The 257,329-nt window shown below is 34.7% G+C and overlaps 11 protein-coding genes, 3 long non-coding RNA genes and 1 pseudogene across 29 annotated transcripts; 7 read left to right on the top strand and 8 right to left on the bottom strand.

Annotated features, from left to right (window-relative positions):
- Positions 1-14,701: 14,701 nt before the first annotated feature.
- LOC122294900 (putative RING-H2 finger protein ATL71) lies at positions 14,702-16,185 on the bottom strand. 3 transcript variants are annotated; one of them, XR_006237791.1, is made up of 2 exons: positions 15,643-16,185; positions 14,702-15,552 (listed from the first exon to the last, which is right to left on the bottom strand). XR_006237791.1 is itself a non-coding variant. In XM_043103891.1 (2 exons), the coding sequence occupies exons 1-2, from the start codon at positions 15,956-15,958 to the stop codon at positions 15,236-15,238; spliced, it is 540 nt and encodes a 179-aa protein (XP_042959825.1). In that variant the 5' UTR covers positions 15,959-16,160; the 3' UTR covers positions 14,702-15,235. The 3 variants fall into 3 exon arrangements, 1 of the variants encoding a protein (XP_042959825.1); XR_006237792.1 differs by having other exon boundaries at positions 14,702-15,608; positions 15,736-16,185; XM_043103891.1 differs by having other exon boundaries at positions 15,736-16,160.
- A 3,847-nt stretch (positions 16,186-20,032) lies between these two features.
- Positions 20,033-37,530, bottom strand: LOC122301851 (3-isopropylmalate dehydratase large subunit, chloroplastic-like). Its single transcript, XM_043113218.1, has 9 exons — positions 37,486-37,530; positions 37,217-37,387; positions 35,947-36,099; positions 35,805-35,853; positions 35,567-35,718; positions 33,772-33,819; positions 33,513-33,671; positions 31,624-31,700; positions 20,033-21,381 (listed from the first exon to the last, which is right to left on the bottom strand). Exons 1-9 carry the CDS (start codon positions 37,528-37,530, stop codon positions 21,027-21,029), a joined length of 1,209 nt encoding a protein of 402 aa, XP_042969152.1. The 3' UTR covers positions 20,033-21,026.
- On the bottom strand, positions 22,723-24,853 carry LOC122300629. The gene is made up of 2 exons (XR_006240052.1): positions 23,253-24,853; positions 22,723-23,102 (listed from the first exon to the last, which is right to left on the bottom strand). It is a non-coding gene; the product is annotated as an uncharacterized LOC122300629 (long non-coding RNA).
- Positions 37,531-41,047: 3,517 nt separating the features above from the next.
- LOC122294893 lies at positions 41,048-43,775 on the top strand. Its single transcript, XM_043103880.1, has 3 exons — positions 41,048-41,643; positions 42,551-42,592; positions 43,590-43,775. Exons 1-3 carry the CDS (start codon positions 41,149-41,151, stop codon positions 43,659-43,661), a joined length of 609 nt encoding a protein of 202 aa, XP_042959814.1. The 5' UTR covers positions 41,048-41,148; the 3' UTR covers positions 43,662-43,775.
- Positions 43,776-63,691: 19,916 nt separating this feature from the next.
- On the top strand, positions 63,692-67,094 carry LOC122301850 (protein FAR-RED ELONGATED HYPOCOTYL 3-like). Its single transcript, XM_043113216.1, has 2 exons — positions 63,692-64,681; positions 67,035-67,094. Exons 1-2 carry the CDS (start codon positions 63,692-63,694, stop codon positions 67,092-67,094), a joined length of 1,050 nt encoding a protein of 349 aa, XP_042969150.1.
- Positions 67,095-79,282: 12,188 nt separating this feature from the next.
- Positions 79,283-79,717, bottom strand: LOC122301849. Its single transcript, XM_043113215.1, has one exon. The coding sequence runs from the start codon at positions 79,715-79,717 to the stop codon at positions 79,283-79,285; it is 435 nt and encodes a 144-aa protein (XP_042969149.1).
- A 10,889-nt stretch (positions 79,718-90,606) lies between these two features.
- Positions 90,607-107,073, top strand: LOC122300628. Of its 5 annotated transcripts, none has more exons than XM_043111423.1 (4): positions 90,608-91,273; positions 101,061-101,102; positions 102,690-102,731; positions 106,669-107,073. In XM_043111423.1, the coding sequence occupies exons 1-4, from the start codon at positions 90,764-90,766 to the stop codon at positions 106,750-106,752; spliced, it is 678 nt and encodes a 225-aa protein (XP_042967357.1). In that variant the 5' UTR covers positions 90,608-90,763; the 3' UTR covers positions 106,753-107,073. The 5 variants fall into 5 exon arrangements, with proteins under 5 accessions (XP_042967359.1, XP_042967357.1, XP_042967361.1 ...); XM_043111424.1 differs by lacking the exon at positions 106,669-107,073 and adding an exon at positions 103,723-103,978 and having other exon boundaries at positions 90,610-91,273; XM_043111425.1 differs by lacking the exon at positions 101,061-101,102 and having other exon boundaries at positions 90,607-91,273.
- A 1,212-nt stretch (positions 107,074-108,285) lies between these two features.
- On the top strand, positions 108,286-148,693 carry LOC122300626. Of its 7 annotated transcripts, none has more exons than XM_043111415.1 (8): positions 108,286-108,507; positions 146,400-146,577; positions 146,806-146,875; positions 147,099-147,154; positions 147,299-147,374; positions 147,463-147,499; positions 148,352-148,466; positions 148,547-148,693. In XM_043111415.1, the coding sequence occupies exons 1-7, from the start codon at positions 108,501-108,503 to the stop codon at positions 148,405-148,407; spliced, it is 480 nt and encodes a 159-aa protein (XP_042967349.1). In that variant the 5' UTR covers positions 108,286-108,500; the 3' UTR covers positions 148,408-148,466; positions 148,547-148,693. The 7 variants fall into 7 exon arrangements, with proteins under 7 accessions (XP_042967349.1, XP_042967353.1, XP_042967354.1 ...); XM_043111419.1 differs by having other exon boundaries at positions 148,152-148,466; positions 148,547-148,582; XM_043111420.1 differs by lacking the exon at positions 148,547-148,693 and adding an exon at positions 148,152-148,206.
- Positions 138,543-145,008, top strand: LOC122300625. Of its 2 annotated transcripts, none has more exons than XM_043111413.1 (3): positions 138,543-139,167; positions 140,901-140,942; positions 144,666-145,008. In XM_043111413.1, exons 1-3 carry the CDS (start codon positions 138,667-138,669, stop codon positions 144,816-144,818), a joined length of 696 nt encoding a protein of 231 aa, XP_042967347.1. In that variant the 5' UTR covers positions 138,543-138,666; the 3' UTR covers positions 144,819-145,008. The 2 variants fall into 2 exon arrangements, with proteins under 2 accessions (XP_042967347.1, XP_042967348.1); XM_043111414.1 differs by lacking the exon at positions 144,666-145,008 and adding an exon at positions 141,943-142,177 and having other exon boundaries at positions 138,545-139,167.
- Positions 148,694-149,013: 320 nt separating the features above from the next.
- On the bottom strand, positions 149,014-152,381 carry LOC122301848 (annotated as a pseudogene).
- Positions 152,382-163,851: 11,470 nt separating this feature from the next.
- On the bottom strand, positions 163,852-169,526 carry LOC122300624 (histone-lysine N-methyltransferase family member SUVH9-like). Its single transcript, XM_043111412.1, has 2 exons — positions 167,213-169,526; positions 163,852-164,287 (listed from the first exon to the last, which is right to left on the bottom strand). The coding sequence occupies exon 1, from the start codon at positions 169,305-169,307 to the stop codon at positions 167,298-167,300; it is 2,010 nt and encodes a 669-aa protein (XP_042967346.1). The 5' UTR covers positions 169,308-169,526; the 3' UTR covers positions 163,852-164,287; positions 167,213-167,297.
- Positions 169,527-181,914: 12,388 nt separating this feature from the next.
- LOC122295718 lies at positions 181,915-183,786 on the bottom strand. The gene is made up of 3 exons (XR_006238232.1): positions 183,512-183,786; positions 182,580-182,661; positions 181,915-182,188 (listed from the first exon to the last, which is right to left on the bottom strand). It is a non-coding gene; the product is annotated as an uncharacterized LOC122295718 (long non-coding RNA).
- A 13,159-nt stretch (positions 183,787-196,945) lies between these two features.
- On the bottom strand, positions 196,946-199,279 carry LOC122300623 (ribosomal RNA-processing protein 14-C-like). Of its 2 annotated transcripts, none has more exons than XM_043111411.1 (2): positions 199,151-199,279; positions 196,946-198,304 (listed from the first exon to the last, which is right to left on the bottom strand). In XM_043111411.1, exon 2 carries the CDS (start codon positions 198,302-198,304, stop codon positions 197,276-197,278), a length of 1,029 nt encoding a protein of 342 aa, XP_042967345.1. In that variant the 5' UTR covers positions 199,151-199,279; the 3' UTR covers positions 196,946-197,275. The 2 variants fall into 2 exon arrangements, with proteins under 2 accessions (XP_042967345.1, XP_042967344.1); XM_043111410.1 differs by having other exon boundaries at positions 199,188-199,259.
- A 9,477-nt stretch (positions 199,280-208,756) lies between these two features.
- On the top strand, positions 208,757-210,451 carry LOC122294875 (transcription factor MYB2-like). Of its 2 annotated transcripts, none has more exons than XM_043103870.1 (3): positions 208,757-208,962; positions 209,335-209,452; positions 209,579-210,451. In XM_043103870.1, the coding sequence occupies exons 1-3, from the start codon at positions 208,821-208,823 to the stop codon at positions 210,084-210,086; spliced, it is 768 nt and encodes a 255-aa protein (XP_042959804.1). In that variant the 5' UTR covers positions 208,757-208,820; the 3' UTR covers positions 210,087-210,451. The 2 variants fall into 2 exon arrangements, with proteins under 2 accessions (XP_042959804.1, XP_042959797.1); XM_043103863.1 differs by having other exon boundaries at positions 209,335-209,464.
- Positions 210,452-237,591: 27,140 nt separating this feature from the next.
- Positions 237,592-237,989, top strand: LOC122295743. The gene is made up of 3 exons (XR_006238240.1): positions 237,592-237,652; positions 237,750-237,848; positions 237,942-237,989. It is a non-coding gene; the product is annotated as an uncharacterized LOC122295743 (long non-coding RNA).
- Positions 237,990-257,329: the final 19,340 nt, after the last annotated feature.

The raw sequence follows: 257,329 nt of genomic DNA, 5'->3' as shown, positions 1-257,329 counted from the left end.
GTATGAATTTGATCCCTAACAGCATCTCTACCATATTTGATTTGCAAACTACCGTATCCAGTTCGCAAACTAGCTCACTTTTTTTTTATCTGAAAATCTACCGGGAGATAGGAGGGGTTACTGGTGTCGTGGACATCTCCATCTAAATTGAAGTAGGATTAGTATTGTTAGTAGTGAAGGAGGCTGAGATTGAGATTGGGTCTCTGGCAGAGTGACGATCGTGAGGTTAGAGAAGAGGTTTTTGTTGAGGGGTTAAGGTTATGAATATGAATATGTATGTGATGAAGATGAGGTTGATGCTGTACTTCAAGCATCAATTGGAATCAAAGGACCGCGATCATCATGATGGTCTTCTTCTTCTTCATCACCCTTTTCTTCCTCTTCTTGTTGGTCTACAGTCAATTGGGAAGGGTTAAAGAGGAACACTCCCTCGAATAGGGAATCCATTTCTTCATCTCTCCCTATTTTGCTCCATTTTCTCCTTGAAGTTCGGGGTAAAAATCGCCTCCCCACACCAACTGCTTATTTCTTTGCCCAACTTTGAGAATGTCAATACTCCAACTCCCACTGTATTCCTCTCTCATCTTCTATCGATCTTGGGAGTAATTTCACACGAAAAGACGAAAGAAAACTGCAATGAACAATTGGGGCTGGATTGTACAATGCTGTTTCATTGGGCTTGAGGGTTGAGACCACCTTTGAATAGCGACAAAAACCCAATGCCCTCAGTTCTCTACCTTTCACAACTAACGAAATCAAGCCTTATTTTTGAAATGGGGGGTTTGTGAAGGAAAAGAAATGAGATGCTAGGGTTCGGGATTGCACAAAGATGGTGAAGGATTTAGGTATTCATGAAGGAGGGAAAGGGAGCAAGGGTGGGTGTGTGTGTGTGAGAGAGAGAGAGGCAGTGGGAAAGGGGTCCCGACAGATTGTTCCCCTGCAGTGCGGTGCATAAGGTTTGAAGTGGTTCCCCTAAGTGGCTATCATCTATTGCCTTCCATTGAAGTGGGATCATAAAATGCACCGGTCAGAAATTATTCTCTTAATTGAAATATTATATTACCATTTTTAATTTTAAAAGATCTTATTAAAACTTAATTTTAAGATTAATGATAGATATATGGCCTGGTTTGGATTAGAGATGAAATAGTTTTAGATGAAAAATGAAAGTTAATTAAAATATCGTTAGAATCTAACAATATTATTTTTTAATATTATTATTGTTTTAAAATTTGAAAAAATTGAATTAAGATTTGAAAAAGTTGAATTAAGATTTGAAAAAGTTGAATTGTTTATTATATTTTGTGTGAAAATTTAAAAAAATTATAATGATGAAATGAGATGAGATGAAATGATTTCCGAATCCAAATAGAGTTATGTCTTAGTGTATGCAAATACTCAATTTGAAAATAGTAAATCTTATTATTAAAAAATGAGTTATTTCATATGTGTCTAAGTTTTATCCATTTCTTTTGAAGCAAGTACTCAAGAATTGCACATCCTTTAATTATATTTACAATTTTTCTTATTTTATAGCTCAATTTAAATGAATTAAAAACTGTATAAACAACCAGCCAGGAGAACCGCGGGGGCACCACGCCCCATGTGGCAAAACAAGAACAACACTGTTTCTACCAATTGACCAAAATGAACATTTTCCCCCCATTTCCATATCTACCCCTCGTCTTCAATATCATTTATCATCATTTATGCAATCTAGGGTGTAAAAAAAATTAATAAACCGGACTGGACCAGACCGAATCGGTGGGTTAGATTCAATACCAGTCAAAATCGGTCCGGTTTCAATTTTTCTTTTTTCAAGACTAGATCGGATCGGACCGATTCATATATCTATATTTTAATATTTTATATATTTTAATATTTTATATTGTATACAATTTATATATATAATATATAATTATATATAAAATAGTTTTGTATTATATGATAAATTACTAATTAATATAATATTAAATTTTAAAATCTTATACCACTATAATTTATTATATTAATAGTTATAATAATACTATATCACTATATATTATAATATACTATAATATATCACTATAGTCTATAATGTAATTATAATATACTACAATATATTATCACTATAGTATTATATAATATAATATACTATATTATATATATTATATAATATATAATATATAATATAGTATATTAAAACTAGAAAACCAGACTGAATCGGATTGAAAACCTGTAAAACTGGAGTACCGGTTTAGAAGGATAATCGATGTGTAATCGATTTTTGAAAATACAAAACCGGTGCATGTTGGTTCGGTCATAAATTTTGTTCAAAACGGGACCGGACCGGACCGGACCTGTTACACTCCTAATGTAGTCTCAAATCTCTCAACATGCATCAATGGTCTCAAGCCGACTTTAGTTAAAAAAAAAAAAAACACTAGAAACATAGCCAAAGGAGAGAGCATGCAGCAACAACAATAGCAAACACAACCAAACCAAGGACTTAACCTAGGGAATCGTCATCATCTCCTCCTTCTTGACGACTTAATCCAGGGAATCATCATCATCTCCTCCTCCTTGACGAAATCAAATTCAGATGCTAGTAGCCAGGGCTTGTCTTCCATCCTTAACAACCCTCACATGGGCAAATCAGATTGGTGGTGGTCCTTCTCACTCTCCACAAAAGTCGCCCCTCCTGAGTTCGTGCCCTTAATCTCCTCCTTAGATGTTTCACGATCTGATTTCCAGAGCTATGTGTCTTTGATTTCGGAGTCCTATCATTAATTCGAGGATATCCTAAACCATGCGAACAAATAGATTGTGGATGTTGAGAACATCGGAGGTCTAGACCCATCCTCATTCTTGGTCAAGAATTTGCAAACGGGACCACACCATATAGCCTCTCAACCTTGCCGTCGGGGAGTGTGTATAGAGAGTAATTGAGAACAAAGTAGCTGGCAAGGAGAGAAGGAAAAACAAGCGTGAGGTCTGCTTGAGTTAGTTTTGATGTGATCGCGCAGAGAGAGAGAGAGAGAGAGAGAGAGAGAGAGAGAGAGAGAGAGAGAGAGAGAGAGAGAGAGAGAGAGAGATGGATAAGGAGGTTGCGAAGAAGGAAGAGGATGGGAAGGAAGCTTTTGGAGCTACAAATGAAGGCCTTGCTGAATTTGTCATTCTCGAGCCCTATGTTTATTCCCATGGCCGGTTGTCATTTTTTTTCCCTTAAAATATAGGCTGATGTGGCATCATGGTAGTGCCTCAAATTCGAATAGGGCCTCAAATTCGAATGGAAATCTTCATTCGAGTTTGTATGAAAATTAATTAAGCATCGGACCCTAGGGTACATAATCCAATTTAATTGAGCTGATGAATTGACCCAAAAACTGATGATACAAATATTATCTAATGATGCAGGCTCTAGTTCTAGTTGTTCATGCTCCAAATCCACATGCAAGGGTAAGTTTACTAGTTCTAATTCTCTTCTTCTGATATGTCCTTTGATCTTTACCTAGCAATAATTTGGATTAATATGATCAACATATTAAAAAACATTTTGGATTTAATTACTTTGTAAAAGAAAAAAAAAAGACTGGTATATGGATCGAATTGAGTTTTTGAGTAAATTAGGGTACGTACCTAGCTAATTGATCTCGTTTGCTTATGCTTTAAGGAAAATTGGTGGGCAGCATTTGAAGCATTGGAGATGGCGCGCTTGGTGTTGCAAACATTTTGACTAATTGTAGCATTATGTGATGCGATTGAATGGGCATGCATGCATGACTACTATAATTAAGAAGGTAATGGAATTAGAAGAATAATCATATATATCTATCTATAATAAAAAGCATCTATGCTTCTGCTACAGTAATGAACAGTACAATCCCATTCCGTTTCTGTGTTTCATGTCTTCACTCTTTGCCTCAATTTGTGTATTCCATCAGTGCAAAAGTCTTTAAATTCATTGGTGGTGCAGTCTAAATACTGCCAGTTGCATTGGTACCAAGGCCTGCTGTCCCCTCTTGTCAGTTATCAGTGCATGCGTATAGAACCTCCTTCAGTTGGTCAGTGCATGCCTGGAGTTAATTGTGAGTTTTGCATGCGTATAGGTAATTGTGACTTTTACATCTGTAAGATATGGAATCACAAAAATCATTAAAAAAAATATTCTTAATCTGGATAAAAAAAATAATTAATCAGGACAAAGAAAACAGTGCTCACTACCTAAGAAGAAAAAACAAATGCCATAGGAAAAAATCACAAATATTTAATCCTGATAAATAAAAATGCAAGAAATAAAGAATCATAAAAACATTAAAAAGTATAGTTAATCAGGATAAAGATCCATATGATGCATGCCCTAGGAGGTCAGTTCTACATCTACATATATATTCACTGCAGGAATTTTTTTTTTAAAAAATATGTAGTTAATCCTGACAACTAAAACGCAAGAAATAAAAAATGCATATGCAATGGTCTGATGCTGCCAGTTTTCCATAAATAAAATGCAAGAAATAAAAAATGCATATGCAGTGGTCTGATGCTGCCAGTTTTCCATTTGGTTTTCCAATATTTGGTTTGATTGGTTTTCCAGTGGGTTGATTGGTTTTGCAGTGGTCTGCTGCATGCGATGGGACTTCCTAGGAGGATAGTTCAGGAAGCCATTGCACCTTAAAAGGGTCTATGAAGATTATTTTTGTTCACCCTACTTATGTCGTTTGGTGCTTTCTTTCAGAGCTGCACATTTAGTTCTTGGGTTATTTTCTTTACCCTACTAGCTTTTCTTTCTTCTTTCTTTCATTGTTACCTTACCCTACTAGCATTTCTTTCTTTTTCTTTTTTTTCATTGTTTCCTTATCCTAGCTTTTCTTTATTCTATTTTTCATTGTTTCCTGCAGTGTTTAATGTTTTCTGTTCGTTTCTAATGGTGATTTCTTTTCAGGTTTTCTTGGTTGGGGACTTTCGGAGTTTTACATTTCTGATTTTTATCTTTGTAAGTCTATCTTGTAGTTTACTTTATTCAATTTTTTTTTTTGTGTCATTTATTTTGTTATCTTCCACTTTTCGATCCCTTTCATTTGCTATTGTCAGATTTATCAAAGATCTAAACATAAAAGTGTACTCTTTTTTTTTTTGTGAGCTATCTTGATAGTGAATAGGTTAAGAAAAGAAAAATGTAATGTTTTGTCAGTAATATATCTAAAGCTAGGAGCAAAAACAGAATTAGATAAACATCCTAGGGTGAGGATCTAAAAATAAAAATGTGTTCCAATAATAATGTATTCTGTTTTTGTTGGCTATCTTGATAGTGAATAGGTTAAAAAAAGAAAAGTAATGTGAAATGGTGTGATGTTGTGTCATTGGACCCAAAACCCAAGACAGACCCAAAACCCAAGACACTAAATTGTATAGTGTTTAAGACTTAACATTTCTTTTGTATCACATTTTAACATTTTTCCCATCAAAAGCCTATAGCTTGCACAACAATGTCAAATCTCTGAAATATAATCATCAAAGAAAATAACCAGTCCAGGCAAGTTAAAACATGCGGAAACAGCCTAAGAAATATTTCATCAACCAGATGTTATCATAAATTACTGACTATTAAACTGAAATGCGGAACACACGTACATCACCATCGACATGACGAGTTAAAAGAAGCAATAGGCAACAAAAAGATGGGCTAATAAAGCAGCCAGTTAACAGCAAAAAGGAGTAAACAGACTGGAGAATTTAAGCTCGACAACATAGAAAGAAAAATCAATAGATTTCACTAACACAATACAACATGAATACTGCAACTTCATTTTTATAGCCATAAACATGATAAAACAAAGACACAAGAACACACAATACTTTTAATCCAACGATTGAAAAATCCCAACTTGGTTGCTTCAGAAGGCAATGAAATAAAAGAATCAGCTCAAGTTCCAAAGCATGAAGACCACAAAGGAAGCCAAAAGCTATAATAATTCCAATAAAGCTTTTTTTTTTTTTTTAACTTTTTTTATAATTAATAAGAGATTTATTACCAAGAATAGGCATCGCCCAAGCATACAGGAGCTATACAAGAGGAAATACCTACATACACTAACTAAAAATGACAGGAAAGACTAAAGCAAATCCAGAAATTACTTCTAAAAAAATCTAAAGTAAATCCAGAAATCCTTCAACATTCATTACAATAGCCTTAGCCCACAACAGAGTATAGATACGAGTACTAATATACATACAATGAAGCAGAAATATCCCTATGAGAGTGTGCGTGAACGTATATGAGTAGCATGAAGGCTAACCTGGCTTAGATTTCTTGAGACCGCCATTGCCATTCAAAGCAACTTCAGGCCTCCCTCTTTTGCGGCCAGCGCCAAACTCCATTTTAGTACCAGGATCCCGGAGAACCACACGCGAAGGGGATGAGGGTGGAAAATAGAAAGAATCCGCGAGAAAGTGCGAGAAGATAACAGAGAAAACGCTCAGAGAAGGGAAAAAACCTAGAGAGAGACAGACAGAGAGAGAGAAAGGGAAGAAGGGGGGCGGGGAAGAAGACTCTCAAAAAGGGGAGGGAGGGGCGTTTGAGGAGCTTTTATAGTTATGGTTTTGTGGTGTGAAACGGCGCCATTTTGGTTAGGGATGGAGGTGGGTTAAGGGGTTTAAAACGGCGTCATTTAACACGGCCTAATTAAATTTTTTCACTTAATATTTCAATTTTACATATAATTCTATTAACAATTTGAAATATGAAAAATTAAATTTAAAATGTTGTAAAATTTAAAATGTTGTAAAATTTTCATTGCTTATGTATTAGTATATAGTTCGTTTAAATTTTTTCACTTAATGTGTAAATTTTGCATAAAATTTTATTAACAATTTAAAATGTTTTTTTCTCTTAAATTTAAGTTTTAATTTTTTCTACTTAATATATCAATTCTACATAAAATTATATTAAGATTTTAAAACGTCAAAGAGTAACTTAAATGTAATCAATAATTAATATCAAGAAAACATATTAAAATAAATCTCACACCTTAAAAATCATAAAACAATCTACCAACAAACAATTAGTTTTTTTTTCTTATATTTTGTAACTTTTTATTTAAAATCACCAACAAAGCCCTTGTTAGTAAACATCTTTAAATATATCCTTCGTGGTTTTTCTCTTGTATGCAATTATATTTTTTTAAACATCTTTAAATATTAAAAAAAACAAAGTCATTAGTAATTACTTTCTTTACTATTAAAAAAATTTTAAAAAATGAAAATAATGACAAGCATTTTGAAAAAATCATATTTGAACAAGTTTTTTTATATTTATTCTAAATATAAGTATAAAAAAGTTTAAACCATGCATTTAAACGAAGGATATCACATCTTAAATATATTCAAAATAATCATTTTATTTCTAAGTAAGTTTAGAACATAAGTTGTTGTTAAGAAATTTTGAAATATGACCACTATCCTATCAAATTAAAAAATAAAATAAAACAAAATTTTAAATTTTAAATTTTAAACTTTTTCTTAAATTGATTTCAAAAAAAAAAAAAAATACTATCTGCACTTATAATTTGATGAAGATTTTAAAATTTGAGATTTAGAATTGAAATTAAACATAAAAAAAAAAACTCATGAACTGATAAATTTCACATTTAAATATATTTAATATTGTATAAAAGAATAATATTGAATACAGTCTTAACTAATGTAAAAGTAACACACTTTTTTTTAACAAAAAGTAGGATTTATTATTAAAAAATTATTTTATTCATATAAAATCTTATATGAATCATTTTTTAACTATCATTACTCTAAATATTTGCTAGATTTCACATTTTTTTCCATATGCTTTAAATTATTGATTGAAATCAATTTTTTTTATGAAATATATACCTTTTTTTAAAATAATTATTTTATTAAATTAGAGAAACGTGCATTGCGCGTTGCTCCTACCTAGTATATATATATATATATATGTATATTGTTTTAATTATTTGTGATACATAATTAATCACATGCATGGGCATCCATATACCTGCACCTAGTCTGAGAGGTGTGTACGTCTAGGAGCGATCCAATTTAAATTGAGTCCTAAAGCAAAAATTTTAGAAAGCCTTTTTAATTCCGATAGAATGATGTAATAACCTGTCATGTTAATTAAATACAATACTATACATTAATAATTGTACGTAGTTTTTCTTAATAATTATACACTAACTATTGTAATTACTCCTTATTGTCTTCATCTAGTTTTTTTTCTTAATTACACTACCAACTTTTTTATTATATAAACTCAAAAGGTTCATAATTATTTATAATCATTAATCAGAAATAGTTTTCTTATAAGTTTTTATTTCTTAATAGTCATTTTGTTTTTTTCTTTGGAGAATTTCTTTCTTAGGGGCCTTCTAATATTGTTTTTTAAATAATTTTAATATCAATATAATTTCTTAGAGAAGTTAAGGAGTTTTAATTTTTAATAGAGTCTATAGGTTGTGTTTGTGTAGTGAGGTGATCTCAGATATTCTATAAATAGTAGTGAAAAAATATTGAATAGTAGTGAATAGCACTAGTACAAAATAGTAAAAATAGGTAAAAAGTAATGATCAAATAATGATAATAGTAAAGTATTCTCACTTCACCATCCAAATTAGCCCTCAAGTATTTTAATAATATTTTATTTAATTTTTAATTTTTATTTAAAATTATCTCATTCCATCTCACTATTCAAACCACACGCAATTGACCAGCATATTGAGCCCGCCCTAGGTGTGTCATAATAGTTGTAGTCATAGACGGGCCAACTTCTACACAAGAGTGCAGACAAACCGGTCCAATCTATGCACGTTAATTAGAAAACTTTCTTTGGGCCTAATGGTTTTAACTCCAGACAAGATTTTAAAATTCCCACCGTATTCCTTAAAAAGCTTAATTTGATTGGAAAAGTTTAATTTATTCATTTAATATAGATAAAGTATTGCTCAAATCCTTAGAAATTTCACTTTTTTCAAACTGGGTACATGTAGTTTAAAACGTTTTAAACTAGTGCCTAGGGTTAGGTGCCCGTTTCAAAAAATCCCTCCATCCAAGGTGTTTGTCACATTTCCAAAAATCCCTAGGCTTCGTTTGGTTTCACAGCCTATATCTATTTTATTTTATTTTATATTAATATTTAAATATTATTTAAATATAAATATTTTTATAACTTTTTTATGTAATAATTATTTAATCATTATAATTTTTTTAAACTTTCAAATAAAATATAAAAAATAATTTAATTTTTTAAAATTTTAAAACAAAAATTATATTATAATAATATTCTAATTTTATAATATTTTTATTTAACTTTTTCTTTCTCATTTTTCAAAACTTCATAAAACATCTTAACTCAAATAATCTCTCTCTCTCTCTCTCTCTCTCTCTCTCTCTCTCTCTCTCTCTCTCTATATATATATATATATATATATATATCCATCACCCATGACCAACTTTTGATCCCATTTACTCATTCTTCTTTCCTTTCTAGTTAGATTTGTTATGTTTGAAATATAAACTCATCTCAATTCATTTCAAATTAATCATTGATGAAATTTACTATTTTTTAATTTTTCATAAAAAGCTAAACACATCTTAACCTAGTTTATACATTTAAACACATATATCAATTTATTCACATTCAAACACATTTCAAAGAGGCTCACAAAATACTATTATTCACATATCAATCCAGATCATCTAAAATTATTTCAGCATCTAAGCACATGCAGCCTATGCTGTCTCTCACAATTAGCTAAGCTGTCTCTAACTAATTAATTAGAAAAGAAAACATTCACCCAAACTTATAAATTATCACAATTAAGCCATTATAGAAATTAGCAAACCTGCCGTATCTCACAACTTCCACACGAGTACAGTGATAGCTAGAGACATCACATTTTTATAATTTTTTTACAATTTTATTTAAATTAATGACCTTTTCGTAAAGAGAAGTACAACAACTATACATGGATCTCACAAAAATAAATTTATAAACTGATATAATTTTATATAATACGTTAAATGTACTTTATAATATAATATATCACATCATATCACGTCAATTTATGTATTTACTTTTGTGAAATCCTTTTGTGACTAAAATATTTCTTTTCTATAAAATGATGATACTCTTACAATTGTCTTATAATCGCCAGCTTCAACTTGCAATTAAAACAGAATTGTAAAATAGTAATAAAAAATGATTTTGCTGTTATCATGTACGTTTCCTTCTATATTGGATGATGTTGATGTATATATGTCGAGATCAGAGTCTTCGCACCTAATATAAAGAAGTAACAACTAGCAAATTAATTAACTTGGCTGTCCCCTGTGCCCAATTTAGACCCGGGTGTGTCACCATCCATACTCGAACACACAATTAGTTTTGATCGATGTATAATAGATAGAGTAGTACTAATTGATCAGCGATGGATTGGTTGACTGATCGTCCATGCACATATATATATATATATATACTAGTAAAGCAGTACGTGCGATGCACGTGTGCCCAGTCGATATTTTTCTTAAGTATAACAATTTAAAAATTTTTCAATTTATCTATAAATAGACAGAATTTCATCTATATTTTAACAATTTTCTTCCTCTTCATAATAAACATATAAACAATAAAATATTACACTACACAGATATAAACAACAAAATGAGTTATGGATTTGTTTTTCTATCTAGGTGTCATTTGATAGGTAAGTGTCGGTTAGAAGTTAATGGGAAATGAGGGATTCTCCATCACTGACCTGAAATTCAGAAGTTGTTTCACTATATGCTTTTGCTCTTTTGGGAACACTAAAGCATATCAATAATTTGTAGAAGCAGATAATAGCACAAATTGATTAGGAAATGTGTTGATTACATACAACATAGCAAATTACTTCATTTTAGTACACTGCAGGTAGAATTCCATGCATATTATGCAGTAGTTATCAGTTCATCTTCAATTATGTTATTACTACAATAAATGACAAAAGTTCAAAATGTCCTAAAATAAAGAACAGAATAAATAAGTACATCTCATTCAGTATACTGAAGCAATTGAGGTTATTCATGTGAATCAACATGTTTAGAAGGAGAGCAGCAACACTGTCATGATTGTTGATATCTTGATCCACTGGAATTTTTCCAAATAACAAGCAAAGATTTTATAAGTGAATTGTAACTAAAAAATTTGTAAAATGACAAGTTTCAATTGGGATTTAGAGAACATTCATGGAGGAGATGAATGAAATTATTAGATCTAAAATATCATCTCTTAAATACAATTAATATTTCAGATTCATATTACGGTTTTATAAAAAATTGTGTATTATTAAAGGAGAAATAAAATGGAATACATAGAAGATCTAACAGAAGATAGAAACACAAATATGAATATTTGTGAAGTATTATTTTATTATCACAAAGCAAAATTACAGAAATTTGAGACTTTTTGCCTCAATCTTTAAACGCTCTTGCTCTTCAAAAATCTGCATGCCTTTCCTATCTAAAAGAGTAGCCACTCGAAAAGAAGAGTTAAGCAAAGATTTTAAATCTCTGTTCTCTCGCTTTAGTGCTTCCATCTTCATGTTAGACTCCATAAGAAGCCGCTGAAGGATAAAAATATTATCGTAGAGTTTGTCAACCATACCAGTCCTAGATTGTAGTCGTTGAGAATATGCGACAAGGGTTGATGAGTATCGGGTACCGAGACTCACAAGTTCATAGATAATTTCATTATCTGACTTATTAGTCAGATCATTATTGGATTGGATTATAGCACCTACGGAAGAAGCAGAAACAACTGGTGAACGAGGTGCAGAATACCTCATATATTGGTAATGAGAAGATTGATGAGCCATTGCAAAGTAAGAAAACAGAAAGAGATTACAGAGTAAGAATGCAGACTAAATTTAGAAAAGTGAAGAAGATGAGATGCGAAAGAAGATGAGCTGAATAATTCTTTTATAGAGAAAATTATGACAAAGTATCACTCTATTGCTTCATAACATCTTTCGTGAAGTATCTCTCTACAAAAGACAAGAGATGTAGTATCATAGCTGCGGCGCCTGACAGCTACAGAAGATCTGTAAAAATCTTACGGATCAGAGTTGTTTGGTCTAAAATAGAGGGTCACCGTTTTTGTTGTGAGAGAGAGAGAGAGAGAGAGGGGTTAACAGCTTAATTTTGATGAATTCTTTACTAAGTATGTTATTTAGAAGAACACTTAAAGTATATAATTTATGTATTTTTAAAGCAATCGAGAGTTTACCACTGAAACCGAAGATGTTCGACATGGGTACAGCTGAAAAAATCCAGGGAGGTTGAATCCGCACCGTTTTCCATCAGAAAACCCTCTAAACAGAGCAAAAAAGAGAAAACCAAAGAAGACAACGGCCAAAATCTATTCTTACATAGCTTTATCAACAAAAACGGAAACCCACATGCAAATTCTATGAGATATGGCAAAAAAAAGTAGAGAAAATAAGTAAAAGGAAAGAGAAGGTGAGGAGCAAAATGATAGGAGTCGGGGTGGGTAAATGGATAACAGTTTTATTTCGTGAGAGGAATGTGGGAGGTTTGTGTACGTGATAATACACATAAGGAAAACCCACATGCAATATATTTGTGTTGAGAAGTGAATTCTCTCCCACCAAATGAAAACCAGGTGTCCTTAAAGAGATTTTCAGTTTTGCTTTTTGGTGAATTATGACTTGTTTGGATGCTCGACTAAGTATGTCTTCGACCCGTTAGATCCCTAGATTAACTACTCTACTCGCAACACCATCAACATGATATAACATCATATTTAATACATTAGACTACCCGTTCATTATTAATCAATCATTCAATTACAGTATTGGTATTTCATATTTTTATTTTTTAAATTCTTTTTAAATTTTCATGTCACCTGTGATTTTTTTCTTAGATATATCTTATTTTATAGTTTTAATATTGTGTTTAATCCTAGTCATTAAAATGTCAAGTGAGAAAAATATCTCTCCACACTCAATCTCCACCGTCCATACAAGCAAATGACTAAAAACTCAAGTTTTTGATCAAAAATTCAAGCCTCACCCCCTTACCCGTCGGTCTTATCCAGTTATCCAACAAAGAGACAAATGTTTGTGCTGAGAAATATAAGATTACACTGACTTTTATATAATACAGGGAAATCGGCTGCTGTTCTCAGAAGAAACCAAATGAATTGTAATGATGAGATGAGATGATATGAAACACTTTCACTATCTAAACAAGTCGTAAGTGGAAGAAGATCAGTTTTCACTAATTAATTCGATCTCTTTAAAAAAAAAAAAAAAAAAAAAACAAAAACCAAAAACATGAATGAATGGAAAAATAGGGGAGGGAAGTATTTCAGTATCATTTTATTTTTAATGTTCAACATTTCTCCAAAATTCATATACTTTTTTGGGTGAAAATTAAAAAATTACATATATATAAGTTTATCTTTAAATTATTCTTCTCATGCATGTTCAAACAAAGTAGAGATCTTAACTTTTATTTTTTAAAAGATCTATATATTTCTTGTTTTCTATAGGTAGTCTTCTATCAATATTGAAAAATACTTTAGTAATTTGTTTTACAAGTTTCTTGGAATATTAATGACTATTTATTACTTGAGTAATGCTACATACAGTCGTGAAGTACACAAACGACGTATAATCGATTTGAAAAAGAGTAAAGTCTACTATTAAAAATTTAATTTCTTTTCATGTAGATTTCATATTTATTTAATTTTTTTAAAATAATTACACGACGTTTACGTATTCACGATTGCAACTATCATTTCTCTTATTATTTTTATCAATAATGACTCATTAAAAAAATCACAAATCACAAATCTGCAAAATCACGTGGGCGGCCCCTTCAATTAACATTATATGATGATCTTTTGCTATCCATGAAGATTCATAAAAATAAAATAAAATAAAATAAACAAAGCTAGCATGCATGGAAAAGAGCTTGGTTCCACAACATACATAATCAATCACCCACAAAACAAACCTCTCCAACAACCTTCCTTTAGTTTAATCGCATCTTTTATTATTTTAAGTCTGAATTTAATTTTTTTTAAATTTAAAATAATAATAATATTAAAATATAATCTTTTAAACTTTTATTTAAAATTAAAAATCCTTATCTCACTTTTCAAATCTAACCACGTCTATATTCTATATTTCACCCTACTTGAATTGTTTAAAAAGCCATAGCTACTACTGCTAGCGGGAGACTTCATAGGAAAGGGAAGAAAGACATCTACAAAGACTTCTTTTATTGTCATTATTGAGCATTTAAATTATTGTTATACGTCGAAAACTGTTGCCTTACCGGTCATAAACATTGCATTCATTTTTTTTCTGTTTTTTTCTACTTTTTTCTTTGGACAAGATATCTCTTATCTGATCAGTAACTGACTCACTTGGACTTTTAGGGAAGAAAGACATCTACAAAGACTTCTTTTATTGTCATTATTGAGCATTTAAATTATTATTGTACGTTGAAACATTTTAAGTTTACCGGTCATAAACATTGCATTCATTTTTCTCTGTTTTGTTCTACTTTTTTCTTTGGACAAGATATCTCCTGTTTGATCAGTAAATCAAAGGAGAAAAAAAGAGAGATACTTTTAATTTATGGAGACCCCAAATAACTGGACCCATGTGTTTGTACAGATAATTCATGTATCACCGTACTACTGAAAAATAAAAAATAAAAAACTTTTGATAAAGTCTCAAATCTCATGCTAATCGCGGAGGCCGAGAGAAAAAGTCTTCTCGAAAGAAAGAGATTGGATTGGGGATATGACATGTTGTTAATTAAACAATGGATTAAGCTTAATCTCTTTCTCTCAAATTATAGTCTCTAAACCTACTAAAGTAGGATTTAAAAAAAAAAACAATAATAGAGCTATGTATGAATTAAGAGACGTTGGGTAACATGTCAATAGCAAGCTTTTAAAGGGTCCCTTTTGTCATCATGGTGGGTAACACACGCCAAAAACAATTGAAGAAAAATAGACCTTTGGGTAATATATCTCACCTACCCACTACTATCAATGCGATTTCCCCTCCAAAAAACAGTGAGAAAAGAAGAAAAGTCATCTCTAATGAACGCTTGTACATGAAACTTCCAAGAAAATTTTGAGAGAAAATAATGCACCTTCTTTTTTTTTTTTAATAAAAAGGATCCTGTTAAGATTTCTATTGATATTTTAAAGTCTCAGTGGTAAACATATGGAGCAGCAGGCAGAAGTAGTGGAGTCACTAGCCTTGTTGAGTTTGGTTTGAGAGTAAAGCAACTTCGGGAACCTATGAAGAGCGGCTTCGTTGAGGCCAATAACTTCGATCACCACGGAGCGGGAGCTACCAATATCTCCGGTGGTGGTAAGGGAGACGTTGCCGTTGGAAGTTTCAGAGCCTGAATACTTGCGGGTGTAGTAGTAAGAAGCCACGGCCATCGTTATGATAACAGCGACGATGACAAGGGAGAATCCGAAGCTATAAGCAAAAGCGACATCCATGTTTTGATCTGTAGGATCATAATAAGAATCCATGGAGCTGGTCGGGTCCATCCTTTTAGCTAGCCTGAATATTATTGCTAGAAAGAAATTATACGTACTGATGTTTAAGGTGTGGAGCTCTTGATGATGAAGCTAGCTAGCAAGAACTTACATAAATATATATATTTTTTAATCAAGCCTCACCCCCTTACCTGTCGGTCTTATCCAGTTATCCAACAGAGAGACAAAACTTTTTCTCCATCTTCCATCTTCCGTCGATCTCTCACCACCACTGCGACACCAACACCAACAACAATGGGTGAGGAGGAGTTGAAAAGCAAAAAGACATGGAGTAGAAATTACCACGATCTTTAAGCCAATCGGAGTAATATTTTCCTTCTTCTGCAAACAAAAATCACAGATCATCAAATTCATAAATAAAATAATACATAAATTCAAAAACGGAGAGAGAGAGAGAGAGACAGAGTTATCCAGCAAGATGAAGAGAAATCGAGAGTCGCGAGATGGAGAGAGAGAATAGAGGATGGGTCGAGAAAACTTGGGAGGAATACGAAGCTGAGAATGAAAGATTTAAAAAAAAAAACGAAGAGAGAGAGAGAGAGAGAGAGAGAGAGAGAGAGAGAGAGAGAGAGAGAGAGAGAGAGAGAGAGAGAGAGAGAGAGGGTGGAAGCTGAAAAAGAAGTAAAAGATCATAAACATAAAAAAGACTAAAACATCTGTCGGCAAAATAGAAATAAAAACAAAAATTAGAAATAAAAATATTAGACGAAAAAACTGTAGCTTAAGCTATTCGCACTTATTAATATAAGATATATATCTACTCGGAACTTCTTAAAAATGAGTGCAGATCTTATTATTTTTTTAAAAGAAAAGAAAATATAATGTGCATCTTAAACTGTTAAAAATTAAAATATTATATATTGGCACCCTTTTTTAAACTTTGATGATTCCTCTTCGATCAAGTTTTAATGAATTGTTACATCCCGTCAAATTGATAGCATGTAGCATATATATAATCCGATTCTCTAAATAAAAAATTTAGATTCAACCTCCCATATTCCCCTTTATAAAAAAAAAAAAAGTTTTTAATTGTTACCATTAACATGACGCATTCATAGTATATAGTTCATACATAGAACCTTTCTTCAATTTTAACAGTTATATATCGATAGATAATACAAATCATATTTTTAATAGTGTAGAGAACGAAGCATGCACATTGATAATTTACCATAAAAATCAGGAAAACCATGGTTAAATTATAAAATCTAATTTTTAGGGCGGAAGAAACAAAATAATTCTTTGATCATCTCGTTGAATGTTTTAATTAATTTGATCGAGCTTTCGCAAGATGATGGCAACACGTTTTTTTTTTTTTTTAATACGGAAGCGACAACTTGTTTTGTTTTTTTTTATATTGTCTGTACGTGTTTAATTCTTCTGATCAAGAATAGTGCTACGTACAAACGACGACTTTACATACGGGCCATGGGTGAGTACTTCGGCAGCATGGTGATGGGAGCTGTCCTACATTTACAAATGCATGAACATGCCACATGGAACTAGGGATCAAACTGAATACATATATATATATATATATATATATATATATATTTATATAATTTTGGTTCCCAAGGGGCTGGCCAGCAGCAAGACAGGCCATCGCGATGGAAGAGTTACATCTTGTTGCTGTAGCTTACTACAACAATTTCCCAAGGCACGCTCAGGAACGCGCATGGAGCTAGCGTCTTCAGCGAAATGGATAAGGATCGTGATCTTGCAGTCAGCTTCGCTGAGGTCAACGCCTACTTCCTGCAGCTCCGCTACAACAGGCCGGTAGATCGCATGAGTAAAATTTGTTCGTACAGCTAGACCGCGACCGGGACGGTCGCTTGAGTTTCAGGGAGTTCCTCACGATGAACCACATCTTGAGAACCAGGCCGCTCTGGTACCGCAAGAGCTGCGGCTCCTGCTTGAGGGGACTCTATTTTACGTGCAGCTACTGCTTTGACAGCCATGGCGACACGACCTACGATCTCTGTCCCGATTTGTAAGCGGCGCTTCGGCCAGCACCATCACGAACCCTCGAGCTTCGTGGATAGCTACAGTTTGCTCGAACAAATGAAGCAAAAGCTTCGTCGACCTGTCGCAAATCCTAATCAGGTAATTAGAAAACCTGCTTTAATTATATGTAAATATTGATGAAACTTTAAACATAATAATATAAGCAATTAATAGTATATCAGCTGCTAGTCATTGAGTCAGCAATCTTTCCGGCCCCAACTTTCGACATGATTCATCACAAAGGTCGAGGAGGCATGAAATTATCTGCACGCGCGTACCGGGATAACGTATACATCCATATTAATTGGACATTCTTTGGTATTAATTAACTTGGTTCTTGATCTTTTTCCTAGCTAGGGAAATTTGTGGAAAAATAATAATAAGTAATTATTATATATGGAGGCTATATATATTTGATGCTTACCGAACTTTAATTTTTTTAATTTTATTTTATTATGTGTACTTGTTCAATTCACGGTTATTCTGATTCACGAGTCGAATTCTTTCATCTTTTTTGTTGGCTTGGTTTGGATACAAAGATTGTTTCAATTCATCTCATCTCATCATTACAACTTTTCCAAATTCTCATACAAAATATCATAAATAATACAACTTTTTCAAATCTCTAAATAATAATAATATTAAAAAATAATATTATGCATGTAATATAAATTTATAATAAGTTATAGATTTATAATATGTAGTATAACTTATAGTTACTTTTTATGTCTGTGTGTCTAGGCAGAGAGTAATTAGAAATTTCTAATCGCATGAGGAGGTAGCCGAATCGCCAAGCAGTGCAGTAGTCAGGTTCAAAGTTTGAACACCAAGAGACATTTTTCGTAGAAACCCAAGAGGCATTGAACTGTGTTTAAGAAAGCTCTCCTATTACTTTCCGTGCAGTGGTGCTAAGGTTTGAAAAGTGACTGCTACCCTCTATTACCTTCTATTACAAGCAGTGCAGTGGTGCTAAGGTTTCAAGAAAGATTAAAAAGTGAGTCTAACTGCCTTTTACGTGTTTATAGTATAAGTATATCTATGCATTACATATATTTGTTAATATTTCTAAGGAATATATAACAGATACCATAAAACCTAGAAATTCATAAAACTTAATAAAAAATCTATCAGAAAACTCAATTCAGAAAACTTATTCGTGCAACTGCACATTCAATTTATCTTCTATTTCTTTCAGTTTCTTCTACACTCCGTCTCTCTCAAATCAGGTGTGGTGAAACAGAGCAGGGGTGCTAAGGTTTGAAGGAACATTGAAAAAGTGAGTCTAACTATCTTTTATGTATTTATATCATATATAGTCTATTTATGCATTACACATGTTTATTCATATTTATAAGAACTGAAGCAACTAATACAATAAAACTTAAAGATCCATAAAAGTTATTTAAAAACTTATAAAAAAACTCACTATAGTCAAACAATAATAAGAAGAAAAATTGCTTGACTGTCCGCTTCATACATTTAGTTTAGGTGAGGATTAAACAAAAAAAAAAAAGCAATATAAATAGAAAATTCAGTAATTTAAATGTTAGTTTGGTTTAGTATACGTACTGCCGTTAAAATTAATTTAACCAAACACATGATATTACATTATAAAAGCTGCTGTAAAAAAGGTGACTCGATGGAAATTCTCTTTTATGAATATCTAAAGATGTTATATATTGCATTAACATCACCTTATTTTTGTCCGAGATTGCTTCTTTGCAAGCTGTGTTATACATGTCCATAGTTTGCTTCAGCCCGAGCCTCATTCATCTTTATAAATAGAAATTTTTGTAATTTAAATGTTAGTTTGATTTAGTATACGTACTGCCGTTAAAACTAATTTAACCAAACACATGATATTACACTATAGAAAGTGTTGTAAAAAAGGTGACTAGGTGGAAATTCTCTTTTATGAAAATATGAAGATGTTATATATTGCATTAATATCACCTTATTTTTGGCCTAGATTGCTTCTTTGTAAGTTGTGCTATACATATCCATAGTTTGCTTCAGCTCGAGCCTCAATCTCTTCATAAAACACACGAGGAAAAAATGATCTTGGAACTTCTTGGATCTAACGTCTAGATCGGTTGAAGTTGCAAAAAAAAAAAAAAAATGTTTTTTTTTTCTTTCCAAAACTTAAAGCTAAAAATCATAGATATGAAGAATACACAAGAAAAATAAGATATATGAACAAAAAAAAAAGTTTTTTTTCCCCAAAACTTAAAGCTAAAAATCGGTCTAGATATGCTAAAATATGCTAAAGTAGCAAAGAAAAAAAAGTTTTATTTTATTTATTTTATTTTATTTTTATTTTTTATTTTTAACTTAAAGCTAAAAATCGTAGATATGAAGAATACACAAGAAAAATAAGATCTGCGTAAGTAAGTGGTTTGGGTGTGTGCTAAAGGAAATGAACTCTGCTTTTAAACATGTATGTTCATGTGTATTCGAAGCGTTACAGTGATGCCTTTTTATAGGCACAACTACAATGAGAGAGAGGTTCTGTACAAAGAATATTCTAGCCTAGGTACGGTTTGTTACAAGAGGGATGAGATGCACGCTGCTCATGCAGACAAGGTGAAGCCATTACGTGATTCTACTAAAATCCTTTGGCTGTGATTCTTTTGCTGTGGTGACAGTCTGCTCCTTAACACCCCCCTCAAGTCAAGCAGTGAGTGAGCATGCAAACATAGACTTGAACAGAGAAGAGCAAAGCGTGTTCCAGACAATGGTTTTGTAAGAACATCGGCAACTTGGTCTTTTCCAAAAATGAATGCCACTTGGAGAGATTTGTTGATTACACGATTACACACAAAATGAAAGTCGATTTCAACGTGTTTTGTGCGAGGATGAAAAACCGGATTTAATGAGAGATACATGGCACCCATATTATCACAGTAGACCATAGGTGGGCAGTTGAGAGGAATTTCTAGATCACGCCATAGATGTTGGAGCCATATTACTTCGGTGGTGGCATTAGCGACAGCTTTGAATTCCACTTCAGTGAAGGAGCGAGCGATTGTGAGTTGTTTCTTAGATGACAAAGAAACTAAATTTGCACCGAGGAAGACACAGAACCCACTTGTGGAACGCCAATCATCGGGGCAGCCTGCCCAATCGGCATCGAAAAAGGCTATGAGCTTGAAGGTTGAGGACGGCGAAATTTGCAATCCAATAGTTGATGTATGTTTCAAGTACCTCAAGATTCGTTTTACGGCCTGCCAATGGGGAACTCGGGGATTATGCATGTATTGGCATACCTTGCCAACGGCGTAGGCTAAGTCAGGTCGTGTGAATGAAAGATATTGCAATGATCTGACAGTGCTGCGATACAGAGAGGGGTCTTCAAAAAGATTACCGGTGAAGGCACTTAGTTTCTCTGTTGTAGCCATTGGGGTCTTTAGCGATTTTGCTAGTGACATATTTGTCCGTTAAAGCAAATCAAGGATATACTTCTGTTGTGTAAGAAGCCTTTGGAATTCGATGTGACTTCGACACCCAGAAAATACCGTAAAACACCAAGATCAGTGATAGGAAAATCACTTCGCAGACCTTCAACAAGATCATAGATTTGCTGAATTAAGGATCCTGTAATTAACATGTCATCCACGTACACAAGGACACATAGCTTGTTGTTTGAAGTAGTGCACAAAAATAGTGAAGGATCGGCAATAGAGATATTAAAACCAAGATCAACCAGGCGATTACTTAGGCTGGAGTACCATGCACGTGGTGACTGTCGGAGGCCATAGAGAGCTTTATGCAACCTGCAAACATGAGAGGGAAATTGGGGATGAGAAAAAACATGTGGTTGAGTCATGAAAACAGTCTCCTGTAATGGTCCATACAAGAAGGCGTTTTGAACGTCATATTGACGTATTGGCCAGTTATTTGTAACGGCAAGTGCAAGGACAAGCCGCACAGTGGTTGGCTTCACGACAGGGCTGAAAGTCTCTTCAAAATCAATGCCAGACTGTTGGAGGAAACCCTTCGCCACAGGCAGGTTTTCCGTCGTTGCAGAGAGCCATCGACATTCCATTTTGTTCGAAAAACCCATTTGCAGGTAACAATGTTGGACGCTGCAGTTGATGGAACTAAGGACCACATTCGATTGGCAAGAAGAGCATTAAACTCGTGTGCCATGGCTTCCCGCCATTCATAATGTTGCTGAGCAACCGTATAGCTGGTTCGTGTTTCTGGAATATCAGAGGAGATGGAAATGAGAGCATGAGGAGGTGGCCACTTGATCGTTCCATCAATGTACTGACATGGGCGGAGAGCATTGGTGCGTGACCTTGTGATCATTGGATGTGCAGGCTGCGGAGTAGTAGATGAACGAGAGTCCTGCGTACTTGGTGATGAACGAGATGGAGGAGATGAATGAGAGGTAAAGGATGATGGAGGTGGGCCCAAGACGGAAGGAGAGGAGGAATTAGGTACAGATTCAGTTGGAGAAGTATTTGAGTGAAAAAGACAGGTCCGTGTGTGTTGGAGGAGAAATGGGCTTGGGGTTAGTATTAGTAAAGGGAAAAATTGTCTCATTAAATTGAACATCAATGGACGTAAAAATGCGACCCATAGACAAATTATAGCAGATGAACCCCTTGTGAGATGGGCTAAGACCAAGATAAGCACATGGAATGGATTGGTAATTAAATTTGTGGGAGTTATAAGATGAGGTAAGTGGCCAGCATTCCGAACCAAACACACGAAGGGCTTTGTAATCTGGATGTTTTTGATGAAGTAGAAATTAAGGGATGAATTACTAAGAGATGGGGAGAGTAAAATGTTGATTAAATAGACGGCATGGGTGAATGCAAAAGGCCAGAAATGGAGTGGAATTGAAGCATGCGCTAGAAGGGCCAAGCCCGTATCCACAATGTGATGATGTTTACGTTCAATAATGTCATTTTGTGTGAGTATGAGGGCATGTTATTCGATGTATGATTCCATGAGTTGCTAAGTATTGAGAGAAGGGTCGGAATTCACCACCCCAATCGGATTGAAATTGTTTAATTTTTGTTTGAAATTGAAGTTCAACCTGAGCTTTAAATTTAATGAAAGTATCGAGAGCTTGAGATTTAGTTTTGAAAGGAAATAGCCAATTGTAACGGGAATAATCATCCATAAAACTAATATAATATTTATGTCCATCATGAGATACATGTGGAGAAGGACCCCATAAATCAGAAAACACAAGTTGAAAGGGGGAGATAGACTTGTGACTCCTAGTGAGTGCAGGTTGTCTATGGGACTTTCCTTGAGGACATGCATTACAAAAGGATGGCATTATTAAACGATCATAAGGAAGATTATAATGCTGTAAAATGGAACGGACAAGTTTAATGGAGGGATGCCCGAGTCTTGAATGCCATGTTGGAATTGAGAGAGAAGTTGTGTGAGCTGAAGGAGGCGACAATGGAGGCATGAAGGAGTAGAGCCCATTATGCGTGGTTCCGCGAAGTAGAGGCTTCCCCGTTGTTCGTTCCTTAACAAAAAAAGAGTTAGCAAAGAATTCAAAGAAAACATCATTGTCAAGACAGAATTGACGAACGGAGACAAGGTTTTTTTGAAAAGATGGAACACATAATTTTTTTAAAATGAAAAGTGGAAGTAGGGAATGAAAATGAGGCAGAACCGGAATGAGATATGGGAATTGTGGAGCCATCGCCAACACGCAAGGAATCATCACCATGGTACTCGACAGCCTACAGAATCAATCGGACAAGTCACTTGTGATATGATGCGTTGCTACCGTGCCAGGATACTAGCTGGAATCTGAAGGATAGTTGGAGGTATAGTTTGCAGAAATTGGTGATGAGGAAGTGTACGCCTGGTTGAAGCGGTAAATGCAAGTGAGGGCAGAGTGCCCTTGGCGGTTACAAACCTAGCACACCAAACGAGTGTCAGTATGTGAAAACTGAGTGCTACCATGATTACCTCCAAGTGGTTCACAACCACTTGGAGTAGTAAATGCAAGTGAGGGCAGAGTGCCCTTGGCGGTTACAAACCTGGCATACCAAACGAGTGCCAGTATGTGAAAACTGAGTGCTACCATGATTACCTCCAAGTGGTTCACAACCACGATTTGAGCGACCATGCCCACGGTTGTTGCAACCCCATCGTTGGCCTCGACCACATTGATTTTTAGTCATGTACTGAGCATATGCTTAAGTGGGAAAAAGGTTGTTTTCATTGTGGTGTATCATTCGAGCTTCATGGGCAAGCAGGTGGCTAAGAATTTCACTTGGAGAAATAGGAGTGACGCGAGAAGTAACAAAGGTGACAAGACCATCATATTCAAGTCCAAGACCAGCAAAAAGATAAGGAACAAAATCTTCAGGAGGTAAAGGACCATTGTCAAGCGTTACGAAAGTAATGCTTAGCATTACGAAAGTAAACTGAGATTGTATCGGTTCCTTTCTTGAGGGAGGCTAGTTTGAGTTGGGTTTGGAGAATTCAAGATTGAGAAATAGATGCATATGTTGACTCGAGAGAGAGCCAGACTTCACGAGCAGAAGTACAGCCCACAACTTCAGCCATGATAGGTTCTTGTAAGGAGGAGATGAGCATAGACATCACTAATTGATCCTGCTCAATCCAGGTATCATATTCGGGATTGGGAGCACCATTGTCAAGTTGGGTTTTAAGGGCAGAACAGGAGCCATCTACGTATTTGTACAAGCGTTGGCCATGAAGATAAGGCACAAGCTACACTTTCCATAAGAGATAATTTTCTGGGGTGAGTTTGACAGAAATGGTGAGGGAAGGATTAGGATTCTGAGGCTTGGGAGGTGCCATGGATGTTAGTCTGTTAGGCTCTTGATACCATGCTAAAGGAAATGAACTCTGCTTTTAAACATGTATGTTCATGTATATTTGAAGCATTACAATGATGCCTTTTTATAGGCACAGCTACAACGAGAGAGAGGTTTTATACAGAGAATATTCTAGCCTAGGTACAGTTTATTACAAGAGGGATGACATGCACACTGCTCATACAGACAAGGTGAAGTCGTTACGTGCTTCTACTAAAATCCTTTGGCTGTGGTGACAATCTGCTCCTTAACAATGTGAGATGGAGACCGATAGACCAACAGAAAACACACAATACCGACGACAAATAAAACACTACATAAATCTGCAATAAGGAAAATAAATTACTAAAAAAATACTAACAAAACACAAGAAAAAAATGATCTTAAAACTTTTCGAATCTAACATATAGATCTGTTGAAGTTGCAAAGAAAAAAAAAAGGGTTTCTTCCCAAAACTTAAAGTTAAAAACCGTAGATTTAAAGAAGATCAAAGAAAAATAAGATATAAGAACAAAAAAATGTTTTTTTTTTTTTTTTTTCTCAAAAACTTAAACCTAAAGATCGTATACCTGAGGAATAAACAAGAAAATAAGATCTATGTAATTAAATCGACAAATAGAGAGCTTTGAAGAGAGATAGCGAGAGCGCGAGAGAGAAAAAAACAATAGAGAAATTTGAGAAGGAGAAGAAGACTCTCAAATGTGATTTTTAGGAAGAGAGATTAGATAGAGAAATGAGGATGTCAGCACCTAAAGAAGAAGAAATAAAGAAGAGGTAGGGCTACTGTTGCTTTGTTCTTTAAATGTCACCGTATAGAGGGAGGGGAGGGAATTATGAGAATGGGGAAAAGCGTGCTTTCAGACTAAACCAATACATATAAAAGGATACAATAAATAATCATTAGTTCAATAATAAATAATTATTAATAATTATCAATTTAATTAATAATTAATAATAGTTATTTAATTAATTGAACTATCCAATAATTATTAAAGAAATTATTTATTTTTCTCCCATATATTTAAGTTCTTTTAATTATTGGTTAATGTAATCATACTCGACTATATATATATATATATATATATATATATATATCTATCTATATATATAAGTTTGTATATAATAAAAATTAAAAGATTATTTAAAAACCTCTAATTATAAATGAAATTAAAAATTTTGAGTTTACATGATGAATCAATTATCATATACATGATTAATGGAAGATAAAATATATTTAAGATTAAAAAAATTCACATCTAATACTCTTTTACTTTTATTTTTACATAACATTTGCCACCTCATTATAATAAAAAGTAAGAGAAGTGACGTAAATATAACGAATTAATTTAAAATTATTTTACTATTTTATAATGAGGTAATACTTTTTTACCGAAATACATTAAAATAAAGTAAAATCTTCAGAAAATTTTAAAAATTTAACATTTTATTAAGTAATTGTGTAAATATTTTGTAACAATAGGATGTTTATTACAAGAGAAATTATTTATAAAACAAATTTCGAGCAAGCTTGTGTAGAAAAGTAAAGCATACATTGAAAAAGTATAAAAAAGTTATTTTTTATTAATAAGATTTATTTATCAACGCTAAATGAAAGGGGTTTAGAGAGGAAGCTCGAGAGGATGAGAGAGGGATCCGTGTAGTGTGAAATTAACCTGGGAAAAATATCCTTACCACAACATCACGAGCACATACCAAAGACTAAAATAGCCTCCTTCAAACCGACATCAAAGAAAGAAACTGAAGCAAAAATGGCTTTTAACATACGAAATTTTTTACTTTTAAAAATTTTAAGATTAATTATATATTAAAAATATTTGTTAGGACTTACATTTTCCCCTCAATGCATTAAATAATTTATTAAAAATAATTTTTCTATAAAAAGCATATTATTTCTAACAGTCTCCTCAAAATGTTCTAAAAATTTAGAAACTCAAAAACTAATTAATACTTGGTTTGGTTAGCCAATTTCAAATGAAACCATCTCATCTAAACTGTAAAGATGAAATTAACCGACTAACCAAACGGCCATAATGCAAAACTCATCTGATGTATGAGTTTTTTACTTTTCAACCAATGCCTCTTATATATCAATAGTAAATAATGAAAAGCATGGAAAGCTGGTTTGGCATCGACGTCCTTTTTATTTTTCAATCCCATTTCTCATTACTACTCATGAAAGATCTGCCAAACTTGAAAACCAACCCATCCCCATTGCAATAAAAAATTCTAAATTTCTTATATAAAAAAATAGAAAAAATAGATTATAATTACAATAATATTTTAATTTATTATTAAAATAAAAAATCCCAAATTCTTTACATATAGAAAAATAAATAGGTTATAGAATAATATTCTAATTTATAATTAGAATAATATATTTTAAAAGAAAAATTTTATTTTTTTACCATTACAGAGTAAATTCGACCCATAACTTCAAAATATATTTTGGGATTTAAATTTATTTATACATTTCTTTTAGTTACTCATAAATATTACTTTTTATTAATATATTTGCAACTATTCTTCATAATTATTAAATGGTTTTCAATTATTGGTGGACCTGCAATTATTACTTTTTATGTGTGTGTGCATAGGAACTCTAAACCTGATTAATACCCCTTTGGTTAGCCTATTCAAATAAAACTATCTCATTTTAACTATACGGGTGAAATTAACTGGTTAACCAAATAGCCATAATGCAAAACTCATTTGATCTATGAGTTTTTTACTTTCCAACCAATGCCTTTGACATATCAACAATAAATAATAAAAAGCTGGTTCGGCGCCATTGTCCTTTTTATTTTCAATCTCATTTCTCATGACTACTTTTGATGCCAATATTGAAACCCAACCCATCCCCACTGCAATTAAAAAAAAAAACCAAATTTCTTATATACAAAAAAATAAAAACAAATAGATCATAATTAGATTAATATTTTAATTTATTATTTAAAATAATTCCTAATTTTCTATATATAGAAAAATAAATTTTCTATATACAGTAATATTATAATTTATAATCAGAATAAAAAGCCTAAATTTACTATATCTTGAAAAATAAATAAACCATAATTAAAATAATATATTTTAAAAGAAATATTTTATTTTTTTTGGGATTATTGACTAAATTTGCCCAACAACTACAAAATATATATTGGGATTTAAATTTATTTATACATGTTTTTTTAATTACTCATAAATATTATTTTTCATTGATATATTCATAACGGTTCATCGATAATTACTAAACGCTTTTAAATCAATGGTCGGACCTCTAATTATTACTTTTTATGTTTATGTGCATAAGAACTCAAAACCTAATTAATACCGCTTTTGGTTAGCCTGTTCAAATGAAACCATCTTATATGAACTTTACAAATGGAATTAACCAGCTAATCAAACAACCATAATGCGAAACTCATCCGATCTGTGTTTTTTCCTTTCCAAACAATGCATTTGACATATTGCATCTTCGTATGTGAACAACTTTAAAAATGCAAACAGTTTATATATCGATAAAATATATCACTTCAAATACAAGGAATTAAAAAATAAAAATGATTGTTGCAAACAAGTCAACCAAATGAACAGGACAACGCTCACCAATGAAGTATCAAAGCCTAACATTAATTGACCTAAACGTATTATATTTATTTTTATCTACTGTCTTTTTTTTTTTTTTTTTTTTCCCTCTATACTAGAAAGTGGTAAAGGATTTTGTTATTTTTGAATGCTTTCTATTAAGCTTCTTTTTTTTTTTTTTTTTTTTTAATTCATTTGTTGTGTCTTTGGATGTTCAATTCTTTTAAATGTTTTTATATTATATAAATACTGATTATTTTCCGTTTATTTAGTTCTCTTCTTGTAACACATTTTTTAAAACAATTTAAAATAAAAAAAAAATTGTTAAATAAATCATTAAAATTTCTTATTATAAATGATCCATTACAATTTTTTTTATACTAGACAAAGAAATTGACTAAAAGCTATAAATTATTCGTTATAATTTTTTATACGTAACAGGGAAACCGATTACAAGCTACGATGTTTGATAAGGATATTGACTCACAAGATGATACTTTGCACATTTTCCGATCATATTACATCAGCAATACATATGTGAGGTCATTAGATCCGAAGTATAGAATTAAAACACATGAATATCAATGGATCTTAAATTCTAAAATAATAATTGAAAAAGTCCCAAATGATGAAAACCAATTAGAGGCACCAGAGTACCAACTCATTCCGTTCAATGAATTATATGCTTACAAAAATTCAATTGCAAAAATAAGTAATTTACTCTTTATTTTAAAATCTTCAATTATCAATGCATTAAAAATTTAAATCTTATTTACTAGATATTTTAGCTGTTGCAATCAATATCAAGCCATGTAAAGAAATAACTCTAGTGCAAGGACCAACAACTATTCAAGAAATATATGTTATTGATAAAATGTAAAAATATTTTTAGGATTGCTCGCTCTTTCAAAATTATGTTTTAATCTTAATTTTTTGATAGTTTTTATTTATTCCAATTTTGTAACTTAAACCATATATTTTTAATTATGTGGGGTCGATTTGTGCAAGATGAATGTCAAAAAATCGTTCTTATAATGGAACAAAGATAAGAATTCGTTCTTATAATGGTATAATTAACAGTCTTATATTTCCTTTTATATCATATATGCCAGTATTAATCATCCTTATTTCTAATGAAAGATTATCTCTTTCATTACATCCAAAAAATATATGATCAATCATGTTATTGCTGAGGCAACTTCATTGCAAGAGTGGTAATTGTACCAAATAAATCATTATTTGTTATATATTTATGTTATATTCTTAAAATATAAGTTTCATGCCACTCGAATAATAAAATACCATATTTTTCTTCCATACGTTCCATTTATTTTATGAATTTTAAAAACGGTGAATAATGATTTATTACGCAAAAGTATTATTGCAAAATCCTTACAATACACATCTGCATCTCTGTATTCTGTTAGTATTCGAGAAATAATCAAGAATTTTGATCTCGTTGAGTTGATAAAAAATTTGCAACTAATGGAGGTAAAATCCTATTTTTAGTAACAAATTAAAATATTTATACAAACACTTTATCTAAAAATGTGTTTCTAATATAATGTAGAAAACAAAATTTTGGATAAAGGCAAAGATAATGGTAGTTGACTTGCGCCAGTTATTTTTTTACATGTAAAAAAAGTATTGGGCATGATTATAATGATAGCTTCTTTTGTTAACATTACAGAAACTAAAGCATTTCACAACCACGCTATGTATCTTTCAATTTATTTTTTATAATTTATGTAACAAATTTAATGTATAGTCTTTATTGACTCAAACTTAAAATTATATTTCAATCAAATTTATAGTTCTCGAGCATATATTGAACTCGACGATAATGCAGGAAGACTATCTGCTGTTATGTTTGGTGAAGTTGTAAAAGAAGCATTTAATTGTTCAGTAATTGAGCTTATAAATCATATTGGCAAAATATGTTTTCTTATTTTTCATTGCTTTATTGATGTGAGTAAAAAAGTCTTATCTTATAATTTTTCACACACTCACATCAATAAAGCAGTAAAAAATAAGAAAACATACCTCGATAGTATAATTCATAAACTCAACTACTGAATAATTGAATGCTTCTTCTACAATTTCACCAAACATAACAGCAGACAGTTTTCCTGTACCATTGTCGAGTTCGATATATGCTCGAGAACTATAAATTTGATTGAAATATAATTTTAAATTTGAGTCAATAAAGACTATATATTAAATCTGTTACATAAATTATAAAAAATAAACTGAAAGATACATAGCGTGGTTGTGAAATGCTTTAATTTCTGTAATGTTAACAAAAGAAGCTATCATTATAATCATGCCCATTTCTTTTTTTACATGTAAAAAAATAACTGGCACAAGTCAACCATCATTATCTTTGCCTTTATCCAAAATTTTGTTTTCTTTATTATATTAGAAACAAATTTTTGGATGAAGTGTTTGTATAAACATTTTAATTTGTTACTAAGAATTGGATTTTACCTCCTTGGTTGCAAACTTTTTATCAACTCAATGAGACCAGAATTCTTGATTATTTCTCTAAGACCAACAGAAGATATAAATGCATGTGTATTGTAATGATTTCGTAATAATACTTTTAACTAATAAATCATTAATCATTGCTCTTAAAATTCATAAAATAAATGAACCGTAAGAAAGAAAAATTTGGTGATTTTATTATTCGAGTTGCATGAAAATTATATTTTAAGAATATAACATAAATATATTAACAAATAAGTCATTATTTGTTACACTTACCACTCTTGCAACTAAGTTGCCATAGGAATAACATGATTGATCATAAATATACTTTTTAGATGTGATGAAAGAGATAATCATTTATTAGAAATAAAAATTGTGATTAATGTAAGTATATATGATATAAAAGGAAATATAAGAATTTTAATTATTAAAAATACCGTTATAAAAACAAACTCTTATTTTGTTCCAAATATAATTGGCTTTGTACCAACTATTTCTGAGATTTTTTTGCATTCGTTTTGCACAAATCAACCCCTACATAGTTAAAGATACAAGATTTAAACTACAAAATTGGAATAAAAAAATAACAGAATATGCAAAAAATTAAGACTGAAACATAATTAAAAAAAAGCGAACCCTAAAAATATTTTTACTTTTTATTAATAGCATATATTTCTTGAATAATTGCTAGTCCTTGCGCTAAAATTATTTCTTTACATAGCTTGATATGGATTGCAACAACTAAAACATTTGGTAAATAAGATGTTTGATTAAATTAATTTTAATGGCAGGCAATACGTATACGACCAAAACTAACATTTAAAATACTAAATTTTCTATTTATATTGCTATGTTTTGGTTTAATCCTCACCTAAACTAAATGTATAAAGCGGATAGTCCAACAATTTTTTTTCTTCTTTTATTATTTGACTATAGGGATTAGGTTTTATTTGTTTTTGAGTCTTTTTATAAGTTTTTTAATAACTTTATGGATCTCTAAGTTTTATGGTATTAGTTACTTTATTTATTAAAAATATGAACAAACATATGTAATGCATAGACTATATATGCTATAAAAACACAAAAGGCAGTTAGACTCACCTTTTCAATGTTCCTTCAAACCTTAGCACCACTACACTGCTTCGCCACACTTGATTTGAGAGAGAGCATAGAAGAAACTGAAAGAAATAGAAGATAAATTGAATGTGCAGTTGCACGAATAAGTTTTCTGAATTGAGTTTTCTTATAGGTTTTTTAATAAGTTTTCTAAATTTCTAAATTTTATGGTATATGTTACGTCATTCCCTAGAAATATGAACAAATATATGTAATGCATAGATAGACTTATACTATAAACACACAAAAGACAGTTAGACTCACTTTTCAATCTTCCTTGAAACTTTGCACCACTGCACTGCTTGTAATAGAAGGGTTATTTGTAATAGAAGGTAATAGAGGGTATAAGCACTTTTCAAACCTTAGCACCACTACACTGAAAGTAATAGAAGGACTTTCTTAAACATAGCTCAATGCCTCTTGGGTTCCTATGAAAGATGTCTCTTGGTGTTCAAACTTTGAACCTGACTGCTGCACTACTTGGCCTTTCGGCTGCCTCCTCATGTGATTAGAAATTTCTAATTTCTCCCTGCCTAGACACAGGAACATAAAAAGTAACTTATTATAAATTATAAGTTATATTGCATATTATAAATCTATAACTTAATATAAATTTCTATTACATGTGATTAAAATCCGCCTCCATAGATTTTATACTGCATGCAATATAATATATTATCTAATTTCTAATATATTCTCTCTTTCTGTTTGCATCTTCCATTTCAATGCATGGAGAATATTCACAAATTTAGTTGTTGGCACAAGGACAAAAGGGGAAAAAGGAGAGTACGTGGAACTGACGGATAAAAGGGGAAAAAGAAGGGCAAGTGGAACTGTGTTTTTTCCAAATTGTAACTTATTATAATGTTTTGCTTATAATGTATAGGAAAAGACAATTGTATCCCTACCTAACCTGAACGTATTATAATGTCTGCGTTCAGGCTATTTGTGTTGTTTGCATCCCATGCTTTGCATAAAATTTTGTCGTTTGTGGGCAGGAAAACCCACCAGAAGTCCTTTAGTTTGCAATCAATAGATTTGCAAAGAGACTTTAGCAAGAGGAAGTTAGACATGGTGTAGGTAGGAATCATCACCGCCATTGCTTTAAAAATGTGGTTCAGCTTAGCCTTGTAACAGGATACTGGTGGATAGCAAAGTATGGAGGATTAACAGAACACGGTAATGTACATTGGAACTTAGCATTGCATGGCTCCACAAATCATTTAATGAAGCACAAAACATCCCAGGAAAGGGTGGGCTGATTTTTCTCATACCTTAAAGATGATATGCTGATGTAGTTATTCAGCATTACCATCCAATTACCCTTAAGCTGATTTGGTTTTCTTGATAGATATAAGTTTCATCCAAACAATTACTATTTTTTTAGCCAACAATTACTCTTGATCTAGTATAAAGAATAATCCACTACTGGGATCCACAAAGGGTCAGAGATCAGTCCAATTTGTTTGCACATTTTGACGTGAAATGCAATCGTCTATGAACTCAACCACAGGAAGATCAGGCGTAATTGTATCACAATATTGGTAAACAGCATAAAAATGTTACGGTGGTCAGTCTTGACTAGACTATTATCTCACTGTCATCGTGCCAGGAATAATTTCAAACTCTCAGGGCACACAAGTGGACTACACTCAGAATCACATCCCAGATTGGCTCAGGAATTTCTTTGGAAAAATGTGGAGGCATCAACCACTAGGATGGAACCATAGGCAAGTTGTTTATTTCAATTTAATTATACTATGAATTTTTCCAAAAGATACCAGCTGGAAATAACGATCTCCATTCAGGAAGTAAACGAATAAAGAGCTAGTTAACACTTCCAAAAGAGCAAGCGAAGGATACAAATAACTCACCATTGGTTCATTCATGCGTGCATAGGTGTCTTTAGGGCCACCCAAGCAAGCACCACAACTGGGACTTGCAGGTGTGTCACATCCAGCTTCTTCAAATATCTGGGAGCAAGTCTTGCCACCAGATCCTGGTACTTGGAGACCATATAAATCCATCCAAACCTACAAATTTTATCATATAGTTGCTTAAAAGTTTCCTTATCTTCAAATTATTCAAATGATTGCTTTCTATCTACGCATATTGAGCTTTATAATTACAAACCTTTTGGGTTGCAGGAACAAGGAATGTTGGAACGTTGACCTTTTTGCCCTGCAGAATAAGTGATTGCATCTCTTTAGCTTACTCCCCAAAAGATGTGTGGGGGGGGGGGGGAGAATAACATTAGCAAAAAACATTACAATGAAGTCTTAATAACTCCTAAAAAAGCATAAAGTTTGCTGTCCTATAGTTGATGGAGGTTTGGGGATTCGTAATTTGTGTAGTTTTAATAAGGCATTGTTGGGGGAAGTTGGGTTGTGGAGATTTCATATGGAAGAGGGAGTGTTGTGGGGGGTGATTGTACGGAAGTATGGTAGTGATAGGGGGAGTTGGTGCACTAAGGAGAGCAGGGGGTCATACGGTGTAAGTTTATGGAAATTTATTAGAAAAGGATGGGATAATTTTGTAAAACAGGTTAGTTTTGTGGTTGGTGATGGGTCAAGAGTTCGATTCTGGTTTGATGTTTGGTGTGGTGATACTGCACCATTTAAAGCTTTTCCGGCAGTTTTTAGATTGGCTGTTAATAAGCAGGCCTTAATTTCTGAGTTGTTGACTGAATATAATGAAGAGATGCATTGGGATGTCAGTTTTTACGGATCTGTTCAGGATTGGGAAATTGAGGAGGTTGCTGATCTTTTCAGGCTGTTGTGTTCAGGGGTATTAGACGACACGTGAGAGATCAAATGTACTGGAGACACACAACGACTAAAAAGTTTACTGTTAGATCTTATTATAAGTCGTTGTATGATCAGCATAACATCTCTTTTCCTTGGAAGAGTATTTGGAAGGCTTTTGTTCGGTCAAAAGTTGCCTTTTTTGTGTGGACAGCAGCATTGGGGAACATTCAGACAATTGACAATTTGAGAAAGCGTGGCATGATTGTTGTGGAAGGTGCTTTTTGTGTAAGAAAGCTGCAGAATTTGAGGACCATCTTCTTATTCATTGTGATGTGGCTAAAGGGTTATGGGATGGTGTGCTTAGTAGATCGGAACTGTCCTGGGTTATGCCTAATTCAGTAGTAGAAGCACTTGCATGTTGGCCTAGACCTTTTTCCTTGCTCTCAAGTGGCAGCTGCATGGAAGATAATTCCTTTGTGTATTATGTGGTGCATTTGGTTGGAAAGGAATGAGAGGTGTTTTAATAACAGGAAACGCAATGTAGATGAAATCTGGGAATTCTTTATATGTTTTTTGTTTAGTTGGTTTTCAGCTATTGTACTTAATGGTGGGGCAGTACATGAGTTGCTAGTTCTCATAGCTTGACGGAAGTTGAAAGACATAATTTTTCCATACTCTGGTTTCTAGTTCTCTTATATGTAAACAGTAGCAAGTTTTAAGACTTGAGGATCTACTAGTTTTCTAAAATTTAACAGAATGCATATAATCATGGTCATGCTTATCCATGGAAATACTAAAAAGAGCAAAACAATTGTATTTTAATCATCTTTCTTGGCTTTTCAATAATAATTCAAACTACAAAGATGTTAGAAAGTCTAACACAAGAATGCATGGCTCTAATAAAATAAGACATCTGAACTTACCAAAAGGGATAAACATGATACATCCCAAAGTCAAATAAATAATTTGTATGGGTATATATTCACACACTAGACGGCGGTATCTTAACTACCTTCCAATCAGTGAAGAATATCTAAGTTCTTACAGCTGCTGGAAGTCCTAGAATTGAGAATTACGATCATATTTTGGAAACCTTAAATATGAAATTAGTTTTCCAAGCAAAAATTAAGTTGTTAAAGTGAGGAAGTCTATATCGACACCAAAATAAAGCATACATAGACCTTGAGCAGGAGTTTCCCAGTGCCCAACACAAAACCTGCATCAGTGTTGCCAATTCCAGTGGCAAATTGGCCAAATGCTCCAATTTTACAAGTGCAAGAGTCTGTACCCAGCAGGACCTGAATGCAATGAATAGGGTTTAACAACATTGGAACTTTAAGGCACAAAAGTGACATGAATTATTTATTGACTTTGCAATGTATTTGATAAAAGAACTTATCTCTCCAGGCCTAGAGCGACCTTCTTGTGCAAGAGCAATATGGCATACACCTTTGTAATCTGGGTTAGCCTGAAAAGTTAGGAAGGAAAATTTAGATATAACCTCTTGAGGATAATGGATTAGCAAAATGGAAAGAGAGCAAATGAGAGAGTAGAGACATACCTTAAAATTACCAAGATCTTTAATATCATAAAAGTACTTGATGTTTTGCTCCATGCAGAAATCCCTTAGTATATCCACATTACGGTTTGCACGTTCATCACTCGTGAATATGTAATGGTCTGGTATTATTACAATCTTCTCCCGATCCCAAACCTCAATTCCAAAATAACAGTCAATCTCAGACAGTTATTACATTATTTAAAACAGTGGTAACACACATACACAGTTCACCTCACAGTCACTCGTGAGTATGGCATACACCTTCATCAAAATGATGAAGACTGTGCAGCAGAAAAAAATAAATAAATAAAGCATATCTCACAAGTATGTACATTTCTTGCTCATTTGAATATTGACACCATCAAAATTCACTCGCTCATGTGAACATTGTCATGATCAAACTATTGTAAACTTAACGCTGAAGTGAACATTAATATGATCAAAATTCTCATTCTCAATTTTTTTTTTTTTTATTGGCACCGGATGTCCAAGAACAACATCTTGACAAATCCTGGGGGTGCACAGGCACTCGGCAATGAGTTTTCCGCAAGTGCACATTGGGTAATTCAAGGAGAAAATCTCCTAGTCCGATGGCCCCTAGAGATTGTTTGCACCCAAGGAGATTTGAACTTTAGACCTGGGCATACCCCCAAGCCCAAGGCCTTTACCTCTAGAGGTTTCTCACGCTCACGTTGACGTGATAAGACTATCAGGTATGGTTGATTCGCGTCAGTTATCTATTTGGACTTTTGCAATCACTCTGTCTTGATTCAGTGTTAAAAACCACAGCTTATGTGAACATTGACATGATCAGACTATTGTAAACTTAACGCTCAAGTGAACATTAATATGATCAAAATTCTCACGCTCATGTTGACGTGATGAGACTATAAGGTATGGTTGATTCGCGTCCGTTATCTATTTGGACTTTTGCAATCACTCTGTCTTGATTCGGTGTTAAAAAAACAACAGCTTAATGACCATCAACACGAGACCCTATTGTTTTATGTGGAACTTTAAATTTCAATGAAGGTATGCAAATTCTGCCCACAGATTTTCATCACATCACCGCATCATTTTTCCGCCACTAGACATCCAAACCACTTCCAATAAAGTTAAGATATTAGCTTTAGAATCAGTAATCATTAAATCTTATTGAAGCCAAAAAAAAAAAAAAAGTCATAAGAGAGTCACATTTAAATGCAAATGCAACAGACCACTTATCAAATAAATAAATAAATAAAATAAAATGCAACAGACTATCCAACACCTTGGCATTCTCTCCAAATTCTTTCTTGAAGATTCCAATTGAACCAGGGCCGCAAACATCATGGGTCATTAGAACACCAATGTTAACCCAAACATTCTCACCAGGGATGAACTGGGTTTTCTCAGAAGCCCTAGCCAGTATCTTCTCGGTCATCGTCATCCCAGTCTTCACCTGTAATTAACCCAAATCCCGCCATTAAATTCCACAAAACAATCAAACCCATCAACCCAAAACAAAACCCCGATCAGGCAAAATGATAGGAACCCAACCGAGTCAGTGGTCGAAGGCTTCCGTTCCGACTGCTGCGGTGCCATGACCAAACAAATTTTCTTTGGAAATCGTTGTCCGGCATTTCGGAATGGAAAACCCTGACCGTGTCGAAAAAGCAGAGAACCCCAAATCTTTCTGCCGAAAAGATAAAAGTACCAAAGGTCCAAAACAGGAACGAAATACTAGACATGGGCTATAAATAAATTCTTTTAGAATTCTTTTCTCTTTATTTTTAACTTTACGTTTAGAAGTTGGAGTAATCTCAAATTATATATAAATAATAATAAAATAATTTGATAATCTTAACCACTTACTATAACCATTTATTTCTTGTGACAATAACAAAATATATTTTTACTTTACAATCTTGAAGACTTTTTCTATATAATCTAAAAATATATTAAAAGAAAGAGGCAATTGTATTACCCTGTTATTAAGTAGTTTTAGAGTAGGAATGCATCATTATATTATGAAAAGTTTTATTCAACATTAAAAAATTTAAAAGTCCACGTCAACAGTGCGTAGTATAATGCAGCGGAGGGGAGGGATTCGACGGATTCGGCGCAGGGGGTAACTTACCCAGTTAAAAAACAAACCCAGTAAATGGGATTCCGGCGCAGGGGGAGCCGGGGAGGGGAGGGAATCGGGGGGGAGAGAGAATCTGAGATGAGAGGTGAGAGAGGCACCTGGGTTGCACAGAAACGACGGAGGAGCTCCGGCACTCAGATGAGAGCTTGAGATGACTCAGATGAGAGGAAGAAAAGTGATGAGAGGAAACGGTAGAGGAAGGATTCGAAGGAAAGTGATGAGAGGAAACGGCTGAGGAGGAAAGAAAGTGATAAGTGACAGCGAGGGGGGGGAACCCTAATGGGTTGCACAGAAACGGCGCCGTTTGGGGTTATTTTAACCCCAAACGGCGCCGTTTGTTGGGGGGGAAGTGAAATGTTTATAACTGTTGCACCCAAACGGCGCCGTTTGGGGTTATTTTAACCTCAAACGGCGCCGTTTGTTGCCAACAGTTATAACTATATATATATTATATAAATATAGTTAATTAGTAAGTTAATATATAACTATATATATTATATTATATAAGTACTCCTCCAATATATTATATAAATATAGTTAATTAGTAAGTTAATATATAACTATATATATTATAGTATATAAGTACTCCTCCAATATATTATATAAGTATAGTTAATTACTACGTTAATATATAACTATATATATTATATTATATAAGTATAACTATATATATTATATAAGTATAGTTAATTAGTAAGTTAATATATAACTATATATCTTATAGTATATAAGTACTTCTCCAATATATTATATAAATATAGTTAATTAGTAAGTTAATATATAACTATATATATTATATTATATAAGTACTCCTCCAATATATTATATAAATATAGTTAATTAGTAAGTTAATATATAACTATATATATTATAGTATATAAGTACTCCTCCAATATATTATATAAGTATAGTTAATTACTAAGTTAATATATAACTATATATATTATATTATATAAGTATAACTATATATATTATATAAGTATAGTTAATTAGTAAGTTAATATATAACTATATATATTATAGTATATAAGTACTCCTCCAATATATTATATAAATATAGTTAATTAGTAAGTTAATATATAACTATATATATTATATTATATAAGTACTCCTCCAATATATTATATAAATATAGTTAATTAGTAAGTTAATATATAACTATATATATTATAGTATATAAGTACTCCTCCAATATATTAAGTATAGTTAATTACTAAGTTAATATATAACTATATATATTATATTATATTAGTATAACTATATATATTATATAAGTATAGTTAATTAGTAAGTTAATATATAACTATATATATTATAGTATATAAGTACTCCTCCAATATATTATATAAATATAGTTAATTAGTAAGTTAATATATAACTATATATATTATATTATATAAGTACTCCTCCAATATATTATATAAATATAGTTAATTAGTAAGTTAATATATAACTATATATATTATAGTATATAAGTACTCCTCCAATATATTATATAAGTATAGTTAATTACTAAGTTAATATATAACTATATATATTATATTATATAAGTATAACTATATATATATTATATAAATATAGTTAATTAGTAAGTTAATATATAACTATATATATTATATTATATAAGTATAACTATATATATTATATAAGTATAGTTAATTACTATACATAGTTTAGTAACTATATACTATACAAGCCCTTAATATATATAGTATATATATAACTATATATTATATATTGACTTATAGTAAACTAGTAATGTAAAATATAAAATAAGCTATAGTAACTTATATAGTAACTTATAGTAAATTAGTAATGTAAATTAACTATATAAGGTATAGTAATTAGTAATTTATAGTGTAACTAATAACTATATTAACTTATAGTAACTTACTAACTTATAGTAAATTAGTAATGTAAATTAACTTATAGTAATTATATTAACTTATATTATTCATTATAATGTTTATAGATTATTATTTATTAGATGTTAATATATTGATAACAAATATTTTTATAAAATATGCACAATATCTGAGTCGGAGTCGGAGTAGAAGTCGGAGTCGGAGTCGGATTGGAAGTCGGAGTCGGAGTCGGATTGTAAGTCGGAGTCGGAGTCGGAGTCGGTGTGTCCGAGTCGGAGTCGGATCGGATCGGAGTCGGGACACCTCTACCTCCGACTCTGACTCCGACTCCGACTTCCAAGGGGAAAAAAACTCCGACTCCGACTCCGACTTGTCGGAGTCGGAGCGGAGTCGGAGTCGGAGTCGGATTTTCGGATTTCTGCTCAGCCCTATCCAAAACTGAATACCCACCCAGATTTTATTCGGCGAATATCCACCCATTTTTAAATATCCGAATGTGGATCTAGATATATATTCCGGATACGTGAATTCGTACCGATGAACATCCTTACTAATTATGTAATGAATACTAACAACTCAACTGAACATACTCTTTCCAGCCCACTTGCAAATGTGCAAGTGGGAAATGGATTTATTATTAGGATTTTCCATGCATATGGATTGAGATTTGATATGTGTATGCATTGATAAATCTGCCACAGTAATTTTGGGTTGTCACAGACTCAATAATTAATAGGGTTTCAATTTTCATTATGAGTGCGTTTTAATTTAAAAAAGAATATTGCTTGATTAAATTGGGCATGGATGTTTTAAATAAACTGTTTAATTAAATAGAAGCAAGCTAGTGGGAGTTTCTGGGTCAATGAAAAGTAACGAGGACTTGGCATTTTGATTGGTTGAAATACGACAAACAGAAGAGAGATTTTTTCTCAATTCATGGGGCTCACGTCAGTACTCATGAGTTAGATGTATATTGTCGGCATCCAGTACCGCGTGATCAGCAGCATCTCCGAACGACCACTTTACACGGCATGACTCATGAGACAACTCCAGAAATAAGGTCTATAAATATTTCTATAAAAAATGATAATAGTAATCCAGTCGAATTTTCTGTTCCAAATCAAGTGGTTGCGAGATATTAATCCTTATAAGTAGTACTCAAGAAGCTCAATCAAACTCAAAGGCCCTGCTCACATACATATAGCAATAATGGATCTATCCGACGTCTACGCTTTACGCATAGCTGCTTTCGCATACTATCGCAATGCCTCCCAGGACCTTCAGCAGCGAGCACATGACTTCTTTAACGCGATGGATATCAATAGCGATAAACAAGTCAGCTTGGATGAGTATGTCACGTTCTTCCGAGCATGCGGTTACAACTGGATAGACTGCAACATGTTCAGGGTGTTGGACCTCGACAGGGACGGTCGCTTGGATTTCTACGACGTCCTGGCGTTGTACTACTTCATGAAAACACGTGTGGGGTGCCAAGAATGCCGGGTGTGGCTAAGTAGGATGTATTTTACATGCCTCGCATGCTTTGACAGCGGTGGCAACCCCTACGACCTCTGTCCCGGCTGCTATGCCCGCGATGAAATTAGGTTCCAGCACTGCCATCCCTACAGCTTCATAGATAGCTATGTCTTGCTACGGGCCAGAAGATGCCAGATGCCTGCTGCTCCTCCTCCAAATATGAGTCTGGTAACGAAAAGTACTTTGCTATTATTTTTTTCTTTTTGAACGAGCTAGTGAAATTAATTTTTTCCAACGAATTAGCCACGTACGTCTAGGACCTCTTGGTAACAGGGAAAAATACTAATTTTTAATTAATGATATGACATCTTATATATAGGCTGAAAATATCATTTATAATAATTAATTATTTATTATTGAGTCGAGTCACCAAAGCTTATACACCTTTTGTTGCCATCCAATAATTTATACATCAATCTGTGAATACTTTGTATGGATTCCCCTAAACTTATCAAAGGATGCTGACGTGATAAAAAAAATCCTCAATATTAATCCTAAGTAGAATAAGAATTATCATCTTATAATTATCATTTTTCTTATATAGCTTTTAATTAAGGTTGGTAGAATATTCTCAAATAATTTAATTTGAAATAAGTGGTTGACTTAATTAATCTTATATATATATATTACAATAAAATAAGAGGTTATAGCCTCATGATTAGTGAATTTTCTTTAATTTCACATTGAGCAATTACTATTTTGCCCTCATTTGTACAACTACATTTTTGTCTTATTTTCTTTTGAGTTCATATTGCACAATTACATTTTTTTCCCCTCATTTGTACAATTACATTTTTTGTTCTCTAATTTATAATTAAAAATTAATTGGAATAGAGAAAAATCTAATCCGATGAAGCTCAAGTGAGAGATTAAGATGAGTGGCTTTAATAATCTAGATTGTCCCTAGATAACTATCTTATATGATTAATTTTAAATATTGATTACGCACTTTGTTACCTTTCAATTCTACATACAACACACTTTGCTAGCCTCTCGAGATCCGACACCAAATCCTAGTTCCACCCAGTATGGTCCTCATGTATTACACATAACTTTATTTAATTATTTCATGCAGGCACTAGTTCCTCAACCTCCTCCTCAAAGTCAACCTGCAAGGGTACGTATATAAGTTTTTAGATTTCTCGTATGCCATAAATATTCTTCGCTTCCCTCACGATTAATTTCCCTCCCTTGATCAATTAGTCATTTGACATTTTCATGCCTTCTTCTATGCACAGATATATTAAAAAGAGTAATATTAAATATAATTTTAGTGTTTGTAAATCTCATGCACTTATTTTAAAAAACAAAAAATGGAATTCATAATAAAAAAATAATTATTTCATGTGAGTCCCAGGTTTAACCACTTCTTTTCAAAATGAATACGTAAAACTTATATATCTTAATACTATAAATATCATTTCTCTATTAAAAATATAGGGTTTTTGACCATATATATTACATTCACTTGAATTAATTAATAGTTTTGGTAGAAATATTTTTATTTTTAACTTTCATTTATGAGATTTCTGAATTACCAATAAGCTAGACAATGTTTAAAGAGAAAGTACTGTATATGTATATGTTTTTCGCCACCATAATACAACATTTTTAAATTGGACTCTTAAATTATCAAAACAATAGACGTTGCATCTTAAATTAGGCACCTTATATTAAATTACTCATTATTAAATTATTAATTAAAGTTTAACTGATGTGATTGATGAAAAATGAGTCATGTTAGACATTATATACAAGCTCATGACTCTTGAGGTACTCACGTGTAAGCTGTCCCATTCAAACCCTTTAAAAGAAAAAGGTTAAGCCTATCATAAACTATGTTTGTTTTAGTGGCCGAATCTCACTTTTTTCAAATAGTTCATATGGAATTCAGCACGTCATTTTACATGAAAAATAGGGTATATCCTACTTCTTGAGAAGCTAGTCTTTGTTCAAAATACATTGACGATCAGGATCGATCTATATATATATATAGTTGTTAGACCTCAAGGGTGAGTGCTTGCAGTAATCTGTATAAGTATTCAATTTACTTCGCAAAATTTGCTTGATTTATGGCTAACTAACACCCATATCTTGTTTCATTTTGCATTCAGTTTGATTGGTGGAATGTACTTCACTTACTTGAGGTGGCAGTAAGTGCTGCGAGTCTTTGCAGTATCATGTGATATTCATATATGAGATGTGCTATATACAATCATGCCAGGGAGTAACTGTCTCCTCAATTCCATTGAATTGTTTATTATATTTTGTATAAAAATTTAAAAATATTTTAATTATGAGATGAGATGTGATGAACTGTTTTCCAAATCTAAATGAGGCTGAATGTAATTCTTGATTTTTCTTTTTGTACGTAAGTGTTGCTTATTTATACGGGCAATGCTAGGGATCCCGTTGCCCAATTCTGCTAGTCTTTTTTTTTTATATCATTTTTTAATTCTTTCAAATATTTTTAAAAAAAATTACAATATTACTAAACAATACTTTCTTAATTACTAAGTAAAAAAAAAAAAAAAAATTGGAGAGAGAGCTCCAAGCAGGATCCCTGGCTTTTTTCTATTTATACATGTCAGACTTTACTACAATTACGGGCCATGGGCTCCGAAATTACCCAAGAATTAGTACAGCTCAATATTACATCGTAAAGCTCCATTACAGGCCCATCTTCACTTAAGCCACAAGCCCATCCTCTTAAGCCCATGAAGCCTTGTCAACACCCGTTGCCACTTGCCCTAGCTTCCATCATCGTATTCCATTTTAATATTAGCCGCCATCTCTTCTACGTGTGAGACAAGCCGTGACAACGCCATTGTCGGTTCTCAATCCTTTTTTCTTTGGAAGAAGAAAAAATTAAAAAAATGTTTTTGATCCCTTTTCTACTCCTTCTACCCCAATTTTCTCCATTAATTGCAATCGTCGCAGTTGAGGACAGCCTATTAAATTGCTCCAAACTAGCGTACCACCCTTCCTCCCCTGCACTTGCCGACTTGCTCCTTTCGAATTCTACAATACTCCCATTAACTTTAGACCAATTTTTTGATATGGAAAGGTCATGATCACCGGCTTCTGGTTAAGGCATCGTAAATATCTTTTGTAGTTTCTTAATGCGGTTCTCTCATCTCAGTGTACCTTCTGTGTTTGGATATCAATGAAGCCCACCGTTTCATTAAATTTATTCCAGTTCCCGACCATTTTTTTCTCCCGCTCAAAACAAAGCTGAAAGCACATCTCGTGTTAAACGCCGCTTTATCAATCTACAGTAGTTGGCCACGTTGAGTCGTGCGCAGTGCTTGCGCTTTAGATTTTTTCTTGCTGTATATATCTGATTATACGTGTGTATACACAAATACGAATAACTTTATATACTGTAATATCATTTTATTTCTATTATATTACGTAAAATGTGACATTAAATGATAAAAAATTATTCAATAAAAGATTATTTAATGATAATAAACATGTCACATCTTACATAATATAATGAAAGTGAGATTATAGTGTGATGTATAGAATTATATATATGTATATATAGTGTGGTATTCCGAGAAAATCTTTCAAAAAATTTTTCAAGAAAGATTTAGATAAAAATGACACTTTAATTTATTATAAATGCAATAAGCCTGATCATATCAAGCTAGATTGTCCTCTGCAAAAGAAAGATCGAAACAAGGGCAAGAAAACAATGAAAACTACATGGGATGATGATTCAAGTAGTTTAGATACTGAAGCAAGTAATGGAGAATCAACAAATCTTTGTCTTATGGCTAAAGATGACATTGAGGTAACAAATCTTGATAATATTGAAGATCCTTCATATGAAGAATTGTAAAATATTTTAGAAGAGGTATATAAGGAATTTGAAAATTTGGGTATCAAGTATACTTCTTTGAAAAAGAAAAATTCTTCTTTAACAAACGAAATTGATATTTTAAGAAAAAAAAAGTATCATTTTGAAAAATGAAAATCTTGAGTTGAATAAGAAGAAAACCGATTTAGAAAATATTGTTGAAAACTTTACGAATGGAAAAAGAAATTTTGAAAAACTTCTTGGTAGTTAAAGATGTGTTTTTGACAAGGCAAATTTGGGATATATGCAAAAACAAAAATACAAACCTTATAAAAATTTCTTTGATAATCCTTCTACATCAAAGACCAATATTCAAAATTCTTTTCATAAAAATAATTTTGTCAAAAAAAAGATATTATTATAAGTATTCAAGTTCTTCATATATGTCATATGCTATTTGCAATTTCTGTAATAGAAATGGTCATAATTATCATACTTGTCATATTAAAAGAAATCATACAATAACTATTAGGGTCATATGGATACTTAAAAATCTTATTTCTTCTAATACTAATAAATAAAGGACCCAAAGATCTTGGGTACCAAGAAAAATCATTTTAATTGTTTTTATAGGTATGCATGAATTCATCCACAAGTAAAAACAAATGGTTTTTAGATAGTGGATGTTCAAGACACATAACGAAAGACAAGACTAAGTTTTTTGATCTTAGATCTAAAGAAAAAGGACACGTGATATTTGGAGACAACTCAAAAAGGAAGATCGTGGGAATAGGTAAAATTGGTAATGAATCTTCTCTCATAATTGAAGATGTTCTATTTGTTGAAGGTCTAAAACATAATCTTTTGAGTATAAGTCAATTATGTGATAAAAAACTTACAATTACTTTCAAAATGAATAAGTGTATTATTTTGAATGATCATGATTGTAATATTTGTTTTATTGCTTTTAGAAGCAATAATATTTATACAATCGATTTTGAAGAAATTACCTCACAAGATAGTATTTGCTTTTCAGTTCAAAATAAAACTAGTTGGTTATGACATAGAAGATTAGGTCATGCCAACATGGAACTTATTTCCAAACTTTCAAAAAATAATCTTGTGAGAGGTTTACCAAAAACAAATTTTTTTAAAGACAAAATTTGTAATGTATGCCAATTTGATAAACAAACAATTTTTTTTTTTAAAACCAAGAAACATATTTCCACTACTAGACCATTGCAATTGATACACATGGATCTTTTTGGACTAAATAGAGTTGCAAGTCTAGAAGGAAAATATTATGCATTTGTTATTATTGATGATTTCTCTAGATATACTTGGGTCATCTTTCTTGCTCATAAAGATGAGTCACATAATGTTTTTACCAAGTTATGCAAGAGAATTCAAAATGAAAAGAGTTATACTATTTCAAATATCCGAAGTGATAGAGGAAAATAGTTTGTTAATAAAAATATTAAAACATTTTGTGATGAAAATGATTTTGTGCATAATTTTTCTGCTCCTCGAACTCCTCAACAAAATGGGGTAATATAGAGGAAAAATAGATCTCTTCAAGAGATGGCAAGAACAATGCTCAATGAGAACAACTTGTCTAGTACCGAAGCGGTAAGTACTGCATGTTATGTTATAAATAGAGTTATGCTAAAGTCTAAATTAGATAAAATCTCCTATGAGCTTTGGAATGAGAAAAAGTCTAATATTGGTTACTTTCATATATTTGGATGCAAATGTTTTATTTTGAATGACAGGGATAATTTAGGCAAGTTTGATGTAAAATCTGATGAAAGTATTTTTTTCGGGTATTCTACTAATAGTAAAGCTTATAGAGTATTCAATAAAAAGACTTTAATTGTACAAGAATCTATGCATGTAGTATTTGATGAATCTAATTCTCCACTCTTCAAAAAATTTATTGATGAAGAAACAGGATGTATAAATAACACGGAAAGTCTCAATCTCAACAAAGAGAACACAATAAAAGAAGTTCAACATGGAACCATCAGGAAATATCATCAAAATTTAATACAAGATGCAACCAAACAGTGGAAATGTGTGAAAGATCATCCAGTGGAACAAATTTTGAGAGAACCTTCATGAGGTGTAAACACTCGATTATCTCTTAGAAATATTTGCAATCATACTGCTTTTCTATCTCAGATTGAACCCAAAAATATTGATGACGCACTTTTTGATGAATATTCGATTCTAGCTATGCAAGAAGCGTTGAATCAATTTGAAAGAAATGATATTTGGACACTTGTTCATAAACCCAAAAATCATACTATTATTGAAACAAAATGGGTTTTAAGAAACAAGAAAGTTGAGCCGGAGTCATTACTAGAAATAAGGCTCGACTTGTAGCCCAATATTTTAATCAAGAAGAAAGAATCGATTATGATGGGACATATGCACCAGTCGCAAGATTAGAAGCTATTTGAATGCCACTTGCATATGCTTGTTATAAAGATTTCAAAATTTTTCAAATGGATGTTAAAAGTGCTTTCTTAAATGGTTTTATAAATGAAGAAATATATGTTGAGCAACCTCCAGGTTTTGAAAACCATATTTCCCTAAATTATGTTTTCAAACTCACAAAAGTAGTATATGGATTCAAACAAGCTCCTAGAGTTTGGTACGAGAGACTCAGTGGTTTCTTGATTGAAAAATATTTTTCAAGAGGAAAAATCGATACAACTCTTTTCATTAAATATGAAAATGATGATATTCTTTTGATTCAGATTTATGTTGATGATATAATATTCGGTGCTACTAATGAAAATATGTGCCAAGTTTTTGCTAAAACTATGCAGGAAGAATTTGAAATGAGCATGATGGGAGAACTTACATTCTTTCTCGGATTGCAAATTAAGCAAGCAAAAAGTGGGACATTCATCAATCAATCAAAATATATTAAGGAATTACTGAAGAAGTTTGGGATGAAAGGTGCTAAGGAAATTGGAACACCAATAAGTCCATTAACTAAACTTGATAAAGATGAAACTGGTAAACCAGTTGACTCGAAGGTATATCGAGATATGATTGGTAGCTTATTATATTTGACAGCTAGTAAACCAGATTTTATGTTTAGTGTGTACTTGTGTGCACGCTTTCAATCATCTCCAAAAGAATCACATTTAATTGTAGTTAAGCAGATATCTTAGTGGTACAATTAATCTAGAGTTATGGTACCTTAAGTACACATCTTTCGATCTAATGAGCTACACAGATGCTGATTATGCTGGTTGTAAAATAGACCGAAAAAGCACTAGTGGAGCATGCCATTTCTTAGGTCATGCACTAGTTTTCTAGTTAGTAAAACATAAAATTATGTTGCACTATCTATTGCTGAGGCAGAATATGTTGCTGCGGGTAGTTGTTGTGCTCAAGTTCTCTACATGAAGCAAGAACTTGAAGATTTTAAACTCATGTATAATCACATTCCAATCAAATATGATAATACAAGTGCTATAAATCTTTCAAATAACCCAATACAATATTCTAGAACTAAGCATATTGAAATAAGATATCATTTTCTTTGAGATCATGTGTAGAAAGGCGATATAGTACTAGAGTTCACAAACACACACGATCAGTTAGCAGATATTTTCACAAAACCTTTACCAATAGATAAATTATGTATGATCATAAGAGAAATAGGTATGATACATGTTTTAAATATCTCTTAAAAGATAGACCATAATCAATAAAAATAAAGATAGATTTTTTAAATATTTTTACATAAATTTGAGATTCTTAGCCACATGTTTGAGACGCTCATTCTCTTCATACAATATCATATCATTCTTATCCATGGGAACCGGCAAGCAGAATGAAGAATGTAATAAAGATTTCAACTGTTTATTCTTCTACCGAATGATTCATTCCCTTGTGTGAGACTCTTGAGCAATTCGTTGAAGTACAATAATTTGTTCTTTGAGCTTTTCAATTTCATGATTTCTGACTTATAACTGCTGGGAAAAAGCAACAATAGAAGAAGAGTAGCGAGTCCCAAGACTCACCAAGTCATATATAGCATCGGAATCTGATTTATTAGCCAAATTATTATTTTTTTGCTGCAACATGGCACCAATGGCAGCTGCAGAAAGGACAGGAGGTTGAGGTGCAGAATAATTCATGGATGGATCTAGAGAATAATTCATGGATGGATCTAGACGACATTTTCACCATGATCTAGACAACATGGCACCAATGACATTTTTTGGTTAGAAATTCGGAGCCTTCAATCTCGTTTGTCAACAACATCAGGCGATTTTTTCAAATCTCTAGCCACACTTGTCGGGTCACGGACGAATCCATTTTTTCAACTATATACAGTTTCTACCAACACACTGTTTTCTTTCGTCCATTTACTTGCTGCGGATCCTTTTTAATGATGCCAAAATGGTGAGAAGTGTTAGACTAGAACATTAATATTGTTTGAATTGCTAAACTTGTTATATATGTTTGGAATTATATTTATACTTTTGCTTGAAAAACTAACGCACATTCTCAAGGGGAGCTTAAATATTAATACAGGTTTCAGGTTCTATTAAGTATTTGTCATCATAAAAAAAGGGGAGATTGTTGAATCTAAAGTTTCAAGTTTTGTGTAATTATATATCTACACATGGACTTTGATGATAACAAATGAATTCAAAGAATAAAGAAGTCTCAAGTTCAAGTTGTCTACACAATGAAGTCAAGCACATCAAGGAAACAAGCATGAGCAAGAAGGGAACAAATTCATATTAAAGTCATAGAGTAATGTTGTAAATCTCTTAAAAATTCGAAATTAGGATTAAGACTCAAAATTAATATTTTATCATAAAGCATTAAAATACATTTTCCACATGTACATGAATATTTTGAAAATTAAACTTGAAAATTTTGAAAGATGATTGATTGTCATCTTTTACATGTGCATGCCTTGATTATATGTTTGAAGTTTGAAAATATTAAAGATGATTCATTGTCATCTTTCACATATGCATGTTTTATTTGAATATTTTCAAAAGTGATTGATACTTTTTTTTACTTATGCAAAAGGTAGATGTTTTTGTTTGAAATATTTGAAAAGTAAAGTGTGTTCTTTTTGTCATATGCAAAAAGTAAAAAGATTAGGTTTGAAAAATTTGAAAAGTAAAGTGTGCTCCTTTTGTCATATGCAAAAAGTAAAAGATTAGGTTTGAAATATTTGAAAAGAAAAGTGTGCTCCTTTTGTCATATGCCAAAAGTAAAAGATTAGGTTTGAAATTTTTGAAAAATGAATGATATTGTCTTTAACAATTGAAAAAGAAGAATATTTTATTTGAATTTTTTGAAAAAGTGAATGATGTTGTCTTTGACATGTGAATCTTTTTAAATTTGAATATGAAATCTCATATGCCTATAAATAGATAATTTGAGAGCTTCACATTTACAACACTAAGAGCATACAACATTCATTCAAAGTTTTCATTCTCTCTTCTCTAAGTATTGAGCCTTAATTCTTGTTCATTTTGAGAGATATAGTTTGCGCTGTATTGTTTTTATTTTACTCATTGAGGAGTGTTTTCTGATAACCTACCCACTATCAGATCTTGTATCAGTAAAATGGTATGTATAACTCTTGTGGGTGCAGAAAGTGTTCTACACAGGCAATAGTTGAATCACCACGTGTAAGGTGATTGTAAGTGTAGATAGTGTTTTACACGGATCCTTTGTAGCGGTGTTGTTTAAAGGTGTAATAGGTTTCTATCTCTACCTGAGGGAGGTTGAATAGTAAATTTGGGAATCCTCAAGGGGTAGCTTGAGGAGAGGACGTAGGCAGTTGAGCCGAACCTCGTTAACATACTGAGTTTGCTTCTCTCTTACCCTTACTCTTTATATTTATTATTATTTCGTATTTTGTTTATATTTTATATTGTATATTTGATTTATAATTGTTATTTTTTTAATATAACTCAATTCACTTCCCTCTTATGTTAGTCTTCTGGGCAACACTATCTAATGATGATTAATGTGTCATATATTATATAATGAGATAAAAGTGAAATAAGACTGTGATATATCAGTATAGCATTACTCATATATTATATATGAAAAACTCTCTTTATAGTCGGATGGAGGTAATCAAGGCATAGTCGTTGTCTACGAGGAACAAATGAAACGATTGGTTTCATTCAAAATAACAAATGATGTGTTTTTATTTTTCCCCATATTCTCTGCAAGGCTTATCTTCTCCCCTTCGTGCTCCCCCTTCTCTCCAAGGTTTGATCTCCACGTCATGTCAAAATTCAAAAAAGAATGCACAAAAAACTATGGCAGGCCAAAATTGCTTCCAATAAAAGTGTTTTTGAGACAACCTATTCATGTTCTTGTAATGGTAAGCCTAATTGTGCGATTTGTTCCGAATGCAAACTCTTTTATGGGAAACTTCCCTTATTTCCCTCTCCCCATCCACCAACAACTACAGGTACTCTCTCTCTCTCTCTCTCTCTCTCTCTCTCTCTCTCTCTCTCTCTCTCTCTCTCTCTCTCTCCCTATATTTCCTATGTTCGTGTCTTGAAATTTACCCAATGGGAAGTTCTTTATGGATTTTGTTGGTTAGCCTTCTAGGTTTCTTAGGTAGTTCTATTTTTTTTTGGGACTCCTTAAAATAGGTTTTGCTCTTGTTATATACATCTCTCAACTGTCTGGCTCGCTTGGGACACCCATTTCTCTATATTTTTCTCTATCTCTCTTTGTACTTTATGGTTGATCCTGAATTTAGGTTTATTTTGCTCACTCACTTGTCTTCTACCCATTTAGCTTCCATTTTCAATATATTTGCCAAAGTCTTTACTTCCCTATCTCTCCAACATTATGATATTCTCTTCCCTTGTAATTTTGTAAACAAGGTTGGTGTAGATCCATGTTGTTAGTGACTCGTTGAGTCAACTCGCCCACTCAGTTTTCCTTTTAAAGCATCACACCATTAGATTTCAATTGACCTGTCTCTACCCTTTCCATTTTGTGCTTCAAAAAAGTCCATTGCTTAGTCGTTGATCAGCTTCAAAATCCACAAAGAAGTAGGGAAGCTTCAACCCACAAAGAGCATTCATGGTGAACAAATTGAAGAGAACCCACGAAGAGAATGTAACTTGGTTATGTACGAGAAACTCCACCCACGACACCCATAAAAAATGAAGGGAGAATCCGCCTACGAAGACGAAGAAGCTATGTATATATGTATTTCTGTTCTTTTATTATATTTATATTTTTCTTTTTTTTAATTAAATCAATTGACGTGGCATTGTCAATTGCACCATGGTTACGCATGGCTATTGTCCATAAAAGAACTATTTCCCTTTATTATTTTTTACAACTCTTGTCGGTATTTATCGATGCTTTAAATTAGCATATATGGAAGTATTTGATACATTTGGTATTAATGGATAAAGATCTTATATATATATATATATATATTAAAAAATGTTAATTGCAAAATTTACAAAATATTTATTATTTTATAATAAGTTAAAAATTATGAAATTTAAAATTAAAAAATATGAAATAATAAATCTTATATATAAAACGAATAGTACAAGTAAAACAACTCTTCTTGGAATATTAAACGATGAATATCCATAATCTATGCATGCCTAGATTATTGGTGTATCAATCAATGTCAGTATTTGAAGGGGAAGGGGATCTAAAGGAAATCTTTCTCTTCTTTTCAGTTAATTAGTTAAGTTTAACAATTAAAATAAAATATAAAATTTTCATCTCATCTCATAATTATAATTTTTTTAAATTTTTATATAAAATATCATAAATAATTTAATTTTTTCAAATCTTAATTTAACGTTTTTAAATTTTAAAATAATAATAATATTAAAAATTAATATTTTATTCAACTTTTAATTTTTATCTAAAATTAAAATTTTTATTTCACCGTCCAAACCTATCCTAATTATCCATCGCAGAGATATTTCCTCCCCCATGTCTTTTAAGTCACATCATTATCAATAAATATGTGCTGCGTGTAATAATAAATAAAAGTAATGTTAAGTATAACAGTTAAACACGTAAGTATTGTATAATTATTTTTAAAACAAAAATTAATCATTAAAAAAGTATTATTTTTATTTATATTTTATATATATTTTTTATTTTTTTTAAATAACTATGTGACATTAATGTAATTATTATTCCTTTATAAATAAAAATCTAAAATTAAAATATTTAAAAATTAAGAAAACAAATAAAATAAATTTTAAAAAAATAAAAATAAACACATGATCTCCATATCTCTGAAGCGGCTGTTTCGATTAATCGATTCTAGCTTACTATGAAATCAAAAAAGGATAATTTTACTTATTATTTTTATATAATACACATAATATTTATTTTAATTTTTTAATAATAAATATATAGAGTATGAATGATAAATAAAATAATTTAATTAGTTTAATAAAAATAAAATAATATAAGTAAAATTAATAAATAACAAATAATAAAAAATAGTATTAAAATATATTAGTTACGTGACGTGGAAGAAAGATATCCCTCTTCTTACCATTCTTCTGAATTTTATGAAGCAGTCAGTTCCTCTCTTCTTCTCATATTTCCTCTGTTATTCCATTTCTTACTTAGTTATCCTGCAGGTTCATAACAAGAGTTCCTCTCTTCTTATCATATTTCCTCTTTTATTCCCCTTCTTAATTATTATCCAGTAGGTTCGTAACAGTTTCCTTTGTTTCTAGCTGTGAGACACAGTGCAGTGAGATCGCCATGGACAAGGTAGTGGAGGGTGTAGAGGAGGCGAAGAAAGAGTAGGCCGAAGCGTATTGTCAGACCCAAGAGCATATAAAGGCAATCGAAGAGCACGGGATATCTAGGGAGGAGAAATTGCACTGAATCCTCCCTCCTTGGTTGCAATTATGAATAAGAGATATTAAAAAAAATATCTAAAATCAAATTGTGTAAAGCCGGAAGAAAAATGCTAGTATGCTTTGAAAATGTTCCTAAAATATAACTTAATTACATGTATATCTAAGAAAGTTGATGAATTAAATGACATGCTTATACCCAAAAAAAGAATTCTGGTACCTTAAGCATGCACATCAATCATGTAGCAAAATAAAAATATAATATTATATATTGTAGAAAATATATTAATATTTTTTTTAATATTTTGCTAATACACAATATATTACACTAACATTCAGCGAAATATATTTGCAAAAAACCATATACATGCTATAGTTGTTGAAAAAGAACACGAGAGAAGAAGGTGGTTTTTAACATGCATCTTTGACTTTCCTAAGGTGGCCAATAGACACTTGACATGGGCCCTTATGCGATCACCAAAGGGTGTTGACAACTTGGGGTGGCTATTGATTGGTGACTTTAATGAAATTATACACCAAGTTGAAGGGGGGGTGGACAGACCAAAATGGCAAATGAAGAATTTTAGAGATACTATAGATGATTGTGGTGTTAAGGATTTGGGGTACCAAGAATGTCCATATACGTGGTCCAATAGAAGAGGGGACTCTGAGTGCATAAGTGCTCAACTCAACAGGGCTCTAGGTAATGAAGCTTGGTGTTCAAATAACCCTTTGGCAAGTGTGTACACGGTTCAGTAGCCTACTCTGACCATATTCTTTTGTGGGTGGATACGACTGGACATCAAACAAATAGGAGGGGATACAAACCTTTCAGATTTGAATCAATGTCGTTAGGGGAGGAAGGCTACTCCAATCTCATTAAGGATTCATGGAGGGATAGCAGTAAAGAAGATGGTATAAAGTCCTTGATGCAGTGGACTCAAAAGGTGGGGGAGAAACTGAAAGTGTGGAACAAAAAAAGCATTGGCAATTTACAAGTCAAAATTGCTGAGGCAAAAGAAAAATTAAGTTTGTTACAAGAAAAGGATCCCGCAGGTTTGAATTCTCAAGAAAACATAAGTGCCAGGGAAGAAGTGAACAAATGGTTAGGAAGGGAAGAGGAAATGTGGCATCAGAGATCTAAGGCATTGTGGATTAACGCTGGGGACCAAAACTCAAGATACTTTCACTCTAAAGCCTCACACAAGAAAAAGAAGAACACCATAAAGAGGTTGCAGGATGAGCAAGACCAATGGAAAGAAGGAAGAGATATGGAAGAGTTAGTGGTAAACTATTTTTAGCAGCTATTTTCTAGCTCAGAGGAGATGGATCACACTGAGTCTGTTGCTAGGGTGGAGGGCAAAGTGACCACTCTTATGAATGAAGAACTGATGAAGCCCTTTACTGCAGTAGAAGTCAGTTTGGCCCTTTCTCAAATGCATCCAACAAAGGCCCCAGGACCCGATGGTATGCCCCCTATCTTCTATCAAAAATACTGGAGTACAATAGACTCTTCTGTGACTGAGGCTGTGTTAGATTCTCTAAATACTGGTGTGTTTCCAAAAGAGTTAAACCAAACATTCATCTATCTTATCCCTAAAAAACAGAACCCTACTAAAGTAGTTGATTTTCGACCTATTAGCTTGTGTAATGTTCTTTATAAACTCATGTCCAAAGTTATAGCTAATAGGTTGAAAGCTTTACTTCCTCTATTAATATCTGCTTCATAGTCAGCTTTTGTCCCAGGAAGATTAATTACAGATAATGTGTTAGTCGCTTATGAAATTCTTCACTTTTTAAGACACAAAAGAGGGGGAAAGAAAGGCTATATGTCTATCAAACTAGATATGAGCAAAGCCTATGATCGAGTTGAGTGGGATTTTCTGGAAAGAATCATTGTTCATATGGGGTTTGAAGCTAGGTGGATTAATTTAATAATGAACTGTGTGTCCTCAGTCTCTTTCTTAGTTATGGTGAATGGTGTTCCAAAATGGAGCATTAAACCTACTCGTGGGTTGAGACAAGGGGACCCCTTGTTCCCTTACCTCTTTCTCCTATGCACTGAGGGTTTAGTCTGTATGTTAAAGCAAGCAGCCTTGAATTCAATGATACCTGGAATTTGTATCTGCAGAGGGGCTCCAGCCATAAACCACTTACTTTTGTAGATGACAGTGCCATCTTTTGTAAAGCTAATGTCCAAACAAATCTTGAATTACAAAGAGTCCTAAAGAGGTATGAACTGCCATCTGGGCAGAAATTGAACATCGATATGACAAGTATGGTTTTCAGCAGCAATGTAAGTGTCCCTATTCAAGAGGAAATAAGGAACATGTGGGGGGGGGGGGGGGGGAGTGCTATTCAGCAGTATGAAAAATACTTGGGATTGCCTCCAATGCTAAGTAGGAAGAAGTCTAATGCTTTCTCGGAAATTAAGTCAAGAGTATGGAAGAAATTGCAATGTTGGAAAGAAAAACAACTATCTCAAGGAGGAAAGGAAATCCTACTGAAGGCAGTAGCTTTGGCTATTCCCACTTATGCCATGAGTTGTTTCAAATTACCGGATTGCCTGTTTAGAGAACTTGAAAGCTTGATGGCCAGATTCTGGTGGGGTGGAACAGAAAACAACAAAATAATCCACTGAGTGAGTTGGAAGAACATGTGCAAATCAAAGTTTCAAGGGAAATTGGGCTTTAAAGAACTAAAACTGTTTAACACAGTCCTTCTTGCAAAACAAGGCTGGAGGTTGGTCACTCACTCAGACTCCTTGATGTACCAAGTGTTTAAAGCAAAATATTTCCCAAGAGGGGAATTTTTGGATTCAAAGCTTGGTCATAATCCATCCTATGCATGGAGAGGAATTTGGGAAACTAGAGTTTTTTTCAAGTAGGGATGTCAAAGGAGGGCAGGGGATGGAAAAACTATTAGGATTTGGCACGATCCCTGGATCTCAGGGTACAAAAACTTGTTGCACGAACATATAGGAGGAGAGAGTCAGGACAGCAAAACTGAAACAATGGACACTCCTATCAGTGAGGAAACCAGATGGTGGGACACTTCAAAAGTTCGAGCTCTATTCAATCCAATTATAGTAGAGAAGATACTGAAGATAATAATCTGTCCAGAGAGTTATGAAAACAAATGGATGTGGATTGAAGTGAGAAGTGGGGAGTTCAGTGTTTGTAGTGCTTACAAGCTGTTACAAAAAGACATTTATGATGCAGAAGCGGAGAGTTCAAATAGTAGTAGCTTGAATAGCCTATGGAGGGCAATATGGAAGATGAAGTTGCCTTTTTAAATAAGGATTTTTGCATGGAAATTATGCAAGGACTGCTTACCAACATGATTGAACTTAATTAAGAGACATGTCGATATAGATCCTAAATGTTGTTTATGTGCTGAACAGGATGAAGACTTGGGCCATGCAATTGTTTTCTGTCCCCAGTTAATAGAGTTCTGGAAAGGCCAGCTTCCTAAATTGTTTGATATCCAGAAACCTTTCCATTTCATTGACCTAATCAATCATGTGCATAATCAGGCACTACAGAGGAGTTGCAGTTTTTTTGTCTGATAGCATGGAGTTTTTGGTATAGGAGAAACCGAAAGATACATGATGTGGTTGTTCTACCTATAAAACAAGTTGTGGACCATGCCCTCTTAGTTCAGTTCAATTATGCTTCCTGTTCTCAACAGAAAAACCTAAACCACACTAAACTAAATGGTTTTTGGAGTCCCCCTCCAGAGGGGTTTATGAAACTCAATATTGATGGTGCTCTATTTTTTGATCAAAAGAAAGCAAGAGTTGGGGCAGTGCTTCAGGATGGAAGAGGTGAAGTAATATTTGCAGCTAGCAAGATAGAATTCTTTATAGAAGAACCTGAAACTATTGAACTAGTGGCAGTTTTAAGGGGCCTTCAATTATGCATCCAATCGGGTATATCAAAGTTGATTGTGGAGTTAGATTGCAAGCTGCTAGTGGAAAAGCTGCAACAAGAATCTCAATAGGATGTCTCACACCTAGGAAATTTGATCTCTAAAGTTAAAAGATTAATGTCTCACTTTGATGTCTGTTTATGTGAACATGTGAGTCGTTTAGGTAAGAGTGTTGCTCATAAGCTAGCTAGAATGGCTTGGAATGTGGATGATTTGGTTGTATGGGGGGAATCCGTACCAGAAGCTATTGCCCATGTTATTTGGGTGGATAAGTTTTCTTGTAATCCCTATGCAATATAGAAAAGCCATTTTCTAAAAAAAAAAAAAAAAAAAAAAAAAAAAACTAAATATGTTTGCAAGTACACATTAAACTTGAAAAACTACATTTCCACCAAATGCCCATCAACTAAGCATCATGGACTTGAAGCATCTCTATTACTACGGAATGGCTTGTGTATAATAGCCTTCTGATGCTTTTGGATAGACATCGGGTGGTCCTTGCTTTTGTGATAAAATATCGTAGATAATATTGAGAGAAAATTTGAAATTTAGATTTCCTCTAAAAATTATGTTTATAAAAGCATTAATAAATCACGTGACACCACGTAGTGATGCCACGTCATATATATGATCAGCACTAAGGTTCATAGGTATATGGCTTGGTAGCATTATTGTATATACATATAAATTATGAAAGTATTATCTAAATTGAAGTAATAGAAGTTATAATTTCAGTTAAGAAAATAAAAAATTAATCCAGCATCGATCTCATAAATAGATTCTAACTTAGTTAGCAACAGCTAGCAGTCATTTATGACTAAATTGTTCCTATTGGATGGTGCATGCACATGATTTGGATTTAAGACATAAGAGTTGCCCACATTGTTAGCCATTGCCCCCAAAGTTAGATTCTTTTCTATTCACACCCTACTCACTTTCCTTCAATGGAGAATATACTTAAGTTCTCATTTAAGCATTCATATAATATTCAAAGCATTTTGTTCTCATTCTCTTAACAATAATATTAAACCAAACATATGGTTCACCATTCCATAAAGCAAAGCATTATGGGGGTCTGTGAGGCTAGATCTTTTCTTGGGATAATTCTTTTGGCCGGTGGGAATAGTTCATGGTTAAGAATTCAGCTTCAGGTACAACCGACCATTGACATGCATGAACTTGGGAAGATAATAAATAAAAAAAGCGAAGGTTTATTTTGTTTTTTATCTGACCATAAGATAAAGTCTAAAAAATATTTGGCTTATTTCAAAATAAAAAATAATAAAAGTTTGTTTCACCATGTCCATTTGTACTCCATATAACTCTGTGGAGAAAAGGCAAAGCCAAATCCTTCGTTATTACAACAACCAAAACTAAATGCAGTTAAATAAAAGAGTTTATACCTTTCTGGGAAGTGGTCGCACAGAGGAGCTGGTTGTGCAGTAGAGGTCGTCACGCAAAGGAGGTGGTTGTGCAGTGGAGGCGGTTGCTCGAAGGGAGGTGCTTGCGCAGAGGAGGTGGTCGCGCGGAGTAGGTTGCGCAGAAGAGCTGGTTGTGTAGTGGAGGTGGTCGCGCGAAGGAGGTGGTTCTGCAGTGGAGATGGTCGCACGAAGGAGGTGCTCGCGCAGAGGGGTTGGTACGGATGAGATCGTCGCGTGGAGGAGGTGGTGCGAATGAGATCTTCGCGTGGAGGAGCTGAGGCTAGTCACTCGGAGTAGCTTGAAGACAACCTGGGAGGGAAAATGGTTGAACAAGTGTGCAGAAGAAGTTTTTGTGGGATCGTTTTTTTTTTTCCCAACTGCCACATCATCATTAGTGCACAATTTCGTTTACGGTCAGCTTGGTATCCTGAATGACCTCCAAACCATCACACCTATCAACATAAATTCTGCCTATCAAACTAAGCCGTCCATAGTTCCTCATATGTTTGAAATCATCATTCTTAACCTCAATTGCATGCTCTTTGCTTCGTTAAGGCTAAGGTGATTCCAAACTTTATTAAGATTTTCCATGTCTACCTACAAAATACCACCCTACGTTGAACCATCCTCCTTCCCCTCTTACGAATTATTACCTTTTTCAAATTTTGCATAACATACTTTTAAAACAATTGTCAACGAGAAAAAAGACTCATATAACTTTCATATAATTATAACTTTGCTTTTGTTTTATCTTAGTGAGTGAGTCTCATTTTATCAATATTTTCTATTTTAATTTAAATTTCAAATTTCTAAACTTTTATGATTTTCAATAACTGATATATCAGCACGTATGGTTATGTAAATATAACTACAAGTATAGATAAAATTTTCCATCTTTAAAAAGCCAAATTACCTTTTATATCATTTCTACTTTAAAAAATTATTTTTTTTTTAAATTTGTTTTAAGTAAATATAGTGTGTTTGAAAGTGCTTTAAATATATGATTATCAAATAATAAATAATTTATTTTTAATAATTATGCTTATTACTTTAAACTCTACAATTATAAACTTTAACCTAAAAACTATATTATCCACCATAATCCGGCCAAAAATAAATATGTTTTTTTTATTTTTTGGCCATTAACATAAATAAGATTTGAAATTCTATGCATGCCTAGATATATTAAAATGCATTGATGTACACTCAAAGTCAGGATTTGAAAGGTAAGGGGAGAGAAAATCTTTCTTTTCTTTTTCGATAAATAAGTTTGTTTTGGACAACCGCGATAAACCACGACAGAAGCAATCTTAGAAAGTTAGCAAATGTGATTACCCCACGATTAGAGACTATCTTTTTGTTTTTGTTTTTATTTTAATTTTTTTCACTAGGTATAGTAGTGCTGCCTATTAAATTCTCACCAGATTCAATAAACAAGCCCATTCCCTCTCGTTTTCAAGAAAGTTACAAAAATAATAAATTGAATCCAAAAAATAAATTCATTAAGATATCTTATTTCAAATACTTTCGAAAAGGACACACGCTATCCTTATCGATCGCCCCATGAAAGCATCTTTGACGTGATGGCAAAGCTCATGTTCATGCATGGCCTTTGTGTGGGGTGGTGACCTCCTCATGACGGTATCCTTTGTCCATATCATCCTTTTTTTTTTTTTTTTTTCTTTCTTTTTTTGGGAGGAGCTCATGTTTGTCAATTAAGCTGGAATCTTTTTATAATAAAATGGAGATAAAATTAAAGAGTTTTAGCATATTTTTTTTAAAATTTGTTTACTTAGGGCAATTTTTTTTTCTGAGGCTGTTATTGTCATTTTAGAGTTTGGTGTCTCTGTCTACTTTTGGGAGTTGTTGCGTGGCATCATTATTGCTCCAGCTCGTTCCTAGCAAGAATTCCACTTTATTGGTCCCTTTGTCTCTCCCAGAACCTGCAGGGCTACATCATCATTCTCCCTATTCTTTTCATCATCATTAGTTTTACCCATCCAAAAGTTTCAACTCTCGGAGAGAGAGAGAGAGAGAATTCATGTGTTGATGGTAAAATTCTTGAAAAACATTCTCAATGGTCTGCATTATAAGTATGAGTTTTTTCTTCGAAGCTGTATAATCATCGGGTAATGCTACTCGCCCCGCTCAATAATCTCACTCAAATATCTCGCTTGACATAGACAAGCCAACTCATCTGTCTAACTTGACTTTTTGTTATTTGCTTTTTCCGTTACTTACTTTTCCGTTAGTTACTTTTTCTTTACATACTTTTTCTGTTAGTTGCTTTTACATTAGTTACTTTTTTTTTTTTTTTTTTTTATTCTCCTTCCGTTTACTTGCTTTTCCCCCATCCCTTTGCCCCCATTCGACTTACTATTTTCTCACTCTGAATGAATGACCCCAACAAAGACCCCTAACACGGACCGCTCCATTAGACCCCTTCACCATCCTCCTCCAAGCTACCGACAGAGTGACCCTCCATCATCCTCCTCCGACTGAACCGATAAGCTTACACCTTTATGTGTAATAATTTATTTTTTATTACCTGCAGAGTATGCATAAACCTCCTTGCAAAATGTAGTTGTAATTTACTGGTCAGAGTTGCAAAATATAGTTTGCCAAGAAAAAATATTCATCACTCATACCATTGTTTGGAAATGAATTTATTTTAGTTATTGGATACCAAAAAAACTAATGAACTGTGTATATATTAGTTTAAAATATACTTTATTTCAGTTTAAAATTTGATGAACCGTATATATACTTTAACTTAGTTAAAAACTGATGAAGTTATTTTAGTTTGAAAACTTCATATTAAAGCTTTTATAAAAACTTTAACCATCTTAGAACTTTAAATATTATTGAAGTTATTTCAGTTTAAAAACTATCTTTGAATCAACTTAAAATGATAAAACTATCTTTGACAAAACTCTAACCAGTAAATTTCAGTTTAAAAACTATCTTTGAATCAACTTAAAATGATAAAACTATTTTTAAAACTATTTTTGCTTATTTTTTCAAACAAGTTTATGGTGTTTTTGTAGATAATTCGAACGTTGCAATGGATGATGATATGGAATATTCAGATAATGAGTGTGATGAGATAGGAATTGATGAGCAGATTGGAGGTGATGAAAATGTTGAAGAACCTACGGTTGGAATGAAATTTTCATCTATAGAAGAAGTGTATGCTTACTATATGAAGTATGGTAAGAAGAAGGAGTTTGGGATATCCAAAAGGAATTCTAGACAAGATGACGATGGGAATGTAAGATGGTTTTGCTTAGCATGCGCGCGAGGAGGCACATCAAAAAGTACGGCTACCAATGTTATGAAACCAAGACAAACAGTGAAAATGCGGTGTATGGCTAGGATTAATGCTGTATTCAATGATGAAGGTGGATATACTGTATCCAAAGTGATATTGGATCACACACACACTTGTAGTCCGGGAAAAGCAAGACATTTCAGATGCTTTAAGAAGGTCGATGAATAAATGATGAGACAGGAATAAAGTTATCAAAAAATTTCAAGTCTGTGGTTGTTGAGGCAGGGGGTTACGAGAATGTACCATTTGGGAAAAAGGAATGTCGAAACTATATTGACAAAGCATGACGACTTCGCCTCGGGGTTGGAGGTGGTGTAGCTCTATGTAACTATTTTGAAGATATGCAAAAAAGAAATCAGGAATTTTATTATAAGATAGACGTTGACAGTGAGATGCGGTTAAAAAATGTTTTTTGGGCAGACCCTCGGAGTAGAGCTGCACATGAATCATTCGGGGATGTGATTACATTTGATACGACATATCTAACTAATGCATATAAAATGCCTTTTGCACCGTTTGTGGGTGTGAACCATCATGGCAGTTCATCCTACTCTGGTGTGGATTAATATCTAGTGAAGATGCATATACATTTGAGTGGTTGTTTAAGTCATGGTTGCAGTGTATGAATAACCGATCGCCAAATGCAATCATCACAGACCAAGACAAGGCTATGAAAATTGCAATTTCGAGGGTGTTTCCAACTTCAAAACATCGCTTCTGCTTGTGGCATATAATGAAAAAGCTTCCTGAGAAGTTTGGATCACATTGTCGATAAGGGGAAATCAAGAGTATTCTACATAGGTGTGTTTATGACTCTTTCAGTGAGCATGAATTTGAGGAACATTAGTGTAATATGCTAGAAACCTATGGTTTGCATGATAGTGCATGGTTGGAATCACTGTATAATGATCGGCATTTTTGGGTGCCGGCCTATGTTAGAGACACATTCTGGGCAGGAATGTCTACTACACAGCGGAGTGAAGGAATGAATGCATTTTTTGACGACTACGTTCACTCTAGAGCAACTTTGAAACAATTTGTTGAGCAGTATGATTCGTTCCTCAGGAGGAAGGTAGAGAATGAAGAAATTGCTAACTTTAATTCATTTAACACGAACATCCCTTGCATCAGTCGCTATCATCTTGAGAAGCAATTTCAAAAAGCATATACTCTTGCTAAACTCAAAGAAGTACAAGAGGAGCTGCGAGGATTCCTATATTTGACTACCTCATTGTCGGGATGTGAGGGTAGTCGATATACGTTCATAGTTGTGGATGAGATTCAGGTTGGTGATGACTTCGTAAAACGTGTAACCTTTACTGTCAACATTGAACAAGATCCCCTTGATGTGAAATGCAGCTGTAAGTTATTTGAGTTTAGGGGTATATTGTGCAGGCACGCCCTCCATATCTTAACTCAGATAGGCCAATATACAGTACTGAAAAAATACATATTGGACCGGTGGAGGAAGGATGTTAAGCGAAAATACACCTTCGTTAAAAGTAGTTATGACACTAGTACCAATGACGATGCGCAAAGGTACGATAGGATTCAAAATAGCTTCTATGAGCTATGTTCCAATGCTTCTAAGGCCGAGAGCAGCTGTGTTAGATTGATTAGCCAGATAGAACAGTTGAAGACACAGTACCCTAGTCTGCCTGATCATGATACTAGAGAAGAAGTTGATCCAGATACTTCCACAACGAAGACAACAGGTAGAGTTCTTAGTCCGTTGGTCGTACGGAGTAAGGGAAGACCACCGTCTAAGAGAAAAGTACATCCCGTTGAGAAGAGTCTTAAGAGATCTAGTACGAAAAGACGACTACACCACAATGAAACTGAGGTAACTTTTTTTGGGTGCAGTATACTAAATTATTTTATTTAGTTGTTTCTTATTTCATTTATTGCCAAATTATACTTTTAACGCTAGGATCAACAAAGTCAAGTTTGGACACATGCGCCATATTTTTTTGCAACTCCATCAACTGCTACGAATTATTTTGGCACTGGAGAGACTATTTATAACTCACTCGTAATGTAAAAAAAAATATTTTGGTAACATTTTTTGAATAGGTTATTTTATTAATATTTTTAGTGAATTGAATTGCCACTTTTAACATTTTTGGGATGCCCCCATAGGATAAAACTGATCAAGGATATACTACGGAGGCTCTTCATCAAGACTTTGGTGATTGGTAGATGCTGTACTTTTGGAAGCATGTGAGGTTGATTGTAGGAGGGACCACTTTTTTTGGGAACTAGTTTTGTAATGAAAGTACAATTTTTTGAGAGGGACCACTTTTTTGTTTGCTACTTTTGTAATGAAACCACAATTTTTTGGAAGGGACCCCACCAAAATGTTTTTGGTGATTGGTAGACTCAATGACATGTGCTGATCAAGAACATAATTCTTGAGAAATATATTCAATTGTATGCAAGAAATTGATATAGCAGATTGCAAAAAAAAAAAAAAAAAAAAAAAAAAACAGGTGCTTCCAATATATTAAAGCTGCACACAGCTGAGCTAGTTCATTCAAAAGTTGTGGACAAAAGTTTCATAGCCCTTTACATAAGACTGTTTCTACATCATTCCAATTTCTAGCAAGCAAACTTATACATCAAGAGATTTCCCAAAATGTAATTTTCCAAAAGATTACATGACATTAACTTCATACATTACATTTTGTCTCAGAACTTCCCAAAAAACATGGCTAAACAAAGTACCAACGACATTGAAATTAAAACTACAATGACCCTCTCAAACTTTCTCTTGCGCATCTCAATCTCTATTTCTAATTGATCTCGACTTGTTTGGATATCCATTGCCAATTGTATCTTTTGAATTTCGGTTTTTAAACGGTTGATTCTCTTCTCACCATATGGTAGTATTTCTGGATCATACTAACAAAAGTATCTGCAAGAATGCCCAGTCTGCAAAATAAACCAATACATTATCAAACAAGGATTACCGTTAATTTCTTAGCAAACAAGAGGCACAAAAGAAAGATTTTTTTTTTTTTTTAAAGTATAAACATGAGTGAAATATATATATATATATATGTATATGTATATGTTAGTGCAGAAATTTGTTAGTGCAGAAACATATATATATATATATATATAACTTAAACCAACTTGTTTGATAGATAGAACTGGGTTGAATACGTGGAATCGTCCATTGATTCCAGTTAACAGAAGGATCAGTTTCTTCAACTGAGAAATCTTCCTCATTAATGATATCAGGGGGTTCAATCCTGAAACTGGAACTAATAGTTGAATTAGATCTATACATTTTACTTACTTTGTTTTTAAACAAAACAGTGTCTCACACCTCAGAAGTCTCAGGTACACTCAAAGCTAATCTCACCCTGACGTCCAAATGCCCTACGCTCACCTAGCAATTGGTCTTACAGGACAGTAGGTCTCTTGACAAGTCTGGGGATAACTAGACAGAGTAGGAGCTCGGTCTTTGGTTTGTAGAACAACAAAATAAGTGAAATGATAAGAAGTAATTACGAACTATTAAATACCAGGAGCCAGAAAGATGGCTCTGATACCAAGAAAAGAGCGGAAGTGCGGAAGTAAAGAGCCGAAGAAGAATTGAGAAAAGAGCAGGAAGATAAGCACAAAGATAAATGGCAAGAATTAAACGTGAGCAAGAATATGTTGCGGCTCAGCCAACCTATGCATGTATGCAGTACTGAAATATAAATATGATTGTAGGAAATAAATATGAATATGATTGCAGAAAATAAAAACTGAAAAATATAAATACTGAATATAAACAAGTTTATTAAAATAAACAAGTTTTAACAAGATTACAGAAGAATATCTGGAGAGGTTGGGGATGAAGAAGAAGAGAAGGAAGGTGAGGGAGAAGAGAGGCTCTGGGTGTAGTACCTAGAGTCGAGGGAGAAGCTCTAAAAATAAGTTGTGCCTAATGCTGAGGCCAGACATTCCTTTTATAGAGCAAGGAAGTACTGTATACAATCATTAAAGTAGAGATACAGTGAAAGTAAAAGTAAATGGTACTGTACACAATCATGACTAGAGGTACAGTAAATATGTCACCCGTGATTGAACAGTGTATTCAATCCCGTGAATCAAGGCAGCTGGCTGTCAGCTGAATAATGATGGATCAGTCATCAGATAATCTTGGAGTGTCTTCTGAATCATGTCCAAATGTGTTACTGTAGGAGGCTTCAGAGGAGGCTTCTGATTCTGGGTCAGAACTGTCTTCCTTCAGCGATTGTTAGAGTAGGTAAATTAAATCCTTCTTTGTTAATCCGGTAGAAATATTCTTTTTCTTGGACTTGGAGGATTGAACAGACTTCTGGGAAGAGGAAATAGTTGCTTTCTTCTTTGAAGTGGTCGAACTGGTCGGTGCCTGGATTAATGGATATTCAGGCGTTGATCGGTCAATAGCAGGGAAATTTTCAGAGTTTTTCAGATTAAGGGTAGTTTGACCAAACTCTTTAGAAATAGTATTGATCATGTTTGCCATGTGAGGGAATCTGTCCCACCATTTAACAAAGGCAAACCTGTGTAGAATATCACCATTTTTCTCGTAGGACCATTTTAGGATCCATGGAGGTTTGAATCTTTTACTGAAATGAATGCAGTATGGAAATTTAGTCTCATATGCATCCAACTTTGGAGAGATTGCTTGAATAAAGGATTTGTAGGCCCGTTGGAGTTCTTCTGGGAAAATGTCCGGAATGAGTCCAAATTGGTGCCACCATTTATTGAACCATAATGGAATTTTTCCTCTGAAATTCTTATCAAAATTAAAAAACCACGAATGTGACATATCTGATGTCTGGAAAAGCATGAACCTGAACCAGGCATCAATGTAGTCATAATAATTGTAAGCAATTTCTGAATCACGGAGTTTTTTGGAAGTAGAGGGGTGTGTACCCCAATCTTCTTCAGTGATGAATCTGAGAATATAAGCACTATGATAAATCAGTTTGGAATCATCTGTTTTATCATAAATAGGTTTAATGGTTAAGGAATCAGTGTGGATCAGGATACTGGAATAAGATTTTTGGATGGATTCTCCGAGATCCAATGGAAATTGGGGGGAAAATAGCGGGTAGCTATTTTGTAGGGATCTGTGTCTATGGATCGATTGGGTTCAATGTAGAATACGTCCTAAGAATACATTTTTTTGATGTATTGGGTTTTTGAAGTAGGGAGGAATAATTGAGTAGACCTTGCTGTTGCTGAAGCAATAGGTTTGGCATATAAATCATATGGAGCTGAAACAGTTGAAGCAAAAGAAGCAGGTTTTGATATACTACCCAAGGTAGTAAATCGGTTGGCAATTTCCACAGGAGGTGCCGGTTTGGTTGAAACAGGTGGTGGTGGGGCGGGGACAATTTGTTTTCCTTTATCTTATTTTTTGCTCATGGTTGCTGCAAGAATTCACGAGTAAGGAAATCAGGAATAGAATTATCAGAACCTTTAATATACTCAATATCAAAGTCAAAAACACTTAAAATAGCTTTCCATCTGGCGAAAATATGTTTAGATGCAATGTTTTGAACATCTTGTTCTAATACATATTTAGCACTCATGCAATCAATGCGTAATAGGAATTTTTTGTTTAATAAATCACTTTGGAATTTTGATATGCATAATACTATAGCAAGTATTTCCTTCTTAATAGTGCTATAATTATGCTGTGCAGGGTTCTAGATTCCAGAATGGAAACGAACAATTTGCTCAGAAGAGTCTGGTGAAACTTTTTGTTTCAGAATGCCGCCATAACCTATGTCTGAGGCATCTGTTTCCACAATTTTGAAGGAATCAGGAGTAGGAATACCAAGACAGGGAAGAGTTTTGACATATGCCTTGATTTGCTTAATAAGATTGGTATGGATATCTGTCCAAACAGGAGGATTAGTATGCAGACGATCAAACAATGGTTTACACTGTTTTCTCATGTTTTGATAGAATTCAGCAACATAATTGAGGGAACCAAGGAATCTTTGTAATTGATTTTTATCAGTGATGACATCAGGAAATTTGTCAGCAAATTCTATAGCCCGATTGATGGGTCTAATTTTGCTTTCTGAAATATCATAACCAAGGAAACGAATCTTGGTCTGGAACAAATTGATTTTCTTTGCAGAAACAACAAGACCATTTATTCTGATCATATCAAGAAACATTTGCAAATGTTTCCAGTGTTCATCAATGGATTTGGAGAATATGAGAACATCATCAATGTAAACAATGGTAAAATGGGTGAAGGCATTGAAAATGTCATTCATGATATTTTGGAATTCACTAGGGGCATTTTTTAGGCCAAAGGGTATCACGTTCCACTCATAGTGACCAAGGGGAGTAGTGAATGCAGTTTTGTATCTATCTGACTCACAGATCTGGATTTGCCAAAATCCTGACTTAAGGTCGAATTTGGAAAAGACTACTGCATCACTTAATCTCTGTATTAAGTCATTTTTGTTAGGGATGGGATACCTGATTCACTCTAAGACTTTGTTCAAAGGTTTGTAATTAATAACTAGACGAGGAGTATCTCTTTCTATTTCTGCATTTTTTTGGACATAGAAAGCAGCTCAAGACCATGGAGACTTACTAGGTCTAATAATGTTTTTAGCAAGCAATTCTTTGATTTCTTGTTTACAGAATTCTAAAATTTCACTATTCATCTGAGTAGGGCGAGCTTTAGTGGGAATGTTTTTCTCAGAGAAATCCTTAACATAAGGAAGAGAAACAACATGTTTTTTCCTATGCCAAAAAGCATTGGAGAGATCAGAACAAATATCAGAGATTAATCTTTGATTAAAATCAGCAATTTTTGATTGGAGCAAAGGATTAGACAAATGTTCAGAGATCTTTTTGTATTTAATTTCCTGTTGAAAAGAATTCAAATGCTGGGTTTTTGCCAAAAGCAAGGATTTCAAGCTTTTGTCAGTGTCAATTTCGAATTTTGTAGCGAAAGTAAATTTCACTTTCTGTCCAAAAGGATCAGTGGTGATACCATCTTTGTCAGAAATAAAAGGATATAAAGCAGAGATAAAAGGGATTCCGAATATGACTTTATCAGACATATTTCGGACTAAAACAGAAGAGATTTTGAAGCAAACATTATCTTGGCAAACATGAGCATTGCTTAACTCATAATTGATCTTCATCTTAGATCCATTTGCCGCAGATAGCTTTTCAGTAGATTTTTCATAATATCTACTGGGAACTAATCCTTCTTGGATACAATTCATATCCGATTCGGAATCAATCATAGCAATAACAGAGAATTTGAAATCATGAGCAATGATAATGTTAACACGTGAAAACCATTTGGGGGGAATGGAATGGCGAATTAAAGCAATCTGATTTTCTGAAGATTTCTCTTCAGTTTTCTCAGAACTAGAAGGCTGCTCATCATCAGAAGGGATGTTATGATCAAACTGTTTATCAATTTTAACACATAAAAGCTTTTGCTGTAAAGCAGAGTTTGAATATTTGAGTTTATTGACCTCAGTCTTGAGTTCAATAATCTCTTTTTTGATTAGATTTATTTCATTTTGTAAATCTTGGGTGGAAACTTCTTTAGGTTTTTTCTTCTGAAACCTTTCTGAAGTTTCTTGAAAATTGACCCTTTGTTTAGGAGGCTCTGACTCAGGATGAGTCAGTGTCTTCTTGAGCTTAAGAAGGTATTCTTGTTTAAGCTCTGGATCCTGAATTTGTGAAATCATAGTTAATAAAAGATTTTCTTATTCTTCACCTTTGGATAAAACATTAATTGTTTTTCCTGTAGGTTTGCAACAAGAGTCAGTGTAGTTACAACCAAGCTTAATAATGGGAGAATCAGAAGATTTAGTTTCTGAGTGATATTCTGAATCACTAGAACTGAATTCACTCATGTTAGAGGAAGAAGCTTTCATTTCCATGAGTTGGAATAATTCTTCTTGATCAATGACACTAATATTCAACGCATTAAGCTTATTTTTGAATTTGTTAGGTTTCTGGGTACATTTATCAGCAAAATGTCCCTTCTTCCTACAATTAAAGCATTTTCCTTCTGAAGCATTTTGAAAATTCTTCTTTTTAGGAAAGGATTTCTTGGTAGGTGATTTTTTGTAAAAATCATCACGGGATTTTCTCCTGTAACCACCACGAGGTTTGGAAAACTATTTAAACTGCTTGGACTTTCGTCTAGAAGGAGCAATAGGAGGAAGGCCATACTGTTCACAAAATGTTCCCATTTCATACTTGGCTGTCTTACTATTTTTTAACTGTTGACGAAGCATACGTTGATCATTACACATACTAATACCCAGCTTCTTAATTACGCTGAAAATATCACCATAAGTGAAATTATCATACTTAAGAAACCCTGAGGTATCAGTGAGTTCATCCTTGACTTTGAGAGCAAAAAGATGAGGTAAACCATCGATGAATTTTTCCTTCCAGTAAGGCTTCTGACTGTCGTCCCGAAGCATTACTCTGGAGGTAAAAACATCTTGATACCATCTGTAATCAGACATTTGATGGCATCGCAGATTATTTAAATAATCAGAAACACGATTTGTAATATTAGAAGGAGTACCAATAAAGTGCTTAATAATAGTATAGATTAAGGTATTAACACCATCGAAAGGAGTAGAGTTAATAGAGGGATCAAAAACAGGAAGTCCATTGTCATCTTTTTTGACGGCATGTTGGATTGCTTCTCTGGTCTCCGGAAAAAAGGTGTTTATCCCACCAATTACGGATCATTCCAGTAAAACCAGTGGTTAAGATAACAACAATATCAGGTTCTCTAATATTATTATTAATGTAAGCATTTGCAACTAAAGACATTTTACTCATGGTATTTAGTATTTTTTGTTCAGACATACCATCAATATTCCATTCGTAAGTTTTATCAACTGAATAAGAGGATTGAAATTGAAAGATTTTTTCTTTGAATTGTAAATCAGGGGGTGTAGGTTTTGAATACCAGTTTCTTGTAAAACTCATTGGATTGAGGTTGGATTCAAGACCAGCAAGTTTGAAATCATCTTGGTGAAAATTCTTTTCGAGTAAATCAATGTTTCGAACAGTTGAGGAGTCACTTTCAGATGAGTCTGAGTCAGTAGTTTGAACAAAACCATCTTCTTCCTCTTTGTTAGTTAAAGCACTAGTTGAAGGTTTTTCAGGTTTACTAGAGGAAGGTTTTTCAATCTTGATATTTTTTAGCATTTGATTAATTTGATCAAGAGTTTTGGTTTGTTTTGTTATGGGATCAAAGATTGGCCTTTTTTCTAGTAAAATAATCAAAGGTTTGTTAGTAGACTGGGAAACAGGTGTTGAAGATTGGATAGAAATTGGATTTTCTATCTTTTCTTCTATCCTATCCAATTGTTGTCCTATGGTTTGGAGATAAGTATTAGAAAAATTATTCTGTTGGATAATTTTCTTTGTTTCGAACAAAACTGTGTTAATTTCTTGATTATTGGACTCAGTATTGGGTGCTTTAAAAGGTGAAGCGGTTAAATCAACACCTAAATGAGAAATAACAATTGCCTCTGAAGGAGGATGACTGGACTTAACAGTAGTCCTTCCTTCTTCTTTGACAAAATCAGTTTTTAAAACATTCAAACTATTTTTTGAAACATAATAATTTTCAAGGAAATCAAAGAAAAGAATATGTTTTTGTTCAGTGTTCATCTTTTCTTTCCATTTGCGTTTAACACGTGATTTTTCGAGATTAGAAAAAGTCGCATGATAAGTTTTTCTCTTATCACGGTTTTCTTTTGAATTGTAATCTTTGAATAGAGAAATTAAATCTATTTCAAAATAATTTCTGTTAATGACATTAAGTTGACTAGGTAAAGGAGCAATGGAAGCAGCCATATCTGAAGCTGTAGGAGACAAAGTTGAAGTATCTTCATCATCCTTGTTAGCTTCTTCCTTTATGGATTTGCCTTTAGATGTTTCAACATCTTTGGTTGAATAAAAGGCAGAGGTAATTTGAGAGGACGTAGAAAGCCCTTTCATTTTTAAATCAGAATTATTTAAAACAAGTTGAGCAGCTTTTGCAGAATCCTTAAGAAAGATATTGAGATTTTGATCTCTTCTTTCACAGTCTTCCGCTGTAGGATTAAAAGAAGATCTAGATCCAGCAAAAGAGTTTCTTCTGAAACTTGTAGCCGGAGTTGGATCAAAGCTAATTTTGACAGTACCATCTAAATATTGTTGAATATAATCAAGATCAGGTTTGGCAGTTATGATGGGAGCAGGTAGAACTTCTTGGTTTAGGATCCATTCATTAGCAAGAGAAATATCTTTCCAATGAATCATTGTTGGAACCTTTACGTTGGCATCAGGGGTAGAACTTTGGATTAACAAAGTTTTTCCTCCTGTAGATTTCAGAACAGTTTTGGGATTTAAAGTTGATTTTAAAACCCTGTAATAGATTCGGTAAATAACAGCAAGGGATTTACTTCCTTTGATCATATCATAACCAGATGTAGTAATGTTTAAAGTTAAAGCTTTTAGAATATTTGGATCATTCAAAGCAAGGGGTAAATCAGGAAAGCAATCAAAGTAAACAGGTCCATTGAATAAAGAAGATTGAATCATACCAAGAATGCTAGTTTCAAACTGATTATGTTTAGCATCTCTTAAGCATAGAAGAATAGAAGCATTAATTCCTAATCTTGTTAATGGTTTAACAGCGATCTGAACGGATCCAATATGAAGAAACTTATAACCTTTTGACAAGAATTCCTGTATGGATTTCTTAGTGAAAAAATAATATTTTTCTTGAACATTGGAGACTTCACAAGTTTGTTCAACAGTTTTAACTTTGAATTCTGAATTAAAACTAAGATTAGACTTAAACCAACTTGTTTGATAGATAGAACTGGGTTGAATACGTGGAATCGTCCATTGATTCCAGTTAACAAAAGGATCAGTTTCTTCAACTGAGAAATCTTTCTCATTAATGATATCAGGGGGTTCAATCCTGGAACTGGAACTAATAGTTGAATTAGATCTATACATTTTACTTAGTTTGTTTTTAAACAAAACAGTGCCTCACACCTCAGAAGTCTCAGGTACACTCAAAGCTAATCTCGCCCTGGCGTCCAAATGCCCTACGCTCACCTAGCAACGGGTCTTACAGGACAGTAGGTCTCTTGACAAGTCTGGGGATAACTAGACAGAGTAGGAGCTCGCTCTTTTCTTGGTATCAGAGCCATCTTTTCGGCTCCTGGTATTTAATAGTTCGTAATTACTTCTTATCATTTCACTGAGCCTCTCATCTCCCTTACCTTCTTTCTCTTCTTCTTCATCCCCAACCTCTCTAGATATTATTCTGTAATCTTGTTAAAACTTGTTTATTTTAATAAACTTGTTTATATTCAGTATTTATATTTTCCATTTTTTATTTTCTGCAATCATATTCATATTTATTTCCTGCAATCATATTTATATTTCAGTACTGTATACATGCATAGGTCGGCTGAGCCACAACATATTCTTGCTCACGTTTAATTCTTGCCATTTATCTTTGTGCTTATCTTCCTGCTCTTTTCTCAATTCTTCTTCGGCTCTTTACTTCCGCTCTTTACTTCCGCACTAACAAATTTCAGAAACATATATATATATATATATATATATATATATATATATATGTTATTAGTGCAGAAACATATATATATGTTGTTAGTGCAGAAAGTTAGTGTAGAAATATATATATGTTGTCATGTATTTTCTGAAGCACGTAGTATATAGAAAAATTACATGACCTTAAAGTTAGTGCAGAAACGTATATATATGTTGTTAGTGCAGAAAGGTGCATATATATGTTAGTGCAGAAATTTGTTAGTGCAGAAAGTTAATGCAGAAACATATATAGATCAACATGAATATATATGTTTAGATCAAGTACATAAATATGAATATATGTTTAGTGTAGAAATTAAGTACATAAATATATATGTTTAGATCAACATGCTTTGTGAAAAATTAAGTGGCCAATGGCACGTAGTAAGTGCAGGGTTCATCCATTGTAGCATTCTATCGAGCACTTGGTGCTCTTCAAATATATATTGTTTAACGGTGACCCAATTCAAATACAAATTTCAAATAATTTACAAGATCATTTACAAGACCCATCTCACATACAAATTTCATCCATCGCACAAAATCCATTTACAAGACCAATGCCAAATACAAATTTCAACCATCACACAATGATCTCAAGTTCTATTTATCAAAAGTATAAGAAATCAACTATCGCCTGAATGAGAAGCCCATCGTGCTATAATAAAAAATGGTAGTCCCACCGTTCGGATTCTGCAATGGTACCCAATGTCAGAGGTTTTTTAAGAAAATGCTAGCCCCACTGGAAGGATATAAAATACAGAGGTCGGGGATGGGTTTGGGTGCAGTGGGCACTGGTTTGAAAGGAAATGAAATGAGAGTGGAAAAATGGTTTTAGTCGAATTGTTGGGGGGGGCAAATGGGGTAGAGGCTATTTAGGGGGGGAGGGGAAGTCAGGAATGAGAAAAAGAAAAAAAAAAAGTAATAGAAAGGAAAAAGTAAGTAATGGAAAAGAAAAAAAAAAGTAATAGAAAGGGAAAAGTAAATAACGGAAAAATAAGTAATGGAAAAGCAAAAAATGAAGTGGTCTCGTGTTGCGGTAAAAAAAAAAACAAAAAACAAAAAGTCAAGTTTTACAAACGAGTTGACTTGTCCATGTCAAGCGGGATATCTTAGCGGGACTATCAAGCGGGATGAGTAGCATTTTCCATAATCATCAGCCACTTTTGGTCAGTATCTGAAATGAAATTCCAATATTTTAGTCTAAGTGTGACTACTGTATTCTATAGCAGTATGAATATGGCTTTGGCTCCATTAATATTGGTGCCAGGAATATCCGTTTTAGTTCTCAGAATTTCGATTGCATATATAGGAGATGCGTGCCGTGTTTAATCATGAGTAGGCTGCATGTCCTCCCTTTTCTTGCTTCATGCGCATCATCAACTACAGTATAATGATAAGTATTTCCTTCCTTCCTAGGGTTAGCTTGGCTTCGGGCCACAAAACTATTCATTTTTCCTTTTACCAATCAGACGTGGCAGAGAGAGAGAGAAAGAGAGACGCAACATATATCGAGCTGTTGATCTGATCGCCAAAATTCAACAGCTGCAAAGGCCAAAACAATGAAAACAAAACACTTTTTGCTTTGAAAAAATGTGCTCTATGCATTGAACGCAACATCCCATCATTAAATTATTTAAATTATCCGTATTCATGTGTCGAGGTTGTCATATTATTATTTTCACTTCCATTAACGATTCATTAAACATCATCGGTGTCGCTGTCTTTAAATGATGTTTTCATTTTTTATAATTAGTCGCTTCCAGGAAGCTTTTATTATACATTCATGACCTCTTCCAGATATGTAGACCATGGTTTTGATATTTCTGTGAGCTGAGATGTTAGATTCTCTAATGGAATCCTCACCCTGTCTTGTAAGTCACATCACTACCGAGATGTGCTATGTGTCATAATAAATAAAATTATTTAAAAATTAAAATAACGAATAAGATGAATTTAAAAAATAAAAATAAACACATTATCCTATATCTTTTGGAGGATTGATTCGATTTTAGTTATGAGTAGTTATACATATAATTATAATTTTACTTATAATATTTCTTTTATCAGTTTTATTTTGATTCCAAGCTTTCCAGCTATAGAAATTGCAGCAAAAGACTCCCAACGTAATTATGAATAATTATACGAGAATTAATTAATTGATGGTTACCATACTACCAATGTAATCCTTAAATGGACAATGCAAGGGATCTGCTGGCGATCTCGTTCTCCAGTCTCGCTAGTTTTTTTTTTTTATTTAAAAATTATTTTTTAAATATTTTTAAAAAATTACAATATTATTAAATAACACTTCTTTAAATAATAAATAAATAAAAACAAATTAAAGGGAATGGAATTGGGCTACGGGATCCCGCCGGATCTTTTTCCTTTCAAGAAGCAAAATGTTGGTTTGTCTCGAGGATGGGTCCAAGCATTTTCATATGATTTTTTTATCTAAAAATTAAGAAAATATTTTTTTAATTAATTTTGTGTATTTTAAAAAAAAAAATATTTGAAAGTATAAAAAAATAAAAAAAACAAAAAACAAAAAATCAAATAGAGAATTTGTGGGTGAGTATAACACGACTCTTTCTTCAAATGATTTCCGTACGAATATCTGATTATATTGGTAAATAATATTTAGAGGGATAGCCACTGAACATCCCATGTTCTCCTCCTGACTTGTACAAACCATTTTCTTTTTTGTTTTTACTCTCTTTTCAGTATGTGCCAATTTATCATTTTTCGACCTTTCACGGCCGCCATACCCTACGCGTTGTTGTATTGATCAATGATCAGAGCCTGTCACTGTCACCGGCGTCACATGCCTTGTACGTCGCATCACAATAAATTGAAAAACCAAATAAAATAAATTTTTAAAATATAAAATAAGCAATCATTTCCATATCTCTGCAAGTGGCTGACAGTCGGATTCCATTCTACTTAAAAGTATATTGGCTCCATCCATTTTTAAATTTTGACAAATTTATTTAAAATAAACTTATATTAAATTTATTAAAAAAATATTTAAAAAATTTTAAATTACAATAATTATTTTTTTTTAAATTTAAAAATCTACTATTCTATATTCAAATATTTTATTTTAATTTTAATATATAATATTTTAATTTTATTTTATTTTAAATTAATTGAAAATCAATTATTTAAATATTAAATTAAACTATTAATTTCATATAGTTAGTATAATTACAAAATATGAAAAAAAAATAAAAAAATTTTTATTAAAAAAATAATATTATATTATTATTTTAATGAATCTAATGGCTAATCTAATATACAATTATAGATATAAAAGTTTTATATTTATGAAAAATGTGTACTTTTCATTAAATTTTAAAAATAAATTTAAAGAGTCTAATACTAATACTCTTATGCATGAAATTGAAAAAGGTCAAGTCAGTATAAATTTTAAATATATAAATTTTATAGAGATATTTTGTAAAATTGTGAGTTTTATTAAAATAAAATTATATTTTTTTACAATAATATTTAATTTCTTTTAAAAAAATTGCATAAAATTTATGTATTAGAATTTCTATAAATCATTTCTGAAAAAAATCAGACAGAGAGAGTGGGAGTATGTGCTGATATTATTCAAGCTCTAGAAATTGTAACCAATCATAAACTCTACACTTTCTAAGAAGAAAAGAAATGTCCGATTGTTAACCCTTTATGGATAGACTTGGAAGACTTGGGTAAAAAACAAATATAAGTTTATTAGAATTATCACATGTAGCCACTCATACAGCACCTCACGTTCATTAGGAGAAATTGGCTACGACTACCAAATAAGGCATGTTCATTCTGAAAAATTGGTTACAACTACCCAATAATTAGAGGTGTAATCGGTCCGGTTCGGTCCTGTTTTAGACAAAATCTAGGACCGAACCGGTAGGTACCGGTTTTACATTTTTCAAAACCGATTACGCACCGATTACCCTCCTAAACCGGTATTTCGGTTTTACCGGTTCGGTCCGGTTTTTCGGTTTTAATAAAATATATATTTATTATAAAAAAAATCTGTTTATAAAAAAAAAAAAAAAAAAAAAAAACTGCTATGTCAAAAATTTTACTCAAAAAAAAAACTACTATATAAAAAGACTGCTATGCAAAAAAAAAAGTGCTATGTAAAAAATTTATGCTATTAGTATAGCTTTGGTATGGCTTTATATAAATTATATGCTAATATATATAATTTATATTTATTTACTAATGTCTTATGTATTTATCAAAAAAAATATAAAGAGTTTTAAGTGTATTAGGCCATTAAAATTTAGTAATAATATTTGAGTGATTTTCTTTCTTTTTAGATTCTTACTTCTTATGAATCTATGATAAAATGTTATTAATAAATAATATATATTTATAATATTATATATTTAAAGCATATGATCAATTAAATTTCATGTTTGAGATTAAACTTTTATTTTATAAATTAAAATAACACTATCTTATATATAATTATAATTTATATTATTATATATTATATATAAAAAATTATATATAATATAAAATATATAACATATAACATTAAATAAATAAAAAAATATACACATATTAAATAGTACCGGTCCGGTCTAAAAATGGCCGGAACTGAAACCGGACCGGTTCAAAACCGGCACAACCGGTCCGGTCCGGTTTTCCGGTTTACTGGTTAAAATTTACACCCCTACCAATAATGCAGCACCTCACGTTCACGTTAATTTGACTGAAGAACGCCGCCAGTACTACCTCAGCGCATGCTACCCCATTTTCAAGTTGTAAATTTTTTTTTTTTTTTTGAAAAGAATAACTCAGTATTTCATTGATGATAATCTGTGTTACATGATCTGTCAAAATCCAGTCCCTTTGCTACAAAGGCTGGCGTATCTTCTATCCAAACCATTTTTTCTAGCAAACCTAAAGCTGTTTTTGCTAGACAATGTGCCACTGTATTTTTCTCTCTATGTGCAAATTGCAATTGCCAATCTCTATAAATTCTGAAAAAAGACTTTGCATCCTCTATCAATGGTCCTAAAACTGACAAATCTTCTTCTTCCCTTTGGATTGCCAAGATAACATTCCTAGCATCACCTTCAAAAATAGCATTGTGAATGTTTAATTCACTGCATATCTCCAAAGCCTTCCTCAAAGCCACGTATTTTGCCACTGCTGGATCTTCCACATAATTCCTTTGGTCACAGACAACAACTAAAGGTTCTCCCTCCTCGTCCCTTATAATGATCCCCACTCCCATCTTCCTCTCTTTTGCCTTAAAAGAAGCATCCCAATTCACTTTGACAAAACCATTCTCTGGTTTTTTCCATTTCTGTAAACCTTTAGTAGGCACTGAAGTCTGGTTTTCCTTCAACTATAGACTTTGAGCTTTCTTATATTCTACCAAAGCTTCCCTGGCTGTTCTGATCACTGCTGTAGGGCCAGACATCTGTTGTTCAAAAACAAAACTGTTTCTGCGTAACCATAGGTTTCTGAACACCATTGCCACTTCTTCTAACTGATTCTGATCCATGCTCTGCATCATTTTCTCCCATAGCCTCATGAAACCATCTTCTGTTCTACTCCATTTGTGGACTCCGCCATCAAACTCTGCCCAAATGTCATTTGCCGCTGGACATGTCCAGAGGACATGCTCAACAGTTTCTACTTCTGCTTTACAAACTGGACAGAAATTCTCTTTTACCACTTTTCTTCTAAAAAGGTTCTCCTTGGTAGGTAGTAGGTTGTTTCCAGCCTTCCATAAGAACATTTTTGTCACATTAGGCACTGTGAGATCCCAGATTTTCCTCCACCTTTCATCCATATCATTCCCTGATGAGCACTCCCCCTTACTCCTTTTCAACCTCTCCAACTGTAGGTAGTAGGCACTCTTAACCGAAAAGACACCCTTCTTGGAAGGGCCCCATATCAACTTGTCTTGTGCTGACCCTCTTCTAAGAGGGATACTCAGAATCTGTTGAGCTTCCTCCTGGTTGAAGATTGTTCGAATTTTAGCTTCATTCCATTCCCCCTTATCCTTGTCAACTAACTCTTCAACTTTTGCATCCTCCTGTAAAACAGTCATAGGTGATTGAATTGCAAAAGATGAAGGGGAAGACAACCATTTTTCACCCCATATTTTTATCTTACTGCCATTACCCACCCTCCACCTTATGCCTTCTTTTACCAGGTCCCTAGCCTCCCATAAACTCCTCCTTATCAGGGAAGGCTTAAAACTCAAGTTGGCATCCAGATAATTTGATTGCTTGAAGTACTTCTCTTTAAAGATCACACCAGCTAAAGAATCAGGAGCTTTTATCAGTCTCCACCCTTGTTTAGCTAATAGGGCTAGGTTAAAAGATTCCAAGTCCCTAAAGCCTAAATCTCCATTCCATTTCTGCACTCCCATCTTCTCCCATGTCCTCTAGTGTATACATTTTCCTTCTTATTTCTTCCCCCACCAAAATCTCGAGTAAAGCATATTGATCTCCTGACAAAGCTTCTTTGGTAACTTGAACACTGACATGGTATAGGTTGGTATGGCCTGTAGAACTGCCTTTATCATTATTTCTTTCCCAGCTTGGGAAAGAAAGATGTTTTTCCAACTTGTTATCTTCTGCCATACTCTCTCCTTTAAGACTCTAAAAGTATTGAAGCTTGATCTTCCAATTATTGCAGGGAGTCCCAGATACTTCTCATAAGTGCCACAAACCACTGAATTCCCAGCTTCCATTATCCTCTTTCTATCCCCTTCCTTTGTGTTGCTACTGAAAAATACTGAGGTCTTCTCCTTATTAAGAAGCTGACCCGATGCCTTTTCATACTTCTTCAATACCTCTTGTAGCCTATTCCATTCTTCTAGCTTTGCTCTCCCAAAGAGGATGCAATCATCTGCAAACAGCAGATGGTTGATGCTTGTACCTCCTCGAGTCACTTGTACTCCCTTTGTAAACCTCTGATTTTCATATGAGTTTAAAAGAGAGCTCAACCCTTCAGCACAAAGGATGAAAAGGTAGGGTGACAAAGGATCACCCTGCCTCAAACCCCTTTTAGGCCAGAATATTGTACCAGGAAAGCCATTGATTAGAACAAAAAAAGAAATAGTCTTTACATAGCTCATGACCAGCTTAACCCATTTTTCATGAAAACCCAGTTTTTTCATAATGGACTCCAAAAACAACCACTCAACTCGATCATAAGCTTTTGACATATCTAGTTTTATGGCCATGCTTCCTACTCTCCCCTTCTGCCTAGATTTCATGGAATCCAACAATTCATATGCTACCATTACATTGTCCATGATTAATGTGACGCCCCCAAATTCCGTTTGGGATCGGACGGACATTTGAAGCGTCGAGCCATGCAACACAAGGTTACATGCCCCCGTTCATGACATATAAGATGCAATAATCCTAACATGCATCTAACATTATGCAATATTCGCAGCGGATAATTTTTTTTCTTTAGCAATACTATGCACCAAACTGAAAATATCCCAATACTTAAAACATACTTCATATATAAAGATCCATTGAATAACTAAGATCACAGCACTATTCCAAAATAGTTATGATCCAAAAGTACTGGAGATGTAACTCCATCGTACAAGTAGTAATTTAACTACTATATTAACATTAACGACGCACCGTCGTTTAGTCGACTGTGTCTAGTTGGTCAGCTCCTGATCCTCCTTCAGGTCCTGTAACAAGCTCTACCATTCGGGAGGAATGGTAGTTGGGACTACCACAGTGAGATTTGATTACAAATCTCAGCAAGTTAACAAAAAACTTCCATACAGACTAATGATGCATGTATGACAGTAAAAGCATAAATGCATAATCAAATTCATAAGTAATTAAAGCATAACTTAGCGTACAACATAGCATAATTGACATAGCTTAAATTGAATCATGAACTGAACTTGACTTGACATGAACTTGATCTGAAACTTGACTTAGCATGAACTTGCTCTGAAACTTGAATTAACATGAAAAATACATACTCCACAGTTGTTGTGGCCCCATGTATTCTATGTGTAAATACATACTCCACAGTTGTTGTGGCCCTATGTATTCTACACAAACTTGACTTAACATTAAAAATACATACTCCACAGTTGTTGTGGCCCCATGTATTTTACGCATCACAATTGTAGTTAAATACATACTCCACAGTTGTTGTGGCCCCATGTATTCTACACAAACTTGACTTAACATTTAAAAATACATACTCCACAGTTGTTGTGGCCCCATGTATTCTACACAAACTTGACTTAACATGAAAAATACATACTCCACAGTTGTTGTGGCCCCATGTATTTTACGCATCACAATTATAGTTAAATACATACTCCACAGTTGTTGTGGCCCCATGTATTCTACACATCATAATGTACTCAAGATGAAATGTGACTGGAATACGAAAAGACTGAAGTCCTGACGTAACATAACGTGACTTGAACATAACTTAGAATACATGACCAACTTGAGATAGAAACATTTCGTAACATGGCATAACATATAATAGACAACATATTTAACATGACATATTTGCAATAGTGAATATTACATGACTTGACTTACATGTAATAGATGACATACTTAGCATGACGTACTTGTAATGTACAGTAATACATAACAGAATATATTATGTAACAGATAAAAATTGATGACAGAATAAATTCTGTATAATAGACAATTACATGATAACTTGGCATGGCATGACATATATGATAACATACATACATACACTGTAATTCTTTTACTTAGCACACATACACAGTAGACTGCTAGTAAGTTAAAAGCTAACTTACCTCGATCTTCGCGTTTCTTATAAAACTTCAAGTGCGATCACGAGGAACTGTAATTAGTGATTCTAAAAGTTAGAACTAAATCACTAATAATTTGAAATATGGAAAATACTAACTTAAAGAGTAAAATTTTCATTTTACTCTCTACATGTGGGAAAATGACCGTTTTACCCATAACTTAAGGATTTTGCATACTAACTCCAAAAGTTTCCAAAATTTACATTCCTCATATAAATTTTGTCCTAAACTTAAATATCAACTCAGAAAAATTTAAAACAAAACACAACTATGAAGAACACATTATGGTTGAAACATCCATAGGCCATTTCCCTTTATTTTTTTGTTGCAATTCCTTCCAACTTCAAAACTCATGCTTAAACCAAAATTTTGCAACAAATATCTTCCAATCCTAAGTTCAAAACCATACTTAAAACATCCATTTAGAAAAAGCTAATAATCAACACCAAACTTTTTTTGTAAAAAAATTCAAGCACTTGAATCACAAGTTTTGACCTTAAATCAAAACATCTTCAAGAATTTCAAAAATCAAATCTTACTTCTAACATATTCATAATATCATCCTAACATCAACCATGCTTTAAATTATCAAACTAAAGTCACCAAAATCACAAAATAACATTTGGAGTTTTTGGTTTTACACTTAGTCCAAAAACATAAACTTTTTCCTCAACTAGTTTTGATAAATCTCTTGATCTATGACTTATAAATATATGATCTTCAAACCAAACCATCACATGGTTTAAAAAGATGTCCTAAAACATATATAAGTTTCTAATTCAAGATCACATGGTTAGAAATTAATCAAAACATAAATTTAGCCAAGAATATCCACACTTTGGCTTATCTGAATATCTCTTTGCATAAAATTTCATATCTTTGAAACTAACATCAAATATCTTCAAAATAATAATATAACATGTATATAAGATGTTTAGGATCCTCCAATAAAATTATCAAAGTCATTAGAATAGGTTTAGACCACCAAAGAGTTAAACTTTCTCAAAACAGAAACTGTTTTTCCTCTTCCAGTTTCTAAGTTTCTAAATCTAAGAAAATCTTTCATCAAAACCTTTAATCATGCAAAACTCCTCAACCAATAGTCATATATACATGTTAAAAATACTCCATAAAAATTTCGGACCAATATCTATCCATTAGCTTGGTCAAAAACTCCAAACTATAACATACTCTCCAGATTCACGCCTAGAATGACCTTTCTATGGTTAAAAATACTTTTGACCGACCAAATGACCATGGAATGATACGAAAAATACATCTACGGAAACTAGACTCAAAGAGGAACAAGTTATATGAAGGAGACTTTATGATAAAACACTTACAAAAGCTTCAAAATGGGTGTGCAAAAGAACTCCTAAAAGCTGTCCGAGAGAGAGTGTTTGGTATTCTTTCAATGGAAAGCATAAATGAAGATAATTTCGTGGGGAGGGATGGCTGGAGATATTTGTGGATAAGATATGGAAGAGATGAGGCTGGAGTGAGAGTTAAGTGTAGGACTCTCTTACCCGAAGTGAGAGTTAAGTGTAGGACTCTCTTACCGGAGTGAGAGTGGAGTGTAGGACTCTCTTACCTAATAATATCTACAAAAATCAACTCAAGATATTTTTACCCAATAATATTCATGAAAATTACCTCAATATATTTCTTTTTATCCAATAATATCTACAGTTTTAAACAGACGTTTTGACCGAAAATATGAAAAAATGTTATTGCGTCATAAGACTTTAAATAACCCTCCGAGTCTAATGGCACAAACCATAATACATTTTGTCATTTCTAACTATCTCTAATAATCAAAAACACACTTCTGATACCATAGTAAATAATAACACTAACTATATAGTTAGACAAAAACCTATATGATTAATGGATTCGTGAAAACTTATGGGGTTTTCACGAGGTTCTTAAAGTTAATAGAAATTTCACAATTGAATTTCTAGCGGGCTGTTACAATTAACCTCCCAGGCAAAAAGGCACTTTGGGTTGGGGAAATAATCTTTGACAGAATCTGTTTAAGCCTATTTGAGATAGTTTTGGAAACTATTTTGTACATGACATTACAAAGGCTTATTGGTCTAAAGTCACTAGCTTTCTTTAGTTCTTTACACTTAGGGATCAAAGCTATATGGGTATGATTAAGACTGGGATCCATGGGCTTACCATTTAGAAAAAGAAGAGCATTGAGGCATACCTCTTCAGCAACTACCCCCCAGTGGTTTTGATAGAAACAAGGGCCAAAACCATCTGGTCCCGGGGCCTTAATGGAGCCATTTGTTTCAAAGCTTGCTCCACCTCCTCTCTAGAGAAACTCTTTATCAATGCAGCATTCATAGAAGGAGTTACTCTCTCTTCCAACCCCACCAAGCACCCCTCAATCTCCTCACTACTAGGCTCAGAGGACTGAAAAAGCTTCTCAAAATAAGATCTGAAAGTTATTTCCACATCTTTGTACCCCACCTTTCTTCTATTTGCTTCATCATACACTGAGTTTATAAAATTCTTCCTTCTCCTTTGATTAGCATATGCATGGAAATATTTTGTATTCCTATCTCCATGCCTATACCAATTACACTTTGCCCTTTGTTTCCACTTTAAATTCTCTTTTTCTAATAAAGCATGCAGTTCCTTTTTTAAGCTCCTTATTTCACCTATATTACTGCTGTTCTCCTCTTGTTGTAAGCTTGCTAGTAGTTTTGTTTGAGCTTCAATCTCTTTTTTTCCCCCCAACCTTTTCCTTTTACTCCATTCCTGTAAAGCATCCCCACTTTTCTGCAGTAGATCTACCATAGATCTGGCATTCACCACTTCATTCCCATTTTTTTGCCATACCTTTTTGAGAATCCCCTCACAATCTTCTTCTAGAGCCCAACATGCTTCATATTTGAACCCTCTTTTCCTCCTCCCTCTTTTATCTTCTAGTTTCAAGATGTGTACCAATAAAGGCTTATGATCTGAGGTTCTAGCCACCAGAACCTCCACCCATGTATCTTTGTAGGACTCGATCCATTCATGATTTGCTAAAGCTCTGTCCAATCTTTCCTTAGTGAAAGACTCATCCTCATGAGAGTTACTCCAAGTGAACTTCTGCCCTTTCCATCCCAGATCATAAAGATTCCCCTCCTGCAACACTTCTCTGAACATCTCCATTTGTCCTTCAGCCCTTGTTCTTCCCCCCCATTTTTCATCATTTGTGAGAATTTCATTAAAATTCCCCACTATAAACCACCCAGCCTCGTTTGGAGGTTTAAAGGACTTCAACATATTCCAAACTTCCCTTCTTTTTGCAACTTGTGGCTCTCCATAAAAACATGTTAATAACCAGCTCTTTTCCCCTTCTTCTTCTACCCACACATTTATGTGTCTTTGAGAATAGTTAATAATTTCCACTCTCATGCCTGGTTTCCATAGCAAGATCATACCCCCACTCCTGCCCAAGGCTTCTACCACAAAACAGCCCTCACAACATAACCTTTTTTTTAGACTGTCAAAACATTTTTTCATGGACTTAGTCTCCATTACAAAGACTAAGCTGGGGTTATTTTTCTCTGCCATATAGCAGAGATCTTGAACTGTCTGAGGGTTCCCCAACCCTCGACAGTTCCAACTCAAGATTTTCATAATGCTTGGCGGGGCTGTAAAACAGCCTCCGCCACTACAATTGAATTTTCAAGCTCCTCCCCCTCACTGCCCCATCTCCCTTTCTTGTACCTTCCTGTACTCTCTCCTACCACACCCTCATCACAGTCTATTTTTTTTTCTAACTGTTGGAGTTGCAACCACCTCCTTCTTCCCTTTAGCTCGAGCTTTTCTTTTCCAACCTCCTTTTTTCTGTAACTGTTTCTCCACCTCAGTGCTCCCCCCTTCACCTCCTTCCCTTCCTGCATCACTAGCACATTACAGTCAATATCCTCAACCAAGTTCTTACCATTACTGTTTTTTTCTGTCCCTCCACCCATAAATTCCTGTAAACCCTTCTCAGTACTGTTCTTTTCCCCTTTAAATTGATTTTTTTCTACCTCCTCTTCTAACCTTCCAACCTTCTCAGTCTTATCACTCACAGCAACCTCTCCCCTTTCCCAACCAGATTCCCTCTCAGTCATCTCCTTGCCTTTTTGGCTCCCCTCCTCACTCATTTTCTCTTCCACTTTCCTCCACCAATTTGACTCCTCCCTCCTCCCTCTTCCTTCATTAAAAACCTTTGGTTTTTGAGCAAACTTTGCTCGCAACCAAGAGCCATATTGTTGCTCCTCACCCTCCTTTATCAACATATCCCGGTACATCCCTCCTCTCCATGGACAATACACCCACAAGAGAAGCAAATTTTTGGTAACTTCTCATATGTGAAGGGAACCCAAAAACTGCACCCTCTCACATTGATTGTTCTTCCTCGTGCAATTGGCTTGGTTAAGTCCAAATGAACCTGAATTCTCAGAAAATTCCCCCAACCACTGCCATCCTCCTGCACTTCTACATCCTCCACCTTCCCCACTAAACCACCAATTTGCTCAGCTTTTACTTTTGTCATACACGAGAGAGGCAAATCATGCACTCTCATCCAGAAGCTTTTCGAATTAAACTTAACTCGATTAATGGGAGTGAATCCCTCAAACTCCTTAAGCACTAGGAGCTGGTTGTCAAACAACCAAGGTCTACCAGACCATACTCTTTCTTTGTCAGCAATCGTTTCAAAACTTAAAACAAAGACATTCGAACATACCTCAGTAAGCTTCACAGCCTTGCTTAACCTCCATATCTTTGCCAACATAGCTTCCAGTACCTCCCTGCTTATCATTCTTGATGAGCAGATTTTCCCCAACAGACTCCTCTGTTCTTTGTAATCTAGTTCAGACGTAGAGTCATCATCCAGATTGATGTCCACCTGCTCCTCTTCCCTCAGCCTTAACCTCTTCCATTTCTCCTCTAAGGATTCCATTCTGTCTTCCTCTGAGAGTTCGTCGTTCTGTGTTTCTGCTCAAAATGCAGAACTCCTTAGCCTTCCGCCACCCCCTAGCCACCGTAGGCACGCCTACCTCGCCCTCTCTCTGTGACTGAAACCACCTCCGAATCTTCTCTCTACTGTCCAAAAAACTCAAAAAGCCGTTATAACAAACTGCACGTGCCTATCGCACCACTCACACACCACCTCTTTTTTCAGAGAGAAAAAAGAGAGGAGAATTATTTTCAAGTTGTAAATTGATTACAATGTATAGGAGAACACGACCGAAAGAATAAAAATACAATTTCAAGAAGACTTATTTTATTTTATAAATTTTATTTATCATCTTCACGTATCACATATGTTTTTATTTTTTTATTTTTTTATTAAATATATGGTATATAAATAATGAATAAAAAATTTAAATTAATTTAAAAAGAATAAAATTAAAAAATTAAGAAAATAAAAATAAAAATAAATATAATGTATGAAGATGATAAATAAAATTATTCTTTTTTAAAACAGTTTAAAAACATAAAAAAGATTTTTTTGTAAGCCGATAGGAGTTAATTTTAGTGAAAGTTTGTCACTGGGCGGCGGGTTTTTGATAAGTTGCTTAACTAAAAAAATATATAAAAATAAAATGAAATAGAAAAACTGAGAAATAATAAAAAAAAAATCAAACAAAAAACAAAGTTGGGTTCCAGCTAAGGCTCTCTGGATGGGTTCCATAGAATATTACCCAAAAACTTGCAAAACAAAAAAAGGTGATCAATAACATTGCACAATAATAAGTACAAGTTGTAGCAGTTTTTTAGGACCACTTGATCAGGCAGCTTAAATTCCAGGCGCGTGATGTTCGGTGATTCAAATTGAATGGTCTCGATTTTCCAAGATCTTTAAATTGTCAATCGTTGGATTGGTTTGACTTGGTAATTAGGAAATGTTTGTATAGTGAGTTACTATTGAGAGTGATTGTCAGAATTGATGGTTTAAAATTAGGAAAATTGCAAATGGAGCGATAATTTGATAGGTTATGTATTTTTCCTAAAAAATATGTATGTTCTAAGAAATATCTTTGATCTTGTTTCAAAAAAAAAAAAAAGAAATATCTTTGATCTAGAATATGACGAGAATGTCTTTGGAATTGTAACGTCTATTGTGATTAGTTTGGAATTGTAAATTCGTGCAAATTAAAGACCATAAAAACTCTGGTTTTTAATAGATCAACAGACTGACTGGAAATTGCTGGCATAGGTGGTTCCTACTTCACTTCCTATACGACTCGGTCTTTTGCAATATGTCAACAAGTTGATACTTTTTTTATTGAATGATATTATATATAGTTGTAGAATATGTAAATATTATATAATTATTTTTAAAAAAATAAAATTTATAATTAAAAATTAATTTTTCTTCATATAGATACATATGAATTTATTTTTTAAAAAAACTACCCGATTTTTACACAATCACAATTATTTATCTTTCTTATTGGTTTGGTTGGCACTTATTTCAAGTAATTTCTTTATTTGATGCTCTAGAAGTCGCTAGGATGGGTTTAAGTCAAATGATGTGTCCTGTCTGTACTTTTTATTCTGTTCTTTCCGCAGCCAAGTTGCTCAATATTCTATATTATTGTCACAGGCCCAATAATTAACGGAGATTTCTCTAGAATGGTGTTATAGGCACAGTTGATAGTTTTCGTTAGAACTACTGTTAGGTAAATTTTTTTTTTTTATTTTTTAAATTATTTTTTAATAGTTTTAAATATTTTAAAAATATATAAAAAAATTATAATAATATTAAATAAAATTTCTTAATTATTAAAAAAAAGGAAAAACTTAAAAAAAAAATTGGACGAGCAGTGGCTTTAATATTTTCTATTTCTTTATGAGTGCATTTTAATATTTAAAAAGAGAATAGTATTTATTTAAAGAGAAATTTTATTTATAATCTTTAAATAGGAATTATATGTCTAGACTTTTTATTAAATGAAAAAAATATTATTTTAAGAATGATATTTTTATAATTTTAAAAATAAAATTACATAAATATGTATTGCAATATTTAAATAAAAACTATACTTAGCATTTCTCTTGCTTAAATTGGGTATGGATATTTTGAATAAACTGGTTAATTAAATAGAAGCAAGCTAGTGGGAGTTTCTGGGTCAATGAAAATTAACGAGGACTTGGCATTTTGATTGGTTGAAATACGACATATAGAAGAGAGATTTTTTCTCAATTCGTATCGCCCACGTCAGTACTGATGAGTTTGGTGTACATTGTCAGCATCCAGTACCACGTGACTCGTGAGCATCTCCGAACGACCACTTTACACGGCTTGGCTAATGAGCCAGCTCCAGAAATAAGGTCTATAAATAAATATTTCTATAAAAAATTAAAGAGAGTGATCCAGTCGAATTTTCTGTTCCAAATCAAGTGGCTGCAAGATATTAACCCTTTATAAGTAGTACTCACGAAGCTCGATCAAACTCAAAGGCCCTGCTCACAGGAATAATGGATTTAATCGGAATCAACGAGTTACGCATGGCTGCTTTCGCATACTATCACAATGCCTCCCAGGACCTTCAGAAGCAAGCACGTGCCTTCTTTGATGCGATGGATATAAATCGGGATGGCCGAGTCAGCTTGGGTGAGTTTATCACGTTCTTCCGAGAACACGGTTACGACTGGATAGACAACGGCAGGTTCGGGGAGTTCGACCGCGACGGGGACGGGAACTTGGATTTCTACGAAGTCCTGACGTTGTACTACGCCATTAAAACACGAAGTGCGTGGTGCCGAGTATGCGGGACGTGGCTAACGAGGCTTTATTTTACATGCGTCACATGCTTTGACAGCGGTGGCGACACCTACGATCTTTGTCCCGCCTGCTATGCCAAGCATGCAAATAATAGGCCCCATCACGGGCCGAATGGTCATCCCAACATCTTCCTAGATAGCTATGTCTTGCTACGGGCCAGGAGAGGCCAGACGCCTGCTGCTCCTCCAAATATGAGTCTGCAGGTAAGGAAATGTATTTTGCGATTATTTTTCCCTTTCTGAACGACCTAGTGAAATTATTTATTATTGAGTCGAGTCACCAAAGCTTATATACCTTTTGTAGCCATCCAGTAATTTATACATCAATCTGTGAATACTTTGTATGGATTCCCCTAAACTTATCAAAGGATGCTGACGTGATAAAAAAAATCCTCAATATTAATCCTAAGTAGAATAAGAATTATCATCTTATAATTAGCATTTTTCTTATATAGCTTTTAATTAAGGTTGGTAGAATATTCTCAATCAATTTAATTTGAAATAAGTGGTTGATTTAATTAATCCTATATATAAATATATATATATATATATTACAATAAAATAAGAGGTTATAGTCTCATGATTAGTGAATTTTCTTTAATTTCACATTGAGCAATTACTATTTTGCCCTCATTTGCACAACTACATTTTTGTCTTATTTTCTAGTTCATATTGCACAATTACATGTTTTTTCCCTCATTTGTACAATTACATTTTTGTTCTCTAATTTATAATTAAAAACTAATTAGAATAGAGAAAAATCTGATCAGACGAAACTCAAGTGAGAGGTTAAGATGAGTGGCTTTAATAATCTAGATTGTCCCTAAATAACTATCTTCTATGGTTAATGTTAAATATTAGTTATGTGATGACCCGCTTTTGAGTGTATTTTCGCTGAAATAATTATTTTTATTTTAATTAATATATTAGTTTATTATTTTAATTTATTTACGTTTTAAAATTAGTTTTTAATTTAATTGATGTTGTGTTTTATTTCTTTTAGTTGTTTTGTGAGTTTTAATCTCTTTTTGGAGGTTTAGTTTTGTTTCCCGGAATGAGGATTAGACCTCATCTTTTCCCTACATCTCTTTTCCTTTTTCTCTTCTTTTTCCTTTTTTCTTTTTTCTTTTTTCTTTTTCCTTCTTTTTTTTTTTTTTCTTTCTTTTCTTTCTCCCCCGCGTCGAGCACCCCCCCCGGTTTCTCTCTTTTCTTTCTCCCTCACGCCGGATCGTTCCTCAGCCCAGCCCCACCGCCGCCGGCCACCGTGTGGCACACCACCCCCACCATCCTCTTCGTCTCCCTCCGGCGCACCTCCCCACCGGTTTCCACCCCCATCCGGCCGGCTGTTTGGCCGGAAAAGCCCTCCAAAGGCTGCACGGTTTTGGCTCCGATCCGCCGCCGTCGCTCCACCTCCGGCCACCATTTCTTCACCACTTCATCACCGGTCCCTTGCCGTCCTAACCCACCTATTTCCGGCCTCCAACGACCACCGGAACAACTCCTACGAGCTAGCTTTCCTTTTTGGGAAATCCGGCCTATTTCCGGCGATTCCACCGCCACCCACGGCCAACCACCACTTCCAATAGCTTCACAACCATCCCTAGACCATTCCCTATCAATCCCAAGCTCTAGTTTGTCCCCGTTCAAAAGTGATTTTTTCACAACCCACGGCCACAGTGAATTTTCACTGTGACGTTGCTTTTTCGCCGCCGTTTGCAACGCCGCTTGTTTTCTAAAATTGCCATATAGCGCTGTAAGTATTTTCCAAACCCTATTTTCAGATTTAAAAATATATTGCTCATTCAATTATTTAATCTGCTGGTTGGTTGATTCCGGACTGAGTCCGAGGAGTTCGGGGGTCGGATGGATGGAGGACGGAGTTGCTTGTTTTATTGATTTATGTTGTTGGATTATTTCATTATGCATTGATATGGCATTACATGGTGCATGCACGTGTGTTTTTGTTTATGTGTGAAAAGCCTGTGTATTGGCGTAAGTGGTCTTACGGGTGCGTGTGTATCACGACCCCAAGCCGGGATGGGGTATTATCCCGGTGGAGCTCCTCTGGTCACTCGGGAGCGAAATAAACTGAGTGATGTCCCCTAAGTTGTCGCTAGACGACGGGAGCGGGGGCTAGGGGTTGCTTGGCTACGAACGCGCCGGGCGCGGAACCGGGCATCGCTCTACGCACCGACTCTGTGGCCCTTCGCTGGTGAGGGCTAGAGGATGCTTGGCTACGAACGTGCGGGGCACGGAACTGGGCATCGCTCGTTAGGTGTCACATGCGTGGTGGTACTCTGCGGTGTGGCACTGGAACCAGGGTGTGCGGATGACCCCTAGGGGAGGTCATGGTGCATACGGATAAAATGTGACTTTGGCGTGCTTTTCGGAAAGGATGTGTTTTTGGGCCAAATGGGTTTTTGGCGTGTGTGGAAAACTGTGTCTTTGGGGTTTTGTGTTTTGGGCATGTTTCATGCATATTGTTTGAGTTCTATGTGTTTTATCTGGTAGTGTTTGGGTTTTACTTACCTGCGGTACCATTTTTGGTTCCGTAGCTTTTGGTGCAGAGTTAGAGGACGAAGAGGATGAGGCTGAGCCCAAGGATGCGGCTCCGCCGGGTTGCTGATGCTATGTTTTATATTTGTTTAAAACTGTATTTGTGTTTCTTGTAATATTTTATCTATGTACGTTTTAAACAGCTTGTATTACATTAAGAAAAATTCTGGTACTTAGTTATGATTTTCGTTATCCGCTGCGTGTTCTTCCGTGCACATTTATTGCTTTTGCACACACTTGGCACCGTCGATGGGATGGTGACCCGGGTTATCACCATCCGGACGTCTCGATTTTTCCGTGTTCGGGCGTGGGGATTTGGGGGCGTCACAGGTGGTATCAGAACGGCTTGGCTCTGGGTAAAACCACATGTCCCGTAGGCAGTACCAGAATGCTTTTTAAAGTTGTGTTTTAAAAATTATGTTAAGTACAGTTGTTTTATTTGTTTTATTTGTTGGAGCTTGTTTGTTTGTTTGTATTTATTTAGTTATGTTTTTGCAAGCTGGTTTCTTTTGTTTCTTGTTATGTGGTGTTGGTTTTGTTTTTGTTGGTTTTATGATGGTTTTATTTGTTTTCTTAAAGGAGGGTCAAGAGTGGTGTTGTGGCAGGAAAATGGGGAGACCAAGGAAATCTACCCAGGAACCACGGGACAATACCTCCAGGGATGACTCCCTAGTCGAAGCAATACGGCAGATGACAGAATTTATGCAGCAGAGTGCGAGGTCTCAACAGGCAGGGCCTTGGCCACAACAAGGACCTTGGCCACAACAAGGGGATCCTTGGCCACCATCAGGAGGGCCTTGTCCACCATCAGGAGGGCCTTATCCACCGTCATGAGAGCCTTGTCCGCAACAACGAGGGTATTGGCCACAACCAGGAGGTCCTTGGCCATATCAGGGAGGGCCTTGGATGTATCCAGGAGGGTCCAGTAGCATGGTGCAAGCCGGATGCACCTATGAGCGCTTCCTGGCGCATAGGACTCCACACTTCACTGGAAATGAGGATCCACTTCAGGCTGGAAAATGGATCAAAGATCTGGAGAAAACTTTTGAGGTGTGTGGATGCACTGAGGCGCAGCAAGTACTCTACGCCAGCTATCTCTTGCAAGGTATCGCTTCTGATTGGTGGGATACCAAGAGGGTGCTGTTGGAATCTGAACTGGGATCTTTCGCTGCGGTGACCTGGCAGCGTTTCAAGAAGGAGTTCAATGACCGCTTCTTTCCCGGATCAGTAAGGAAGCAAAAGGCAAGAGAGTTCTCCAATCTGGTCCAAGGGGGCGCGACAGTGGAACAGTACGCCCGGAGGTTCATAGAACTTGAGCGGTTTGCTCCTCACCTTGTCGCCACTGAGGAGATGCGAGTAGATCGTTTCCAAGAGGGGCTGCGTCATGACATACGCCGTATGGTGGTCAGTCATCGGATATCCACTTTTCAGGAATTAGTGGATGTGGCTACCCTTGTGGAGCGGGAAAATAATCTGAGTGTGGGTTCCCCTCCAGGGCATAAGAGGCGGAGTTTTTCTGGTGAAGGAAGCAGCTCGGGTTCGCCCCAGAAGTTTGTTTAGCGGACCGGAACTCGACCTCCAACGTCCTCAGGTGTTCGTATGGGAGGACGGGTGCCTATTTGTGGAGCTTGTAATAGAGCTCATGAGGGCGAGTGTCGGATGAGTAGCGGACCCCAGTGTTACCGGTGCGGCCAAGTGGGACATATCGCTCGGGATTGCTCCGTCAGAGTTCAAGAAAGCCGTGGAGGTAGACACGGTGGAAGAACCAACCTGAGACAAGCAGTGCAAGCCCGGGTTTATGCTGTCACACCCGGAGAGGTGGATGATGAGGCACCAGCGATCCATGATGCTAGAGTAATTACAGGTATGGTTTAATTTAATTTTAAGTTGGATTTAATTTTTGGTGTTTGTGATTTATTCTTTGCTTTTTGGATTTCATGGGTTGATGTGTTTGGTTCAGGAAGAGTCCGTTTGTATGAGTTTTATGCTTGTACTTTGTTTGATTCCGGTGCTTCACGGTCATTTGTATCTTCCACATTTGCTCGGGTGTGTAATTTGGTCATGGAACCGTTGCCGAAGTCTATGGTAGTGGCTCTACCCGATGGTGAGATGGTGTGGTGTTCCAAGGTTGCTTTGGGATGCCCGTTAAATTTTGAGGGAAGGTTCTTGGATGCTGATTTGGTGGTGTTCAAGCTGTTGGGTTTTGATATCATCATCGGGATGGATTGGCTATACCGATATTCTGTGAGTATTAATTGCAGAAGTCGGATAATTAGCTTTCAGCTTCTAGATGGTGATTGTCTGGAATTTGCGGGGAGTAGATTAAAAGAAAAGCCGATGATTATATCGGCGATTCAGGCAAGAAGAGAGATTGCATGGGGAGCGGATGCATTCTTGGTTCAGATGGTGTCCACGCCGTCTGAGAAGAAGTCCTTGGCAGACATTCCAGTTGTGGAAGAGTTCCCCGATGTGTTTGTGGATGACTTGCCAGGACTACCCCCTGTTCGGGAGATGGAGTTTGTTATAGACTTGGAACCTGGAGCGGCTCCTGTGCATAAAGCTCCTTATCGCATGGCACCGGCTGAATTGAAAGAGTTGAAGACTCAGTTGCAAGAACTGGTAGAGAAGGGATTTATTCAGCCTAGTACGTCGCCGTGGGGTGCACCAGTTTTATTTGTTAAAAAGAAAGATGGAACCCTCCGTATGTGCATTGATTATCGGGAATTGAACAAGGTGACCATCAAAAATAAATATCCTCTCCCGCGGATAGATGATTTGTTTGATCAGCTTCAAGGAGCAGTTGTGTTCTCTAAGATTGATCTGAGGTCGGGATACTACCAGCTGAGAATCAGAGACCAGGATGTGCCTAAAACTGCTTTCAGGTCAAGGTATGGGCATTATGAATTTAAGGTGATGCCGTTTGGGTTAGCTAATGCCCCTGCAGCGTTCATGGATTTAATGAATCGAGTGTTTCGACCTTATCTGGATTCCTTTGTGGTAGTATTTATTGATGATATACTGATTTATTCCCGAGATGTTGAAGAGCATGTGTATCATCTTAGTCTTGTACTTGAGAGGTTGAGAGAACACCAGCTATACGCCAAGCTAAGCAAGTCTGAATTCTGGTTGGAAGAAGTTAAATTCCTTGGGCACGTAATTTCCCGGGGCGGAGTGGCTGTTGATCCTAGTAAGGTAGAAGCCATTTTGTCATGGCAGCGCTCGACTACAATGCGCGAGGTCAGGAGTTTCTTGGGGCTCGCTGGTTACTACCGAAGATTTGTAGAGGGTTTTGCTCGCCTATCCGGACCTTTCACAGCTTTGACTCGGAAGAATACAGAATTTGTTTGGTCAGAGAAATGTGAGAGAAGCTTACAGGAATTAAAGAACAGGTTGACGACGGCACCAGTGTTAGCGCTCCCAAAACCGCATAAGCCATTCGTAGTCTTCAGTGATGCGTCTAAGTTTGGTTTGGGTTGTGTCCTGATGCAGGAAGGACGGGTTGTAGCCTATGCATCTCGTCAGCTAAAGGACCATGAGAAGAATTATCCGACGCACGATCTAGAATTGGCTGCGATTGTTTTTGCCCTTAAGATCTGGCGGCACTTCTTGTATGGGGAAGCTTGCGAGGTATTTACTGATCACAAGAGTTTGAAGCATTTGTTTTCTCAGAAAAATCTGAATATGAGGCAGAGGCGATGGCTGGAGCTAATCAGTGACTATCAGTGTGAGATCAAGTACCATCCGGGGAAGGCTAATATAGTTGCTGATGCTTTGAGCCGGAAGTCACATTTGGAAGATGAAGCCGAGCCGTCAGATTTGGAGTCGTTGCTTTGTGGGATGAGAAGGCTCCTTATAGAGAGTTCGCAGCAAGTAGAGATTTTGTCTTCAGTTCTTGATATTCGGGTAACTGATTTTGAAGAATTGAAAACTCTCCAAAAAAAGGATCCGAAGCTGCTGAACATCAGGAAAAGAGTCCGAAAATCTCGAGGGTCGTTGCATTATAGCATGGATAATGATGGGATACTTCGGTTCCGAGATCGCAGCGTGGTCCCAAAGGACTCAGATTTCAAAGAACGGATCATGGCGGAAGCTCATGCGGCCCCGTATTCAGTTCATCCCGGTAGTACAAAGATGTATCGAGACTTGAAGAAAAATTACTGGTGGGATGGAATGAAGAAGGACGTTGCCTTATATGTGGAGAAATGTCACACATGCCGTCAGGTGAAGGCCGAGCATCAGAGACCTGCAGGTATGCTCCAACCCCTCCCTATTCCTGAGTGGAAGTGGGATGACATCACGATGGACTTCGTAGTGGGTTTGCCGAGAACGCCTAGTGGGAAGAATTCTGTTTGGGTGATTGTGGACCGGTTAACGAAGAGTGCTCATTTTCTGCCTGTTAATAACACCGACTCTTTGGGTAAGTTGACCCGTTTGTATGTCAAAGAGATAGTGCGGCTACACGGCGTACCAAAGAGTATAGTGTCGGATCGAGACCCGAGGTTTACGTCACGGTTCTGGAAGAGTTTGCAGGCAGCTTTGGGTACTAAGTTGAAGTTCAGTACTGCTTATCACCCGCAGACAGACGGCCAGTCAGAGCGCACCATTTAGACCCTGGAAGACATGTTGCGAGCTTGTGTCATGGAATTCCAAGGAAGTTGGGAAAACCATTTGCCGCTCATCGAGTTTGTATACAATAACAGCTTCCATGCGACCATTCAGATGGCTCCCTATGAAGCTCTTTATGGGAGAAAGTGTAGGTCGCCCTTGTGTTGGGATGAAGTTGGGGAGAGTAGGATAATTGGACCCGAAATAATTCAAGAGATGCAAAGCCAAGTCCTGATCATTAGAGATAAAATGGCGGTAGCTCAGAGTCGCCAGAAGAGTTACGCTGATACCAGGAGGAGAGAGTTGTCGTTTGAAGTTGGTGATTGGGTTTACCTTAAAGTCTCTCCCATGAGAGGTGTTAAGCGTTTTGGTAAGAAGAGGAAGCTAGATCCGAGGTACGTCGGCCCTTTTCAGATTTTGGAAAGAGTAGGGTCCGTCGCCTACAGAGTTGCTTTGCCCTATTATTTTGGGGATGTTCATGATGTCTTCCACGTATCATCCCTGAAGAAGAGCTTTGGACAGCAAGAACCACGCTTCGTCGACCCAGCGGGTATTCAGTTGCAACCGGATCTCACTTATGAAGTTGTTCCGTTGCAGATTTTGGATTGGAAGGAGCAACAGTTGAGGTCCAAGACGATACCTTTAGTTAAAGTGGCTTGGGGAGATCCGTTAGCTCAAGATTTCTCTTGGGAGCGAGCAGCGGACTTGAGGGAGCAGTACCCGTATCTGTTCGAATAAGGAAGGTATGTATCTTAATCTTGATCACGGATGGTTTATGTGCTTTCTTGTGGCTTGTTTTGAGTTGGTGGTTGATCTGCAATTTCGAGGACGAAATTGTTTTTAAGGAGGGGAGGATGTGATGACCCGCTTTTGAGTGTATTTTCGCTAAAATAATTATTTTTATTTTAATTAATATATTAGTTTATTATTTTAATTTATTTACGTTTTAAAATTGGTTTTTAATTTAATTGATGTTGTGTTTTATTTCTTTTAGTTGTTTTGTGAGTTTTAATCTCTTTTTGGCGGTTTAGTTTTGTTTCTCGGAATGAGGATTAGACCTCATCTTTTCCCTACATCTCTTTTCCTTTTTCTCTTCTTTTTCCTTTTTTCTTTTTCCTTCTTTCTTTTTCCTTTCTTTTCTTTTTTTTTTTCTTTCTTTTTTTTCTCCCCCGCGTCGAGCACCCCCCCGGTTTCTCTCTCTTCTCTCTCCCTCACGCCGGATCGTTCCTCAGCCCAGCCCCACCACTTCATCACCGGTCCCTTGCCGTCCTAACCCACCTATTTCCGGCCTCTAACGACCACCGGAACAGCTCCTACGAGCTAGCTTTCCTTTTTGAGAAATCCGGCCTATTTCCGGCGATTCCGCCGCCACCCACGGCCAATCACCGCTTCCAATAGCTTCACAACCATCCATAGACCATTCCCTATCAATCCCAAGCTCTAGTTTGTCCCCGTTCAAAAGTGGATTTTTCACAACCCACAGCCACAGTGAATTTTCACTGTGACGTTGCTTTTTCGCCGTCGTTTGTAACGCCGCTTGTTTTCTAAAATTGCCATATAGCGCTGTAAGTATTTTCCGAACCCTATTTTCTGATTTAAAAATATATTGCTCATTCAATTATTTAATCTGCTGGTTGGTTGATTCCGGACTGAGTCCGAGAAGTTCGGGGGTTTCTGATGGAGGACGGAGTTGCTTGTTTTATTGATTTATGTTGTTGGATTATTTTATTATGCATTGATATGACATTACATGGTGCATGCACGTGTGTTTTTGTTTATGTGTGAAAAGCTTGTGTATTGGCGTAAGTGGCCTTACGGGTGCGTGTGTATCACGACCCCAAGCCGGGATGGGGTATTATCACGGTGGAGCTCCTCTGGTTACTCGGGAGCGGAATAAACTGAGTGATGTCCCCTGAGTTGTCGCTAGACGACGGGAGCGGGGGCTAGGGGTTGCTTGGCTACGAACGCGCCGGGTGCGGAACCGGGCATCGCTCTACGCACCGACTCCGTGGCCCTTCGTTGGTGAGGGCTAGAGGATGCTTGGCTACGAACGTGCGGGGCACGAAACTGGGCATCGCTCGTTACGTGTCACATGCGTGGTGGTACTCTGCGGTGTGGCACTGGAGCCAGGGTATGCGGATGACCCCTAGGGGAGGTCGTGGTGCATACGGATAAAATGTGACTTTGGCGTGCTTTTCGGAAAGGATGTGTTTTTGGGCCAAATGGGTTTTTGGCGTGTGTGGAAAACTGTGTCTTTGGGGTTTATTGTTTTGGGCATGTTTCATGTATATTGTTTGAGTTCTATGTGTTTTATCTGGTAGTGTTTGGGTTTTACTTACCTGCGGTACCATTTTTGGTTCCGTAGCTTTTGGTGCAGAGTTAGAGGACGAAGAGGAGGAGGCTGAGCCCGAGGATGCGGCTCCGCCGGGTTGCTGATGCTATGTTTATATTTGTTTAAAACTGTATTTGTGTTTCTTGTAATATTTTATCTATGTACGTTTTAAACAGCTTGTATTACGTTAAGAAAAATTCTGGTACTTAGTTATGACTTTCGTTATCCGCTGCGTGTTCTTCCGTGCACATTTGTTGCTTTTGCACACACTTGGCACCGTCGATGGGATGGTGACCCGGGTTGTCACCATCCGGACGTCTCGATTTTCCCGTGTTCGGGCGTGGGGATTCGGGGGCGTCACAAGTTACGCACTTTGTTACCTTTCAATCTTACATACGACACACTTTGTTAGCCTCCCGGGACCTGGCACCAAATCCTTGTTCCACCCAGTATGGTCCTCATGTATTACACATAACTTTCTTTAATTATTTCATGCAGGCACTAGCTCCTCAACTTGTTCCTCAACGTCCACCTGCAAGGGTACGTATGTATGTTTTCAGATTTCTCGTATGCTATAAATATTCTTCTCTTCCCTCGATCACCATTAATTTCCCTCCCTTGATCAATTAGTCATTTGACATTTTCATGCCTTCTTCTATGCACATATATATATATATATATTAAAAAGTGCAATGTTAAATATAATCTTAGTATTTGCAAATCTCATGCACTTATTTTAAAAAACAAAAAATGGAATCCTTAATAAAAAAATAATTATTTAATGTGAGTGGCTGACGTAATTAATCCTTTCTATCTGTGTTTATATATATACATTACAATAAAATAAGAGGTTATGGCCTCATGAACAGTGAATTTTCTTTCATTTAACATTGAGCAATTACTATTTTGCCCTCGTTTGCACAATTACATCTTTTTTTTTCCCTCTAATTATCATTAAAAATTAAGGGGATGTTTGGTAACGTTTTTCATATCATTTCATCTTTTTTTCTTTTTTTTTTTTCCTAACATCACTCAAATATAAACACTTTCAAACTAATTGTTATAATTTTTTAAACTAATCATTACAATTAATAATTTAGGACTTTTTTATATCTCTTCTTAGATATATTTAAAAATAATATTATTTTTCATATATAATATTATTTGAAAAAATAACAATTATCTTCGTTATTTTTTCGCATGCCCTTAGTAAGTGGTGAGAATTGCTGTCTTGGCTTGCGTGTCTAACATCTTCATTTTCTCTCTTTTATTTGTTTTCCTTTTATTCTGACACCCTCCTTTTGTTTTCCCTTATTGTCTCCCATACTTCTCCTTTCTTTTATCTTCTAGTGTGCGACCTCTTCTCTTGAGTTGGGTTTTGGTAGGCTTATTTTGGGTCATGTATATTTCATCTCTTCCAATATATGTTTTTTTTTTTTTTTTTTTTTGAATGTCCTAATCCCCCCCCCCCCTCCTTCCACAGTTTCAAAAATCTCATTTAGTACTTATTTGGTCTAGGTGTCTTTTTGTTTTTCAACAATTTTTTCATACTTAATTACACCTATTTTTTGTCATTAATAAAATGTTACATTCACATTTTTTTTTTAACATCTAAAAAGAGGCAATAAAATGGTCTCAAGTTATTTGGTGAATTTACAAGCTCATTTTTTCTATTTATTCACACTTTTCCTTTCAAGTTTTCCACTAACTAGCTTATTTGGATTAGTTTTGTTAGTAAGTACAACAATGATCTATTATACAACTATCGATTTAACAATTAGATTATAGAGACTTTACAATATTCAATATTAGATTTAGCAAAGAAGTTTATTTTTGTTTACAAAATTTCATCATTTGCTTCAAAAATCTCACATAGCTATTTCTATTTTAATTTTATCGTTCACTTGAGTTTGATGGAGCTCAAGTGAGATGTTTAAATGGGTGGCTTTAATAATATTTTAGATTGTCCTTATATGATTAATGTTAAATATCGGTAACACACTTTGTTACCTTTTACTCTTACCTACGACACACATTGCTAATCCTCCCACGATGTACCAAATCTTAGTTCCACCCATGTATGGTCCTAATGTATTACACATAACTTTATTTAATTATTTCATGCAGGCACTAGTTCTTCGACCGGCTCCCCAACGTCCACCTGCAAGGGTACGTATGTATGTTTTTAGATTTCTCGCATGCTATAAATATTCTTCTCTTCCCTCGATCACCATTAATTTCCCTCCCTTGATCAATTAGTCATTTGACATTTTCATGCCTTCTTCTATGCATAGATATATTAAAAAGAGTAATGTTGAATACAATCTTAGTATTTGCGAATCTCATGCACTCATTTAAATAAAAAAAAATGGAATCCATAATAAAAAAAATAATTATTTCGTGTGAGTCCCAAGTTTAACTATTTTTTTTCAAAATGAATACGTAAAACTTACATATCTTAATACTATAAATATCATTTCTCTATTAAAAATATAGGATTTTTGACCATATATTACATTCGCTTGAATTAATTAATTAATAGATTTGGCAGAAATATTCTTATTTTTAACTTTCATTTATGAGATTTCTGGATTACCAATAAGCTAGATGGTGTTTAAAGAGAAAGTACTGTATATGTTTTTCGCCACCATAATACAACATTTTTAGATTGGACTCTTAAATTATCAAAACAATAGACGTTGCATCTTAAATTAGGCACCTTATATTAAATTACTCATTATTAAATTATTAATTAAAGTTTAACTGATGTGATTGATGAAAAATGAGTCATGTTAGACATTATATACAAGCTCATGAGGTACTCATGCGTAAGCTGTCCCATTTAAACCCTTTAAAAGAAAAAAGTTAAGCCTACCATAAACTATGTTTGTTTTAGTGGCCGAATCTCACTTTTTTCAAATAGTTCATATGGAATTCAATACGTCATTTTACATGAAAAATAGGGTATATCCTACTTCTTGAGAAGCTAGTCTTTGTTCAAAATACAATGACGATCAGGATCGATCTATATATATATAGTTGTTAGACCTCAAGGGTGAGTGCTTGCAGTAATCTATATAAGTACTCAATTTACTTCGCAAAATTTGCTTGATTTATGGCTAACTAACACCCGTATCTTGTTTCATTAATTTGCATTCAGTTTGATTGGTGGAATGTACTTCACGCACTTGACGTGGCAATAAACGCTGCAAGTCTTTGCAGTATCATGTGATATTGATATATGAGATGTGCTATATACAATCAAGCTAGGGAGTAACTGTCCCCTCAACTCTATTGAATTGTTTATTATATTTTATATAGAAATTTAAAAATACTCTAATTATGAGATGAGATGGAATGAACTGTTTTCCAAATCTAAATGAGGCTAAATGTAATTCTTGATTGTTCTTTCTGTACGTAAGTATTGCTTATTTATAGGGGCAATGCTAGGGATCCCGTTGGGAGATCCCGTTGCTCAGTTCTGCTAGTCTTTTTTTTTACATCATTTTTTAACTCTTTTAAATATTTAAAAAAAATCACCATATTACTAAACAATACTTTCTTAATCACTAAATAAAAAAATAAAAAAAAAATTGAAGAGAGAGTTCCAAGCAAGATCCCTGGCTTTTTCCTATTTATACGTGTCATGCTTTACTACAATTACGGGCAATGGGCACCGAAATTACCCAGCAATTACTACAGCTCAATATTACATCGTAAAGCTTCTTTACAGGCCCATCTTCACTTAAGCCACAAGCCCATCCTCTTAAGCCCATAAAGCCTTGTCAACACCCGTTGCCACTTGCCCTAGCTTCCATCATCGTATTCCATCTTAATCTTAGCCGCCATCTCTTCTAGGTGTGAGACAAGCCGTGACAATGCCATTGTCAGTTCTCTATCCTTTTTTCTTTGGAAGAAGAAAAAATAAAAAATAAAAGGTTTTTGATCCCTTTTCTGCTCCTTCCACCCCGATTTTCTCCATTAATTGCAATCGCCGCAGTTGAGGACAGCCTATTAAATTCCTCCAAACTAGCATACCACCCCTCCTCCCCTGCACTTGCTGACTTGCTCCTCTCGAATTCGACAATACCCCCATTAACTTTAGACCAATTCTTTGATAGCGGTGTCATCTCTTGCACTGATGGAAAGGTCATCACCGGCTTCTGGTTAAGGCATCGTAAATAGCTTTTGTCGTTTCTTAATGCTGTTCTCTCATCTCAGTGTACCTTCCGTGTTTGGATATCAATGAAGCCCACCGTTTCATTAAATTTATTCCAGTTCCCGATCTTTTTTTTCTCTGAGAAAAGGGCTTTGTTACATACAGTCGCCACACGCAATCTGCGTGCAGTCGGCTATACGGAATGAATAAAAAAAAATTATAAAAAATTTTTTTTATATTCAAGGGGACCTACATGAATTATAAAAAGTTATAAAAAGAATTTTTTTTTCATGTAGGTCCCGTATTAATTTTTTTTTTACAGCCGACTGCACGCCGACTGCATCTCCCGACTGCAAAAAGTATTTCTCCTGAGAAAATATTGGGAACAGCCACTATTTACTATTGCACACCACATACCCTATAAAAAATATCTATATATCTTACAAAAAGCATCCCTATATCCTATAAAAATCTATAAATATGTGGTATGCAACATAAATAATGGCTGATGCATAGTAAACCCCTTTTTCTCCCTCTCAAAACAAAGCTGAAAACATAACTCGTGTTAAACACCGCTTTATCAATCTATAGTAGTTGGCCACATTGGGTTGTGCGCAGTGCTTGCGCTTTAGATTTTTTCTTGCTGTATATATCCGATTATACGTGTGTATCCACAAATATGAATAAATTTATATACTGTAATATCATTTTATTTCTATTATAATAAGTAAAATGTGACATTAAATGATAAAAAATTATTCAATAAAAGATTGTCTAATGATAATAAATATGTCACATCTTATATAATATAATGAAAGTCGGATTATAATGTGATGTATAGAATTATATATATGTATATATAGTGTTGTGTATGTACATATATTATAGAAAATTATATACACTACACTACTACATTATTTTCATCCCATTATATAAAATATAACATATTTATCATTATTAGATGATCATTTGATAGATTATTCTTTACCATCCAATGATGATTAATGTGTCATATATTATATAATGAGATCAAAGTGAAATGAGACTGTGATATATCAGTATAGCATTACTCATATATTATATATGAAAATCTCTCTTTACAGTCGGATGGAGGTAATCAAGGCATAGTCGTTGTCTACGTGGAACAAATGAAAACGATATGTTTCATTTTTCCCCATCTTCTCTGCAAGGCTTATCTTCTCCCATTCGTGCTCCCCCTCCTCTCCAAGGTTTGATCTCCACGTCATGTCAAAATTCAAAAAAGAATGCACAAAAAACTATGGCAGGAGAAAATTACTTCCAATAAAAGTGCTTTTGAGACAACCTATTCATGTTCTTGTAATGGTAAGCCTAATTGTGAGATTTGGTCTGAATGCAAACTCTTCTAAGGGAAACTTCCCTTATTTCCCTCTCCCCATCCACCAACAACTACAGGTACTCTATCTTTCTCTCTCCCTCCCTATATTTCCTATGTTCGTGTCCTGAAATTTACCCAGTGGGAAGTTCTTTATGGGTTTTGTTGGTTAGCCTTCTAGGTTTCCTAGGTAGTTCTATTTTTTTGGGACTCCTTAAAATAGGTTTTGCTCTTGTTAGATACATCTCTCAACTGTCTGGCTCGCTTGGGACACCCATTTCTCTATATTTTTCTCTATCTCTCTTTGTACTTTATGGTTGGTCCTGAATTTAGGTTTATTTTGCTCACTCACTTGTCTTCTACCCATTTAGCTTCCATTTTCAATATATTTTCCAAAGTCTCTACTTCCCTATATATCTCACCAACATTATGATATTCTCTTCCCTTGTAATTTTGTAAACAAGGTTGGTGTAGATATATGTCGCCAGTGACTCATTGAGTCAAATCGTCCACTCAGTTTTCGTTTTAAAACATCACACTATTAGATTTCAATTGACCTGTCTCTACCATTTCCGTTTTGTGCTTCAAAAAAGTTCATTGCTCGGTCGTCGATCAGCTTCAAAATCCACAAAGAAGTATGGAAGCTTCAACCCACAAAGAGAATTCATGGTGAATAGATTGAAGAGAACCCCACGAAGAGAATGTAACTTGGTTATGTACGAGAAGCTCCACCCACGACACCCATAAAAGATGAAGGGAGAATCCACCTACGAAGACGAGGAAGCTATGCATGTGTATTTTTGTTCTTGTATTATATTTATATTTTTCTTTTTCTTTAATTAAATCAGCTGATGTGGCATTGTGGATTGCACCATGGTTACGCATGGCTATTGTCCATAAAAGAACTATTTCCCTTTGTTATTTTTTACAGCTCTTGTCGGTATTTATCGGTGCTTTAAATTAGCATATATGGAAGTATTTGATATATTTGGTATTAATGGATAAAGATCTTATATATATATATATATATATATTAAAAAGTTTTAATTGCAAAATTTACAAAACATTTATTATTTTATAATGAGTTAAAAATTATGAAATTAAAAATTAAAAAATATGAAATAATAAATCTTATATATCAAACGAATGGTACAAGTAAAACAACTCTTCTTGGAATATTAAACGATGAATATCCATAATCTATGCATGCCTAGATTATTGGTGTATGACTACAATCAAAGTCAGTATTTGAAGGGGAAAGGGATCCAAAGGAAATCTTTCTTTTCTTTTCTGATAATTGGTTAGGTTTAACAATTAAGATAAAATATAAAATTTTCATCTCATATCATAATTATAATTTTTTTAAATTCTTATATAAAATATCATAAATAATTTAATTTTTTCAAATCTTAATTTAACTTTTTTAAATTTCAAAATAATAATAATATTAAAAATTAATATTTTATTAAATTTTTAATTTTTATCTAAAATTAAAATTTTTATTTCACCGTCCAAACCTATCCTAATTATCCATCGCAGAGATATTTCCTCCCCCATGTCTTTTAAGTCACATCACTATCAATAAATATGTGCTGCGTGTAATAATAAATAAAAGTAATGTTAAGTAGAAATGTTAAACGTGTAAGTATTGTATAATTGTTTTTAAAACAAAAATTAATTATTAAAAAATTATTATTTTTATTTAAATTTTATATTTATTTTATTATTTTTTTAAAATAACTATGTGACATTAATGTAATTATTATTCTTTATAAATAAAAATCTAAAATTAAAATAACAAATAAAATAAATTTTTGAAAAATAAAAATAAACACATCATCCCCATATCTCTGAAGCGGCTACTTCGATTAATCGATTCTAACTTACTATGAAATCGAAAAAGGATAATTTTACTTATTATTTTTATATAATACACATAATATTTATTTTAATTTTTGAATAATAAATATATAGAGTATGAATGATAAATAAAATAATTTAATTAGTTTAATAAAAATAAAATAATATAAGTAAAAATAATAAATAACAAATAACAAAAAATAGTATTAAAATATATAAGTTACGTGATGTGGAAGAAAGATATCCCTCTTCTTACCATTCTTCTGAATTTTATGAAGCAGTCAGTTCCTCTCTTCTTCTCATATTTCCTCTGTTATTCCATTTCTTACTTAGTTATCCAGCAGGTTCATAACAAGAGTTCCTCTCTTCTTACCATATTTCCTCTTTTATTCCACTTCTTAGTTATTATCCAGTAGGTTTGTAACAGTTTCCTTTGTTTCTAGCTGTGAGACACGATGCGGTGAGATCGCCATGGACAAGGTAGTGGAGGGTGTAGAGGAGGCGAAGAAAGAGTAGGCCGAAGCGTATTGTCGGACCCAAGAGCATATAAAGGCGATCGCAGAGCATGGGATATCTAGGGAGGAGAAATTGCACTGAATCCTCCCTCCTTGGTTGTAATTATGAATAAGAGATATTAAAAAAAATATCTAAAATCAAATTGTGTAAAGCCGGAAGAAAAATGCTAGTATGCTTTGAAAATGTTATTAAAATATAACTTAATTACATGTATATCTAAGAAAGTTGATGAATTGAATGACATGCCTATACTGAAAAAAAGAATTCTGGTACCTCAAGCATGCACATCAATCATGTAGCAAAATAAAAATATAATATTATATATTGCAGAAAATATATTAATATTTTTTTTAATATTTTGCTAATACACAATAAATTACACCACCATTCAGCTAAATATATTTGCAAAACACCATATACATGCTATAGTTGTTGAAAAAGAACAAGAGAGAAGAAGGTGGTTTTTAACATGCATCTATGGCTTTCCTGAGGTGGCCAATAGACACTTCACATGGGCCCTTATGCGATCACTGAAGGGTGTTGACAACTTGGGGTGGCTATTGATTGGTGACTTTAATGAAATTATATATCAAGTTGAGAAGTGGGGGGGGGGGGGGGTGTGGACAGACCAGAATGGCAAATGAAGAATTTTAGAGATGCTATAAATTATTGTGGTGTTAAGGATTTGGGGTACCAAAGATGTCCATATACGTGGTCCAATAGAAGATGGGACTCTGAGTGCATAAGTGCTCGACTCGACAGGGCTCTAGCTAATAAAGCTTGGTGTTTAAATAACCCTTTGGCAAGTGTGGTACGCGGTTCAGTAGCCTACTCTGACCATATTCCTTTGTGGGCGGATACGACTGGACATCAAACAAATAGGAGGGGATACAAACCTTTCAGATTTGAATCAATGTCGTTAGGGGAGGAAGGCTGCTGCAATCTCATTAAGGATTCATGGAGGGATAGGAGTAAAGAAGATGGTATAAAGTCCTTGATGCAGTGGACTCAAAAGGTGGGGGAGAAACTGAAAGTGTGGAACAAAAAAAGCTTTGGCAATGTACAAGTCAAAATTGCTTAGGCAAAAGAAAAATTAAGTTTTTTACAAGAAAAGGATCCTGCAGGTTTGAATTCTCAAGAAAACATAAGTGCCAGGGAAGAAGTGAACAAATGGTTAGGAAGGGAAGAGGAAATGTGGCATCAGAGATCTAAGGCATTGTGGATTCAGGTTGGGGACCAAAACTCAAGATACTTTCACTCTAACGCCTCACACAGGAAAAAGAAGAACACCATAAAGAGGTTGCAGGATGAGCAAGACCAATGGAAAGAAGGAAGAGATATGGAAGAGTTAGCGGTAAACTATTTTCAGCAGCTGTTTTCTAGCTCAGAGGAGATGGATCACATTGAGTCTATTGCTAAGGTGGAGGGCAAAGTGACAGCTCTTATGAATGAAGAACTGATGAAACCCTTTACTGCAGTAGAAGTTAATTTGGCCCTTTCTCAAATGCATCCAACAAAGGCCCCAGGACTCGATGGTATGCCTCCTATCTTCTATAAAAAATACTGGAGTACAATAGGCTCTTTTGTGACTGAGGCTGTGTTAGAGTCTCTAAATACTGGTGTGTTTCCAAAAGAGTTAAACCATACATTCATCTGTCTTATCCCTAAAAAACAGAACCCCACTAAAGTAGCTGATTTTCGACCTATTAGCTTGTGTAATGTTCTTTATAAACTCATGTCCAAAGTTATAGCTAATAGGTTGAAAGCTTTACTTCCTCTGTTAATATCTGCTTCACAGTCAGCTTTTGTACCAGGAAGATTAATTACAGATAATGTGTTAGTGGCTTATGAAATTGTTCACTTTCTAAGACACAAAAAAAGGGGAAAGAAAGGCTATATGTCTATCAAACTGGATATGAGCAAAGCCTACGATCGAGTTGAGTGGGATTTTCTGGAAAGAATCATGGTTCATATGGGGTTTGAAGCTAGTGGATTAATTTAATAATGAACTGTGTGTCCTAAGTCTCTTTTTCAGTTATGCTGAATGGTATTCCAAAAGGGTGCATTAAACCTACTCGTGGGTTGAGACAAGGGGACCCCTTGTCCCCTTACCTCTTTCTCCTATGCACTGAGGGTTTAGTCTGTATGTTAAAGCAAGCAGCCTTAAATTCAATGATACCTAGAATTCGTATCTGCAGAGGGGCTCCAGCCATAAACCACTTACTTTTTGCAGATGACAGTGTCATCTTCTGTAAAGCTGATGTCCAAACAAATCTTGAATTACAAAGAGTCCTAAAGAGGTATGAACTGGCATCTGGGTATAAATTGAACATGGATAAGACAAGTATGGTTTTTAGCAGCAATGTAAGTGTCCCTATGCAAGAGAAAATAAGGAACATGTGGTTGGGGGGGGGGGGGGGTTAGTGCTATTCAGCAGTATGAAAAATACTTGGGATTGCCTCCAATGCTAGGTAGGAAGAAGTCTAATGCTTTCTCGGAAATTAAGTCAAGAGTACGGAAGAAATTGCAATGTTGGAAAGAAAAACAACTATCTCAAGGAGGAAAGGAAATCCTACTGAAGGCAGTAGCTTTGGCTATTCCCACTTGTGCCATGAGTTGTTTCAAATCACCAGACTGCCTGTTTAGAGAACTTGAAAGCTTGATGGCAAGATTCTGGTGGGGTGGAACAGAAAACAACAAAAGAATCCACTGGGTGAGTTGGAAGAACATGTGCAAATCAAAGTTTCAAGGGGGATTGGGCTTTAAAGAAATAAAACTATTTAACACAGCCTTTCTTGCAAAACAAGGCTGGAGGTTGGTCACTCACTCAGACTCCTTGATGTACCAAGTGTTGAAAGCAAAATATTTCCCAAGAGGGAAATTTTTGGATTCAAAGCTTCGTCATAATCCATCCTATGCATGGAGAGGAATTTGGGAAACTAGAGTTTTTTTAAAGCAGGGATGTCAAAGGAGCGTAGGGGATGGAAAAACTATTAGGATTTGGCACGATCCCTGGATCCCAGGGTACAGAAACTTGTTGCATGAACATATAGGAGGAGAGAGTCAGGACAGCAAAACTGAAACAGTGGACACTCTTATCAGTGGGGAAACCAGATGGTGGGACACTTCAAAAGTTCGAGCTCTATTCAATCCAATTATAGTAGAGAAGATACTGAAGATAGTAATCTGTCCAGAGGGTTATAAAGACAAATGGATGTGGACTGAAGAGAGAAGTGGGGAGTTTAGTGTTCATAGTGCTTACAAGTTGTTACAAAAAGGCATTTATGATGCAGAAGGGCAGAGTACAAATAGTAGTAGCTTGAATAGCCTATGTAGAGCAATATGGAAGATGAAGTTGCCTTTGAAAATAAGGATTTTTGCATGGAAATTATGCAAGGATTGCTTACCAATAGGATTGAACTTAATTAAGAGACATGGCGATATAGATCGTAAATGTTGTTTATGTGCTGAATAGGATGAAGACTTGGGCCATGCAATTGTTTTCTGTCCCCAATTAATAGAGTCCTGGAAAGGCCAGCTTCCTAAATTGTTTGATATCCAAAAACCTTTCCATTTCATTGACCTAATCAATCATGTGCATAAGACAGGCACTACAGAGGAGTTGCAGTTTTTTAGTCTGATAGCATGGAGTTTTTGGTATAGGAGAAACCGAAAGATACATGATGTGGTTGTTCTGCCTATAAAACAAGTTGTGGACCATGCCCTCTCAGTTCAGTCCAGTTATGCTTCCTGTTCTCAACAGAAAAACCTAAACTATACTAAACTAAATGGTTTTTGGAGTCCCCCTCCAGAGGGGTTTCTGAAACTCAATATTGATGGTGCTCTATTTTTTGATCAAAAGAAAGCAGGAGTTGGGGCAGTGCTTCGGGATGGAAGAGGTGAAGTAACATTTGCAGCTAGCAAGATAGAATTCTTTATAGAAGAACCAGAAACTATTGAACTAGTGGTAGTTTTAAGGGGCCTTCAGTTATGCATCCAATCGGGTGTATCAAAGTTGATTGTGGAGTTAGATTGCAAGCTGCTAGTGGAAAAGCTGCAACAAGAATCTCAATAGGATGCCTCACACCTAGGAAATTTGACCTCTGAAGTTAAAAGATTAATGTCTCACTTTGATGTCTGTTTATGTGAACATGTGAGTCGTTTAGGTAACAGTGTTGCTCATAAGCTAGCTAGAATGGCTTGGAATGTGGATAAGTTATTGCCCATGTTATTTGGGTGGATAAGTTTTCTTGTAATCCCTATGCAATATAGAAAAGCCATTTACTATAAAAAAAAAAAAAATAGACTAAATATATTTGCAAATACACATTAAACCTGAAAAACTACATTTCCACCAAATGCCCATCAACTAAGCATCATGGACTTGAAGCATCTCTATTACTACGGAATCGCTTGTGTATAATAGCCTTCTGATGCTTTTGGATAGACATCGGGTGGTCCTTGCTTTTTTCATAAAATATCGTAGATAATATTGAGAGAAAATTTGAAATTTAGATTTCCTCTAAAAATTATGTTTGTAAAAGCATTAATAAACCACGTGACACCACATAGTGATGCCACGTCATATATATGATCAGCACTAAGGTTCATAGATATATGGCTTGGTAGCATTATTGTATATACATATAAATTATGAAAGTATTATCTAAATTGAAGTAATAGAAGTTATAATTTCAGTTAAGAAAATAAAAAATTCATCTAGCATCGATCTCATAAATAGATACTAACTTAGTTAGCAACAACTAACAGTCATTGATGACTAAATTGTTTCTATTGGATGGTGCAGGCACATGATTTGGATTTAAGACATAAGAGTTGCCCACATTGTTAGCCATTGCTACCAAAGTCAGATTCCTTTCTATTCACACCCTACTCACCTTCCGTTGATGGAGAATATACTTAAGTTCTCATTTAAGCATTCATATAATATTCAAAGCATTTTGTTCTTATTCTCTTAACAATAATATTAAACCAAACATATGGTTCACCATTCCATAAAGCAAAGCATTATGGGGGTCTGTGAGGCTAGATCTTTTCTCGGGATAATTCTTTTGGCCGGTGGGAATAGTTCATGGTTAAGAATTCAGTTTTAGGTACAACCGACCATTGACATGCATGAACTTGGGAAGATAATAAATAAAAAAAGTGAAGGTTTTTATTTTTTATTTTTTATCTGACCATAAGATAAAGTCTAAAAAATATTTGGCTTATTTAAAAAAATAATAATAATAAAAGTTTGTTTCACCATGTCCATTTGTACTCCATATAACTCTGTGGAGAAAAGGCAAAGCCAAATCCTTCGTTATTACAACAACCGAAACTAAATGCAGTTAAATAAAAGAGTTTATACCTTTCCGGGAAGTGGTCGCACAGAGGAGGTGGTTGTGCAGTGGAGGTCGTCACCTAAAGGAGGTGGTTGTGCAGTGGAGGTGGTCGCTCGAAGGGAGGCGCTTGCGCAGAGGAGGTGGTTGCACGAAGTTGGTTGCGCAGAAGAGCTGGTTGTGCAGTGGAGGTGGTCACGCGAAGGAGGTGGTTCTGCAGTAGAGATGGTCACGCGAAGGAGGTGGTTCTGCAGTGGAGATGGTCGCACGAAGGAGGTGGTTCTGCAGTGGAGGTGCTCGCGCAGAGGAGGTGGTGCGGATGAGATCATCGCGCGGAGGAGGTGGTGCAGATGAGATCGTCGCGTGGAGGAGCTGAGGCTGGTCGCTCGGAGCAGCTTGAAGACAACTTGGGGGGGAAAATTGCTGAACAAGCGTGCGTAAGAAGTTTTCATGGGATCTTCTTTTTTTTTTTCGATTGCCACATCATCATTAGTGAACAATTTCGTCTGCAGTCAACTGGAATGTAGAAGTACTCTTATCCACCTACCAGATTTTCAACATGGTATCCTGAATGACCTCCAAACCATCACACCTATCAACATAAATTCTGCCTATCAAATTACGCCTTTCAGAGTTCCTCATATCTTTGAAATCATCATTCTTAACCTCAATAGCATTGCTCTTTGCTTCGTTAAGGCTAAGGTGATTCCAAACTTCGTTAAGATCTTCCATGTCTACCTACAAAATACCACCCTACGTTGAACCATCCTCCTTCCCCTCTTTCGAATTATTACCTTTTTTAAATTTTGCATAACATACTTTAAAACAATTGTCGGAAAAAAGACTCATGTAAATATAACTATAAGTATAGATAAAATTTTCCATCTTTAAAAAGCCAAATGACCTTTTATATCATTTCTATTTCAAAAAATTACTTTTTTTTTTTTTTTTTTTTTAAATACATGGTTTGTAGTGTTTGTCACGAGATGAAAGTTCACATGGAAGGTACAAAAACACTAGCAAAATGAAAGATCAGAATCCAATGTGGAAAAAAGTGATAAGGTCGATCTGGGGTTGTTGGATAATTACCTTTAAAGTTAAACTCTACATATATATATATATATATATATATATATATATATATATATACTAGGTAGGAGCAACGTGCAAAGCACGTTTGTCTAATTTTATGAAATAATTATTTGTAAAAAATAATATATATTTTATAAAAATTATTAATGTCACTTAATAATTTAAGGCATATTAGAGAAAATAAAAAAATTAGTTCTAAATATCATATAATCCAATACATGTTTATAACATCTATAATTTTAGTAAAGATGTATACGAAAAATTTAATAAAAGTCTAACATAAACGGTAGTTTAAAATATGTGTCGTTTGATGTTTGTATTATTATTCATCAATTTATGTCATCCTGTAGACGATCAATAGAGACAACATTTGAAATTCTTATTTTGCTGTTGGTTGAGTCGATCAGGGACAACATAAAGTTAAAACATAATATTTTTATAAAATTTGTGGTATAATATTTTCTATATATAGCATATATATAAATCCTAAAATATATTTTGAAGTTGTTGGCCGAATTTACTCTTTCTTGATTAGCTCAAGGATCACGGCCTTTATTACGTACCCATCATAGCAAGCCTACGTGTGGAATATGACTTAGCGGAAGTTACGTCCTACTACCATGGGAAAAGAAAAAACGCTTTGATTAAACACACTTGTATTATATATTATATGAGATTTTTAAATTTGAAATATTCAATAATCTGAGTTAATGAAACGTATAATACACGTATATTATACTTAGGGATTTACTTCTTATGAACCTAATACACGTGTATATGTTAAGGAAAATGAGAAAAATATAATAATTAATCTTTAATTACTTATTATTATATAAATTATTAAGTATTATTATTATTGTGATTAATAAATCATATAACAACATTGAATGCTATCTCTCTCAATATTTATGTCTTTATTTTATATGTCAAACCGTTAAAATAAACGGTGTTAACTTTAACGGAAAAATAAGAAAAACCGTTAAAACAAGATTTTCCGTTTCATACACACTTTTTATATATAGAAGATATATATATTAATAAAATATTAGTATCTTCTTTGGAAGACAATGTGTGACATGTGATTGGACCGTGTTAGACACCAACCTTAATTGCTTGCGTACTAGCCAACTTCAACAGCTGGGGTGAGCTTAGGGATAAGGAATCTTGTGGGGGGCTGCGGACCCCATTTTCGAGATTGCCTGAGAGTTCAACTGTGGTTGCGTTCTAAAATAGGACAGAAGGAGCAGATGACAAGATGCACTCTCTCTCTCTCTCCTTTTTTTTTTTAAAAAAAGAAAAAAATCTCAGAAGAATAAAAAGGCCAAAAAGGACAAGCTTTTACAGCCGTTAGATTCCATCTCTCTACCATGGAATTAAGAATCTGCCTTTTGGTCTAAAATGATGTAAAATCAAAAAATACAATATAATATTGCAGCAAAAAGGTGTGGCGTATGGCTTGGATCCACTTCGGTTTCCCGCATCTCCACTGGTCTTGTCGGAGGCTTGTATTTGAAGAATCTGTACGTCGGTTATGCCCCTTGATTTTAACGAGTATTGAAAAGTAGAAGGTGAGTGGGAAGGAACTGCGTGTCGTTTTTGGCGTGGTAAGGGGTTGATATTCGTGTTTTTGAAGGGTCAAAGAGTATAAGGTTTTGTTTGTTTAACAAAAATTAAAATTCTCATTTTATCTCATATTATTATTTTAATTTTTTTAAATTTTAATATAAAATATTATAAATAATTTAATTTTTTCAAATTTTAATATAAAATTAATATTTAAAAATTATATTATAATAATATTTTATTTATTATTATTTAAAATATCTCATCTTATTTTATTTCATCTCATCCGTATAATAACGGGACCAAAAGTTTCATCATCGTTAGTTTTACCCATCCAAAAGTTTCAACTCTCGGAGAGAGAGAGAGAGAGAGAATTCATGTGTTGATGGTAAAATTCTTGAAAAACATTCTCAATGGTCTGCATTATAAGTATGAGTTTTATCTTCGAAGCTGTATAATCATCAGCCACTTTTGGTCGGTATCTGAAATGAAATTCCAATATTTTAGTCTAAGTGTGACTACTGTATTCTATAGCGGTATGAATATGGCTTTGGCTCCATTAATATTGGTGCCAGGAATATCCGTTTTAGTTCTCAGAATTTCGATTGCATATATAGGAGATGTGTGCTGTGTTTAATCATGAGTAGGCTGCATGTCCTCCCTCTTCTTGCTTCATGCGCATATATCATCAACTACAGTATAATGATAAGTATTTCCTTCCTTCGGTTAGCTTGGCTTCGGGCCACAAAACTATTCATTTTTCCTTTTACCAATTAGACGTGGCAGAGAGAGAGAGAGAAAGAGAGATGCAACATATATCGGGCTGTTGATCTGATCGCCAAAATTCAACAGCTGTGTAAGCCAAAACAATGAAAACAAAACACTTTTTGCTTTGAAAAATGTGCTCTATGCATTGAACGCAACATCCCATCATTAAATTATTTAAATTATCCGTATTCATGTGTAGAGGTTGTCATATTATTATTTTCACTTCCATTAACGATTCATTAAACATCATCAGTGTCGCTGTCTTTAAATGATGTTTTCATTTTTTAGTCGCTTCCAGGAAGCTTTTATTATACATTCATGGCCTCTTCCAGATATGTAAATCATGGTTTTGACATTTCTGTGAGAGATGTTAGATTCTCTAATGGAATCCTCACCATGTCTTGTAAGTCACATCACTACCGATATGTGCTATGTGTCATAATAAATAATATTATTTAAAAATTAAAATAACGAATAAGATGAATTTAAAACGATTCCGACCGCACAAACCAGAAATAAAACCAGAAAACGATTCCGATCGCACAAACCAGTTCTCCTGCCCAGCAACCACACTCCTGTCGTCGTCGAATCCGAAGCCACTACATTGTGCAGGTAGTGTTTATTCTTCCTCTTCTTATTTCTTTCTTCAAATTCTAGATGAAATGTGTGTATTATTCCCAAATTGAGAAATACAGTCACGTTCCAAGAAATCAGGAAAAATGCCTCTGTTTGTGATGTTTTCGCTGGTGCTAGAAGGTCAAGTCATTATAGCAGGAATTTATTGGTGTATATTGACATTTAGAATGTATTGCTGGACATTTGTCTTGTGGGAGATGACGAATTTTTTTATCTTTTTGTGTCTTTATGCAGGCATGTGCACACTGCAATTTCTTGAGTTTGTGAAGTTTTTTTTACCTCTAGGCTATCAGCTGCATGTCTATAATTTTGCCGATCTGGTTGAGACATGACTCTGATCTCTAGCTGCAGGATCGTGCGAACGAAATGCTTGCGCATGTATACGAAACATGAATCCGGTTTTAGAAGAGAGAAGAAGGAGATGATTTCGTTCGTAAAATCAGTGCTCTTCGTCTTCACCACATTTCGTTCTCAATCAGAGAATGCCAAAAGCCTCTGCTTTTTCTCCTCCCACGAAGACTTGAAATCCACAAAGACCCATTTAGTTTGCTCCCTCCACCCACGAAGACGACCACAAGACCCACTCGGTTTGCTCCCTCCTCTGATGAAGACGACTACAGAAACCAAAGCTCTACTTTTCTCCTCCCATGAAGATGTACTCATGCTTAGCTCTACTTTTCTTCAATTTCGTGGGGCTTCGATTTTCTGGAAAAGAAGAATGGAGATTGGAGAGCTAAAGACAAAATAGAGGGAGAGACAGGGGAATCAAATAGAAAGAAGCAAAAAAAAAATGATTTTTTTTATCAAAATGCATGCCCGTGTACGCGGGGTGTTCCCTTCGCGTGTGCAAATAGCATTTCTCTATAGCTTTTAATTAAGGTTGGTAGAATATTCTCAATCAATTTAATTTGAAAAAAGTGGTTGACTTAATTAATCCTATATATATATTACAATAAAATAAGAGGTTATAGCCTCATGATTAGTGAATTTTCTTTAATTTCACATTGCGCAATTACTATTTTGCCCTCATTTGCACAACTACATTTTTGTCTTATTTTCTTCGAGTTCTTATTGCACAATTATATTTTTTTCCCTCGTTTGTACAATTATATTTTTGTTCTCTAATTTATAATTAAAAATTAATTAGAATAGAGAAAAATATGATCGGACAGAACTCAAATGAGAGGTTAAGATGAGTGGCTTTAATAATCTAGATTGTCCCTAGATAACTGTAACAGCCTGCTAGAAATTCAATTGTGAAATTTCTATTAACTTTAGGAATCTCGTGAAAAATCCATAAGTTTTCACGAATCCATTAATCGTATAGGTTTTTGTCTAACTACATAGTTAGTGTTATTATTTACTATGGTATTAGAAGTGTATTTTTGATTATTGGAGATAGTTAGAAGTGTCAAAATGTATTATGGTTTGTGCCATTAGACTCGGAGGGTTATTTAAAGTCTTATGGCGCAATAACATTTTTTCATATTTTCGGACAAAACGTCTGTTCAAAACTGTAAATATTATTGGATAAAAAGAAATATCTTGAGGTAATTTTCGTGAATATTATTGGGTAAAAATATTTTGAGTTGATTTTTATAGATATTATTAGATAAAAATATCTTAAGTTGATTTTTGTAGATATTATTGGATAGAATATTATGAGATAATCTTTTATAGATATTTTGGGTAGGAGAAAACCACACTTAACTCTCAACTCCAGCCTTATCACCTCCCTTATCTCGTCCATAAATGTGTCCAACCAGCACCCATGAACTTATCTTCAATTACTCCTTCTAATAAAAGATTATCAAACACTCTCTCTCGGACAGATTTTAGGAGATCTTTTGCATGCCCATTTCGAAGCTATTGTAAGTGTTTTATCATAAAGTCTCCTTCATATAAGTTGTTCCTTTTTGAGTCTAGTTTACATGGATATCTTATTTGCCCTATTTGAAAATCATTTGGTCAGTCAAATATTGTATAAACTATAGAAAGGTCATTCTGGGAGATAAACTGGAGAATATGTTATAGTTTGGAGTTTTTGACCAAGCTAATGGATAGATATTGGTCCGAAATTTTTATGGAGTATTGTTAACATGTATATGTGACTATTGGTTGAAGATTTTTGCATGATTAAAGGTTTTGATGAAAGATGTTCTTAGATTTAGAAACTTAGAAACTGGAAGAGGAAAAACAGTTTCTGTTTTGAGAAAGTTTAACTCTTTGGTGGTCTAAATCTATTCTAATGACTTTGATAATTTTATTGGAGGATCGTAAACATCTTATATACATGTTATATTATTATTTTGAAGATATTTGATGTTAGTTTCAAAGATATGAAATTTTATGCAAAGAGATATTCAAATAAGTCAAAGTGTGGATATTCTTGGCTAAATTTATGTTTCGGTTAATTTCTAACCATATGATCTTGAATTAGAAGCTTATATATGTTTTAGGACATCTTTTTAAACCATGTGATGGTTTGGTTTGAAGATCATATATTTATAAGTCATAGATCAAGAGATTTATCAAAACTAGTTGAGGGAAAAGTTTATGTTTTTGGACTAAGTGTAAAACCAAAAACTCCAAATGTTATTTTGTGATTTTGGTGACTTTAGTTTGATGATTTAAAGCATGGTTGATGTTAGGATGATATTATGAATATGTTAGAAGTAAGATTTGATTTTTGAAATTCTTGGAGATGTTTTGATTTAAGGTCAAAACTTGTGATTCAAGTGCTTGGATCTTTTTACAAAAAAGTTTGGTGTTGATTATTAGTTTTTTTCTAAATGGATGTTTTAAGTATGGTTTTGAACTTAGGATTGGAAGATGTTTGTTGCAAAATTTTGGTTTAAGCATGAGTTTTGAAGTTGGAAGGAATTGCAACAAAAATAAAGAGAAATGGCCTATGGATGTTTCGACCATAGTGTGTTCTTCATAGTTGTGTTTTGTTTTAAATTTTTCTGAGTTGATATTTAAGTTTAGGACAAGATTTACATGAGGAATGTAAATTTTGGAAACTTTTGGAATTAGTATGCAAAATCCTTAAGTTATGGGTAAAACGGTCATTTTCCCACATGTAGAGAGTAAAATAAAAATTTTACTCTTTAAGTTAGTATTTTCCATATTTCAAATTATTAGTGATTTAGTTCTAACTTTTAGAATCACTAATTACAGTTCCTCGTGATCGCACTTGAAGTTTTATAAGAAACGCGGAGATCGAGGTAAGTTAGCTTTTAACTTACTAGCAGTCTACTGTGTATGTGTGCTAAGTAAAAGAATTACAGTGTATGTATGTATGTTATCATATATGTCATGCCATGCCAAGTTATCATGTAATTGTCTATTATACAGAATTTATTCTGTCATCAATTTTTATCTGTTACACAATATATTCTGTCATGTATTACTATACATTACAAATATGTCATGCTAAATATGTTGTTTGTTATATGTTATGCCATGTTACGAAATGTTACTATCTCAAGTTGGTTATGTATTTCAAATTATGTTCAAGTCACGTTATGTTACGTCAGGGCTTCAGTCCTTTCATATTCCAGTCACGTTTCATCTTGAGTATATTCAGTTTATGTAGAATACATGGGGCCACAACAACTGTGGAGTATGTATTTAACTGCATAGTGATGTATAGAATACATGGGGCCACAACAACTGTGGAGTATGTATTTAACTGCATAGTGATGTATAGAATACATGGGGCCACAACAACTGTGGAGTATGTATTTACATATAGAATACATGGGGCCACAACAACTGTGGAGTATGTATTTTTAATGTTAAGTCAAGTTTGTATAGAATACATGAGGCCACAACAACTGTGGAGTATGTATTTACACGTAGAATACATGGGGCCACAACAACTGTGGAGTATGTATTTTTCATGTTAATTCAAGTTTCAGAGCAAGTTCATGCTAAGTCAAGTTTCAGATCAAGTTCATGTCAAGTCAAGTTCAGTTCATGATTCAATTTAAGCTATGTCAATTATGCTATGTTGTACGCTAAGTTATGTTTTAATTACTTATAAATTTGATTATGCATTTATGCTTTTACTGTCATACATGCATCATTAGTCTGTATGGAAGTTTTTTTGTTAACTTGCTGAGATTTGTAATCAAATCTCACTGTGGTAGTCCCAACTACCATTCCCCCCGAATGGTAGATCTTGTTACAGGACCTGAAGGAGGATCAGGAGCTGACCAACTAGACACAGTCGACTGAACGACGGTGCGTCGTTAATGTTAATATAGTAGTTAAATTACTACTTGTACGATGGAGTTGCATCTCCAGTACTTTTGGATCATAACTATTTTGGAATAGTGTTGTGATCTTAGTTATTCAATGGATCTTTATGTATGAAGTATGTTTTAAGTATTGGGATATTTTCAGTTTGGTGCATAGTATTGCTAAAGAAAAAAATTATCCGCTGCGAATATTGCATAATGTTAGATGCATGTTAGGATTATTGCATCTTATATGTCATGAACGGGGGCAGGTAACCTTGTGTTGCATGTCTCGACGCTTCAAATATCCGTCCGATCCCAAACGGAATTTGGGGGCGTCACAGGGTGGTATCAGAGCAATACGTCTCTGGGCAGTAAATCCACATGTCCTTAGGAAATGCACCAAATATTAGGTTTGAAATTTAGTTGTCATTAGGCTTGAATTTCTTAAAGGTATGAAAGGTATTATATAATTGTAATATGTATACTCGTGTGTTACAGGAAGAGACAAATGACTCATGGTAGAATACCTCAAAACCCTGAAGGTGGTATCAATCAGGAGAATCATGATTCCCCGATGGATGGAGGATTAGCTGAAGCTGTGCGTATGCTGACTGACGTGCTTAGACATCAGCAACAGCAATAAGTGATCGCACCTAGACCCGAAGTTAGGGGTTGTCCATATGAGAAGTTTATGCTTTACCGTTACCCAAATTTTTTTGGTAATGAAGGACCACTGAGAGCCGAGAAATGGATTATAGATCTCGAGAGAACGTACGAGATTTGTGGATGTCTTGAGGACCAAAAGGTTCTATATGCTGGATACCTATTCCAAGGAGAAGCTGGAATATGGTGGGATACGCGTAGGCAACTTCTAGTTTGAGAACTAGGTAGTATGGCTGCATTGTCTTGGGAGAGGTTCAAGGAAGAGTTTGACAACAGATTCTTCCCAGACTCTGTCAAACAATTGAAAGCCCTGGAATTTGCGTCCTTAAAACAAGGTAGTTTGACTGTAGAGCAGTATGCTGCTAAATTCATGGCATTGGGAAGGTTTGCACCACACTTGATTTCAACTCAAAAGATGCAGGCACAAAAGTTTCAAGCAGGACTTCTGCCTAGAATCCGAAGTCAAGTAGCTTGCCTTAGAATAGAGAATTACCAAGAGTTGGTAAATGTAGCGACAATAGCAGAGGCTGAGCAGAAGGAATTGGCAATCCAGAACATGACCGATCGAAAGAGGGCCATGCCATTTACTACAAGCAGTAGTGCTGAGAAAAAGAGGCCTTTTTCTAGTCCGGAGAAAGGCAAGGGAATAATGATTGGAGGACAGAAGCCGTCCTTTTATTCACCATGCCCTAAGTGTGGTAAGCTTCATTCTGGAGAATGTTACAAGGGATATGGAGTCTGTTACCGATGTGGAAAACCAGGACATATGATTAGAGATTGTCCTAACGCCAAACAAGGTAGTGGAGCTGGTGATCGCAAGCCAAGGCCCCACATCCCGGCACGAGTGTATGCAGTAACACCCGGTGATTTTGATGTTGACGCACCTGAAACTGATGAAGCTGGCGTCATGACTGGTGTTTTTTTTTATTTTTTTTTTATTTTTTTTTCTTTCCTTTTAGTATTTATGATGTTGCAGGTATTATGAATGTGTTAGAATTAGTATTAATATCGGTGTATATTTTTTTTTAGGAAGGGTTAATTTGTTTAGGTTCTCAGCTTGTGCACTATTCGATTCAGGTGCGTCGCAGTCCTTTGTGTCTGCAGCGTTTGCACGAATTTGTAGTTTGCAGACTGAACTATTACCACGACGGGTTGTAGTATTAATTCCCGATGGGAATACAGTATCTTGTACCCGTTTAGTTAATGATTGTCCGTTAGAGTTAGAAGGAAGGACACTGAAGGCTAACTTGTTAGTATTCGGTCAGATGGAATTCGACCTGATTTTGGGGATGGACTGGCTTTTCAAGCACTACGCTAAGATAGACTGTCGGAAACGAGAGGTTGTGTTTGAACCTCCAACTGAAGACAGGATGAGTTACGCAGGAACATCAGTTAAGGCCACCCCACCTTTGATCTCGGCGTTGCAAGCTAGGAAGTGTATCGATGATGGAGCCTCAGCGTTTCTATTGATAACTGTAGAGGAGACAAACAAAACTATAGGAATCCAAGGGATACCTGTGGTTGAAGACTTTCCTGAAGTTTTCGTTGATGAGTTACCTGGTTTACCACCAGATAGAGAAGTAGAATTCCAAATAGAGTTGGAGCCGGCAACAACTCCGACTCACAAGGCGCCATATTGTATGGCCCCTACCGAGTTGAAAGAGCTCAAGCTACAATTGGAAGAACTTTTGGAGAAGGGTTTTATCCGCCCTAGTTCTTCGCCGTGGGGAGCACCTGTGTTATTCGTGAAGAAAAAAGATGGATCTATGAGGATGTGTATAGACTATAGAGAGTTGAATAAGGTGACGATTAAGAATAGATACCCATTACCCAGAATCGATGATTTGTTGGATCAGTTGCAAGGAGCAGCAGTGTTTTCAAAGATTGACCTGAGATCCGGGTATCATCAGCTAAAAGTCAAGGATCAAGATGTGCTGAAAACTACCTTTAGGACAAGGTATGGCCACTTCGAGTTTTTAGTGATGCCTTTTGGGTTAACCAATGCTCCAGCCGCATTCATGGACATGATGAACAAAATATTCAGACCTTATTTGGATAATTTTGTTGTCGTATTCATTGATGACATCTTAATCTACTCTAAGAACAAGGAGGAACACAGACATCATCTAAGCATGGCTTTAACTATACTTAAGGATCAGAAACTTTATGCCAAACTTAGTAAGTGTGAGTTCTGGCTGGAAGAAGTAAAATTTCTAGGTCATGTGATCTCTAGTAGAGGAGTAGCAGTAGACCCGAGCAAGATTGAAGCTGTAACGAACTGGCAGAGACCGACCAATGTGCATGAGATCCGAAGTTTCTTAGGACTGGCTGGTTACTATAGGAGATTTGTGGAAGGATTCTCCCGTTTGTCTGGACCACTCACCGCCCTGACTAAGAAAAATGTGAAATTTACTTGGAATGATAAGTGCGAAACAAGTTTTCTTGAGTTGAAGAAAAGACTTACCACCGCACCGGTACTTACACTGCCGGAACCTCTTAAATCTTTTGTAGTATATAGCGATGCATCTAAGGCAGGACTCGGATGTGTGCTAATGCAAGAAGGGAAAGTGGTTGCTTATGCTTCACGACAACTGAAGAATCACGAAAAGAATTATCCTACTCATGATTTGGAATTAGCTGCAGTAGTTTTTGCTCTTAAAATTTGGAGACATTATTTGTATGGCGAGAAGTGTGAAGTCTTCACAGATCACAAAAGCCTAAAGTACCTGTTTGAGCAGAAGAATCTTAATATGAGGCAAAGAAGATGGCTGGAATTAATCAACGACTATCAGTGCGACATCAAGTATCATCCTGGAAAGGCCAACGTGGTAGCTGATGCTTTAAGCCGCAAGAGCAGACAAGAAGCTTCATCAGTTCCTTCATCAGAAGTAAATTCCCTCTTATGTAGTATGAGAAAACTGTTGATTAGAAACCGTAGTCAGGAAACCATGTTGACTACAATCCAAGAATTCATTCCATTGGACTGGGAAGAACTGAAAGACCGTCAAAAGAAGGACAGTAAACTTGCGGAAGTTGTAAAAAAGATCGAAAAGTCAAAAGGACCAGTGGACTTTAGCCTCATAGAGGATGGGACTCTGTATTACAAGGACCGAAGAGTCATTCCAGCAGATGAAGTGTTAAAGGAAAAAGTACTAAAGGAAGCTCATAACACACCTTACACTGCTCATCCTGGTAGTACAAAAATGTATCAGGATTTGAAACAGTCTTTTTGGTGGGAAGGAATGAAGAAGGACGTAGCAGAATTTGTGAACAAATGTTCTGTCTGTAGATTAGTAAAAGCAGAGCACCAAAAGCCAGCCGGTAAATTGCAGTCATTGCCAATCCCAGAATGGAAATGGGAGGATATTTCCATGGATTTTATAGTAGGCTTTCCAAGGACCTCAGCCGGAAATAATACTATCTGGGTAATAGTTGATCGTCTGACAAAAAGTGCTCACTTCATACCCATTAAGAATACAGATTCTCTAGAAAGATTGACGAGAATTTATATAGCAGAGATTGTCAGATTGCATGGAGTGCCTAAGACGATCGTATCAGATAGAGACCCTCGTTTTACGTCACGCTTCTGGAAAAGTTTACAAGAATCGATGGGCTCTAGTCTGAGATTTAGTAGTGCATACCACCCACAAACAGATGGACAGACAGAAAGGACGATTCAAACTTTGGAAGATATGCTAAGAGCCTGTGTTTTGGATTACGAAGGGAATTGGGAGAAACAATTACCTTTGGTAGAATTTGCTTATAACAATAGTTTCCAGGCCACTATTCAAATGGCACCATATGAAGCCTTGTATGGTAGAAAGTGTAGATCACCTTTGTATTGGGATGAAGTAGGGGAAAGCAAAATAGTTGGACCAGAAGTCTTACAAGAGATTAAGGACCAAGTACACTTGATTAAAGAAAGGATGAAAACAGCACAGAGTCGACAGAAGAGCTACGCTGATAATCGAAGGAGGAGTATAGATTTTAAAGTTGGAGATTGGGTCTATGTGAAGGTATCTCCTATGAGAGGAGTAAGTCGTTTCGGAGTGAAAAACAAGTTAAGTCCGAGATATGTGGGACCCTATGAGATAGTGGAGAAAGTGGGAGTAGTTGCATATCGTTTGGAATTGCCAACTGAGTTCCATGGAATTCATAATGTTTTCCACGTGTCTTCTTTGAAAAAGAGTTTTGGGAATCAGACACCAATGATAGTGGATCCTGATAGCATACCTTTACAACCCAACTTGACCTATGAAGAGAAGCCAATGCAAATTCTTGACTGGAAAGATAAAGAGTTGTGGAACCGTAAGATCCCATTGGTCAAAGTACTTTGGCAAAATCATAATATTCAAGAGGCGACTTGGGAGAAGGAAGTTGATATGCGAGCCAAGTACCCCTAGTTGTTTGACATCTAAATTCAGTCTTGCAGAGTTGTTTTGGGCTTTTGCTTAATTGATACTTTGTGGTTCACTTGTACGGGACTGACAATATCAGACGTTGTACTTCGTTATTCGAATATCAATAAAGTATATGTGTTTCCTTAACTTTTGAATTGTTATTTCTTACTTACTTCGATTTCGAGGACGAAATCTTTTTTTTTTAGGAGGGGAGATTGTAACAGCCCGGTAGAAATTCAATTGTGAAATTTCTATTAACTTTAGGAATCTCGTGAAAAACCCATAAGTTTTCACGAATCTATTAATCGTATAGGTTTTTGTCTAACTACATAGTTAGTGTTATTATTTACTATGGTATTAGAAGTGTATTTTTGATTATTGGAGATAGTTAGAAGTGTCAAAATGTATTATGGTTTGTGCCATTAGACTCGGAGGGTTATTTAAAGTCTTATGGTGCAATAACATTTTTTCATATTTTCGGACAAAACGTCTGTTCAAAACTGTAAATATTATTGGATAAAAAGAAATATCTTGAGGTAATTTTCGTGAATATTATTGGGTAAAAATATTTTGAGTTGATTTCTATAGATATTATTAGATAAAAATATCTTAAGTTGATTTTTGTAGATATTATTGGATAGAATATTATGAGATAATCTTTTATAGATATTTTGGGTAGGAGAAAACCACACTTAACTCTCAACTCCAGCCTTATCACCTCCCTTATCTCGTCCATAAATGTGTCCAGCCAGCACCCATGAACTTATCTTCAATTACTCCTTTTAATAAAAGATTATCAAACACTCTCTCTCGGACAGATTTTAGGAGATCTTTTGCATGCCCATTTCGAAACTGTTGTAAGTATTTTATCATAAAGTCTCCTTCATATAAGTTGTTCCTTTTTTAGTCTAGTTTACATGGATATCTTATTTGCCCTATTTGAAGATCATTTGATTAGTCAAATATTGTATAAACTATACAAAGGTCATTCTGGGAGATAAACTGGAGAATATGTTATAGTTTGGAATTTTTGACCAAGCTAATGGATAGATATTGGTCCGAAATTTTTATGGAGTATTGTTAACATGTATATGTGACTATTGGTTGAAGATTTTTGCATGATTAAAGGTTTCGATGAAAGATGTTCTTAGATTTAGAAACTTAGAAACTGGAAGAGGAAAAACAGTTTCTGTTTTGAGAAAGTTTAACTCTTTGGTGGTCTAAATCTATTCTAATGACTTTGATAATTTTATTGGAGGATCCTAAACATCTTATATACATGTTATATTATTATTTTGAAGATATTTGATGTTAGTTTCAAAGATATGAAATTTTATGCAAAGAGATATTCAAATAAGTCAAAGTGTGGATATTCTTGGCTAAATTTATGTTTCGGTTAATTTCTAACCATATGATCTTGAATTAGAAGCTTATATATGTTTTAGGACATCTTTTTAAACCATGTGATGGTTTGGTTTGAAGATCATATATTTATAAGTCATAGATCAAGAGATTTATCAAAACTAGTTGAGGGAAAAGTTTATGTTTTTGGACTAAGAGTAAAACCAAAAACTCCAAATGTTATTTTGTGATTTTGGTGACTTTAGTTTGATGATTTAAAGCATGGTTGATGTTAGGATGATATTATAAATATGTTAGAAGTAAGATTTGATTTTTGAAATTCTTGGAGATGTTTTGATTTAAGGTCAAAACTTGTGATTCAAGTGCTTGGATCTTTTTACAAAAAAGTTTGGTGTTGATTATTAGTTTTTTTCTAAATGGATGTTTTAAGTATGGTTTTGAACTTAGGATTGGAAGATGTTTGTTGCAAAATTTTGGTTTAAGCATGAGTTTTGAAGTTGGAAGGAATTGCAACAAAAATAAAGAGAAATGGCCTATGGATGTTTCGACCATAGCGTGTTCTTCATAGTTGTGTTTTGTTTTAAATTTTTCTGAGTTGATATTTAAGTTTAGGACAAGATTTACATGAGGAATGTAAATTTTGGAAACTTTTGGAATTAGTATGCAAAATCCTTAAGTTATGGGTAAAACGGTCATTTTCCCACATGTAGAGAGTAAAATAAAAATTTTACTCTTTAAGTTAGTATTTTCCATATTTCAAATTATTAGTGATTTAGTTCTAACTTTTAGAATCACTAATTACAGTTACTCGTGATCGCACTTGAAGTTTTATAAGAAACGCGGAGATCGAGGTAAGTTAGCTTTTAACTTACTAGCAGTCTACTGTGTATGTGTGCTAAGTAAAAGAATTACAGTGTATGTATGTATGTTATCATATATGTCATGCCATGCCAAGTTATCATGTAATTGTCTATTATACAGAATTTATTCTGTCATCAATTTTTATCTGTTACACAATATATTCTGTCATGTATTACTATACATTACAAATATGTCATGCTAAATATGTTGTTTGTTATATGTTATGCCATGTTACGAAATGTTACTATCTCAAGTTGGTTATGTATTTCAAATTATGTTCAAGTCACGTTATGTTACGTCAGGGCTTCAGTCCTTTCATATTCCAGTCACGTTTCATCTTGAGTATATTCAGTTTATGTAGAATACATGGGGCCACAACAACTGTGGAGTATGTATTTAACTGCATAGTGATGTATAGAATACATGGGGCCACAACAACTGTGGAGTATGTATTTAACTGCATAGTGATGTATAGAATACATGGGGCCACAACAACTATGGAGTATGTATTTACACATAGAATACATGGGGCCACAACAACTGTGGAGTATGTATTTTTAATGTTAAGTCATGTTTGTGTAGAATACATGAGGCCACAACAACTGTGGAGTATGTATTTACACGTAGAATACATGGGGCCACAACAACTGTGAAGTATGTATTTTTCATGTTAATTCAAGTTTCAGAGCAAGTTCATGCTAAGTCAAGTTTCAGATCAAGTTCATGTCAAGTCAAGTTCAGTTCATGATTCAATTTAAGCTATGTCAATTATGCTATGTTGTACGCTAAGTTATGTTTTAATTACTTATAAATTTGATTATGCATTTATGCTTTTACTGTCATACATGGATCATTAGTCTGTATGGAAGTTTTTTTGTTAACTTGCTGAGATTTGTAATCAAATCTCACTGTGGTAGTCCCAACTACCATTCCCCCCGAATGGTAGATCTTGTTACAGGACCTGAAGGAGGATCAGGAGCTGACCAACTAGACACAGTCGACTGAACGACGGTGCGTCGTTAATGTTAATATAGTAGTTAAATTACTACTTGTACGATGGAGTTGCATCTCCAGTACTTTTGGATCATAACTATTTTGGAATAGTGCTGTGATCTTAGTTATTCAATGGATCTTTATGTATGAAGTATGTTTTAAGTATTGAGATATTTTCAGTTTGGTGCATAGTATTGCTAAAGAAAAAAATTATCCGCTACGAATATTGCATAATGTTAGATGCATGTTAGGATTATTGCATCTTATATGTCATGAACGGGGGCAGGTAACCTTGTGTTGCATGTCTCGACGCTTCAAATGTCCGTCCGATCCCAAACGGAATTTGGGGGCGTCACAATAACTATCTTATATGATTAATGTTAAATATTGGTTACGCACTTTGTTACCTTTCAATTCTACATACGACACACTTTGCTAGCCTCCCGGGACCCGACACCAAATCCTAGTTCCACCCAGTATGGTCCTCATGTATTACACATAACTTTATTTAGTTATTTCATGCAGGCACTAGTTCCTCGACCTCCTCCTCAAAGTCAACCTGCAAGAGTACGTATATAAGTTTTTAGATTTCTCGTATGCCATAAATATTCTTCGCTTCCCTCACTATTAGTTTCCCTCCCTTGATCAATTAGTCATTTGACATTTTCATGCCTTCTTCTATGCACAGATATATTAAAAAGAATAATGTTAAATATAATCTTAGTGTTTGCAAATCTCATGCACTCATTTTAAAAAACAAAAAATGGAATCCATAATAAAAAAATAATTATTTCATGTGAGTCCCAGGTTTAAGCACTTTTTTTCAAAATGAATACGTAAAACTTACATATCTTCAAACTATAAATATCATTTCTCTATTAAAAATATAGGATTTTTGACCATATATTACATTCGCTTGAATTAATTAATAGACTTGGTAGAAATATTCTTATTTTTAATTTTCATTTATGAGATTTCTGAATTACCAATAAGCTAGACGGTGTTTAAAGAGAAAGTACTGTATATGTATATGTTTTTCGCCACCATAATACAACATTTTTAGATTGGACTCTTAAATTATCAAAACAATAGACGTTGCATCTTAAATTAGGCACCTTATATTAAATTACTCATTATTAAATTATTGATTAAAGTTTAACTGATGTGATTGATGAAAAATGAGTCATGTTAGACATTATATACAAGCTCATGACTCATGAGGTACTCATGTGTAAGCTGTCCCATTCAAACCCTTTAAAAGAAAAAGGTTAAGCCTACCATAAACTATGTTTGTTTTAGTGGCCGAATCTCACTTTTTTCATATAGTTCATATGGAATTCAGCACAAGTCATTTTACATAAAAAATAGGGTATATCCTACTTCTTGAGAAGCTAGTCTTTGTTCAAAATACATTGACGATCAGGATATATATATATATATAGTTGTTAGACCTCAAGGGTGAGTGCTTGCAGTAATCCATATAAGTATTCAATTTACTTCGCAAAATTTGCTTGATTTATGGCTAACGAACACCCATATCTTGTTTCATTTTGCATTCAGTTTGATTGGTGGAATGTACTTCACTTACTGGAAGTCACAGTAAGCGCTGCGAGTCTTTGCAGTATCATGTGATATTCATATATGAGATGTGCTATATACAATCATGCTAGAGAGTACCTGTCCCCTCAACTCTATTGAATTGTTTATTATATTTTGTATGGAAATTTAAAAATACTCTAATTATGAGATGACATGTGATGAACTGTTTTCCGAATCTAAATGAGGCTGAATGTAATTCTTGATTGTTCTTTTTGTACGTAAGTGTTGCTTATTTATACGGGCAATGCTAGGGATCCCGTTGCCCAGTTCTACTTGTCTTTTTTTTTACATCATTTTTTAACTCTTTTAAATATTTAAAAAAAAAATCACAATATTATTAAACAATACTTTCTTAATCACTAAGTAAAAAAAAAAATGAGAGAGAGAGAGCTCCAAGCAGGATACCAAGCTTTTTCCTATTTATACATGTCAGGCTTTACTACAATTACGGGCCATGGGCCCCAAAATTACCCAGGAATTACTACAGCTCAATATTACATCTTAAAGCTCCATTACAGGCCCATCTTCACTTAAGCCACAAGCCCATCCTCTTAATCCCATTAAGCCCTGTCAACACCCGTTGCCACATGCCCTAGCTTCCATCATCGTATTCCATCTTAATCTTAGCCGCCATCTCTTCTGCTCCTTCCACCCTGATTTTCTCCATTAATTGCAATCACCGTAGTTGAGGACAGACTATTAAATTCCCCCAAACTAGCATACCACCCCTCCTCCCTTGCACTCTTATCCACCTTCCAGATCTTCAACATGGTATCCTGAATGACCTCCAAACCATCACACCTATCAACATAAATTCTGCCTATCAAACTACGCCTTTCAGCGCTCCTCATATCTTTGAAATCATCATTCTTAACCTCAATAGCATTGCTCTTTGCTTCGTTAAGGCTAAGGTGATTCCAAACTTCATTAAGATCTTCCATGTCTACCTACAAAATACCACCCTACGTTGAACCATCCTCCTTCCCCTCTTTCGAATTATTACCTTTTTCAAATTTTGCATAACATACTTTTAAAACAATTGTCAACGGGAAAAAAGACTCATGTAAATATAACTATAAGTATAGATAAAATTTTCCATCTTTAAAAAGCCAAATGACCTTTTATATCATTTCTACTTCAAAAAATTACTTTTTTTTTTTTTTTTAAAATACATGGTTTGTAGTGTTTGTCACGAGATGAAAGTTCACATGGAAGGTACAAAAACACTAGCAAAATGAAAGATCAGAATCCAATGTGGAAAAAAGTGATAAGGTCGATCTGGGGTGGTTGGATAATTACCTTTAAAGTTAAACTCTATATATATATATATTAATAAAATATTAGTATCTTCTTTGGAAGACAATGTGTGACATGTGATTGGACCGTGTTAGACACCAACCTTAATTGCTTGCGTACTAGCCAACTTCAACAGCTGGGGTGAGCTTAGGGATAAGGAATCTTGTGGGGTGCTGCGGACCCCATTTTCGAGATTGCCTGAGATTTCAACTGTGGTTGCATTATAAAAGAGGACAGAAGGAGCAGATGACAAGATGCTCTCTCTCTCTCTCCCCTTTTTTTTTAAAAAAAAAAAAGAAAAAAATCTCATAAGAATAAAAAGGCAAAAAAGGACAAGCTTTTACAGCCGTTAGATTCCATCTCTCTGCCATGGAATTAAGAATCTGCCTTTTGGTCTAAAATGATGTAAAATCAAAAAATACAATATAATATTGCAGCAAAAACGTGTGGCGTATGGCTTGGATCCACTCCGGTTTCCCGCATCTCCACTGGTCTTGTCGGATGCTTGTATTTGAAGAATCTGTACGTCGGTTATGCCCCTTGATTTTAACGAGTATTGAAAAGTAGAAGGTGAGTGGGAAGGAACTACGTGTCGTTTTTGGAGTGGTAAGGGGTTGATATTCGTGTTTTTGAAGGGTCAAAGAGTATAAGGTTTTGTTTGTTTAACAAAAATTAAAAATCTATTTTGTCTCAATTTATTATTATAATTTTTTTAAATTTAAATATAAAATATAATAAATAATCTAATTTTTTTAAATTTTAATATAAATTAATATTTAAAAATTATATTATAATAATATTTTATTTATTATTATTTAAAATATCTTATCTTATTTTATTTTATCTTATTTGTATAATAACGGGATCAAAAGTTTCATCATCGTTAGTTTTACCCATCCAAAAGTTTCAACTCTCGGAGAGAGAGAGAGAGAGAGAGAAAGAGAGATGCAACATATATCGGGCTGTTGATCTGATCGCCAAAATTCAACAGCTGTGTAAGCCAAAACAATGAAAACAAAACACTTTTTGCTTTGAAAAATGTGCTCTATGCATTGAAAGCAACATCCCATCATTAAATTATTTAAATTATCCGTACTCATATGTAGAGGTTGTCATATTATTATTTTCACTTCCATTAACGATTCATTAGAGCATCGGCAATGATCTCGCTATTGCCCATGCAAGTCTAAAATGGAGCATAAATTTGCAGAAATTCATTTGCAATGGCCTAGCGAAAACTTGAAAGTTTAACATAACTGATACAATAATTATATCCCTTCCTCCAAACTTGGCGAGCGACTGTTGTCCAGCCAAAGCTTATTTTATTCTTTCCGCTCCTTCATCTGTAATTGATCTGCTCCTTCTTCATTTCTTTCTTTTTTTTCTCTATGCCGGAGCTCCGTCGCATGGAAGTGTTTTCGTTTTCAGTAATTGGAGAACCTCAAAACAGAGTAAAATATTGTGCTCTCGTTCTCTCCGTCGCATGGAAGTGTTTTCCAAATTCATCTCCGTTCTCTCTCTCATCACTCTATCTCTCTCTCAGTTACGGGGCCATGCAGATCGACTGCATTTTCTTCTAGCGCAGCTGACCTCCGTCCAGCCACTTGCGGGCCGCCCAATTCCGTCGCAGCTGACCTCCGTCCACCTCACTGTCATTGACCAATGAGCTCTGTTTTTAGGAAAGAAAAACAGGGCTGCCAACCGGAGCCTCACTTACGTTGCTGCACCTCCACATCGCCTCAGAAGATGCCGCCGAGTACTGCACGTCAGCCACACTAACGGCAGACCTCCGTCGAGCCACTTGTGGGCCGCCCAGCTCCATCGCATGCCTCTGTCTCTGTTTTCATTTTTATTTTCGTTTTCGCATGCCTCCGTCGCCCAGCTCCGTTCAATGTGATGAGTTGATAAAATAAATATTATATTATTATTTTTACTTCAAAATAACTAGTTCAATGTGATGGACTTAGCTAAAAGTTTTGATTATAGCTAAAATTTACAATTCTAGCTAAAATTTGGACTTAGCAATGGCTAGACCATTGCTGATGCTCTTAAACATCATCAGTGTCGCTGTCTTTAAATGATGTTTTCATTTTTCAGTCGCTTCCAGGAAGCTTTTATTATACATTCATGGCCTCTTCCAGATATGTAAATCATGGTTTTGACATTTCTGTGAGAGATGTTAGATTCTCTAATGGAATCCTCACCATGTCTTGTAAGTCACATCACTACCGAGATGTGCTATGTGTCATAATAAATAATATTATTTAAAAATTAAAATAACGAATAAGATGAATTTAAAAAATAAAAATAAACACATTATCCTATATCTTTTGGAGGATTGATTCGATTTTAGTTATGAGTAGTTATACATATAATTATAATTTTACTTATAATATTTCTTTTATCAGTTTTATTTTGTTCCAAGCTTTCCAGCTATAGAAATTGCACCAAAAGACTCCCAACGTAATTATGAATACGGCATAATTAATTGAAAAGGTAATAATTATTTTCTGGACCACATAACTTTTTTATACGAGAATTAATTAATTGATGGTTACCATACTACCAATGTAATCCTTAAATGGACAATGCAAGGGATCTGCTGGCGATCTCGTTCTCAAGTCTCGTTAGTTTTTTTTTTTTTTTTAAATATTTTTAAAATATTTTAAAATATTTTAAAAAAATTACAACATTATTAAATAACACTTCCTTAAGTAATAAATAAATAAAAACAAATTAAAGGAGAGTGGAATTGGACAACGGGATCCCGCCGGATCTTTTTCCTTTCAAGAAGGAAAATGTTGGTTTGTCTCGAGGATGGGTCCAAGCATTTTCATATGATTTTTTTATCTAAAAGTTAAGAAAATATTTTTTTCATTGATTTTGTGTATTTTAAAAAAAATATATATTTGAAAGTATAAAAAAATAAATAAATAAAACGAAAGATCAAATAGAGAATTTGTGAGTGAGTGTAACACGACTCTTTCTTGAAATGATTTCCGTACGAATATCTGATTATATTGGTAAATAATATTTAGAGGGATATAATTTAGAGGGCACACTAGCTCTCTGAGCCACTGAACATCCCATGTTCTCCTCCTGACTTGTACACCCATTTTTTTTTCGTGTTTACTAACTTTTCAGTCTGTGCCAATTTATCACGCCATACCCTACGCGTTGCTGTATTGATCAGAGCCTGTCACTGTCACTGGCGTCACATGCCTTGTACGTCGCATCACAATAAATTGAAAAACCAAATAAAATAAAATTTTCAAATATAAAATAAACAATCATTTCCATATCTCTACAAGTGGCTGACAGTCTGATTCCATTCTACTTAAGGTATACTGGTTTCATCTATCTTTTAATTTTGATAAATTTATTTAAAATAAATCTATATTAAATTTATTAAAAAAATATTTAAAAAATTTTAAATTATAATAATTATTATTTTTTCTTAAAATTTAAAAATCTACTTTTCTACGTTCAAATTATTATTTTATTATAATTTTAATAAATAATTATTTTATTTTATTTTATTCTAAATTAGTTAAAAATCAATTATTTAAATATTAAATTAAACTATTAATATTCATATGATTAATATAATTATAAAATATGAAAAAAAAAATTAAAAATATTATTATTAAAAAATAATATTATATTGATGAATCTAATAGTTAATTCAATGTACAATTATAGATACGAAGGTTTTAAATTTATGAAAAATGTGTACTTTTTAACAAATTTTTAAGATAAATTTAAAAGAGTCTAATACTAATACTCTTATGCAAGAAATTGAAAAAGGTCAAGTCAGTATAAATTTTAAATATATAAATTTTATAGAGATATTTTGTAAAATTGTGAGTTTTATTAAAATAAAATTATATTTTTTTACAATAATATTTAATTTCTTTTAAAAAAATTACATAAAATTTATGTATTAGAATTTCTATAAATCATTTCTGAAAAAAATCAGACAGAGAGAGTGGGAGTATGTGCTGATATTATTCCAGCTATAGAAATTGTAACAAATCGTGAGCTCTACGCTTTCTAAGAAGAAAAGAAATGTCCGATTGTTAACCCTTTATCGATAGACTTAGAAGACTTGGGTGAAAAAACAAATATAAGTTTATTGAAATTATCACATGCAGCACCTCACGTTCACTATGAGAAATTGGTTATAACCACCAAATAATGAAATGAGATACAGACTGGCTAGATGATGAAGATTATCCTTGAATTTCAGATTCTCAGGAGTAGACATGGTTGTATGAGTTGAAAAACTTGGAAGGCTTGAAGATGATTAGCTCATGATATCATAATATTTTTTGTTTTGTAAATTCTATTCATCATCTTCACATAGTATATATATTTTTATATTTTTAATTATGAATACGGCATTATGAATACGGCATAATTAATTGAAAAGGTAATAATTATTTTCTGGACCACATAACTTTTTTATACGAGAATTAATTAATTGATGGTTACCATACTACCAATGTAATCCTTAAATGGACAATGCAAGGGATCTGCTGGGGATCTCGTTCTCAAGTCTCGTTAGTTTTTTTTTTTTTAAAATTATTTTTAAAATATTTTTAAATATTTTCAAAAAATTACAATATTATTAAATAACACTTCCTTAAATAATAAATAAATAAAAACAAATTAAAGGGGAGTGGAATTGGACAACGGCATCCTGCCGGATCTTTTTCCTTTCAAGAAGGAAAATGTTGGTTTGTCTCGAGGATGGGTCCAAGCATTTTCATATGATTTTTTTATCTAAAAATGAAGAAAATATTTTTTTAATTGATTTTGTGTATTTTTAAAAAAATATATTTGAAAGTATAAAAAAATAAATAAAAAAAACAAAAGATCAAATAGAGAATTTGTGAGTGAGTGTAACACGACTCTTTCTTGAAATGATTTCCGTACGAATATCTGATTATATTGGTAAATAATATTTAGCGGGATATAATTTAGAGGGCACACTAGCTCTCTGAGCCACTGAACATCCCATGTTCTCCTCCTGACTTGTACACCCATTTTTTTTTTGGTTTTTACTCACTTTTCAGTCTGTGCCAATTTATCATTTTTCGACGTTCCACGACCGCCATACCCTACGCGTTGTTGTATTGATCAGAGCCATACCCTAGGTGTATATTGTCAGCATCCAGTACCACGTGAGCATCTCCAAACGACCACTTTACACGGCATGGCTAATGAGCCAGCTCCAGAAATAAGGTCTATATATAAATATTTCTATAAAAAATTAATGATAGTAATCCAGTCGAATTTTCTGTTCCAAATCAAGTGGCTGCGAGATATTAACCCTTATAAGTAGTACTCACGAAGCTCGATCAAACTCAAAGGCCCTGCACACAGCAATAATGGATCCAGCCCACCTCAACGAGTTACACGCAGCTGCTCGCGCATACTATCGCAATGCCTCCCAGGACCTTCAGGAGAAAGCATCGGCCTTCTTTCACGCGATGGATATGGATCGGAATGGCCGAGTCAGCTTTTATGAGTTTGTCACGTTCTTCCGAGAATGCGGTTACAACTGGATAGACGGCGACACGTTCAGGACGTTCGACCGCAACGGGGACGGTACCTTGGATTTCTCCGAAGTCCTGGCGTTGTACTACACCATGCAAACACGAGGTGTGTGGTGCCGAGCATGCGGGGTGTGGCTAACGAGGCTGTATTTTACATGCCTCGCATGCTATGACAGCTGTGGCGACACCTACGATCTCTGTCCCACCTGCTGTGCCGGCGATGGCATTAGCTTCCAGCACTGGCATCCCTACAACTACTTCATAGATAGCTATGTCTTGCTACGGGCCAGGAGAGGCCAGGCGCCTGCTGCTCCTCCTCCAAATATGAGTCTGGTAAGGAAAAGTACTTGGCAATTATTTTTCACTTTTTGAACGAGCTAGTGAAATTAATTTTTTCCAACGAATTAGCCACGTGCGTCTTGGTAACAAGGAAAAATAATAATTTTTAATTAATGATATATAATATGTTAGGACGTTGCTACGTCCACACAAATTTTTTACATAAAAGTTTTACCAATCACTACAAATTTTTTATTTTTTACTTTTTTTTCTTTCATTATTTTTTAAAATTATTTAGATATTTTTTTAAAATAAAAAAATTACATATTCATTTAAAAATTTTTACTTAATCACAAAATAAAAATAAAAAATAAAAAATAAAAATTCGGCAGATGATTTCGGTATCATCTGTGAGCCTAGTATTTTCCATTATATATATAGGCTGAAAATATCATTTATTTACCTAGCTCATATAATTAGAGTACCTAGCTAGCTGGCTAATAATTAATTAATTATTATACCTTTTGTAGCCATCAATTTAAATTTTTACATCAATCTGCGAATACTTTGTATGGATTCCCCTAAACTTATCAAAGGAAGAATATTAAAATTTTCTAATATTCTAATACTAACAAGAATATAATAATAATAATATTATTAATGAACTCACAAACAATCTAAATGGAAGATTTTGGTTTATTGAACTTTTAATTTAGGATTTTTTTTATATCTCTTCTTAGATATATTTAAAAATAATATTATTTTTCATATATAATATTATTTGAAAAAATAACAATTATTTTCGTTATTTTTTCGCATGTCCTTAGTGAGTGGTGAGAATTGCCGCCTTCGCTTGCTTGTCGAACATCTTCATTTCCTCTCCGTTTTATTTGTTTTCCTTTTATTCTAACACCCTTATTTTGCTTTTCCTTATAGTCTCCCATTCCTTTCCCTTCTTTTATCTTCTAGTGTGGGACCTCTTCTCTTAGGTTGGGTTTCCTAGGCTTACTTTGGGACATGTATATTTCATCCCTTCCATATATGTTTTTTATTTTTTTAAATGTCTCCCCCCTCCCCCCTCTCCCTGCGCCTCTCTCTTCCACATTTTCAAAAATCTCATTTAGTACTTATTTGTCTAGTTGTCTTTTTGTTTTTCAACAATTTTTTCATACTTAATTACACCTATTTTTTGACATTAATAAAATATTACATTCACATTTTTTTTTAACATCTAAAAAGAGGCAATAAAATGGTCTCAAGTTATTTGGTAAATTTACAACCTCATTTTTTCTATTTATTTACACTTTTCCTTACAAGTTTTCCACTAACTAGCTTATTTGGATTAGTTTTGTTAGTAAGTACAACAATTATCTATTATACAACTATTGAGTTAACAACTAGGAGTGAAGACAACAAATCTCACGTATCTATTTCTATCTATATTATAGAGGCTTTACAATATTCAATCTTAGATTTAGCAAAGAAGTTTATTTTTGTTTACAAAATTTCATCATTTGCTTCAAAAATCTCACATAGCTATTTTAATTTTAATTTTTACCGTTCGCTTAAGTCTGATGGAGCTCAAGTGAGATGTTTAAATGGATGGCTTTAAGAATATTTTAGATTGTCCTTATATGATTAATGTTAAATATCGGTGACACACTTTGTTACCTTTTACTCCTACCTACGACACACTTTGTTAATCCCTCACGATGTACCAAATCTTAGTTCCACCCATGTATGGTCCTAATGTATTACACATAACTTTATTTAATTATTTCATGCAGGCACTAGTTCCTCGACCTGCTCCTCAACATCCACCTGCAAGGGTACGTATATATGTTTTTAGATTTCTCGTATGCTATAAATATTCTAATCTTCCCTCGATCACTATTAATTTCCCTCCCTTGATCAATTAGTCATTTGACATTTTCATGCCTTATTCTATGCACAGATATATTAAAAAGAGTAATGTTAAATACAATCTTAGTATCTGCAAATCTCATGCACTCATTTTGAAAAAAAATAAAATAAAAGTGGGATCCATAATAAAAAAAATAATTTTTTAATGAAGTCTCAGGTTTAAGCACTTTTTTTCAAAATGAATATGTAAAACTTACATATCTTAATACTATAAATATCATTTCTCTATTAAAAATATAGGATTTTTGACCATATATTACATTCGCTTGAATTAATTAATTGATTTGGTAGAAATATTTTTATTTTTAACTTTCATTTATGAGATTTCTTAATTACCAATAAGCTAGACGGTGTTTAAAGGGAAAGTACTATATATGTTTTTCGTGACCATAATACAACATTTTTAGATTGGACTCTTAAATTATCAAAACAATAGACGTTGCATCTTAAATTAGGTACCTTATATTAAATTACTCATTATTAAATTATTAATTAAAGTTTAACTGACGTGATTGATGAAAAATGAGTCATGTTAGATATATACAAGCTCAAGAGGTACTCATGTGTAAGCTGTCTCATTCAAACCCTTCAAAAGAAAAAAGTTAAGCCTACCGTAAACTATGTTTGTTTTAGTGGCCGAATCTCACTTTTTTCAAATAGTTCATATGGAATTCAGCACGTCATTTTACATGAAAAATAGGGTATATCCTACTTCTTGAGAAGCTAGTCTTTGTGCAAAATACATTGACGATCAGGATCTATATATATATATATATATATATATATAGTGGTTAGACCTCAAGGGTCAGTGCTTGCAGTAATCCATAAAAGTATTCAATTTACTTCGCAAAATTTGCTTGATTTATGGCTAACCAACACCCATATCTTGTTTCATTTTGCATTCAGCTTGATTGGTGGAATGCACTTCAATTACTTGGGGTGGCATTAAGTGCTGCGAGTCTTTGCAGTATCATGTGATATTGATATATGAGATGTGCTATATACAATCACACTAGGGAGTAACTGTCCCCTCAATTCTATTGAATTGTTTATTATATTTTGTATGAAAATTTAAAAATACTCTAATTATGAGATGAGATGGGATGAACTGTTTTTCGAATCTAAATGAGGCTGAATGTAATTCTTGATTGTTTTTTCTATACTTAAGTGTTGCTTATTTATACGGGCAATGCTACAATTCTGCAAGTCTTTTTTTTTTTTTTACATCATTTTTTAACTCTTTTAAATATTTAAAAAAATCACAATATTACTAAACAATATTTTCTTAATTACTAAGTAAAAAAAATTTTTGGAGAGAGAGCTCCAAGCAGGATCCCTAGCTTTTTCCTATTTATACATGTCAGGCTTTACTACAATTACGGGCCACGGGCACCGAAATTACCCAAGAATTACTACATCTCAATATTACATCGTAAAGCTCCATTACAAGCCCATCTTCACTTAAGCCATAAGCCCATCCTCTTAAGCCCCTGAAGCCCCGTCAACACCCGTTGCCACTGGCCCTAGCTTCCATCATTGTATTCCATCTTAATCTTAGCCGCCATCTCTTCTACGTGTGAGACAAGCCGTGACAACGCCATTGTCGGTTCTCTATCCTTTTTTCTTTGGAAGAAGAACAAATTAAAAAAAGGTTTCTGATCCCTTTTCTGCTCCTTCCACCCTGATTTTCTCCATTAATTGCAATCGCCGCAGTTGAGGACAGCCTAGTAAATTCCTCCAAACTAGCATACCACCCCTCCTCCCTGCACTTGCTAACTTGCTCCTCTCAAATTCGACAATACCCCATTAAATTTAGACCAATTCTTTGATAGCAGTGTCATCTCTTGCACTGATGGAAAGGTCATCACCGGCTTCTGGTTAAGGCATCGTAAATAGCTTTTGTAGTTTCTTAAGGCGGTTTTCTCATCTCAGTGTACCTTCTGTGTTTGGATATCAATGAAGCCCACCGTTTCATTAAATTTATTCCAGTTCCCGACCATTTTTTTCTCCAGCTCAAAACAAAGCTGAAAACACAACTCGTGTTAAATGCCGCTTTATCGATCTACAGTAGTTGGCCTCGTTGGGTCGTGCGCAATGCTTGCGCTTTAGAGTTTTTCTTGCTGTATATATCCGATTATTTGTGTGTATACACAAATACGAATAACTTTATATATATATATATATATATTGTATCATTTTATTTCTATTATATTTTGAAAAATGTGACATTAGATGATAAAAAATTATTCAAAAAAAGATTATCTAATGATAATAAATAGTCACATATTATATTATATAATAAAAGTAAGATTATAGTGTGATGTATAGAATTATATATATGTATATATAGTGTGGTGTATGTATATATATTATAGAAAATTCTATACACTACACTATCATATTATTTTCATCTCATTATATAAAATATAACATATTTATCACTATTAGATATCCTTTGATAGATTATTCTTTACGATCCAATGGTAATTAATGTGTCATATATTACATAATGAGATAAAAGTGAAATGAGACTGTGATATATCATTATAGCATTACTCATATATTATATATAAAAACAAAAAATATACACAACAGTCTCACACTTTTTTACACTATTGAAAAATGTGAATTTACTATTTTACCCTCTTCTATTTTATACTAGTGTGTTGGGTATAGGACTGCTGTGTAGCAGTGCTCATATAAAAAACTCTCTTTACAGTTGGATGGAGGTAATCAAGGCATAGTCGTCGTCTACGTGGAACAAATGAAACGATTCGTTTCATTCAAAATAACAAATGATGTGTTTTCATTTTTCTCCATCTTCTCTACAAGGCTTATTTTCTCCCATTCGTGCTCTCCCTCCTCTCTAAGGTTTGATCTCCACGTCATGTCAAAATTAAAAAAAGAATGCACAAAAAACTATGGCAGGACAAAATTGCTTCCAATAAAAATGTTTTTGAGACAACCTATTCATGTTCTTGTAATGGTAAGCCTAATTGTGCGATTTGGTCCGAATGCAAACTCTTCTAAGGGAAACTTCCCTTATTTACCTCTCCCCATCCACCAACAACTACATGTACTCTCTCTCTCTCTCTCTCTCTCTCTCTCTCTCTCTCTCTCTCTCTCTCTCTCTCTCCCTCCCTCCCTATATTTCCTATGTTCGTGCCTTGAAATTTACCCAGTGGGAAGTTCTTTATGGGTTTTGTTGGTTAGCCTTCTAGGTTTCTTAGGTAGTTCTATTTGTTTGGGACTTCTAAAAATAGGTTTTGCTCCTGTTAGATACATCTCTCAACTGTCTGGCTCGCTTAGGACACCCATTTTTCTATACTTTTCTCTATCTCTCTTTGTACTTTATGGTTGGTCCTGAATTTAGGTTTATTTTGCTCACACACTTGTCTTCTACCCATTTAGTTTCCATTTTCAATATATTTGCCAAAGTCTCTACTTCCCTATGTGTCCAACATTATGATATTCTCTTCCCTTATAATTTTGTAAACAAGGTTGGTGTAGATCCATGTTGTTAGTGACTCGTTGAGTCAACTCGGCCACTCAGTTTTCCTTTTAAAACATCGCACCATTAGATTTCAACTTACCTGTCTTTGCCCTTTTCATTTTGTGCTCCAAAAAAGTCCATAGCTCGGTCGTCGATCAGCTTCAAAATCCACAAAGAAGTAGGGAAGCTTCGACCCACAAAGAGAATTCATGGTGAACAAATTGAAGAGAACCCACGAAGAGAATGTAACTTGGTTATGTACGAGAAGCTCCACCCACGACACCCATAAAGATGAAGGGAGAATCCAGCTACGAAGATGAAGAAGCATCTGTGTATTTCTGTTCTTGTATTATATTTATATTTTTCTTTTTTTAATTAAATTAGTTGATGTGGTATTGTCGATTGCACCATGGGGCATTGTCGATTGCACCATGGTTACGCATGGCTATTGTCCATAAAAGAACTGTTTCCCTTTGTTATTTTTTACAACTCTTGTCGGTATTTATCGGTGCTTTAAATTAGCATGTATGGAAGTATTTGATACATTTGGTATTAATGTATAAAGATCTTTTATATATATATATATATTAAAAAATGTTAATTGCAAAATTGACAAAATATTTATTATTTTATAATAAGTTAAAAATTATGAAATTTAAAATTAAAAAATATGAAATAATAAATCTTATATATAAAACGAATAGTACAAGTAAAACAACTCTTCTTGGAATATTAAACGATGAATATCCATAATCTATGCATGCCTAGATTATTGGTGTATGACTACAATCAAACTCAGTATTTGAAGGGGAAGGGGATCCAAAGGAAATCTTTCTATTTTTTTTTTTTTTTTTTTTTTTTTCTGATAATTGGTTAGGTTTGGCAACTAAGATAAAATATAAAATTTTTATCTCATTTTATAATTATAATTTTTTTAAATTCTCATGTAAAATATCATAAATAATTTAATTTTTTAAATCTCAATTTAATTTTTTTAAATTTTTAAATAATAATAATAATATTAAAAATTAATATTTTATTCAACTTTTAATTTTTATCTAAAATTAAAATTTTTATTTCACCATCTAAACCTATCCTAATTATTTCCTCCCCCATGCCTTTTAAGTCACATCATTATCAATAAATATGTGCTGCGTGTAATAATAAATAAAAGTAATGTTAAGTATAACTGTTAAATGCGTAATTATTGTATAATTGTTTTTAAAATAAAACTTAATTATTAAAAAATTATTATTATGATTTAAATTTTATATTTATTTATTTATTTTAAAAATAATTATGTGACACTAATGTAATTATTATTCCTTTATAAATTAAAATATAAAATTAAAATATTTAAAAATTAAAACAACAAATAAAATAAATTTTTGAAAAATAAAAATAAACACATCATCCTTATATCTCTGAAACGGCTGCTTCGATTAATCGATTCTAGCTAATCGAAAAAGGATAATTTTACTTATTATTTTTATATAATATACATAATATTTATTTTAATTTTTGAATAATAAATATATATAGAGTATGAATGATAAATAAAATAATTTAATTAATTTAATAAAAATAAAATAATATAAGTAAAAATAATAAATAACAAATAATAAAAAATAGTATTAAAATATATAAGTTACGTGACGTGGAAGAAAGATATCCCTCTTCTTACCATTCTTTCTGAATTTTATGGAGCAGTCAGTTGCTCTGTTCTTCCCATATTTCCTTTGTTATTCCATTTCTTACTTAGTTATCCAGCAGGTTCATAACAAGAGTTCCTCTCTTCTTCCCATATTTCCTCTTTTATTCCACTTCTTAGTTATTATCCATTAGGTTCGTAACAGTTTCCTTTGTGGAAATCTAGGGAGGAGAAATTCGAATTCGCTTCCGAGATTGAACGGGCTTGCGCAAGATGGCTTGGCTTCGCTCTCGTCGCTCCAGTTCAAGCTCGATCTTCTTGCGCCACAGTTGCCCGCCGATGATGAAGTCCAATCTGCTACCGCTTATCTCGAGTCTTGGAAGAACCAATCCCACAAGTACCTAATTCTCTCTCTCACGGCGATTGCTTGTAATGTTTCTTCTTGTTGCGTTTCTTAACTTGAATTGCCCGAACAGAACTGAACCTTTAAGCCAGTTTAGTGAAAATGCTTTCCTTGAGTGGACGATGTTGAATTAATTGCAGTCCTATATAGGAATGACTTTGTTTTGGGCAGTCCTTAATTGCAGAGTAGTTTGCTATCTTTGTTTACTGTCTTCGTTGCCAGTTTGCGATTGAGTCTGAGGATTGCCAATTTACAAGCAAAGGCTAACATGAGGAAACCTGCTCAGGAAGAGGTAATCAACACCATGTTGAATTACTGTAGCAGAATGTTAGCCATTCCTATATATTTGAGTTAAAACTCTTTCGGTAGCTATTTCGCGCAGAAGTTGCAAATATAGTTTTCTCATACGCTTATTTAACAAATCTCATTTTGTGGTAAGCTTGTGATTAAATATGGGAGTGCTTATGAGAGAGGCTTGGAGTGAGGTGTGATTTTACATGGTTGTGAAAATGCAGAGAGAACTACTTTTGGGTGGTGGAGGAGAATCCACAATTGGCAGACGCAACTTACAATATGTATTATGCTTTATGGATTTGGTCCCAAATTCAATGCAATCATTGAATTTTGTGGCTAGTTTTATGAACATGAACAAAAATAGCCATTTCCTTAACATGGATTTGTTAAATTACTGTACTATTTATAATTTTCTTTTCAGAACAAAAGCCGGAATGACATCTGCTGCTGAAAGCATCCCTGAGAGCCTTCGCTGCACTCGCCAATTGATGGTTCAGGTTAGTAGCTGTATTTCTTGCTTTTTTTTGTCATATGGTTTTTGGGATGCAGCATTAATTTATTTATTTTATTTCTACTTGGATATAGGAAGTGGAAAGAAGTGCGAGCACGCTCATGACTTTTGGTAGATCGTCTATTTCATTATGATCTCAGCATTATTTCTTGTATTTGATGTACTAGGTCTGGATACTTTTTCTGTTTCTAATGGTAAGCTTATAAAGAATGACATGCTATTAGCTGAAAGGGTTGAAAAATTTAAGGAACTATTTTGATATGGCTACATGATTTAGAATTTACTTTAGACTATTGATCAATTAGACCAAATATAAGGTAGGGTAGAATCTTCCTGTGGTAGTGGTCCAATTGAAGCTGTGGTGAAATGTTATTCATTTTCTATTAGGGTAGCCTCACAAGGAGATGGTGTTGGCATTGTTTGACATCTGGTTGATCTGCCTATTCATTGCTCAGTCATATTTTCAAGATGGATAAGCTAGATTTATGAAAGAAAACAGTCTTCAACCTGCTATAACCGATCTAAATGAAGATTTATGCACATTTTTTTTAGTCCTTGCAATTTGTGCATTCAGGATGAAATCCATTTGGAGTTACCACTTCATTTGTGAGTAGTATTACTATCTTATCACTCATCATTTTCCTCTAGTCTATGAATTTCACCCGGTTGTGTTCTTGTGGCTGTTCCTCTGTGGGATCCTAAAATTCTGGTCATTGGAACGTTGCCCCGGTTTTAAAATTGAATTCTGATTGTTGTATGCCAGCATCTTTCTTATGAGGTTAGAATATTTGAATCAACTCATTCGGGTTAGCTTTGAGGTAACGCTTATCTTGTTCTTCATTCTTACATATGAAAAAAGAACTAGAGAATGTCAAGGGATGTGTAAATCTTGTCATATGTCATTTCTCTTAGTACCACCATACAGTAAGTTTACACGAGTTCATATTTGTCTTGGATCTATAGAGGAATCAACAGGAATATTAAAGAAGGCAGAAAGTGAATACAAAGGGCACCGCTAGCTGTTCATGCAAACCCGAAACCTACTCTCCACAATGCAACGTCAAGATGTCATTGACAGGTAAAGGATTTTTTTCCCTCTTCCAATGGCTAATTATCTTTATTTTCAAACAATTTATGTGAATCCCTTTATGTGAACAGGTTGCTACTTGCAGTAGGAGTTTTGTTATTCTCATCTACTGTTCTCTATGTTGTCTCAAAGCGCGTAGGGCTACTAAAGTTGCAGAGACACTTTACTGCTGCTTTAAAGGCTGGTATGGTGAGACAAGCAGAAGTAGGACACAGAGCTGCTGTGGATGGCATAAATCCTCCGCATGTCCATGAAAATGCAGTTCATAAGGTGGATGTTCCTTTAGAACAACCTATACGCGATGAACTCTAAAGTTCTTTCGGTCTTAGGATAAAAAAGAATGTGTCCTATATTGACGACTCTCCATTTTTTCCGAGTGCCCGTATCTTCAATGGCTATGGCTCTTAAGCCTTGTGAGGCAATGTGATTAATCCCCCTTTTCCTTCATAGCATCTGCTTTCTATTTTGATTTTTTCTTTTATTCCCATAGTAAAATGTTTCGTTTGTCAGTAATCCCCACATCATTTCAGAAAATAAATGAAAAGGAAAGATGGTTTCTGGCATTTCACCTGTCCTCGCAGTTTCTCATGGTTGGTTTCCAAAGGGCCAGCCATGTCCAAATATTTACAATCTTTGTGCTATAGATGTCGAGAACATTGTACATATGGTTCACTAGGGACGAGATACGTCTTCGAATAAAAATTCACTAAACCCAGCATTCAACTTATCTAGCAAAACACAGCAGTCAAATTGGTCTACCTTTGCCGTTCTCCCAACAGAAACATGATCATGAACCGAATGTAGCCAACAGATATCCCAACACAGAGCGAGAGAGAGTGCAAATGATGAAGCGCGAGTGGCTCTCGGATTGATCGAGTGCTTATGCCAAAAGCCAGAAATTCTTGTGGGTCTTTGAATTAAGAAGAAAGCCTGCATTTTGGCCCTTTTTCTGCACTCCAACACAGGTGCACTTGCTATTTTCTATCAAATACTCTGCTGTGTCTACCGCTTTGGTACCTCTCATGGACCCTCCAGGCCGCCTACTCCTTTTGGTATGCAAAGACACATACAGTAATCGATTTAGGAAACAGTCTATATGTGTTTCTGTTTTCCCTAACTAAAATCTAATAGTGCAAAAAGAAAAATAATGATAGCAAGATACTACTTTTAATGGTGTTTTGTTTTCCAATTTTATATGTAAACAAGAAACATTTATTTCTGAATTCCCAATGGGCTTTTTGGGGAACTGGTCCTATTCTTGAAGGGAACAAGTTTCCAATTTGATAAGCTCGGAAATTAATGTGCATGTTTTGAAACTGTCATAAAGCTGGGACAGGTAGAGATTTTCATGCTTGGGTTTATATACAGATCTATTTTTCTCTTGACAAATTGTAATTATAGTAGAAGATCTTTATGTATATTTTCGTGACGTAAAGACTCAGAAGAATAGTGTCGCTCAAAGTGTACTCACCTTAATATTGCTGTTGAGAGGCTCCGCCGCTGCCCTACAACCATGAGATCCACCCCGAGTGCCATGCTTTGGAAAAGAATAACCCCTGCCTTGTCCTTGCCCTCCATTTCCACTCTCTCAACACGCACGTGCAGTGTCGGTTGGGTAATTTTGCATGCATGCTTCATTTCTTCTAGAAAATCCACTTCCCCTCCATTTGATCCATCCGCACATGTTGTATGGGAACAAGAGCTTATGCTCGGCTTTCTCAAGAACGTGGAGAATGTGTACTGTAGAAACACCAATTTCTCCCCTTAAAAGGCCTAATAAGAGGAGTAGGGTAACTCCTTATAAAGCCCAGGATGAGTTTGTTCCTAAGTCATGTGGGACTACTCAATACGCCCCCTCACATGTGGGCCGGTATTTCCAGTACCATCATCGTGGGTAGGTCGCAGGAGCCCATCATTGATCATAGGTTAGCCTGCTCTGATACCATGTAGAAACACCAATTTCTCTCCTTAAAAGGCCTAATAAGAGGAGTAGGGTAACTCCTTATAAAGCTCAGGATGAGTTTGTTCTTAAGTCATGTGGACTACTCAATATGTACCGCCATGAATTTGGGTTCCCAACGTGGAGGAGAATCAATTCGTCTTGTTCAAACACTGCATGAGAAAGAGCGTATGGAGTGCCACAGCTGACTCCCGGGTTGGTTCTGCTACCACCATTACCTTCCTCGCCGCAGGTGTCCCACCTTGCATGGCCTGTATGTTGCACTTCGATATTATATTAGCAACGGCACCTCCACCGCCGCCACTACAACTGCTGCCACCACAAACCTAGCTAGCCACCGCTAGCACCAAGACGGATCTGGATTGACCGTTAGAGAAATGAAATACAGTACAATGAGGTGGTAATTTTTTGTTTGAGTTCGTACAGCAGGACAATAATTAACACATTTTGTTAGCTTTGGTTCTCTACTCTAAATTTTAGTGTTGCATTGTTTCCATGCTAAAATTGGCGGGGTGGGGATGGATGTTTGTTTTTGGAGACCCGTCCTGAAGACCCGGTCAACAGCCATCAAAGGTTAAAAAACAGGGTAGGTTCTGTCCCATGAGTCCATGACATTTTTGTCCGAGTGTTACAAATTAGAGAGAAGGGTGGGGGTCTACGCCCATATTATTATTATTATTATTATTTTAATTTTTTAATTTTTTTTTAAAATACAATATTATTAAAAAAATATTTACTTAATCACGAAATAAAAAAATAAAAATAAAAAACTTAAAAATAAAAAATTACTGGCGCCCCAGCGGGAAGTATAGCTGTCTCCATAAAAGTTGGTTTAAAACAGAATAAATGTTTCTCGGGCCGTGTGTGGACAATTTGCAAGATGAGACAAGAATGCGTATACCTCTGTAACTCTGTTTGTAAGAAATATTTTAGGTTGCACGTTTCTGGGTTTTAGCTACTGATTCTTGTGGCCCCTTTTCTTTGTACAGTATATTCCCGGAAGTAAAATGGTTTTCTCGGGTGATTACCTATACATCCCTATCACCCATGCAGCAAAGAAATTAAAAAGACCTTCAGCATATGTCACCTTTAAAACTAGAATATGTGATATGAGATTAGATTCCCCTTATGTTTAACTATAGCTTCATGTGAACCATCCCAGAGTCTACACCAAAGATATGGTGCAGGGAAGGGAGGAACTCAACCTACAAGGCGACTTCCATATCAATTAAAAAAGCGCACGAGAGAGAGAGAGAGAGAGAGAGAGAGAGAGAGAGAGAGAGAGAGAGAGAGAGAGAGAGAGAGAGAGAGAGAGAGAGAGAGAGAGAGAGAGAGAGAGAATACTATCAGTCCAGCCATCATATGATTCATGGATTGAATATTGGTTTATTACGATCGGACAGCACTGAGCTTGACCTCTATCGGTGGTCTTGAAATCCTTAATTCAAGAACTTAGAGAAGCGGAGACTGGCGGACTCACCCCTGAAGTTAGAGGGTGACGTAGACGAGCTCACAGGGGTGCTCGAGGCCTAGGTGCGATCGGAAAGTCGGAGGCCATGATGTTTTGCTGGCACTATGCAAAAAGGCGCCTTCGAGGGCTTCCATGTTGTTGGGGGAAGGGGAGAGGCGAACCTGGGCGATGGCAAGGTGGAGGGCACGGTGCTCAGGTTGGTTTTGGAAGTTGTGCTCCGGAGGTCGAAGGAGAGCGAGCCAATCGAGGAAGGCCATGCGTATCCCATCGGGAGGGAGTACGGCGGTCCATTTCCTGCAGGACTGTCGTACCCCAACTATGGGAGCACGGTGGTAACGGTCTGGACCTCCAGGAAATGGAGGCAAGGCTGCTAGGCGAGAAGGTTGTGGATGGTGATTATTTTGTAAGGCTCAGATTCAGACGGAGTCGGAGATGACCGTTGCCAGAGACTCGAAACTCTGATTCTGATCTCTCTCTCAACTCGTTCTTTCTTTTCAAAATTTAAAATGATTTTTCATTTATATAGAAGTTTGGGCTTTTCTTTTCTATCGAGGATTAATGCTATATATTATATTTTTATTTTATTAAATAAAATGTGATATATTTATTATTATTAAATAATAAAAAAATATATAATAAATTATTATTTAATATTAATAAATATGTCATATCATATTTAATAAAATAAAGAAAAGATAATAATATGATATTTAAAATTTTTCTTTTAAAAATCAGAGTTTGAGCACGTAGATATTCTTGTAGCTTGTTGGGGTTGCCCAAGGTGATGCTTGGGCGAGACCCAAAATTCACGTTGATGTTATATAAATTGGATTAGCTTGTGGTATTTGGCCGATGACGCTTGTTTCTTTTGAGGGCCGGTGGCAAGAAATATGCACTGCATACCATTCTTTGTTTATATAATGCTTTTATACGTGGTCGATCTGCAAACAATTACTGATTGGAAGTCAAAGGTAAGATCTGCATAGAATGCATTAGCGGGGGACCCCAGCTAGAGCTCCTAACGGTGAGCGTAGACCCACCTATTCTTTGTGCATGTGCATTGGTCTATGAGAATATCTTTAGTACTGTACGTTTGATGTAAGGTTGAGAACAACCTCTAATAAAATAAGGTCACGTAGCCCATCGATTACTAAAATCCTCACCCTTTAAAACCCAATCTCTCTCTCTCTCTCTCTCCGGTGGCAGAGCTAAGAATTTATTTGAGGAGGTACCAAATAAAATTAGAATAATATATATAAAATATTTTTTATTTTATTTTTATATAATTTTTTTTACGATGTATAATAATTTGATAGGAAGATTATAATAAAAATAAAATACGTTTAATACAACTTATGTATTAAAAAAATATTTGATATGTCAAGAACAATATATCATTGAAATAATAGAAAGACATTCATACAAATATATTTAAAAAAAATATATCTAAAATTATAACTTGCGATTTTTTAAACAAACAAAATCATCAAGTATTGAATCTAAATCAAAATTCTTAACTATTTCTCTTTCAATATATAATAAAAATTATGTATTTTATTTTATATGAGATGTGTTTTATTTATTTTATTTTTATATCAAATTAAATTTTATGGATGGGCCAAAATAATTTTTAGAGGAGGGGCTAATACATGATAAATTAATATTATTTTATTAAATTAAAAAAATTAACATATATATCTATATATATATATATATTTTTTTTCAAATTTGGAGGGGGGCCATCCTGCCCCAACGTGGCTCCGCCACTGTCTCTCTCTCTCACATCATAGACCAGTGGAGCTCTAGCTGGGGTTGACTCAAGAAAACGAAGCCATGGTTGTATCTCTCTTAACAACACTTTAGAACAGGTTTTAGAAAGGTCCTCTTGTGGCATCAACAATGGAGCTAAAGATGCAGAGTCTTGCTATGATATTTTAATTTTACAATTTTGGATTCTAATCGGATTTGGGCTTCTATATCAATTTTTTGTAAATATAATTTCTAATTTCTAATTTATTTAACCAAATTTGTTAAAAGAAATCATTCACACAAGGATCCTTCATCCTTAGATCTTTCATCGTTAGATCTTTAGAACTTGATACACACATTAAAATTTTGGACACTGTAAAATAAAACAAAATTCAAACTTGCAACAAGAAACTTTCTAACTATGATACATACATTAAAAATATATAACCAAAATTACAAATTAAAAATGCATAACCAAAATTACAAACTAATTATCCATCATTATCTATCCTTCCAAATTATCCAATCAACTCATGGCTCATCATCCATCAAGTTCTAATTCTATCAATAAGTTTCAACTTACAACAAAAGAACCAATACAAATTGCAACGAATTTCATTCCAACTTGTGCCTGAAAAAAAAAAAAGAACAAAATTAGTATTGCATGTTATAAGTTATTATAGAATCATAGATTAGTTATTATATTCTATACATTACTACTATATGGTATATTAAGTACATTAGTGTTACATGTTATTATAGTAAAAGTGTATTATTTTAGGTACATTTGTTCATATTAGTATTTAACTCACTATATAAGTTATAGTTATATAAAATATATATGATTAATGTATAAAGAATATAGATATTTTTCTAATAATAATTAACTCATGCTAGTATATATATTATTGAGTTTAACTAACTATATAAGATATAGTTATATAAAATCTACATAATCAATACTTCAGTTATTATACATTAGTATTACATGTTATTATAAATTTATTATTTATATATTAGTGTTTATCCATTGATGTTACATGTTATTATGCATTTTAGTATTTATACATTATTATTACATGTTATTATATTTATATGATTAATATATAGAAAAATACATATGTTTTTATTAAATATGTACAATATCAGAGTGAAGTCGGAGCGGAGTCGGAGTCGGAGTCGGAGTCAGGGCATCTGAGTTGGAATCGGAGTGGATCGGAGTCAGTTCACCTCCACCTCCGACTTTAACTTTCCTTGGAAAAAAAAAACTTCAACTCTTGTCGGAGTCGGAGGTAGGAGTCGGATTTTTGAATTTCTGTTCAGCCCTACATAGAGGTTTTTATTTCCTAGGCAAACTTTTCGAAAAGTGACCTTGGCTTTACAAATGGGTGGATTATTGCTTGAAATCGGAAGGGTTGAAATGTAGATGTTTGTTATGAATCTGGTGTGGATTGCATGGTGGCTGTGGGTGGCGACAGATTGTGTGGTGGCTGATTGTCCTACGTGAAACTGGTTGGCTTCGAATTGGGTGGCTGCGTCGAGCTAGTGGTGGCGACCGGTGGAGAATATAAAGGGCAATCGGCAGCATCTGGATAAGGTGGGTACGTTTAGTGGGTAAGTAAATAAATGCTGGAGTGAAAAATAGGTTTAGGAAATTTTGAGGAAAAATCTGATGGAGTGGTCCTCATAGAATGTTTTACTACACTACTGATGTGACAGTTGCCTATTGGATACTAGTTTCACCTCATAAGCAGATGGTACCACTCTAAAGCGGTCCGTTTGTCTATTGTTCCAATTAAATTGATAGGAAAAAAGTATTTACTACACATGCTTCAAAGTACCAAGGAAAAAAGGGTCATAGCCAATAATGATTTTGTTCATTTGACATTTGCACATAAATTACCTGTCATGGTTAACCAGATTTGGTGATCTTTTATCCGCATTTAATCTTCCATCACTATCATATTTGACTAAAACTAACCCATTGTTTTCTTCTTCTTTTTAAAAAAAAAAAGAAAAGAACAAAAAAAGAAAGCCATTTAATTTCCTTTTGTTGAGTGCTAACATAGACCATTCTACATAGAAAAATTTAACATTCACCCCAACCCACATTATTTTTGGTCATGTTCGAAAAGTTTCGACCAACATTTTAGAAGGACATATTTTGATGCATTGTCTTTCCAATAAAAAGGTACGAATTTCAAATTAAAAAAAAAAAATCATTAAAAACAGTATTAGACTAATGAAATAGTGAGTTTAGGAAAGTTGTTGAAACCTTTGTGAACTTTTAAGTTTTCACAGAGAGAGAGAGAGAGAGAGGGCAATAATTTAAGATGTCTCAAGAAACATTAATATGGAGCCGAGGGAAAAGTTAAGGAAGTCACGTCACATAAGCAACAAAACATCACAATAAAATCAAATGCATAATCACTGGATACTATAGTCCACGATGGGTGTAACTTTACATTTCATCATTCCATAACTTCCTAGGGTTCAGCAAGTAATCATGTAACGTCTTTTCTTCCCATATCACACCCATATTCTCGTTAGCAGTGGAGTATGAGTACCCAGCAGATTGTCGTCCAAACAGGCCATTCAGATTGGGTCCTGAAAATTCCAGAAGATTAAAAAAAAAACTGATTTTGAAACAGCGACGGCCCAGAAAATCCAATTTGACGAAACGAAGAGTCGACCAGCAAGCGATCTTGTAATCATAAGACAATGACCGATCCAAAAAAAAAAATCGACAGTTTTGTTATAAAATTATAGAAAAGAGAGAACTATAACGTATTATAAAATTTTTAAAAAGAGAGAGAAAGAGATAGAGTTCAGGAAGATTATGAAACTTATGAATTTCTTAAAGAATTTAACGATATATATAGGCGTACAAAGGGGACTATGCTAGCTTACTATGCTCTGGCACTATGCACTGTGCATATGTCGACTATTCACTATGCCAGTTACTATGCTGGCACTATGCACTATGCATATGTCGACCATTCACTATGCCAGTTACTATGCAATACTATGTTGGCACTATGCACTGTGCATATGACGATTAGATAAATGTGGTCATACAATTCAAGATAGTTTATAACACTTCCCCTTTGGATGACCATATTTAAAAAATATGCCTCGTTAAAACATTGCCAAGGAAAAACCATGTGGGAAAAAACCAATGGCGAAGGAAAAAGAGTACAGTATTCATGTGTATCGCCGAGTGCTTTAGGATTGTCTCATTAAAACCTTGCAAAGGAAAACCCAGTGGAATAAAACCTTAGCGAAGGAAAAAGAATACAATCAGCACAAGTCTTCAAGACATTACTTCTCCTGAAAATTGCATGATAACAGGTCTTCAAACCTCCGCATTCCAATGTTCTGCATAATCTTCTTAAATGTTACAGTTGGTAATGCTTTAGTGAATAAATCTGCCAGATTTTTACTTGACCGTACCTTCTTGATATCAATTTCAACTTTCTTCTCATGAATTGCAATGATCTTCTTGTGTGTATCTGAAAGATAACTCACATCTGTACATCCAACTAACTGTAGACTTGATCCATGTTGATAAAATAATCACAACTGGATCTTTCTGCTCATCACTACTCTTCTGGAGTTGTACTCTTCTGGAGTTCTTGTAAATAGCACAGTTAGTGGAGAATTCATCAACATTAAACCGCTAACCTCATTTTTTAATAAAAACGGTGGCCAGCCTTTTAAGATCAGACAAGCACCGCGGATTTTCAACTCCTCTGTAGGTGTCAGGCACCATAGTTGTCAGGCGCTGCAGAGCTATGAAGTTATATTTCGTCTCTTTTCTCTTGTTTCACGAGATATGCTGTATCATAATTTTCTCTATAAAAGAGATATTCAGCTCATCTTCATTCGCATCTCATCTTCTTCAATTTTTTGTAATCATACTGCATTTTTACTCTGCAATCTCTTTCTGCATTCTTATCTTACAATGGCTCAGCGATCTTCTCATGACCAATATATGAGGTACTCTGCACCTCGTTCATCAGCTGTACCTGCTTCTACCACAGGTGCTATTATGCAATATAATGATCTGACTCATAGGTCAGATAATGAAGCTATCTATGAGCTTGTGAGTCTCAGTACCCGATACTCATCATCCATTGTCGCATTTTCTCAGCGACTGCAATCCAGAACTTGTGGAGTTGACAATCTTCACGAGAATATTACTATACTTCAGCGACTTCTTCTGGAGTCCAATATGAAGATAGAATCAATAAAGCAAGAGAATAGGAATTTAAAATCCTTGTTTAAATCTTCTTTTCGATTGCCCACCCCTTTAGATAGGAATGCCATGCAGATTCTTGAATAACAAGAGCGTTTAAAGAATGAGGCAAAGTGCCTCAAATTTCTGTAATTCTTGCTTCAAGATAATAAAATAATATTTCACAAATATTCATATTTGTGTTTCTATCTTTTGGTAGATGTTCTGTGTGCTCCCTTTTATTTCTTCTTTAATAATGCACACTTCATATCAAACCCATAATATGAATCTGAAATACTAATTGTATTAAAAAATGGTATTTCATGACTAATAACATCACCCATCTTCCCCTTGAAGCTGTAAGGGTTTCAGATTTATATTTCAAATATGTACAGTTTTTATGAGCTCTTCTGGAGCCTCAATGACATTTAAATCATATATATAAACTGCATTAATAGCTTGTTTTCATTTGCGTTTGGATTGCTTTAGATCATATAAGGATCTTTGAAACTTGATAGAATATATATTTCTAAATGTATTTATATTAGAAGTTTCAGACATTTTCTATCCTTCAGGGATTTTCATATATATATATATATCATGATCCAATGATCCATATAAATATGTAGTTAATCATGCATATCCAAACTCTCGGTAACTTTTAAGCTAATAAAAATCTCAATATGATTTTAACCACTTTAAAATCATATCAATATTGTTTCTTCGAGAAACTAACTTGTGATTTCTATATCACATTTTCATATTAAAAGTTTCAGGCTTTTTATATCATGTATATAAATATCCACTGATATTTAATAAAAATCACCTCTTTAGGTGTTTGGACTTCAAGTCCATATTTATCACATTTTACTTAGTAATATCAATTCTGCAGGAATTGAGAAACTGACTCGTGATTTATATATCACATTTTTATTTCCTTTCCATAAATACCCACTGACATTCAACAAGCATCACCTCTTTAAGTGTTTGGACTATAAGTTCCGATGCATCATATTTTACTAGTGAATCAATTCTGCAGGAATTGTTTCTTTCAAATTTGGCCAATATTTTACGTCGTATTCTTCGACGATTCTTGATTCACTTTCATCATTACTTCTGGTAATGTCAATTGCCATCTCATATGGAAATACATTGTCGACAACAATTTTATTTCTATCCATAATTTCTCCATTATTCATGAAATGTAACGAGATCTCATTATTTTCATGTACCTGTCCCTCTTCAAGGGAAGACATTTTCATGAAAAACCTCTTCAGGAGGTACTCTTCAAGAGTTTATATAGGAGAATTTTATACAGAGAATTTGGATGGACTTTATTGCTTATTTTGTGGGTATGACCTCTTCAGGAGCACAAAATTATTTGTGCCTTTCTCTTTTGAGATACTCTATCTTTTGTATCGATAAGTCTCACATGCCTTTATACATATCTTTAGACTGCTGAATTTCTTAATTGTCCTACATGGACTTCAATCATCGCTGAGATTTTAGCAGTTAGAATCTGAGACATTTTTATCTTATTGTATCCAAAATTTAATTATCATCTGAATTTCTGGTTCACATATGATAATCAAGATAACGTCGAATAATTTCATCTTATTTGCTTCAAGCAAATTTTTCTTTTCATTTCTGGTGGTAAAGCTTTATAGTAAAAGAATCTTCTGGTTCTTTTATGAACGTCCATATGAAAATCATTTGACTTATCGTAATTGATTTTGGATGATTAAGATAACCATGAAAAGATACAAATATTTTGAATCATATCACCTTTTGATGCATCATAATATTCGATTCAATAATTTGTATAATATCATCTCAAAGAGAAAGCTTACAGCTTTTCCAATACGAGCTTCTGGCCCAAAAGGATATTCATTATCACGTCCAATCTCTTAGTTTTTTTGAATGAAACGCATCATTCTTTTCACTTCAGGGAATAGAATGATATAAATTCATTATCATTCAATTCAGGGAATGATGTAGATCTAGTAAGACGTGAATAATGATTCTTATCAAAAACTCATTATTTTGCTCAGTCACTGATACAGATTTAGAATATATTGTGAACGTTTGCATTTCATATTGCTACTTCAGGAGCATACTCGATATTGCTACTTCAGGAGCACATTCGAGACGTTCATTCAAATATATATTCTTTCCACAATTTCAATTATGCAACTTCAGGTGCATAAATCATAATGAGTTTTTGGTACAAGTATCACTCATATGAGATACTCAATAAAATTATTAATTTAGGGCGATCCTTCAGGGATGCTCCATTTTCATTTTCAGATAAATCATATCATCAATAATTTATAACAAGTATAAAAGAATAAATAAAACTTTCATTACTACAAAATATTGCAGAATATAAAAATATTTATAATAAGATAAAGGAAATATATTAATTAAAAATGAACACTTTTATGATCAATTCTACCACTAGAATTCTAAAAAAAATCAGAAACATTAAGACTTGTAATATCTTCTCCATCTATAGAATCTAAAGCATATGATGGTTCAGTAAAATTTGTTTCAAATTTCTTTATTTTTTCTTTTATAGAAGATTGATATAAGTCAACCAAGTGCTTATCTGTACGATAGATACGAGCCCAATGTCCAGTCATACCACATCTATGGCATCCATTTTCATCTTTTTTTAAAAATTTGTTTTGGGGACCTTTGCCCTTCTCTGAGTTGAACCACTTCTGGTGGTACGGTGTATATCTATTATTGTCCCTTTTAGTATGGTCACTTCTAGGACCTCCACTTTCATAGTTTTTCCTACCATGTCCACACCCTCGTTTTCTTTGAAAGAATGCATCATTCGCTTTTGAGAATGATGTAAATCTAGTACCATTCACTTCAAGGAATGATATAGAACCAGTAGGACGTGACTGGTGATTTCTTAACAAAAGCTCATTATTTTCCTCAGCTAATAGAAGACAAGATATAAGTTCAGAATATTTTTTGAACTTTCGCTCTCGATACTGCTGCTGCAGGAGCACATTTGAGGCATGAAAAGTAGTATATGTCTTCTCTAACAAGTCATTATCAGTGACTTTTTCACCACATAATTTCAATAGTGAGCTAATTTTAAAGAGTGCAGAGTTATACTCACTAACACTCTTGAAGTCTTGCAGCCTCAGGTGCATCCAATCATAACGAGCTTTTGGGAGGATTACAGTTTTCTGGTTTTCTTATCTCTCCCTTAAATCATTCCACAAAATAAGTGGATCTTTCACCGTTAGATACTCAGTATTTAATTCTTCGTGAAGATGGTGCCGAAAGAAAATCATTGCCTTAGCACGGTCCTGCAGGGACCCTTGATTTCCTTCTTTAATTGTATCTCCCAGTTTCATCGCATCTAAATGGATCTCAGCATCAAGGATCCAAGATAAATAATTTTTTCCAGAAATGTCAAGAGCAACGAATTTCAATTTTGTAAGATTTGACATTTTTTACATATATAAATCAGGAATATAAAAATATATTGAAAAACTTACTTGAAGTAGAGGACTATTAGCTTCAAAATCTTCAGAACTTTCGTGCTGATAATGTGTTATGAAATTATAGAAAAGAGAGAGCCATAATGTATTATAAAACTTTTAAAAGGAGAGAGAAAGAGATAGAGCTCAGAAAGGTTATGAAACTTATGAATTTCTTAAAGAATTCAATGATATATATAGGCGTACAAAGGGGACTATGCTAACTTACTATGCAGTACTATGCTGGCACTATGCATTGTACATATGTCGACTATTCACTATGTCAGTTACTATGCAGTACTATGTTGGCACTATGCACTGTACATATGTCGACCATTCACTATGCCAGTTACTATACTGGCACTATGCACTGTGCATATGTCGACTATTCACTATGCCAATTACTATGCAGTACTATGTTGGCATTATGCACTGTGCATATGACGACTAGATAAATATGATCATATAATTCAAGATAGTTTATAACAAATTTTATATTTTGGCTGGCGCTACCATATCTAGCAAGTAGAAAATTGCAGCTGTCGTATCTGTTGGAAAAAAAACAAAAGAAAATCATTTCCAAATTTTATTTTAATGCCTAAAATTCGTGCAGTTAAATATACATATATAAATCTATACAAATAAAGTCATGATTATTACTCAAGCAAGATCAAAATAGCAAAAGCACACGCACGTCTAAGCAATGATAAACATTATAGACACCTAAATAGTGCTGTACATTGAAATAGTGAAGGTCTTAGTTAGTTTTAGGTATCACTTTCTTCAAGGTCTAAAAATCAACACTTCATGAATGCAAATAATCTTTTAGAGCCAAATTTTCTGATGAAAAGTTAACGATTTAACTAATTCCGTATAAGGATACTTCCAAGAGTGCAGTATACGATATCAAAATTTACTATGCAGAGGTAAATTCAAAAAGCCCTTGGAGAGGTTCCCTGACAGTAACCAAAAAAACAAAAGTGTTGTCCATTATATCCTTCTACCAACCCTTATTATCTACATCTCAACTAACAACAACCCATGTTATCAAATCCCACACTTCCTTTGAAATACTTTTACTATCCAAAAATTAGTAGAAATTACCCTTCTAAATATAAATTTACAATCTGGTATAACTCGATATGAGACATTATCTATTTTCTTAGAACTTAATAATTTGATATACTACATTAAGCAATATCAGTTTGTATATTTATTTCTATAAGACTTACTGGTAAACGTTCGACGGACAATTGTTATTAAATCCAAACTATTAAGCAGATTACAAACTCTGAGTATGGTAAGAACATTCATTTCCTTATTTCTTCCTTAGATTTTTTTCTCTCTTTCTTTTCTTTCGCAAGCTCCAATACCTTCCCTTTCACATAGATGTTTTGCTAAGCTAAACTATCTAGTGGGCAAATTCATAGCATCATCAGATTTATACCATTTGAGTTGTATTCAATGTAGATGAGTTCGGGATTTGGCTGAAAGTTTATGTTGAAACATTTCGAGATTGTAAATGTAAGCTGGTTCGAAATTGTAAAGTTTACGGAAAAGAAGGTGATACTTCCCATTTGTAATTGGAAACAAAAAATGAACAAAAGCAGTATTCAATGCAACCTAACGAGGTTCACATTAAATGAGTGAGGAAGCATTAATGTCATACGTACAAGTTGGTTCTAAAGTCTGGCTAAAAAGTTCTAACTGAACTCAATGAACTGATCGATCCAGAGTGTCTGTCTAGCCGTCATTCATTATTTTTATAAAAAAATCTAATTATAAGCATAATCGCATATTAATATATACACAAATTAAATATTATTGATTAAAAAATAAATTTTATTAAAAATAAATTTATATTAATTTAAATTTTAAATATAAAAAAATCAGTATTGATATGGAGATTAATACACAACTTTACTTGTATATAATAAAACTCTTATTTTATTTACGAACTCTGATGAAATGTCATGAATGAATTGCTCTCAGTCACTTTCTCATGCACACCGATCCTTCTGAACTTTGTTTTTTGTTTAATGGAGATTCGCTTTCAACTGCAGTGCTTGCAAATGCTGAGTTGAAGCCACGTACATTGACAATTATTTAACAAACGCACTCTGAACCACAAAATCTTCTTCTGCGGTTCTGCCCGGCCTACTTGATCCATCTCAGTCATTACTTTCCAAAAAAAGGACATTAATGCAAGTTGAATGATCGCCTGATCATCAAGACAAACCAATTTCATTTCAAGAAGCTGAGTTTGGGCGTGATTTAGCTTGAAATATTGATCAGTACATGATCAGCAATTTTCTCTGTAAGAAGGGCAATGGTTTTTCCATACTCTTGCAGCTGGATTACCACAAAACATGCCTAATTCACCCAAAAGGATACTGATATACAAATAAAAGAAACACAAGAAAAAGACACCCCCATCTACACATGCACTGATACAATTTCCATACAAGCTTTATCCAATTTTGCACTTAATATGTACAAGCTAAAAGTAAAAAAAGGATCCATACAGCCAAGACTTCAAGCTTACAAACCTCGTTGGAACCAGTCCCAGTGGAAATGGCTTGCAGAAAGGCTTGATCCTCGAAGTCTAGAAAAGAGATTACAGTAGTTTCTTAAAATGTCAGGGTTGACCATCACAGCAGGTTTTGTGACTTGACAAATTTTGTTGTAAATTTCTTCACCAACTGAGGAAGTCCAAGATTGTGTACTCAGTTCAAGAACACTACCATAGAACCACAACAGTGAGATATCAATCAAGTCACAGCTTTTTTGGTAATCTGATCGAGGGTTTATATTTACAGCATCTATCTTGACGGACCAGAGAATTTTGGAAGCCAGGTGACAAAATTTTATAAACATACCGTCCACCTTCAGCTGCATAGATTAACAAAATACGTGAGCACATCTCCAATGGTTAAGTCAAATGTTGCAAACATCATTTATTGAGGGATATTTAAATGGTAAATCAAAATGAACTAAATGGAACACACTCCAAATCAAATCTCAAACAGAAAATGAAGGACAAAAAGTCCAACAGTTCATAAATGTGGAGGTGCAAGTCATACTTCCACTGGAGCATGGTCAAAGTTCCAGTGATCACTTGAACAGGTAGATAATATCACACATACAATAATTAATGACTACAGCTGAATGCAAATTCACATATTGGCCTTTGAAGATATTTAAATCCAACCCATCCAAAATAAATAAGAAAACATTTTTTTTTTTAAACGGCCGCCTAGAAACAAGCTCCGGTCAAAAGATTTGCCACTTTGCTTGCAGAAATTTTACACTACTCTCATCTCAATGCAATGAAACTTAACCCCTCTTACAATGTATTTGGGAGTTGATGACAGAATGGGATGCAAAGGAAATGATGATGTAAGAATGAATGGCACATTCATGTAAATCGCTATATATAATGTCACTATGATATGGTAGAAAAAAAATTGCGTCTGTGTGCTAGAAATGAACTAGCGAAGCATAAATCCATGATGCATTTTCCACCGTATGTAACTGGTACAAATAACATTTTCAATGAAAACAAGTCCAAACTTCAAATTGAATTCACAAATTGTGCCACCACAGATGCACTGCTAAAATTTCCATGGTCTACAAGTACACATTTATTTCCATCAAGAATTGGTTCCATAACTATCCCCCAAATTAAGTAGCAAACTGCTTAATCTAAGTAACTTAAGAATATCAATTTACTTCCAAAAATAGAAGCATATAATTATTTAAACACAGAAACATATTCTCGATACTGAACACGATTATAAGGAAACTGCAGATAACAGCAAGTGCCCTACATTAGGGATGTGTTTATTTACAGAAACCCATACCAACCAACAGCAGAAGAGAAAAGGATGAGATTTGTGTGGAGAATAACCACTTCCTCAGTCCCATTAAATAAGAATCTTACAAGAAAAACTAACATTTGAAGTGAAGCATTTAATGCCTTCACAACTCAAGTTCTTTATCTCCAAAAGTTAACTTGCAATTATGTGTACAACTTTTTTATCACAAAGAGGAGTCCCAAGACTGTGCAAGCGCAACGTGTCTTTTATCCGATTAAAATCCATGCCCTGTGTAATTAGTCCCCATCAAATGGATCAGGTAAATCATCAGCTTTCCACCGATGGAACGTGGCCCCTCAAGATTGTTTGCACCCGAGGGTTTGAACCTTAGACCTAGAAGGAGCATACCACCAAGACAGGCTCCTACCACTTAGCCAACCCCTAGGGGTTGCCTTATGGGTACAATTAAGTCATGCATTCCACAAAAGAAAAATATTTTACATTTTGGATCCATAAGACCTAGCTGAAATCATCCCTTGAATCTGGAAATCATTAACTGGCATTTACCAAAGGGAAGCAAGTGATCCAAGGAGTTCAAATAGTGTATGAATGAATGTTGACAAACTAGCAATGCAAAATGTATTGAGAATTTTTTATAATAGTAAATTGAGAATCTTAAATACATGTAGTGGAATCTTTCGAGATTTTTACTTATTTAAAAGAAAATAAATATTTCAGGATTTAAACAACAACACGATAAAGTTCATTTTTCATCATACTCCCCTTCCCTGCTCTAAAAATTAATGATCACAGATAGCATATCTGATGTTAAGCCAGAGGAGGCTTGAACTTAAAAAGAATCACCACAGCATCAATTTTACTCGGACATTTGGAGTTGCCCAGGCAAATAGAAGTATGCTTTAGCACATAAAATAATCGAAGGTGAATATTTACAATTTTGACTTCTCAGTTCTCACCCATCCAATCACACAAAAAAATGTTAGTTCATCTCTAGATGAAGATAAAGATGAACTTTCCGCACCTGTCAAATCCCATTCTGAGGAATTAAAGCGGTAACTCCACTTGGATCAAAAAGAGACCAGATTCAGAAAAAGGGCAAGCAGTAAGATACCATCAAACCTAATTCCAATCTAGTATGATTCTGAACCAAAGGTAGTTGTTATTAAACTCGGTTTCAATCGACTATACCAGGGGGTCTGCAGTCATTAAAATATAAAAAGGCTTTGGGAGAGTTCGTCTTTCAACAGAGCAGAGTTGATCTAATCAATCATTTAGTAAAAGCTACAGGAAGCTAAACTTTTACAACCTAGCCTCTTTAGTGGTTTGGACTTCAATGAGGTAAAAATGTAACATCGTGAACTCCGTATAAAACACTGCATAGGCAGAAGTGGGATGAATGTGCTATTCCAGAAAGCTCCATTCTTTCACTTATACTTCCTTGCAATAGTCGACATACATGTACAGAAAAAAAGAGGTTGTGGTGTGTCAAGGGGGAGAGAAAAAAAGAAAGGAAAGTGTGAGAAAAATCTTTTAGCCCTTTCCCCCGGCCCACCAAAAGTCTCTCTCTAAAATGGGTGAGATTTAGAGAGGACCTTAGGGGTAAGGATCTCTGTATTTTACATTTTAATTAAGACCCTTTTTTTCAAATGTTGCAAAAATCAACGCCAAAATATAAATTTGAATGGCCAGCAATAGTATGCTAAATGCCAGAGATTCCACTCTGAAAAGTTCCTGCCAGTATGATGACAATGGTGTATAGCTGCACAAAAAATGATATGCTGGCACAAATAGGCTACAAAGTTGACATTGAACTAAAGCTAGACGAATATAAAGAGAAAATAGAACTAGAACTAGAAGAAAGCAGAGGGCAGAGATTGGCCACAAATAATTCTTAACAATCAGAAGGAAAACAGCGCATGCCAATATGAACCGCACTAGATGAAAATGCTTCTTCTTCTGATAGAAAGTTGGTGAATACCTCAGTGCATCATGTCCCTCCGGACTCTGCGCTGCACCACATTCAAAAATGCATGAAGCCTTCAAAATTATTCTGTTATAATTAATTAGTTACAGATAGATAGCTTCCCCGTCCATTCATCAGCCACGCCATAATCAAGGCTGAGCTCCCTCAAAGGAGGGATGTTCTCCATTGCAAACAGCATAAGGTGAGGGAACATCAAGTTATTGTGATCATATAGCACAAACTGCACCAACACATTCGGAGTTTCACTATGGCTGATATAACAAGCAACATTCCTCATTCTCGATACATCCATTGCAAAATCCAGCGGAGGAATTGAGGGAAACGTTGGACGCACAAAATCAGTAAATATCTGAGACAAATCCCCCCATTCGGCCCATCTACTTGAAAAACGATTTGGGTAAATCAACGAATCACCATTCATCGACAAAATTTGAGCTTGGTCCCTGGTCAGAGCAACCCCGGCATATTCACATATAAAAGCACCAGCTTGTATCAAATCCAAGGACCTAACTCCCCAACCTGTCTCCCTCGACCTAAAGACTTCCAACCTATTTCTCAACCCTTTCTGAGTAACACGGTTCCGACAAGTAGGAGGGCACCTACAAAATGGTCCGCATTCAAAAATAACGGGCTTCCCTCTCAAAAGAATCCCATTGTGGTCATAAGCAATCTCTCCCCCGTTCTTCATGGCACAAAAGCAACCATCGGCACAACCCCAGGCGCATTCACACCCAGTACCATTCCCCGTCCTGTGAAATGCATACGGTGGAAACACCGTCTTCACAAGATAGTCATAATACAGAGGTTCCTGATCGGTATCAATGTCATTGAAGAGCAATACCGGCACTTTCTCCTTCTTCATCGAAATATCAAGGCTAAGATAACCCACGGGCCTCGCCGTCAACGGCCTAGTCCTGAGACTCTCAGCAAACCTTAAATTGGCGCTACCCATCTCATCCTGTCCATCCATTCTCAACAGCTTATACTTGTAAACCCCAAAACCCGACTTTCCCACATCAAACCAACAATCAAGAATCCTATACAAGCCGTCGTAAACGTAAACCTTACTTGATACGCCGCCCTCGTATTTGATCCCTCTGATAACCCTCACTTCAATTCCGTAATGCATGCTTCTCTCCAATGCTAAATTCCCACCCTCCAGTTTTTGATGTGCACATTGCCTCGAGAACTTGTCCTGGCCGCCGTGACCCGTGTAGATTATCACGTCCCCGGTGTCCTCGTCGTCTTCGTAACCACCGGACACGATTATGCTGGTGGCTATTGGCTCGCCGCTCGAGCTCTGGCTGGCGGGGACGAAATCGATTCCAGCTTGGACCTGACCATGTAAGCCGACTACGCACAATTCCATTCGGAAGAAGAACAAATCACCGATGTAGATCCCCGGGATGGAGCCGACGATGCGCTTGTCCCGGTTGAGCCACAGATCGCGGTCGCGCAGGGCAGAGGCGGCGCGCAGATCCCCGCGGACCTTGCGACTGAGGCCTCCATCCACGAGACGGCGCTTCTCGTCCTCCATCATGGATAAGACGCGGAGAGAGTCGAAGATCATGCGGGTCCGACGAATGAGATCGCGGAAGTAGCGCCGGTCCTCCATGCTGAGATCCGCGACACGGACTAGCTCCGCGGAGCGCTGGTTGGGCTTTTTCCTAGAAACGACGGTTGAGACGTGGTTGTTGCCGTCTTCCTGTGGGACTGGCACGATTGCGCGAGAATCGGGATCCAAAACGTCAACGTCGCCGTAACGCTGTAACCGCTTGGCAAAGGCGGTGCGAAAGAGCTCGGAAACTCGGAAAAACTCGGAGTAGACGCTGTCTTCACCGGAGGAAATGGCCAGGGGCAGGGAGGACATAGGGGTATGCTCCGAATTGGAGAGGACGTAGGGGGTCATGGTGGTCCCGGTGGAAAAGAACGGTTCTTGAGGAGTCGGCTGCCTTTGCAGTGGCTCGTCTGAGGGCTCGAGCTTGGGCTCGATTTTGGGGGTTAGCAGAGGCAGAGCACCCTTGGTGGTGCTCGTGGCGGGTGGGTCAGGGATCATGTTGAGGTCTTGGAAGGGGAAAAGAGAGCCCATTTCGTTAGTGAAACAGAAAGAGAGATTCGGATATCAGAAAAGGGAATGCGAGGTGGTGGGACTTTTCTGCTTGTCCTAGGGTTCTGGGGTGCGCTCAGGAGGTGTTTTCATGGCGGATTTCGGGGGGGGAGAGAGAGAGAGAGAGAGAGAGATGAAGCTGAAAGAGTTTTTAAGTAATGTAATAAAATATTAAGATAAGAAATACGACAGCATGTTCAAGTTGAAAATTGTCATGGTGTGATGTGAATGCCCCCCTACCAATGCTTAAACAGGGTTTACCGTATTTAATGAACATTTAAACGAATAAAATCTATTTAAAAAAATTATAAATAGTTGTTATAAAACTATCGAAAATGAAAGAGAGATAGAAATCAGAGAAGTTATGAAACTTATAAATTTTTTAAAAAATTCAACGATATATATAGGCGTACAAAGGGGACTATGCTAGCTTACTATGCAGTACTATGCTGGTATTATGCACTGTGCATATGTCGGCTATTCACTATGCCAGTTACTATGCAGTACTATGCTGATACTATGCACTGTACATATATCGGCCATTCACTATACAAGTTACTATGCAATACTATGCTGGTACTATGCACTGTGCATATATCGGTCATTCACTATGCCAATTACTATGTTGTACTATGCTGGCACTATGCACTGTGCATATGTCGACCATTCACTATGCCAGTTACTATGCTGGCACTATGCACTGTGCATATGTCGGCTAGCTCAAGGTGGTCATACAATTTATTTTACAATAATGTTATTTTACAACACTCCCCATTGGATGACCACATATAATGAATATGCCTCGTTAAAACCTTGCCAAGGAAAAACCCTGTGGGCAAAAAACCAATGGCGAAAGAAAAAGAGTACAATATTCATGTGTACCGTAAAATGCTTTAAGATTGTCTCATTAAAACCTTGCAAAGGAAAACCCAGTGGGATAAAACCTTAGCAAAGGAAAAAGAGTACAATCAGTATAAGTCTTTAAGACATTACTCCCCCTGAAAAGCGCATGATAAAAGGTCTTCAAATTTCCGCATTCCAATGTTCTGCACAATCTTCCTAAATGTTGCAGTTGGTAATGCTTTTGTGAATAAATCTGCCAGATTATCACTTGATCGTATCTGCTTGATTTTAATTTCACCTTTCTCTTGAAGTTCATGAGTATAAAAAAATTTAGCTGAAATATGTTTGGTTCTATCACTTTTAATATATCCTCCTCTAATTTGAGTAATACAAGCATCATTATCTTCGTATAAAGTTGTTGGGCTATCATTAATCACTGGAAGACCACACTTTTCTTGAATATGTTGGATCATTGATCTTAGCCAAATACATTCTCGACTTGCTTCATGAATTGCAATGATCTCTGAGTGATTTAAAGAGGTAGCAGATAATGTTTGTTTGACAGATCTCCATGATATAGCAGAATTTCCATAAGTAAATACATATCCAGTTTGAGATCTACCTCTGTGTGGATCTGAAAGATAACCTGCATCTGCATATCCAACTAATTGTGGATTTGAACCATGTTGATAAAATAATCACATGTCAACTGTACCTCGAAGGTATCGAAGGATATGTTTAATGCCATTCCAATGTCTTCGAGTTGGTGCGGAACTATATCTTGCAAGTAAATTAACTGAAAATGTAATATCAGGCCGAGTGCAATTTGCAAGATACATCAGGGCTCCAATTGCACTGAGATAAGGTATTTCAGGACCATGAATTTCTTCATTTTCTTCACAAGGATGAAATGGATCCTTCTGCACATTAAGTGATCGAACAACCATTGGAGTACTCAGGGGATGAGCTTTGTCTATGTAAAAGTGTTTCAAGACTTTCTCTGTATAATTTGACTGATGAATGAGAATTCCATTTGGCAAATGCTCGAGCTGCAGGCCGAGACAAAATTTCGTTTTGCCAAGATCCTTCATTTCAAATTCATTCTTTAAATATGTAGCGGTTCTTCTGATCTCTTCAGGAGTTCCAACAAGATTTAGATCATCAACATAAACTGCAATAATAACAAATCTGGAGTCTGATTTCTTAATAAAAACACATGGACATATTGGATTATTCTCAAATCCTTCTTTCAATAGATATTCGCTAAGGCGTTTATACCACATGCGTCCGGATTGTTTTAACCCATATAAAGATCTTTGAAGTTTAATAGAATACATACTTCTGGATGTACTCAGATTAGAAGCTTCAAGCATTTTATATCCTTCAGAGATTTTCATATATATGTCATGATCTAATGATCCATATAAATATGCAGTGACCACATCCATCAATTGCATATTCAATCTTTTTATAACTGCCAAACTGATCAAATATCTGAATGTGATTGCATCCATAACAGGAGAGTATGTTTCCTCATAATCAATCCTCGGTTTCTGCAGGAAACCTTGTGCAACAAGTCATACTTTATATCGCACAATTTCATTGCTTTCATTACGTTTACGTATAAATACCCATTTATATCCAACGGGCATTACACCCTTTGGTGTTTGTATAATTGGTCCAAAGACCTCTCGCTTTGCTAGCGAGTTTAATTCAGCTTCAATAGCTGATTTCCATTTTGGCCAGTCATCTCTACGTTGACATTCTTCGACAATTCTTGACTCAACTTCTTCATTACTTCTGGTAATGTCAAGAGCCATTTTATATGAAAATATGTTGTCGACAACAGTTTTATTTCTATTCAAAATTTCTCCTGTACTCATGAAATGTATCGAGATCTCGTTATTTTCAGGTACCTGTCCCTCTTCAAGGGAATACATTTCATGAAATACCTCTTCAGAAGGTTCTTTCTCAGGATATTTACTCTCTTCAGGAGCATCAATTACTCTTATGGCCTGTGTTGGTATGGACTCTTCAGGAGTACCAAATTCATTTTGTATTTTCCTTTTCCGAGGAATTTTGTCCTTAGCACCAATAGGTCGTCCACGCTTCAAGCGTATCTTAGATTCGCCTATTGCTATTTGGGCAACTTGTCCTTCAGGGACTGCAATCCTTGCTGGAACATTAACAGCAGGAATATATGATTTTACCACACCTTTAGTGTCAGTAAATACATCCGGTAATTGGTTTGCAACACTTTGCAAATGAATAATCTTTTGAACCTCTAGATTACATTCTTTTGTACGATGATCAAATTGGGAAAGAGCTTTATTTTTCCAAGTAAGTTTCTGTCGTGCTTCAGGCACCGACTTCTCATTACCCAATGTTGGAAAAATAGATTCGTCAAAATGACAATTCTCAAAACGTGCCTTAAACATATCCCCTGTAAGAGGCTCAAGGTATCTAATAATAGATAGAGAATCAAACCCAACATATATCTCAAGTCTACGTTGAGGGCTCATCTTTGTACGTTGTGGAGGTGCAATTGGAACATATACAGTACATCCAAAAATACGAAGATGAGAAATATTTGGTTGCTGACCATATGCAAGCTGTAATGGTGAATATTTGTGATATGCTGATGGCCTAACTCAAATTAATGATGCTGCATGAATTATAGCATATCCCCAAGTAGAAATAGGAAGATTTGATTTCATGAGTAAAGGTCTAGCGATTAGCTGAAGCCTTTTAATCAATAATTCAGCTAAACCATTTTGAGTGTGTGTGTGGGCAACTGGATGTTCAACATCTATTCCTATTGACATGCAATAATTATCAAAAGTTTGAGATGTAAATTCTCCTGCATTATCCAATCGAATAGTTTTAATTAGATAGTCAGGGAATTGTGCTCGTAGCTTAATTATTTGTGCAAGAAGTTTAGCAAATGCAGCATTTCTAGTAGAAAGTAGACAAACATGTGACCATCGACTTGATGCATCAATTAAAACCATAAAATATCTGAACGGTCCACTTGATGGTTGAATAGGCTCACATATATCCCCATGAATCCTTTGTAAAAAAGATGGAGATTCAAAAACAACTTTTGAGATAGATGGTTTGATAATCAATTTACCTTGAACATGCAGAGTATGGATATTCATTGGGTAAGATAATCTTCTGATTCTTTAGGGGATGCCCATACGAATTATCAATTATTCGTCTCATCATTATTGATCCCAGATGTCCAAGGCGATCATGCCAAGTCATAAATATTTTGGGATCAATGCACTTCTGGTGCATTACAACATGTGATTCAATTGTTCTCATTTTTGTATAATACAATCCAGATGAGAGGGCAGACAGTTTTTCTAATATGAGCTTCTGGCTCGAAATTATTTTAGTAATGAGAAGATGCTCTTTATCGTCTTCGTTAATGATTTCAATATGATAACCATTACGACGTATATCTTTAAAACTTAATAAATTTCTTCTGGATTGTGAAGAAAATAGAGTATCATTAATACAAAATTTTGTGCCATTAGGCAACACAATATAAGCTCTTCCGGAGCCTTCAATTAGATTCGGTGAACCGGAAATGATATGAACATAGGCTTTACTCAATGTTAGATTTTGAAAATATTTTTTATCCTTAAGAATTGTGTGAGTTGTAGCATTGTCAGCCAGACATACATCTTTATTATTCATCTCGGAAATAGAAAGTTCATCAATAAGACTCATGATTCTACAAAATATATAAAACTTTTATTACTAAAAAAAACATTGCAGAATAAAAATATTTTACAATAATATAAAGGAAATACATTAATTAAAAAGGAACACTTCCATGATCAACTCTACCACTAGAATCCTCAAAGAAATCAGAAACATCAAGGCTTGTAATATCTTCTCCATCTATAAAATTTAAAGTATATGATGGTTCAGCAAAATTTATTTCAAATTTCTTTATTTTTTCTTTTATAGAAGATTGGTATAAGTTAACCAAGTGCTTAGTTGTACGACAGATATGAGACCAATGTCCAGTCATACCACATCTATGGCATTCATCTTCATATTTCTTTACAAATTTATTTTGAGGACCTTTGCCCTTCTCTAAGTTGAACCACTTCTGGTGGTACGGTGTATATCTATTATTTTTCCTTTTAGTGTGGTCACTTCTAGGACTTCCACTTCTATAGTTTTTCTTACCACGTCCACGCCCTCTTTTTCTTTGAAAAGATGCACCATTCGCTTCTGGGAATGATGTAAATCTAGTACCATTCACTTCAGGGAATGATATAGAACCAGTAGGACGTGACTGGTGATTTCTTAATAAAAGCTCATTATTTTGCTCAGCTAATAGAAGACAAGATATAAGTTCAGAATATTTCTTGAACTTTCGCTCTCGATACTGCTGCTGCAGGAGCACATTCGAGGCATGAAAAGTAGTATATGTCTTCTCTAACAAGTCATCATCAGTGACTTTTTCACCACATAATTTTAATAACGAGCTAATTTTAAAGAGTGTAGAGTTATACTCACTAACACTCTTGAAGTCTTGCAACCTCAGGTGCATCCAATCATGACGAGCTTTTGGGAGGATTACAGTTTTCTGGTGTTCATATCTCTCCCTTAAATCATTCAACAAAATAAGTGGATCTTTCACCGTTAGATACTCAGTTTTTAATTCTTCATGAAGATGATGTCGAAGGAAAATCATTGCCTTAGCACAGTCCTGCAGGGACCCTTGATTTCCTTCTTTAATTGTATCTCTCAGGTTCATTGCATCCAGATGGATCTCAGCATCAAGGATCCAAGATAAATAATTTTTCCCAAAAATGTCAAGAGCAACGAATTCCAATTTTGTAAGATTTGACATCTTCTACATATATAAATCAGGAACATAAGTATGTTTAACATTTCATATTTATTTTGAAAATTACAAAAATATATTGAAAAACTTACTTGAAATAGAGGACTATTAGCTTCAAGATCGTCAGAACTTTCATGCTGATAACGTGTTATAAAACTATCGAAAAGGAAAGAGAGAGATAGATTTATTATAAAACTTTCTAAAAGGAGAGAGAGAGAGAGAAATAGAGCTCAGAGAAGTTACGAAACTTATGAATTTCTTAAAGAATTCAACGATATATATAGGCTTACAAAGGGGACTATGCTAGCTTACTATGCAGTACTATGCTGGCACTATGCACTGTGCATATGTCAGTCATTCACTATGCTAGTTACTATGCAGTACTATGCTGGCACTATGCACTATGCATATGTCGGCTATTCACTATGCCAGTTACTATACAGTACTATGCTGGTACTATGTACCGCGCATATGTCGGCCATTCACTATGCCAGTTACTATGCTGTACTATGCTGGCACTATGCACTGTGCATATGTCGGCCATTTACTATGTCAGTTACTATGCTGGCACTATGCACTGTGCATATGTCGGCTAGCTCAAGGTGGTCATACAATTTATTTTACAACAATGTTATTTTACAACAATAGTTAATAAATGCTGAAATGTGATAATTTTGACTACTATTTTTTTTAGAGAATTATTACATACACAAATAAATTATATAAAATAAATTTATAAATTGATATAATTTCATAAAATTTATTAGATTTATTTTATAATAAAAATAATTTTATAATCTGACGTACCACATCAAACTATCTTAATTTGTAGATTTATTTTTATGTAATCTATTTGTAGTTATAGTATTTTTTTTATTTTATAGTTTTATGACAATTTAGGAATAATTTTGTGAATAAATAATATCATTTCTCATGGTTTTTCATTATGCCAACGTATCGCCATTTATAGTTTTATGACAATTTAGGAATAGTCTTTGTGAATAAATAATATCATTTCTCAGCTTAATGAGATTTTTGTCTTTTTTATTAAAAAAAATTGAGATGCTGCGATAGATGAAAGTGCTAAAAAAAAAAAAAGAGAAAAAAAAAAAAGAAAAGATATTGGCACTATTGCTCGTGACAGCGAAAGAGAGATATTGGCTTCACCTTTTGTTAAAAAGCAATTCTAGTCAAAACTAGTGCTAGCTGAATGTATTGCTTTGGGTAGAGTAATGGTATTGTGTCAAGAACTTAATTTCTACGATGTTATCTTTGAGGGTGATGCACAGATAGTTGTGCAGATAGTTGTGAATTATATTAAAGTGATACTTAAGAGAATGAAAGATTGAGAGGTGACGTGAGATTGTGGATATCTAGAACTGGTAACTATGTTGTACGCCAGCTAGTTAAGTTGAGTTTTTCTTATAAGAATGAGATTGTAATGATCAATGAGGATTCTGAGATTATTTCAAGTAATGTCTTATTACATAAATTCTATAATTGATCGATTCTATTTATTAATAAAAAGTTTCTTCCTTAAAAAAAAAAAAATAGATTTTTGTCTCTAAACTTTAACCCCAAACCGTTTAATTTTTTTTTATAATAATTTAAGATCCATTTAAATAATAAAAAGGACTAAAGGAGTAACAATACTTAAGAAGGCTTGACTCTAGAGAAGAAATATTAATTTATTCTCTTATTCATGCTTTTGCTGCCATATAATATACTCGTCAAATTCTAACCATTAAAATGGATAAAAAAAAAAAAGGTTATATGAAAATGGGTAATGTAATAAATAGTTATGAATGATATAGTATCAAGTTATCAACAATTAACAAACATATTAAATAAGTTTCTCCATATTTATTGAGTTTTTCTAATTAATTAAGAAGTTCACCGATATAATTATATTAGCTTAATAAATTGGAGAAGGTATAAGTTTATGCATGATGGATATATCTACTAGCATGCATAATCTAGCATATCTCTCAAATCATAATAAGAGGGACCAATAAATCTTTTAGGAGATGTTTGGATACAAAAGACTTTTAACTTATTTCATCTGATTATTACAATTTTTATAAATTCTCACACAAAATATAATAAATAATTCAATTTTTTTAAAATTTTAAAATTATAATAATATTAAAAAATAGTATTTTAAAAATATTTTATTCATCTCAACTTACTATCAAAACCTATCCTTAATTTACTAAGATGGGAATGTTCCCCTTGGTTTTGAATTTTTTTGTATTACAATTTTATAATATTGCTAAATCAATATATAGTTATACCCAAAACATTTAAGTTTCACACTCGATTCAAATTAGATATTGTTTCTAAAATCTAACCCAACACCTTTTAATTCTACCATTCTTGGTCTATTTAAGTAATAAAATAAGTAAAAAACAATTAAGAAGGCTTGGCAAAGGAGGTTGTGGGTTTGGAATTTCGAGACTTTGAAAGTTTTAATTTAGTCATGTTGGTAAAGTAAAACTGGAGAATGCTAAAGAATTCTAAATCTTTACTTGCTAAAGTTTTAAATCGGGAGTATTTTTCAAACAAAGATATACTAGAGGCTACTTTGGGAAAACATACCATCTTATGCTTGGAGGAGTATCATTGCAGGGTAAAAATTACTTAAGTAGGGTTTGATATGGAGGATAGGAAATGGAAGACAAGTCAGAATATGGAAAGATAAATAGATTCCTAAATCTCATTCTTTGATGATTCAGTCACCAATTTCGAATGCAAAGGAAGATGCTAAGGTTTCTGAGCTCATTGACACTGATCTGAACAGATGGAACATAAGTAAGTTGAACACCCTTTTTCCCTCTCAAGATGTTGATCTAATTCAAAGTATTCCTCTTTGCATTTGTAGAAGAGAGGATAGACTAGTGTGGCATTATACAAAGGATGGAATTTTTACTATTAAAAGTGCTTATCATTTACATGAGATATTAAACTTAAATGTCAAGGAGCTGCTCTGATGATAAGAGAGCAGAATTTGTTTGGAAATCAATTTAGAAGCTTAAAGTTCCAAATGCGATCAAGATGTTCATATGGAAGGCCTGTAAAAATGCACTATTGACCCTTTCTAATCTTTGCAAAAGGAAAATTGTGGAGAATGAGTTCTACCCTATCTGCAAAGTTCACCTAGAATCAGTGGATCATGCCATTTAGAGTTGTGGTGGAGCTCGAGATGTTGGGTGCCAAGGCAGCAAGAAAATTCAAAAGATGATTTTTCAAAGTGAATCTTTTCTATACATTTGGAACAAACTTTGTAATACTCTCCGACAAAAGGAACTGGAGGAAGCAGCAATAGCAGCAAGGTTGATATGGTTTAGAAGAAATGATTTTATTTATGGAAAACAGTTCAAACATCCTAATTCCATTATCAACAAAGTAAAGGAAGATTTTTGGCTAGCTTTTAAAAATGTACATAACCACAAAAAACCTCATCAACAGAATATTAGATAGATAAATAAAAAATGGACTAAGCCTCCTGATCAGTGTTACAGAGCCAACTGAATGTTGTGATTGATAAGGAGAAGGAAGAGATTGGCATAGGTATGATCATTCGGGATGGACAAGGCCACGTGATAGGTTCTCTTAGTGCTCTTAGAGCACTAGCATTGGTTTCATCAAAATCCAATGCATCTTCAAATTTTGATGAATTTACTTAAAATGAATCTATATTGAATTCATCAAAGAGGTATTTGAAAAATTTTGAGTTACAGTAATTGTTACTCTTCCTTCAAATTTGAAGATCTACTATTTCACATTCAAATTAATATTTTATTTTAATTTTAATAGGCAATGATTTTATTTTATTTTATTCTAAATTAGTTGGGAATCAATTATTTAAGTACTAAATTAAATTATTAATGTCCATATGGTTAGTATAATTACAAAATATGAAGAAAAAAATTAAAAATATTATTATTAAAAAAATAATATTATATTATTATTTTGATGAATCTGGATAATTCAATGTGGAATTATAGATACGAAGGTTTTGGATTTATGAAAAAGTGTACTCTTCATCAAATTTTGAAGATGAATTTGATGAGTCCAATACTAGTGCTCTTAGAAGTCTATATGCAAACCTTCGGGTGGCTAAATCTTATGCTGTAATGATTGCTGTAAATTTCAGTAAAGAAATGGGCATTCAATCTTTTATATTGGAAGGATATGACTTACAAGTGGTAAATAACTTTTCAATGAAGAATCCAGACTGGTCACAGGCAAATTAGTTAATTGAGAATACCATAACTTTGCTTAATTCTTATGCCTTTTGGTAAGTTGTCCATACAATAATATAAGCTAATCAGTTGGCTCATATTCTTGCTCGGGAAGCATTATCTCTGTAAGAGGATTTCATAGACTTGGAAGAAATTCTAACATGTATTCAATCAATTATATCTCTTGAGATGTTACAAGACTTGCTGAGCAATAAAATTCTATCATTTTATAAAATAAAATAAAATAAAAAAAAAGAAAAAAAAAAGGAAGGCTTGGCTCATGAGAATAAAATATTACTCTCTAAATTTTAACCATTAAAATGGAAAAAAAAAGTTATAAGAAAAATGGATAATGTAATAAATACTTATAACATATATATGAGGATTGCTATGCATCAGCCCCTATAGCAGCGCACTCTTTACACACCGTACGTGGCATCTATTTTTTATTTTTTATTTTTAAAAATCCAAAGCTTACGTTTTGTTGGTCTGTTTGTATTTTTCCCTGCTTCAAATTTGCCTCTCGCGTCCTTACCTCTGGATTTCTGCCCGCGTCGAAACTCCTACCTCACCCCTCGTCGATTTTGCTTTGCCCACCACCACCGACTACGCTGTCTCTCTTTCCAGCAACATCGAGGCCATCTGCACAGCGCTACCACTCCACTCATTGCCCAGCTCTCCTCCCTCCCCGTCGCCAGCTCATCTCCTTTTCTTCCTTTCCCCACCCCGCGCGTCAGCCCCCACCCCCATCATCCATGTTGCCCATCCTCTTCCCCACCCCCACTAGCCGCGTTGCCCATCCCCTCCCCCACCCCCTTGTCGCCCAAACAATGCCCTAATTGGCCTGCACCCCCCCTTTCGACCCTCTCATCCTCTGCCCATGCCTCTGTCCATTCTCTATCGTAGTTTGAAAATGTGTTATTTCTACTGAAGAGATCTATGGCCATGGGCTACTAAGGTATTTATTGAGATAGCCTACCTTTTTTCTGATTGCTAAAGAGTTTCTTTTTCTATTTCAAGTGTCTGCTATTATTAACCATTGGATGTGGTCATCCGATAAATGCCTTTATAATGATTTCATGAAGCTCAAATGTAAGCTTGACTAGTCCTTAATAAATAATCATCCTAATTAAGTGTTAACAAGATCATTGTAGAAAGGGTTGAATTGAAAAAAAAGATCACCATAGAAAGGGGAATAAAATCAAGAACTCATTTTGACAAAATGATCAGTAGTTTTGGGATGTCCCAGATTTTGGTTCCCTGTAAATTAAAAAATCACAGATTTTAAAATCATTTTAACAAAATAATTGGAATGCATGGACATGCATTAATTATGATGCGGTTGAAGGTCTTGATCAAGTAGTTGTATCAAAACACTTGGCCTGAATGCCAAGTATGTGAAGGATTAATGTTTGTCTCATTTGAGTAAGTTGCAAAGTGTTCTTGTAGTGTATTGATACTGTATAAGATTTGAGTAAGTTGCAAATTGATGTATTAATGTTTGTCTCAGATTAATAGCTGTAAAAAAGCTAGAAAAAAAAAATAAAACAAAACAAAACAAAACGAAAACAAAAGTTTCAAGGGTGAAGAAGGTTGTTGTGTGAAAAGATGAAATAAAGTTATTCCATCCAATTTCACTAAATAAAGTTACTTTCTTTAATTCATTTTGTTCTAGTTGAAGCATCAATTTCAATTCTTGTTTCCATCGATTTCCATTTTTATTTGGTATAAAAGCTTTCGATTATAGTGCTTATCTGTGACTGTGAGACATGTGGATGACAGTGTGGTGTGCATATTGTATCTTTCATTTTGTTAGTAATTTGATATTGTTGTAAATAATTTATTTTGAATCTAACAAATTTATTGATCTTTAGTAATTTTTTGGAGTACTGTGCAATATTTTAATCATGGAAGTTGTTTCTAGAGCAATTAAGGATGTTAGTTATGTGCATATTGGTTTAATGATGGTGTTCTTGTTAGTTCAATCCATTTTCCTGCTTTATTGTTGGAATGAACTTATTTTTCTAGTTTATGAGCAATTGGTTTTGGTTTATTGTTTGTAGCTTGTATTTGGGTAAACTTGTTTTGAGCTTTAACTCTCAAAATGGTTTTTGGTTGGAATGGGCAGGATAGCATTGTTGATATAGGCTACGATGAAATGTATGATGTTTATGGTGGAGTTGCATCCAAAGGATTGTCAGAGGATTCACTGAAGATGTTACTATTATTGCAAAGATTTGGATTGGATTTCACAATGTTCATTCATCTTATGTGATTGGCATTGTACGGAAACAGAGATGCTATGTATTTAGAAAACACATATTTAGTTCTTGTATAACTGGATATGGTATGTGGTTGCTAAGCATGCCTTGATCTTTGTATATATTGAGAGGGACAAATCCGCTATGTTTGAATGATTTTAAGTTGGACATATACCATGTTCATGTGATCTTTCCTTCATTCAATGATTTTAAGGCAAAAAATAATAATAATATATATTCTTGACTTGAGATAATGTATCGTTACAAGGGCTCCTAAAATAGCGAAAAAATGTGAGATCAAACCATATGCACAAGTTGTTTTCATTACACAAGTTAATTTAATGACATACAATTTACATACATAGGTTTCATCAAATTATGTGCACAAGCTGTTTCCATTCAAAAACCATATACTCTATACAACGTACTATTTACATACAAATTATCCAAGCCAAGCAAATGCTATTATAAATGTGATAACTCAATACAAACAAAATAATTTTCACTTTTTCTTCTGAATATTTGTCTCCATCTCTCTCACTTTATTTTCCCTCTTTTGAACTGTATATTTGTGCTGTAATATGTCATCCCAAGTCTTCCAAGCCTTATATTTGCCCATACGAAAAATTTACACCTCGCATTTTTCTACACATAATACGAAACAATGAAACAAGAAATATGTGGGCCATTTGAAAGACAAGCTTGGAATGGCACTTCAAACACATGAGATAAGATACTATTAGTATCAACTAAAACACCAACTTCATGATCCAACTACCACCATTAAAAACAGGATAGCTTATTCTATCATAGAAACTTAAAAAAGGTTATAGCGAAAATTATTTGTCTTAATGAAACTTAAGGTAGTGATTTTACAGATCACATAAAGTGGAACACCTCAATGACATTTTTTGAAATAGTCAATCTGCCATACCTTCTCAATGGTATGTTATTAATAATTAAATAATAAAGAGAAAATTCAAAAATAAAAAAGATAAACATTACTCATAATAGGGTGCTTGAGCATAATTATTACCAAGTTAGTTGCTTCTAGGATTTGCATAAGGCTGTAAAGACAACGACTTCACAACCCCCCATATCTTCTTATTCTTGATGAACTGTAACATTGCAACCAAAAAAATCTTAATTTATTATTGTTGTTGTTATTATTAGTTTTATAGTAACCAAAACAATCATAATGGAAACAACACAAATTAGAACTGGAAGAATTAAGTAGCTTTGTCAACTCCTTGTCTGTGACATGTTATTAATTCAAGGAAGCTCTATCATCCCAGAAAAAAGTAAAATTTAATAATTTTAAAATTAAGAAGAAAAAAAAGTTGGTTATAAAGCAAAACACTCAACCAAACTTCCAATTTAGAAGCAACCAGAGGAGAAATTAGATTCAATATTTTGGCTAATTGGGATATCAGGTAGCTTGATCACTCGGAGACAAGAATACCTAATCATAAGAACTAGAGTTAAGGCAAACCAAACCCCAAAAAATGTACATTAATATAGGTCGTGTTGTCTTATATAATTTGTGGCAGCCATTGCATTGTACTGCACTAAATCAGCAGTTGAAAACTTTGTGGCAGAAATGTGGATTAGTAGAGATAACAAAGATAAGATGAGGAGGGAAAGTGTAACCCATTTTATCTTAGATTTGATAAACATCTTGCCTCATCAAGCAGGGGAACGCATTCCAAAAACCATATACCAAATTCCAATTTTCAATTGGAAATCAAATTCAAAACTACCTCTATATTTAGAAGCATGAGAGACTGGTACCAAAGTCGAAGTGCGATTAGAACAACAAATTAAATTTAAAGAACACGTAAAATATGGAACTCCTCTTAACTACGCCATGTTAGGTTGCCCAAATTAACCTTATAACATTTGCCCAGATCACAAACCCTAGAATTTCATATAATCTTTTTGAAGAAGATTATTTACACGAAAAAATACCTTAACTGCGTGGCTGCAAATCTCTGGATGCGGGTTCTCTTTCGCAGATTTGTGGGTGCACATCGTGGGGGCTGAGAGGAGATGAAGGATTTGGAGGAAATTTAATTCACAGAGAGGGGGAAGATGAAGCATGCTGCAGAAGAGAGAGGGTGGTCTCGTCATTGGTTTCATGACAGGGAAGTCACAGATATTCAGATCAAATGAAGCACAAGATCAGGGGAGATAAAACCCAAGGCATGGAGGTGGAGTTGTAGATTTCGAGAGGGAGATGAAGGTTATCGTCGCCAAAGAGAAGAAGGGGAGATGACATGCTTAAGAGAAGAGGGGAAGGATCGAGGCGAGAGTGGGGTTTGGGGCAAAACCGGTTCAATTGTTAGTACCCGGTCTAACACGTCATGTGTGCAACGGCTGCTCCCAAATAGTGGCTGACGCGAAGATTAATTCCTCATATATATATATATATATATATTTACTTTTATTATAAAATAGATATAATATATTACATATAATGGATATGTAATAAAACATACATGGTAGATATTCTACTAACCATACACAAGTTTATTAAAAAAGTTTTATTGTATTTAAGAAATTCACTCAAATAATTATAAATGTTAAATAAATACTGTAGATGGTAAAAATTTATATATCATTAGAGTAGCTTGTGAAATTACTTTCAATTTTAATATTCAATTTTCCTTAGAATTTTGTCTTTCAATTAAAATAATAATAATAATAATTTTGATAGCTAACGATAATTTAGTACCACTTCCAGCTCCAGTTGGGAGCTATTGCTTACAATTTTTTTTAATTTTTTTTCGTGATTAAAGAAATATTTTTTAATAATATTATGAATTTTTAAAAAAAATATATTTAAAAGTGTTAATAAATACATATAAAAAATTTAAAAAAAACACTATAATTAACTTAAGGTAGCTCCCAGTGGACATAGCACCGTTCGAATAAAAATTCAAGAATGATGTATCAAATTAACTGTACAAACTAAATTTCTTACCGAAATTTTAGGAGCTAAATTTAATGTTAATAAATATAAGAAATAGAGCCATGCTATTCCCACTGAGGGTGTATCACGAGAATGACTCCGATGAGAGCAACTACAATTTTTTTTATTTTTTTATTCATTTTTTTATATTTTTAAATATTTTTTTAAAAAAATATACTACATCATTAAAAAAATATTTCCTTAATCACTAAGTCAAAAAAACAAATTAAGTAAAAAAAATTAATAAGTTATCTGGATCCATTCTCGGTGGGTGTATTATTTATGTAAGAAATAAGTTCTTTAATAGTTATAAGTAATACAGTTTACATAAAAATTTTGAAAAGGAAAAATTTTACTCATCATTTTTATACCATATTATACTTTTTTTTATAATTTTCTTTATCAAATATGTAGTGTATAGACGATGAGTAGAAAATTTTATTTAATTTAATAAGAATTAAAAAAATTAAAAATTAAGTATAATTTATAATATAAAGATAATGAATAGAACGTATTAACCAAAAAAAAGAAAAGAAAAAAAAAACCCTCCGTACACAGAATTCCAAGCATAAAACAAGACTGCATTTTTGTTGCTTGCGGTATGGTACTGGGACCAACTTTGTGTGATTTTTTGTTATATTATTGCATTCCACGTGAGATGTCGGATTTTATAAGGTACATATAAGCCTGATTCGAAATAAGATATCATATTATAAAAATTATATATTTCAAATCATATCAATTTACTAATTTATTTTTATAAAATTTATTTATAAAAAATATTTTTATTATGTAACATGCATACCTGATATAAAAAAATTGTGACAATATGGACTTAATCAAGTCTCCGTCTATCTTTTCTCACTATGTTATGTTTAATTTTTAAGTTAAGCAAGAGGAGTAGAATACAAAGTATTGAGTTTTATCTATTTGATTATTTTGTTTCGATACATCAGGCATCCAAGCCCACAAAGAGGCCCAAAAAGGCCTAAATAATTCAACCACCACTTTGGATTAGGGTTTGAAATCCTAGTGGAACTTGGGGCACACACCCAACTCACCAACTACCAGCCACTTTTCACACATGTACATCTCACCAATGAGACACCATGAATTTAGACTTGATAGTGGCTGAATGAGGTGAGAGACTTTAGGGTTTTGATAACTTAAAAACCACATGCACCTCCCACAATATTTTGGTAATTTCCAAAGTTTTGAGCAATGATTAGGAACCGGAAGAGACACTTAGAGCCACTACAAAACATAGGCACGACACCCCCAAGAAGACCCATAGGGTTTTGGCCATGAGGGTTACATGCAAACCATGACAAGTTCACCTACCATTTGGCACTTGTCACACATGTAGAAGGGTAGGAAGATTTCTATAAGAACCCAATCATAAGAATGGGAAAAGGCACTTAGGGCAAGACAAAGACCAATTTTCTAGAATCTAGCCAATGCACCAACCCAACCACCACCTACATCTCACACCACTTGTCAAATTGGAGGGTTTCTAGAAGATGGCATAGGGAAGTGGCGCATGGGGGATGCCAAATGGCTTAGGCACACATTTCCAAGAAGCGCCTAGGGTTTGGCCAAGGGGGTGTTTCATGCCTATCTAAAAAAGACCAACCAACCTTTTGTCAAGTGTTATGAATGCTTTTGGGGGTAGGGATTTTATAGAAAGAAGCAACGATTGGAAATAGGAAATGGCACCTTTGGATGAAGCAAACCCTAGTTCCTAAGAGTCTTGACCACTACAAACACTCTCTCTCTCATGCCACTTGCCACACATTTAGAGTTTCAAGGAGAGACACATGAGGAAAAGGAAGGGACACCTAGGAAAAATGCATGCACACAATCACCCAGGCTCTAGAAGGAATTTTGTGGGAAGAATGAAAATGAGTAGACGGCTAGGGCTAGAACCACCCATACGCCACAAGCCACTTGGCGAGCATGCACACGTTCATTGTCCAAGGAAGATTTAGGGTTAAGGAAATGACATACATGCCCAAGAGGTTAATTGAACCTAGTCTATATGTGAGTCACATCCAAAGGGCTTATAAGGAATTGTAATGGGAGCCATGACACTTGTCCTATTTTGAGAGAGACCTTAAGGTTCCCAACATGTAAGAAATGATGGGGAAGAGATCGAGAGAGAGAGACATTTTGGCCAAGGCTAGAAGGGGGGACACATGGCATCTATATAGACCACCCTTTGAGCTTCTTTATGATATAGTGAGATGGGACTTAGAGAGCTATAAAAAGGGAAAAGGCCAACGTCTAAGGGTCTTTTCCTTTGGATGCCATTTCGGTTTCCTCTACACTTGCATCTCCCCATTCTCTCTTACATGACCAACTTGGGAGGGACTTGTCTCCTCACGTTCTCACATTTCCAAACATACTTTCCTACACTTTCTCTACAAACAAACAACATTCCCATCTCTCTTCCCACTAGTCATGAGTAAGGAAAGAAGCTAGAAGCCACGTTTTCAAGGGAGGAGCAGCATGGTACAACCCTAACTCCCACTACCCCCACACACGCATGCACAAACACAAGGGGTGATGGGGTCTCAAGGGCTCAGTATCAAGGGAGACACTGCCACCACACACAAATGGTTGATCTTACTCTTAGAGATTTTTTTGGAAGAAACTAGGGTTTCCCAAGGGGGGAGAGGCTGAAAACTAGGAGCGTGATCTTTATCTTGTTTCCAAGGGATCTCGACCATGGTGCACAACATGCACATCACACTTATGCCATGCACACATTCACACACCCAAGACCTAACCAAGGTCAAGGGAAAATATGACCACCTTTCGATCAAGGGCCAATGCTTGGAGTGCCTCTGTGAGCAAGAAAAACCATATCACTTTCACACATGTCATATTAGGGTTATGTTTTCTTGTTTCTAATTAGTTAAATTGATCTTTTTACAGCTTGCTTGATTGTGTTATATTTCTTTGGAGTTTTGTAAGTGGACTTTCAACCTACCCTTAGATGATATTCATATATGCCGTGTAAACTTTGTATTATTGTATGTTAACGTGTGAACTAGTTTTGTTGGTTGAAAATCCCTTACCATATTAAGTCTTTTAATTGTTTTCACATGATTAGTTTCCATGCTTATGTGTTCTTGATAATTTGGAAATGCTTAGAGATAAAGATTCAAAAACTGTTTCTTGTGAATCATGCACATGTGGTCTTAAATGATTCGGCCATACTTAGACATAGATAGTGACAGATTGTTTTCTTGTGTATTATGTTATGTAATCGGTTTTGGCATGATAGACATGTTTATATGATCTTTGATAAATTAGCTATGAGTAGTTATTGGGTTTAAGAAAATGCCTTCTGTCTTGGTATGTGTTGAATGCTATTGCTTATGCTTTTGTATTAAGTATACCGCATGTTCTAATATTTTTAAACCATAAGGTGAAACGTTCAATGTGCTATCACATGATTACATAGTCCTCGACATTTGCATGTTCATATGGTTCATGAAAAGAAAAAGAGTTACAAGTTCATGTTATATGTATTTCAGGTTGTGTATTGTTTTCCAAAGAAAATAGTCTGCACATATTTTAGTATGACCCCAAATGTTAGGATGGAGGAATGCCTTGCTGAAACTTCTCTGTCCACTCTAGAGTGCATAAATTGGAGTGGTAATCCCTGAGTCGACAAAGTATAGTCAATAAACCTCGATTGGATCCTTTTGGAAAGGATGTCAGAGCGGGGTAGCACTTAAAGTTAGTGGGTGCCATATGTGTTATATGCGGAGAAAGTGAAAATGGCGAACTACTGCATAGAAAGGACTATGACATAGTCACCATGATCAAGTGGGCTATTAGGTGATATGATAATTAGCAGGGAGCCCATGATGTATAGGGGAGTCGTGAGGTATCCAAATCACATGTTACAAGAAGTAGAAAGGCAATAAGTAAAAGACGTGTAATAAATTGTTCAATGTGCAAAAGAGAATGGTGTTTTATTGAAAAGTCAAAAGATCTCCGTCATATGTTTTTGAAAAGTCAAATTGCATAAGCTAAGTTTTTCGGTCCATGCATTCATTTCATGGTTTGCTTTTATATGTTTATATTATCTGTTATATGTTATTTGTTTACTTATTGAGATTTTTTGAAATTTCACTGCGGTAGTTTCTATTACCATTCCCAATTTGGAATGATAGAATTTGTGATAGGTACACAAGACCCTAAGCAATATGAATTAGATTAATGACTTAGGGGAGGCAGGTTTACTCCTGAGGCTCGCTATAATTTTGTCGTTGTTTGTTTAGAGATCACCACTCATCATCTTAAGGACATCCAAGAAGACCTCAAAAAGGATGACGATGGGTCAGCGTCATTTGAGCCAAAGGAAGCCCCCACTTTGAGAGACCTAATAGCTTTTGTGACTGGATACCTCAACCAAGCCTATAGGTACTCTGTAGAAGCAAAGAGGGTTGCCTTAATCTTGAGACTTCTACAACCCAAACCCTTATAGAAGAGAGGGATCTTTCTAATCTTAACCAATGAAGGGACTCTTGTGCTGTGTCGGTTTCTTGTGTGATTGTTAAAAAGGAATTGTGGTACTCTTTTGAAATCTCTAAATGTTTTGGGAGACTACATAACAATGTTTCTTTTGGGATATTATAGATATTTCTTGTACCATGATTTAGTACTTGCTCTAAATCTTGCTTAGAATTTATGTTTTATTTCCAATGCGATTATTGCATACCGCTAGAAATATTTTAAGAGCATTGCATATTAAATGTCATGTAATTGACCCAATAACTTAGTTCGGGAGCGTCATGTAGTCTTGAGTTTCATGTTTCAATGTTTCAGTCACTGTCCAATCCTAAACAAGATTGGGGGCTTTACAAAAATAAAATTAAAAAAATAAAGTTATTACTATCATACAACTTTGATACCACTCAATAGAATATTGTTTTTTTTTTTATTCTTTGACTTTAATATATTTGGATTTTTAAAAGATATGCTATTTTATTATGAAATTATAAATAATTATGAATTGGTTGGAGCTGTATTACCGGGTAAAACTTTAGCATTCTATCTTTTTAGATTTAAATGTTTTTTAAAAGTCTCAAAATGCACGATCATTTTCTATGAAACATATATCCTTAATTATATTTTATATTATTTTTTAAAAAATAGAGTGCTAAATGTTCCATTACATTTTTAAAAAATAAAAATCAAACCATGAATTGGAGACAAAACTTCATCAACCTCTATGTTAACTTTATAAATATATTTTTTTATATATATATATATATATTTATGTATATATTTGTCATTCTTTTAGACTTATCCAACTACAAGTTCAGAGAAGTGACGGCAGAAAAGGTATCTATTGGTTTTATAAATCAGTTTAAGAGAAATATTTCCATTATGACGCATACAAGAAGTTTAAGTATAGAATAAGGCAACCGTGACGCTTGCAGCTATATATAATTTATTGTCAACTTTTATTGCTGTCAAAATGAATCGATATATTTATTTATTGTTATAAAAAAATACTTTCTTATTAATTTATTTTAGATGAACTTCAAAAAAATAAAAATATTTTTTAAAGAGAAATATTTTAGACATAAAAATATTTTATAAAAATAAACTTACAAATTGATGTAACTTAACGTCTTATGTCAGATTGTAAAACTACTTTTATTGTAACGTATATCTAACTTATCATATTAAATTACGTAAATTTGTAAGTTTATTTTTTTAAATTCTCTTTATAATTATTGCACTTATCTTTTTTTTAACTCTTTGGACTTGACACAATTTCATCTCCATACACCATCAAGCTCCTAAAACTCATGATCAAATTTGAGACTTTAACATAGAGAAATAGACCTATAAAATAATTATTGTTTATTTAATATTGTTTCGTTTTAGAAAAATATTGTTTATAATATGAGTTTTGCTACATACAAATACAGTTGTGCACTAATCTGTGTACCAATACTGATTTATTCATACTTAAGATTTAAATTAACACTATTTTCAATAAAATTTACTTTTTGACCAATTATATCATATTGGCGCACAGATTAGTGCACAATTATGCTTGCAACTATATTTTTCCTTATAATATATGTACAGATAATAATAAATATTGTAAAGTTGAATAGTGAGGTTTGGATAGTGAGTTAATATGAGATGAATTGAGATAAAAGTTGAATAAAATATTGTTAGAATATTATTTTTTAATATTATTATTATTTTGAGATTTGAGAATTTTGAATTGTTTATTATATTTTTTGTTAGAATTTAAGAAAGTTCTAATGATTAGAGGAGATGAAATGAGATAGAAGTGCTTTTTGTATCCAAACCTAGCCTAATCCGTAAGTGTGGTTTTAAATGTTTGTCCAAATTTAAGCCCGTCTAGTTACACAAAGTATTTCATCTCATCATTACAACTTTCTCAAACTCTCATACAAAATATAATAAATAATTCAACTTTTTTAAATCTCAAAACAAAAATTATATTTTAACAATATTTTATTCAACTATCATCTCATGAGTATACTCAAATGAGGCCTTAGTAGAAAAAGTTCATATGCCTATTTTTCTTTCTTTATTTTTTATTTCGCTTGACAATTAGGTGCATTACTTGAGTGACCGAACGTAGTTATAACTGTGCATCAATATGTGATTGCAACTCTAACCAAAAAAATAACACTTTGTTTCTTTCTCCAGATGGTTTTTTTTTTTTTTTAATTTTTTTCTACCAAAGTAACCAAAGATTCCATCCATTCTGCCCAGAGGGGGTGGAGCTCTGACTCCTCTCTCTCTCTCTGACCAATACCAAACTGTTCATAGCTTTTATTTTCTAGTTTTTCTGTAGTTTTTAGTTCATGGCACCAAGATGTGCCGATCTGTTGCCTATTGGCCCCCTACGATTACCACATGCCCTACCAGCAGACTCTCCAACTACCGATCAGTCGAAAAGTGAAATAAAACTGACTAAAAGAGCGGCGTGTACAGCTCATGTGTGGTTCATACCGTGTATAAAACTCATGTGTTGCCGCACCAAGAGAAGTCCGCCGTCGTTACCCGCGGCACCATTAGGATCAATGGCTTCGGATATCTTAGATCTAACTATTACCTTCTTTCCAAGAGTGGTGCGTGAACCGCACGTGCCTCCATAGTCAGTGATAGTTCTATGCCATCGTGTCGACTTATTTTTAGTTGCTACCTCCTTATGTTCCCGCTTTCTTTAACTAAGGATCAAGATAAAATGGTTGTAAAAGTCTCATCTAGTCAGTCCAGATCAACAAAATGTAGCATACAATATTCCATTGCAACTTTTAGTCATAGTTTTATAGTATGTTTATCAGACTATACAAAAACTGCTTCAAGTGGCTTTCCCTTAGTGGGAAATGGGTGTGAGCCAAATCTTTAGCTCCAGATCCATTTTTTTTTCTTGTGTTGTATTTGTTTATTTTGGGATGATTGTTAGAAACTTCCACCCCATTAAATCTAGTATCTTGTAACTACTTAGTTTATCTATGAAATGCTTATTTAGAAAAAAAAAAAAACTACGCATCATTATAATAAAATAAATATGGAATGAGTTTGGTGTATGATATAATTCTCCAAAATATTATTAGCATGCCAACAAAGACAAAAAGTGCAAGAGAAAAATATTTTTAAAACCTTGCTCAAACAAAAGCGATACACATTGCCATTATAAATATTAGATCAGAGTACAAATTTTCTATCGTTCTATTTGTATTTACTGCAAACAAGTTATGTTATTTTTTGGATGTTACACATAGCTATGAGCACATCATATTTTATGAAGATTGAACATTGCTCTAAGTTATTTGAACTCGAGAGTAATTATGAAGGTTTAATCTGATGTAACCAAATGAGTCAAGATATAATGAGACACTTTTCAGGATGTTGTTATGCCTGTCTTCTCTCGAAGAGATTTAGTATAGTTACTCACACTTTTCTTTTACATGTGTGCTTACTGATTGCACAGCTTATCTGTTAGTATGAATATAATTGATTACATATTGAGAGACGTAGACATGAAGTCTTGTCCACTATATGTGAGTGAGAGATGTAGTAAATGGGCGCTTATAGTGGACACCCCTTTCCCTTCCCTTGACTAGGGTTATGAAGTGGTTATATGAGCCTTGATGACCACCTTTAAGGCTTCAGCTCCTTTGGATGAGGCACTTTAGGTACAGATAGAAATCTCTCTCTCAAGTGTTAGTTCTCTCTAATCTCGACATTTATGTTATAAAATTTGTAAATGTTGCTCTGGTATTACCACATAGCACAGTACTCCACCATTGACGATGATATTTTAGACGAACAACAACGATGAAAAAGTTCGTGGAACAACCGTATCAGATCCAAGACTCACATGTTCTTGATGCAAGTCATGTGTAACTTGTATTTTATTGCCTCATTGGTTATATTTTAAAGTTTGTATTTATTTAAAGTTTGTTATACTTTATTTGGCAATAAAAAAATTCACACATTTTGAATCGAGTCGAGTTACTCAACTTGGCTTGATATCAGATCGAGTTTGGAGTCGAGCTCGAGCTCAGATTTCTTGTAAACGAGCCAAGTCAAAAAGTTTTTTGGGCTCAGCTAATAATCAAGCCGAGTCCAAGTCCATGAGAATTTTAAACGAGCCGAGCTCATACACTATATGCTTGCTCGAGCTCGACTCGAATAAAGGTCTATATAGACGCTCCTCTACTAAATACAAAAAATTAAAAAATATACTTTAAACATTTCAAGACAACCTTAAACCTTAAAAAAATGAGAAGTGACACAACAATTTATTCACAACTTTATAAGAAATATTATTATATTTAAATTTAAACACAACAAGATAAAACAAAAGTAAAATTAAATATTAAAAAAAATTACTATGGTATTAAGTTTTTAAAACCTGCATTACATAATAATTGTCAATTGTTTGTAAAATAATTGTAAGTTATGATTCCTAAAAATAAGAATAATGTTAAATATAATTATGAGTTGTGTAAGTGTTATGCACTCATTTTGAAAAATAATGAGGTAATCTATTATTAAAAAATTATTTTTTTATGTAAATTTTATATTTGCTTATTTTTTTAAAATGAATGTACAATATTTGCACACTCTTTAATTATAAATATTATTTATCTAAAAACAATTATAAGTTATAATAGCATCAGACTCACTTGATATGTATATCTTTACGTCTATCTTGAAGTGATCACATTCAAACAAGTATTCGAAGAGATTTTTTCCATCCTTTGACTACCTCCAATGGGGCTAACGTTTCTTCGTTTGACAAAAGAAAATGACAAGTTTTCTTCTTTGACGATCGCCATATTAGCTGATGTTCTTGGCGTGGTTTCCAAATTCCTGGGTGGCAACCATATCAGTGTTTGGAGGAATGACAGTGTCGGATTCTAGCCGCAGTAGCATCAATATCAAACAGTGGCATGGGCCCTTACATGAGTACTAGCTTTTGGGTACATTTTCCACATGATCCTCCTACTAATTCTTCGATGCAATTAAGTAACAAAAATTTTATGTGTAGTTATTTTTGTGTATTTTTTTGTGTACTCTAGTAATATGATTGGTTGAATATTAAAAAAAAATTAATCCAGCCAATCATATCAATGGAGTATATAAAAAATATATAAAAATGACTATATATAACATTACTAGTTAAGTAAAGTCACATGCAGCGCATCGAGTTAATGACGCAAATGCTTTTAAACCTTCGCAGGTTCGGAGGAACGACAGTCTAGGATTCTAGCCGCAGTAACATCAATAAAATACAGTGGCATGGGCCCTTACATGAGTACTAGCTTTTGGGTACATTTTCTACACGATCCTCGTACTAATTCTTCGATGCAATTATGTAAAGTCACATGCAGCGCATCGAGTCAATGACCCAAATGCTTTCAAACCTTCGCAGGCATGCACATGCAAGGAGATGAGCATATATATAGGAATGTACAGAGGGCATTAGAGGCATTTACAATTATTCTAGCATTCACCCAATTGCTGTACGTTTCGTTGCTTCTTGTTGGGTTGTGAGGCAGCAAGTATGGTCCTGGTCACCGCGACAGAGATTACGGCCTGGGGAAAAGAACAGGAGCCGGTAGATCCACGCTTAAGGGTGGTGGTGTGGTTACTGATTCTAGGGTCAAAATTATGCGACAGTGCACAGTTTTTGCCATTTTGCTTTGGAAAAACTCTATACACAACGGGCCAAGGGAATCGCGGGGAAACCGCGTCGCATCTGGCAAATTCAAACGACGTAGTTTTCATCTTTTCTAAAATTTACTCTTTCTTTTTACTGAAATTTTCATTTCTCCTTCGTCTTCCAGAGCTCTCAAGAAAGAGAAATGATATTTGCAGTCGTGGTTGTGCAAGCGGCGTGTAGTCGCTTTGAAAAAAATGAATTAATATAAGACCCACATGAAAAAAAAAAACTAACTTTTTAATTGTGGATCCCATTTTTTTTTCAAAGCAATTGCACGACATTTACAATTCCATGATTGTATGTAACATTACTCCGATCGAAATCACCATAACCTCTTTGTCTTCTTCTTCCACCTCCCACCGGAATATCTTGCTCTTTTTTTTTATTATTATTTTTTCAGACTTTGCTTTTGAAACCCCGCCCCACCGTAACCATAAAATTCACTAAAAACCAAAAGTAATCAACATAAACCTAAATAACTAGCAATGACCTAGATAAGATGACTAAAAAGGAGGGAGACAAATGGAAAATGATTTTTGGTTATGCTAGATCAGAAAAGTGACGGAAGACCCAATGTTTCCCGGACCATTCCAACCACCAATATTGGTTACATTCCAGTAAAAGGAAGGATCTGACGGGCTGATTTGCTCCATTTGGTTTTGGCAATTCAGCGCCCTGGGTTGGCCATTTTCTACTTTCGTTTCTTTCGTGGCAATCCGATGGGTTTCACTATTACCCACTATTTGCAAGCCTTCAAATGACGTTGAGTTTTGGAAATGATTGGGGGTGTGAGTGTCTTTGATACCATCATTGAAGAAATTTTGTTGCTGAAAGCTAGAGGCAATTAGCAGGGAAGCGATGGTTGGAGTAGTGGCCAGTTAGTAGTAGAAGCTGAGGAGCCGAAGATGGAATAACTTGACAGGAACTGTGATAATGGAGCTGTACCTAAAGAATTCTGAAACTTTCTAAGGGTTTCGGCGTAGCAAGGGAGAAGTGTCACCGTTTCCTTTTTATGGTCCATTCTTTTCTTAATCTAATAAATGAAATAAACAACCGGTTGCACTGCAGTTCTGCAGGCTGGTTGTACCTATCAGAGTTGCCTTCTTTGTACATCTCAACGTTTGTACATAATGTTTCTTAGTACTATCGTATGGCACCACCTTTTTCTTTGGAATAATGCTAGATAGAAATTTTAAATTTACAAATCTTGTACAAGTTTTTTTTTTGGAAATACGGTCCCCTCAAGAAAAAGTGAGTTTTTCACAATTTTTTATGATGGGGTGTACCTTTTTTTTTATAAAGAACTTGACTAGACTTGTACATTTGAAATTTGTATATATCTTTTAAGGTTTGTATATATTATTACTCTTTTCTTTTGTTTGAGTTGGGGCATCTCATGATGTATGAGTTTCCATCATGCATGTACATATTGTGTGATGACTTCGGTCCAATGGTTCTTCATATTCTAAAGACTTGGGATTTGTTTGGGAAGTAATATCTCATCTAATTTTAGAATTTCTTTTTCGTACATAACTTAAATGTAAAATACTTTTTATTTCAAATATTCAACATTTTCATTTAATTATCACTTAATCATTATAATTTTTCCAAACTTTCAAAAGAAATACAACAAACAATACAACTTTTTTAAATTTTAAAACAAAAATTATATTCAAACAATTTTTTAATTTTATAATATTTTTATTTAATTTTTTATCTCTAGTTTTCCAAAATTCAATAAAATATTATAACTTAAACCATTTTACTATTATTCACAAACTATTTTACTATAATTAACATAATTCTTATCTCATTACCCAAATATAGCCTTAAGCCATGCATATGTAGAAGAATAATATTCTACACCCTACTCAAAATCTGATTGCAAAAGTCTCAATCAAATGATAGCAGAGAAAGTGGATTAGTGTTTCCACTAACATGTATGCTGGCTGACTTTGCATTTCATATTTAGTAACAGAACATTTACCAGTGCTCCGAGAATTTCAGGCTCCCACAGATTTCTGACAGTAACATTGTGAATTGTCAAGGAAAATACAAGCCACTTGAATATTTCAATGAAGATTCACCAGAATTCACCCGATGCAGTATTGTCAACCCTACAATCCAAATACAGGTCCAAATTGTTTTAACAGTGTGGCATGATTACTCAGAAATTTGAGAATGGTTCAGTAAAGCATCAAAGATTAATTGCATCAGTTAGCAGAGCATTGAAACGTCAAATGACATTAGAAGTTGAAATTCAAACCAGAAAACTTCTTGTGTCGAAAAGACAAATTGATATCAGCAAAAAACACTTGCAGATATCAACTGAAAGTTGACTCTTACAACAACATTTATCTACTTTACTTAAACAGAGGAAGAGACAGAAGGGGAAGGGGAGGGGGGGATTTCATTGAATTTTGATATGCTGTTTAGGTCACTTGATTTAAGAGTAAGGGGAAAAAGGCGATATAAGAGGCAGAAACTCAAATTTTATGAGGCACTACTTCCGTTATAAACTTTCCTTGCGACCTCCAAATCCTGGCCGCATTAGCTTCTTCTCCCTCTTTGCAATCCGCCTCATTTTCTTGTCATGAATCTTCTGTGATATATTTTCTGATCTCTTTTGCTGTTTCTCTGCTTTCATCTTCTCTGTAGTCTGCACCCTCTCTTTCCATTTCTCGGCATTCTTCTGATGCCTCTTCTTCTCCTTTTGTATGCTCCTTTTCAACAGGTTTGGATCGTCATGCACCTTAATCCCAGCTGCTCTACTCGTTGCCGCTTTCCATGAATGCTTCTTGGAATTGAACTGACCTTTCTCAGGATCTCTCTTTGCTTCATGCAGTTTCTTTGCCCTTTCAAGCTCCATAATCTTTGAAAGTTTCATCTTCTTCTTTCCAAGCTCTTTTTTATTCCCAAGTTTGACATGAGTAAATGCGAGTTCCTTTGAAGCCTCAGCTATATCCTTCTCTATTTTATCTGCGGAACTACTAGCAGTTGGCTTCTTTTCATCAGAAACACTGTCTCTCTTGTGCTTCTTCAGCTGAATTCCTTTCTCATCCTCTTTCCAATTCCTCTTCTTTGCTCTGTTTGAATCTCCATAATGCCTATTTGCTCGGGACTGTTCAATTTTTAGATGCAGCCGTTGCCGAAGTTCCTCAAGTGTCACCTGATGATTATTATCTTCAAGGCCAGAAAGCCTAGGTTTAGTTTCTACTTCCTCATTGTCACTATCATTTGTTTGCTCTTTCACTAAGTTTTGCTTTAGCAAATCAAGGGTGGTTGTGGAAGACTTTTCTGGATCCAAACGATCTCTTCGAGCTTTCTTAATGTTCTCCCTTGACCCCTTCTTTGCCAAAGCTTTTTCAGCCTTACTGAGGCCCTGAAACCATGGCTTATCCTTATCATCATTGGGTAGATAGAACTTTGCAGGGATTAACTCAATTAACTTGTCAAAAAACAAAGAATGCTGATGAATGATAGATTTCAAATCAGTATCATGTTGGCAATCAGTTGTAGGTTTTTGCTTTTTCCTCTTCATCTGCATAGGATGAAAACGAAGAAAGAATCAATGATAGAGAGAGAGAGAGAGAGATGCATAGTGTCGTCAAAATCAAAGTAGTTACTAGTTGGTCGAATTTTCCTGTGTATACATACTTCACTTAAAAGTTGGGAACTTGAGGGCAAGGAAATGGGATGACTGAAAGTGGATAGATATTATTAACATTTAGTTTCTCAAGTAAAATCTTGTTTAAAAGGAAAATCATGGAAGATCATAACTTATCGAGCTCATTCAGAAATTGGCTCAAATCACGGACATAAATTCAATTTGTAAAATTGTAGCTCTTCGTAAAAGATTGAAAACTTCAAAAAGAGAATGCCACTCTTGATTAAGTCACTTAAAATATGTAATGTGAACAGGCGTGACTGAAAATCACAGAATTTAAGATAAAAAACAGCATTTCTCAGGCACGGGTAAGGAATCATGCAACAGAACAGAAACACTTGTACTCTGAAGCGGCCGAACACTCCCTCTGGTCATTGAGAAAAGGAGGAAAGAGAAAGAATGTAACTTACAGACCTAGAGCATATCCTGTTTTACTATCCCACAGAATTAACAGATGTTTCTGTTCAAACAAACAAACCAACCAACCAACAAAGAGGTTTATGTTACTCAGCAACCAAACAATTAGAAACACTTTCTTTGCTTTAGCTAGCTTAACTTCTACGCAACCATTAAGTTCAGTTAATGTTTGGTTAGATTTAGAAGTTTCCAACAAGGCAACAACCGTGAAGATCACGTATTACAAAGGGAACAAATACGTAAATTTTCTCGAAGAGCAAATACAAGTGAAAAAAAAAGGCACGAAAGAAATTGAAAACATACATTTTCGAAGTATGGATAGACAGGGTGAGCTGAGAACCTAAAGCGGTGGCCTGCCGGTTGGGTCTCAGGAGAGGCCGAGAGAGAGAGAGAGAGAGAGAGGCGCGGCTGATGGACGGCGAGGTTTAATTGAATAAGAGAAACCCTTAAAAAGAAAAATAAAACGAAATAAAAATAAACTTTGGACTGATGGGCTGGGAGATCGTGTTGCACCCAAAGGCCCATTGAAAGTGGTCGAGTCTTAATTATGTAATGGGCTTTGATATTTGAGCCTCACTTGAAGACTAAAATCTAATAATAAAAGCTTAGAAATATCTTTACAATCATGGTTCATCGGCCTTTGTCGATCAAGAAAATTGTTCTTTGACCTATCTAATGAAAAATTTTATTCATCATCCCTACATTATAAATTTTTTTTTATTTTTTTCTTTGCATACGTGTGGCATATGAATGATGAGTAGAAAAAGTCCCATTTAATTTACAACATGCTTCAATCGGGTTATAATGGAATGGTTTATGAATATATCAATCATATATATATATATATATATATATATTATAATAAGTTTTCTATTAATCAAAACAAACATTACAACCAGTGTTTATCAATCCAAATAATAGAGCTTATAAACTCAGCATATGACCCCTCCCACACACTTATATCATCAATATTCTAAGCATGTTTAGCCAGTTGTGTGCCCCTTCATTTCCCATATATCCAACATGTTGAATGCTACATTGGTAGAAGGTCTTCATCAACTCTTGAATCTCCTTAATCATATTTCCAAGAATTGACATAGAATTAGCACTAGTGTTCTGAATTATTTGAACCAAAACTAAATAATCACTTCTATCACCAGATTAGGAATCCCCCTATGTAGACATAGTTGCAGGCCTCTTAGAATAACCAACAACTCAATTTCTATTAGATCATTCACTTCAAACTTATTTTTACTTGCTGCAAACAAAACTTTTCCCTTCTCATCTCTAAGGATTACACCCATCCCTACCCTTTGTTAATCATGGAAGATGGCACCATCGATATTTAGCTTCAGAGATCTTTGTTAAGGAGGAGACCAAGTTCCTTTGCTTTTCTTTTCCGCACACTTAACTTGTTTATGATCAAACCCTAAAGATAATGCATTGTGTACTGCTGCAGCAGGGTTAGTTTCTTTACTCTCGTTTATTCTCTGATTTCGACTATACCAAAATCCCCATGCAATGAGAAAAAATTCTTCTAGTTCCTTTTTACTACCTATAGCTTGGACTTGTCTAGCCAGCTTAGCAAAGTCACCACAACTTGCCTCAGGTTACAAACATAGGCCTTGATTATTTCAACACTGTCTTAATCTGGGATTTTGATATAAAGCATGCAACACATCTTCTGCACCATCCCCACAAAAAATATAAGTGTCTTCCATTGATATCTGTCTTCTTTTCAAATTAGCTTTTGTTGGTAGACCATTCTTACAAGCCCTCTAAGTAAAGACTTTAACCTTGTTAGGTAGTTATAATTTCCATATCCCTCGCCAGATCTTCTAATGCTGAAGAAATCTGCTTTTGTTTTTCAGCATTAGAAGATTCACATGTTCTAGTTTCTTTTTCCATTGATTGAAACAGCTTGTAAGCATTTTTTACACTATATACATCATTTTTCTTAGGCTCCTAAATCAACTTATATACACAATCCCTTGGGCTCAATAAAATTTTGAACACTTATATTGCAACTTGAGTTGGAAGAATTTGGTTCACTTTCTCTACATCCCACCAATGTGTATACTTATCAATGAGGTATTCTATATTTTGATTAACATCCAACACACCCTCATTAACACTTTGTTTCAGCTGTCTATGGTGAGGAATCTAGTAATTTGTCCATAGTTTTATATTGGATCCATTACCCACCCTCCATCGACATCCAAATTTCAAACTGTTCTTTGCTTCCCAAATATCTCTCCATGTATACGATGGGAAATATCCAAACTTTGCTTCTAGAAAATCTGTGTTGGGGAAATATTTTACTTTATAGATCTTATGCAGAAGAGTGGACTCCTCATACATAACTCTCCAACCTTATTTTGCAAGAAGTGCCACATTAAACAGTTTGAGATCTTTAAACCCTATGCCTCTATCTTTCTTAGGTTCACACATCTTCCTCAAACTAACCTCATGAGTATTGTTCTTTTCATTCTTCTGTCCCTACCAAAACTTAGACATCATTATCTCTAACTTCTTACAAAATCCATCTAGCAGTTTAAAGTAACTCATCGTATAAGTTGATATAGACATAGCTACTACCTTGATCAGAATCTCTTTTCCCCTTTGTGACAACAACTTTTCTTTCCAACATTTTAGTTTCTGTCATACTCTATATTTTATCTTAGAGAAAACTTTGATGTTTTGCACGCCCAACTATTTGAGGCAGCCCCAGATATTTGTCATACTGATGGAAATTTTGAACTCCCTACAATAACAGAAGGCCTTCTTGTTGAGTATTTAAAACATTTCTGCTTAATACTATTACTGTTTTTGCTCTATTGACTTGTTGACCTGATGCCTGCTCATACATTTCTAGTTGATGTTGAATCTTCAAATTCTCCTGCATATCAGCCTTGTAAAATAAAACACAATCATCTGCAAAAAATAGCTTGTTGATTCGAGGTGCTCCTCTGCAAATTTGAATGCCTTTAATTTGGTACTCAGCAACAATTTTTTGCAGTAGACATATAAGCCCTTTAGTTCATAATAAGAACAGATAAAGAGATAAATGATCTCTTGTCTAAGACCTCTAGAGGAAACTATGAGACCTTTAGGCTCACCATTGATGAGAACAGAAAAAGAAACAGTGCTCACACAAATTATAATCAACTCCACCTATATTAAGCATATTAGGTTCAAAGGAAAGTGGTTATTTCCTTAAGAGTCCACGATAATGGCAGCCACAATTATTAGGTTTCTAATATGATAAATTATATTTTTATTTACCTTTATCATGCTTAAAGGCTATAAAAGAAAGTATGGATGGTTTTAGTCTAGACTCTATTCTCGTGGTAGAAATTCAACAATTCATGACTATCTCGATTTATATAGAGATGATATGCATGAGGTGAGCTTTGCTACAAGAAAGTAGCCCTTTCTACATTAATTTAAGTGAGATTTATCATCTTCTTAATAGTTTTTCGACAAGCAATGTTATTAAGGTTGTAATTGGTTCGGTTTGGTTAGGAGGAGGTCAAGGATTGAAAATTTCGGTCCATCATTTTTATTGGATTGGACTGTTAGCTATTGATCCATTCAGTTCATGAACATTTTTTTTTCTCTTTCTGAAAAAAAAAAATTAATTAAAATAATAAAATAAAAATTAAGTGATCTCTTTAATATTTTATATATGATTAATGAATATTAAATAATTTCATTGTATATATACTAAATGGTAATCCCTTAAATGAAAATTATATAATTAATTTATACAACTACTATATAAAATGATATATTATTTATAAAAAATATTTAAATATATATATACATATATTCGGCCAGTTTTGGTTTAGTTTGGTTACAAAAAAAAAAAAAAAAGCACCCTAAGACCAATTAATAAGACTATCAGTCCAGTTCGGTCGGTTTTTCTGGTCCGGACCGATAGTCTTCCACCCCTAAATGTTATTCTTTATTCTTAGTTTTATCATCATTTGCCACATCACCTAATGTGTTATATTTAAGTGGTTTCATACACCCAACTTTCACTGAAATCTATTCAAAATATGACACATCAACCAATGCGATTTAGTATGATAAAATTTAGAACAATGATAAATATTTCTCTACTTTTAACACCCAACTTTAACGAAATGAAACTAGGACCGGGGGTCCGTAGAGTTTTGTACTCCACTCCATAGGAGGGGGAGTTGTGTGGATTGTCTTAGATGGTAGTCTATACCATCTAAGACACGTTTAAGTCTCTCAGACGTGTAGTCTGGAGGTCTGTCTCTCAGACTGTTAGTCTGAAAGCATTGGACAAGACTCTGTCAGCTGTAAAGAAATTTGTGGGCTGGAGAGTGAGAAATGGTTAGTTTTTGATTTGTATTTTATAGATCAAAAGTTTTAATTGTCCGCTTATGAATGGAACAGTGTTTCTCCTTTTCAGAAAAAAAAAAAAACAAGGAAATAGAAATGACCCATTCGGTACAAAATATTAGGAGTTTTGATTATTTCACATGTCAATATAGCTTTTTGGGAGCACCACGATTAAAACATCCTCATATTTTGTACCAAAAAGCTCATCACCCATTTCACTTAGGATGGAGAGCATCTATTTGACTTTAGTGTATATCATTATGTAGGGCTAAAAATCTGCAATTATTAGGAGAAAACAAGCATATAATGGAGAGCATGATGGCAACTGCATATGTGCCAGAAAAAGGACGAAGATAATGTAATGTGTGCCTACTTCAGAGTCGACTTCAGAGAGGATAGACTTCTGAGTCGACTGCTTGACCAAAACTGGGGCACAATCCTTAATGCTCTCTAGTCAGAAAGTTTGGTCAGGATATACGGCGCATATATATGCTCAACATTGATATGTCTTATAAAGAAGTCTTATACACATTTTTAGTATCTAACTAACATATAATTTGTCTTTTTTTGCTTTAATTAAACACAAAGCATCAAAACGAACGATAAAAATAATAAATTATATATTAATTAGTTGGAAGTATGTGGTGTAAGGCTTTTATTTAAAATTTCTTGTTCAAGATTTTATACAGTAGTACTCAAAGTACAGAGCCGTTTGGATACAGAAACGGTTTCATCTCATCTTATTATTATAACTTTTTCAAACAACACCTTATTAATTAAGTTGATTACAACAAATTCAAAGGTGAAGAGAAAGGTTGATAGATAAGTCTGAACTGGCCAGCTCTGATCACATTGGTGCACAGCTAAGTAAGAGTCAAAATGATCATTATGGTCACAAATGCATTAAATTAATTATGATCTCCTGATATCATACTTTGTTAAAGTAAGCCGATCGATTAGGTTGATTGGTCGCTAGTGCCCTACAGCCAAAGCATTGAAAGATTATCATGTTGACGACAACAAGTTTGGTTACCACTTAAATTGCTAGCTTCTACAGTTTCTGATCTGAATAGTCTCGATTACCTTACTTCAATCGGCATTACGATTTTTTTTATAATTTCTAAGTTCAAAAGCTTTGTATAATTTAGAGATCGAGAGATATATATGGAATGTCGAATCCACTGAATATATAATATAATATTCGAATCTATATTAATCTCGAACATATTTTACTATAGTTATGTCCATATGGTCATGTGTTTACCTCTTTTAATATTATAAAAAAAAATTAATTAGGTTAAAAATTGTAAGAAATCTCATTCTCTTCAATCAACAAAGAATTTCTAACTTAAGAAAGATCAAAACGTCATTGAAAAACGAAATAAACAAGTTCCGTATAGGTCATTTGTAAAAAAATAAATCCCACTAAAAAATAATAGTTTTTTTCACACTTTTTCAATATGGAGTCTACTTTTTACACAGATGCCAGAGGAGACTTGTCTATTTAAAATTTATAAAAATCATTTGTCTTAAAATAAGCAGTAACCCTACACGCACCATAAGTGGAGTTTGTGGAGTCTAGTGACTGTAAAAATGGATAAGTGGAGTGAGTGTGGATGTGAAAATGGGCAGAACTGACGCTTTTTTTGGGGGGAGGGGGAGTCATGGCTTTGTGGTTCAGTCTTAATGCATGCTGCATGCAAGTTTGAATTTAGATATGGATATGGGTATATTTCCGATCGAGAGTGCCATGGTCAACTTTTGCACTCCGGACCTCAACAATCAATTTTCTAACAAAATCAGGTCCCCAACAATAAGCATTATTAACCCGAATTTTCTGTAGCATTATTCAGTTGTAGGTAGTTATTTTCTACAAAAATAATTATTTTTTATTAAAATAAATCTATTTTAATTATAAATAATCATTCTCGTCACATATAATCAATTTCAAATAATCATTTTTATAAATATATCAAGGAAAAAGCTAGGTTACAGGTACGGTAAAAATGAAAGCTGACCGTAAAAAGTCAAATTTATATTCAGGATATTTTTTTTTAAATATATATTTTATAATGACTGAGAACGGTATTTTCATATGCTTTTAGCCAGCCGTGATAGCTATGGTCAACGCCGAAAAAATTTCGAGTCAAAGTTGCAGTTCAAAAGGAAAATTAAGCATGATCACGAGATCACTAATCCAAATCCAGCTTACCTACCTTCAACAATATCTCAGTTCTATAGTTTGCTGTTTAAATGCCAGGTTGTAGTTTCTGTCGTATCGTATAACGTAGTGCTGTGCTCAGCAATAATCTCACCCTTGTGACTGGTTACAAAGAATTAGGATTAACTTTAATAATTCATTTTAAGTGGTTTTATTATTTATATATCAATCAATTACTTAAATGACACATATTTAAAATGTATACATATCAAGGATGAAAACATTTAATATAAAAGTTGTAGAGACAACACCCCCCCCCCCCCCCCCCCCCCCCCCGGACTCATATATATAGATTTCCTAGATGATCAGCTTAGTGTATAGTCTTCGTTGGTATTGTTAGGAATGATAAGAGAAAATAGTAAAGTATAACAAATATAGAATCAACCACATACGAATACAAAATTTATGTGGTTCAGCAACGTGTTTATATAGAAAATTTTATTTCAAATGATAGTCGAATAGAGATTGCATCATAAATAAGTAGTGCATATATGTGAAAAATCCTAATGGGAGACCATACAAGAATTTAATATAATATATAGTAAATTCTAATTAGCGGGTCAGGTCAGATTAAGAGCAAAAAGCAAGTCTCAAAAATATCAAAAAACCGTAGCGAATTCTTGTCGAGTCATTAAATCGGGCTGCTGCAAAACAAAACCAAACTCTATACAAAAAGCCCAATAAATAGGTATCATATCATCTATAGATTTGGGTCCCTTACTCTTAAGATGGAGAGCGCAATAAAAATAAACATACAAAATGAATAATACAATATTGATTAGAGAAATCATATTGGTAGTTATAGAGTGTGCAAAGATTTGCACTCATTTTGAAAAAGTAAGTAAATATGTGATTTATATGAAAATATTACTTTTTAAATGATAAACTCACTCTTTTTTAAAAGGAATGCGTTACGTTTACACAATTCATGACTATATATAGCATTACTCGGATCCATCGTACATATACTACACACACAGACAAACACACTGATTCACACCAGTAGTTCTCCAAATCTTTGTTGAATCGTATATAATGAGGAAAGATAAGGTTATTAATTAGATCAAGCCTCACTCAAATAAATCAGGGTACGATCAATAATTAAAAGTAGAAACAAAAAACTTTGATGGATTCCATATCGATTATTAATCTTGTTAGAAGGATCAAAATTCACCATTTTCTATTAAAACAGATCTTAAACGTGGATCTAATCCGATAACTAAGATCCTGCAAATCATGCTAATTCTAGCACAATTTCTAGTTTCATCCCTATAAACAACAAAAAGTAGAACAAAAGCAATTGGCTGGTCACCCAAGTGACAATCTGACTCAACATAAATATCTAAGAAGTTAAGAAAACATATCTTTATTTTCCAAGTCCTGAACTGATCGAGCTTCTAGAAACCAGTGGCAAGAAACAGCAATTAGAATATCCCATTGCAGTTAATATAAAATAAAAGAGAAATGAATTAATGATTCCACAACAATCCCACAAACTCCATCCAAAATCTACCCTGAAAAGACTCCCATACATAAGAAAACAAAATAAAGTTGTTGGAGCAAGGAATATGAAAATCTTATGGCTTGTGTGCCTTTAAGCACACACATGCTAGCTGTTAGACAGATTTGTTTTGTTCAAGTATTTTATTTACCTATATAGGGTTTTGATTTTTTTGATAATCCCTACTAAACACGGATCATGAGTAGTCTCTAGAGCACTAATTAATAATAATAACTGGAGAGATTTCCAGATGATGCATGCAGTAGTGACTTGAGAGCATCACACATATCTTCCTTGCAGTAAGGTCGGAGATCTACGGTTCCAAAAGAAAATAATGCTAATACTCATCAGAATATATACATTAAGTAGGTTTTCAGATGACACAACATTTGCAAGTTTATATACGTAGAGAAATGGACAAATGGTCCTAGAATGAAGACCTCTTCCTGATTTTATGGGTTTTTTCCTAATTAATTACTATTTAAAATAAAAAACATGGCTGTTCAAGGGGTAATGCTATATATAGTCCTAGCTGGAGTGTGTAGTCTCTGTGTACTCTATTTGAAAAAGAAAAGTGAGGATCACAATTAAAAAAAATTATTTTTTTTATGGGCTTCAGATTTATCTATGAAAAAAGGAGACTAAACGCTCTAAAACTGCAAATATCATTTCTCCTTTTCAAGTTGCTTAGATATATCAAGGCATCATATTATTTCAAGTCACAAGAACCTGAAAATTTTAATGTTGATCATCTGATGGAGTACATCTTATAGCATGAACCCATCAAGCACCAAGTTTTCAGTCTGAGTTTGCTTGGCTGATCACATTATCTCCATCACATTATCTCCGTCTTATTCCCTAATCAGTTCAATAGATTAACAATATAATGTTTATTGATTTCTGGGAGAGCAAGTATGTGGCTCCTCAATCTCAAGATCAGCAAGGAAAATCCATACACCTGTGACAGCAAAAACAGTGTCTCTCATTTCCGGAACTGTTACCCAAAAACACCACCTGTCACATGGTGAACTGCCAAAGACAGCAATACCCTCAATATTTTAGTACCCCAATACCCAAAATGTCATCCAACAGATTCCAATTTATTCAGATTTAATGGAGATTTCTTGTATCGCTCTCCTTAATAAGTAATCAAACCCAACAGATGGTAAAAACCCATTGGTCTTCTTATTTTTTAAGTTAAATTGCACCCAGCATGCTTGTAGGCTTGTAGCTTATGTCACATCTCTTAGCTTGTATATGCTAACAGCTATTAATTTTAATGTTGTCTAGATGCATAAGGACAACTAACACGTGTCCTCGGCCATGAGAGTCGTATTTCTCTTTTATATCACTTTAGCATTAACCTATATAATCTATGTTATTGATTTTGGATCCTTATCAGATCAGATTATTCCACCCAATCCCCAAGCAGATCTTTAGATTCCTCAAATGACCTTGTATTCACGAAATAATTGACATCAATATGCCCACTTCTAACTGCTTGATCAAAGCATTATAGCTGCTTGATTGTTATGATAACTTTGGATTACTACTCAAGAGTCAGGACCACACATAAACAGTGAGGATTTGTTCATAACTTCGAACTATTCAGTTTTATAATCCAAGCCCATGACAACAAAGAAAAAGTAGGGGTAATTTGGTAATTTTAGTAGATGATGGGATTCCTTGAGATCATCCGTACCCTAAAACAGTAGTTGAAAAGGACTTCCAATTGATTAATGAAATGAAGCAAGGGGCTTTAGGGGCATATATAAACATGTTGCAAGCACAAACTCAAGGTACCATAGAATTTTGCAGACCAAAATCACCTGAGAAGTCATTCAGAGCTTTTGCTTTTTGCAAGAGTTGGGGTGGTCATGGCAGGCCATTTGGGTTGGGGTATAATAGAAGAAGAGGGCTGGAGGAAGGGACCTTGGACTGCTGAGGAAGATAAATTGCTTTTTGAGTATGTCAGGCTGCATGGTGAAGGACGATGGAACTCTGTTGCTAGGATTGTAGGTAACAACTCAGCCCAATTGATATAGCTAAAATTATAACATTATCATTCTATCTAACTGCATAATGCATGGGAATGGGAAAATGGGGGGAGGGATCTGAACTTTGGAGACTCTGAATTTTGTTTGTCAAAAATTCTTTCAAGGTCATTAAACAGCTTAATTATAGCAGACTTGCGGTGCAATGAGAGGAACAGTCTTCCTTTTCTACCTTTCATGGTGGCTACTCTTGCATGCTAATGCTTTTCTTGAGTTGGCGGATTATAGTTTCATTCCTTCTTGGTTTTTTGTTGGTGTCATCCTGATGTCTAATTGTTGCCCATTTCCTCGTTTTTGGATTTAGGGATGACATATTTCTCTGTTTTTGCCTGAACAGGGTTAAAAAGGAATGGGAAGAGCTGTAGATTGAGATGGGTTAATTATTTGAGGCCAGACCTCAAGAGGGGGCAGATAACCCCTCATGAAGAGAGCATAATTCTAGAGCTGCATGCTAGGTGGGGGAACAGGTCAGTTTTTTATTTTTTTATTTTTTTTTAAACTAACTAAGATTTCATGGTCTTGAAATTAGTGAGCTTACAAAGTTTGATGCTGAGAGTTTTACTACTAAATCAAAAATTTAGGTGGTCAACAATTGCTCGAAGCTTGCCAGGAAGAACAGACAATGAGATAAAAAATTACTGGAGGACCCATTTCAAGAAAAAAGCTAAAGTCCCTTCTGATGCTTCTAAAAAGGCAAAAACTCGACTCCTAAGGAAGCAGCAATTTCATCAGCAGCAGCAGCAACAACAACAACAACAACAATGTCAACAAATACAACAACAACAACAACAGTTGCAGATGAATCAAGTGGACATGGAAAGGATCATGGCCCTGCTCGATGAAAACGAGCATAGAGCAACATCTCAACCTCAGGTGAAGCATGGGATGACCACCATTTTCCCAAACACCATCGAGGAGCAGAATTATCTTTCCTCCTTGCTCCATAGCAACTTGCCTGTTCCTGAGGCCTCAAACGAGGATATAATATGGGATGGATTGTGGATGGATGATGTCCATGGCAACTTCAATATTGTAGCAAGTGCGACAAGCAGAGCTTCTTTGCATAATCTAGTCACTCCCTTCAGTTAAAGTTTGACAAATCTCAGTTTTCTTAGCTTACTATATCACTACCTTTTCATTGAAGTGATCAGGCTCTTAAATAGGGGCTTCAAACTGCTGCACATATGCAGAACATCTGGGCTTTTCATGATGCAGTCTGGGCAAACTACTATGTATTTTGACAATAAAGTGGTCGAAAACATCACGTGTGTGGCACGTAACATGAAAAGGGTTATTTTAGTTGTTGTACTCCAATTATTAAACCAGCCCTTGGGGAGGTTTAAATATCTTTCATGTTTCAGCCAGTGGTATCGTGCTGCAATTATTCATAGGGGCTTTGTGTTGATTCCCGGAAGGTACAAAGATCAATACAAGAAAAGAAAAGGGCTTAGTTTTGTAAGTTCTCAACAATTTTCTAGTATTTTGCTCCTTTCTTTTTCTGCTTACACTTTTTGAGAACCAAATGGATGTAGAAGCATGACTCAAAAGGGAAACAAGTTTTATAATATAAAGCAGTACCAAAGGAATCAAGTAATCGGTGCCCTTTGATGAAGGTAATTTCTTTAACACAACATGCCGCGCACCATTTGGTTTAAAATTATTTCCCCAAATGATTGTTGTGTACTAACAACTAGTACAACTCTCATCATCATCATGACCATGAGGAGAAGGAATTGATAGCAATGGTAACGTCCTTCCATTCTGAGGACAATTCTCCAATCTGTCATAGTGTGGCGATGTTGGGTCGCAATGATGATATTGAAAGAGTCTCCTTCAAATATGATATATATTAAGAAAAATCTGGTTGTGAGTGATTTTCTGCACCAATACGTGTATCCATCCAACGTGATTGGTCAGAAAGTTAGATTTTAATAAAAATAGTACTAATTTAAATTTTGAATATGAATGCAGTATTATTGATACGTAAATCGGTGTGTAGATTCGTTTGTACGTAGCAAAACTCTTCATTTGGTTTATATTTTGTAGTCCATTTGTGTATAGGAATTCTAACAAAATTATGATTTATAGCAAAGAAAATTCTACACATCATCTTTGTATTACATATTATATATGATTTTTTTTCTTATCAAATATGTGGTGTATAGATAATGAGTAGAAGAATTTCTTTAATTTATTGGTAATAAAAAAAATTAAAAATTAAAATAAAAAATAAAAAATAAAATATGGTGTATAGTGTAAGAATGATGAGTAGAAAGGGCTATACGAAAATGACTAATGTCATATAAAGTTGGCATGCGTGATTAATACAAATTCTTGTGAGAACATTAATAAAGAAAGAGAGAAAAAAAAGCAAGAGGGATAGAAAATAATAACTTCTTATATATATATAAATAATAATGAAATCTTAAGCCACATATCTCTACCTATTTAATATATGATTTATTATTTTTTTTTCTATTTTAATGCTTAAATATATGTGTGTTTAAATAAAAGAATAAAAATGATAAATTACATATTAATTAAATGGAAGTATTCGGTGTAAGACTTCCCTTACATAAATATATATTGAGCTTTCAAGTCAGATTGAGCTCTCAGATATCCTTACCGACTATTGTTTGTGAAACGTCTTGATCAGTTGGTCTTCTAAATGAATATAAACAAATACCATCTTATTTATTGTTCAATATCGAATCATTAAACTCATGCCAAGATTAGATCAATTAGATCCTGTGAGTTATTAACACTTCATATCGTAATTAAGTCCTTCAATTAATATCTTGATATTTTAATACTAGTTGATTTAAATTTCTGAATTCTAAGTCCTTTCAACATGAAAAATACTTTCGAGATTTCATAGTCACATCACAACAAAGTTATATAACAAAGTACAATATGAGAAATTATCGTGATTATTTAGCTCGGTTTCAATTCCAATACATATCAGATTATAAGATTTGGATTTAAATCCTCTTAATTTTAATAATGCATTCTTACTGATCATACTATCATCTTATTCTCATCTTATTGTGATTTGATTAAATAACATTACTCGTCAACTTTAGATTTTTTTTTTAATTAAAAAAATATCAAAAAGAGGATGTAATAGTAATGGAAAGTGACATTTAGAAAAAGAAACGTTGAAAAATTTTGAACATATGTAACCATTTTGAAAAAATAAATTTATATGTTGACATAATTTAGTTTGAGACATTAAGGTTGTGTTTGGGTAGTGACTACTATTTAATATTTTATTATTATTATTATTTATCTATTTTTATTACTTTTTACTACTATTCACTATTATTTGATATTCTTTTATTATTATTTCATCATTATCAACAGATCATCTAAAATTGACTCATTATTTAAGTGTAGCCTAAATCTATTTTGCGATAAAAAATAATTTCACTTCATTGCCATGGAAACATTTTGTATTAAGAAAATACTTTAGTCATAAAAATATTATATAAAAATAAATTATAAATTAACGTGACTTAATATTATATGTCACATTATAAAATTATTTTTATTATAAAATAAATCTATAAAATTTTATAAATTACGCCAATTTTATGGTAGCTTCCCATTTACGTAGCTCAAGACGTGAAGGCCCACTCTCGATCTCGGTGTAGTTGACGCCAAGCTTAAAAGCCCATTCAGGAAGCAAGACGCTTTACACTCACAAGTCATTTACATTGCTTCTACCACTTGCTGTAGCCACCAGCTAATTCCTAGTCTCCTCCATTCTCTTCGGTTTGCCATAGTCCGCCAATCTCTAAGCCTCAGCCAGCAATGGCACGCTCTCATCCTCTCATACGGGCAGGGAGGGACAGAGGCTCAGAGCCCTTTCCTCGCCACCAAACAAATGTATGCGGCTATATGTGGAAAGCCCAAATCGGGCCCAGTTCATTTTTACTCGGTTGAGGGTGAGAATGCATACCTATGATGCTATGAAACTTGTTAATTAATGGGTATTTGAAAAATCGTGTATATGATGAGGCTCTTGATTCATTCAACGGGATGTCATCTACGTAATAGTCCCATATGATAACAGGATAAGGTCGATAGTGTTTGGAATCTCATATTACTTGGATATCATTTGTAATGTCGAAAGACTCAAACTACATAGCTTATTCTTCAAAAATACTACTCAATAATATAATTAGAATTCTATTAAAATATTATAAAGAACAAAAACTTTTCCTCCCCAAATACTATGGGATCCAAAATACCACCTACTTTTATCCTCTAAGGGTATCACACGCTACACTTGTGAAAGTATCTGGGTAGATTGGAGTTTACCAACTGGGTTTGTTTCGGATAGGGTTGTTGCCAATTTGTTGATATTCATATACCTGCTGTAAATGCGGTCGAATGTAGTGGACCCGCAAGTTGTTTGATGAGATGCTGGAAGGAAATTCACGTTCTTGGAATGAAATAATAGGGGCTATGCTAGTAATTGTTACTGGAATCTCAGTTTTGATAAGGAAATTGTGAGTAATGTAAAGTTTATGGAGTGATGGGATGAAACCCGATGGATTTACGATTTTGAGTTTGCTGCCTCTTTTGGGTAGTGATGGTGGGATTTGGGATTACGGCAGGGATGATCAGCCTCATTCTCATATTGGGAAGAATGAATGGAATATTCGTGTTTGGAACTCGAAGTTTGCTATAATAAAGTTATTGTGGGTATTTGACAGAATGAGCTGAAGAAATAAAGTTGACGTTTGGACGACAATGATGAATGAATGTGCAGCATGAAGCCTTGGATGAGGTATTGTAATTTCTTGTCCCTGAAATGCAGATGAAAGCTAGAATAGAGCTCAACAGAGTGTCGCTCGCTCGCTCGCATCCTCCTGCTTGTAGCTCACTTTTCTATTAAGGATTTTCTTGATTGTAACGCCCGAGTGCGTGATTTTTTTTTTTTTTTTTTTCCTTATAAATCCTATTTGAGTTATTTATTGCCAGCCCGACCAGGAAAGGGCATGAGATAGGCTATAATCTATAGTCATATCTTCACCCGTTTTTACAAATCATTTCAATTCATTTAATCTCAATTTATCTCATCATTATAATTTTTTAAAATTTTCATACAAAATAAAATAAAAAATTTAACTTTTTTAAATCTTAAAATAAAAATAATATTAAAAATATATATTATAATAATATTTAATTTTAATTTTAATTTTAATCTTAACTCATCTTATCTCCACTCATCTCATATGTAAAAACAAATTAGGTAGAGTCATTGGATTAGCCAAACAATAGAGCCTAGAGGATTCTCATTGGAAAGCAAAGTCATTATTAGGCTAATATCACATGTTTTGCCTTATGTCTATTTAATTCAAAACCAATTCCCATATTGGATTAGCCAAATACTCTCTATATAATAATAAAATATTATTATTTTTTATCTAATAACAATGCATGAAGACTTCATTTTTCATTAAATCCCTAGCTATCAATAATAGATTATCTGGACACATTTTATGTATGTCACACGTACACAACATAACATTGTCGGCCTAAACATGAAAGCAATTGTCCTTGCATCTTACTGGCTGATCTTCATTTCAGAAACAATTTGACTAAATGAGTCAGGCAGCTTTAGACCATGTGGGATTCCCTCTGTGTTCACTTGTTTAAGAATCTTGTAAAAGTCTCTGACTAGTACTCTGATCTGCAGCATGCAGCATCGCCACACCAAGAATCCCGCATAAGTTAATAAGCATTGTAGGTATAAAAGAGCAATTGGATTTTTCTTCATGATCAACAATTTAATATAAAATTACAGTTTCAAGAAAAAGTTATTTACTCCTGAATCATCAACCCTACCAAGAAAGCTTGATCCCAAACGCCTGCCTAAATTACAATATGAAGCACATGAGAAGAGTTAGATTAATAAAGTCAAGGGTCCAATAATCACATAATGCTTGAACATGCACCAATAACCTAAGTACTTAATAAAATATTGTACAAGTACATGAACTCTCACTTTATACTCAAATTCAATAATAATAAAAAAAAGAAAAACAAATGCTATAACAGACCCTAGAAGAAGAAATATCAGAACCCCTGTATTGAGATCGGATACTTGGTCGAGTTGGGATAGGAAGAGAACATGTGGGATTAGAGAGGGAGAGGATAGGGTGGTGCGGTGGCGTCATGAAGACAAGATGAAGTTGTTGCCGTGGTGCAATGGTGATGTTCAATCGGACAAGTCGATTTCATGAGGGTAGAGCAAAGAAGCAGAAATGAAGAGATTAAAAAAAAAAAAATAACTCAAGGGGAAAAGCAATAGACTTCGGTAGAAAGAGGAAAAATTGAGAGGAGAGAGATGGAAAAAATAGTAAACAATTACTTTGGTCGAGGTACAGTGCACATCCAAATATGATCGAAGGCTTGGATTTACTGTAGTTCAAAATTACTATTATATGAATTTGCCTAATCCAATGTAGCATATTTTCTTGTCCTATAAACCATTTGAGTGACTTTATTTGAATTTGACTATTTCAATGAGAGTGCTCTCACTACAACAAATACTGGCTTTTGCCATGGGTTCTTTTTCCATGACAGAACATCGTGTATTATAGTGGCTAATTGTCATCAAAATAAAACATGGGAACAAAACCAGCCTTTTTACCATGAGATTCCTTTGGTGACAATAATGTAGTGGTAATAGGATATTAATCACGAACAAATTTATTTTTCCCACTACTGTGTGTTAATGGGAAAAAAAATTTACAAAAATTTATGTACCTCGTGGGTTAAAAGTTATAACGGCGAAGGAATGTTTTTTCCCATGAAATATACATCATCGCAAAACCCATGGCTTACCGGCAGATAGTCCCTTGTGAGTAATTTCTTATTTGCCACTAAGCTGTTTGATCTTTATCCCACGAAATATACCATCAGTTAATGCATTTTTCTCTAATTCCACAACAAATCCCGTTATACCTTGCGCGATACCAGGTCCCTCCCTTACTTTCTTTCCTTTCTTCCCCACCCCTTTCCTTTCTTTCCCAACTGCCGCGCCCCCCCTCCAAACTTGTGGCCGTCACCGGCCATCGCCCTCGCCTTGCAATTGCACCGCCTCTCACCATGGTCGCGTCCTCCCCCAGTATACTATTTGTCCCCAACCCGTGCATTGAAGCAGAGTCAGCCGCAATTTCTCACCAACTGCCCTAGCCTCCAAAACCACCTTCGCAGGCCTCAGCTAGTGCATCCCCTCTCTCTCGCGGCTTGGAGACACAGTCAGCCTCACTATCTTCTCCCTCCATCTTCTATCTCTATTGGTGGTTTGATTGTGTACCATTTGGGCTGACTTTGATAGGATTGTGTAAGATTTCTCTACTTCTCTTATGATATGGTTGTGGCAAATTTGATTTATGTAATTATTTCTTATTGTCAATAAATAATTGGCGATAATTTATAACCATGCCCCCTAATTTAGATAGGTGTTTGTGCTGATTAGGTAGCATCAATTGTTGTGAAAGCAATACATTAACAGATTTGTATATATTATTTATGTAAATATTGGTGTGTGGGGATTGGTTCCAACATGTTAATTTTTTTACTAGATAGGTGAGGGGGTTGTCCTTACTAGTGTTGCTCTTCTACTTAAGTTGACATGTACAAAAAATTTACATCTAATGCCAATCAATTACATATCTGTTTGATGTTTTTAAGCACATCCATGCATGCATCCATGATACATAAATGATAGGAGATAGTAGTGGCAATTGCTAATCCCTTTGGTCATGTTTAAACCATTCAACCATTGACAGCTGGTCCTCATTTAACTGCATTATTGTTTGGTCTTTTGTTGTAAGAACACATGAAAAGGCTAACCCACATCTTGGCTTATTCTCCAAATGACTAATTAATATTGTAATTGGACCTATTTAGATTTTTATAAAATACAATTCCATCTAGTAGGTAATTAATATGGGACTTGTCACTTAGTGGACGTCTATCATATTGATTCTGCTCTATTACACTCCACCTACCTAATGTAGGATGTAGAGGGCTTTAGAAAAATCTCTATAGTTCTTATGTTGCATTGAGTGCCTAACGCCACATGGTGTTACAAAACTAGCCCTAATACATTTGCAATGACCCGAGGAAAGTCCAATCCACATCTAAATTACACTTCATAAAGATTGGAAACCAGGTTGTAGTCAGAACTCCATAATCATCATAAAGCCTAGTTACACCTAGTAAGTAACTAATGTGAGTTTTGTTACTCAATGCACCTTTACCAATACATATTTACCTCTATCATGCCTCACCCACCCTATGTGGGACTTGGGGGTGTTACATGAGTCCTCTAGCATCTAATCCTCATTTGAGACTAGCTGTTTGCATCTAGTCATATGGGTTCAAAAATTACACAGGGCCCTTATTTCTCATCCCCTTTTCATCCTTGCAACTGTTATAGTGTGGGGTTTTGTGCTGTATTGTTAAGTTGAAACAGTTCTGTACCCAGGCTTAGATGTATGGTGAAGGTTTACACTAATAGATGTGTAAAGGTTGTTAGTGTTTGGGCAGCTGTTATTACCCGAGTTTAGAATTCATTTTTCATGCTTCTAGAGGTAGAATGAGGGTATCAAGTATTTACTAGGGCTGCATAATATTCCTCCTGAATATTATTTCTGAAAATTTTGACTTTGATGTATAGGTTAAAATTGGGCTTCGAGTTCTTACCCGTCCTGTGCTAGACCAGTTACCATCAACTTACTGAAGCCTTGGTGCGAATTATAACGAAAGGGTCCTGCCTTCAATAATGAAACTTTGAAAGCTGTTGTTGCTCAGTATAACGCTAGCCAACTTATTACTCAGAGAGAGGTGAATTCCAAGGCTTATTCTTCTTTAAAGTTCTAATTCCAAATTGATCTAATGATTTTGGGTTACTGTACAAAATGAATCTTTGTCGTCATAGCCTTTTATGAATAAGCTCGTTGGGTCAGGGATAATGTTATGAATATTTTCTGCCTTTGTTTTCTTGAGATTAGTGTATTGTTTCCCATGATTTAGTCAATTATATTAATACATCTCATTTGATTGGTCCTGCTCTGTACTTCAAATTTGTTTCCTTTCCTTCATGGTTCCTAGAAGGAAAGGATACTTCAATTGCAGTATATTAAATAAAGATGGGCTCTAATGATGTATCTAACTTTCCTGTTTATGATTGGCCCTCTATTTTTTATAGGCTATCAGTAGGAATATTTGGCAAATTTTGACTGCAACAGCAGCCAATTTCTTAGTTGCGTTGGATGATGTTTCAATTAGAAGCTTAACTTTTGGGAAGAAGTTTACAGCTGCAATTGAAGCCAAACAAATGGTCTGCATAAGAAGCTGAGAGGGCTAAATTTATTGTCGAAAAGCTGAACAAGACAAGAAAAATGCTGTATCAGAGCACAGGTGAGTCAGAAGGGATGTGAAAGTTTAGATACTGCCTTAAATTTGGTGCAAGATGCCGCATGTCTTTATTTTCTAAGTCTCTATCATATGTCATAGAGAATGCTTAATTAAGGCACCAAAAAATAAAAAAATTTCATAGAGAATGCTAGTCAATGAAATAATTAGTTTGATCTATTCTCTCCTGATGTCATTGTAGTGAACTGGTTTAGAATATTGGACTGCATATGAATCATATTTACACCATCTTCCTTGATCAAAAGGGAAGTGTGCCTTACTCATTATTGGCTTATTTTTGTGCATTTAGAGGCTAACTGATGCTTTAGTGAGATTTGGAAGTCACATAACAGGTGCATTAGTGAGATCGATAGATAGAGAGAGTTAATTTTATCCACCCCATTATCAGATAGGGTTTGCATTCCCATCTGGTATAGATGGGACTGCAGTGCATATGCAGTCTACCTGATATTAAAATTATGTTTGGTTATCAACTGATCGTATATTAATTATTTGCTTCATCTGGTCCGAGCAGTCTGTATATGAATCTTTGTTTTCTGTCTCAGCGGTAGGAATTAATGAAACCCATCTCCTTCTAGCTTATGTTGCTAGATAGGTGTTCTTGATGAAAGCAATCTATGTAGAATGTATTAACAGAACATAACTCTAATGCATAGTGAATTCATAACTTGATCATAACTGAGTTATATTTTGTATGTTAAATATAACTGGACCTGGGATATGGTTGCCTAATCTACCACTATTAGCTAGCTATTTTGCTCTATTCCTGTCAAAATTCCCTAAAACAAACATCTCACTATCTCCCATCCCGTACTATATTTGTTATCGTATATATATATATATATATAAATGGAAGAAGATAGAATTGCAAAACTATCCCTGAATATGCGAATTACCAAAATGTTACTTAGTGCTAATTTCAACCGATCATCTGAAATTAGCAAGATATTGTAATGGTGTCAGTGTCTCATGTCATGTCCTTAAGAGTGTTTTCCCTAACCTCCTTCATCGAGTCTGACCTAATTTTGCACTGGCTGGAGCCATACTTTTGAGATTCTTGTGTCGCCCTACCACTCATTAAATATATATGTGACCATGGACTCGTGTCTAGATGCCTTACATATGTGCAGTTATTTTTTTTAGCATAACTTTACCAAGCCATATCTAGCAATAAAGCAACTCTATCAGCCTGTTTCATGCAGCAATAAGAAGTATTTACCTGTTATTTCTAACAAAGCAGAAATATTTTTATATGTTGAAAATACTGGCTTTCCCTCATTTTGGCTAGATCCAAACTTTAAGCAAGGGGTTTTCCTGATATCTAGATTTTTTGATTTAAATACATATATAACATTTTGTGTGGTTTACTTGAAATGCTTTCTCTGAACATTTTGCATGCATGCAACCTGCAGATGAATGATAATTCAGTAGGTTTATATCAAATCTCTGGAAAGTTTACAAAGGCATACACACATTACTACTTTACAGCGTTAGCTATTAACAATTTCTGTTCGTAAGAGATTATATATACAATTACTACATCTGCAATATAATGTTGTTTTATTCACTCTGATGCATCATTAACAAATGATTAAGTGTAGCTACTTCTTCCCTTTACTTGAATATAAATACAAGATGTGGTAGTATATATATATATATATATATATTAATCTTTAGCACTTTCGACTACAAGAAAAATAGTTTGACTTATCAACACCCAGATATCCAGTTAGTTAACCTGCATATTACAACCTTCTTCCTGCCTATAATATTTGAGCTTACCAATGATTGTTGAGTGCATTTGATAAGCTTTTAATAGCTACACTCACAATTCTGCTTTGCTTCTTTGTATGATATGGTTTTATGGTAAAACAACCATGTTGCCCAGATGACTAACACAAGAGGGGGGTTAATTGAGTTGTATTTAAAAAATAACAATTATAAATCAAATATTCAATATAAAATATAAACAAAATATGAAACAACAATAAATATAAAGAGTAAGGGTAAGAGAGAAGCAAACTCAGTATGTTAACGAGGTTCGGCCCCACTGCCTACGTCCTTGCCTCAAGCTACTCATTGAGGATCCCCAAATTCACTATTCAGCCTCCTTCAGGTGGAGATAAAAACCTATTACACCTTTGAACAACACCGTTACAAAGGATCCGTGTAGAACACCCTCTACACTTGCAATCACCTTACATGTGGTGATTCAACTATTCCCTGTGTAGAACACTTTCTACATGCACAAGGGTTATACACACCCTTTTATTGATACAAGAGCTGATAGTGGGTAGGTTATCAGAAAACACTCCTCAATGAGTGAAACAAGAATAATACAGTGCAAACTATATCTCTCTTAAAATGAACAAGGATTTAAGGCTTAATGCTTAGAGAAGAGAGAATGAAAGATTTGAATAAATATTGTATGCTCTTGATGTTGTTAATGTGAAACTCTCAAATGATCTATTTATACGCATATTGAACTTCATATTCAAATTTAAAAAGATTCACATGTCAAAGACAACATCATTCACTTTTTCAAAAAATTCAAATAAAAAGTTATTCTTTTTCAATTGTCAAAGACAACATCATTCATTTTTCAAAAATTTCAAACTTAATCTTTTACTTTTGGCATATGACAAAAGGAGCACACTTTACTTTTCAAACAAAATCATTTACCTTTTACATAAGTCAAAAAAAGCATCAATCACTTTTGAAAATATTCAAATAAAACATGCATATGTGAAAGATGACAATCAATCAATTTTAATATTTTCAAAATTTAAACATTTAATCAAGGCATGCACATGTAAAAGATGACAATCAATCATCTTTCAAAATTTTTAAATTTAATTTTCAAAATATTCATGCACATGTGGAAAATGTATTTTAATGCTTTATGATAAAATATTAATTTTGAGCCTTAATCCTAATTTCAAATTTTTAAGAGATTTACAACATTACTTTATGACTTTAATGTGAACTTGTTCCCTTCTTGCTCATGCTTGTTTCCTTGATGTAATTGACTCCATTGTGTAGATAACTTGAGCTTGAGACTCTTTTATTTTTTGAATTCATTTATTATCATCAAAATCCATATGTAGATATATAATTATATAAAACTTAAAATCTTAGGTTCAACAAGCTGGACTGTATTACTCTGCTCTGGGGAAGGCCCATTTATATATTACACACTAGTCTATCCAGAATTAGGTCTATTTTCTTTAGGAATAAGTACACACAGTTGGAGTACTCTCCCACTTCATTAAACTGCAGCCTTTTGGAGTCAGTGAATAGTTATGTTTGCTGACATCCTTCCACTCTCGGTGTCCAATTGCATCACTTGATCTTAGAAAGGTGTTCTATATGTCATTTTTTTATTAAGCTGATCTTGTCCTATCATATGTTTATCCCCTATTACTTATTTGGAAACCTCAGTAGCTAATAATGACCATACCATCTGGGTTTTACATTCCCACATTACCTAATATGCACCACAATATTCTTATACCTCCTTATTTATAAGCCAACCACCTTAAAGCCCTCTAATTTAACAATAAAGTGGGCATCCATTTCCTCTAATTGAATCATTCTTGGCAACCATCTGGGTTTAGATCTTTCATAGCTGTCCATAAAATATGTAAAACCAAAACATTCATACATTGCATGGAAATCAGCCATGTATTCATTGGTTTTCTATCAGTCCAATTGTATTATATACACTGCTTATCAGACCATGATTTAAATCAACCTTCCTTCTAATCATGGATTTATTAGGCAGTTTCTAATTGGGTTGTTATCACTAGGATTGGTTGAACAATCGTTATGCGTAGTGCAAAGTAGGAAGAGAATTTGTGAATGATACTTGGACATAAAATCTCTTTATGTCCTTGGCATATATATATATATATATATTTATATATTGATGCAACTTATATATACAACCATCTTGTTATATATATATAACAAGATGGTACACAAGTCTTCATTACAGAAGATATCCATAAAAGAATGTGACTTCACTGTAAATCATTTTGGCTCAATTTATTTACAGTCCCTTTTGCCATCTGGTTGTGTGTTTCAACATTGAACGTGTTCTTTCCGGGTGATGTAGTTCCTTGTCACAATTTCAACCATCATTCCTCCCATGTTGAATCATCATGTACACAAGCGAAAAAGTTTGTCTTTTTGCTGTCCTATAATTAAAGTAACATAATTCTGCCCTCCAAATCCGATTCTACTCTCTATGTACCTTAAATATTATTTGTATGCTGATGAAAACATTTCAAATTGAGTATTGTGAAGGGCCATTTTACATAGTGTGTTTTATGTTAGAACACACTAAAAGGGACTCCAATGAAAAAACTATGTTCCAAAGTAACATAGCTCTTCACATTTGTGGAAGAACACAAACCTATCAGCAATTTTAACACCTTCTTTTCTTCACTATTGTGCCATTTAACCTGTTCCCATAAATTAACTACACTGCACAACCAGCCTGTTGTGTATTTATTCAGTTATTTGCTCTTTCACCTTAATAAATTGAACTATAGACTGATTTTGTCTAATTAATGTTGGCTATTTATTTAGATTTAACATTTGGGTAGTTTTTATTGTTGTGTGCAACTATGTTGGTCCTACTATTGAAAGTAGGACTAACCTATTCCATGCACACCCATTTCATGATATATCCTAACATACTCTTTTCTACTACCTGGCCAGCTTCATAAGATGGATAAGACTTGGATGCATATTAAAGATAGATTGCATTCCACTGAGTATGCTGAAGGGGTTAGACAATTCCTCTCTATGGTGTTAGCCCACGCTCCTAACACTGATAAGATTAGGTGTCCATGTAAAAGATGTCGGAATAGAGCGTTCCACTCCATTCGTATAGTCGAGGATCATTTGTTCTTCAGAAGTATTGATCCAACTTATACGGAATAGATATTCCATGGAGAAGATGACCTTTCCTTTCTGCTACACTTTCTGCCGATGAAGAAGCTGATACATCTTCTAACAATGATTATATTGATGATCTTGACGAGATGTTAGATGACTTCCACCATGGGTCGTATATGAAATATCATTCCATAAATGAGGGATACATAGATGCTTGAAGGTCTGACTAACTTTAATTTCGAGGAGTTAGTAGCTGATGCATGATGCCCACTTTATCCTTCATGTACTAAGTTCTCAAAGCTATCATTCATCGTCAAGCTTCTTCACATCAAGAGCATAGGTGGTTGGACCGTGAAGTCCTTCGATATGGTCATAAAGCTATTACAAGAGGCATTTCCAGATGCCTCTTTCCCTGACTCATATAACGATGCTCGTCGCTAGGAGCGTGGATTGGGTTTTAGTTACGAGAAGATACATGTTTGCCCAAATGATTATGCATTTTTTTGGAAGGAAAATGCATCGTTAGATGAATGCCCTAAATGTAAAGCTTCTAGGTGGGAACAAAGCACAATTGATCAACGAAGGTTACCAAAAAAAGTTCTCTGATATTTCCCCCTAAAGCCACAATTGCAGAGGCTATATATGTCAAAGAAGACAGCCCAAGCCATGAGATGGCATGTAGAAGGCCGTGTTGAAGATCCTACATGCATGCAATATCCATCAGATTCTAGGGTTTGGAAGGACTTTGATAACAAACATGAGAGGTTTTCCAAAGATCCTCGAAACTAGACTTTGTTTGGCAAGTGATGGGTTTAATCCATTCAATAACATGAGTAGGCCATATAGCATTTGGCCGGTCCTGCTTTTGCCTTACAAATTGCCCCCTTGGGCATGCATGAAAGATCCATACACTATGTCATCGTTGCTAATCCCTAGCCCTAAGTCACCAGGTAATAATATTGATGTGTTCTTGCGTCCTCTCCTTGAAGAGTTGAAGGAGTTATGGGAAGAGGGTATTCGTACCTATGATGCATACAGTGGGCAACACTTTAAGTTGTATGCAGCGCTACTTTGGACTATCAATGACTTCTCTACATACGCCAATATTTCCGGGTGGAGCACGAAGGGCAAGTTGTCATGCCTGTATTGTACATCTGACACAAATTCTCAATGGTTGGTATATGGCTGCGAACATTGTTATACGGGTCATCGACGATGGTTGCCCCTAGATCACAGTTGGAGACGCAAGAAAAATACTTTTAATGGATATGAAGAGCACCAACTCCAACCACCAAGGGTCGAGGGAGAGGAATTGCTAGAACAATTAAGTCAGGTGTCACATGTTCAGTTTGGTAAATCTTCTTCGAAGAGGAAACGAATGCCCAATCATCTAAATTGGACAAAAAAATCCATATTTTTGAGCTTCCCTACTGGTTATCCTTGGGTTTGAGACATAATCTAGACGTCATGCATATTGAAAAAAATATATGCGATAATGTTTGGGAACATTGTTGAATATTGAAGGGAAAACTAAGGACTCTGCCAATGCGCGTAGGGATTTGGCAAATCTTGGAATAAGGAAAGAATTGAATTTACAACATGATGGCTAGTATGTAAGAATGAGTCTTGGTTGCTACATGTTAAATTTAAATGAGCGAAGGGCTTTTTGTGCATGGTTGTCAAAAGTAAAATTCCCTAATGGATTTGTATCGAATATTGCCCGGTGTGTCAATGCTAATGAGGGAAAGATCAGTGGAATGAAGAGCCATGATTGTCATGTCTTTATGCAACAACTGTTGCCAGTTGTTATAGGTGGGTTCTTACAGGCCGATGTGTGTCAAGCTAATAGAGTTGAGTGCATTCTTCAAAGAATTATGTTCTCGAACTTTGAACTTATCAGTGTTGCATCGCCTTCAAGCTAATATTCCCATCATTCTCTGCAAACTAGAAATGATTTTTCCTTCAACTTTTTTTGATATCATGGTACACCTTTCTATTCACTTGCTAGAAGAGGCTCTACTAGCAGGACCCGTGCAATATAGATGGATGTATCCTTTTGAGAGGTATTTAGGAAAGTTCAAGCGGTACGTCCAAAACAGAGCCCGTCCTGAAGGCTCAATTGCTGAGGCATATGTGTATCTCGAGTGCCTCACATTTTGCTCTATATACCTTCATGATATAGAAACTAAATATAATCGAGAGGAACACAATACTGATGTACCCATTGAGTCGCTTGAGTCAGGAAATGTGGCAAGTTTATCTGTTTTCTAACAAAAGGTTAGGCCATTGGGGACAGTGTACTCGCACAAATTAGCCGACACACTAATGGTCAAGGCTCGATGGTATATACTTAATAATTGCATGGAGGTTGAGCAATACATTGAGTAAATACATCAATCTTGATTTACTTACTTTAGTAATTGATATCTAATGTTACTACTCTCCATTGTAACAATTCAATTGTCTTCACAGGGAGCACTATAACAAGATGAAAGAAGAGGACCCTGATAACATCGACCGTAGGCACTAGAGTCAATTTCACGCGTGGTTTAGAGCACGCGTAAGATTTTAGCTCTTGGATATTGCTTTATATAGCTACATTTTGTAATATTATTGATTTAAAATAATAAAAGGGAAAAAATTGATTTTCCTTTTTCTATCCATTTCAATGGTAGATTTGAGAGAAACGTGCAATGTCTCCAACGACGGTTTCTGATGAGTTATATGCATTAGCATATGGTCCAGAACTGATGGTCGCATCTTATGCCGGATGCATAATGAATGGTGTTCAATTTCATACGAAAGAGCGAGAAAGGCATCACCGCACTCAAAATTGTAGGGTGGTGGTTCATGGAGAGCATCAGGGATCCTCGGTTGACTTCTATGGTGTGTTGCATGATATTATAGAAATATGCTACATGGGTTGGCACAAGGTTTATCTATTTCAATGCACTTGGTATGATGTTGGCGACCTGAGAAGGGGGATACGTGTCAGGGACCACTTAACCATAGTGAATACGGATAGGTAATGGTATAAAGATGAACCATTCGCACTTGCGTGCCAAGCAACTCAAGTATTTTATCTGTCTGATCCGATCTTGGGAGGAAGTTGGAATGTCATCCAAAAGGTTACAAGTAGGAATGTTTATAACATTCGCGCAATGACCCAAGTTGAGGAGATGCTAGATGATGATGAGTCATCAGGGGATGGCCTTGATGTCGATGAGGACAGGAATTTGAACAACTATCCCCCTAGTCTTGCTGTTGATGAAGCCATGCCCGATCCACTGAACCGAGTCGATGAGGAGCATTTGACCGTTGATCCAACTTACATCTCGTCTCTTGGCCCGTCCCAACCAGTTGACAATGAAGCAACACTGGAGGACATAAGTTCCAATGATAACTCCGATAATAACACCAACTATCATCCTACTGGGGAGACAGATGATGATGATGGTAATGCAGAAATGGTTGTGAGTTTGTAACCTTTAAGTTGAAATGAAAAGAGGCATGCATTCTAATCAATTCATCAATCTGTTTTCCCAATCCTAACAAACTATATGGGTTCCATGTCACAATAAATAATAATATTAAGTTGTTAAGATCAACAACTTCCATGGTAATAGTTAACCTAATCTATTTGCCCACATGTATGTGGAAGCATGGTGAAAATATTGTATTTTGGCATTTATTGAGGATTTTAGAGGGTGAATATACTTGTTTGATTAGAAATGGAAGTAGAGAGTTACTCATAGTGGAATTCCTTATTGTGTGCAGATAAGTGTTTACACTTTAAAGCTAACGTATGTGGTATACGCTATAACAGCTCGTGTCGATGGTAGGGATTTGTTGCATAATGAATGGTTGGATCTCCTTTGAACTGCCACCATAGGGGGTTTCCGGGGTGACAGTTGCTATATATTTAATGTAATTAAATACAATCAATGCACAATGAATTGAGTACATGTAATTTTGTAACGGGAAAGCTTGTGCTGTTTGGTTCCCATGTTGGTTGCTCGTTTGGTATGTATCAATTTCAGTGCATTCTGTTTGTAGGCTGCATATCTCATACTCTGTTTTCTAGATGTTTGTTGCAGAGAATAGTCCAATTGTTATATATTTGACTAATCAATTAAACTTCTCAGTTTTTTCCTCTAAGATATAGTGGAAAGTGCAGTAAGTCCAACAAAGTATTTGGAAAGATGGTCGAAGGTTATTCTGGTCGACTATCGTAGGGATAAAGCCTTTACTCCCATAAAAACTTCTAGGAATAATATAGAGGGTATATAAACTGGGCAACATCAGAGAATTATAAAGGCCGTTGAATTAATTTCTTGGCTGACTTCCTTGTGTAGGACCTATCAGCGGTTGGAATATCCTTGGTCATAACCAAACCTCATCGACCAGATGGATGCAACAAGGTCTCTCTTCAAGCAGGCATTTTTGTTAGAGTATAACAAGATGGGCATGTTTTCCTATTCATTTTCTCCCCTAAAAGAAATAAAAAATTTAAAACTGAAATAACAACGAATTTAGAAATCCATTTTGCCTTAATAACCTAATTTGGTAGATTTATTGAAATGGCATAAACACAGTTTTTGACTCATTCCACAGATAGAGGTTTAAGAATTGATCTTCTTTGAATATATAGATGGCAATGGTATATCTCAGCTCCCCAGAAAAAGGAAGATTTAGACTTTAAATAAATGGTTTGCTTCGATTTCTGCTACTGGAAATTAGAGACAGCTTTTTAAGGTAGCTTTGTATAGCTATCACTCATTAATATGTATGGATAGAGTTGCATGGTAAACTGCATATGGATGACATATGACCTTAGTGATCAGCACTATGGTTGAGTAACATAGTGTAGAAATGCATACCAATGTAGTTGTACTATCCAGTGGGAGAAGGAAGCATTGGGGTTATAACAATTGGGGCATGGTGTTGTGCAGGTTGTAAAAAGTTGACATGTATGCACAATGGATGGGTTCTTAATCCATTGCAATATGATGGGGAAAATGTGCACTAATTGGCAAATCTACATCGGAAGACCATTTAAAATCATAGACATTTAGGTTAAACATAAAACATAACAGTTATGTTTTATGGATGAGTATGTTAACTCCAAAGAATTTTCTATGCATTTTGAGGCTTTAAGGGTAAAAGCTAATAATTAAGGCATAAGAGGGGTTAAAGTAAAACTATCATTAACTCCTAGGTATTGAATAAGTCTTTTAGATAGAGTTGGCTACTCATATCTAAGAACAACTAACAACATGAAAGCATATGATGAGATGCAGAGAAGGTTTTACATGATCTGGTTGAATCAGATTTGTGGGGAAAAGCTCATTTTCCTTGCCAACATTTTCAAGATATCTATTAGCAATAAGATCATGAAGTTAGATAAAAAAAAAATAGGAGAATCTTAACTTATACTATTCTTGCTATACTCGGTCCAGCAACCAGATTAGAAGATTGGGGTTTAATTAAGTTTTGACACTACATGTAGCTAGGATTGATTTAGACAATCTCGAGCTTTGTTTCAGCCAACTTATAGACTGCTATTGAGGAGGTTGTCCAGTAAAAGAAAGGATTTAGGCTTATGAGTAATAAACAGAGCCTAAGTACATAATTAAATGTGCTACATGGGTTGAATTCATGTCGAGCTTCCTACTTTAATGAGGACAGGAAATGTGAAGTTTAACCCACCAATTGATAAAGGGGCATTTAACATAAATGGAATATTCCACTTCTTTTTAAGTGATAGGATTTGGAAATATGATACGTTGCCAAATTGAAGTATGAGAAATTATAAAGTATGAGAAATGTGGAAGCCAATGACACCGTGTTTTACCTAAATCAGAGGCAGTAAAATAGAGGTGTGCAAACGCTACCTATCACATTGAAAGTTTAGATACCTGAGTTAAAGAAGTCCTTCTTTATAAAGCATGTCTCTATACAAATTAACTAACACTACCAGGCAGAGAAATAAACTTGTAAATTCGCACAAATTCCTCAATGTAAAGAATGAGAAATTGGCAATTAATGAGGACTTATAAAGTTGCAGAAATTTATTTAACTAACACATTTGCAAGGTTACAGTTGTTGGAATTAAGTTTTAAACCAATTACAAGCGGTTGACCATTTATAAAGATTGAGAAATAATAAACTTCTAGGCCGCTATATTTAACACACGGGCTAACAAACTATAAATCTGATTAATAAAGAAGTTCAAAATTGGTATGACAGAGGTGGGGGGAGTTTGTATAAAGGGCGGGATAGGAAATTCTGGAGGTTGATTTAGGCTGGGAAGTGGCGCCTCTGGTGGGGGCCACAACAAGGCTAATGTGTAGAGTTGTACTGATAACCAGTTGACAGCTGGATAGTTGGTAGATATGAGCAGATCTTTGGTGACTATTGAGGTTAAACAACGCCTACAAGCTGCCTCAGTTCAAGTACATGCATAGATAACACATTCGTATTTTGGTTGAAAGAGCTGAAAGGGGAATACAACTTTTTGCACTAAAGAAGCTGTAAGTATTCAACATGACAGAGCTTTTCCTCTTTAGCTTGAAGCTGCTCACGGTTCTTCAAAGGTGTGCAAAGCTCTACTCTTCACCTCTACTGCCCAACCCAGAGTTACAAGTAGGTACACTTTGTCTATGACTAGTCTTTATGTACTTCTCCCCCTGAGGCGTCTTAAGAAGTCTTGACTTATCCTCCATTCCATTTATGCTTGTTTTACACAGTTCTAATACAAATTGTTCGTCTTGAGCTAAAGTATTTTTGTGCTACTTGGTTTGGTTTAGGCAGCCCTAAAGCATTAAAATTTTCTTAAAGAAAATGTTGAAGTTTTCAGCTTAGGTCAAATGTGCATGCTGGATGAGATGTGTAACCTCAATGAAGTTAAATTTGGGCCTTGTCTTTTATCATATAACATACTTCGTATAGTGAAAAATGGCTGTTTAAGGTACATTTGTTGTAGTCTGGAAAATAGCCTGTTAAATGATTTGTATGATATCCTCCCTCTGCCATTGGTAAAGAAGGCATTGACTTAGTTCTATTTGGAGTGGTTATACTTGGGTCCATTGAGTCTCCTGTTAAGCTTTGTCGGTTTTCAATCTTAGGCTGGGATGTTGGTTCTGATCTTGTCCTATCATATTTGAATAAGTAGAAGCCGTTAGCATAGATTCTAGTTTCTTTGTATACTATTAGACATGTAAAAGTTGTGAAAGCAATATAAGATGGATGTATTGCTAAAACAAACCTAGAGGAAGGCTGGAGCATCATACAAGACGGCCGTCACCATTTGCCAATTAGGGTGAAAATATAAACAAAATCCAAATCCAGTACCCAAACTCCATGATCAGACGTTCATTAAGCAATTGCTTTGCATCAAATCGAAAACATAAGAGAGTTAAAAAATGTGAAGTTCATTCAGCCACCCAGCAACTATTTCCCTGGAAATAAACAGAACCAAACTTAATGCAAAAATTAAGTTTTCTCCATTTGGAAATACTATTATTATTTTTTGAGAAAACAAAGTTAGAGTATAAAGAATGAAGTACCAAGTAGTACAAAAGAATGTCTATTTGATTTAACTTAAGAGTTGAAACATAATGAAAGCAAATCTACATTATGAACCTTGCAAAGTAGAAAAAAACACCATGCTCTCATGGTGGAGGTAAAAAGGGGCACATGTCATCTAGGAATTACCTAAGTACAAATATGTAAACTATTCAACACATGAAGTGCCAATGGAAATAACTTAGTGTCGATGGAGGGAGCAAGTTATAATAGGTACTGAATATTATAGCACAATGGTAAACATTTTTTTATTACCTCACACATCAAAGGGAAGTGTGTATTACTGAGAGTAGAAATAGTAAGAATAATTACACAGAAAAAGATGGTACAAAAAAGGGAAGGCTTTCTTGTCTTGAGGCAGAATCTCAGGATTTCAATACTAGTGTGGGTAGGGTTCCAGTTGCTGACATTCTGTAAGTATTCCAAATAATTTTAGGTTGTGAAAGATAAAATACTGGCTCCAATGTAGTATAACAATTGGTAATATCAATACATGTATATATATCAGTTATAGATAAACACCCTTAGAACTTTAGAAATTGGTGAATTTGGTCAGCAGTTAGTATGCATTGTTAAATTCCTATTCAAAGAGTGATGGTTCCTAGCCCTAAAGTATTTCACAGTTCTAGGTGGGTAAGTCTGACTGCAAACTCCTTAAGATGTGTTATTTTAAAGTATTGGGTAATTGGGTCTTGGTGTTCCTTAGCCACCTATCAGATTAGGGAAAGCCCTACATGATGGGGTTAAAAATAGGACAACATTCTCACAGGATCCTGATGTGATTTATCTGGCCATAAAATATGTGTGTAAATTATAATGCCACCAGCTAGATAAATATCAACCTTCCTCTACATTTTACATGCTCTAGAGAGGTAAAAATAGCTACATTTTGTTGAACAAAGCAATCTTTTTCCTGGTTGCAGGCTAAAGAAGCAGTAGGTATTTCCACCCGCCAGCATAGCCAAAGATGAGGAGAACAATAAAGTTTCGAGGGGGGTGAGTCAGACATGGTATGGGTGAGATGTGCCGCAGCCAAGAGGGAGAAAGAGAGGCACCGGATCTGAGAACCATGTTGCGGGATGAGCCGGAACCAAATGCTTCAACTGAGGATGTAGGAGGGGCGGGCCCAGAAGAGGCCTTGGGTGGAGCACAAGTTGAAGAGGTTGTTATCCCTAATATAGGTATGCCATAAAAATATCCAGTTATGTGCTTCATCATAATTAAAGTTTGGTAAATTCGGCATGTGTAGATACAAGTACTCTAATGTGTGCACTTGGGTCATGGTAATTGATATATATTGATTGAATTACACTCAATTGATGTCTTGATGTAGATCCACCTACTAAGAAAAGAGGTTGAGGGCCAGCGAAGGGTATGCTATTTGAAAGAATGAGGAAAGTGGGTAAGATACCTCTGGTTATACAAGATGGTCATCGGGGGCCATCTTGTGAGAATGCATGCTTATTCACCGGATGACTAACGGAGATAATTAAAGTACATGCCGACATGAGGCATGCTAGTTGGAGTCATGTACCTGAAGACCAGACGACAGAGTTGATAGACCGTGTTAGGGTAGGGCTTTACCTATTGATAACAAAGTTAATAAGCTGGTATATATATTTAGTTGGTGTAAATACACTATGTTTTATTCATATATATAACCCAGGTCTGTTTTTGTATTGCAGGCAGATTTTGTTCTTGACTGGAGTAGAGACAACCATCATGAGATGGTTGTAATGCATTTGGCAGGTAAGTACAATGCTTATCATTATGTACTACATAAAATTTATTTAAAGTATGCATCATATCAAGAGGCCCTACGTGGTGGGACGGACAAGGTGGAGAAATTTGTATGGGAAAAGCTATGTGAATACTAGGCAAGTTAGCATTCAAGGTATTACAGTTTCAAATTTTATTAGATGCATTATAAAGTTAGTTAAAATTTCTTTTCAGAAAATGGTCTTACGCACTTCAATTAGTAGTAGGTTTGAACCCAAATGGTCTTTGCCTAATATAAAATTTGAGTAACACACTATTTATAAAGGGGCTACTAATATATTGGAAACAAATGCAGGAGAAGTTCATGAGAAACAGTTCCAATAGACACAAATTGAAGGTCAAGCATACTGGTGGCTGAAAATCCTTTATACGCATTTTAGAGGAGAATGTTTGTAATTAAGCAAGGGGTATAACATAATCAGTTAGTGAGTAAAATATATATAAACTTTTGATGTAATTGTGTGTTTCAGTGGGAGGCAGCACCAAATATGGTTGCCTTCTATAGGGAAACACATTGGTCAACCTGGAAGGGTAAATTCATCAATGCAGCCACTGAATAGGGGTGTTCAAAATTCCGGGACTTCCGATTCCGACCGATTTCCGCCGCCGGAGTCGGAATATTCGGTACTCGGTATCGGAATCGGTAGTCTTCCGATTCCGATTCGGAAGTCGGAATCGGAATCGGTACCCAGTTGGTTCCGACTTCCGAATTTCGACTTCCGACTTTTTTTAAAACAAATATTCCAGCTGCAAAACGACGTCGTTTTGCAGCTGGAATATTTGTGCAACTAAAACGGAACGGCGTCGTTCCATTTAAATGGGAACGACGCCGTTTTGAGGAACCACTTATGACTTACCTCAGTCCGGACACAGCTCACGCCTCACGGCTCACACCTCACAGCCTCACACAGTCACACTCACTCAGTACTCTCACTCTCAGCCTCTCACGAGTCTCACGAGTCACTGCGTTGCCACTTGCCGATCTCCATTTTGCTCCACAGACCTCTCACGCCGCACGCTACACGAAGCCGCCGCCCCCCACCGTGACTCCGTCCGCCGAATCCGACCAGTTTTTTCCAAAAGGTAAAAACTGGTGACTTGTGTAAATTGTAATGTGTATTCCGAATTTAAAATTTTAAATGGATTAGATTGGATGTATGGAAGTTTTCTGTGAATGGTGAACTGAGTTGTGAAATGATTATGTATTGAGGAACCGTTTTTCATTTTTAGTATTTTATTTGTTTGTGATTTTGGCCATTGAAGGCAACCTATTTGTGGAAATGTCACAAAGAAACGGAATAGGCTTAATAGTTAATATGAAGAAATTTTACTGTGTGAATTGGGGCTTTGATAATACATTAGCTAAAAAATACTTTTACATAACCTTTGATAATTAGACTTTCTTGGGGTTAATCTTAATATATAACCTTGAGAAAGGAAGTTGTAAGCATTTTTGTCTTTATTATTCATGAGTTAAACATCTGCCAACATGCACCTTTGGGCTTTGCGGTTGTTTGGAACTCCTCTGCATATAGGGGCAATTATTTTGATACCATGTTAAGACTAAGAGGAAGAATAGTTTTATTTCATCTATAATGTTTGGTTTGTTTACATCTTTACAAATAAATAGATTTACAAGAGACTAGGTATAGAAATATGTGCATGTGGTAAGTGGATTAATTAGAATAATGCCTCGAATTAATGTGATTGTTGATTTTCTGGAGGCTAAGTGTATAGAATGATAAATAACTGTCAATAAATGGGAAGAACACTCGTTCTGAGAAGTGAGAATAATCCATCCTTCTAGAAAAAAAGGTATTTCCTGTTCTAAGGTATTGCGTGTTCCTGGAAATATCATTTCGTTTTATTTTTTTCCAAGTCTTAGCTATGAGAACTGTGGTCAATTGGGCAAGTCAAACTAGCCCAAATAGTCCCTACCTATAGCAATCTGATGGGCTGAGAACCGAAACTCAGTAGAGCCCAACTACATATTCTGTTTATGCACGAAAACAATTGAGTTATACCAGGTAGATCCATGCAACACAAGTTGAAAATGTTCTAAAAAATATGTTCTGATGCACAGCATCTTTGGAGTCTCCCTGAGAAGATCTTTTTCTTTACTTATTTGGACAGAAAAATAAATAAAAAGTTTAGCACACATTCATTGATATATAGGAGAAAATTTTGAAAGACAATCAATTTGGCTGTTCAATTCTAACAAGACTCAGAACGCTAGGGACGGTGAAATACATGAACAAAATTTACAATCTCAATGAAGCAATGCATTCTTTACCCAGTTGTCAACTATCTTGCATCAAATTGATTGGCTCGCTCAAAACATACTTGGGTAGTTCATATTTTGCACCTGGAATGGAGATTCTGTAAGCTAGATGATAGGTAAATATATACACCATTTCCAAACTCTGTACCAATGAGCATTGGGCGTAAAGTATATATAAAAATTTAAAAAAAAACTAAGATTAATATGAATGTTGTATATATATATATGTATATATACACACCAATTTGATGTATCTTCATTCTTCATTCTTCATTCTATGGAGTTTCATTCTTCATTCTTTCTCACAATTCTTCATTCATTTTTGGCTTCTATGTCACTTGGCAGCATGGTTTTTTTGGGTATCTGAATGTAAGACGATAAACCATGCTTATTAATTTGGTTTTCTATATATGTGACAGATTTGAAGCTATGGAGGAAGAACCATATGGGACCCCAGAACAGGATCAGGATGCCACAATGCCGTCCCCAGCACCGAGATCGAGACCCTCTTCCAGAACACAAACTTCATGTGCAAGTAGTCGATTCCCAATGCCGGTAAATATAGAAGATGAAGATACATTTAATGAGGAGGCTGAGATGGGTATTGGGGATGAGCCGGATGTACCACCTCCATCTGCGAGTGCCAAGCCACCACATCCACGATCAAATAAAAAAAGATCGTGGACGTGGGAACATTTCACCAAGGTTGACGGTGATCCCTCGGAACCGCACGCGGCGTGCAACCATTGTGGCCAAGAAGTTGGATGTCATTCAAAGAAACAAGGCACTACTGGATTGATATCACATCTAAATGGTTGCCAGAGGTATAAGATAGCGAAGGGATTGGCGGCCAAAGATCAGACAACGCTGAGTTATGAAACTTCTACTGCGACTGATGGTACGCAAGTTAAGAAAATGACCATCCCTCAATACAGTGAGAAGTTGTTGAGAGATGCGCTTGCCGAGATGATCATTGAAGATGAGATGCCTTTTATGACAGTTGAAAGAAGAGGGTTCCGAAAGTTTGTCAAGCTCATTGAGCCACGATTCCCAATGCCGTCACGGTATACAGTGATGCGGGATTGTATGAAAAGGCATTTAAAAGAGAAGGCTGAGATGAGGCAAATGTTTGTGAGGACTGCCCAGAGAGTCTCATTTACGACTGACACATGGACGTCTATACAGAATGTTTCATACATGTGTATTACAGCACACTACATTGACAGTTCATGGATTTTAAAAAAACGGATTATTGGATTCAAAGAAATCAGTGATCATAAGGGTGCATCAATTGGGGCGGCAATGGATGATTGCTTGAAAGATTGGGGAATTCAGAAAGTTTTGTGCATTACAGTTGACAATGCTAGTGCCAATGATACTGCAATTGAATGGTTCAAGCGGAATACGAGAGTGAGAGATGATGTCATCCGGGACCATGAGTTTATCCATGTTCGTTGTTGTGCTCACATAATCAACCTGATTGTGACTGAGGGCTTAAAAGAGGTTGATGATTCCATTACAAAAGTCTGCAACATTGTGCGGTATGTGAGGGCTTCTCCCCAACGGCTGAAAAAATTCAGGGCAATAGAAGAACAACTTGGGATAAAACATTCACGGACGCTGTGCTTGGACGTTCCCACTCGATGGAACTCTACATATATGATGTTAGATGTGGCACAGAGGTACCAGAAAGTATTTGAGCGGATGGAGGTGGAAGATGGGGGCCTTAAGTATGCTTTGCTGGAGCCTGCCGGAAAGGGGCTCGGTCCGCCGGACACACATGATTGGACGAGTGTAGGATTTTTTGTCACATTTTTGCAGATTTTTTATGATATTACAATGAAAATATCTGGATCCGCATACACGACTGCAAACTTGTGGTTCAGTCAGATCTCGACACTACACCACCACTTGGAAGATGGTTGTGATGACCCTAGCGGACTTCTATCTGGTATGGCTCAGAGGATGCTGTCCAAATATAATAAATATTGGGGGCAAGTTGAGAAGATAAATAGATTACTCTTTGTGGCTGTGATCCTTGACCCCCGATTCAAGTTGGCCGTGATAGAATATTGGGCAAATTCCGTCCTTGGGGCAATGAAGGCTGCATCGTTTGTTACATCGCTTAAAACTGATCTCGATGACTTGTACTTCCATTACAAAAATAGTGGACAACCTTCATCTTCAGCGGGTACCTCACACGTGACTCCGACACCTCCCTCTGATGACTTTAGCGCAGTAGGTGCATTGCATCGACGCCGTAGGAATTACGACATCATGAATGAGTATCATCAGCTTGTTGCGTCGAAGAATATTATGGGGTGTACTTTAGAGGTTGAACGGTATTTTATGGAAGAGGTCGAGGCACCTAGTCCTGCATTTGAGATATGCATTTGGTGGAAGGCTAATTCCGTCAAGTATCCAGTCCTTTCCCGTATTGCCCGAGATGTGCTAGCCATTCCTATTACGACGGTTGTATCTGAGTCGGCGTTTAGCACTGGAGGTCGAGTGTTGGATGCTTTCCGGAGTTCTTTGTCACCGTCAACTGTGGAGGCCCTCGTTTGCACACAGAACTGGATCAGTGATACACCCCTTGGACTAGATAGCATTGGCATTGACGATGAGAGCTATAGGCTTGAAGATGGTAACCATATTTTACTTGTTTTTTTATTATTGATTATTTTAATTGTTTTTATGATTATACTAATTTATTTAATTTATATTTTTTTATCATTTCACAGATGTAATTGTGAACCCCAGTATAGTTGCTGATGACTGATGGAGTATGGATAAAGATAAGTTGATATCAGAATTAACTTATTCCGTCCTTGGTATTAATGGTAATTAAATTTTACTTTTAATTCCGTTTCAATTTTCTGAATCAATATTTGGTTACATTTATTGATTGAATTTTTTTTTTATCTTAATTTCAGGTACTTCAAATGACCAACTACGATGCTGCAAATGATGTTTCTTTTTTGGTTGAATCAAAATGTTTGTTCTTATGGACTGTTTAATCAAACTTTGAACTTGGCTGTTATTTCTATTATTCATTGTTTATGATCTTCTGAATTATGTATAATTAGCTCCTAGCTAGCTATAAAGGAAATATATAGTCAGACTTTTAATGAAAATTATATCAATCTAAATTTTGAATTGTAAGATAATAATATTAATACGCAGATCGGTATGCAAATTCATTTGTATGTAATAAAACTCATGAGCCGAAAATGCGAAGGGAGCTAGCTAGATCATGAGCCGCCTATATATATACACACACACACAGATATCTATATATATATAAGTACTATATCTCCCATAATGCAAGTTTGATTAATTAGTAAATTAATCATAAATTTAAATTAATATTATTTCAAGTTAAAATTTACTTTTTGATTAATCACATTAAACTAATACATAAATTAGTATATAATTAAATTTAAAATAAGATAAAACCTATCATACTAAAGCAGTCGGAAGTCGGAATTCCGACTACCGATCGGAATTCAGAATTCCGATCGGTAGTCGGAATTCCGACTCAACGGAATTCGGAATTCCGATCGGTAGTCGGAATTCCGACTTCCGAACAGAGGCGGACTCCGATTCCAGTCGGAATCGGAATCGGAGCTCGATTTCGATTCCGACAAAAGTCGGAATCGGAAGTCGGGGTTCCGATTCCGACTAAGTCGGAATCGGAGCACACCCCTACCACTGAACACAATTACGTAAGAGTGTGTATAATTTAATTTTATATTTAAATGGTCAAGTGAGGGTGTTTAACAGTTAGCTGATTTGTCATGTATTGAATTTTCCAGAATCTTATGATGGAGAGGTTAGTTGAAAAAGAATCATAAGAGGATGTTGAAGAGGCAGCTGAGAGTGTGTTCAAAGAGGTCTTGGGAAACAGACCTGGGTATGCAGTAGGGAGGGGGCACATGGTGATTCCGGACCCATCTCCTTCAATGAAGAATAGTATGGCATATATTTGTCTGTCAGAGGAGAATGCACGGAACAAGAGTGATGCAGAAATGTACAAGGCAAAACTAGACTCTATGATGGGTGATATTGCAGAGTTGAGGAAGAATTTTTCTAAGCATGAGAAGCTCTTAATAAGCTATCGGAACATTGACTTATCCGATGGTAGTGAGTCTCATAGAGAGACTCAGAGAGATGATTAGTTTTCTCACTCTCCCAGAATTTTTTGTGGATGGCCTTTTTGTGGGGTATATTTTGTGGAGGGCCAGCTTGACATATTAATTTTTTGGTGGATAGGGTTTAAAACATATGTAGAAATCCATGGCCATGGACTTATGTCTTAACTTTAAAGTAAAATGATGGCTTTAATTTTTGATGAGTTGTTAATAAGTTATGAAAGGGTAAGTTCTGAAATTTCAAAAGTTATGATTATTTATGTTTATTTTCGGATTATGTGTGTTAGGCAGCAAATACAAAAGCATACATGCTGATTAAACTGTTTTGAAAAATACAGGTTAGCAGCATGAGAAGATTGATTTCAGTGCATATGGATGGAGGATGTTTGTTGCAGTAATTGGTTTCATGATAAAGCACATAACCAGGGAAAAAGGTAATTACTAGGGCTGTATTTCTTCAATAGTAAGGGAAATAAATAAAAGTAGTTGCAAAATCTAAATTTGCAAGAGAACTACCTATTTAATATCCAAGTCAATATCTATATTCACACACACCCTCAATTGCCTACACCTCTGATTCAAGTTTTAATAAACTAAACAGAGGGTATTAGATAAGGTGCAGTCTTGGAATTCACACTAAGTAGTTAGAAGATAAGGAAACCCACTTCTTATTTTATTGAAAAAATAAGAAATCGGGTCTCTCTAACTCTAATGCACTTAGTAACTCACAAGCCTGAGTATGTCTGAGGAACAACTCAAAGCTATATGTTCTGCTTAGTGCCTAAAAATGTGTCTCACCTGAACATAGTTAGTAGTTGTGTACCACAATTATAGTATCCAAGAGATAGATGTGGTATCTAGCTTATTAATTTCAAGATAATCAGTAGTCTAAGTATTGATACATGTAAATAATTAGATTTAAACCCCCAATTGAACAGAGTGGGTCATGCTAGGATAGATATTTTGGTTCCCCGTATGTATGAGGGTTTATACTAACATAATTACGATTGGTATGGCAGATGGTAAGTCTTAGTATAACCCTTAATATTGTTTTTAGGAGATTGGTACGCTACTGGAAAGCTTTAATTGGGCTCTTCCTTTTGGGATATATATATAGGATGCATATTGTAAAGGCTATAGATTGTAATGCCGCTATAGCAAACGCTATAAACACAAGAGAAGCAACTGCAAGTTTTGCAATAGCATGGACTCCTGAATGTTAGGTATATAGTAATAATTCCATGTGAATATAGAAAAACAAAGGGGTTGGCATTTTCCCACATTTAAATCTGTATATGCTCTTGTACAATTAATTATGTACAAGAGTGCTGCAATTAATTAGTATAGGAGCGAGCTACCATTTAATGAATGTCATACCAGATATGAATTCTTTTATTTGCTGACATAGTTCTTTTTGGGTAATCATCAGGAAATCATTTACCAACATGCTGTGTGGAGTCAGGGACTGAAATCAGATTGTAAGGTCAAACACTGTCAGTAAGAAGCTATTTTAATTATTTTAGTAAACTGTCATATATGGCCCTCTTGGTTATCATTGATGCTGTTGGAGAGGGAATATATAATTTCATCATGTATGTAAGATTTGAGTTGCAAACATATATAAGGTTCATGGCCTTTAACTAATTGATTAATATATAATGTTGGAAGATTTGTATATATAATGCTGTTTCAATGAATGTCCAAGGATTATATATATTTTTGCTAGTGGCTAAAAGTGTTGCAAAGGTTAAGGAGAATATGTAAATTTACTAGAGTTTGTAAATATTTGGCAGATAAGACGTATTCAGCTGGGATTTGGTTTGCATTATTGGGATATATGTATTTTAACAGGGTTAGACACTACCACTCATCATGACAACTAGCTTGTTTTCACCAGTGCTCATTGGTGAATACAAATTGTTGTATAGTACTATACATGAATACTAGTAGATTTGGTGAGGAAATAGGTTTTATTGCATTCCACAAGTTTTAATGCAGTACAAGCATGGTGGGAAAAGTAGATATCCCGTAAATAAAATAGCCATGTTCTGTGGAGAAATTTTTCTTCCCACCAAGCCAATGATGGTAACAGAAAGGGTTGGAAATCATTATATTTTAAGTAATGGCCACCAAACGGAATCATCAGATAAAGACTATTCTCAATACAATTGACTGGTTGCTAAACCGATTTATATGTGTTGGGGTGCCATGATCATGCCGCTTGAATTTATCGTCGCAAATTTAGATTTTCCCACAAATAAATCCTTTTAGAGGGTAAATTATTATTGCCCATGGATTATATGCCACCACGCTGTCACCAACGAAATGATGGAAAAAAGTGTATTGTCACAAAACTTGAAGTATTTTTGACTAATAGTTCGCATGGAAATTATATTAATTGCCACTAGACGGTATAATGGTAAGCTAGTTTTCACTTCCACAACACATGGCTAATGAATTTTGGCTACCATATCGGATCATCTATAATACTTATTTCCAACAATGGCAACTGATGGAGTACAAATTATTCCAACAAGTATTGAGGTTAATAAAATTAAATTATAACCAGATTAAGTCATCCCAAAAATTGTGAAGTCACAAAGGTGAGAGTGGTTAATGAATTTATACGACTAAACATGTCACCAAATATCTAATGGCTAATAAATGTTACGGACTGTGACTATGGTGATAAATGATGTACCTTTCACCACCTAAGCTGAGTTGTGAACGGAATTTGTCACGGAGGGCCGAAAGTTTTTACACCACCTCTTACCGTGGGAAAAGATCGTTTTTCCCATCAACTAATTGTATTGGTGGATAAAATATTATTGCCTATGAATTATATGCCACCAACGTGTTACCAAGAAATTTGGTTGGAAAAAATATTATTCCCACATAATACCTGCTTATTTCAACCAGAATGCCTCACGAAAAAAGGTAGTATTTTTTGTAGTGTCTTAGGGGTGATGCTACACCCACAAAGCTTCTATTGATTTTTTTTTTAATTTTTAATTTTATAAATTTTTGAATGCATGCTGTAAATTTTTGTAAGTATTTTTAAATCCTTTTAAATATTTTTAAAAATAAAAAATTACAAAGTCATTAAAAAAAAAAAAACAGTTTCTAAATCATTAGATAAAAAGAATATGGTAAAAAATGTGTACAAAATTTCGATGGCTCTATCATTTCTCTACTGCTTAGAATTGTTCATACACAAGTTTAAGTTCTCGAAATCACAACGTACGTATAATGTACATATGTTTTTCAGAGACTAATCGGTTGTGATAGAAGTACCCACGACGGCTTATCAAATGTTATATTTAATATTATAAGATTAAAATTTATATCCTTATCAAATCTTATATTAGAAATTATAAGATTAATTTTATATTACAGCACATGCATGTTATATTAATTTTATATTATAAGATTAATAGATTTGAATAATAAGATTAGAATTTCATATTATATGAATTATAAATTTAACATATAATATAAAAAATTATAAATATATACTGATCTGGTTTGATTTAATCAAACAGGTATCACACCTAAGGGTGAAAAAAAAAACTAGTGAACCAGTAAACGAGACCAGACCAGGTTCGGTACCGGGTTTGGTTCGGTCTAATACCGGTTTCATTTTTATCAAAACAGGTCAAAATTGGTTTGGTTCTAATTTTTCTTTTTCTAACGCCGGAGATTGGTTCATATATATATTTTAAATTTTTTATGTTGTATAAATTTTTTTATATGATTGTTTATATTATATATAATTTTTATATATAATATATATAATTATATATAAAGTAATTTTGTATTATATGATAAATTACTAATTAATATAATATTAAATTTTAAAATCCTATATTACTATAGTCTATGATACAATTGATATATATATATATATATATTATAATATACTACAATATATTATCACTATATTATTATATAATATAATATACTATATTATATAATATACCAAAAAAATCGGATCGAACCGGACAAGAATAGATAAAATCAGAAGTATTGATTTAATGGTGTAATTGGTGCGGTATTGATTTTTCAAATCTCAAACCGATATAAACCACTTTGATTCTAAAATATGTCTAAAATTAGACTAAACTAGACCGGTTACATATCTGATTCACACTGGTTTAGAATTGATTTTGATTCTTAAAAACTGGTATTGCACCGGACTGAACCCACTAGTTCGATTCGGTTTAACTGATTTTCCCAAAGTTTTTCCATGACCTCTAAACCGACCTCTACAGATCATACGTGCATGGTTTTATGCTTTTGGCTTTCTTTAAGAATGTCCAAAACAAGCAGCTGGTGGCGTCAGTATATGTATACTGAAAACAAATTAAAAATGGAATAGATTATAACAGATTGATCCAGCATGGAAGGTTCTATTTTCTCCGAATAGGGTAAAGAAGCACGCACACGACGTTACTATCAAGCTGAAAATCACATTTCTATATTGCCAAAAAAACAAGTTATGACTTGTGATACTAGGAGGGAGTCGCATGAAATTCCTCGATCGTACGTACTACGTATTAATTTCGGTCGTTTTCTCGGGAAGAAAGTGTTTTAGAAACTCTGAGCAATCTGCTCTGTGATGTCATTACAAGCACTTTGTAGGAACTCTGACCAATATTTGAAAACCGGAAAAGAAGAAGAAGATCAGAATAACATTATAATTTATGTTGTGTCTCCTGCCTGTCCGAAAATCACACAAAACAATTTTAAAGTGGTTCAGCAAATTGCCTACGTCCACTGGAGCCTCTTTTATAGAATTTGTACAAGATTTACAAAAATCTACAAATTCTCATCTCTCCCTCACGTCCCTCTTTCTCTGTTTTTCTTTCTCCCACTGCCCTTGATCTCTCACCGCAGTGAGGATAATTTTCTCTTCACAAATCGTCTCCTTTTATAGGAGAAACCATGGAGTACAAGACACATGCAATCTTTCGGTGCAACTTGATCAAGAGCTCTCTTGGTCAATATTTGCTGCAGAATTACGGTGGAGTGGGTGGCCTAACAAGTGGGTGGTGGTGGGTGAGCACACTTGGGTTGATTTCAACAATCACCCCCTCCACCCAAGTGTGCCATACCAGGCTGCTTGCAAACTGATTCATTTTTCAAATGAATGCACTTCTTTCTTTGACATGAGAGATTTCTGCTATCAAATACGCTCCAATGCATCTACAGGTACGTCTTCAAATGGATGTCCAGATGCTTCTCCAAATGCATCTTCAAATGCATTAGCATCGTCTACACCCAGGGAGCTTGCAAGGGATTTTCTTCAAAGGAGATTTACAAGTGCTTCACTGCACAATCTCAACTCTCTAAGATTCTTCTTTCACTCAAGTCCATGAGTCCGCACTCATGTACACCTTGAGCAAACTGAGCTTCACTCGAGCCACAACCGAGCGAACAATCTACCTGGTGCCTTTACAGCTTTCAAAACCAAGCTCCATAATCCTACAATCACACTAATCTCCAACTTGGAGATTGATTCTCAACATGCTAGCCTCTATCTCTAGCATGATCCCTTATCATCTATACAATTTTACAGCTCATGTCTTCATCTTAGAAGACAAACTAAAGTGATGCATAACTTTAGTTCATCACGTACAGTGCCCTTAATCAACACATACATACAAGGCAACACATTTCCTACTGCACTAGGAATCAATGGTCTCACACGGACCTTGACACATATCAGAGAACCTGTTGCTGAGGTCTCCTTCTCTGATCTGGGTGACTGACACATATCAGAGAACCTGTTGCTGAGGCCTAAGCCCAAGCCGGAGATGGTTGTCGTAGAGTAACCCCGCAATGTTGCTTCTGGTATCCCGCCCCCGGTGGCTTATGAACACGTCGTGTGGGGATGGTATTATTGCTTGGATATGGATGTTCTTGCTATAAGCTGGACGGGCAAAGCTCTTGGCAAAAGCATGTAATAAGAGCGGCATGGCTACCATGATCGTGCAATGCACTACTTGATCAACTATGTTTGAAGATTATCACTCACAAAACTGTATGGTTGGCGCGCACACCTGCAATCGGCCAATTAACCACGCAGCAAAGTACTGGAGCGCTTAAGTACTTATGTAAGGAATTAATTCTGCGAGAGAAAATCAAAAACAAAATGCAGGATTTCGAGACCAATTAATTACCCATTAACTGGTGTTAGGTAATTAGTGTAAGCGGACGTCTGTGCTTATTTATGGTGTTGTTGGGATGCATATATATAGACGTTGTTTGATTTGTTTTAAAGAGTACGTACGAGACTACCAGTCTTCCTGTTCCAGAACACGGCCTAAAATTGTCTCTATATATATGTATTTTAGATTCAGCATATCTAGAAGACTTTTCTCTTTTGATTACGTACTAGCTAGGGAGAAAAGGATAATTCGATGGCTAGCTTATGCCTCTTCCTTGAACTTTGGCTCTTTTTTTAATTTCAATATTATAAAAAGCGAATACCAATTCCACCCATTTGAATGATCATCTACACATGATCATGAGGTAGTATCTTCTTTTCATACTAGGACTGACGTTGATTAAAATTTCTTTCAGAGTACGTTATACATAGTACTGTCCTTCTGGTTTATACCTCCCTCCGATCTGAATTAAATTGTCACACGACGACCGCTCAACGGGAGTTAGGCTAGGGTTGAAGTAAAGTAGAGTGAAATGAAGTGATCGGTAATTAAGCAGCTTAGATATTTTTCCATATTATATATACTCACTACAACAAAAATAGGTTTTAGTGACAGATGAAACTGTCACAAGAAGTGCAAAAAATGTCACGAAATATATTTGGTGACGGTTTCTGACCGTCACCACAACTGTCACGTAATGTGCGTCACGGATTACATTTGGTGACAGTTTACTGTACAAGTGTCACTAAAAATATTTTTAGTGACGGTTGGAGATGTGCCGTTTGAAATAACGTTCGAACGTATTATTTTCTGTGACAGTTAGAATCTGTCATAGAATATAACGTTCGAACGTAAAATTATACGTTCGAACGTAAAAAAGACGAGCTGACATCCGAACGAGAAAAGGTAACGTTTGTTGATTATAGTTCGGACGTATAATGTAAACGTTCAAACATTTATACGTGCGAACGTTACGTTCGAATCTCGAATCCAACGAAAATGAAATAATGTCCGAACGTTTGTAACATGACGTTCGGACGTTAATTCGAATGTTAAGAGAGTAGAGTTTGAACGTAAAGTGTACGTTCGGATGTTTGGAACGTTAAACTTTTTTGACATTCAAACGTTTTTTTAAATTGTGTTTAAACGTTCGAATGTTTTGTTACTATTTTGTATGGTTACGTTCGAACGTATTTTCGAACGTTTAATACTGTTAAAACGTATTTTTTTTTACATTCGAACGTACATATCAGAAATGCTAAACTCATCCACTTAATAAACAAACCAATTGTTTCACATTACAGTACATATTTCACAACCAATATTATTTGAAACTGTTTTCAAATTAGATGTTAAAAACGTAATACAAAAATAAAATTCATTTCTTTTTCTTTCCTCGCCCAGCACGATTCTGTTGTAATGACATAACACGCTCCATTTGCAGCATCATCTCCCGCTGCACTTGCTCTTGGACCTCACTACGGATTCTTTCCTCATGTTCTCTTTGTTGGTCCTGCAAACGCGTCTCTAAATGAGACTATCGCTCTAAGAGGGACTCCAACTCTTGCTGTCTAGACCTCATATACTCATTCTCGCGTCGTGCAGCTTCTAAATCTTTGGTAAGATTATTAATTTGTGATGTCGATGAGGTTGAGGAAGATGAACCAGAATGCTTGAAAGATCGTCCCAAACCTCTTGCCATACTAGAGTTGGGCCCAAGCACCTGTGAAAAAATGTCCAAGTCACTAGGAGAGGAATCCCCAGAAGCTGACTGCATCTCCATCATTTTTCCCTGCAGTTTGAAAGATCAAAACACACAATAAGTAACATATTAAAAGAAATACAAATAAAAAATAATTTAATCACATGTTACATAATTTATTCAACAAAAGGAACACCGCTTACATAATTAATTGCAGCTGCAGGATCCATCCACTCACTATGCTCATTAGTGTGAGTAGCAGCATAGACATGAATGAGGGAAAAGTTTTCAAGATCATCACGTTTTTAAGAAAACGACATTAGCAATTTGAAAAAGACAATATTAGTACTTATATAAAAGAATAATAAGAAAAAATATGAATTATTGCGTTTATTAATTACCATTTTTTCAGCAAGACGATGGAATGATCTTGAACCAGCACGATGGTGAATAGTCAGAGCAGATCTATTATTTGCATTTGTAGAACTTAAGTGCTACAAAAATAATTCTCATCGTTAATTGTAATATATGTACATACATATAATATAAACAACAAATATAAATGTAAATAATTATAGAAAATAAATCTAAAATACCTGATATTCTGGAGAGGCAAAAAGATCACAACACTTTATCCAGTCGTCTAATTTCATCTACTGGAAAGGGGACTGTGCAGCCTCTTCAAACGTCTCAAATTTCTTGAAATGGTCGTGACATCGTCCCTTGTGATGTCGGAATAGTGTAGCCATTAACTCATTCACAGTTCTCAAATCCTCGCTACGACCAAAGTCGAGGTCAAATTCATCCTAATTATAAATTAATTACGTTAAAAATATAATAAACTAATGTAGGTGAAAAAAATGATATAATAAGTAAACTCACCAGCACACGACTCCGAATGTGTTCCTTAATCTCATTCGGCACATCTCTCCAGGAGCGCACATAAAATGGAGCGTAAGCTCGAATTACTGTGCCAATATAGGAGGAAAGCGCTACTGCACTATCATTCACTCCTCCAGTGGAATTATCAGGAATTGTGATTTTCAATTTACCATGCCTTCGATTTTTCTCAAGTGAGATGCCGCGTGTATAGCCACGACCGCGACGAGCCAATTGTTCATCAACTAATAGATGATAGTATAATTTTGAAGGTTATATATATTATTTATTGAAACAAACATCTTCAAGTATATATGGTATTAACGTAAACATTCCTTACCGGTAGGTGTTGACTGTGCATCGTTCTCTATAATGTTAACTTCATCTTCGGGAACAGACTCCTCAGGTGGGGAGTCCTCAATGGGTTCAGGACTTGGACTCGGTGGAGGAGGCACATTTCTCCTTTGTCTTTTTGGCAGCATACTTGGAAATGATTATATATAACAAAAAAATATTATTAGAATAAATTTATATTTATTATAAAATTCTATAATGGCTGTATATGAATAAACTTTTTAGTACTTTTAGTCTTCATCTTCGGATGTATTTTCCATGTTTGTTTCAGAATCTCTCTGTAAAACATCTTCGTCATCATCATCAAGCTCTTGTTTGTCATCCTTATCCACTTCCCCCCCCGGATTCTTGTTCGTCTTCTTCTTCTGACTCTTCTTCTGTACTTTTCTCACTTTCTTCAAATGAGTGATAATTTAATGAAGACGGGTCGAGATGGATGAGTGGGACGTCATCTCTACATAAGGGGAGCAACTCGAGTGCACCGAGGTCAACAAATAAGTTAATACCCCCTCCTCCATCTTCCTGGTAGGCCTCTACATTTAGAGTGTCATCTTCATCTCCACTATTATCGTAATCTGCACTCGTTCCTACTTCATATATATTTTGAGGGACAAATTTTTGTACAACTCGCCAAGTTATCTCTCCACTATCTTCATCAGCACTTTTCATTGGATCAATCAAGTAATAGATTTGAGTAGCTTGACAAGCTAGTACGAATGGATCATCTTCGTACCATTTAGATGCAGTATTGACACTCGTAAAATGATTATCCCTATATATCGAATCCCGACCACCGCCTAGATCCCACCAATCACATTTGAAGACATATGTTATAGACCCACCCAGATATTTCAATCCGATAATATCACGAATGACACCATAATAATCAATATCATCTATTCCATGACTCCCCTCGACCAAGACACCACAGTTTTGAGTTTTTCTATTACGTTCACGGTTCAGAGTATGGAATCTATAACCTCGAACTGTGCATGCAGTGTATCGAAGTGCTCTGTTTGATGGACCACGGGCCAATGCATACAATTCAAAAGAGACTAATCCGGGATCACGAGCACGTTGTTCCAATATCTAACAATTTAAATAATGTCATTTGTTAAATATTAGTTAGAGTTAAAACTTTCATCATGTAACATATAGTATAGAGTTTAGTTCATACACGTTGTTCAAACCATCCAGAAAATTCTGACTCGTGTCTTGCCACTATATCCTCGACGCCTTCCATCTTAAGTTTGTCCATGTGCTCACTGTATAGTATATATTATCATATTATTTTACATAACAATAGTTAAAGTTGTATATAATCTTTAGAATTATTTAAACCTTGTACAACGACATACCTGAGATAGTGATCAATCTCCTTACAATTATTTAGTACGTACCACCAAACTTTACCCAACTCTGTATCAAGTAAATCGTAACCCGTTTGTGCACCCAAAGGTTGTACATTCTGAGAAAACACTGATAGCTCACGAGAAGGCAGAGCAGCAAGATCAGCATTTCATTCTTGATGAATAAATCGTGTCTCAACACCACGAAGATATAAAGAGCAAAATGTTAACCATTCATCGTGTATATAGGCCTCTGCTATTGAACCCTCAGCTCTGGCTTTATTCCCAACAGTGCGCTTCAGTCGACCTAAATATCTTTCAACTGGATACATCCAATGAAACTGTACTGGTCCACCCAACATGATCTCCCGGGGTAAATGTATTGCTAAATGGACCATGACATCAAAAAATGACGGTGGAAAGATTTGCTCAAATTTACATAGTATAGTAGCAATGTCTTCTTCCAGTTTCTGCAGCATATCTCGCTTCACTACCCGAGCACACAAATCCTTAAAAAACATACACAGTTCAGTTATGGCAACACGTACAGCAGATGTTAGCTTCCCACGAATTCCCACAGGTAATAACTTCTGTAAAAATACGTGACAGTCATGACTTTTCAATCCACCAATTTTCCAGTCATCATGACTTATGCATCTACTGATATTTGAAGCATAACCATCTGGCAACTTCACACCTTGCAACCATTTGCAGAAGTCCATCCTCTCCTCCCTTGTCATTGTAAAACATGCATGCGGCATGACCACCCTCTCACCATCCACTCGTAAATGCAAATTATGTTTAATTCCCATTCTCTCAAGATCTTTCCTTGTCTTAATCGTATCTTTCATCTTTTTATTGATGCTCATCAATGTACCCAGTATATTATCACAAATATTCTTCTTAATATGCATTACATCCAAACTATGTCGCAACATGCAGGACGACCAATACGGCAACTCAAAAAAAATACTACGCTTTGTCCAATTCAATTCTGCTACACCTCGTTTTCTCTTGTTCTTTCCCCGACCTTTGCCAAAATTGTTCGCTGCCACATGTACCAATTGTTCCAGGATCTCTTCCCCAGACAACTCATTTGGCGCAATTCTATCTTCTACGCGTCCATCAAACTTAGAGGATTCTGTTCTCCATGCATGATTAGTTGGTAGATAACGTCGATGACCCATGAAACACAACTTTTGAGAATATTTTAACCACTCACTAGTAGTTTCTTTATTACACGTCGGACACGCTAACTTTCCTTTAGTACTCCAGCCAGAAAGATTCACATATGCCGGAAAGTCATTTATCGTCCACATTACCGCAGCATGCATCTGAAAAGTTGTTGATGTGGATGCATCATAAGTTCTGACGCTTGCTTCCCATAACTCTTTCAACTCTTCAATCAACGGCTGCAAATATACGTCAATGTCATTCCCAGGTGATCTCGGGCCAGGGATAAGCAAAGTTAACAAAAAGTTGGGCGCCTTCATGCACCTCCATGGTGGAAGATTGTACGGAATCAACACTACAGGCCAAGTGCTATAACTTGTACTCATATTTCCAAAAGGGTTGAATCCATCAGTTGTGAGTCCGAGACGCACGTTCCTTGCTTCTATCCCAAACTCTGGATATTGATTATCGAAAGATTGCCACGCAAGTGAGTCAGCAGGGTGCCTCATAAATCCATCATTTTGAACTCTTTTCTCTTTGTGCCACTTCATATCGTGAGCTATTTTCTTACACATGTATAATCTTTGCAACCGGGGTTTCAATGGAAAATATCGCAATACTTTAACCGGAACGCTTTTCTTATCCTTCCACCTCGACTCTCCACATACAGGACATGCTTGTTTCTCCTCGTTCTCATTCCAAAATAAAACACAATCATTCTTGCACGCATGTATGGACTTATACTCAAATCCTAATCCCTTTCTCAACTGTTTCGCTTCATAAAAGTTCTTCGACAATGCAGATCCTTCGGGAAGCACTTCGTTAAATAAGTCTAATACCATGTTAATTGCTTTGGTTGACATTCCACACAATGATTTTATGTGAAGCAACCGCACAATAAATGACATTTTAGAATGTTTTGTACAACCTGGATAAAGCTCACGCTTTGCATCTTCCCACATTTCTGGAAAATTATCTGAATCATTCCGTCGCCCACTTGAGCCATTGTCGTCAACCTCATCCATAAACATACTAGCTCCAATGTCACTCAACATCTCCTCCATCTCATCTCGCTCATAATCATCATCCACGTTGTGCAAATTTTCCTGCTGACTAAATAAGTCATCTGCTGATTCAGCATACGGCTCACCATGCAGTACCCATCGAGTATAGCCCAAATCCATACCATTCACAAATATATGACTTTCAGCTTCATCCAATCCTATCGCACACAAATTTTTACAACCTCGACATGGACACTTAATGTAACCACGACTATCAGTAGACGCCTTTGCAAAATCAATGAAGGCCCTTACTCCACGCGCATAGGGTATGTAATCTTTTCCAAGTCTATCGCGTAGACGCATCCAACTTTTATCCATTTCTAAAAACATCTAATTTTTTAGTAATTAAGGTAAAGTTAAATACACATGCATGTCATGATACATCATGTTCAAAGTACTCTTTCTCAAGGTAGTTGGTCCTATCCCATTCGAGATTATATTCTCCATATTGCACAAGTCCTGTCACTCTACTACTTTGAACGTTAGTAAAAATTTCGGCAGTACTTCCCCATAGTTCTCCAAGTATACATGTTCACATATAGGGATTATGACCCTAAGAACAGTATACCCGAAGAACAAATGAGGAAGACACCGAAACTTCATACTAAACGTTCAAAGTAGGAATAACGTTTATGTGCAATATAGATAATATAATCTCAAACTGTCCACACTGGACAATTCAGGAATTAATGTACAAGTAAATGTACAATAATTCCCAAACGAGTCTAAGGTTATTTATGCAATGTTATACAATATCTAACAAAAAAGTCTACAAATAAATTAGCGCACATTGTTTGAATTATCCCGATGTACTAATAATATTTATATTATTAATGATTGATAACACTTAGAAATTATTTGTAGACTTATATAATTCCTAATTTATTATATTATATGTCATTTATCAGCTATATAATATATAACACTACTATAAAATATCTTATAATTACTATTATAAGTTACTGATAACACTTATATTTTATCTGTTATTATATAGCATAAAATAACAATTTTTACTTATTTATCTCGTATTTAATATAATATATAGTAAATTAGATTATAATTACTAGTTATACTATATATTGATAACACTTAATTGTTATCAGTTATTATATAATTATTACTATTATTGCCAAAATTATTATAATTATTATAATAATTTTTATTATTAAATAGTAATTATTATTATAATTACTTATCTATTTCTTATTAATCATTTTTTAATACTATACATTACATGATAATTATTATTATGGATTAATACTAATATACTCTATACTATATATTATTAGATAAAATATTTAGGATTATTGAGCTATTAGATAAATAAGTATTATTATTTTATAATACTTATTTATATTATCATTTTAGTAATACGATTTTTTATATATACTATATAGTTATGCCTTATTATTGACACTTAGTAATATATGATAATTTATTATATTAGTTATTTAACTAATTATATATATAATAGTTATAATTGTAATATTATAATTTATAATCTTCATCATCCAATAAATTATATTTTAAAATTTCTATTCTTACACAAATAATCACACTATTTATTTATTAAATAAATTGTTATATATATTCTTTTATAACAACAAATTACTAAAATAGACACATAAACTAACAAATAATTATTATTCAAAAACATACACTATACTAAAACATTATCACATTAAGAATAAACATATTCAATAACAATAATTTCTCTTTTTAATTCATCCAAACAACACAAACTTAATCACAAATTATATCCACAATAAAATGTAACAATAGAGTTTAGTATTTTTTTTTTTTTTTTTTTACAGAACTATAGAGAATTTTATTCCAGATGAGAGATTACAACACTCAATGAGTTACAAGAGTTTTGCTCTACTCACACAATATAAACTCTCTTTCTCTCTCTAGTGTTTTTTTCACTCTCAAATATGCTTTACACGCCTCTTGCCTCTTTTTTTTTTTTTTTTTTTTTTTTTTTTTTTTTTTTTGAGGAGGAAACGAGCTCTCCTTTTTTTTTTTTTTTTTTCTTCAAGTTTGTTTTCTGTAGCCATCCAAATTGAAGACAACTGCCACATTGAATTCCTAGTATATCCTTTCCAGCCACCCAAATGCTTAAAGACGAATAGCAGGTAGGCCGATTTTATCTATTTTGAGAATCCCTTTGAGTAAGTGCGGCACTTCGCTATAAGTATTCCATGTACCATTCTTCTGATCTGAAGCCTAGCGTGCTAAGAAGTCTGCTCCTGCATTGCCTTCCCTATAAATATGTCGAACCTTGACTTCCAAGGTGGCAAGAATGTTTTGTATCTTTTCCCAATAATCTTCAAGATACCATATACCACATCGCCCTTTTTCTAGCCAATGAACCACTAACAAAGAGTCTAATTCAATCTCCACTCTTTGAATTGCCAAGTCCTTACAATATTGAAGACCATAGAAGAGTGCACTGAGCTCCGCTTCATTATTGGAACCATTCCCCAGTTCTTTTGCAAAGGCCCAGATAATATTCCCCTCATCATTTCTAATTAAACCACCTGCACCCATACAACCCGGATTTCCCAATGAACTCCCATCCATATTTAGCTTAAACCAACCTGAGACCGGTTTCATCCATTTCACAAGACAGGGTCTTTGTCTCCTAATAGGCTTAATCGGAATAGAGAACAATTTTAGAACTTCTTCATCTCCATCCTTTATCTTTTTTGTAGCACGCAATCGAAGACCCACCCAGGCAATGCCTACCAGTATTGCACCCCACAAAGATCCCATGGAGGACCTTTTACCTTCCATACTTGCTTTACATCTCCAAACCCAAAGAGACCAAGTCACAATGATAGGAACAAGAGCAAGTAAAGTACCTTTTTGAGTCGACTGGGCCGCTCTCCGGAACCATAATTCCATAGTTGCTTTCCACGATCTACTAGGGTCAAAGGGCATCCCCAGCTTAAGAGATACACGTCTCCAGATCTCTACTGCAACCATCCCGTTTGCAAGGACATGATCTTGTCCTTCCACACAACCCTGAGTGCAACATTCACACTTTGACGCCAAAGGAATACCCAGAGAAATTATTCGACTATCAACCGTCAAACTCAGGTTCAAAGCCTTCCATGTGGTAACCGAGTACTTCTTTGGAAGCGCAGAGTGACAAATCCAAGAAGCCCACTCAGATTTGGGAGCCCGAACACGAACATAATCCCAAGCTGACTTCGATGAGAATTCCCCATTCAGGTTCGGCTTCCAAATCAACAAGTCATCTCCATTTTTCTGTTCCCCTAGGCAGCTAAGTATCTCTTCCATTTTAGAATCTCCCACCAATCCATGCAGCATGTCCACATCCCACCCATTCTGAATCCTGCATTCCTTAACTTTAAGAAAGGGACGATCAGATATCTCACAAGAGTTTAAGAGTACACCTGATTTTAGCCAAGGATCTCGCCAAAAAGAGACATTTCCATCCCAAACCCGCCACCATGAGTGGTCTAAAAGCTTCGGAACCATGCCCAAAACATGTCTCCAAAATAAAGTTCCTTTCCGATGATCCACCAAACTCACATGTTTATCTTTCAGGTACTTAGTTTTGAAAAAATTGGCCCATAGAGAGTCTCCTGTCAGTAAATTCCAAGCAAGCTTCATGAATAAAGACTCTTGAACTTCCTCTATTTTCCGAAGACCCAAACCCCCTTCTTGGATCGGAAAGCAAATTCTATGCCAAGCAACCCACCTACGCTTTTGTTTTCCATTAGAGGAACCCCAAAAAATATTACTCATGATGCGGTTTACAGCCACCATAACAGCCTTGGGAGCGTGCAATACAGAGAGTAGGTGGATAGGGATACTAGCAACAACATGTCTCAATAATAGCAATCGAGCACCAGAAGATAGAAACCGGTTCTGCCAACCTTCCAACTTCCGACGAATGCAATTCAATAAATCATCAAAATGGGACACTTTAAGCCAGCCTACCATAAGAGGCACACCTAGATATTTAGCCGGGAAGAAGCCCTCAGAAAAAGATGTCAACATCAATGATCTCCTCTTTCAAGCAGCAGTGGCATGTTTAGAGAATAAGATAGAAGATTTTTCTTTACTAACCACCTGCCCTGACCAATCTTCATATAAGGCAAAAGTATCTCTGATAGTTTGGAGAGAGGACCTTCCTCCATTTGCAAAGAGAACAATATCATCAGCATATAATAAATGAGACACAAGAGGGGTACCTCGGGGATGTGCGAAAGGAGCAATAGTGCTGTGATGACCCGCTTTTGAGTGTATTTTCGCTGAAATAATTGTTTTTATTTTAATTAATATATTAGTTATTTATTTTAATTTATTTGCGTTTTAAAATTGGTTTTTAATTTATTTGATGTTGTGTTTTATTTCTTTAAGTTGTTTTGTGGTTTTTAATCCCTTTTCGGCGGTTTGTTTTGTTTTCCCGGAGTGAGGATTGGACCTCATTTCTTTTTGCAGCTCTTTTCCTTTTTCTCTTCTTTTTTTTTCCTTTTTCCTTTCTTTTTCTTTTTTCTCTTTTTCATTCTTCTTTTCTTTTTCTTTCTTTTTCTTTCTTTTTCTTTCTTTTTTTTTTTTCTTTTTCTTTTTTCTCTCTTCTCTTCCTCGCGTCCGAACCCCCCCGAGCTCTCTCTCTCTCTCTCTCTCTCTCTCTCTCTCTCTCTCTCTCTCTCTCTCTCTCTCTCTCTCTCTCTCTCCTCCCTCTCCCTCACGCCGGCGTCCCTTCAACAGCCCAACCCATCGCCGTCCGGCCACCGTTCGGCCCCCCACCGGTCCCATTCTCTTCCCCTCCCTCCGGTGCACCACCCCACCCAAGCTCACCCCCAACCGGCCGGCCATTTGGCCGGAAAAAGTCCAACAAAGCCGCACGGTTTTGGCTTCGATCCGCCGCCGTCGCTCCACCTCCGGCCACCACTTCTTCACCACTTCATCACCGACTCCTTGCCGTCCTAACCCACCCATTTCCGGCCTCCAACGACCACCGGAGCAGCTCCTACGAGCTTGTTTTTCGATTTGGGTATTTCAGCCATTTTCCGGCGATTCCGCCGCCACCCACGGTCGTTCATCACTTCCAATAGCTTCACAACCATCCCTAGACCATTCCCTATCAATCTCGTGTCCTAGTTTGTCCCCGTTCAAAAGTGGGTTTTTCAAACCCACGGCCACAGTGAATTTTCACTGTGACGTTGCTTTTCCGGCGCCGTTTGCAACGCCGCTTGTTTTCTAAAATTGCCATATAGCGCTGTAAGTATTTTCCAAACCCTATTTTCAGATTTTAATATATATTGCTCATTCAATTATTTACTGTTGTTGGTTGTTGATTCCGGACTGAGTCCGAGGAGTTTCGGGGGTCGGATGGATGGAGGACGGAGTTGCCTGTTTATTTGATTTATGATTGTTGGTTTATTTCATTATGTATTGTTATGGCATTGCATGGTGCATGCACGTGTGTTTGTGGAAT

This window comes from Carya illinoinensis, chromosome 2 (assembly GCF_018687715.1).
Source record: "Carya illinoinensis cultivar Pawnee chromosome 2, C.illinoinensisPawnee_v1, whole genome shotgun sequence".
In the NCBI taxonomy this organism is placed as follows: Eukaryota; Viridiplantae; Streptophyta; class Magnoliopsida; order Fagales; family Juglandaceae; genus Carya; species Carya illinoinensis.
This window is presented reverse-complemented; position numbering and strand designations above follow the sequence as displayed.

Coding starts and splice junctions, on each gene's coding strand:
- LOC122300624 (XM_043111412.1), bottom strand. CDS start 169,307: ATGGGCTCTCTTTTCCCCTTCCAAGACCTCAACATGATCCCTGACCCA.
- LOC122301850 (XM_043113216.1), top strand. CDS start 63,692: ATGCTAGAAACCTATGGTTTGCATGATAGTGCATGGTTGGAATCACTG. Junction 64,682..67,034: donor TACACCACAATGAAACTGAG/GTAACTTTTTTT, acceptor GTGTTACTGTAG/GAGGCTTCAGAGGAGGCTTC.
- LOC122294900 (XM_043103891.1), bottom strand. CDS start 15,958: ATGAATTTGATGATCTGTGATTTTTGTTTGCAGAAGAAGGAAAATATT. Junction 15,553..15,735: donor TAACTGGATAAGACCGACAG/GTAAGGGGGTGA, acceptor ATGATCCTACAG/ATCAAAACATGGATGTCGCT.
- LOC122300628 (XM_043111423.1), top strand. CDS start 90,764: ATGGATTTAATCGGAATCAACGAGTTACGCATGGCTGCTTTCGCATAC. Junction 101,103..102,689: donor CTCAACGTCCACCTGCAAGG/GTACGTATGTAT, acceptor TATTTCATGCAG/GCACTAGTTCTTCGACCGGC. Junction 102,732..106,668: donor CCCAACGTCCACCTGCAAGG/GTACGTATGTAT, acceptor GCTTCAAAAAAG/TTCATTGCTCGGTCGTCGAT.
- LOC122294875 (XM_043103863.1), top strand. CDS start 208,821: ATGGCAGGCCATTTGGGTTGGGGTATAATAGAAGAAGAGGGCTGGAGG. Junction 208,963..209,334: donor CTCTGTTGCTAGGATTGTAG/GTAACAACTCAG, acceptor TTGCCTGAACAG/GGTTAAAAAGGAATGGGAAG. Junction 209,465..209,578: donor CATGCTAGGTGGGGGAACAG/GTCAGTTTTTTA, acceptor TCAAAAATTTAG/GTGGTCAACAATTGCTCGAA.
- LOC122294893 (XM_043103880.1), top strand. CDS start 41,149: ATGGATCTATCCGACGTCTACGCTTTACGCATAGCTGCTTTCGCATAC. Junction 41,644..42,550: donor CTCCTCCAAATATGAGTCTG/GTAACGAAAAGT, acceptor TATTTCATGCAG/GCACTAGTTCCTCAACCTCC. Junction 42,593..43,589: donor CTCAAAGTCAACCTGCAAGG/GTACGTATATAA, acceptor TTTTGCATTCAG/TTTGATTGGTGGAATGTACT.
- LOC122300625 (XM_043111413.1), top strand. CDS start 138,667: ATGGATCCAGCCCACCTCAACGAGTTACACGCAGCTGCTCGCGCATAC. Junction 139,168..140,900: donor CTCCTCCAAATATGAGTCTG/GTAAGGAAAAGT, acceptor TATTTCATGCAG/GCACTAGTTCCTCGACCTGC. Junction 140,943..144,665: donor CTCAACATCCACCTGCAAGG/GTACGTATATAT, acceptor GCTCCAAAAAAG/TCCATAGCTCGGTCGTCGAT.
- LOC122301851 (XM_043113218.1), bottom strand. CDS start 37,530: ATGGCACCGCAGCAGTCGGAACGGAAGCCTTCGACCACTGACTCG. Junction 33,820..35,566: donor CTGGGAAACTCCTGCTCAAG/GTCTATGTATGC, acceptor CTTATTCTGCAG/GGCAAAAAGGTCAACGTTCC. Junction 31,701..33,512: donor CACGCATGAATGAACCAATG/GTGAGTTATTTG, acceptor TATTTCTTTCAG/TTTCTTCTATGCTCTCTCTC.
- LOC122301849 (XM_043113215.1), bottom strand. CDS start 79,717: ATGGGAGTGGGGATCATTATAAGGGACGAGGAGGGAGAACCTTTAGTT.
- LOC122300623 (XM_043111411.1), bottom strand. CDS start 198,304: ATGAAGAGGAAAAAGCAAAAACCTACAACTGATTGCCAACATGATACT.
- LOC122300626 (XM_043111415.1), top strand. Junction 146,578..146,805: donor TGGAAGAACCAATCCCACAA/GTACCTAATTCT, acceptor CTTCGTTGCCAG/TTTGCGATTGAGTCTGAGGA. Junction 146,876..147,098: donor GGAAACCTGCTCAGGAAGAG/GTAATCAACACC, acceptor GTGAAAATGCAG/AGAGAACTACTTTTGGGTGG.